This window comes from Leuresthes tenuis, unplaced genomic scaffold (assembly GCF_036924035.1).
Source record: "Leuresthes tenuis unplaced genomic scaffold, fLeuTen1.0.hap1 SCAF_24, whole genome shotgun sequence".
NCBI classification, from domain to species: Eukaryota; Metazoa; Chordata; class Actinopteri; order Atheriniformes; family Atherinopsidae; genus Leuresthes; species Leuresthes tenuis.
Window position 1 is genome coordinate 15,059,181 of NW_027325378.1, and position 235,985 is coordinate 15,295,165.

At 39.9% G+C, this 235,985-nt stretch overlaps 9 protein-coding genes across 20 annotated transcripts; 4 read left to right on the forward strand and 5 right to left on the reverse strand.

Annotated features, from left to right (window-relative positions):
• The first annotated feature begins 18,713 nt into the window (after positions 1-18,713).
• Positions 18,714-86,096, forward strand: tpk1 (thiamin pyrophosphokinase 1). The gene is made up of 9 exons (XM_072378205.1): positions 18,714-18,794; positions 22,233-22,323; positions 29,178-29,252; positions 39,140-39,209; positions 50,369-50,441; positions 53,028-53,123; positions 59,404-59,550; positions 63,673-63,781; positions 85,653-86,096. Exons 2-9 carry the CDS (start codon positions 22,281-22,283, stop codon positions 85,796-85,798), a joined length of 759 nt encoding a protein of 252 aa, XP_072234306.1. The 5' UTR covers positions 18,714-18,794; positions 22,233-22,280; the 3' UTR covers positions 85,799-86,096.
• An 88-nt stretch (positions 86,097-86,184) lies between these two features.
• Positions 86,185-87,989, reverse strand: sec61g (SEC61 translocon subunit gamma). Its single transcript, XM_072378206.1, has 4 exons — positions 87,880-87,989; positions 87,415-87,518; positions 87,137-87,239; positions 86,185-86,313 (listed from the first exon to the last, which is right to left on the reverse strand). The coding sequence occupies exons 2-4, from the start codon at positions 87,506-87,508 to the stop codon at positions 86,304-86,306; spliced, it is 207 nt and encodes a 68-aa protein (XP_072234307.1). The 5' UTR covers positions 87,509-87,518; positions 87,880-87,989; the 3' UTR covers positions 86,185-86,303.
• Positions 87,990-88,051: 62 nt separating this feature from the next.
• LOC140284340 (retinol dehydrogenase 12) lies at positions 88,052-94,502 on the reverse strand. Its single transcript, XM_072378203.1, has 7 exons — positions 94,420-94,502; positions 93,922-94,037; positions 91,829-91,984; positions 91,592-91,696; positions 90,462-90,671; positions 90,083-90,275; positions 88,052-89,886 (listed from the first exon to the last, which is right to left on the reverse strand). The coding sequence occupies exons 1-7, from the start codon at positions 94,428-94,430 to the stop codon at positions 89,784-89,786; spliced, it is 894 nt and encodes a 297-aa protein (XP_072234304.1). The 5' UTR covers positions 94,431-94,502; the 3' UTR covers positions 88,052-89,783.
• Positions 94,503-95,870: 1,368 nt separating this feature from the next.
• On the reverse strand, positions 95,871-98,362 carry LOC140284341 (retinol dehydrogenase 12). Its single transcript, XM_072378204.1, has 7 exons — positions 98,349-98,362; positions 97,987-98,102; positions 97,636-97,791; positions 97,429-97,533; positions 97,004-97,213; positions 96,477-96,669; positions 95,871-96,111 (listed from the first exon to the last, which is right to left on the reverse strand). The coding sequence occupies exons 1-7, from the start codon at positions 98,360-98,362 to the stop codon at positions 96,009-96,011; spliced, it is 897 nt and encodes a 298-aa protein (XP_072234305.1). The 3' UTR covers positions 95,871-96,008.
• Positions 98,363-100,488: 2,126 nt separating this feature from the next.
• On the reverse strand, positions 100,489-112,369 carry tnfrsf11a (tumor necrosis factor receptor superfamily, member 11a, NFKB activator). Its single transcript, XM_072378664.1, has 10 exons — positions 111,967-112,369; positions 107,974-108,052; positions 107,490-107,615; positions 106,979-107,125; positions 106,789-106,879; positions 106,313-106,389; positions 106,034-106,141; positions 105,811-105,860; positions 104,662-105,625; positions 100,489-101,998 (listed from the first exon to the last, which is right to left on the reverse strand). Exons 1-10 carry the CDS (start codon positions 112,039-112,041, stop codon positions 101,715-101,717), a joined length of 2,001 nt encoding a protein of 666 aa, XP_072234765.1. The 5' UTR covers positions 112,042-112,369; the 3' UTR covers positions 100,489-101,714.
• A 2,436-nt stretch (positions 112,370-114,805) lies between these two features.
• On the reverse strand, positions 114,806-148,938 carry relch (RAB11 binding and LisH domain, coiled-coil and HEAT repeat containing). 8 transcript variants are annotated; one of them, XM_072378044.1, is made up of 31 exons: positions 148,410-148,938; positions 142,903-142,992; positions 140,388-140,459; positions 140,202-140,257; positions 139,975-140,088; positions 138,366-138,560; positions 136,479-136,573; positions 135,993-136,116; positions 135,701-135,840; positions 134,187-134,262; positions 134,009-134,104; positions 133,030-133,053; positions 130,078-130,190; positions 129,856-129,946; positions 128,520-128,591; positions 128,283-128,423; positions 127,997-128,161; positions 127,727-127,871; positions 127,414-127,570; positions 125,770-125,893; positions 125,526-125,574; positions 124,756-124,835; positions 124,282-124,388; positions 124,022-124,121; positions 122,450-122,532; positions 120,133-120,196; positions 119,904-120,042; positions 119,669-119,785; positions 117,748-117,836; positions 117,114-117,184; positions 114,806-116,116 (listed from the first exon to the last, which is right to left on the reverse strand). In XM_072378044.1, the coding sequence occupies exons 1-31, from the start codon at positions 148,861-148,863 to the stop codon at positions 115,996-115,998; spliced, it is 3,564 nt and encodes a 1,187-aa protein (XP_072234145.1). In that variant the 5' UTR covers positions 148,864-148,938; the 3' UTR covers positions 114,806-115,995. The 8 variants fall into 8 exon arrangements, 7 of the variants coding, with proteins under 7 accessions (XP_072234145.1, XP_072234144.1, XP_072234143.1 ...); XM_072378043.1 differs by lacking the exon at positions 122,450-122,532 and adding an exon at positions 121,663-121,745 and having other exon boundaries at positions 127,727-127,874; XM_072378042.1 differs by having other exon boundaries at positions 127,727-127,874.
• Positions 148,939-149,223: 285 nt separating this feature from the next.
• pign (phosphatidylinositol glycan anchor biosynthesis, class N) lies at positions 149,224-161,554 on the forward strand. Of its 3 annotated transcripts, XM_072378050.1 has the most exons (29): positions 149,224-149,609; positions 149,990-150,251; positions 150,401-150,522; positions 150,675-150,773; positions 151,012-151,118; positions 151,417-151,541; positions 151,648-151,778; positions 151,875-151,994; positions 152,101-152,141; positions 152,293-152,352; positions 152,540-152,632; positions 152,779-152,834; positions 152,973-153,051; positions 153,248-153,430; positions 153,548-153,687; positions 154,043-154,142; positions 154,270-154,362; positions 155,668-155,759; positions 157,189-157,294; positions 157,365-157,473; positions 157,672-157,774; positions 157,881-157,983; positions 158,924-159,010; positions 159,172-159,227; positions 160,288-160,363; positions 160,708-160,781; positions 161,026-161,068; positions 161,202-161,254; positions 161,409-161,554. In XM_072378050.1, the coding sequence occupies exons 2-29, from the start codon at positions 150,025-150,027 to the stop codon at positions 161,530-161,532; spliced, it is 2,802 nt and encodes a 933-aa protein (XP_072234151.1). In that variant the 5' UTR covers positions 149,224-149,609; positions 149,990-150,024; the 3' UTR covers positions 161,533-161,554. The 3 variants fall into 3 exon arrangements, with proteins under 3 accessions (XP_072234151.1, XP_072234152.1, XP_072234150.1); XM_072378049.1 differs by lacking the exon at positions 149,224-149,609 and having other exon boundaries at positions 149,963-150,251; XM_072378051.1 differs by lacking the exons at positions 149,224-149,609; positions 158,924-159,010; positions 159,172-159,227; ... (3 more) ...; positions 161,202-161,254; positions 161,409-161,554 and adding an exon at positions 158,059-158,303 and having other exon boundaries at positions 149,962-150,251.
• Positions 161,555-167,088: 5,534 nt separating this feature from the next.
• On the forward strand, positions 167,089-169,339 carry gpr141 (G protein-coupled receptor 141). The gene is made up of 2 exons (XM_072378378.1): positions 167,089-167,330; positions 168,130-169,339. Exon 2 carries the CDS (start codon positions 168,132-168,134, stop codon positions 168,993-168,995), a length of 864 nt encoding a protein of 287 aa, XP_072234479.1. The 5' UTR covers positions 167,089-167,330; positions 168,130-168,131; the 3' UTR covers positions 168,996-169,339.
• Positions 169,340-169,929: 590 nt separating this feature from the next.
• Positions 169,930-184,531, forward strand: hnf4g (hepatocyte nuclear factor 4, gamma). 3 transcript variants are annotated; one of them, XM_072378422.1, is made up of 11 exons: positions 169,930-170,131; positions 176,231-176,396; positions 176,744-176,838; positions 177,545-177,651; positions 177,787-177,936; positions 178,307-178,394; positions 178,806-178,958; positions 180,344-180,393; positions 180,518-180,704; positions 181,642-181,761; positions 182,089-184,530. In XM_072378422.1, exons 1-11 carry the CDS (start codon positions 170,101-170,103, stop codon positions 182,208-182,210), a joined length of 1,269 nt encoding a protein of 422 aa, XP_072234523.1. In that variant the 5' UTR covers positions 169,930-170,100; the 3' UTR covers positions 182,211-184,530. The 3 variants fall into 3 exon arrangements, with proteins under 3 accessions (XP_072234523.1, XP_072234524.1, XP_072234522.1); XM_072378423.1 differs by lacking the exon at positions 169,930-170,131 and adding an exon at positions 170,145-173,205 and having other exon boundaries at positions 182,089-184,531; XM_072378421.1 differs by lacking the exon at positions 169,930-170,131 and having other exon boundaries at positions 173,241-176,396.
• The last annotated feature ends 51,454 nt before the right edge of the window (positions 184,532-235,985 follow it).

A 235,985-nucleotide genomic window follows, 5' to 3' on the forward strand; every position in this document is an offset into this window, starting at 1 on the left:
CAGTCTGCCCTGAGAGATCTGTCAGGGATTGTTCAAATTGCTGCAGCTTGTCAGATATTTCACATCAAAACTTTGTCTCAGTTAAGTATGTTATTGATTAACTGGGTTTTGAATGATTGGAAAGAAATAAAGCCATGCAGTGGGAAAGCGTTGACAGACTGGTACAATATCACAAGCACGTCAATGTTATTGTGACACATTTTTAGTTTTTCTATGCAACTGCCAAAAATCAGACTATGTGAGCAACAGAGGCACCTCATAGCAGTCAAACCTCCAACTCTTTCTCTCTTACAAGTATATTTCCTTCTTACAAGTTCCATTTAATTATAGCCTTTCAGGGTTTTTCCTGCAGGCAGTAATATTACTTCTGCTGAGACAAAAATCCCTCTGACTTCTTTCCCTGCGGTGAAGGGTACAGGTTCATATATGTGGCATTCTCCAGGATGGGATATCTCATTAAGATTGGCATTAGAGGTTTCCTGTGACATGATTTGTTTCTAGGGTGAAGGAACTGTGTGCTCCAAAGGAGACTTCCATCACCAGCCAATATCATTATCCCCAGGATATACACACTCTGCCGAGTATCATCAAGTCTCACATTTCAGTGTTTCTCCCCTCATGCTTGCGTTCCATCTATACTTTCTTCCACATCTGTCTGATTAATGCAAATCTGGCTCCTGTTATCTCTTGAGCGCTCTCAATATGCCATGCATGTTTTATGGGGCCCACATTCAGATGTTGAGGTAATTCTTTCACTGAATGTGGGAAAAACTTGAAAAACTGTGGTGTGAAAGGCATCAATAACTGTTGTCAATAAGAACTGTGTTTGAGTACTTTTTTTTTTCTCAGCACATATCCAATTCAGATTTGTATAGTATCTTTTGGCAGTAGCAATACTTCATGCTTTCAAATCTGCAAACACTTTCATATTGCATATTTTCCCCTCTATTTTTGCATATTTCTTATATTTTCCCCATACACCAAGTGCGAAGACGGCGTCTGTTCTTTGCTTCTAGTTTTTATCTTCCCAGTATCATAATGATCCTCCACTTATTTCCCTCTTGGGAAATGGTGATGGTGCATATCAAGTTTAGAGCCTTGCAGAGATGCAAAACCGCAAGTAAATTATGAGCCAGTGTAAAAATGATAATTTTGTGTGTAATTCTGTGGGGAGTCAATATCTTAGCCGTAAGTGATAAGAAAACTGTGGACTTGCTGAGAGACTAAAAATGATATAGCCCCGCATGCAGGGATATTGTTCTTTTCAATTAAACCCATCGAACCCAACATTGTCTTTTATGTGTATGTAATTCTCTTTCTTGCTCTCTTTCTCTGCACTGGTCTTAAAAGCAAAGCAAACCAAAAAAGAAAACAAAGACAAACATTCACTTGCTTTTCATACTTATTTCAGCCTTTGCTGGTGCCTTTGTCTTTAACTGGAAAGAACCTATAAAACTGGTGTCTAGCAGGGTGACTTACAGGCAAACGAGAGCAGAAATTCAAAATGATAAGGGCAAAATGTCCCACTCTCAGAGGTCTACAGAAATCTCTTTTCACCACTTGAGAGAAAGACAGAGGTTACTAGGTATGGTCATCCTGCCCCACCTCCTAAAGCGCTCCTCTTCTTTTGCCAAAGAAATGATTTAGAAGTAATCGTTTTTCAAGAGGTATGTTTTTGAGGATGTTGACTGAAACGTCCCCTTAGGAGGGAGAGGTTGTGTAAACTTTCTGACTCTTGGCATCCAGGTCTTGGGGAAAAACAGATTTTCAGACTCGATCGGTATATGCCCTACACTGATGTACTATCTGTTTGTCACAGAAATCATCTGACTCCCAAGCAAAACAAACAATCTTGACCTGTATCAGAGATGGTCAGTTGCTTTTTTTTTATGCTTAACGATCAGTCCTCAGACGGAAAATACAAGTTGTTTGTTCAGACCCCTCAATGGAGCTCATAATAGCATCCATACAAGCGGCAGAAGGGAAATATGACTCATGAGGAATTAGAGCAGATGTCATACACAAATCTTTCATTTAAGAAGCCACAAAGTCCTCATTATGAGGAAAGAAAAGGGTGGTTTGAGCAGCTTGGAGCGCTCAACCATGGGCCTTTGTGTGACATAAGATTGAGGCCAAGATGTATTCTGAAGAAAGCACGTTACTAAAACATTTTATCATTAAGGCAGTGGTACTACTTCGCCGGGGTAAGAAAATGATCAAGGTCAGATCTAAAACATTCTTTTTACAACACAACTGTGACTGTCATGGAGGCTGTTTCGTTTGTTCCCTTGGTTATATGGAGACATGACAAAAATAAATGGGGTAGGATTAGAAAAGACCCATGAATAGAGCTAAAAACATACAGGTACAATCCAGTCGCAGTTCACGGACGCCTTTTTTACACATCACATGCAGCTGCTCTTACAACCAATGGCGACGATATATTCTTTCAATGCGATTGTTGGCCTTATCTGCCGGATTGAACAAACAGGGAAGTTGTGGAAAGGACACTCTCTGTAAACTGGCAAACAAGGAAAACGCCTCCATTTCATCCAAAAATATGTCCTTACATTCCTCCATAAAAAGTGAAAAGGACATTTACCCTTCTCTTTCATTTCATCTCATCTTAGGCACTCATAATTCACTTTTTGATTGAGGGACCTGAAGAAGACATTATTCCAACAATTTTACTTTGGGTAATTTTTGGGTCAATTAGAATATTTCAACTTAAGCACATTTGTCAAAATTATTTCAAGCTTCAAGACGAAGTGAATAAAATGGCCAATGCCACTGAATGGCATTTTATCATTGTGTATGCTGTTCTTGTCAAATGTTTCAATGCTTTTTTTCCACTAACCTGGAAATGTTTCTTATATTAGAATGTTTTATTTTCTTGTAGAACAAAACTGATTTGTCTGCCAAATCCTGATATATGTGACAGTGAGGTTTCTGGAGTCCAGCTTCAGTAGAAGGAAAAACTCAGTGTTTAAGGGCCCAGTGTATAAAATATATTCACATCTTTCTCAGAAAGGGCAGATTCCATATTTATACACAGTCTATATGTTTTGGTTGTGTCACTTCCTCCTCTACTCCTTGCATTTGGTGGCTGCTGGTTCCTGATTACCCTGATGCGTTCCACCTGTGGCTTCTGTTGAGGCTCCCCTTCTTGAGCTCCAGTTTCTCCAGAGTCACTGGCAGTGACGAGGGTGGGCAGGATGATGCCTTTGGGAAGCCTGTTCAGGAAGAGGCCAATGAGACAGCTCTGTTTTTCCAGAGCAGCCTGAGATCCCAAGGGGACTCCATTTCCCATAGCACCTTGCAAGAAGAGATACTACCAGTCCAAGAAGCAATGCAGGAGCTGCTCCTGGGACAGTGAAAAGCAACTAATAGCTGTTTTTTTTGTCAGGACAATGATCATCTCCACAACCAACCGTTAGACCTTGTACAACTGAAATCTAATACTTTCTTTCGTTACGTCAACACATATCTATATATAGTAGCTCCCAGTAAAATTACAATTAGACCACAAAGTGAAAAGTTAGTTGTTTATATCCTAGGTCAGTCTTCCATACTTTTCCTTTTATGCGTCAGTGACTTAATATTGTGACATTTATTTCCAGTGGAATGCTACAAGACTTTTTCAAATGGAAACTCCCCTCTTTCTGGAAAGTGATGGGGAATTCTGTTGGGATCTGGATGTTGAACTGGAGTTCACACTTGAAAGAACAAAACAGCTTTATTTTTGACACCAGATTGTTGTTCACTCCTAGTAGGAATGCCAACATCATGTCTAGTGCTGCGAATTTTGTGGAATACATAAAGTTAATTGTCATTTCTGAATTCCTATTGACCGTGTGTCACACTCACAGCCTCAAGGAGCCTCACTGCACACACCTGGGTGTCACAGTCATGCTGCACTTCCAAGGACTTACCACAGCCCCTCTGCAATGCCAACGTTTTCACCTCAAGCCAGCATCAGGAAAGCTGGTTCAAGTTGTTCTCCTTCCCAGCCACTGGTCAGTACTCGCCCATTTAGCCAAGGTTCCAGTCTTCAACTTCCAAGTTATCCTGCTAATCAAATCATTCCCTCACAGAGCCGCTGACCCACTCGCACCATGGACCGGAGGAGAGCACGCCCTCCACATTCGTACAATCAAAATTCACAATTGTAAATAAACCATGTACCTTCACTCACCGTTTCGTCTCTGCTTCCTTTAGGATCCTTTAAACCTTAACAGAGTCTGGTGTTTTGAGACTTGCTGTGTTTACGTGGCGACATCACATCCTTTTAGCCATAATGAACTCAGCTTTGTCTTCGTATACAAAATAATCCCCACCCCCCCTTGTTCTCTCCAGTCATGGGATTTCGTTGCTTACTTCACCTGGAAGGTAAACTACCAACTTCTCAAGCATCATGTCCCATTGATAAGTCACTGATATTATGAAATACATGTGTCAGAACCCAGCCTTATCTTTCAGTGGCTGTGGCATGAAGGGTAGTGAGGATTCTGCAAAGAACGAAAGGAAACCAGGACACTAAATGCTGTGGAGGGAGTGATTAGTGATGACGTGCAGCTTATGACAATGAAACAGGTGACATGAGTGAGACTAACGTGACAGGGGAGAAACATGACAAGAACCTGAAAACATGAGAAAGAAAACATAAGAAACTGAAAATAAGACTATTAAAACATAAACTGTGACAACGCCGTGTGACGGTGGTTTGTTGCAGTTGTTGACAGTTACTGAGGAATTCAGATATCACTGTTTACAGATTCAAACACAGTGTTCTATTTAAACATTTTTTTTTTAGATCATTCAATAATCGTGCCAAAGTGAATGAGGCCAGAGTGTAACAGCCTTTCAGCTACATGTCAGGAAATTTCTGAAAAACTGAACAAAGATTCAGTCTTAAACTTATTGCTTGAGGTCCTGCTGTCATCTGAGACATCAAAACACATCAACCTGAAAGCCCGAGTACAGCTTTTGAAAAGAATACTTTAATATTTAACAAGATATCATTTGATGTCTCTCCTGCGGTGCACCATCAGTGTTGTCAAAAGATGTATTTGGCAAGTAAACAAAGGGGGGAAGTGTGTTATAATAAAACTCATGGCAGTGCTAAAAACATGAATCAAATGTTAATAGTGCAAGCCAGAAAGAAGGATTAAAAGAAAAGAAGGAAAATGAAATGTCGGCAAGATGTTATCCATCCAATTCACTTCATATTCTATATCTGATTTTTTTGTATTAAAGAGAAATTAAGAGATAATTAATGTCCAACTGTTTGATCAGATTTATCTCTCTTATATCTGGATTATAGAGGCCATTGCTGTTAGCCCTGCATGAGATAAATAATCCCTTTGTTGGCACGGTGAGTGTATCGTTGCTTTGGGTGTCTGAGCTCTTACTTTTCTGCTGAACCAAGAGCTTTGCTTCAATCGTGCATTTTCCATCTTTTCAGTTAACATTTTCCAACATCCCTCTCATGTACTCAGTTTAATCATTTTAAGAGATATAATATGACTTGTGAGACTTGTTTTATTCATACGTCCTCAGTGGTTGTTTGATTTTTATTTGCGTACAGACAATTGGAATTCTTTTGCTGCTGGTAGGTCAGTTCAGCAATTCAGAAAAGTCAGTTAATCAAGGCAATCTGTCCAGCCAGCAAAGCTTCTCTCCAGCAAACCAATGGCTCAGCATTTACCTGATGAGCTAAAGCAAACAGCCTGTCACTCATGTAAACATGTTCTTCTTATATCATTGTTTACCTAATTATCATTATATATCAGACAGGAAACAGCATATGGCACACTACTGAAGATAAAATGCTGTGTTTTGTGTTTTTGTGTTTTTTCTCTCATCTGTGCAGTTATTTGATCTTGTCCTTCACAACAAGTTCTGTTCATGAACATATGGAAACAAGAAACTCTAATGAAACAAGCCTTCCTATTTAAGTATAACAATGTCAAACTCTTACAGTCCTCTAGTAATGGAACAGTAGTGGTAAAAGAAGCACACTTTTGAAACATTACCTAATTACTATCAAATCTAAAGAAAGCAATTGACCACACAAAAAAAGACATCTACAACAAATAACTGAAAGGCTATAACACTGTCAGGCTGAAGTGTTATTGGCCTATTCACTGAACCCTGTAGTTCCCTTGTTGCATACATCAGTGCGTGAACGTCTGTATGATAAAGAAAAGTCATTGCAGAGGTTGAAACAAGCTGCATCAGAAGTGCTGTAGGAAGGTATGGACAAATGCTTCCTGTAAGTGAATTGCTTTTAGTGGTCAACAAGACAAGATAAATTGTATAAAAATGCAGTCCATTTACCATTTAGATGGCACCAACTGTCGTCTTTTTCTCATTCAAGTGGAAAGAGGAACGTTACATTATACTAACAAAAACACAGAGCAAAATGCCAGTGAAATATCGATTGCTGAAAACAGGGTTCAGTTCAGTTAACAAAAAATCCATAAGTATCACATTACCTTCATCTACAGAAAGTAAACACAGATGTCCAACTCTATGAGCTGCAAAAAAGGGAGAGTTTATGCTCCTGTTTAACCTGAACCTTAAGTTAAAGGCATTGAAAGGATTTCATTTCTTTCTCAAGGACACAAGGAAAATGCTCTCTGACAAGGGGAGCGCAGGGCCTGTGAAATGATCACCTTCTGATGTAAAGTGTTATTGATTCTCACGGAGAAATTCCCAGCCTTCCCATAGCATCACAGTGTTTGAATTCATCCAGCTGTTTTTTTTTTCTTGATTCAAGCTCTAACAAGTCAATGCAGGCCACATACAAATCTGTTAAGAACAAAATAAGAAGATAGGAATAGGAATATCCTAATCAATAATTATTTAAAATTGAAAGTAATTGAAGGAACAGTACAAACTTTATTGTGAGTTTCCTCTTTCCACATTAAAGACGCTCTCTAACACACACCACCACCGCTCACACCCATATACACACAACATTAACCAAATTCAAAAATTAAAATTTTTTGTAAATCACAGAGGGTTTTTCTTTCTTTCCACTGTGTCAATCAGTGGATTTTCTCCCACACCACAAGGTGTAAAAGATCAGAATATAAGGCATGAAGTAACCCTGTGGTTGAATAGAATAAAGTGCATTGTCTCTCTTGGTGAAAAACAGAGGATATGCAGCAGAATATGTGTTGCATGAGTAGGAGTGTGTGTATATGTCTGGCCATACAAGAGATAAAACAGGTAGCCGGAGAGTTGAGACTTTGTGTGGCATTTTGTGTAGAATAAAAGCACCGTCTCGAGAGACTGTAAAGTAGTGTTCCACATACATGCAGACACTCTCAAGGAAGGTAGGTTAAGTCTTGCCCCAATAATCTATTCCCCTCTGTATCTTCCCCCCTTTCTTTCCTCCCTACCTTTCTCTCTTCTTTCTATTCTTATTGTCCCCCCCCCCCCCCCCGTACATCTGACAATGTGCTGATTAAGATGTAGTGCAAAATCTCATCAAAAGCCAAAAAAATCAACATTGCAAACATCAAAGTGAAGACGAAGACAACTAAATCTACAATGAACCTTCGTAAAATATTGGTCAGTAAAAGATCATAAAAGAGTCCATAATACTGCTCCAACACCTGGTTGATTCAAAGCCTTCTGTCACACCTGTATGTCAAGTTGAATTCTTGTCCTGTCTCTACGTTTGTTTTGTGACTTCCTGCTTTATTTTGGAAATTAACTCTCCTCTCGTTTCAGATTCCTGATTGTGTCCACCTGTTGCCCACATCCCTCATGTGAACTTATAGTTTGCGTCTCCCTTTATTCTGTGCCAGTGTGTCATGTCCATTCCTCCTGCACACCAGCCTGATATTCATTGTCATTGTCATTGTTTATTTCCTCATTTCCTCACTAAGAGACATTTTGGTTTGCTTTCTGCCTTTTTGTATTTCCCGGCTCTACTTGTGCAGTCAGAGCCTTTTCCTGTTCATCCCTCTTTGGAGGAGTTTTTTGTTCCCAGGGATTTCCCCGTCCTTTTGCTTGGGGACCACAAGCTTGTCAGCTGAAACTGTTCTCTGCGTCCGAGTCCTCTTCAAGAGTTCCCCCTGTGACACCTCCTAGCAGTGATGGAGATCTTCCACTGTCCTCAGTCAATATTTTTTTGCCAAAGAGCTATCATAAGCACTTGTGCAGCTCTTGTTTGTTTCTTCATTCATTCATGTTTTGGTTTTTTGACAAAACTGCATGAATTGATAGAATAGAAAATACATTAATTCTCAGCTTCTCAGGTCGTTTGGACAACCAAAGGAGGATATTGGTTTTTGTCTGATGTGATTTAATGATCATACCTCTTCTCCTCCTCCCTCCTCATCTCTTTATCCTGCCCCTCAGATTTCAACTGTACTGAAACATATCCAATTAATATGACTTACTAAAGTATTATCATATTTCCAGGTTGTGCCCATAGTCATTATTTTATTTGTTAACTAAATTTCCCCACAGTTAAGGGGTGAATTTAAAAGTAGAAACAAAAATTTGAAGGTTTAACTACTTGGGGCATTTAAACGATTAAAAGTACCAGCAAAAACAAATCAGATTAATTAGTCAAATGAAAATGCCTCAAGTTCCATAAACATAGGAACGTTATCATCATTGTTATTGTTATTGTTATATCGTCATATAATTGAAAAGATAATTATTCAAAATCACGTGGAAGCTATTATGAGGTTATGAGTCCACGTGTGCATAACTGAGACAGAGAGACATGCCTGCTGAGCCCGAGACTGCATTGTAGTCATGAAATACAATCACATTTTACTTATATTTCAATACAAAGAATGCAGACAAAGAAAATAAGATATGAACATTTGTAAACCCAGTGCTTACCGTCTGCATCTGGAGCATCCTGTTCAGAGAATCAGGGCACAGAAATTGTCTCCACGTGGTTTGGTTAGTTTACAGGAAAGTGGTATGCAATCTGCCAGTGGTGCGACATTCTTTCAGAAGAAATAGGAGAGTTGCTGAATCTGGAGTTGATGCAGTATTAAAAGTGCATACTGAAGTTGAGATTTAAGCCCACATCATCTTAGGCACGTCCTACAATACGCTAAAAAGCCTCTGAATTTATACTTTGCTGAGTCTGAGGCTGGAGCACTGTGAGCATAAACCCAATGCAGATTTAAGACATGGCCTAAGGACATATTTCATAAAGTTTTTCACTTCAGATTTTGGTAATTGGATTCAAATCACATTTGATTGTGGTTTTGATCTGACTTGATAAACCTTTGTATCGCTGTTGTGGATGCGTAATGCAAGTGTAGTAAGCATCACTTGCAAGTCAACACAACACACACAAATCTTGCTACAACTCCTAGAAGGCTACCGCTGACATCAAGGTTAACAACAGTCCTTGGAAAGATGCCAAAAGAACATTCTGCTGTTATTTTGCAGTGTGTGTTTTGTACAGGCAAAGCTGGAAGCAGCTTACTGTTACGCAAACAGCATAGCAACATTCATTGGTGCTGACAGAAGTTTAACATCAGCTCAGATTGTTTATCCCTAAAATCAGTAAGAGTTCATGTATAACCAATCAACAAGTCGCACGACACTGTCCTGTACTGTACCGCCCTCACAAGAGGTATAGGAAAAATGTGCCTGTGACGGGTGTATTAGTCACAGAGCAGACGTCATCTTCATGTCTTTATTTTAAAGAGCCACAACATCCTCATAAGGACGAGGGGGGAATTGAATGGTACAGTCACGTGCAGCGCTTTAATCAACATGCCGTCATGAGACATACATTAAAACCACTGCATGACAGACCAGCTGTTTTCTTGTGCATTCTTTGAACACAGGAATAGATTGTATGACTCGGTGGCACATTATGGGGAGGATTGCTTTGTATGGGAAAGAGAAAGTCATTATTGTTCTAAATTTGTCAGTGTATTGACATGTAGTTTGAGTTTGAATATAGTTTTGGTGAAATTATGTCCAAAGGATTAACAGGAGAAAGGCAAAAAAGGAAAGAAAAAAAAAGGTAAGACAAGAGCAGAGGGGATTCTGCAAATCGCCCTTCAGAAGAATGGCAACAGAGACACATACGACAGCTCATTCATTAAACTGATTGATTCATTGTCAGAGTTTCTGTTGAACTGTGTGTTTAGACATCACAGCAACCCAAGAGACTGGGGAGGCCAGAAAAACGATCAATGGTGCTTTAACAGAGGAATGAAATAGGTAGGGAAATGAGAGCCCCACAGAAAATGACACAAACAGAGTGAGTGTGACATTTCTATGATGTGGAAGCCTACAAAGTAAATCCAATCTCAGATTAACTATAACTTTTTCAGCCATGCTGTTGTAGCTTTGCTGGTGTGCTGAGGATCAATGTCCTGTTGCATGACCCAGTTTAAGCCAAGCTTCAGCTGTCAGACACCTTGAGCTCTATCTTTTTCATACTGTACTGTTATACACGGCCTTGGGGGAAACTTGAGCACAACACAGAAGTGATTCCCACTTTTCCCTCACTCCCAAGGAAGATCAATCCCACATCAGTTTCTGCAGTCCAAGTTTAGAAAAAAAAAAAAGTAGATTGGATGTCTTGAAGATCATGGCCAAAACAACAAACAAAATAAATCTTACATTTAAGAAAATATCTTACCTATAACAAAAGGAAATCAAAAGTAAATACAGGGATCTTACTCAAATCCCTGAAGATCAACAGGAGAATTAGGGATCAGCAACAGAAACAGGCTTTGCAACCCTACAGCTTCCCAGACTTCTCACTTTTCTAAGTGTTGGCTCTGTTCAGTAACTAAAGATTTTTCTTGTAACTGTGCACAAAAGCCATCATCACTGCATAGCTTAATATAGCACGACATGAGAGTTCAGCTCAGCATGGTTTGTTCTGGAGCCAGGGCAAACGGAGCTGGCATACATAGAGGTCGTTTTGTGTCCAGACTGATCACTTGCTGTCATCTAAAACATGCATCCATAAAAACAAATACAAAGGTGACAGCATCGCCTCCAACAGGAAGACACAATATGACCCAATGTCATGAAAGCACTGTTATTAACTTTACCATTTAGCATGGCAACTGAAGCCTGGAGAGCCTAAGCTGTAGCTCTTGGGTTTTTTGCAGAGTATTGAGCAGTCCGCCCTTGTGGTGAACTTGCTTGGACGTCCACTTCTGGGAAGATCAGCAGCTGTCTTGTATGTTTTTCATATATGAACAATCTTTTTCATTGTGAAATGATGGACTTTAGATGTTTTGGAACTGGCCTAATCATCCTTTCCAGATAAACAGGCAGCAACAATTGCTTCTCTATCTCTATCATTGCTGCTCTGTACTTTACTTTACTTTACTTTTCTCCTTGCCATGATAACACACACATTCAGGTGTGTGTGACAACACGCACCTGAATGCTCCAAATGAGAAAACTGCTAAACTGCTAAACTTTTCTAAACATGCTCACACCTGCTGATGATCAAGCAATCAAGCGTCTTTGATTAGCTGCACCTGTCTGCTACTTACCCCCTTAATTGGTGTGGAAGGGGTATGGGTGTACTTAGGTTTTCACTCACTGCTCACTGCATTTTAGCTCAGTTTTTGTTCAATAAACAATGAAACGATAATAAAATGCCACAAGAAATTGAAAGGACCAGTTAAGAAGTAATTTGTCCTCATGAGACTGGCCTTTTCCTAAAAATGTACCCATGTGACATTTGTTCATGGAGGCAAATACAGACATTAATTATGTCAAAAGAATATGCAACCTCAGTGGTCAAGAGAGCAACAATCTGACAAGTGTAAAAATGACATCCAGGAAGGTCATGATTGCATTTTTTATATTCCTAACAATGACTGTATTCTAACCCCATGAAGTTTAGATTTCTAACCCTATGCAAATTATGTTATTTTCCTAAATCAACCATAAAAGGAAGATTATGTCATAAGATATTTGTGTTCATGTAACAAAGGCAAATGGTCATGATTAAAAAGAATGTATATCAGACTTATCTATTATCTCTCTCTAATCCTAACCCTTGATGGAGCGATTTGTTTGGTTAATTTCGCTAACGAACCAGACTCCGGCATGCTAACTAGTTACGTGGCCCTGTGCAGTTCTCGTTGGATTGTGTTGCTTCTATTGCTTGTTTAGCAAACCCTAACCTAAGAATGACATATAACCTGATGTGGAAACACTCGTATGAGTCATATTTCTTTTCTGACAGTTGTAGGGGTGATACTTTACAAGGTGATATTATGCGCTGTATTGCAGTATAGTAACAAAGAAACTTGTTAGAAACTGACTGTTACATTTCAGAGTTTCAACTTGTTGGTCCGAATTCTTAAAATCTTCTTCTTCCTTCTCATATGATGTACCAAGGTTGGGCAAGATGCTACACCGACTTATTATAGCTGTTAGTCCTTATTGATATGTTTAGACAACTGTCTATAAATTTAATTTTTAAACTAATTGCCACCCCGTTAAGATTGCCAAAAATGCAAATTGCAATGCATACTCAAATTACTTGAAGAGTTGACTATAGATCACTACAGTCTGGACCTATTGGCTGGAAAAGAAAATCAGATCAAAGCCTGGTTGTCCACATTTGATAGCAATACCTTGAAAATAATGATCCTATAGACAGTTTTCTCCAGGCATGCCCATGTATCTGGCATTTTGAAAGCCCAAATGAATGTTTGCTTCATAGAGACTTTCATAAACTTCAGTCACTAGTTTAGATGTATTGTTACACAAACAATTGGCAGCAATGTCAGTGTCAGTCATCAGTAAGAATAAACTGCTCAGTCAATACACAAGATGAGGAGGAGGACAGTCACTTCTTATCATCATGGACATGCTTTGTAGCCTGTAGACAATACGTGGAAGCTTGGAAACAATATGTCACAGTCTTACATGTTCTCATACCAAAATCATATTTCTAAAAAAAAAAAATATGATATGTTAACTTTCTTTTTACCCTATAAGATTACTATTACTGCTCCCCACAAAGTTCACACAGCTATGATATGGCAGACTTCAGTTCAGTGTACATAGCCTTAACCAAACTTTAAAGCTAACTGTAATCCTAACAAATTCACGCCTTACCAGAAATCCAAACCAGGGTGTCAGAAATAGTGTTTTGAATGATTCATAAAGTAATTAGAACCAGGCATTGGTCCCCATGAGGACTACTGGTCTGGACGAGGCCAATGTTTATACAGGCAAAGGTTGGAAAGATGCCACACGAAATGAGTTACACATGCAGAAACACACTGTAGAAACACAAATAGAACTGAGCAGTAACACTACAAATTCACACTGTCAGCAGAGGCCCAAAGGCATTATTGACAATGAAATACAGACAGTTGGATGCTCTTCCTCACAATTTTTTTGCATACCACTGCCCCCAGGCAAATTGCCCCAACTGATGTAACCATTTATTCCTGTCTTGTGCATCAGCCCAAGAGACTAGAAAAAAAACACTTTGGTATCCAACCATCCAAGTTTTCCTCTTGTTGATCAAATTGAGCAGTAAGCTAGTTCAAACATGTGAAGCCTGTAGGCAATCAAGTCACATTGTAAAACTGAGCATTACTTTAAGTTTATTTTTTTCACTTCACAGCCATCTGTGTGTTTCTTTACCACCAAACTAAAGCTGGAGCCATCCTGCCTCTGGTGGTCTTCAAAAGCTGTTCATTTGTTAAATACTGACATTTTTCTACTGAATTGTGGAGTTGTGATATTTGTATCTTTAGATCTGTCACAGTGTTTCCATCACTATTTTAGTATGCTATTCAGCACTCTTACAGTTTAATGTACTGCATGAACATCTGATCAACATCAAAGTATGTTCCTGACCCAAACACTTGCTGTCTAAAAGCTTTTCCCCTGCATCTGTCCAAAATAACCCCTAAAAGTTTGCCTTCATTCCCTTGTGCCAAGCCCCAGTTTATTTGCACCACAGGGAGCCCAGAGACATCCCCCCCGTGGCATCACCAGGCACCATCTGCAGCATCCCGTACAGTGCTTGGCAGGGCCCCCAGCGGCTCCCCTGTGAACCCTTCCAGCCATTTCTGGCAGGTCAGTTCCATCCAGTTCAGCTCTTCCTTTTTTCCTACCTTTAGGTGACAGAAGATGTGTTTGAACTATGTAATGCCTTGCCTAACTATGCGTAACATGCACCAGTGGAAATAGATTTATATACATATATTATTTTAAAAGAATTGTATCACAGCCCCATATGCACATTCTACACTCTGTAGTTTAACACACCATCCGTTAATATATACCTCAAAGGGTTCCAGGTTCTCAGGACAGACGTGCACAATCAGGGAAATGAATAATGTGTGTGTATATATTAGTTTATAATATCTCTGGAATCTATATCCCTGCTTCTGAGTAGGGTGGTAAGGAACAACAGACTTAAGTCAATAGTATTGGAGCCAACAAAGCAGGTGCCTTACCAAATAATTTGACTTAAAAGGGCAAACAATCACATGCAATTTGCCCTTCTTGGTCTCAGTGAGCCATTTCTTCCTTGCTCAGGCATTCCTGTAGTAATCTAAACTCTGTCTCTTTCCACTAGGAGATATTACTTAGCTGTGAGAAAGAACTCTCCCTGCAAGAAACCCAGGGAAATTATGTTGTTTTCACACTGGTAGTGTACTCTTCACTTCAAACGTGTGAGGAAAAGGCTGCCCTCCATTGCTCTTGTGTCTTGCTCCTTCGTTAAAAAAAAAAAAGAAGAAAAAAACCCAGGTCATGATCATTGGCAGATAAGAATAAAATGTGACCCATATAGCCCCAACTCCTGCTATTTCAGAGTTGATCCTAACAGAGCCGGAACTGGCTTGTTTGAGTTGTTATACCCCATAAAAGAAATCATCAAGAAATGAAATGTTGCATGAATACAAACCCCCAAAGCATGAGGGGGAAAAAGCAGACTGGCTGTGTTAAGTGAGGTAATGCTTAAAGAAAGGAAGAGACTAAAGGGAGCCAGGCTACGGAAAAGGCAGCAGGGATGTGAGGTTAAGGCAGATAAAAAAGGAACAAGAGAGTCAAAGAGAAAGCTTATTAGTGATAAAAAAGAACAGGTGGAAGAGAAATGACAGGATAGAGTCGAGGTAACGACTGAGAATATTAAAAGCAGAGAAAGTGCATGAGGGAGAGAATGAGTTTAAATTTGCATGACAGTAAGTGTCTCTCTTTTCTGTCTCATTTCCTGCCACAATAACAGGTGTTTTCTGACAGGTGTTAGAAGGGTAATAATGTGACCCATGTATCAACTGTGAGGGAATATTAGATGGATCTCAGGACAAACACACTCACTTTACCATGATAAGACCTCAACGAGAAAATGAAATCTAGATCTCTACAGCTATAGTTTATCACTTCTATATCTCTGAGCAAGGTGGTGCTTTTAGAGAAAAATTACAGGGCATTCGTGTCTTAGGAAAAGTGTTGTTTCTAACGCTGCCGTTTCAGTCATTATGCATGACACGATCCATCCATACACCCATTTTCCTTACCTGTTTTATCCAATTAGGGTCACTTAGCCTACATGACACAAGAAAAGCCTAATTATTGTGTTAGTCCGACTAAAATCTGACTTTTGAAATGAATATAAACACGTTAGTCCAAGGAAAAATTGCATGAAATTGAGCTTCTCAATACGGGACTTACATGCCCAGATAATGCGGTTATCACATCACTCCTGCACACTGTATATATGTTAAACGACATACTGTATCAACTTGCAGTTGCTGATAGCATTTCCAAACTGTTGTGCTTCTCTAATAGAATCCAGATTTTATAACAGCAGTATCATCTGACATGTCAGTATCTGCAAGACAACATTGTGCAGTTCATTTGCCTGTACTTGCATACATGTTGATCTCCCACAGAGAGTTGCAAGTGGCAGAAAGTCTTAAGCGATTTCTCCCACAGCCCACATGGCGTCAACTTAGTTTGAGTCAATACTCAATTCCACTCCTGTGCATACATACTGTTACAAAGGCAGTGGTCCAGTTAAATTGGTGAGTTTAGCTGTAACTGTTGCTCAACTAAGCTGTGCATGTAACCATGTTGATTTCCTCTTAGTGTTTTGCAGGTAAGAAACTGGCTTCACGGCTCAGGCATACCAAATAATGATGGTGATTAGCTACAAAGTTAAGAGCTAAAACTCGCTGCACTTTTGTACAAATAAATTATTGAACTGCAAGCGGCAAAAGACTTTGATCCAGTATTTTTACTTTGTATAGAGGAAAAGGAAGGAAATTGCAGAAAGAGGTTTATCACTTGGGGATGTTTTTCTTTCATTCATCTGCCAGCTGTTAGAATGTTAATGTCAATTCACTGTCTTTACTTTGGTTAAAGGGCCATGTGACAAAAGGCAGGGGTTCTGAAATAATCATGCGAAATGATGCTGATTACGTGTCAACGTCATGTAACAGACTGAATAGCTTTCTTTCTCCAGCTGAGTGTGCAACACATTATACAGCCACGTTAAAAAATGAAGTACAACTCCGATTCCAACACATTTCAGGACCTGTGTAAAATGTAAATGATAGCAGAATGCAATGGGTGGCCAATCGCATATAGACCGATATTTTGCTCATTATAGAACATTGAATAGCTGAATATCATTGAATACAACAGCTGAAAGTGAGACATTTGACTATATCATGAAACACATCCTCTCATCTTCAGTTTACCTGGCTTGTATTACTTTTACATGGTCGTACACAAACGTCATTGCATCTTCCGTCGTCTAAACACAGAGTGATGGACAAACGAAGCTGTATGTGACCTATCAGGTGCTTGTCACATTAATTATGCACAAAGTTACAATGTTGCTCCAATATTTCTATTGAAGTCTAATGATGTTTACACTGTGTGACATAATAAAAATCAGTGCTGTTTTTTATGGTTGCACTTAGTATTCTAGATGCTTGATTCATTTGATACTTTTCCTCAAATTTCAGCTTGTTTATTTGGTATAATTGGTAACTGTGGGATCAACAAATATAGTCTAAAATAAGTGTCTATGAGTGTGTGTGTGTGTGTGTGTGAACATCCCTTGGCTGCATACTTCACAAACACAGTTTTTACCCCATGCTTGGTTCTGTGTGGTTTAGGAAGCTAAACATTCCACATGCTCATCAATCCACTCTTTTATATTAGATCATGTAGCTCCACCTTCCAAAGTTGTTTTATTTTCATCTTTATATTGTCTCTTTTACCTCCACAAGCAGCCCCCTTGTTTTCTTGGTCACTCATTATCCTCAGTAAATAGTCTGGGGAAAAGAAATGTCATATTTAGGAATTCCAAACAGAAGAGTCAAGACAGATGGATCTGCAAACTACAGGAGCCTGACAGAAAGAAATAAAACAAACAAAGGTAAAGAGAGTAAAAAGAGGGGCAGAGGAAACAAGGGTAAATATTGAAAAGACTAATGGACAAGAAGGGGTGATTGAACTAGATAGATGAAGTGACTAACAGAGATCTCATTTAAAAAAAAAAAATGCCAATGAAGAATGCACTCAGCCTCAGATTTATTCATAGATGTATTTATAATGCATGCCCACAGAATGAATGACTTCCCATAGCATGGGTGACTCGTGTGCGCACGTGTGTGCAGCCTCTGATTGTCTTTGCTCTACTGTGTGTTGAAGGTGTACATTTTTAATGTGTCAGCGAGACAGAACAAGTACTGACTGACGAGAGAGCGATTGTTCTAACAAGACTCGGGAGTGGATTCACTTTGATAGAGATTTGGTTTCTCACTTCGGGAGAAACCAAATCACACACCATCAGTTTACAGCTTGTGTGTGCGCATTTTGGGATGTTTGTTTATCTGCGTGTGGGTGTCTAACAGTATGAATGAATTTTCTGATGTGATGAAATGTAGCAGCGTTGTGAGGATGAACTGAGGGACAGCATGTGTGTATAGTTGTGTGTGCCAGAAAGTGATTGTTAACCATTTCCCCAATGACCACTCCAACCATGAAAATTAAATATTGAAACTAGCATTGAAATAACTAATATGTGAGTGTAACATGTGGTGAAGACAGTTTCACTGTCCTCACATGCCTCTGTTGGTTTGCAGGGACGCTTCAGCTAAATGGGACATATTTTGAATTGTTACTCAAGTCATGGTTAAGATATCATTGAAGCATTCTAACACCACTTTTGCAATGCAGGATAACAGAGATGGTAGCAAACTGTTCTCTGGTTTATCCACCTTACTATAAACAGGATAGGACCTGGGGGATTTTCTTCTGTGGGAGGATCATTAAAGCAGCTAATTGTCAGGCTCTTCATGCGCCATTAAACTCAATTAGAATTACACTTGAAAAAATCGCTCCTTTAAATGTAAGTATCCTCAGGTTTGGGTCACTGATGTTCATACAAGTTTGTTGAAGGAGCTCTTTCGGGTTTTAATATTTGATGTACATTTTATTTTTCTATTTGTTCAGTATGTATTAATTGGCAAACAATGATAACAATTAGGAGTGAAAGGAATGATTAGTCACTTCCTGGGTTGCAGTATGGAGATTGAAATATATTAATGATAATACTTTTTAAGAATATATACCAAAAAAAACAACCCAGAAACAAACAAAGCTGGAGATACCCGTTTGGGTTTCCGAGAGTAAAGTGGAGGTAACTCTTGGCCTGTAGATGTCGCTGTAACAAATTCAAGCCACTCCTCCTTCCTGCTCGGCAGCGTCTCTGTGAGCTCTCTGTGTCCCACGTTGACAGTTCACGACATCAATCGCGGAAGTTGCTTGATTCTGTAAGTTTTTGACGATTTTTCACGACGTATAGCAATGACAGCTTCACAGTGTGAAGTCGGCATTTTAGAGGGGACACCTTTCTTGTTTTTTTTTTTTGTTTTTGTTGCCAGAATAACCCTCTTTAATTCGGAGCAGAGCAGACAACCGCTACACGTCAGCGTGGTAACACACATCTGTGGGAGGTGTGGTGAAAATGCGTTGAAGAAAAAACGCCGTTAACGATGTTAAAGTCCAATTCTGAGCCTGACATGTGCTCCAGGGTCAGTTTAACACGGGTGGTGAACATTAAAGGAGCCCATGATTCTTCGCGGTGTTACCAATGAATGCTGCTTTGAGCTCACGTGCACCCGTAGTTTTGATTGAGCAGAATATTTTTGCTCACAACATAAATCTTGTCGACGTGGCATTATATACAATAATAACAGTGTCATGTAACAGGCAATGATGACATCAAATGGTACAGGTCACATCATCACACAGATTGGAGGAAATGCAGCAGGGAAGATTCTGGATTAAATCTGTCATCAGTGTTAACACGTTTATTAACAACAGGGGGAGGGATACATGGAACACAAATATGAACTGGTGTATTTAAGTAATTCAATGTCTACGTGTCTATTATTTTATTGTAGTATTTTATATATATATCTATATATATATACCCTATATATATATATATATATATATAGGGTAAGCGTACCTATTAAGCCCACATACCAAATAAGCCCACTTGTGACTTCTGAGTCAATAAATCTCGAGTTATCGAAGCACATGTGTGACGTGTGCCTGCTGCTTCTCAGAGGAAGTTGCAAAAAAACTTCAGTGATTTTGATGCCCTGAAAAAACAAACAGACAAAAATCCATATTTCTACTCTTGCTTTTGGTAAGCACTCATTTGTTATCAAAATGTAAGCGATTAGTGGTTTAAATAAAACGTGTTCGATTTTTACTCGAAGTAGAAATGTTTTTCTTTTATTTTGAAGTCAAACTGAGTGTTTTAGCATGCTAGCCAACAGCCCACGTGCTGCATCAATACAGTCACTGCATAGCATTGTTCATTGCAATGGCATAAAGCATGATAAGCATGTGTAGTTTACATTTCTGTAAGCAGAATATCCTATTATACTGTTAAATAGATAATGCATGTGTATATTTATCTTTATTAACATTTTTACCAAGTGGGCTTAAAGGGACACTAGCAAAAAAAAAAAAAACACCATTAAGGGTTGGATGTAAATGAGTATAGCTAATTACTTAAATGTATGATCAATTGATACAATTGATATTTCTCTGCCTAACTCTGACCTCACCTAATTAATCAGCTTGATAATTCAGCTAATTAGGTACCCAGATTTAAATATCAGGGGTCTTTAACGTTACTCCACAATGGTTTTAATTGTTTCTATGTAAGCTGTGTTTTTATGTTTTAAAAATCAATTAAAGTTATTTGTTTAATTGTAAATACTGAAATTGTCTCATTTATGATCCTTAAAATGTTAGTATTGAACCAGGAAACTGTCTTTCTTTCAGTCACCGGGTCTTCAAATCTAGATAAAAACATCTGACTGGACTAGAAATTTTGGCCAAGTGTGAATACCAACAGTACAATGGATAGATGGTAGGATAGAGGTACAGAGAAAATGACAACACATATTGAAAGATGAAGTACTGAAGAGTAATTTTCCAGTTAGTTGGCTACATTCCAAAGAAGATATGTTGTAAGTTTAGCTTTTTCTGTGTTGACAACACAACAAATGGCTGATCACGCCTACTTCAAATGCCATTTACAGGCCAGAGGAAAGGAGTGGAGACAAAATGAAAATGGCTATTGAGAGCAAAGACATTACATATTTTAATAGAACAACCTTGGATTGTTAAGATTTTTAAATATATAGATGTATTTATCAACAAATCATGAAGTAGGCTTATTTGGAACACCCATGGGCCTAATGGGTACATTAAGTACCAGACTTTTGACACGTTTTGACAAATTAAACATTCAAAACATTAGAAATTGGTATAAAGGAATTATTGACACTTCAGATGAGACATTAGACTATCATTTTAACTAAAATGTTCTCACTTCAGTTGGGGCGGTATATATTAAAAATGTCTGAAAAGCATATTTGGTGGGCTTAATAGGGACACTTACCCTATATACTATAAGATTTATACTATAAGATAGTGCCACTGACCAATAGTAAAATCTTTAATGAATATTCTGAAAGCACAAAAAGCTCTACCTATTGTGGATTCATCAATCAAGTCAGCAATGACTTGACTGATTGCCACCTCGTCTTCACAGTTTCTGTAGAATGGCTCCTCTACAGTTCAAGGATATACTGTGATGCCGTTTAAATATTAACATAAGCTACATTGCTTTGGAAGAGAAGGGAGGCCCTGCCATTGATGATTAGTGAGGAGAAGTATACCCTGTTGAATGTTTACTGCGATCAGTCAGTTCGCCCTGATGTCTGCATCCGCTTTAATCACGGTTTGCACCTCTCTGTAAACCCAAGTTTGAAAGGTGAGCAGCAGGAGTGCTGAGAAGGTGACGGGGAGTATATATTTTCTGTTATACCTCTGCTTATACGTGTCAGAACGTGGTGAGTACATTAAGAGTTAGAGTATTTAGCCTATTTAATCATCGCACAATATTCTTTGCTGCTATATATGGTCTCAAAATTGTTGGAACTTGATCCAAACAAATGTCTGTGTTTTTCCCTGTTCAACAGCTACAAAAATGAGATCATTTTGTCGAACATTTTCTTTTCCTGGAATTCTAACCAATACTTTGGATTCACACTTTTAAAACATCTTGAGACAAAACACCACATTTGATGACAGCACTAAAGACTTTTTTTTAATGGATTTACATTTAGACACAATGTAAAAGTTTTTTTTCTGTAATTAAACTATGCTGAAACCCTCTGGGTTACTCAAACTTTTCCATATTGCTCTCTATTTCTGCTTTTTTTTTTTACTCTAAACATAAAACATAAATGAACAAAACATAAATAATAGAGGATCCCCCCCCCCCCCCCCCCCCTCCATCCTATGAAAAGAATGTTTCATTTTTACCTTCATGCCTTTTGGAGAACACTTCATCATCCGCTCGCTTAACTATTCGCAAAAAGCTGTTTTTCCTGCAGGGATGCCCTAAGAAACGTGCACGCCACGTTGTACAGTTGTTGCAGCCATTTAGCCCGGAGTCACTCGCCTTATTGTTGTCATGCTCTAATAGTGTTTGTATTCTGTTTGCTTCCTTCAGAGGGGAATAAGATGCCCAGGGGAAGGCGAGTGATGAACTAGGAATGGAGAGACATACTGGAAAATGCAATGACTTCTTTTGATAGGTTTTAAAGCAAAGGGGCGAAAAGATGGAACATAAAAAGAGAATGAATGCAAAAAGACTCACAAAGTTCTCTCTTCCTCAGTGTCGACTGAATTGGCTAATTGAAGATAGGCTCCTGTAAACCTTGGCCATGGATAAAGAGTGGGCACCTCTGGACTGCATGCTGCCCTCAGGTACTGCCTGTCAAACGACACACAGTAAAAACTCAGGCCACTGCACAGATTGGGTATTTTCGGACACAAGCTACACAAACCCCCTGCTTAAGAATTTGTCAGTCTTGTGTTGGGTGGGTGGATGGATGGAATGGAGATGTTGGCGCTGTACCCTCCAGATGTGGCTCGCTCCAGGACATCCAGCAGAGGCTTGAACAGAGGAGAGTAGAGGGTGTGTTCACGTGAATGGCAGGAGCCAAGGTTTTCTTGAAGAGTGCTGGATTGCAACGAGATGATGTGTGTACGCTTATTTCTCTGCATCTGATCAAAATGCAGACTTTTGACATTACTGCCCCACCTTTCTTCTTCTCTTCACTTTGAACACTCAGGAAATTGGATTTCAGAAACAAATCACTTCCACTTTCTTCATACCAGTGCGCATATGTATGAGATGCGTCTTTGTGATGCGCCTGCTTCAAAGACATAGTTTGATTGTTGAAATCTTGTAGAAATGTATAATCAAGTGAGCTCTAAAATGAAATGAAGTCCAGGTTGCGCTTTAAATTAATTTTGTCTGAACAGAATACTTGGCTTTATGGGACATTCGACTCAGAATATCAACTATTTTCAAAAGTCTCTATTTTGTAGAGAGATGAGTTTCTCTGATTATAATCTGCCATGTCGTTTGCTTTAAATATTCTTAACCCATGAAGACAGGACACAACATACTGTCAAGTCGGGGAAAATAATAAAATAAGATTTAAAAAAAAAAGAACACAATATTTACTTGCCAAAAAACTATGAACTTCCCATGATTCAGTAACTGTCCCAAGCAGCAATAAGTCAAAGCTTCTCTCACATTGTTGTGGAGGAATTTTAGCCCACTTGTCTTAACATTTCAAAATGTTTTCTTTGGTTATTCACAGCTCTTTTAAGGTCCCACCACAGCTCGTGTGGGTTTTAACTGGACCAGTACAAGCCCCTTGATTCTTTTCTTTTTCACTTGTTTAGTTGCTATTTTGCTTGTGATATTGCCCTGTTGCATGACCCAATCTGAGCCTCCCTTTAGCTCTTGGACCGATCTACTTGCAGGTGAACAGAGGAGGTCACGGTTGACTCTATGGCATCAAGGTCCAAAGTCCAAATCATAGGCCTTCCACCCCCGTGCAGGGCAGTTGGTAGGAGATGCTTGCACTTATAAGCTTTGTTTGGTTTTCCTCTGGTGTTGTGCGTTATGACCAAACATCTCCACTGTGTCCTCATATGTCCAAAGGAAATTTTATTCAATCACAAAGCATTTCTTTGCCCACTAAGATGTTTTTTTGTTTCTGTGACAGGGTGAAGTTTTATGTTGTTTTTATGCAACAACAGCCAATGTGTGCCAATGCTGCCCTCAGCCACTGTCCTGTGAGGTGTCTGTGCACTCCCTGATAATTTAACTGTGTGTGTGTGTGTGTGTGTGTGTGTGTGTTTGTGTGCTCGAGTGTGGAGGACAGGCTTTACCCAAACCTGTAAAGGTCAGGGAGGCACAGAGGGGCACATGTCGTTTTCTCTGTCTATTATGTTTCAACTAGATTTACATTTGTTGTTTCCATGTGGTTTTAAAGAGCTCATTTTCATCTCAGGTAATTCCTGCCTCACAAGGTAATATATCCGAAAGGAAAGGGAGTTGCTACTGGTTTGGAAAAAATAGAAATAGAAAATAAATTTAAAATAAAAAACAGGCGCATCACTCTTTTTGTCCAAAGGAAACTTAAGTGTGTCGGTTTCACTCGGGCTGTAAATATTGTTTACCCAGAGGAAGATATTAATAGAGAGCTTAGAACTGAAAGGCACACGCTATATTCCCAGCATGCTTGGCACCGTCTGATTCTTTTCAGAATTTTTTTTGCCATGTAACAATCACAGATGTTCATAAAACAGTATTCTGTGTGTGTGTGGTGACAAAATGAGTTTTTAGGTTTTAATCCTTAAAAAATCCCCTTTTAATTAATCTCAGCCATCTGTGTAGTTTGTTGCGTTCCTGAAGCGGTCTCATAAAGGAGTGCGGCGAATTGTTATAACCACCTACCTTTCAACCTGCCACGGTTGTCATGGTATCATGGCATAGCTGTTTTGACCTCTGGTTGTCTCTGCCTGACAATTGGAATGTTTGGAGTGGAATGTGAAGATCAACCCACCTGAGAAGAATGTAGCTGATACGGGCACTGGAATGATTTAATTTGAACGTGAAATTCTCTAAAAGGAAGTATTAAAAAAAGGCTAGTCACTGATAAAATGAAACTCAATTTATAATTGAACAAAGCCGCAGTTTGGTATGAAGAGATAGGCAGTGACACAGAAAGATCTTGTTTATCATACCTGTGTTTACCGTGTCAGGGAGCCGCTCTGGTTTTGTGAAAATCCCAAGAATGCTCACAGTTTCTATGATCCCCATTGACTCTCAGTTGTATAAACCACACTCTACCTAAAGCTGAGCAGTAAATACAGCTTCAGATTACATTTGGAGTGTGCCGATCCTTTCCTTTTGCTCTTGACAAACCTGAAGACAGTATGTCTGAAATATTATTTAACTAAGCCTGAATATGAATGAATGGAGTGCAAAGTGTTACATATTCATATGTGTAATTTGTAACCTATCACTGAATAGAGTAATCAAGTTCAGCAGGTAAACAGTCAGGAGATGTTAGCGAAACATATTTTACACATGCAACGCTGAAAAAATCTGAACTGTAGCAGTTACACTGACTTATTTGATATATGATGAGCTGGTCTGAAGCACCTGTCGGATCACAGTGCTAAATAAAGTGGGCTTGCCTACAAATATTAGCTGCAACGGCGTCATGTTTTTCTCAACATCTGAGCAAAGCGTTCAGATTCCCATGACGATGAAAAAGCCTTTCACAACATCCGGCCAAATGTGGTACATTCTCTCAGAGGCGGGCATATGAGGCGGTTCCACGTCTACCACTGCAAGAAGACTTCATAAGCCTCAAGAATAGAAAAGCCAGATTTGCAAAAGCACATCTTTACAGCCAGAACAGTTATGGAATTAATTTGTTTTTGGACTGATGAAACTAAGTTCAACTTGTGCCAGATTGAAGGGGTGGAAAACAATTGTGCAGAGGGCATGAAATGGCTCAGGATCTGAAGCTTAAAACACCATCTGTACAACATGGCGGAGATGCTGTGATGGCATGGGCTTTTATGGCTTCAAATGGCTCTGGGTTACCCGTGTTTAGTAATGAGTTCCATCAAGTGCACAGGGGATATACTGCCTGCTCAGAATCAACAACACACAGCAAAATTATTGGACCACGGTGACCCAAAACACACTGCAAGGGCAACCCAGGTGTTTTTGAGGGTAGAAAAGGGGATTATTTTTAAACTAGTCACAATAGCCTTGGGCAGCATTTAGCAGAGGATGCAGGGATGGTACCCTTGGAATTTTGTGTAAATTGGGAACATGTTTTGATGAAGGTGTGCAAACATGCAAGAAAATCCCTGAAAATGTAGTAAGGCTACTCTCAGCTAATATGCATAATTGACCAGCAAAATCACCAAGCCTGTTCTCTTGCATGTAGAACGGCCATTTTCAGCATGTAAGTTGCAGCTCAGAGGTATAGTTTGCTGTCGCAAAGACATTTTTTAAGACTGTAACATGCGAATAGCAGAAGGGGAGGGTAATGCCATTCAAAACAAGCAGCCGGTCGTCAGGCTTACCCCAGTAAGAGACATTTGGTGACTGAGAGCAGTGTCTATACTGTGAAATCCTTGATATTTTCTCAGCCCAGATTTTTGCTAACACGCTGGCATGCAATCTAAAATCCCACACAGGGATGGCACTAGGTTGGCTGTGTTTGGTTGCAGGATTTATGTAATGCCGAGGGAAGAGTCGTACTATTATGCCAGTTTACTGTCCTGAGTTGCTCAACTACATGGGTGGGTGCCTTAGGTTAGCTTTGCTGCAGGTCCCTTTCTCTCTCCACCCAGTTCCCTGACTGTACATCTTGAGGCCAATGGAGCCCACTCAAAAAAAACCTTAAGGATGTATTCCTGGCTTCAAGTTTTTTTTTTTTTTTTTTTTTAAACAAACTTCTTGCATTTTGTCCACTGCAGTCTGCTACCATTAAGGCCCTGGCAAATCACCACAAGGAAAGCAATCCATTCTTAGGTGGTGTCTATGATTTGCAGATGTCAGACTGTCTTGCTCTTCACAGGAGTTTTGGTCAGTTTCTAAAACCCAGGTTATAAAAAGAGAACCTCACTTCCGAGCTCTTTCCAATTAAGATGGAAACGCCATCAAATGAAGAGTTTTCACTTTAAGCCAAGAGTAATTGAATTATGTTTTAATAAATTGCTGAAGTAACAGGAACTTCACAGTAATCTGCATCTAACTGTATGTTTTTCTTTTTATCTCTTTTATAGAGCATTGTTATTGGTTTTAAATCGCAGTAATCGTCATGTTCACTTACAGCGGCTGTGGTAATTGTGCTGCAGGCCTGTGTGGAAATGTTTGTACCCTTGATGGTCTCACATGTGTACTTTATGCAGTGCAGAAACACAGAATTGCTTTTGAATTTCTGTTCGCATAGAGCTTGAAAGTTGATAACGCGCAAAGGTCAGCATCCTTCAAGAGTTCCCCACCTCTGTCAGGTGGGGAAATTTGAAGCATCTACAGAAACAAATGAATGTTTACTCGAATACATTAGCTGATCATTACTGGCGTTTGCTCATAAGATTGATTTAGTCTAAAGATCTCACAGGGTGAACAAATAGTCCCCCCCCCCCCCCCAAAAAGAAAACCTGAGCACACAATCTGATGATTTAATTTTGTTGATACGATTGTCATTCTCTATAGCTGATAAAAGATGTGCTTGTGGTTCCCTGCATCATTAAGATTTTTTTCTCCTGACTCCACAGTACAGTGAAACACTTTTTCTCCCATTAGTTACATTTGGAATATATTTCTATGGCTTCCTTGGTTTAATCTCTTACAGGAAATGCTTATCGAGACTCTCTGAGGAGAATGTGAAAACAGCCCCTGGATGTCGGCATTTAAACTCCCCGGTGTGCACAGTTAGCCTTTTAAATTTCACCATTTTAATTACAAATGCCTATTCCTGGAGTATCTGCATGCTGTCTCATGTGCTTGGATTCGGTGCTTCTGTTGTTGTTATGTTTATGCTCTCCAAGGTGACATTTGTTTGAACAGAGTGCACGAAAAGGCCACGCACCTCCTCGTGTGTGCATGTGTGACGAAGGGTTATCCGAAAAGTCACGGCTGGTTGAGTTTGGCTTTTGTTCTCCGTACACATCCGGCCAATTAAAAGACAAGACTGACAAATCTGCTCCTCCTCTTTCTCCTCCTCACCCACCCTTCCCTGTGTCCTCCTTTCCCTTCTTCCTCCTTTCCCTTCATATCCCTTCTTCCTATCTTCTTCCTTTTAACACAAAAGGATTTCGCATTTGAAGTGACCTTCGAGTGATGTGAACTTTTTAACAACATCAAGCGCAATGCTGCGACAAAGTCCCAAACCCAAAGGGTGTTTTTTTTTTTTTTTTTTCAACTCCACAGTCACTCAGCTAAGCCAAGATGCACTCTTTATACCTGAGGGTATAAATCCCAAATTTTTATTTTCTTATTTTGCTTTTTCTCCGGAGGGACTTATGAAGTTATGAATATCTTCCTCACTGTTTTTTTTTAAGGCTTCCCAGACCATTAGTAGTGGATTGGGAAGCATGCAGGTTTTATTGGCCATTCCACATTGCGTGTGGGATTTCCATAAGTACAGCAGGGGGAGATTAATTGTAACGTGTTGCTTATGCTTAGATTTGGCGTTTTGACTTTGCTGTCAAAGGCAGCTTTAAAAAATGGATGAAAAATCATTCATAAGGGCATACAGAGGAAAAGATAAATGACTAAGCAATGAAAAGTTGGGAGGCAAGGAACAGGTAGTGCTTTCATATTTGGTCCATTAAGGATTTTCCAGCAGCTGTGCTTTTACATTGTCAATAAGTACAGGCTTTTTTTTTAATATATATATATTTCCAACTCCTGCTGATAGATAAAAGTGTTTCTAAAGTGTTAGTCAGGGGATCTGCGTGAGCAGCGGTGCAAAAGACAAAGCTAAAACCAGGATTGATGGGGGTTTGAGTTGGAAAAAAAAAGCTTTATGAAATGCTGCACTATGAGAGAGAGGCTTTGACAAAGAAACAAGGAGGTACACTGATAAGAGAGCGAGATGAGGATGACAAGCCCTCTGCGTGTCACAATTTTCAAAGTGTTCATCTAGCCATGCACCCGCAGCTGTGTGTGTAACTAAGGTCAAGGTATTCATCTGAGAGTGAATTAAATGCCTGCAAGCAGATGTGTGCACAGATTTTTCTTAGTTTTTTTTTTTGACAAATGATGGGGACTTGGAGGCTGATTGTGACCCTGGTCAAGGAGAGTGAAGGTACCGTAGTTCAGCCTGAGCCGGATACATCCTGTCTCTACCCTGATTTGGTCCCCGTCACCCCTCCAATCTCCCAGACAAACCACTTTCAGCTTAAATGGAACGAACGAGAAGAATTTTAAACTCTCGTGAAGTCAACACTTGCTTAGAATGGTTTCTGTTTTTATCCTCTGTCTCATTTTCCCATTTCCGTGTGGAGGGTGATCATGACCTCATTATTGCAGCTCTGCTTTAATTTTCTCTTTTATTGAGCACAGTCACTGCCACGAGCTATAGCCTCCAGTCTGTATTTAAAAGGTATTGTCTTGAACAGGCAGTAATGATATGTTCAGTCCTGGCTGTGTTTTTTTCATATTGGGCCATTATGCTCTACCTATTGTCTCTTATTTTCCCCTCACCTTCTGTCTCCTTCTACAGGCACACAGAAGATCTGTCTGATCATTCTGAACCAGCCTCTGGATAAGAACTACCTGGACGTCCTGTGGAATAAAGGTAAATCTCTCACACATCATGGAGACTGATCAGACGAGCCGTTTTCATTGTCAACTGTAAAGCATTTGCATCGGTTTGTACTGAGCATGTATTCCCCAGATGTATGTTATTTTGTTTTTTTGTGAGACTTTGCAGTCCAGATTGTGCAAAAACATTAATTTGATGCCATGCTGTTGAATATGCTTCTTATATACCTTCTGCTCACCTATACTGTGATTTTGCAGGAAAAAGATTCCTCTCTGCAAGGGTGCCTTTGCGTTTATTTTAATGACTTTTGTGGCTTCCTGAAATAAACAATTATTATACCCATAAACTTAAAAAGTCAAACTCATTTTAAATGACGTGCACTACTATTAGAGATGCACACTATATCAGTGGGCAATGAATTACTGACTGGTAAAGGAAATTATTGCGAGTTCCAGTCACGGAATTTCAGCAAATTGTTATGTGTAATGATAAGGAGCTTGGGCTCAGGCTAGAGACATCATTTGGATGATTTTTGTCTGACTCTTTCATTCCCGTTACCTGCTCTCTGTGTGACTGTGCCTGTTTACATGAAGATCGCAGCTGCGCTCCATAGACAGACAGACAGACAGACAGCGGAGTGCTACTTAGAGGAGAAGAACAAGACACATTTTAAGGTTATACCTTATTCAAGCTGAAAGACGGCACTGCTCATTATCCCTAACTGCGATAACATCCATCAAATCTCAAACACCTGTAGAACGAGCATCGCTATCAAGTTGCAGAGATGCGATATGTTTAGCTGCTCCATCTAAAGACAATGCGATCACAGCCAGATGGTGCTTGTTATAATGGCAAATTGCTCCGAACAAGTTTTAGATGAGCACTAATTATACAGAATATAAAGACAGAGCTGAGCTGGGGATGAAGGATTTCACGGAGCTGCTTGCCATCTCGCCCATGTTCTTTTTTCATAGGCTTGTACAGGTGGTGAGAGTAAACTAAGCAGGAGTTTCCTGAAAACACAAACAACCGAGTCATGGTCGAATGGGCCGCTAGAAATGTGTGCAGAGATAAGAGCTGTGAACCGGTTCCACCTGAGAATTCCTCGCAATCAATCGATCTGATACACTTGTGGTATATATGCTGCCATAGAAATCTGAGTCATGGCGGAGAGAAAGAAATGATACAAAGCATGGCTATATTTCATGCAAAATAATCATTACAGCAGCAAAACACTCAGAAATCTCTTCCTACACAACATGCGATTTCCTTCCAAGAGGATCTTGTATTTTACACTCTTATGTGCTGCAGATTTCTTACTGTTTATGTTTACCAACAGGACAGGCAATCTGTATCCAGCAGTAAATATCCTGCCTTAAACCACAGCAGCACAGTGTTTGCTCCTTTTTTCTTTGGCTAAGAAAGCCTAAATGAAAACTGTCGCTAAAAGACTGTTGCTACAGCTAAAATTAGCTGTAGAGGCTGCTGACATTTCAGCTCATTTCAACCCCCCCCCCCCCCCCCCCATTACACTTGCTGCACAGGGAGGGAAAATGATGAGTGACTACAGGGTGAAGACAGATCTCTCTGGTGTCGCTGAATTATTTGTGAAAGGCCTTGCACCCTTTTTCATCAGTAAAAGATCCGCCACCAGCTGGTTGCTGTACATCTGAGATGTATGGAGTTGGAAAAAGATGCCGATGAACTCGAAGTCGCTTTTTGTTGTTCATTTTCTGTAAGAACAGAAACCGCACATCTGTGACATTTTTCCAAACTTGTCTACAAAATCAGGAGAAAATAAGACGCAGAAACGAGTGGCACGATCCTTTCCATGTGGTAGCCGCCATAAAATAAAGTTAACTTAAGTACTGTAGAATGAAATGAGGATGAGGGCCCTCAGCCTTGCTTGAGTATGCTATAAAGCTGCAGTTTGTCTACGAGTTCAAGAAAGGGGCTGCCAAATCTCAAAGAATTTAGCCGAGGATCCACAGAGGTTGTGTTTGATCTTTTAAAATGGAGAGTACCGCTGATACTCTTATAAAGGAGAAGAAGGCAGCTTCCAGCAAAGTAGGATTAAACGCCAAGCTGGTCTTGTCAGGGAGGACACAAAATCTGCCTTAATCTTTGGTAGGGTCACTGTGTCTGGCAGCACACCGGCCTGCCTACTCCGTTGATGTCTCAGTCATTTTGACCAGAAGGAATGAAACCGGATCCATAAGCATAATTCATAGAGCCACCTGTGTCAGTAAAATCTTGTTAATTCCCATCCCTAAGTGTTGTGGTATATTTCTCCCCAGACACTGTTGGACTGCAATTAGTATTTCTCTTCTCTTGTTGTGTTCAGGACATTTTTCAGCCGCAGCCTTGGGCAGAGGTTGAGCGGCCTCCAGCCAATCAAAGGACATAGGTGTGAAAAGTTAGCAATCGGGTTAAAACCCTGCCGTCACCCTCTGCTCTGTTCTTTGTCTTGCTGCGCCGGAATCATGCACATCCAGGCTCACCCAGTACAGCCACACTCAGCAGAACGGTAGATTTCACAGTAAATCCAGAGAATTTGGACCCATCGGGGGCCGTGTGGAGGTGTGCAAAGGAGTGGGCATCATTTGTTTTGTGCTCTAGAACGTTTCTCGTGTGGCTGGCCACACCGAACAGTTCTTGAACAACGCTGATGGTCCACTGCTTTGTTCTTGAGCCGGAGAGGAGGGCCAGATGGAGGTGCAGAGTTTGCAGACAGTAAAAATTGGAGCTTTATATGCTGTAAAGCTCTTGGGTCACTACATGGCACCACAAATTTTGTCCTACAGTTTGACACTTAAGGATTAATCTCTCCATAGCTAAGGGACTCACTTAAGGGTGTTACACCTTATCTCTTAAGGTGAAATGTTTTTAAAAAAATTGTGAGAGCATTTATAGAACTGCATTTTACAGTCCATACTATAAGTATTTGGACTATTCCGCATTCTTTGTACTGTCCACATTGTGTTAAAATGTCAGCCGTCCAAGTCTGACGCTTTGTTTTTACTCAAAGCAGTAATAAATAGTACATGACTTAAGATTAAATCTCATAACTGCACCCATTTCTGTGAGGCCTCTAGCATTCTGCTGTCAATGAGGAAGACATGGTGTGAGTGGTCCATAGCTGGGCAAATCGGAATCCTTTCGTGTGGTGTGCTCAGACAGTTACGTTTGTATCTCTCTCTAAAGGTCTTTTTTGCACTGTTGCACACTTCTGACGTAAAGATGGCAAATAACTCTCGGCTCTGTGAAAAGGGCAAAATAAAAAAGTCAATGCAGGACAGGCGCCTGATAATCATTTTCAAACTTACAGTTGTTGGCTCAGTGTGAGCTCACCCGAATGGCTCCACTTTTGGAATCGCAGAATAACCGTCGTGCCCAAGGACATTTTGCCGATTGTTGTTGAAGATGGTGAGAACTGTGCTCGCTCACTTTCACATCAGCACCCTGCTGGCCCCAAATTTGCTGGCAGTTTAAAGAGTTTTTTTTTCTTTTTTCTTTTCACGTTGCCGGGGGAAACTCCAAAACGTGCATGAGAGGGTGTTTGTGTCCAGGCTCTCAGAGGTGTCGCTAAGAAAATAGATTGATGTAAAACTCATTTGTGGTTACACTAAATTTACCCTGACCTGTTTTAAATCAGCTCAGCCGACCACATAGAGTCTAATTGAACACACAAAGGAGTGACCTGGCTCTTCTGTTCCCTACATTTTTAATGCCCAAACCTAAACTTCTTTTTAAGAAGGTTTGTAAACAAAATAACTTTGAAGGCAAATTACGATTAAACCAATTAAAACGGCTTAAAATTCAAATCTAATCAACAAGTCTTTGATATTCTTATCAGCTCAGCAAACACCCAAGAGGCACCTGAGCTCTTTTCATCTCACAGCAGTCATACACTTAGATAGACATTGCTGTCTTGGTTTATCACACGAGAGAACCTCCACAAAATGTTAAACGACATTTGACACAGCAAATGTTCCCATCAGACTCCACACTGAAGGTTGCCTGCTTTATGAGATAAAAATGTCACGGTTATGTGAGGCTGTTAAGGAGCATAAATACATGAATATATGTTTGAAACCCACATTGAAGGAGGAGAAATTGTCTGTCGAGAAAGTTAATTGAAGCTAAATCTCATCAAGGCCTTAAACTGTATACCCACAGTATTCCGGTTTATATCCAGTGTATAATTGCTGCTTGACTGAACTAAGCCCTATTGATCGAACAGCAGTGTTTGGAGGTAGATTTGTGTTCTGTGTCTAAATTGAACTGACGTGGAGACATTTCTATTGCTGTCATTAGCTAAGCAAGTCAAATATTGATAGCTTTCTGAAAAGTATTCATTCAGAGCAGGACTATCCTTGGTCAAATTTGACATTTTTTATGAGAAAAAAATGAGTCAAAGTTAACAACGATGTTGTCCTTAGAAACAAAATAACTCACCTGAAATAAAGCAAAGCAACCAAAAAACCCCAGCAGCAACAAACAAATTAAAAAAAGGAAATGAGATAAAGCTGTAGCCGTTAGACCTGTGTGTCTTTCAGCAGTGGAGTCAGTACAGGGGACACATACTAACTTGTCCAGATGTGCACATCGTGACAGAGAACAGACTGAGGTGAATGATATGCCAGAGATTGAACCTTTTTACTCAGACACCACGTTCACCTGAAAGTGAAGCCCAACCATCGTCTTGTTTTGTTTTGTCATTCCTTTTTGTTTGAGTGATCGTCCCTTCACCTGAAGTAGAGCCTCTCCAAGCAGTGATTGGCGTGGTGATGTGATGTAACTAAATGACAGAAAGAGGCTCTCTAGAGCTTTTTTTTTTGGCGTGTATTGGGAGGGATGGCTTGGGAGCCTGGCTACTGCTTGGATTTTTAATACTTTGGTATATGTGATTGTGCTGCAGTTTTGCAGAAAATGAGGCCCATATTGCATCATGAGGCACATTTTCTGCATTTTTTGGAGGTGTGACCCCAATTTAGAGATGACTTCCACTTCTTTGAGACCGCTGGTGCATCTTACATACACGCATTTTAAGGTCTATTAGATTTCTGATGTTGATCAGGCCAGGAATTACGAGGGGTTATGGTAGAACCTTTAGTTTGCACCTCTTTGAGATGGCTCATTGTGGATTGTGTTTATTATGATTATTATTCTATTGTGGAAGCCAGCCTTTTCTCAACTTTATGGATGCAGTGATGCTTGGCAAAATGTGTTGGTATTTAATTAAATCCATTTTTCCTTCTGATATGCCGCTGGCTGCAGCACAAGCCCAAAGCTTGATCAATCCAGAGTTGGAGAAAACTTCCTGAAGGACTTTTACAGTCAAATGGGAATCAAATTTCCCTTTCTTGCAAAACTGCTTGCAGGTCTCTTTGGAAGCTCTCTTTACCTGCCATTATGTTAATTACTGCGTATTACTAACTATAGAAAAAAAATACATACAAAAAAATATTTAGAATTTAGAGTTTTTCTCTTATTGTTGGCATCTTTTGTTTCTGACTAAGGATAAGTGTAAATAATTCACAAGGCTAGCAATCAATCAAGTTCAGGAATTGTGGTGAAAGTTGTCTATGAGGGTCTTAGAACTCGAATATTGACTTGTACAAAACAAAAAAGTCAAATAAAAACAAACAAACAAACAAACAAAAAAAAGCCCCCACTAATCTTGTTGAAAGTGTCAAAAAGAAGAGTTCAAACGTCACCGTGGGCACAAGAGTCTTGAGGTTAGCATTGCATCACATCACTAAACCAATCAAGGGGGCCGCGTTGCCGGCAGTGTGTGATAAACGTACATTTAATGCTGTCATGTAGAATATTTGGGCCGTTGCTCCCTCTTAGATAATATCATTACTGAAAAAAAACTAAAATAAAAAAAACTGCCTCTGAGAGATTTTGATTTTGAGAAGCGATCCTCTGCTTGGATCTCACAAGATGGAAGGCTTTCTTAATTAACTTTGCTCTTGGCACCAATGCACATGGGACTTGAAGAGATCTTTACAGGCTGATGACTGTGTGTGATGGGCAGATCTCGGATCTCTCACAGTTTGATGGTAAACACGCTTACAGCGAGTTAATCATTCCTCCCTTGAAATACCATGTATTTTCAATGTTGTGTATGTGATAAGCAGATGTTGGCGTCCTCATGAGCGTGTCTTAGAGTGCGTCACTCTCCAGATGGTTGTTCACCCGGAGGCATCGTAGCCAGGTCTCCAGCTTTATAGACACAGACATCCGCAGTCTCAGACATAACATACACACACTTGCACATGACTCTCAGGTCCTCTGATGTGCTGCCCCAGGGCCTCAACTTCTTCACCTGTGGGAGACGTAAAGCAGCAGGGAGCACAGGCGCGATTCAGACTAAAAGAGCGCAACACTGATCAAAGGGGGACTCATTTACTGGTGTCGAGTGTGGTGTTGTTAAGTTGGATCAAGCTGCTTATCTCACTCATGCACCCTCTCGCTTATTTAGCCCATCTGTCACTCACTCATTCACTCATTTACTCAGTCACTCATATGCCTATGGTGAGATATTCCACCTGCTCATTCAACACCGCCGATCAGTGAAAAGAATTCTCGCAGCAAAACAAAGAAAAAGGGTCTCTCTCCATCGTTTATTGATGCTGAGAAGCTTCCGAAAGTCAAAGTTTGAGAACTTCACCCACCTGCAAGTCACGTACCAGCCGTGTCAAAGAGTGTGAAAGAGCTGAAAAAAAGTTGGTTTGCACACATACTCTCCCACCACGACATCCAGCAGCACGTGACAGATGGGGTTAGTGGGTTTCTGAGGAATCTGAGGTGAAAAACTGTCGCGAGGATTGACATTGAACAACAGCTAAAACCCAAAGCACAGAAACACTATCAAAGGAAGGGGAAAGAGAATGGGCTGGTGACACTGTGCCACATAGCATTACAAAGAAGGATCGAGTGGTTTACAGGGCAACGGAGTGGGGCTGGAGAGAAAGAAAATGAGACGCTTGTGCAGGAGATCAATCAAGTTTGAGCAAAGGTGTAGAGATCATGGTGGATCTGGAGACAGGGTGACAGATGAGGAGCGAGGTGCATTGATAGATGAAGGAAGGGCACCGAGGTATCATAATAAGGACTGTAATCTTTTCACCGTTTTTTGTGGCCTTTTGCCTTTTCCTCTTCAGCCCCAGAGCCCCAACTTGACAGGTATTAATCCCCCCTCCCAAACCTCATCAATACAACCTGCTGTAGTATATACCACATCAGTGTGGACTCGCACCTTTTCTGCATCAAAGTCAGCAGCAGCAAAAATGAAGGCGCTTAAGTGGTTTGGCAGTGTGTGCAAGTGCATTATCTTTCTTACTGCTGATTGAGTGACAGCAGTAGTTGGCTCTGACACCTGCAGGGGGGGATTATGATGGCTAGTTTACTTGCAAGGTCATCATTCTTGACTGCTCCTGCTGTCTCTACTCAGCTAATGTCATACTGCCATCACAACTCCTAAGACATCTACATCAGCCATAAGATTAAATTCACCTGTGTAAAACACTTTAGACCTCTGGGGACGTCCTTTGGTGTGGATGCTCCACGCCGGCACCTGGCAGTGAAGATTTTAGTCCTTTGAGTCTGATTGCGGCGGCGTTTTTAGGTGTGTGGTATTTGTCAAAGTGGGATCGACGTAGACTCCAGGATCCAAAGTTTTCCAGCCGACTATTATATTGTAACAAGACGATCATTGTTGTCACTTCACTCAAATGTTGTGAGGTGATGGAAGACCATCAGATTGCTTAGACTGTTGTGCATGAGGCCTACTTTGAACAGCCACTGAGAGAATGGCAGTGATGGAGTCTACACCGGTGCAGTATATCAGCCTGCCGTTAGTTTTCTTTCTTTTTTCCAGCATCATTTTCAGTGTCAGTTACTTTGTGGTGGTAGTGCTAACATAAAAAAGAAATATGTAGCTGGAGAAAATATAAATAAGAAATAAGTAAAAGGTAAAAAAAACGCTGGTATAATTTGTATGTGAGCTTATTATAAATTATTTTTTATCTTTCATTCAGTGCCGGAAGCGTTTGACTTAAACAAAGCAAGTTCTTCCTTAAAGTGCTTCACTTTCTATTTGGCCCACAACCCTCTTTTGTTACAGTTGCGGGTAGAGGCATTGATGAATTAATTATTCACACACATATAAGTGGACTATTTTTGAATATCTTTAAGATGTAATTTGTATAATCACGTATAGTCTTGGGTTTACTCCCCCTCTAAATGCCAGTTAATTACACAGGGCTGAGAATATGATTCGACAGGCAGAAATATGTTGTAGGTGTTCTGCATAAACTTATACACAGATAACGACTAATAGCTTAACAGTCTGTCACCAGGCTTAAAGAAAAAGTTCCTCTGAGAAGTTAGCTGAAGAGTTTTCTCAGCCTTTTGCTCTCTCTCAGTGATAATGAGTCTTCCTCTGCATTCGCATCATTCCTTGATGCAGAACATCGACAGCAGGGTGCTGAAGGTTATGAATAAAAGCACTTCCTTGAGTTCACACGTCTTATTTCCATCAATGGAAATGTGTCTGCTCTCAGTTCTCAGTTTTTCAGAGCTCACGACGATGGTGGCTGGCAGATTTAGAAGATCCCTGGCCCTTTTGTTGGAGTAATCTTTTTCCGCTTTGTCGAATCTGCTAATCGAAGCCAGAGTGGCATGTGTATGATTATGATTATCACCTAAAGTATGTACGAGCTAGTCAAGATTTATTGTGACATTCTTCATGTTTTCTTCGGGGTCGTTGTGCTCCTGATGTTTTTTTTTAATTTTTTTAATGGCTGTGAAGTTTAGGAGCAGTTCTAAGTTTAAACTGTGCACCATCACAGTTCACTTGGTGCTTAATTGTTTTAGCTCGTGTGTGATATGTGCAAATCAAAAAAAAAAAAATGTAGTTTTTCCCCTGAAGTGTAAAGATTCTCACCAGAAATCATCATCTCAGTTTTCTTTTGTGATAACTAAAACATCAGACTTGAGTTGACTTAATTAAACACCTCGGAACGTGTGACAGTATCACTCAGCATATACCAGTTTGGCGACACTCACACTGTAGCTTTTAAGGGCGAGATTAAATCAAAAGTTAGAATCACACGTTTTAAAACTGCATCCTATTATCTGTAAGAAAGACTTGAGTTCGGAAAGAGACCCCGCTGGGAAAAAAAGGACTTAAACAATCGAGTGTCGCCCGTCTCTTTGGTGCAGGTTTTACTCGGTTTTGAACAAGGTGAAAGTGGAAAACACAATCTGATTCTTTTTGAAGTATTTCCCTCTGCGCGCCATAAACAGAATGCGGGGGATTTGAAAAATAGACTGCCTATTCAATTAGAATAGAAGCTTTCAAAGAGCATGCATTTGCAAATGGTTTGCATATAATTCAGTGAAACATGAATAACATTTTAGAGACTGTAGATAACAGCCTCCTTGGAATGTCTTTAACCATTTGGACTTCAACTAATTTTGACCTTGAAGTCAGTTTATTTATTCGACAAGAGCAGTGTGATTGCTGATGATGGGCTTCAAAGTGCTGTGTTCACATTGTACATTAATATACTTCTTTTACATAAAGAAGCCTGAAAACACTTTGAAAATAAGTCTAAACTAAACCTGGCCTGTACGAGCATGCAGTAGGTTACTCTGGTAAGTTGAAACATAAAAGAAAAGTCAGGAGTCAACACATCTTAAAGGTGAGCTTAACCTTTAAGCTCGTCGTGCGTTGAAAAGGAGAGGCGAGCTTCACCGTGCATTGTTAATACCAGTTTGAACTTCATCAAACCCGGTGATGGCTTAGTGCATTTTAAAAGTAAAGTAAAACTAAAGTGTACAGTGATGTGTCGTTCGGCTGGAGCTAAACGGGCTAAAGTACTGTGTGTCTGTCTGTGTTCCTTTAGCTCTGTTGAGGGCCTGTGCTGATGGAGCTGCCAATCACCTTTACAACATCACTGCTGGAAATCGCGACAGGTGAGTTGGCCTTGGGTACATTTTGACATTGATTAATTAGTTGTGCTTTGTCTGAAATGCCTTTTTTTTTTTTTGTGCTGTTACATTTGTGTTTTGGAGGATGCCGATTAAAGAGAGAAAGTGCACGCTGTGTCTGTTTAAAGAACTTTTTTTTTTTTTTTTTTACCGGAACATCATCATCTTCTGAACCTTATTGTCTAAAAGCATTTATCTTGTTCGTTTGTGTGTGTGTGCATGCTTCAGGTGAGAAAATACACTAATGCACGAGTACTGAGTGTGTTTCTGTCGTGTAATCTGCAGCCACATTTTTTTTTTGCGGCTAATGGAGGGCTGGGCGTCACGTTAGAGATGGATCTGGGGATCATCGGGTCCCTGAAGTGTCGAGACTTTCACATTAACACCCAGAGTGCGAGCATGAGTGTGCATTTCACCAGGGTGTGAATGGGTGCTGTGCTTGTCTGTCTGCTTGTCTTAGCAATTCTTTCCATGTAGAAACTATCTGAAGTCGCTGACATCAGAGGTGAGAAAATGTCTGAGAAGTGACGTCATTTAGGCCCATTAACTTTTTCATGAGGAAAACTCCCTCCAGTCCTTGAAATGATGACATTAAAAGCGGTTCATGCTCTGTGTCTTAATGTTGTTCTAATGATCCATCTGTGTGGTTGTGTTCTTAAGCTGAAAATGGCCCTTTTACCGATTGAGGTGAATTATGTCCGCTCACAAGTTGAGGAGGTCTAAACTAATTACTGTCACACCACCTATTCCTCGGATTGTGTATTAGTGTACAGGTTAGTGAAGCAGTCGCAGCACAACAGCTTTACAAAGGCGGCTGAAGCTGAAAGTTAAATGTGAAAAATGACAGGCTTCAAGCAGTTGAATTTATTATTGAGCACGACGGCCACCGCTTCACAAACAGCCATCGATTACGACAAGATAGTGAGCCAGCGTGTTTCATGCAAACCAGAATGAGCATGTTTTCTTTTAACTGTGGTTTTAAAGTGAAAAAATGCACAATGTGGGTCTTTGATTTATCCCTGACAGCAGAGGAATGGCTCATAGCGCAGAGTGTGGTACAGCAGATCCATCCACTGGCCCTCCACTCCAGCTCTGCCAGCAGCCTGCACAGTGGAGCTGACAGCCTGGCTCTCCTTTTAGTCTGACTGCACCCAACGCTAACAGCATCTGTCCTAAAAGGTTGCGCATCACAACAAGAAGGTTGGGAGGGCCGGAGAAAAACCAGAGAGGATGTGTTTATGGGTGGGGACCTGTGAATTAATCATCAACAAGTTGAGATGTATTTAACCCAACATTACCATACTAATGGACTGCAGAGTGAGAGGAGAGAAGGCGAAGGGAGAGAGAGATGCGAGTGATCAATCAAAGCCTTGGGAAACAGACGAGAGCAGCAGCCTCTTTGTGTCCTGTAATGAGGGAAGTACTGCATGAGAGAAATGCTCAGGAAGACAAAAACATAAGAACAGACGGCCAAAAGAGATGGATGGCTTGGAAGATATTTTTTAAATAGATATATGAGGGAAGTTGTACTGAATAAGACACAACTTAAGGCTTTGGAGTGGGGAATAGTGGCAAGGGATCGGGTCTTGATCTTATTGGACTAAATCAGGATGCATAATCTGAATCATAATTCTTCCCGCAGATATAGTTGAACCACTATTATAGTGGCATTAAATGAGTATATATAGAAACTGATGTATGTTGATGGGATGCAGCATATCGATTTGAGAAATGAAGCCATGACAGGAGAGCTATAAACATGCATTCTGCATAATGGCCATCAAAAAGAGGTACAGTATGATTGGATAGAGAAAGTAGCCCTTCTTCCGTCTTGATTTCATATCTCCGTAAACATTTGAGTAGACACTGTGGTTTCAGTCACCGATTTTATGTTAATGTCTTATGATCATTTCCTAATATAACTGATATAGTCAGATATGCCTTAGGGTGAGGCTCCATGATGGCTGAGAGACTGCTGCCTCATGGGTGTTTCCACAGTTCTCAGTCAGACCCAACTGTTGCTCATAACCTATAGTTTCAGGTGAAGCCCGTCCAAATGCTGAACCCAAGGCTTCAAAATGAAAGTTCATATGATGTCATGACAGCTACATCCAGAATTTAAATGCGTCCATGATTGATTATTGCTATTGGCTGCTTTAAAGCTCCTATCAGAGCATTTAGGGTTTAGAGTCTAAATGGTGTTCAGCTACTTTACGCCCGATAAACGGGGACATTAACATGATTTACTGCAGTACAGGTGCATAATAGAGGTAGTTTCTGAAATTAAAACTCTTAAAAAAGAGTACATGTTTTGCAGCATTTATAGATAACCATATTAGCTCTAGTAATATGCTGTCAAAGAAGCAATTTACTCTTTTCAAACATGCAGCTTCAGCTTTTAAAGTTATTCGTGTATGAAGGGAAAACAACGGTTAGCTTAAATACATCAAAGCAAACTTACATTGTCTCCTACTTCTGCAGAGGCAACTGCCGTGAAATGAACAAATTAAGATGTTAAATGCATTTCTAAAAAGGCACTGGAGTTAAAGCTTGTGTAATCATCTTATGCATCTATCTTAGGTTAATAGCAATTATGCACATTCACAGTCCACGCAATCTATAATGAGACGAATATACATCAACTTCTCTTTCAGGGTCAGCTAACTGCTTTTTTTCATCCATCACGCTTCAGAACAGTGATTTGATGACTGTAAAATAGTGTTCTGATAAGTATCCTTGGGTTTTTAGCATCTTACAATGAGTAGCTCATATCCGCAGACACGATTAGACCAGGAATATCCTTGCTTTGAAAGGCAGAGACACGTGTTTAACCTTGGGTGAGGCGCGCATTCTGTGATTGTTTGAAGCATCGTTTGTGCATGTCCTCAGAAATTAATTAAGAAATGGAGTGGGAACGTGTCAAAGGTGTGTTTTTGTCCCCGTCCGAGTCATCTGGTTTGCCCCCAAGCAGAAACCTCTGGTAACAGGCGCAGTGCATGGGCAAGCTGGACGAGAACTGAAGTTTAACCCTTTCACAACTCTTTTTTTTCAATCCTTTCTTTGAAAAACATAAATGATTTCAAACCTTTTTAGGAAAAGTGCCGTCCTCAGTATTTGGAGCGCATGGTAGTGTGCAGTTGTTCATATGTTGGCTTCTTGCTGTGTATTCCCATAAAAGATTAATAAGGATAAAAAAAAATTTTGGAAAAAAAAGAAATTCTGTCAACCTTCAAAGTATCTGGCGCTGTCACCAGAACAGTGTGGGTGGACGACTTTGCAGCGTTAAAAGAAAGGTGCCACATAATTATCTGTCAAAACAGCTTTAATGGTAGACATTAGGGATGTAGAGAGGAGGGAACGCTTCACGTTAGGGCTTTCTGCTTCTTAAGATGAGTCAAGTGATTGTGATTCCACTTCACTGTATGGAGTGTTAGAAGAAATAAAGTGCATGTTTTTGACCCAGATTTAGCCAGCACCCCCTTTGTTTTATCATTTAATTAAAGTGCTCTATTTCTCTTCGTGTAAGGCTAAAAGGTAGTCCTAGTATGCATGAGTGATTATGCATATGCTGTCTTCTTGGTGCCATGCTTGTCATTTTCCAAGCATGCAGCTGGTGCATATGCCCATTATCACTCTGGGCAAACAGTTGCATATTTCTTCTGACGCACTTATTTGTTCTTAAAGAGCAAATTTTTTCATTTTGAAATGGATACGCCTAAATCCCAGAAACTTCTGGCAGAACCAGACTCAGGGTGGCCATCCGCCTCGACCAGCTGGGGTTTGAGAGGACGGGAAAGAGGGGACAACAAACACCGTAACACCATTCAAAGGATCCCTGCTGAGATCCCTGCTCAAGTTAGAGCATAGTGAGGGAAGGTGTGACATAAGGTGAGGCCCCCCAGCAGTCTAGGCCTATAGCAGCTTAACTATTAACATTAGAGGGTTGAGATTCACCAAGCAATGCAACTGCTGAAGTTCCATGAACCAAGGTTCAGGGATTGTTCTTCAGGTGTGAACTTATTATCCTTAAGCTCTTCCCCTTCTGTGTGCTGCACGAATAGAAAGGAAACACTCATTTTCTTATTAAAATGAAGATAACAGATGTCGTCAACTAGACTGTGACAAATTAGAAAACCGCACGGATTTGAAACAACTGTGATATCTGTAGCCTGTGTTTTCTGCACCATTAAGAAAATGACTTTGATTATCTTGCCATTTATGCAGGACCACTGAGCGATCAGCTCACCCGGGAACATTTTTTACCTAAGTTGAAATAAGATTGCTTTCATTTGAGCTCTGTTTTCTTTCATCAGAGCTGACACCTCCAAGCCTTTCTGTAAACCTAACTGACTAAATCCTCCTTGTCTCAAATGGAAATTGAATTTTGTCTAATTTGTGTTTCTAATCAAATCCTCAGAGATGATCGGAAGTCAAGAGATGGCTGAGCAGAGAGGGAGACTGTTAAATGTGGGACGAGGTAATTGTGTGTGAGCAGAGTTTAGAACATTTTCTGTGCCGTTTGAGAGCGATGCAAACATAGCGAATGTGACTGTGTCAGTGTTTTACTATGTGGAGGAGACATCAGCATATTATGGTGTATGCATCCTAGTGTGGAGAAGATAATGATCAAACCCAGAGAATGAAGTTGTCAAGAGCAAACGTTCCTATTTCATAAGATTCAGACCTAAAAATGCATGTATGACAGCTTCTCTTTCTCCTCACATCTTACACATTCTGCTTTTCCCTTTACCTGATCAGCAGGTACGTGGGATCCTTACTGTAGTATTATAAGGAGACGACGTCGCAGATGGAAGTTGCGGTTGGCTTAATTTTAATGGTGTATTCAGTGAAGATTGATTGGACGGAAGTGGAAGTAAAGTTTCTTTTGGGGCTTTATTCACAGGGGTTTGGGCTCATTTGCACAGTACTTGATAAGTAGAGAATTGCATGACCTAAAAACATGGCTATTATGAGTTTGTGTAGCTGTCAAAGCCAACCTAGTTTTTGTCTGTTTTTTTTTTTTTTAGTCTCTCTCTTCACATGCAACTCTGCTACTCTCCAGATGGGATTTGTTTATTAGTGACTGATTGAAAATTCCCTCTGACTTTATTGCTCTGTATTGGAAACTGACGTGCTGAGTTGAGTTGATGAGCACGGGGGCCATGGGGTTTGCCATCTAACATGAGGGCTTTACTCTCCTGATCTTGCATAACGTGCTGTGCTAGTTTTTGTTAAGTTTACTGTGGTAATAGTGTAACAATTAAGAATAATTAAAATTTCAATCATTTCTCTCTTCCCTCCTCTCTCTTCCTCTCCGTTGTACACCTAGTAGCCCGAAGAGTGATGCAGAGACTTAATAAACTTAGTGTGGTTTAGCTGTGGGGGGTGTGTAGAACATTGATATGTAGTTATTAGTGGACTACAAGCATCTGATTAATTGGAGGTTTAGGATGCCATTAGATCACACATATCATCAAACCCTGTAAGACATGAAGGGTCGGACATTTTTTTTCTTCCGACTCTTTCAATATATATAAGTTACGCCTTTTAAAATCACAAGAACATTATCATGCAGCTAAGCTCACAGTCATTAGACCTGAGGTTTTAATGATTAGAGTCTTTGTTGCAGAGGGATAATACAAGATCCATTTAAAACCGATAGGTTGTTTTTCGTGCCTGCCTTGGCAGAGCTGCTTATTATGAAACCAGGCATTTATAGAGCATACACTCATTTAACTCACTTTAAAAGGTTTACATCACCAAATAGCATGTCTGTGCAGTGTGCGACAGAAGTAGGTACACCTCTGTGCAATATTACATCATATATTAAAGATAGTATATCGATTACTACCTTTAATTTTCCTAGGAGCTTAAGTGGAGCTCTTATGTTGATTTAAAAGCGAATGCTTTAAATTTGCTCTATTAAACATTTTGTACAAGTGGATTCTTACTAAATTTGCAGTCCATCCATATTGTTCTTCTCTGTGTCATCAGTTTGGAGCCAGTGTGGGCTACTCTGTGTGCTTTACTGGCAGCTACAGTACAACAGGGATTCAGCTGTGATAAAAATCAACAATGGTGTATTGTATTCGCCGGCCGGCTCTGCTTGTAAAGCTTCTTTGATCTAATTGGTTGAAGTCACTCGCGTTAGATGTTAGATAGACAGGCACCTCATGCAATTACTTGCTAATTATCATGTCAAAGTGCACGTGATTTACCAAGTGTTTTCTGCAGGGGACTCTCTGTGGAGTCAGATTTGTAACAATATGATCAAACAGAGCTGTCTTGATATCAAACTAAAATTAGACGTTTAGAGAAAGTAAACCTCGATTTAGCTGAAGAGAAAAAATTATTTTATTTGTTTGACGATATAGCACTTTGCAGTCGGTTCCCTCTGTTTAACTTTTACTGATAATGTTTTCCGGTGACAGCTCGATGTCCAGGTGGATACCCAGTGTGGACTTTTACCCCCCAGGTTTGTTGGCAGATGGGTTTGTCTTGGTGAACACTGACCTATCACTCTTGAACCACCTACATTGGTTTCCTGCTGGATTTAAACAGTGAATATTGATCATGTGTTCTGTCTGTACATGGATGTTTTTGTGATTTCCACTTTTGTGATTTCCCAAAATTGGTAGTTTTTGTCATTAGCATGCTACTTACCAGGGGGCACAGTAATGTTTGGGGTTAGCTTGTGGGTTAAAGCTAACCCACAAGTGTTTCAGCTGTCTTCTAACTCTCTGTAGAGAAATGTAACACCAGTTATGGACCCAAAAACACCCAAGATGCAGTCCCAGGTAGGGCAGGCATCAATCTTTATTGATAGCAAGTTATCTAATATTACGGTAGCTGGTCAAAGCTAATTTACATGGTCAAGTTTGACTTTTCTTGAAAGTTTAAACCACAAAACATCCAAGTATAGACTAAATATATGATTAATGCTTCCCATTCAAATATTGTAGGAATGAAATGTAGCTATTTAATGGATCATCACAGTCCTTCCGACCTACGTGCTGCACTCCATCTGAGCTGAACAAATTCTTCTTGGTCTCACTTCCTCAAAGAGTGAGCTGCCATCTGGATTCATCTGGATGTCTTTCATGTGATTTTGCTTAATTTATTTTTGCACTTTTCTGGTTAAGAGCGAGTGAAAGACCCTTTACAAGGTTGAATGTCAGAGATGGACGTCGATGTTTTGCAGTGTCCTCCTCAGTGTCACAGACACTCAGATGACCTCTCAAACACTTGTTTACAGTGCGTTGTTTTGCACTGTGTAGAAGATCAGCCACAGCAGCTGTGAGCAGCGGTTTGGCTCTTTTTAAATCCCCTACTACCTGATCACACACTTTCTAACCTATGTGTCAGTGATCCTGTATGTATTCATTTTTACAGCGTAGAGTTTCCTCTGTGGCTGTTAGCATTTTCCGTTAATACTTTCTAAAGTACTCATTTTGACTGTTAATTACCAAACTCTGTCTTAAAGCCAAGCTTTGGAGAGCGTTTTAGAGATGCAATCTTTAATCCAAAGACATTTAAGTGGTATAACTCGGCGGCATACTCACTTCTGTAGTATATTTATTTGGATAAGAAAAAATGTAGGTCATTCGGGGGTTTGCTTGAAGTCATGAAACTGTGGTCACATTTAAAAGCTGAAAACTCAGTTGGAAACTGTGAAAATTTCTATCTGAGTGGAACATGAATGAACGATCCACCCCAGCCATCCTTCCTAAGAGACACTGTGGCACTGCTACATATGGGGTCTCTCTCATTATGCTAACGTATTCTTCCTTGTGTCTCTCTCCCCACGCGACCTGGAAATCTCTCCTCTTCTGCCATTGTGGAGGATATTTTGATAGTTTAAATGCACCTCTGGAGTAAGAGGAGAGGGCAGGCCACTGGAGGAGGGCTCGGCGATTTAAAAACAGCCGTATCCTTCCTTGCACCTCTCCTCACAGCCTCACATCCAAGAGTAAAGAAGCAAGAAAAAGATACAAGTGAGGGTAGCAAAGAGAAATGTCAGTATAATCAAAAGCATTGTTATTATTTGCACGAGGCTGCATTTGGACAATAGACCAAATTCACTGTTTCTCTCATTTTCCTTTGTTGTCAGTTGACATCAGCTCATATGAGTCAGAGAGCTAAACTTGTCAAAGTGCTTTGCTCAAGGTTGTTTATGTGTATGAGCTGTAATGATGTTTGCCACAATGCTTCCTCCAGCTATTCATTGTCTCCTCTCCTCTGAATGGGAGAGGAGAGGGAGGAGAGAAGTAAACAGAGCCTCATCCTCTTCTGGAGCTGAAAAGACCAGAAAATGAGGAGAGGAGTGTTCATAATGTGTTACGGGTAATCTTTGAAGAGCAACAGAACGTGCCTTGATTTATGAGGTCATATGGAAGGATGGAATCTCACCGCTAGAAATAAACAAAGGCGAGCATGTAGGCAAAGAACACATATATTGGGTTTTAATGATGTCGTGAGATCGATGGAAGTTGATTGCATTACATAGAATAGCACAAATGTGAGGAGAATGGAGGTGGGGTGTAAAAGAGAAATCAACAGGAGAAGGACGGCTGTGGGTAGAGGAGGGATCAGGGAAAAGCCAGGAAGAGAGGATGCAGAGAGAAAGAGAGGCGCAGCCAGACTGATAGACAGACACATTCACACATACATGCACATGCACACTCAGGCAAAGGTCACACTGCCATCCCCGCCACTGATACTCAGACAAACTGGTAGTAAAATGCTCTATTTCCCATCCAAATTAAAGTGTCAGTTAATATTAATGTGGAAGTGAAGACTGTCAGACACACAACAGGCAGGCACACAAACACATGCATAAACAGGGTTTGTGCCCGTGCACGCAGACACAAATACAGAATTTTGAATCTTGCTTGGTCAATTACTTGAAGGAAACGGTGTCGCGCATGCAAGTAACGAGGAGGTGTTTCTTTTGCGTGGGGTGTGTGTGTGTGTGTGTGTGTGTGTGTGTGTGCACGTGCACGTGTAGCTATGATCAAGTCCTGTGTCACATCTCATCCCATCTGTCACATGAAGGTTATTTCTGAACGGAGATGGCAATTGTGGTGTCCTGTTTTCTAAGAAGGGAAAAAATGTTCTAGTGGGTGTGTGTACCTGCATGTTGAATAAATGTGTGTGTTCACACTGCACTTTAGATATGGGAGTGTTGACAATAACAATTTTTGCATGTTTTTTTTTGTCCAGCTCAGGTGGAGTTGTGCTAATTTGTCTTTAAGCAATGCTTTAGGTGGGGTTTGTGTATGTGTCTGTGCACGTGTGCAGCAACAGATTACATGCAATTCTTCTTCTCTTGGTCTTGGTGTATCTTGTTGATGCAAATGGGAACGCAGAGTAGGGAGGGGAGAGAATAATCCTCATGTATCTCTTTCTGCAACCGACCGGAACGTAGCCCTTGCGGCTTGCCAGGGAGCACACACACACACACACACACACACACATACAAACAAACGTACACAAACACAATATCCAGCCAACCATGAAATCGTAATGTCAGACCTGTTAATGCCTCTAGATAGCAGCAACTGTATTCCTGCATGGTTTTACTCCTTACGCGTGAACACACACGCACATAATGGAATAAACGGAATAAACACAGACTTATCTGTCTCTTTTGACGGAATGTTTCACTCGGTAGTGGCTGGTAGATTTTTTTTGGCTCTTTTCAGTAATGTATGCTCCGGAAATTCTCAATTCCCACGGCTTAGGATTTCAGGTTGCCTCAAAACACAGCAGCGTTTGTATGAATTAAACACACAAGAAGATTTAGCTCAGGATGCAACGCCTGACAGCTGTTAGACCCCAAACTGTCTGCACAAGTTAATTTACAACTGTGAAAATCTTAATTGCCTATATTAATGTGGTATTTCTTTCTAGTTTATATGGACTATTAATATATTTCTGATCTATGTTCCAGTTTTCAATGAGGAAGTCACCATGGGAAAGGATGGTTGGATGAATAAAATGTATTGTTTTTTATGCGCATTGATGAGTATTTATGCCCACCTGTAAAGGCAAAATCTTAGCCTGCTGGATTCAAATACAAGAACTTTTTACTTTGTTAAATTGTAGCTGTTTAACAGTTGCTGTCTGAGTTCTCACTCAATACTGGTTCACTTGGAGTGGTTCAACTGATCAATATGGAATACATGCTTGGTTGTATAGGTCTTTAAAATTATAGGGAAAAATAAGTTTGCAACTATTTTTGATTGATGATTTCTTTTCAAAACTTTTCTCTCCTCACTCTTACAAACTGCTCATTGATTGAGCACATTTAAGAAAACATTAAACATCGACTTACGCGGCGCCATCAAACGTTCGGCCACAACATTAAAACCACTGACGGGTAAAGTGAGTAACGCTGCTTATCGTGTAACAGCGCAGTCCTCAGCTGGAGAACTTACTGGAGAGTTGAGAAATGTTGAAGACCATTTTTAAGAAGGTGTTCAGAGTCTGGGGTGTTCATCCAGCCTCTAAATTCCAATCTGAGAGAATCTGATGGCTTCTGCTTTAATGTTATGGCGGATTGGCGTTCACTCTAGTCATCACACTGATACTCTGCTCCGATGGAGAATGTGCTGATTTCAGGTAATTTAGCAGGTCAATATCTGATCAACTTCAGGTAGATTATTCTGTGCCTGTTTGTGTGTGGGAGTGAGACAGCAACTGACTGAGATCTATTTATTACGAAGCTTGTGACTAATGAGCAAATTTGCCCCCAAGCCTGTAATTACTCTGCTGTGTTGATGTGTTTGAGTTTATCAGGCTGTGTGTACCTTATTATCAGAGCATAAACACAAACACTTTTGCTTCTGTATGTTTCCATGTTTGCTTTGGTGTACTCTCCCGTCAATCTACGTATATCCGCAGTCAGCCGTGTGAGTGTGAGTGTGACGGGGCCGGGCTCGGCGCCACAGAGAATCACCCTGTCAGTTTCTATGTCTCTTCCCTGGCGGCGTCACTTCTCTCCCTCACTGCACAGATCAAAGAGCTGACACATGCCCCAATGTCGTTTCTCTCCTTCTTTCTTCTGTCTCTACATCACACTCTTTTTCAATCTCAACCTTCTCCCTCTGTCACTCACCATCTCTTTCTATCCTTGTATCCAGCTTCCTCCCTGACTATATCAGTGGGGATTTTGATTCCATTACCGCTGAGGTCAAAGCTTTCTATGCAGACAAGGTGAGTGGAACAAAACTTGCACACACACATCTACTGGCACACAGAAGCAGTGGGACTTTAGGCAGCCACAAGATGAGAATCTGAACAAAAGAAATACAATTATTTTGCTTCATTCTCAGAATACGAAGTCAAGCACAAAACAACTTTACAACTCATAGCTATATGCCTACATGTCCAGAACCTAAAACAAAGTCATGTAAGTGCATTAGCCGACACATCCAACGAGGATTCTCTTGTGGCTGAACTAGACACGCGCCATTTGCTCTGCAAGTGACCAGAGATGGATGATTTTCAGCTTGACTGGTGACCTGCAGATTTGGCACTAAGAATTCGTATTTCTTTACCCAACATCAAATGCACCGTACGCATAGCAACACATACAGCTACACTTTTGCATGCAAGCATATTTTCAGTGTGTTTACATCTCCCTTTTACTATAAAGCCGCCCCTGCTGTCCTGCTGTGTGGGGCTGGCGCCTCAGTCCAGTCATAAATGATAAACCAACTCGATTATCTCATGAAGTGGTGCTTATCAGAAAGTGTGATCTAACACAACAGATGAAGGGTGGATGCAGTGTAATGCCATCCTCTGGTATTGTCAAAGTTGTTCCCCAGAAGGAAGTTGTGGATGTAATTCATCTGCATTTTATGTGTAGCCTTCACTGAACTGAGGTTCAGAATGATGCACATCAACAAGCTAATTTAGATGTGAAAAACAGTATTTCACTTGTATGAGTATTAAAGGGAAGATCATGGAATTCTAGATGCACTCGACTGTTTTTGTTACATTGTGCACCTCTTTTTATTTCCAAAAGTATGATTAGTGCATTTTAATGTAAATTAAAGCTGTAAAAAAAAAAAAAAAAAGGACTTGGACCTGGTAGAGAAATTGCAAATTGGCACATCTGTAGGCAGCACTTCTCAAAGTTAAGAAAGAGAATTTCCATTTTTGCCCACACATGCAAGATTCGTTCCATTTCATCATTTACCCAGTAGGACAAGTTTGTGAGAGCGCAAACAGACTTCTCTCGCACTGGGTGTGCAGTACCGTTTCAGAGCAATTTGACATCTGTTTCAATTCAGTGAAATAATCATTCAAAGTTTACTGCTCTTGAAGCTCACTGTCATACAAGTAAGCGCTGATTGTTCAACTTAGTTCAAATAAAGTAGAATCGCTTAACTGTGTCCACAGTTATCATCTCCCCCGAGTACAAAAAAAAGCTTATTTTAATTTGAACAAAACAAACACTTTGTTTGCCACACACTGGGTAAATAAGAAATCTAAAAAAAAAAAAAGATAGATTTATATCACATGCTGTCAAAAGTATAAAAATGTATTGGTATAGACTTAATGCAGATGACTATCATACAAGGTTGTGACGAGTCATTCATGGGGATATTTTAGTGATTTGATCAGCAATTTCTATTACCTTTGCACATTAAACGTAACTGGAACAAGAGAGAGCTTCTTTAGACTTCCCTGTTCATACTCTGGCCTTTGCTCCCTGTAGGCCTACTTTTATAAAAAAATTAAAAAATGTTCATGTCGGCAAGTTTTGGCTCAACTATCCAAGAGCACGAAACGAAAATGCTAATTTATCAGCGAGGTGGTCTTCTCCGTGTTTTTAGCAAGTCAAACTGCCAGCTTGGTTGAATGAATAATTAATACTGGATAAATCCATCATGCATGCGCAGACTGGAAGAAATACAAAGCCCGTGTGATCTTTGCATGTCACTCTGTATGTTACCATCATCAGATCCAAACGTCCTCGTGCACACATGCGACCTCACACATTTTTATATATTCCTACAAACATCACAGACTTTGCTACGCCTTTGGCTGTGAGTCTTTTTCCCTTTTGCCCATTTCTTTCTCTTTGTAGCCATCTCTAATACTAGACCTTTTTCCACAAATATCACACAGGTTGTCTATAATAATAAAAAAAGAAGAGCAATGCCTTTTTCCTTGAGAGGGAACAGACTGTTATGGTAATGCTTTTGAAGCAGAACAATAGGACGGTTTGAGGCGTTCCTTCAGAGATTTGCTGCAAACGGTGAATAATTCTGCATAAATGGAAAAGAGAGAGAACAAAAAAAAAAAGTCATCCATAGGGGAGGGAGAGAGACAAAGAGAAGCAGGGATGGAAGGATGGCGGAAGTGGAGGGGAGCGAGGGGAAGATGGATGCGATCAAACGGAGCACAGCGAACAAGTTTGTGTGAACTTGCTGAATGGTGTGTGCCTGTGATATGTGGAAGGCGGTGTGTTTTAGGAGGAAAGTGACACTGTGGAGAGAGAAAGAGACAGAGGAGGAGAAAGCCAGAGTGAGGTTGTTTACCTAGATGTTGTAGTTTAGGGCCAGTGACTGGAACCTCTACATTATTCAACGACACAACCCGCAGGCAGCCAGACAACACTAAAACACTGATTTATACCTCTCTCTGTGTCTACCTACCTTTCTGTTTTTTTTTTCTCCATCCCTTATCTCTGCCCAGATATTTGCTTTGCTATCGCCATATGTCGACAAATACCAGATTGTGTTTTGTTGCCGTTATGTGTGTTTTTAATTTGTCTTTGTGTGTGTATAGGGGTGCAAGCTCATAGAAACAGCTGACCAGGATCTAACAGACTACAGCAAATGTCTTGCAGTAATGGTGGATGAGATTCAGAAGCGAGACTTACAGGTAAACTCCACTCCACTCGTAAGTTCAATTATAACCTGCCATTTATGTTTTGATACAGCATTTCTTTTTAAAGGAATCAACATTATCTGTTATTGCACTTCATTTATATAAGAGTTCAATGTAAGGATCTGTGTGACTTACACCTGTTGTAGTGTATATGAATGAAAGTAAATGGTAAACTCAGATAAGCCTAAACACTGGAGGCACGAAGAAATGGATAACCAGGCTTTGAGGAAACAAAATCCACCTACCGCCACCCCTAAATTCCAGGTCAAAACCACACAATATTTTTGTCCGATAAGATTATTGAAGCCAGTCCTGCAGACAGCAGAACCCTGATACAGCATCTGAGTGTAACACACTAAACCTAACCAGTTCTGCTCAGTCTGATGAGCCAACGTTCGGTCTCAGTATAGAAGTGGTTCTGATGTCAGACAACAGAAACAAGAAAAATATGTGAATGTGGGCAGCCGTGTAGAAAATGTGGCTTTATTAAGATGCAGTGCGTGTTAACACGAGAGCAGATGAGAGGTAAACCGATATAAGGGACTGGCACCAAGCAGCATGCAGATGCAACAGGAGGAAATCATCGTGATGAATGTGCTCACAGGATTACGTAATCTTGCAACTTTTTAGTTGATTTTATCCATATTTTATTGGAAATAGTCAGCAGCGCTGCGCTGCTGCCATGTTGTGCTACAGAAAGCTCACTAGAAATGCTAACAGGCTTTGCTCCTGTCCACTCTGAATCCCCACAAAATAATCACAGAATTACTTTACTCTTACTTTTATCCATGATAGAAAAGCTTCTCCTTCTTGTTTTCCTGTAAAAACTAGTTCCCACGCAGTACATTTATTGCAAAGAGCGATTCTAGCCAGTCATTTAACCCGTCATTCTAATGAATCTTGTGATTGAAAAACGCCCTCTTTGATTGACAAACGCCCCCTTCTGACTCTCCTTACTTATTTTGCTTGTGAGAGTGGAAGGGGGGGGCATGAAGATGCTGTGATGAAAAGAAAAGAGTTTTCTCATAAAGGTGTCACATCCAAGTTACTGAAACAAAAGTCATGTGACTTATTCCATCCCACCCCTATCTTTAACTGCAGGCATTGTCAGTCATTGATAAGGTGGTATTTACTTTCAGTGTCAGTTACTGCAGCACAAGATATGTCACGCTCCTGACTTATCCTAACAACATATCGACTGTCATCGTGTCAGATCAGGCGATTATAGAGCCGTAAATTCTTGCTGTAACTAACTTTCTCAACCTGCACAATGTCACCGGGACGGAGGTGCCAGAGACCATCCACGGAAAACAAAACCCTTCTTACACTGCGTGCAAAACACAGCTGAGGCTCATGTTAGCAATCCTGCTTTTATGGATATTTAGATGCAACATTTTTGCAGTTGCTTCAGACCTAAATGTGTCTATTTTTCTATTTTTTATAGATATTATTGAAACAAGTGGCAGTGGGTGTAGCTGCGGGTAAAACAAACAAGTTAAGCCGTCCTCATCTGCAGTCTCTGCAGTGTTTAGTGCTCTTATGTAAGACATTCGGTCCTCAGGTGCTTTCGAAAAAAGTGCTCAGAGGTCAGCAGGGTCGAGACTTTGCTTTTCTGTTGGCAAATCCCTGGTGGGAATGTGTAGGCGTGTGGATATGAAACGCTGTCTCTGCTGGAGATGAAAAAAAAAGCCACATTTCCTGAAGGAAAAAAGTGCTGAGGAATGTCTTGCAATAAGCACACCCTCATTTACAGCTCGATAGAAAGTGGAAAGTGTGATTTGCAAGTTTTAAAAACTGAAGAGTTTCAGTGTCTTTTCTTTTTTCCCACACTGATATCCAAAATACTGGCAGAGCTCCTCGTCAGATTAAAGCCTGGCGTCAAGATGGCTGCTGCACACTGCGACAGACACAAGCTGTGATCTGATTAACACGGTTTCCATTCTTGCTCTCAAAGTGTCACCTGAAGCGCACCGAACTTTGTGATCATTATCACGACTGTCGCGAGATGTTGTTTTATATTCTGTATATTTATCCATCTCTCTTTTTTTTTTTTTGTCTCCTTCTCTCTGACTTTTGTTTCCTCTCTTTGTTGCCTTCTGTTTTTTCCTCACTTTTAGACACTCAAACTATTAGAATTTTTAAGCAGCATGCGAGTGTTGTTCCAATCACTGCCAAGTGTCCCAATCACTTCAAATCTCTGAGCTAATGAAAGACCACCAGAAAGACACTTTGAGACAGGAAACATGTGTCGCCACGCTGTACGTTTTCTCTTTGTTTGTGTCTGGCTTTGTCCTTCCCTTCCATGGATCCTCTTTCTCTTTTTTTTTTCTTCTTCCCCCTCTCATCCTGGCTAATATTTAATCTGTTTTTGTACTGGCGCTGAATGTTTGACTGTCTGTCTGCCTGCTGGAGATAGGAGCCTGGCAATCAGTTTTTTGACATTTCCTAAGAGTTGCTGACGAGGCCTCTTGTTTGTTTGCCAGGATATTTCTTTTCTGCTTTGCCCACTGTTACTCATCACTGAGCTTTGGTCCCTTCGATGCCTAAAATAAGACTGGATTATATAGACGCTGAACTTTTCCAGTGATTTAAAGTCATGCATTTCTCTTTTTTGTGTGTATCTATATTTGTGTGTGAGGGGTTTAGAAGATGTTTGTGCTGTTGCATGCATCTATCTGCTGTGTATTATTATTTTTTCTGTGTGTGCACACATTTCTGTGCATATATCTACTGCTCTGTGTTGTTAGCTTCTCTCCTCTAGCCTCACATTTTGCCGGTTTAAACAGTACATATGTTTTTATTACCTTCTTTTTACCTCTGGTTATCTGCTGATGATTCTCTATAAGATAAAGATGTGAGATGTTCTGTTGTTTTCCCTCCAGTTGCTCTTTCCAACCAGGAGAAAACACGACTGGTTTTGTAGAGCCAACTTGTTAAGTTTTCATTTCTAAGGTCACGAGATTCTTCTTGCCCTCTTTTCCTTTTTCGTTAGCAAACATGAAATAAGAGCAAATCAAAATGTGTGCATTTATGTAGCGTTTTGATCTGCATGGCTGACGGAACAGAAGTGTTGTTGCAAAGTCAAGCTTGTACAAAGAGGTGTGTCATTAAAGCCTGACACACTATGTAGTTGTTTTCCCCCCTCTGTTATTGCTGCTTGTTTTCTTTCATCGTGGTTTGCTGTCTTTGAGAACTGTCCTCTCGTTCTGTCGCCTTGCTGGGAATCTTGAGCTGGCTTTAACTCCCCAGTGATGGTGCTCACTGTTGCTTTGATGCCTTGAACTAACTACTTTGTCCTCGCCATCTTGTTTGTTTGAAAGCAAGCGTGACGGGCAAGAGTTGGATTTCACTGAAAACCAGTCAAAAATGAGAGGGAATGCAGGTAAGCCACTCCCATGTAAGCTTTACTTTTTAGACCCAGAAGCTTTAACCATCTCTTACATCCATCTGTGGTATGGCAGCGGGTTGTGTAAGAATTATACAATAATTTGATCTTATTAGGCAGTAACAGAACGGAAAGGACATTGAGGGATAGTTTGATGGATGGTTTTCATATTATCGTGGCAGGCAGCTGGATTCTTGCTGCTTTATGTGCTGTATTCATGCGAAAATACATCATGTCATTCTCCAAACACTCTTTGTGGCAGTTGTAAGAAGCAGCCAGCATCCCACTATGGCAGCTATGGGTGGGTTGCAGACGTAACCTAAAGAGGTATCCATGCTTTTGCATTGCTCCGTTGAAAAAAGGACGGGAAAAGTGCAACACTGAAAGCTTTGTGCTCTTCTTCCTGCGGTTTCCACAAAGCCTTGATTTTCCAAACAGGCAGCATTTTATTAATCTGCTTCTTGTCCATGACAGACGATGGTCGACAGATATTTCGTCCAGTCACCTCGAACTTGCCTTTTTCCAAACAGCTTTCAACACTGGCTTCCCAGACCGTATTGTGTAATTAACTTTCTCTTGTGTCGGATTAGGTTTAAGGTACAAAGGATCTAGCCCTGTTGCAGATAAGAAATCCCACCTCAGTAGAATAGGATTGAATAGAATAGTACTATATAATAGTACAATACTTTATTATATCATAGGAAATTCTAATTTATATTTGCAATGGTTTGATATATAATCAATCTTTTATTTACCAGGAAAAAAAGATGGACTTTGCAGTAGTTTTACAGAGAGTTTACAAAGCAGTTTACACATTGTTGCTTTTGGTTGTTTTATATATGATTTGAAAGCATGAACAGCGAGGAGCACTGACTTTGGGAATGTTTCATGGTGTGCGGTGCCTGGATGGAGTTCTCTGTAAAGGTTGAAGCAGTGAGTTTCTGATTATTTAGTATTTTTATCAAATCGTGCAGACTTGTCTGACAGCAAGATTTGCATTTTCACTTCACAGCCCTGTCGCTCTGTCTCTCTCACAGAGGGGAGTTTGTTTACCGTGCGTAGTTGCTTACAGTTTAGGTGATGTCTCTTCATGTGGGGGCGTCGGACAGATGTTGAAACACTCTCAATCCAAGCACTCTGTTTTGTTTTAGCTCCATTTCCTGAGGCAGTAAGTTAGTTATGATACAGCTGGTTCGATAGATGTCTTCCCGTTATGAGCACAAGTTTGTTTTGAGCTTGTTCATGTTCTGAAAAATGTTGAATAAACTGAAGTAATAGCTCAGTGTCGTCAGGCCAGAGGGAAATGAAAACGCATTTCTGAGAGGCAAAGAGACACGGACACTCTAGGAGGTAACTGTGCTGTAATTTAAAAATTGGTGCGTGTGTGCACACTCACAGGGGGTGAAAAGGTATTTGTCATCATAGCAAACGAAAGAGGAGTTCACAATCATGTGAAAAAATAAGTATATCCAAGGGAAACGCTTCATTCCTTTACCTTTGAAGATGCGATGCATAAAACTGTCATTTTTTAGACATTGTTAAAGTTTGCTGCCATTGATTACAACTTGTCTTTTTTAAACTTCTGCCATGTTCATTAGCAAATTCTCTTCAACATGAACTCCATCTGGATTAGGATGGCATGGGCTGGAACCCATCCCAGCTTTTATAGGGCTAGAGGCACTGAGCAGCTCACCAATCCATCACAGAGACACGCTCATAACATCATTTAACGTCAATTTAGAATCCCCCAATCAACATTTTTTGGGCTGTTGAAGGTAACCCAAAGTTCCCAGAATAAAAAAAAACACCTTAGGTACAAAAAGAACATGCAAACTCCACAAAGAACATTTTCCAACCAGAAGCCTTTGTGCCGTGAGGCGACGGCGCTAACCGCCACACCGAATGGCAGATTCTCTTTGCTGTTTGATACGGTGTCATCAGACTGAGATCTAACCAGCTCTCCAAGGTTTTGGGAAAGCAGGCTGCATATTCCTTTGTGTTTGGATAAGGACAGCCTATTGGAAAAAGAAGTCTCAGCAACCCTGAACTTCACATCATTTTCAAAGCTAATGAAGTTGTTTATTTCAAGCCTTTTTTTTTCTTCTTCTTCTTTTTCTTGGCTAATTATTTGCAGTGGGGTTGAAGTAAAAACACTGACTTGTGCGACGGGTGGGATTTGGTTCACTTTCTGTACTGCTGTGACTGGCACTTGTCAGCCTGTGACAGCCTTTTTCCCTCCAGACTCCGTTGGGTTTTAGGGCTGTCAGCACTGGTGCTTGGCTGTGTGGGGACTTAGTATAAGAATATAACTGCTGAGAGCTGTAAATCTTGTACTTCAGTGAACTAGTGGCTTAAGGTTTAGATGAATCTTTCTTTCATCTCTGAGCTTGCAGGAAATAGTTTTAGATCATCCATTTGGTGCACTTGATATACATTTACTGTGTTTGCCTCTTAATTCAGACAGAATGTTGATAGCCCTCATTTCAACAGCCTTCAAACATTCTCTGATCTACCACTGACGATATGTCCTCCGTTTGCTTGTTTTCTACAGGCTTGTTGTCCTAGCTGTGTTTCTTTTAAAGCTCCATTGTCCTTATGGCTTTGCTCTTTGCTTGTTTGTGTCCTCGTTCATCTGATAAAGCGTTGAGACTTTTGGTTATCCAAAAAGCCCGAATTAATAATGCATTAGAGTTACGCCGACTTTCAGCGATTGCTGTGCAGGTTAAACAAACAAAAAAGACAAATCAGCCTTAAATAAAAGATCAAATGCAGGCTTCCATGTACCAGAGGAATAAGATATATCAGGTTTTCATCTCTTGTTTAATTTTTCTTGTTTAATCACATGTCGCCTAAAAACAGCATCTTGTTAAACTCTGCTTGTCTTTCCAGGTGGATACTATCGTGACTTTGGGTGGTCTGGCGGGCAGGTTTGACCAGTCCATGGCATCTGTTGAGACCCTCTACCACGCCATGTCCATGACACGACTCCCCGTTTTGATCATACAGGGAGAAAGCTTGGCTTATCTCCTCAGACCCGTGAGTAAATTCTAAATCGACACTAAACTTATCTACCCTCCCTTTTCCCTGACCCCAGCCTTCACTTTAGCAGTCATTTTCTATTTAGGTTTGTCTCTACTGAGCTACAAAGCTGTATTTTAATTTAGATTAATGCTATGCAAGCTTAAAGTTATTCTACTACAAGCAAAGGTTTGGAATTGCACCTAAGAATTCACTTTTCATTACGATAAAACTGGTCTTACTTAAGCTGTATATTATTGTCAAATTGCATAAAAACACTACACATGAAGACAAACCAAGAATGAATTTCCTTCATTCTAACAACTCCCTAATCACCCATCTCCAGTCCTTCTCTTCAATTTCTGTTCTTTCTCCTATATTTCTTTTTTCCTTGCTCTGCTTCCGTCTTGATTGGAGTGTTGAACATTTTGTTTCTTTGTTAAGTAATCACTTCAAAAACACACACACACACACACTCACTCCCCCTTCTCTGCTCTTATGACGTCCCAATTTGCTGTTGTCAATGTGAGAGCAGGAGACTCTCCTTTGCTGCTCCCAAATTGTTTTTCCTCAGTGGCAGCCACTTTCTCACGCTCCTCCGTTGATTGAGTTTCCAAGTGGGTTGAGCGGCCTCCGTTTAGAACCCCCCCGCTACTCCCCACCCCCGCACCCCACCGTCCTCCTTTGTTGTTTCTTTGCGAGGTCTCCAGGACAAACAGCTAACCGTCTCACTTCTCGATGACACTTAGTAACATCATAAGCAAATCTCTCTCTCAAACACTCCCCCCCTTACTTCTTGTCACTGTTCCAAAGGCATGTTGTCATTTGCTGCTTCATACCCCGACACCTCCAATTAATCCTACTTCAGGGAGGGTAAATGAAGCTCGTTTGTCAGCGCAGCGTCTATTCGCCAGCGCCTGATGAACGCAGACGCCCGTACATGAAGGTGAGCGCAACCTTAGGAAGCCCACTGCTATTTGTTCAAGTTACATCTGTAATTGAAGTGTTGACAACTTTTTGCCAAATCTGCTCAGCACCTGAGTTCCGTGCAATCACAGGTTCTTTACGTGCTTGGCTTCAGGATGAAGTGGTACATTCAACACAGACAGTGTTGTGTTCTGCACGCGCTCTAACACCAGAGGCATGGCAACTGTCACCTGAAAGTGTTGCGTAATCTATAAAGCCCTAAAGCCACTCAGAAGGTTGTTTTTTTTTTACATTAAATCAGAGCATGTTTGAGTCTCTGACTTGCTCTGATTAAATCAAGGTTTTGAGTGTTTGTTTTAGTTTTTGCTTTGCACATAAGGTGGCAAAGTTTCGTAACGCCATCTCAAGGAAACAAGCCAAATTCAGGCGTTCTCTTTCGCTGGCTCAGTGCTCCGCGTGTTTTTCATATCTTTTTATTAAATTATGTGTCGAGGTGGCTGTAAGGGCTTTATTTTGAATCCCTGCACAACAAGAGGACGTTCTAATCAGTCTGAGTCCCTGGGTAGTGCGATATTTAATCAATCGAGATCTCAAGAAGAAAAGAGGAAGAAAGAAAGAAGCTGTGCTGATTTTATTGACTTTCTTGATTTTGCTTCTGGTATGTGCTCTGTTGAGTTTTGGTAAGAAGGCCAAGCAAGAGGCACATTTACTGAGATTGGCAAGCCAGCCTCTGAAGATTCTTTCAGAGCGGACCTGCTCTGTGTGGTGTGAGACACATGATGTGCAATGCTACATCAGCCCAGCCCATGCTATAAATCATTCTAGCACTCAGGCTTTAGCCTGAACTGCAAGCTTGTTTACCAGATGCCCTTTTTTTTGACGGGTTAAACTCGCCAGTGCAGTGGCTGATTGGAATAATAAAGTACATGATTCAGATAATTCATACCCGAGTTACGTCTGATCATCTAAGCCACTGTGCTGTGTGTTCTGTTCTTAAATTAATCATTTAGGGCAATCAATGCAAAAGAAGAAAAGGAAGGCTCTCTACACACAAATCAAAGGTGAAAAAGCAGCAACAAAACTAGGAGGGAACTAATGAGAAGCTCTATACTTTCCTTATAATATTCCAACGTGATATCGATTCCTTTTTCTGGCTGTGCTCCTAAAGTTAGGAAATTTGCCATGTATTGATTACCTCGGTCATCTGTGCAGTATTTCTGTGCTCCAACCTGTTCCCAGTGCGCAGAAGAGAGGCTGCGGTAGCAGATGGGAGGTGGGAACCTATGTGCAGGGAAGAGATATTTCAGAACTACATCTGTCACTCTGCTGCCACTTCAAAGGCTCGCTCAACAAGGGTCAAATGATTACACAGAGCAAACGTTACCACGGTGACTGAATAACTCTTTCAATGGAAATGTGAATTTAATTTGTCACTCTCCAGCCAGTAGATGCAAGGAAGTCGGCACTAATTGTGTTCATTGTGTTAGAAGCGGAAATGCTTCGGAGTCTCCATTGATCTGTAGATTAATGTGACTCTTACAGTAATGAATTGCTTTAGAGTTATTGGGGATTTACAAGAGTATCTTATTGTATTACTGTTTAATCTGTCTGTGTAAATGAATGGTTAATTCATCTTTTAAATATGGGTAAATATGAATCTGTAAATGACCTGCTGGGCACACCTGGTTCAGGGAAGACTCATCTTCCTCTGTGCAGTGTTCATATTTAAGCTTCATTCATATTAATGATATTAATGAATCTGTAACTGTGGTGGGTTGGCTTTGTTACGGTAATGTTATCTTCTAAAGTATTGTTCCCAAATCTGCTCTTGGTCTTTTGTGAATTTGTAAGGATTTATAGACTGTAATATACCAGTGAAATGCCTCCAGTTTTTATTCTTCTATTACAGGGATTTATTTATTTATTTATTTTTTACTATATGCTTTATGTCCACAGCTGTCTTTTTTTTCTATCTCCATTCACACTCTTTGTCATGTTTCGAGTAAAAACCTTCAAAAACCTCCAAAAGGAGAAACGGGTGTATTCTCGTCAAGCTTCTCCCCCGTTTGTGTGCGGATGTGCTTCTGCCTCTGTTCCTCGCTCCCTCTTTTATTCTGACAAACTAACACAAAGATGCTGTGCATATGCACAGAAAACAACCCGAGGGTTGTTTCCTCAGCAAACAAAAAGAAGACCCTCTACTTTAAACACGTCACACAGCAAAGTTTTCAAACTCGTAATTGAGTGAGTCTGTCCCGGCAGGATTTTGCCCGTCAGTTTGATCTTTTTTTGATGGCTCATAGACTAAGATGCAGCTTTAAACACGTTTCCTCTGTTGTGTGTGGTGGTTTACACACAGAAGGTGGCACCTGGGTTTTCACCTTTATACTTATGACATAATCACAGTCATCACAGTGCAGACATTTTCTTGAATTAGCCACAGCCTCTGGGTTTCCTGTGCTGTAATTAAGTTGGCATTCGTCTTGGTGCGTTTTTCTATAAAAACAATGAAACTTTGTTTGGACGTTTTTGTGTTCCGGCAGCGGCCGAAACCAGTGCCTTTCCGAGAAAAGCCATTATTCAGTTTTTCACCTACGCTGTGTGATTCCCTTGCTTTTTGTCTCACGGCCCTAATTCCTCAGAGGGATGGTGGCATTTCCAAATGTTGCTTATATCTGTTTTCTATCTCAAGAATTCCGTAAAGTATGTCGCCGTCTCTCAAAAACAAAGTCAGATCCGCCTTTCAGACACCGGTGGGAAATAAATGTTAGCAATGTCAATTGTTCACCCCCCATCCTTAATGCAGAACATTCTTTCTAAAGTAACTGAAATATGTTCCTTTATACACTGCCTGTTAGCTTAAAGGAGATTTTTATAACTGTTTTCATGTTCAAAGACAGTTACTAGTGTAATTATGGGTGTCTGTGTGAAACTCTTTTGACTCATTGTGACACACAGTACAATAGCCTATAATTCAAGATGGTGAGGTCTTTAAAGTGTGGGGAGCTGAAAATGGGATACAGTTTTGACAGGAGCAATAATTTATTTTAATGACTGCTGGTCCCTGGGTGGAGGAGCTGCATTTCTCAGTCAGTGCTGAAAAAGTCCAGGAAGTATGGCCCAATACTTTGTTTTCTCTGTTACTGTCCTCACACTAAATGCACACACACACCCATAATAATTCATGTTCGCATTCGTGTTGTGTGCCGGCAGGGAAGCCACAGACTGGAGGTGAACACGGGTCTGGAGGGGGACTGGTGCAGCCTCATTCCAGTGGGTGGACCATGCCAAACAGTCACCACGGGACTCAAATGGAACCTTGGTGAGTCCTCTCTTGTTTATGTGCTATTAGTCCCCAGCTTCATTTGCTACTGTACATGTCTGACTCTTCAGCCAGAGACACAGTGGCACAAGTCTGCAGTGGCTGATGAAAAGAGGTATTTACATTCTTTGGCAGTTCTGAGGACATCGGTGCTTTTTGCACTAAGTAAATAAAAGCTCAAGTGCTGACTTATCCATTCACGGTGAAAGCATTTCAGCTCTCATAATGAGATATCTACAAATGCTTAATTTGCTTCAGTCAAACGAAGCTGTTGTTTGAAAGAAGTTTAATTAGTTGAAGATAACATACTTTCTCTATTCTTGAGCATTCTGAGAAAAAGCCAGTCGGACACTTATCTGAAGGTCCCCTGTGGTTTTAGCCCACTCCGAGCCAAACGGCCAGCTGTGCTCATAATGAGTTGGCACGGACCAAATTGCCACCCATATGAGGGAAACCTGGACCTTCTGTCACTGAGGTTGCATAATGTGTCTGCACCTTGGTGGGCATCCACCGAGGGTCTGCATGTGCGTGTGCGAGTTTCCAGGAGTCTGTAGACTTGAGCAAACACAAACGGCTGCCTGTTTGAACATGCCGCTGTGGAGTTTTGATTATGTGTATGTGTGGCTTTTTTTTTTTTTTTGATTGGCTACAATGTGTTGTACAGTATGTTTATTTGACACACCTGCGAGATGGCCTTCTGAATGGTAATAAGAGGTTAGATGCAAGCCTTATGCAGATTAGCCAGTGATAACAAGATGCATAATTAACCACATGCATATTTAGGAGGCTTAGAAGTACTGATTTCCCTCTGGGGTTGGAAGGAAGGACCAGAATATGAAACAAAAATGTTTTTTTCCTCACAGGTTTTACAGCTGCAAGCACAGTTTGCGTATTGATGTAGGAACAGTGGATAAACACTGTTGCTACTGGTAATACCTCCTTCTTCTGGTTTGTGTGTTTGTTTTGACTGTATGAATTTGTGTCTGTGAAGGATTTTAAATGCAACTCACTTGGGGAAGCCCAAGTCAGAAGAGTGCCATTCGTGAGTGACACTAAGGCTCCTTAGAAGTTCATTGAAATGATGCCCCACACACTTGGGTTCAAAGCTTTTCTATGATGAAAAATGTATGATATTTCTATAAAGAAAGAGTTTTAGGCTGTCAGCCATTACAGCCTCTTGGCCCAGGGAGACTCTGCATCAGGAGGTTGTTTTTCCTCTTGCTTGAAAGAATGAAATCCTGCAGTGATTCATGTTGTTTTGATCCACAACGTAAATTTGAGTAGTGAGTTGTTGAGCAAACTATTTTTTTTCTGGCTAATTCACTCTAGGGGCAGTGAGCAGGATGAGCTGAAATAACCTTGGCACAATTAAATTTTATCATATGTTCACTTTTTCGAAGTCTGTGAATTATTTATGTTGTTGTGAGATCTGAACAGACACGGTACACATGTTTGTTCAGAGGGCTTTGAGCCAAACATCTAAACGCCTGTTTACATTACATGGCTGAAACCAGTAGGGGTAAGAGGCAAAATGTGCCTTCATTTAACCCTGTATGTCACGTCAGGCTGAGGCTGTTCTGGAACTAAGCTCAATGCCCCATTGTCCAAGTGAATGGAGGTACTGCTGGCACTGAAGTCATGACAGAAGCAATCTGCTGAGTGGTTTCTATGGCAATTTGCAAAATAATCAGTGATCAGCAGAGGTACACACGTGGACAAAATTGTTGGTACCCCTCAGTTAAAGAAGGAAAAACCCACAATTCTCACTGAAAGCACTTGAAACCTACAAAAGTAACAATAAATAAAAATTCATTGAAAATTAAATAATCAAAATCAGCCATTACTTTTGAAATGTTGATTAACATAATTATTTTAAAAAAACAAACTAATGAAATAGGGCTGGACAAAAATGATGGTACCCATAACTTAATATTTTGTTGCACAACCTTTTGAGGCAATCACTGCAATTAAACGATTTCTGTATTTGTCAATGAGCGTTCTGCAGCTGTCAACAGGTATTTTGGCCCACTCCTCATGAGCAAACTGCTCCAGTTGTCTCAGGTTTGATGGGTGTCTTCTCCAAATGGCATGTTTCAGCCCCTTCCACAGATGTTCAATGGGATTCAGATCTGGGCTCATGGAAGGCCACTTTAGAATAGTCCAACGCTTTTCTCTCAGCCATTCTTGGGTGTTTTTGGCTGGGTGTTTTGGATCGTTGTCCTGTTGGAAGACCCATGACCTGCGACTGAGACCAAGCTTTCTGACACTAGGCAGTACATTTCTCTCCAGAATGCCTTGATAGTCGTCAGATTTCATTTTACCTTGCACACATTCAAGACACCCTGTGCCAGATGCAGCAAAGCAGCCCCAAAACATTGCTGAGCCTCCTCCATGTTTCACCGTAGGGACAGTGTTCTTTTCTTCGTATGCTTGGTTTTTGAGTCTATGAACATGGAGTTGATGTGCCTTACCAAAAAGCTCCAGTTTGGCCTCATCTGTCCAAAGGACATTCTCCCAGAAGCTTTGTGGCTTGTCAACATGCATTTTTGCAAATTCCAGTCTCGCTTTTTTATGATTTTTTTTCAGCAGTGGTGTCCTCCTTGGTCGTCTCCCATGAAGTCCACTTTGGCTCAAACAACGACGAATGGTGCGATCTGACACTGATGTACCTTGGCCTTGGAGTTCACCTTTAATTTCTTTGGAGGTTGTCCTGGGCTCTTTGGATACAATTCGAACGATCTGTCTCTTCAATCTGTCATCAATTTTCCTCTTGCGGCCAGGTCCAGGGAGGTTGGCTACTGTCCCGTGGGTCTTGAACTTCTGAATAATATGAGCCACTGTTGTCACAGAAACTTCAAGCTGTTTAGAGATGGTCTGCACCTTTAAGATGTTTGTCTATAATTTTTTTTCGGATGTCCTGGGACAATTCTCTCCTCCGCTTTCTGTTGTCCATGTTCAGTGTGGTACACACCTTTTCACCAAACAGCAGAGTGACTACTTGTCTCCCTTTAAATAGGCAGACTGACTGATTATGAGTTTGGAAACACCTGTGATGTCAATTAAAGGACACACCTGAGTTAATCATGTCACTCTGGTCAAATAGTTTTCAATCTTTTATAGAGGTACCATCATTTTTGTCCAGCCCTATTTCATTAGTTTTTTGTTTTTTTTAATAATTATGTTAATCAACATTTCAAAAGTAATGGCTGATTTTGATTATTTAATTTTCAATGAATTTTTATTTATTGTTACTTTTGTAGGTTTCAAGTGCTTTCAGTGAGAATTGTGGGTTTTTCCTTCTTTAACTGAGGGGTACCAACAATTTTGTCCACGTGTGTATATGAAATTCAAAGACTTTGATAAAGCATTTGAAAGAAAAGACAGAAGTCTCAGGTAGTCGATTTTGATGAGCTGTTAGGCAGGCTGATTGTCAGCATAGTAGAAACTCACACAAGGGCTATTACGCAACCTAATTTCACACATGTGGATTTCTATTGATGCCTAATTGCAACACTCTGACCACACTTACCTGATATTTTTAATCTTTTATTTAAATGCAGGTACTGGGATCTTACTATGGTGTTATACAGTATGTTATACTAACAAAGTGTGGCATGTTTCTTACTTTTGGTGCTGCCTAAACAGTGACCTCCCTCCCTTCAGTGCAGGCCCAGATGAAACATACAGCATGGCTGTGAATTACAAACTACACAAACTGACCATTAAAGAAATATGATGCCGTGTCATTCGTCATAGTTGATGAAATATAAACGTTCATTTTGGGCTGTAAAAGTTGAAACAAAAATGAGTAAATGCAACGTCGCTGTTAAAGAAAAGAGTGCCATTAATTTAATTACGACCCACAGATGATGGTAGTAATTCACCACAGCAGTTTGACAAGTACCAGATAAACCAGGAAGAAGAAATCGCTGTGTTCGTTGAATATGCGGGAGAGTACATCCAGCCTGCTAAATGTAATAGATTGTGGAGGGTAAGACAGACAGCATAGCAGCTGTGCTACTTGCTGTTTATTTCCGCTTCTGAGACACTCAAAGTGGACAATAGTTGATCCCTTTTCACACATCACTGCAGGGGTAAGGTGCAGAGCAGAGGAGGAAGGTGTGCATGCAAACATCCTTTGTCCAATTGCTAGGCAACCAAACAGGGTGGATAGGCAGCAGCTTGAAGGGTGTGGGTTCATAATATCCTCAGGGCAAGACAGCGGTTTGAAGAGTAAAGGTTCGTCCGGGAGCTGAACTTGTATGGACTGGAAGTGGTCTTGTACGGTGACCCCTTCCAGTAATTGGTAGGGGTCACCGTACAGGCTCAGTGGGACACAATTTGGCAGCCTGTTAGGGAGAGAAACACGAAAATAAGAGCCAACTTCACACAGCCGATCAACAAATTCCCTCCAATTGGACACGTTTAGGTGTTGTCACAGAAAACATAGCAGAGCACATAGACATGAATAAGTTTGGCAGCTGCCACATCCTGTGTGAAAGCAGCATCGTAGCTGTTCTTCTTAAACCTCTTCCTATGTAGACACTTAATGGCTGAATATGAGAAATGGAATCAATTTTACAATACTACAGTTCTACTTCATGAAAGGATTAGCATAATCGTTTCAAACAATCCAGAAATGTGAGGCCTCTGCTGGTACTCTTCCACAATTCCACAAATATGGGGAATTTCCTTTAGGATGTTCCTGATCAAAATGATAGGATTCACTCCTCTGACCAAGAGAACCACAGTGAGAAGAGGAGCGTCTTACAATCCTCTCTCACTCCCACTTTACTAGTTTCACTGTCTGTTGCTGCATGAAATCCATCCGCTGCAAAGAAAAAAAAAATCCACTGTGGCTTGATTGCTCTGCGTCACTTATTTTGTCTCCGGTTGTTTTTGCTTGTTTGTTGGCTGCAGCAGACACAGAAACAACCCTTGATTAGGAGATATTTGCTGTATTTACCAAATTGTTTAGTGAATAGTGCATTGGATTAGAACACGTTTTAACCCCCAACTTTCGGGTGAAAAGAGTCTGTTTGTCGTAGAAAATTCCTCCGTGTGATAAGCCTGCTGTGCAGTGAAGAAGGCAGCACAGAGGAGGAGGGAGCATCTCTAAGGTGGATTCGACAGTGGCTCGAGACTCTCTGTTGAGTAATGACACTAAAAGAGAACTATTTGCTTATTTTTTTCGTACAGAGTCAGGAAAGATGGATGAGAGTTAGGCTGGCCTGAATCTGGGACGTGACAATGTTGCTGTCACTCACATTCTGCTATACTTCACATTTTCTCTGATTTCTCACTGACATTTCCTTTTATACCGCCATCCAATTTACTCTTATTCTCTTCTTTTCCTCCATTCTCACATTCCTGCCATATCTGGCCTCTCATAAGGAGGAGACTGTGACATCTGAGCTGCTTATCATTGTCACAATGTTGCATTCATTTTCAAACAGCATTAATAATCTCCCCTCAGGAAACGATCTGTAAATACTATCATTTTCTGTGTGTGTCCACATAAGTCATTGTGCAGTTAGCTAGGTCTATATATCTATACATGTGAAATTTCATTCATTTCATGCATATTTTAAAATAGGATGTGGGATTTATACACTGGCCCAGGGGCAACATCATTAACATTAACTGCATCATTTCTGGTGGACTATTTTTAAAATTCATGCCTATATGTCACATGCTCTCACAACATTTTATAACTCAGCCCTTACAATTGTATGTGATTAATAGATTAGGATGTCTCTGCAATATTCCTAAATTCCTGTCACCTAGCCTGTTGAAACCACAGTATTTTCACATTGAAAGCCAGAAAAAATGACATTAAAGCATGCAGGCTTCCAATACATTGAATTCCAATACATGTATAATTTATGTACGTGATATTGAGAGGTCAAAAATGACAGGAGTCATTTCAGGCAATCAAATGTTTATTTATTTTTTGGCCTACAGGGCTGCAAAAAGCATATGGAGAAGAAAAGGTGACAGTTAATTTGCGAAAGACTTCAACCCTCCAATGTCACCATTTTACAGTGTTGGAAGCTACCTGGAGTGCAAGGTGTTAAGTGCTGTAGTGACAAGGTAAAAAGGGCTAAAACACGACCACTGACCGAAGAAGATTTTCAAGCTTGAGGATCATGTGGATGCTTCACGAAATATCTTTTTGACAGATGAAGATAGTGTTACCCTTACAGAGGCTCATGGATGGGCTTTTGCTTAATCATTAATGGACACGGGGCATCACTCTGAGTTATGCGGGCATGGGCTGCTGTCACTGACGTTCCTGTGTGTAACATTTAATGTGATATTTGTAAGCGCAAAGGCGATGTATTATTCATAAGTGTATTTCTTTTATGCTACAACAGTACCTCTTAATGGACCAATCCTACACTGACTCCAAAGCAGGTCCTTTTCCGGGTCTGACTGCTGCAGTTTTTCCTACACAGAATATGAGGGTAACATGTGAGAAAGTGATTCCTTCATTTGGAAGGTTGCTAGTTCTATCCCCAACCTCCCCACTTCACATTTCACTGGGTCTACAATATGTTCCTCATATGTAAGTTGCTCTGCAAAAAGCAACAGATAATCAATGTAATATTAAGTTTATTACGTTAGAGGTCACTGCATCCTTAACCCAGGACCCCTAAGAATGAATTGTTGGTATCTCTTTAGTTGAAGATAGACTGTAATTAAACACAGAACTAATGCCAGTCTCTGGACGATTATTTATCTTCAAGCAATTGAAGTTCACAGCCTTCAGTAAGGCCATGATTTTCATGCCCAGTGCCACAACGCACACATTAAATACTTAAATAAACGAAATGCCTCAGAGATGTGGCCTGCTTACCTTGTCTGATTTAAATTCTGATGAAAGCTTGTGAGTCCTAAAGTTTGATATATGTTTTTGTGTGTGTGTGGTAGCATTCCAGAAGTCCATTTCGGCACCATGGATGAAAGACTCATGGCAGTTATTGAAAAGAAGGGTATCTTTATCATAAATAAGTCCAAAAAAATCTAATGTTAGTTTTTCTTCTTCTATGTCTATTATCTGTTTTTTTTTTCCATTTCTATTTGTAATTTATTCGTCTAAAATTTCACTTTTCTATTGATAAATGTTCATGTTTTAGATTCAAAGGAAAAAGCGCCACAGCAAAAAGTTTGGGCACCCTGCATAGTGAATACTTAGTAGTGCCCCCCCAACCCTAACCCCTAACCCTTTGGCAAGTATCGCAGCTTGTAAACGCTTTTTGTAGGGAGCAAAGCGTCTTTCCATTCTTGTTTGAGGGATTTTCTTCCTCACAAAAGTCTTCCGGTTCTGTGAGATTTCTGGGCTGTCTTGCACGCACTGCTCTTTTGAGGTCTGTCCACAGATTTTTTAACAAAGTTTAGGTCAGGAGACTGTGAAGGCCATGGCAAAACCCTTGTGGATTTTGAGGTGTGCTTAGGATCATTATCCATTTGTAGAAGCCATCCTTTTTTTGATAAATGGTGTTACGTTTGCTTCCAGAATTTGTTGGAATTTACTTGAATCCATACTTCCCTCTCCCTGTGAAATATTCCCTGTGCCACTGGCTGCAATACAACCCTAAAGCATGATCGATCCACCCCCTTGCTTAACACTTGGACTGATATTCTTTTCATGAAATTCTGTGCCCTTTGTTCTCCAAACATACCTTTACTCCCTCTGGCCAAAAAGTTCTATTTTAACCCTATGTTCTTTTGCAAAATTGAGATGCTGAGACTCTCAAAACGCTTCGCTACCCTCTTATTGCCTTCTCCTTCTTTGTGGGCATCAATCATTTTCAATTTCAGAGTTCTAGGCAACTGCTTAGAGGAACCCATGGCTGCTGATGGTTGGGACCAGGTCAGGGGAGTCTGGGTATTTATAAAGCTTTGAAACTTGCATCAACTGGTCTTTCCTAACCATGACTGTGAACGAACCATGAATCTATCAGGCTGATTAAGGTCTCACACAATTGTGTGACAATTGAAGTTGACACCTGTCCGCACCTGTGAAAATGACGCATGGCCTATTTTCATCCATTTGGAATTGAATGAATTGGACATTATTGGATCATGATTGATTTACATGAAGTAAATCGGACTTGAATTGGCTTGAACTGGATTGTGTCTTTGAAGTACTCTGAGATGGCCTTTGTTGTAATGTGGCGCTGTGTGAATAAAGCTGAATGGAATAGAATTGAATTCCTGAAAATGCAGTACACAAAGTGGTCTGAGGTGAAATATAAGAAGGCAGTGGCAGGAAGCGAGACAAACACAGAGGTGACAGGGTAGGAGCGGCTGAGTCAGAAGAAATGCGAGGAGATAAAGGAAGGATTTAGGCAAAGAAGTCGGAGCACGGTGAGGGGAAAAAAAAGCTTGTGATGGGATGACATATGAGGGGGAGAGAATGAGACCTGTCAGGCGTCTCGTTCATTTGATGTTTCTGGATGCTAACGCAGCAGGAAATGACGGATTATGGAAACTATTGGGAAGTGTGCTGGAGCTTTTAACCGGAGCTTGCGTTTATTCACACTCTGACGTACGCGCACACACACACACACACACACACACACACACACACACACACACACACACAGGCACAACCAATTTCAGCTGAAACATAGTCGATTTGAAACAAGGTATTCTGTTCCTTTTCTTTTTGTACGGGAAGTTCTTGGTGCCCCGATCCCGCCTCATCTAATCCCCTCCTCTGAGCTCACTTCTTTTATTGTTCCAAATATTTGATATCAGATTACAGAAGATACAGCTGGCAAGGTGTTTTTTTTTGCAGCCGAATGGGTTTGCACAGCAGTGCTCAGTGCTCATTTACTTTCTCCACTGCACTTTATCATGGCAGATGCTTGCCTATTTGTATCTATTTTTCTTACAGTGTTTTCATTTCCTTTTGTTTTTCCCCACTCGGTCTCTGCCAAAGCTTTTTGACAAGCTTCAGACCAACGGATGCAAGCAGTGATGCATAAGTATATGCAAGTGTGCTCTACGCACAATTGTATTTGTGAGCATGTCCAACTCAAATCTTTTAAGGTTCACTTGGCTGTTTACGCTTTATAGCATAGCCCTGATTGTAAGTAACTAGTTTCATGATCTTTTTGGGGTCTTTTAAACTGCATCAGCTTCACTTTCAGGGATCTGTTAAAAGTAAGACCGTTAACACAAATCTCTCATCATCATCAAGTGAAGATTCCAAATCTCTTTCCCTCACTCACATGTGAGAGCCCATCATTACTTTTCTATACATATTGAGAATCGGTTTTGTGCTATAAATGATGCTCTCGCCCTGACCAGGCATCCACCTTCTTCAAAACGAGACAAATGAGACAATTACTTGTGGTCAAGGATGGTTTCTTTTTAATGCTGTCCCTTCTGACCTGGTTTCACCGTGGCAGCAGTTTTCTTGTGGCCTGTGACATCTGCCTGCACACACTTCAGGGATTCTGTTTCTGGCTTTGCCCCATCTGCTATGGTTTGCAGCTCTCACCAGGCCATATCTAATAAGGTAAAATTTGGAGGAAGCGAAGTGGAACATTGTCTGGGCTCTTTCTTATAACTTTTCCATCGAAATCTTCATTTCTTTTTTTGTAGTTTTATTCCATTTTTGAGATATTATTATTAATATTAAGAATTAAAGAGGTTTTGTTTTCAGTTGTTTCCTTTTGCTTCAGCTGCCCTTGCACATTTTCTTGTGCATTTTCACCAAAGGTCTCCTTCTTGTTTTCACTTTTTCAAATTGTCCTCATTCTAAATGTCAAGCACAGCATCTGTTCTTTACTCGGACAAAATGCAGCAACCATCTGTGGGAGGTGTCCCGAGGCTCGTTTTTAGCTTCATGTCCTTTTTTTCACCCATACTAACTCTAATCCTTAAGATTTATGGTGTGGACCTATAAAGTAGATGTAAGAAATAAAGTGTGCGGATACGCTTCATGTTCAAATAACACAATTCAGGTCAGACATCCAATGTCCATACATACATATGTCTGAGCTTGTTTTGTTCCGGGTTCGCTTGGTCATATGTGCAGACAAGATTGTTTAGTTTCTCAGGGGAAAAGTGTGAAACCTTTAAAAATTAAAGCTTTTCAGCTCTCGTGCACTTTACCCAGAGGCTTCAATCAGAGGCTCAATTGTATATGCAAAGGTAAGTGCAGTCCATTACTGCTTCAGCCCAGGGAATAAGAGGTGATGAAAGGCAGCGAGAAGATCAGAAGCACGAGACAAAGTTATGAAGTCAACTTTTATAATGAGTTTTTATTTGACCGAGAAACAATTGAATAATCTTAAGCCTAAAATGTCGAAACTGAAAGTGTCTTACAAATGTAACTTTAATAAGACATGTAGTGTATAGAGATAGATTCTTTTTTTGTTTTCATGAAGATTATGTGGACATGACCTATTTGTATTCAGTGGAAACAACAGAATTACTTAATACTGAAAGAAAGGAAAATAACTGAGGAAATTCTTCTGTTTTTTATATTAATTCAGCAAGTTTGTGTAGCCCTGATCCTGTCCTTGAGTCACACGATGCTCATGTTAGCATCCCTTTGTAATCTTCCCGTTTCATTTTATTCTATCTTATGTTTTTAACCTCCGCAGGGACCTTTCATCTGAACTTGGATCGTTTATCTCTTCTTTTCCATTCAGGAGTTATTGTCATTTCAAAGCCGAGACCCACTTTGAAAGAGTTTTCCTCTTCTCTACTTCACAGAGAAGGGTCTCGACTTCTTTGCTTTTGCTTTCATTGTTGTGTCTGTTTAGTTATGGTGCATTTTTATGTAAATGACTGCATATGGGATTGTGTTCGTGGCTAAAAAGAGGAGCAGACATCTGGCATAGCGCACGTGTAAAATTTCACAGTGATAGAGTTTTATTAAAAAGAAAATAATAATTTAAAAAAGATTTTACAATTCTTATGTGTGTTTGTGCCTTTGTGTATACAGAAAGATTCAGCTGGGAGTTTTCTGCATGTGGCCTCTGGTATTGAGGTCAGAAAACCTCACTCCACTCCACTTCCCCCACAGATTCTGTGTGGAAATAAAGTCTGGCCTAAAATTCCAGCAGAGACATGCCCAAACGTGTCAGCAGTTATGAGAATCTTTCGATTTGTGTGGTCACCATCTTTTGACACTCGTTTATTTCATTTCTCGTTTATTATACGAGAAATGAAATATTTCACACTTCTTCCTGAGCTTAAATATCTGTAGCGCAAGCAATAGCAGACTCAGACCACAACATTTTTCTTATCCTTTCCTAAGCTCAAGCTGGGCTGCTGATACCAGTGCTTATTTAGAATTCTTTTCAATCTTGGAGGGTTTTTTTGTTTGTTTTTTTTTTCTCTTTTTCTTCACTTTTTCCGAGTTCTTGCTGAAGAGCCTATGAGTTTTGATTGCGTTATCTGCGGTAACGCTCAAACAACCCAGGCAATTTATCAGCATTAAATAGCCCATAGACTTCACTCTTCCCACCTCGTTTTTTTCTTTTTTTTTCTTGCTGCAGTGCATTGCTTTGCCCTTGCCCCGGCCCACAGAAAATGAGCGGTGCTGCAAATAAGTACTGTAACATTAATGTGACACAGAGGGGTGTCACTCAGTCCCCACAGCCATGATAGCAAGAGAGGGGTTACCCACTGGAAACCACTGACATGCTCAGCTCTTGCACAGCAACCTTGAGATCACACTGTGTTCGCTTGTGTTTGCAAGTTCAAACACATCAATCCCTACAGTTATTTGGAGAATGGGGTTCGCTCTGCATGCTCTACCATTATGGATTTATTTACTCTGATTACACTGTTCAGCGGTGTTTGAGAGCTGGAGACGTGCTCAGCGTGACACACACTGATACTGCATACACCAGTCATGGAGGGCCATAGTTTGGATGATAACGACCTGCTTTGTTTGCCGCTTTTTTCATCAAGTGTAGTTACCGTGAGAAACGACTCAGACGAGCTCGTGGAATCAGGGTCATTATGCTCCTTGACACACACCTTCATATTTCACCACTGTTTTTCGCCTCGCAGCTTATGCACCTCATAGACTTATTACAAGCATCCCCTTGTTCAATAAACTTACCGAAAATATCCTCCATTGCTTCATATAAACGATTAATGACAAGATTAAGTCATCTGGCGAGAATGTTTGTGAAGCCACCCTGCATGGATGTGTATTGATTCCTTTGATATGAGGAAAATGAAGCCCTCGAACTGAGGTTTGATTTCAGTAAAAAGTAGCAGAGGTTCCATGTGGGTTTTGTAGGCCTTAATAATGCCGCAGCCTAAAAACTATCGTTTCGGCTAACTCTGCAGGAGAAGGATGCGCAGTCACTTATTTTTTAGGAGTTAAAATGATTGAACATTTCAAGAGCCTGAATGTGACTCTTTTTTTTAATTTCTTCCCCCGTCACGATGCTTTCTGGGACATTGCTTGGTGTACGTCCATTAATGAAATGAGGCCTACTTGGAGCTGATAAACCTTTTTATCTCATTAAAATGATTAAAGCTTCATGCATCCACTTACAAAGGTACTCAAGCCAAACGTACCCATCCACTGTGAACAAAGCTTAAATGGCAGACACGTTAAATCACTCGGCTCTAGTTTTAGCTGATGTCTTTTAGCAGGGCTGTCTTTTATTGTTTTTATGGCATGTATATGTTCAACGTGTGGTTTTGTAGTTATGATGGTCAATACTGCAATCAATAAAACTTTGCTCATAATTAAAAAATGCCCAATACTGTAGGAGCATCATGCATACAATGTCTTGATTGTGACTATGACATTTAAAGTCAGAGTCAGTAGTTTTGCTCATTACTTTGTTCTGACTGCAGTTTTCAGGGGGTCGGGGGGGGGGGAGCACTAAAATACTGATCCTCCCCAGCAGTTAAAGCTCGTTATAAACCGTTTAACGACAGCTCAGGACTTACGCGTTCTTTCTAAACACTTATTATGCCTCTTATTGGAATCCATCTCTTTTGTGCATTAAGTTGAAAATAGGGGTCAAGAGCTATTGTCAGTAGATAAAATTCCTCCAATTGGGTATTTGGAGGACTTTCAAATTACCACAGAACTTATTCTCAGCCAGTTAAAAGCAAAGCCCTTCTGCTGATGATTATGGTTACAAAGGTCAGTGAGACAGTAAGTCTCCATCTGCAACTGACTGACTATTATCCTGAGCTGCATGTGTGTGTGTGTCATTTGCTGGCATGTGGAAAACCTCCACAGTCATTGTATATGACTCAGCTCTCTCCCATCTGACAGCTTGATATTAAAAAGCATTCATCCTGCAGCAACAAAGTCTGAGTTATGGCCTCTCGCTCAGTTTATGTGTGATTGTGTTTGTTAAAACCTGCTTAGTCATGATGTTTTCAGCTTAGGGTGCATCATAATGAGCAACAAATTTGAATGGCTGTCATCCACAAACCCTCTCTTCTCTGCATAGCATGTGGGTGGGTATGAATGTACCTCGTATACGCTTGTGTTTAGCATTGTAGGCCATGCATGTGTGTGTGTGCACACTGCAATGGGCTTTTGTTTGTTTCTCATCGCATTAGCTCCTTTTTATGTGTAGGTACGCAGATATATACTGTGTGTATGTATGTTAAACAGTCTATGATGGCAGAATATCCGAAGATAAGGTTTCTGTTCAGGCTGATATGCAAATAAGATGCTGGTACTCCACAACAGAGGTTCCTTATAACTGTATCTTTAGGTTCACGTTCCCTAAAGCTGGGCTGTAAATCTCAGTATCTGTGAAATCTGTAAAATTCAGTATCATCTCAGAGTATCAGGATTTGCCCTAATAAATCTTAAGATTTATCATTTATTTTCCAAAAAAAAAAAAAAAGAAAGCCTCTTTTGGATTTTGGGGGGGATAAACCAGCTAAAACAGCTACTGCAGTGATCATGCCAAAACATGATTAGCATGTCCTGTATGACACATTTCTCAAGAAAAAGGCCAAATTGTATGACTGCAACAGAAATAAATGATGCCTTTAGTACATACTTGTATATATTAAATAAAAAAGACAAAGGAGTATGAGGAATTTTGAACTTTAATGTTGGATCTGAAGCACACAACGTGCCACTTTTCTGCTTTTCTTAGAACCAGTTTGATAATCATTCATGATAATCATTCATTTCAGTGAGCCTCACTCGGCAGAAATATTGGTCGTTGGCAGTCACAGAAATACAGTATTGTGTTCTATTCAAAATAAAACAAAGGCCTAAAGTTGACAGTGTACAGTTAGAAGCTGCTTCGGTTACGTCTCACATTCTTTGGCAGATCAAAAAGTCGAGGTTTATGTTGAGTGTGTGCAAATGGGTGGATGTGAACGATGCTGTGCAGGGCTTTGTATATCTGTCATTTTATACTAACCCCACTGCCCTCACATATGGGGAAATAGTGATCAATTCACATTGCCCACTCAATGCACCTCTATTGCAAATATAGAGGTAAGAATGGGAGGTCAGAGTTTAGGTGCACCAATGTAGCGCAGTGCTCTTACACTGCTGTTGATAAGAGGCATGCTGGCTTGCTGTTGGTAATCGCATATTGATGCAGTGCTTCCTTCCTCTTGCCGTGTATGGATTACCGAAGAGGAGGAGCAGCAGCATAACAAGGACACCTTTTTTTTATTCACAGCTATGGCGTGACCGCAGTTTGTAAAAGAAAAAAAAATAAATACTACAAAAGACTACAAGGATACATACACTGAATGGCATTCGCCTTTCTGTCACCTCTCATAAACCAAAACTACATAAAAACAGTCAGAGGAGCAGAGCTAAAGCTAACAGAGAGAGGAGCCGAAGTAATGAGCCAGAAACTCACCTTGAGTTAGTCAGACGTCTGTGGTGGAGAAAAAAAGAAAAACATCTTTAGAACTGTCCCTGCATTTCACCTTGATTTTTCCACCAAGATCAGAATTTACTTTGGTTGGTTTTGTGTCGCTGCCTGAGTTTACCAGTTTTCATCAACTCCCTCACATGAAGGGAATCGGCGGTTGTGAAAGCAGAACAGCTTGAGAACAGTTCTACTTCAGACTCTGCAGTTCTTTGTTGGCATTGGCATGGCCTGTCAGACTGGGACTCAAACATTTAAGTGGGAAAAGGACCCGAGAGGAGGAAATTGATGGCTTTCGGATTCAGAATTTCTTAGTGAGGGAGGGAGATTTCTCTAACCCGTAGTCTTAAATCCTTATGTAGAAAAACCCAAAATCATACCAACAGCAGAGTATTTCCATGTACTTTAAAACATGTCTAGAATGATACAATGATACGATGCACATGATAAGCAGATAAAGATCTGCTCTATTTTACTTTTTTTTTTAAAAAACAGCAAAGAGCTGAATTTAAAAGGTCATGTAAATGATAAAGGATTTTCAAATCAGCCACTGGGAGGAATTTAGTATCTCGCTATCGCAAAGCAACACCCACAGGGACACAACTAACACACACAAAAACGCGTGCGACAGGACATGCATGGACACACACCGTGAGATGTTCCAATCCAACGCAGGCAGGTGCAGAATCTGATCAAAAATAAACACGTTGAACACAGATGGGTTTCAGCAGCAAAGTCTCTCAGAGAGCCAAAGCAATTGAGAAATCTTAATTAAAAGTAAACTTTGGGCGAGATTAGAAAGCTCGCCCTTGTTGTTAATGAGAGCATGCTGTTTATGAAATGTAAGCCTTCAAAAACACATTGGAATGCTAATGAGACGGTGTTTTGATAAGGACTTCAGTCCATCTTTTTAGTGGCACTCTGAACACGAAGAACCAGTGCGAGCGCACAGGTATGAAGTGTTTTGACAACTTAAACGTTAGACTTGAAAGTTGCACGGAGCCTGATTAAGTCTGATGAATATTCACTGTTAAGGATGAGGTTTAGAATTGATAACATTCCTTTTGAGCCAGTGTGATAGTAGTAATGCAGGTAGTTCTGCAGAGCCTCCCCACTGGCCTTTAGGAGCAGTAAAAAACGTGTTTTACTATTACATACTCTGTTGAAAAAAAGCGTCGGGGACTTTTTTTTTATGTGTGAGGTTTGGTTCAAAATCCAACTACATTCGACATTCAGAAGAAATAAATCAAAGAATGTGTTGCAGCCTTGTGTTTCAGTGTAGGGGAAGCATTCTTAATACTGAAAAGGACAAATCAGTGTACTTTGTCTTATATTCAAACAGCTAGATATGTGTGAGAAGCTTGGCTCAGTCGGTGAGGTCCAACTCAGGGTCCCTGCCACAGGCAGACATCTCGGCTGTAGCATTTTTCCTTTTCTTGCTGTTTCTATAGATGCAAACATGCACCCTAACCTTCTCCTATTCTCTGCATATTTCTTCTTTGCCTCCCTGTATTTCTCTGCTTGTTATTTTAACTTGCATTTTCTTTCAGTGGTTTAGTCTCAAGAAATAAATCTATTCTCCCTTTATCTATCTGTCTTGCTTTTTTCCTCTCCCTTAATCCACACATGCTCTTTGTTCTTTTCCTCTCCGGCACCTTTTTGCATAATGCCCTTGTCCTCCTTCATCCCACCTTTACTCTCTGTCTTCCCCATCATTTTCTCCCTTTCTCCTTCACACCCCACCCCCCCTCGCTGAGGTCCTAGTGGGGGGAAATGAAAAGTGTATGTATTTTGTGGCAGCATAGTGTGTCAGCAGGAGGGAAAACTGCTCTTTCATGGTTTTATTTATGGATCTGTAGATTTTCTGACAGTGTGCACATCACACGCAGAGGGGCAGAGGAGGAAATGAAGAGCAGCCTGATGTGAACTGCTGCGAGTACCCCCAGTGGAGCTTTAGACTTGCAAGGAGGCAGAAGAGTAGACACACACACACACACACACACACACACACACACACATCTACTGCAAGTATTTGGACCAATATGTATAGCTACAGCCACTATGTAGACAAACACTCACTCATGCACACAGTATGGAATCAACTCTATCAATTCATCTACTCAAACACATGAATAATTGTCCCCAACAGTTTTTCTTTCATATCAATTTCTATCATTTGCTCTGCTGTCTGTTCATATGCTCGTCCCTCCACTGATTGTCTTTGCATTCCCAGCAGAGATGAGTTTTCTTATCTGAAGGTCGACTTAAGCCGAAACGAGGTTTGTCACCTCACACTCGTAAGACCCAAGCGGCGCTAAATGGGAGCAGCTATCGTTGCACAGCAGATGGTGCTAACGCTGTTGATGCACGTCACGGCCAATAAAAAGGCCTCAAATATAAGGAAAGAATCAGGTAGATGACATGAATGAAGCTGCTGCATTGAAATCCAGCGCCTCCCTTCTTGAATAACAGCCACTTGTTTGCAAATGTTGCAAATATCTCTCTCAGAGTTGGTTTCAGCTGTAAAGCTTCCAGTTTCTCGGCACCTAACTGCTCATCTGATATCACTCACAGGTTACAGCAACCCAAACCCAGTGCTAACAAAGATCTCAGCTGGTCATCCTGTTGCCTCCATCCCTTTCTTGTTTTTTCCTTCCAACAAGCTGCCATGCTGACCCAAGGGTTTTGCTTTATTAAATGTTATTGCTTCTCAGTTCAGCTAATGTTACTGCTGTCGCATTATCTTATAAATCATCTTGAATTGGAGCTAAAGAAACAGTCAATAAACATAAACCCTGCTTGCCTGCAGCGGATATTCCTCTTAAATACAGTGTGACCTGCAGATACATGAACACATGTAAGTAATCCAACATGTGTCACGTGTGCAGGTTAGAAATTCTCTACACACTGTTTAAGTGATTAGAGATGATTAAAGAACAGCATTTAATGACATTGAAAGTTACACATAATATGTTGGACTGATACTTCACACCAAGTCCGATGCTAAGCCAAAGAGCATTTTCTCCACCGCAGCGTCACGTGCCACATTTTCCTGTCAATGACCAATTTCATCCTTCATTACGAGTGATTAGTGTAATTTGCATGAATCAGCAAAGTCATTAATGAGAAGATGGGGGGGGGCTTTTAGTCACTCTCCCAATGGTCAGCATGGTCACGGCTCTTTCTGGCTCAAAATCTCAGTGCAACAGATGCAGAAAAGCATCTTTATTTTTACTGCCTTTTTTAAAAAAAAAAAAAAAAAGATATCGTAACATAAATGATAGCTTTACATAGACACCAGTCTCCCAAAGTGTTGCTCTGTTTGTTCCTGATGTTTCAGTGTTTAAAAATGCCTCTGCCAGCACCCTTTAACATGTCCTCCAAGAGCCTCTTCACAGAGCATTATGATGAGGCAAAAATAGAGCAGCAACAGTCCTCTCTATCTTTCAGAAATGGCCCCAGCCACCCATAATTCCCCTCTCTACCTGTCCACTGCAGCGTGAGTGTCTGTGAGTCGCACATCTCCTCACCCACCCTCTCTCCTGGGTAATTTGTTGTGTAAATACGGCCCTACTTACAGCTGACGGGCCCTTTCGGCTGTGGCGCTGGAAATGCAATTACAGGCAGCAAACATCTCCATTGTTATCACTGGAGGGTGCGACGCTCATTGCGGCCCCCTTTGCAGCCGGGTGTGTGTGTGTGGGGGGGGGGGGGGGGGGGGGGGGGGGGTTGTTATCGATCACTATCAGCTTTGAGGAGGGGATTACTAATGAAGCTATTTGAAAACCTGCTGTGATTAGTAAAGTTAGCACACACACATATGTGTGTGTCTCTGTGTGTGTGCAGGTTTGTAAATGGATGCAGAAACAGATGATGTCTGAGTAAATGTAGGTAAAAAGCTCCATTTGTTGGGCTCTAGTGCCCCTAGTGGTAGATCTGTTACCTTCACCTGTCACTTATTACTTTTGACTCCTCCAAAACATCCTGAGTTTGGCGTGTAGATGCTTCTCTGGTTGCAATGTAAGTGCAGAGAGGGGAAGCTAGGTGTCAACAAGAAGTCCCAACGTATTTCACCTGACACAATCCAGGACTTCTGACCCTCCAAAGAGAGCAATAAAGTGCACATGCTACAAGAACGATACTACAATAACCACTTTGAGTACTCCCTATTTTCCCAGCTCTTAGACTGACACATGCTGGTAAAAACATGGTAGAAACACATTATCCTGCCGAGAAAAAATTCAGTCCAGCACTTCCAACACAGTCAGACACCATTCTCATTCACTCATGACATAGTGATTGTGGCTCTGTGCTCACTGGGTTATTAAGAAAGCTCACTTCACAGAAGGCTTGTTTTTCTCACCATTTTGAGTCAGGCTCTAATACCTTGCTTGTTTAGGAGTCTTTTGAAGCAGAATAGGATTTTCTTTGTGGACAAATGATTCGCTTAATTCCCTCCCGACTTTGTTTGTTTCTGCTCATCTTTGCCCTGGTGGGATATTATTTCACCAACTAACTCTTATTTTCCGATCTTCATATTTTGCATGTATATTTTGGAGCTGTCAGTAGGTGAGAGGCAGGGTGCACCCTGGACAGGATAATGGAGGCATTTCATTTGAAATTCTGATCCATGTTGACATGATTTCATCACATCATTTCTGTAGATTTGTAATTTGTGCTTCTGCTCTATCACATCCCAAAGGTTTAGTATTGTATTTGGACCTGGTGACCGGAAAAGTCATTTGCTTTGATGGTGCATAATCATTCTGGAGGCCGTCAGTAGACAACGAGTTATGGGTTATTGTGATAAAAGGTTGCACGGGCTAGACAGAGTGGCTCTTCAAACAAGGACTGAATTGTATTAAGGTGTCAAGAAACCATTCCCCATGCCTCAACATTACGCCTCTACCACTCTGTCTGGGGTATTTATAGTGGGTCCACACACTAATCCAAGAATAATACTGAGATATAAAGAAGAAAAGGGTCTCTGGGGTCAACCTTAGAGACAGTTGAGGAACTTTTTCTTTTAAGTGCATCTCAGAATAGAGCCATAACTACTCCTCATGGGGAGGAACCAGTTGAGGTGAGTGAGACGTGAAGATGATGATGATCTTCACTGATGATCAAATAATTCCTGAAAGTAACCGAAATACCTTATTTTTTCCACGTTGTGATGGGAACATTAACTGAACCTCCTGACCCGGATCTGTGTGACTTTAAGCATCCCTCTGCTTCGAGTGTGGTGGTAAAACCAAAATGAATGTATTTACTGTGGCTTCTGAAACATGTTGTGATGGTTTGTGACATTTTAACAGCAGAGAGACAGCAATCTCTTAAAGCATCTTCACAATTAAGTCGCTTAATGGATGCACTGTAGTCGTCGTTGATTGTTTTAAAGATCAAAGATTGATACTAAACTAAGATTGATACTGGGCACTAAAAGAATTGGGCAGAGGTGATAGAGAAGTTAGCAGTAAAATCTCCTCTGAACCCCCCTTCCTGCTCTGGTTTGTGCTTCTTGAAGCACTAATCCTCCCAACACACTTTCAAACTGCTCATGATCCGCTGAAAAGCTTTCGATGAATAAGCACCACAGCTACTATTTTAGCACTTCTGAAGCAAACTGTTGCAGGTTTGCTTACCTCTACAGTCATAAATTCATCTCAGATGTCATTTGCTACTCATGGTAACTAGATTAATTTGAAGAAATAATACAGAGCCCTGCTGTAAATATTCTTGCCCTTTTCATATTAGACACGATTCAATAGCTCCCTTCTCAGGGAGCTCGCTCAGAGCTAATGCTGCATAAATAAACGTAAAAAACTGGTAATTGAAAAAAAGTGACTTGCCAGAGCACATATCTGCCATTTGGGCCCGGCGAAGCATTATCAAATGATTTGTTATGCGTTCCTTCGAGACCAATCATTTTTGCGTGGCTGGATTGAACGCATAATTATTCTGATCTTTATATAGATGAGTAACAGCGCTGTGTATTTCCTCAGAAGCTGTGCAGTCCTCCAAACGACATGATTGAATTTAATGAGTTTGCTTTTGAGGAAACACGATATGTTTTCTTGTCCTTCACTTGGGTCTTGCCGCTCAGGCAGACTCACACTGGTGGAATCTGATGCCACTTCACAAGAAAAAAAAATAAGAATACACAAAAAAAATGTAAGAATGTGAAGAGTTTCGAAGGTAATCAAAATCCAACAGTTAAAACTTTGAATAAGTGTTACAAAGCTATATTAGTAGTAATCATGACTCTTAGTTCTACATAGGAAAGAGCCTTCACAGCAGGCCGATGTGTTCCTGCAGGGAACCAGCAGATGGCAGAATCAGTCTTACACTGACAGCTGATAATACTTCAGTTCCCCTGTTTGGCCACTTGATGGCAGTGTTGCTCAATTGTCTGTTCAGGTTTGTACAGCTCAAATAATTTCCACTTCAACTTTCCACAGTGCAGTATTACGCATTTTAAACAGAAGACAGTACTCACTAAGTGTAGCTCTGCTTATTTTAGTGCTAAGTTTGGAGGCAGAAAAACCAACCAGCTGTATTTAACCTGTCGAGTACAACAAACTGTAAGTGAATTCCTGACCTGAATTTGTCCTTCTCAGTTTACTGTCCTTCACTCACTACTTGTCGTAATTAAGTCTTCCCAACATGTGACTTTCACACCCCAGTGGTCGCCTTTCCAGCTAGTGACTTTCATTTGAGAGGATTTGTTTGCTCTTCATTAACCAGAGAGTGGAAGTACTCTCAGTGGCCTCTCTATGATAAGCTTTGTGAATTTCAGTTGTTGTCTAGGGACTCATGCTGCTCCAGACCACAACTCCTCAAACAAGTCTTTAATACACAGCTACATCGTGACTGGTCAAGTATCACTAAGTACAAAAGTCACTGTTGCCCTATTAGAACTTATCAAATGTACTGACTGTAAGCAATTAAGTATCCAATGCGAATGGAATCGCTCAGCGAGGTAACTGTTAATATGCCTTTGCTCTGTTCAGATAACCAGGTCCTGCAGTTTGGGAAGCTGGTGAGCACCTCCAACACCTATGAACCCACCACCCCGGGAGACCCCAGGAAAGTTGTAACTGTGACCACAGACCAACCTCTGCTTTGGAGCATGGGCATCCATGCAAATGTGGAGTAACAAGAGCCATCATAGTATCAGACCATGCACCTTATCAACAGCACGAGGTAGAAGATGGTGAAAGCACCATTATACAAGGCCAAAAATGTTTATTAGAAGTCTCATACTCAGGGTGACGTGTCAGTATTATAACTTAAATCATCTCAGAACTGGTTAAAAAGCAACGATTGCTAATCCCGCACAACACGCGACAGCTTCCAGCATGTGCCTTTAATATCCATGTTCCTGTCCAACTGTGTTCTGTAACAGTAAACTATATACATCAACTAATGTGGAAGACAAGCAGTGCCTCATTTTTGTATTTGTGCCTTAGGATTGGTTCATCATAGCTCTTCTGGAAGTCCATGACTAAAAAAAAAAAAAAAACTGTAGAAAATGAATCAATCTTTGGGTTTCCACTTGTTTTATTTACACAACGACATATAAATGTTGAGCACAGAATGTAAAAATGGCATCCCTTCAGTCCCCCATCACACCAGTCTCCAGCGATATTGAAGTTTTTGCTTTAACCGCCGCTAGAAAAACAAAACAAAGGAAAGCAGTGTTAGCAACCACAGCTATAATAAAACAAAACTTACTAATTAAAACTAAATGCTACATCAGAAACCAACTCTATACAGCGACTGTGTGGCATTGAAAGATTGCAAACACTGTTACACTGAATATTGTGACTTTTAACAGCCTAAACAGGATTTCTATGTCGTCTTTAACGGTTCTAGAGAAAAGTGTTGCGCTTTTTTACCCTGATTTTTTTTTTTTTGCACTGTTTTACCATTTATTCGATCAAATCTGCATTTGTATTGAGTATTGATCAAATGTGTCCAATAAAGAAAATAAATAAACATTTGATTGTGTGTTCACTATGTTAGTTATTAAGGAACTTGATGAGTTCAATATTTTCTTATTCTACATTTTAATTTGAACCAATTCTGACAACATAATTACTAGATTTTGGTCTGTAAAGCATCAACGCAACTAAAAGGGTCTATAAGAGTTTTGTAACTCAAGTGCTCTTCAGACTGTAGATCTGGTTTTACAAATAAAATGCTTACAAATTAACGTTCATACGGATATTGAAATATTTAACTTGCCGTTGCATACCATACATGAATAAACATACAAACAAATATACTTCTGCTTTACCATTTGAATTTTAAGATAAGCGATAATGTTTGAAAGTTGCAGATAGACAAGAGAAGATCGTTTAGGTAAGTTTAACTGATCAGGCATCATGTAAATACAGCCGCTCCAGACAGAAAAGACACAAACAATATGGAATCAGGATAAATCTCAATCTCCTCCACTACTTTGAGCTCTTCTGAGGTGCGTTTTACTCACACAATGATGTTGTTGATGGGGATGTGAATAAGCTTGACAAAGAAACCAATGAAACCCATGATGGCAAACCCGATCGCTGTGGCCATGGCAATTTTCTGAAATTCTGAGAGGGGATCAAAAACAACCAACGTCAAAAATGCTGCAAGTTACAGGGGACGTGTATCCGCTGTACCAACAAAAGTCTACATTAATCACGGGAAGTGCAAGATACACTGGGTACGTGTTAAGTGTTGTCATTTCAACCGAAGACGGGACAAATCAATACGGTTCATTCCTACCTTTTCGGTCTGGTTTTGTGCACCTCTTTACAAGTCTTATGGAGTCTTTGACGAACTGCCGGCTAGGCTCAACAAACTGCATCACCTGATCCATGGTTTCTGGGCTGCGGGCAGGAAAGAAAAAGAGGTCAGAATTAAAGCTCTGATTACTCAACAGTGTTGACGTTAAATCAAACGGCATTAGCATATTATGGTATCAAGAACCCATTAGTCAGCAATATACCGTGTTTTCCATTGAATGTTTACTACTTAACCGGAAAAAAATCGTCCCTCTTATGTGTGAGATGTAATTTAAAAGACATCAACCTTAGTTCCTTCGAGTAGCTAACGTTATCCAAAGAGAAGCTAGTTATCACGTCGAATTAGCATTATATTTAGAGTCCGACAAATATAACTAAACGAACCTTTAGTTAATGGAATACTGTTTTCTAAAACAAACAAACAGAAAAAGATTTTTAAAGATACCTTTTAGTTGGTCTTTTTCCGACGTGTTGTTCGGTCTGAAGACAGTGGGAAGAGTCAGGGCCACGTAGCTTTCTCACGGCTTCGTCAGTAGAGAAACAGCGAAGAGCTGACGCAGCCTTAAAAGGCGCATGCGTGTAATGTTTTTCCATTTTGCCGGAATTATTGACTACACTGCCACCTGCAGGCAAGGAGGTTTACATACACTGACAAGTAGTTCCAATTACTACACAATAAAACACAATTTTACTGACTTCCTTAATATTTATTCCACTTTATAGATTCCATTGAACAGAAGTAGAATGGAGCGTTTAAATCTAAATGATTTCAAAGCATCAGACATTGCAAAATTACATACATTTACATTTGAATAATTATAATTTTATTACAACTAAATATACTTGCACATTCATGTTCATTGTCAATTTGCTTGCGTAATATTATTTTTCTAATAAAGCTGGAATAATTATACTCATATTCTACTTTTTTTGTCTTGCAAATACAAATAAATGATCGCTGTCTGTCTCATAAAATTGTATTTCAACATACGGTGCTGGAAGTTGGAAAAGTGTGAAAATAGCAAGCCAGGTTTTTGAAAATTCATTACACTGCATTGAAATTATTTTCAGTATAACTGAACAAGCTAACCCTCATATACTTTGAAACAAGGAGTTCTGAAACATAGAAAAAAAAAAGTGTGCTTCAAGAGAGATCAATTGTCCAAAATTTGAGATAAAATCAAATCAATCAGGAAATTACAATAGTTGTGGAATGGCCAAAAGGAAGCAATCCAATGTCAGATACAGGTGGAGATGCGTGCAACATACCTAAAAGTAGTATTTATTCAAAAGGAGGTAAAACCTGCTTCTGAGGCCTTCATTTTTCTGTCAAACACCACAACTCCTGATTTATTTGTTGAGGAAGTGAGTGAAAAACATTATTTGCTTTGTGGCATTTTTCAAGAACATCAACTTTATCTTTAAGTACTGTTACAACAAGATCAAACAAGATTAGATCCCTGTAACCACATATCTTGCTTATACCACATTCTTTTGGTAATTGGCACTCCCTCATGTGGTTTAGATTAAGATTAACACTGATTTGTTCTGGTATTTGAGCTTAATTATCTATACTTATACTATGGTATGCCAGTAGCAGGATTGCAGTGTTGCCTTTAATGCTTGGGACTGTAATTAATCAATCATGGGGTTAGTCACAAAATTTAGTCATCTATTTGAGTGGTGCTGGCTTTAAGAGTGAAGACCTCATCTCTCTCATTTTTAATTCTACTTAAATGACTGTGTTAATAATGGTGAGTTACCAGGCAGCGTCCTTAGTGAATGTCATGTTTGGAGCTATATATGTTATAAAAATGAGAGCTCAAGTGTCATATGCAATCTGCAATGATTAGGAAATTGCAAAGTAAAACTCTGTGAAATGTATAAGACACCTCAGTTCATTTACATACAAAGCAGGACCATGTTAATATTGCCTCAAGATGGCGCAATATCTGCTCTCTAAACAGAAGACTAACTAAACAAAGAATGCCCTCATCAGTAAATGCCCTTTAAATAGATAATACAGTGAAAATGTTTTTTGACATTGTTAAATTCTGCTCACAAACCGATAACATTTTGAGCGTCAGAAAATTCTAAAAAACTAATTTACACAGGAATATAAAGCATGCAGCTTTTACGATGATACTGTTTGACTACAACATATGATTTGTCCTTGATAATATATATTTAAAAAAAGTCATTTTTGGACTCTACTGCACTTAAAGCCATAACATACAACCTTTTTACAAGAGTAACATTAACGGATCTATAAAAGTGCTTAACAGTTTTTTTTTTGTTGTTGTTTAACATTTACACAGAAAATACAACATCTTTCACGGCACAGTTAATTCACTGCCAGGCGATGCCAAGCATGTTGCAGCTGACCTCCCACAGCTTCTGGGCTAAGTCATCATCAGCGCCACTCCTTGAGCACCTTGCAGGGGCGCAGTCACTGAACACAAAACAGGGACAGAGGGTGGTCAAATGTGCGAGTGTTTAAAAAAAAAAAAAAAGGATAAACACTGTAAACTCTACAATGAGTACAAAGTGCCCTTGTGTTCGTGAGCAGGTCAGAGTCATGAGCAGATTGAAGTCGGTGCTCCAAAAGTTCTCCTTTTGTTTAAACAGTACAATTATCTGAAAGTTACCTGAAGTACCCTCCACTCAGGCTCTCCAGGCCTGGTTCCACAGCACAGTAGATGGTGGTCTGTGCTCCCTCCACTGTTGTCTTGGTGAAAATCCTGAAGATCTTCACTGCCACCTGGATACACTGGTGCTGATGCCTCCACAGGTCGGACTGTACGACTCCCGGATGAAGAGAGAACACACTCACCCCTGTACCTGCAACACATGCACAGACACCTACCTGGTCACCAACAAAAATGCAGCACATTTATGCAAATACATACAAACTTGTATGACTTGCCAGACTTTTTAAAAATCACTCTGCTGCTATGCTACAATTAATATATTGCTAGTTCTCTGTCTCATTGCTAATTAATTCATTTCTTGAAAACCTTCCTTTACCTTGTAACCTCTTGGCAAGAGAGCGTGCAAAGAGGACGTTAGCCAGTTTGCTCTGTCCGTAGGCCTTCATGGTATCGTAACTCCTTTCACTGTTGATGTCGTCCAGTCGAAGCCCAGTCCAGGTGTGGGCCACCGAGGCCACCACAACAATACGGGCGGGAGCTGAACGCTTGATGAGGTCAAGTAGCAGGTAGGTCAACAGGACATGGCCTGTGAAAATCGTGAATCCTATAACTTAACAGTATTGTCTCAATAGCTGCACAGCTTTGGATTCTAAGACGGTTATGGACCTTCTTCATACACACACATGAACTGAGACAATCCTGAATTTCTCTCCATCCATAGAACCTGACTTACTCACACACAGATATCTTGCAACATCCTTGTGCTTATTCAGCCTCAGTGCTGTAGAGAATAAAACTAAAGTGTCATAAGAGGATTCATGCCTGCTTATGATGTATATACAGGGTCCCTAATACACTATAAAAACTGGGAGGGGAGGGCCTGTTAGAAAATTATTTCTGCTTGGGGAACGCACTCACAATGGCTTCTCCGTCAAAGTTCACATGTGGGTGGACTTCAATTGTTCTCCATTTCCTGTTTTACTCTCGACCTAAACATTATCACTATTTAAAGTTCAAATGCACACAATACGAAGGATGTTTGGAAATGTAAGAAGGCATGTGCACATGTCTTTATGTGTGTATCCGGTTGTTCATATGTGGGTGGGTGACAGTGTTCCAGCACAGAGTGCTCACACTGCTGACAGCCTGTGACAAAAATAACGTGGGGGGGGACATCTTCTGGAAGGAAGTCACAGACTAATGCAGTTGAAAACATCCTAATGAAAGCAGTAACTTCAGATTATTTCTAGACTGAAGGGTTTGTCAGGACAGCTGTACAGGTTTTAAGACCAAATCCATCTTCTCTCTTTCTAATCTCACATTAAAATCATTCAAAGAAGCAGCCTGACGGATATATTCATGTTAAATAAGTAATCAAGTCTAAAGACTTTTTTTAAATGTATTTTCCAGTTAAACTTCAGTCAGCCAAACTATTTTCCTGCATTTGACAAAGTACAAGAAACTAAATTCATATCCAGGTCATGAAAAAAAAGCAGAACAACTTACCCAAATGATTTACTCCCAGCTGCATTTCAAACCCATCAGCTGTCTTAGAATAGGGACACATCATAATGCCTGCATTGTTTATCAGGATATTCACCTCTTTCTCCTCTGAAAATAACCACGTAAAGTGCGTATTAGATCTTGAAGAAACAGCAAACGCACAGCTATAACCAACCCATTAACAATTGGAATCTCTTTCTGAGGCTTGTATCGATCATGTGTTGATTATCAGCAGCCCACCTCTGTTGATGACTTCAGCAAAGGCCTTGATGGACTTGGTATCAGAAAGATCCAGTTTCCTGATGAACACGTTTTCATTTCCTGTGTCCTCCAAGATTTCGGTCCGTGCTTCCTCTGCTCTCTCTAGGTCTCTGCACGCCATGATAATGCGGGCACCTAAAGGGCGATGGCCAGCAACAAGTTGGTGACATGATGATGTCACATTCTTCCCATCCATCACAACTTTACATCCCATCTCTCCAGTTAAGTAAACTCAAAACTAATTGTTTCTGTGTACTCGACCCCTTCCTGTTGAACCCTCATTTTCCCTACTCAGGTGGTGCTTACACAATCCATGACAGCTATTAGGGTTAGGGTCACAATAAACTGCATTACTATAATGAATTTTTAAAAAAAAAACTTAAAAGGTTCTATATTGATATTCACAATTCATTGAAAACGTTCAACATCAAACTCAAAACAGCTGCAGCTTTGCTCATTTGGAGGCACACAAAGCTAACATAATCAAAAAGGTAATGAAGTCCCTAAATCTTCTTGTACTTTTGATCATCCGCTAAGCTCTCGCTCAGGATCTCATTTAGTCAACTGCTTCCCTTGCTTTAACACAAGACTCTCTCAACTGTGTCATTTTCATTCGCTGCTGACACAAATGGCCACACATTCCCCTTAATGAGCACAGAAAGGGGTTTTGAGGACATGTGCACACACCCTTTCCCTCAGCCAAACAAACATTCATGCACGCCCATAAAAACTAACATATAGAGACTACACCACCGTGCACCACAAACACTCACACAAACAAAATAACTGCTGTGCTCAGCAATTAAGAAAGAGGCGAGTCATTAATCATTTGGAGCGTAGCGTCTGTGTCCCATCACTGTGTCTTTGTCTCTGTCCTGTAACTCCCATGTGGGAAAACCCAATTGTTCCCACATTACCAAAGCAGCTACATTTATTTAATTCAATTAAACAATAAATGGAAAGTTGAAATAGTCTATTATAAACCAGCCAGTGATTACACAGCGACTCCTTTTGTAAGTAGCCTAATAACGGCAAACATTTCACTTTGTCAGAGTATCAAATTGACCAAAACACGTCTTTTTACCCAACAAAATAATGACATAAACTGCTGTGATTCAGTTTGATTCTCCATGGTAGGATAGTGCTGCCCCCAGGTATCACTGACTTATGAATCTGTGTAAAATCTAATCATGCTGTCATCATGTCATTGCATAATTCCATTTACTGAAAGATGATACCATTATTTGACAGCGAATCCTCCAGAAGCAAGAAGCACGATTCCATTCATTCACTCCTGAGGCGATTGTTCTTATTGTGCTGTGTCTTTTTTTTTCCATCTCTCACATTGCTCTGTCATCATTTGATTTATAACAGCGAAGATCCTCTTTTTGGTACACATCATCAAATGTGAAAAAAAAAAAAAAATGAATGCCACTTGCACTTTCATTTACCAAACAAAAGCTATTATTTATTTTAGACACTGTCAAACGCATGGAAGTTGATTACAAAAAGTGGCAAGGCTATTCCTCATGCTGGGCCTAAGATGAATAAACAAATCAAATTAAGTATGCAGTATTTTTTATATGCCTTACTGGGTCTGTGTGTGCGCATGCATGGCTGCACCCTCCAAACTCTCTTTGTTGTCTGTCAGGCTCGGGAGGGAAGCAGACCCTCACAATGCTCCCTCTGTCCGCTTGACGCCTCATTTGCTTTGCATCACTGCCATCTGTCTATCACTCAGATTGGTAAAATGTTCAGCAAGGTGGCAACTGTAGTTAACATATTCAAACTATTTCCCAATTCCATTTAGTCTTGGACAAGATTTTAAGGTATGCCAAGGTTACGTGCTATCTTGATGCAGCTGATATTCCCTCCATATATAATGAAGTTGAAGTAAAACAGATGAATTAACAGTTAAATATCAGACTCAATAACTCTCAACCACCGAGGCATTACAAGTGTTAGATATGAGGAAAAGCGCAGAGTGCTGTATGTAAAGTCACAGTTTAAAAGTTACTGACAGTGAAAGAGACAGGTGACCAGGACATGGACAGACACACAGCTGGGCCTACCTCTCTTTGCCAAGTCCTTGGCAGTTTCTTTGCCAATACCAGTGTTGGCTCCTGTGATGATGACTGTTTTCCCATCTAACCTCTCCTCAGATGACCAACGGTTACAGCATACACTCCTGAACAGCACACACACACACAAAAAAAAAAAACGCCATAGGCCCACACCTTCATCACGAGTACAGGTAAGGTTTTTTTTAATCCAAGTTTTTCAGTTATTGATATCCAACACATATCTGTCTAAGTAATTACTGTGGTAGGTAGCATGGGCTCAATGATAACAGTTTTAAATCTTATGAAAACGTCAAATGAATTTAAAAATATATTTTTTTTAACTTTTAAGAGGATTTGCACAAATAGTTGCGAATAACTAGTCTAATAACGACACCAAATGGCCTATGGTAGCAGTCTGTAGTTTAATCTGCTTAACATTTTTGACATTCCTCTTATCAATGGAGTCAGCTGCCAAACCGTTTAGCTTATAGAAATGCTTTCTCCTACCTGCAGTACATTCTTCCTCGATAGAAACTGATTTCCACTTTAGGATCGGTGAAATGAGCCGCGCACCTCCTCCAGTCCTCATCCAACAGTTCATCAGCGGGTTTCGTGCTTGTCATCTCTCCCCACCCCGCTGCGTTTGTTTCACAGCTCACGGCTGGGCCAATCAGAAGCGAGCTGCCGCATAATTGATTCACAACTTACAGGCTGTGGAACAGGCGGCTCTCCTGTTGCCTTCCTGTTGCTGTCTGAGAGCTCCGTCACGGAGAGAGCGCTCCCCCCAAAAAAAACTCACACCAAATCTCATCCAGTTTGATTTTAGCTGAAGTGTTGCGGAAGTGGAAGTGAAACAAATTCATTTATTCTGTTGTATCTCTGAGATGTAGGTTTCTTTTTTTTCTGCATGATGATATTGCAGCATTGTTTTCCAGCCACCAGAGGTCCCTCGAATTGCTCAAGGGGCCCGCAACAATTGGCATGGGTCCAAAGAAATAGCTGTCAATTACAGAAAGTTATTACAGGGAGATTTCTAGCAACTACAAAACAACAAACAAAAGAGACAAAACAACCACAAACAAGAAAAAACTAACAGACAAAAGACTTGAAAGACTAAAATACCTCACAATTCTAAATTAATTAAGGAGCTGGTTACTTTGTTATCATGGGAAATCATAAGGGATATCAGAAATCAGGAGTGCCATGCCAGCATGCAGGGATGCAACTGACTTAAGATGAAAATGTAAGATGGGATTGCCTGTTGTCTTTAGCCGTTGCCTCCTGGCATCATTAGAGCATCTTCTGCTGATGCACAAAAGTGGATGTTGGTCAACATCACATTTATTATTATTTTTTATAAGGAGATCTTGTCAGCTCTACAAAGTGACAGAATCAAGATTAGATATCAAACGTGCGTTTTGTCAGTGTTTAGTAAAGGATCCTCCCCAGTCACAGAAGTCTTGAAAGGTCATTTTTGATGCACAGACTCCTACCATCTTGATGAGATTTTAGGGATATGATTAAATAAATCAACCTGTTCTCAAAAGAGACAATGTCTTGAGACAATGAAATGATCAATTTCAGTTTTAAAATTCATAGTTGCAGGCACTGCCTTTCTAGACCTTTATACAGAACAATTGTGGACATGCAGAACGTCAGATACAAAACAACTAAAACATCCAAATAAAGTTATAGAAAAACAAAATGTCAAAAGTACCCCAGAAATGCAAAATTACAAAAAAAAACAATGAAATGTCTATAAAAAGGAGGCAAAACAAAAAGACACACAACTTCTGAAAGATGCAAAGTGGATAGAAAGGAACACAATTTAATGACAATTTAAAACTAGTTGGGGATATTCTTTATTTACTGTCTTCTTGTCTTCCACTTGCGTATTACAATCTCAGCCTTCATAGCTCTTCTACCAGACAAAACGTTTCAATATCATGCCAGACATGCTTTTTGTCCTCTCACACAAATCATATCCATCACATGCATAAGATTCTGTTAAACTAGGAAGGTTTTAGCATAAAATATGAAAAGGGTATTCCTGAAGGTACGTATATGTGCTGCTGGACAGCATGTGGGCGAGCTGTTTATCTCCAGCGGATGCCTAGCAGGTGGCAGCTCACAGCCCACAGCTTCAAGGCGGTGCCATCATCCTGAACTGCCCTGCAGTTGTTTGCACACGCACAGTCCCTGTGAGGAAAACCAAGAAGAGGAAATTAACAACGAGTATTACCTCCTTTTATGATCTGTATTTCTGTTGGAATTAAATGCTTCTGTGCGCATGACATTAAATCTCATATGTTATACTCCTCCTTGGTGGAATGGTTTGAATGGATTTGCTTTCCCAGTGTATCTCAACGATAGGAGAATACTTTGCAATACTTTGGTGAACTGCACCATTCACAGGGTCCAAGAAATGACATTATCCCTTCGTTTATATTTGCCAGGTTTTATGTAGCATGAAATTTTAATGTTATTTTATGAGAGGCATGGTTTGACTAATTTCAGTTAGCAGCAATAGTACTATTGTTGGTGCAATGGCATTTTCAACTGACCTGTAGAATCCACCAGTGACCATCTGGTTCTCAGGAGTAACGGTGCAGTAGATGGTAGTGTAGGCTCCCTCTGCTGGGGTCCTGATCAGGAAACTGAAAGCCTTGACTAAATCCACAAGAGGGCGCCTTACGTATCTTGTTATTTCAGTGTTCACTATGCCAGGATCCACCGCGACTGCCATCACACCTAGAGCTGGAGGGCAAGATATGAATCAGCAAGAGAGGTCCACCTTCTCACTGATGCGTTTGTTTGCATTTCAACTTTAAAAACCTTGATTATAATTTAGAATGAGTCTTAATTCCATCATCACATTACTGTCAGACTTTATGGGTATCCTGAGGAAATATGTCTGCCTGCTCTGTTTCTTTCCCAGAGCTGTTGTGGTTGAAGCATGAGACTCTCACACTGGTAAGAGATGCAGATCCTTTTTTTCTTTATTATGCACAAGAAAATAGACTGAGGAACAGAAAGACTCTTGTAATGAAACATACATCGTCAGTATCTGTTCCCCAGCTACACAGCATACCCTCAGTCCTTTTGGCCAGCTCTCTGGTGAACAGCACATTGGCCAGCTTGCTCTGGGCATAGGCTCTGACAGGGTGGTACCCTTTTGCTCCATCCAGGTCATCGAACTGGATCTTGCCCATGGCATGAGCGGCCGATGACAGGTTGATAACCCGGGATGGGGAAGAGTGCTTCAACAGGTCCAGCAGGAGGAAGGTCAAAAAGAAGTGACCTGAGTAGGCAGAGATTGAGTGGAAGTAGACCGAAAGATGAGGAATTCTGAGCAAGAGAAAACAGCACAAGGCATAGAAAGTAGAACCAAAAAAAAAAGAAATTTCAAGAATGACTCACTGAGTGTTTGTTCAAAACATCCCCGGCATAAACTAAGCTTAAAAAAAGTGTTCTGTAACAAATGTTCTGTATTTCTTCAAAGTTTTTATCTCCTACCCAGGTGATTGACTCCAAACTGCATCTCATAACCATCCACTGTCCTGGCATAAGGACAAATAGCCACGCCTGCATTGTTAATCAGGTAGTGAAGAGCCTTCTCCGCTGAAAAAACAGAATATGCGCATGACAGTTTTTTTAAAAACATGTTTAGCTGTATTCTTACGACCCTCTCTGACTGTGTGTGTGCATGCGTGTGTCACCCACTGTTGTAGATGCTCTCGGCAAACAGACATATCGATTTGGTGTCAGCCAGATCCAGCTGCCTGACGACTACCTTGGCTCCATTCACATCCCTCATGATGTCAGAAGCAGCTTGTTCTCCTTTGGTCATGTCTCTACATGCCAGAATCACCCGAGCACCTACAGAGGAGAGATTTAGTCCTCCTAATGGTGAATGGGTTTGCATGTACATGCACGCCAGAATTTGAGTACGATTATAGTTTTTGGTTATCTTTAACAAAGTCAATGCTGGTCCTTCTGATTGTAATCAATCTGTTTATCGCTTGATTTAGGTCAGTTTGTGAACTTATGAAGCTTTAAAAACTTTTTGCTTGCCTCTTGCAGCCAGGTCTTTGACTGTTTCTTTGCCTATTCCAGTGTTGCCCCCTGTTACTATAGCAGTTTTCCCTTCCAGAGTCACATCTGAGGTCCATTTGAGAAAGAACAGAGACCTGAGAAAGAAGGCATGAGACTTAAATAAGTAATGTACAAATGATCTTGAAAAATCTAACAATTTACTCTAAAGAGAAAAAAATTCAAGGGAACAAGTCTGAGTGCAGTACGTTTGTTTAAAGTCAGGGTAATTAGAAGGTGTGCGATGTGTTTCACCGCAGACCAAACAGTCAACGCCAGAAACAACAGTCAACTATTTGCACCCTTTTTTCTGGTCGTAATGTTATACTTGAGAAATATCTTACCTGATAGCTTGCATCTCTGGAGTTAGAAGTTAGTGACACCTAAATTCCACCTAAATTCCACCGAGAATTTGAGAATTCTTTTTGTTTCACTGAGGATGTTTCAAGAGTCAGGTCCAGTGATGTGGTGGAGAGGAAGGCGCAGAATTGAGAAAGTGAAGAAGGGACTGCTTCATTTTCCCTTTAAATGGTTTACAGTGCATTGGGAGGCTGTCATTTGGTCTGAATGCTCCTCTGTTTAAAGTCTAAATGCTCTTCTGTTCAAAGTCTTCTGATTAGTTATTGTAACAAATCAATTACGGCTGAATTTCAAATTGGGACTCTGATGAGCAGTCACATGGCAAGTGATGTTATAAAGTATTTCAATGAGACTACTGAACAGAGAACGAGTTTTGTATTTAGTTCCAGTTTGACAATACACCCCATTCTGAACGAGTTTAGATGTTGAGTTTAGAATTTTTGTTGTACTCTTTACTTTTCAGTTTTTCCCACTGTCTGCCTTAGAATTACTACTGCATGTATCCATGGTGTCTGCCAGGGATGTAGAGGGTGATGTAGAGGATTTTTATCTAACTAAATGCAGAAATATCATAGTCACAAACAAATTAAGCATCTTAACGTAGATAGATCACAATCCAGATTTTTTGAGATTTGACTTCAAGAAATTAGTCATATTTCAAAGATCTTATGTCTTGAGAGCAAAATCATTATCCCTGAAAGCAACGAGAAACTCCATCAGCTAACTAACCTTAGCTGTCAAGATCCTCTGCAAGATTGCATGAGAAATTCAAAACCTGTTTCCACAGGTGGAACGAGTGTAATTTCAGCATTTCATTAATGTGGATTTTCTGGTGCTTTCCGTGGGTCGACACTATCACCTGCACAGAGTACATTAGGCTGTTACCCCAACTGCTGATAGTGACATTTCATTTGTAACCCTATGAGTCCAGAACTGTACTCAAGAGTGGGTTTCCCCTTCTTCTGTGACTATTCGGTTCCTTTTAAATTACAGTATGTGATAAGTGAGTATGTGAATCCAAGCTTTAGACCGGTACTGTGTATACATATAAAAGCAGATTAAGCTCTCTGACCTGCTTTCATACAGCCTCCTCAGAAATATTTTAATTGATTCAGTCCATCCATTCATTCATGCATCCATCTATACCCACATAATCCCGTTCAAGGTCACGTGGGCCCTGAGCCTATATTAATTGGCAATATGACAAAGGGGTTTAGGGCACCTTAGAAGAGGTTTGCTGTCCACCACAGAGCTAACAAGTAGAGACACACTCGCACCTCAATGGTAAGATTATGTCAAGCCATCAAATAATGTGGGGAATTGTGCATATATATCAGTATATCAGGTAACTGAAAACCTTTAAATCCATGTTACACTCCAGGACCAGCTCATAAAAAACCTGTGACAATCTCACATCCATGTTTCATCCCACATCACCAAACATCTTCCATGTTTGTATGTTTTTTTTTTTTACATTCATTGTTCTTTGTCCTCCTAACTTAGACTTGCCACTAGGGGGTAGAGTAGAACTACTTACAATGGTTTAACGCTTCCTGTCTATCTTCACCCCTTTCTCACACATTAAAGCTGAAAAGAAAAAGAAAAAAGCTGAAATCATTTAACTCTACAGTCAGGTTTGGTGCTAGCAGGCCAGCCATCACTCATGTAAACCATGTGAAAGCTAGTCATAACTTCCTGTTTTCACAAACAACCATAAAATAAGCTGAGACGAGACGCACACATACACACATGCACGCACACATATACACATATATAAACATACTCCTGCTGACCCAAACCAGGCCTAAATGAGCGCTGCAAGTTCCTCTCATGTGGTCTCTCTGTGACGCTAGCCGGTCTGACTGCTGGAGCAGTTTCTCCTCACAGCTGCTCGCCATCCCCTGGGCTGATGAAAGGCTGCCCATCTGTCAACACTGGGACAAAGACGGAGAGGCCTTGCCACACATGTAATTATCATCGCTTCACAGAGATTATAGATCATCAAGAGCAGATCAGTGACTCTTTCATTTTAATTTGTCCTACCCAAAATAGTAAAGTTGACAAGAGAGAAACCATAATATGCAAGATGGCAGCCATCCCAAAAATAATTAGATGCATAACATATTTGATTTCAATCAAAATAGTCTTTCATTTATTCATTGCAACAAGTTTGATTTATATGTACATGATTTCTTAAAGCTGATTTGTTAAAGCTGGTGAGGTTGTGACTGAACAGCTCCTTATTGTCCTTGAATGTGCGCATTTTGGCTGCTGTCAGAGGCGTCACTTGATGAACATATCCCCACCACAAATCAAATGTAAGTATAATCATTCTTCTTTGGAATATACACAAACACAGGTCACATATGCAGCTCGTGAAAAATACATGAACAATCTACTTTGCAAATTACTTCAAAACAATCTGTTATAAAAAAAATTATTTTTCTTCATCAAAGCTTAAACTTTAAAATATGAAACAAACCAGTATTAAAATAGCTTAACAAATGCACAGCATTTTATTTTCTAAAACTGCACTTCTGGTGCAATAAAGAGAGAATAAACAAATCTACATACAGGCTTTATACCAAAACTGGATTTTGTCTGGTTCGTGTAAAATAGCTTCTGTTAGATCCTGCACACCAGAAAAAGAGAAATTCACTCAGTGAAATGCTTAAAATTCATCACCGTTTTTGTACAAACTTGGATTATGTCCTGCCAGATCTTATTGTAGCAAGAAAATTTAATTTTCTGCCATGAAAACATTGAAAATTATTTCCACATGGTGGATATTTTCTTATGTAAGAAAAGTCTTAAAATCATCCAGATGTTAAATGTATTAAGGAAGGGGAAAAAAAGGACTCTTTAATGATCAAAGATGAGAAATTAAATATTTAGTAACTCATGATATCAAGATCTAGTTGAATTTTTCCATCCAAAAATAAAGATGTTTTGTTCTTTCGAGTGTGAACTCCAGTTCCACATCCAAATCCCAACAAAATTCCCCATCACTTTCCGGAGAGAGGGGAGTTTCCATTTGAAAAAGTCTTGTAGCATTCCACTGGAAATAAATGTCACACAAGATTCAGTCACAGATGCATAAAAGGAAAAAAGTTATGGAAGACTGACCTCAAGGATATAAACAACTAATTTTTCACTTTGCGGTGTTATCTGTATCGTGGGACAATTGGTTTTATTTCAATTGTTGGTGTAATTTTACTGGGAGCTACTGTACATATATAAAAAGTTGATGTAACCAAAGAAAGTGTCAGAGTTCAGTTGTACAAGGTCTAACTGTTGGTTGTGGAGATGATCATTGTCCTGACAAAAAAAACCCAGCTATTAGTCGCTTTTCACTTTCCCAGGAGCAGCTCCTGCATCGCTTCTTGGACTGGTAGTGTCTCTTCTTGCAAGGTGCTGTGGGAAATGGAGTCCCCTTGGGATCTCAGGCTGCTCTGGAAAAACAGAGCTGTCTCATTGGCCTCTTCCTGAACAGGCTTCCCAAAAGCATCGTCCTGCCCACCCTCGTCACTGCCGTGAGATGCCTGGCTGACATAGACAACAATGACTTCACCACTGAAGTTCATCACCTGACCGCTGGAGATGAAGGTAGTGTTGTGGTTTCCCGACACTAGACCTACGTGGTAAAAAAAAAAAAAAAAAGACATAGGAAAACAGGAGAGATTGTGAGCTATTTGAAAAACTCCTTGATTTCAAGAGAAATTCAACATTTTCACTCTGGTGCAGAAAACTGCAACATCTTACATGGAAATGTGCTGACATTTATTTCGTATGATTACATAAGACATCCATTTTAAACCTAAACTCGGGCCCATTGAGTTTCCCCAATCCATGACGTACATGAAGAACAGACTTGGCTAACCTCAGGTGACAAATGGACAGTGGGTGTAATGACAATGCAGGATGACCACAGAAAGGCCACTGCTACATAGACCACCATATAATTTCCTTCAAGCCACACTTGAGTGTCCAGCAGTTTTTAGCGTGAGAAACTCAAGACCAATGAAGACTAAACCTTTCAAAGGCTCAGAATTTTACAGGCAGGGAAATATTGCTGTTGTATAGCTCATTTTAGGACTATTTTTAACCAAAAGAGAAGTTTTTACCAAGTGCTTCTGTCTGAAAATGATTTAAAAAAAAAAACTAAAAAAAAAACTATGCCCATTTACGATTTAATATGATTTAAGCCAACCAATTAAATTTGGAGAAAAAATATGCATTTTTGTTTTGAGTCATATTTTATCATGTTAAGCCTCTTGTTGCTACTTTTCCCCACCTCTTGTTTGATTTTCCGACTGATAAAACATGCCAACAACCCTCTGTGATTCACAAGTACGTCCCATCTGTTCATACATGTACACACACACACACACACACACACACAAAATCATGGTAAATGTAAGCAAACACATTTTAGTGGACAAGCTTGCAACTACATTCAAACACTGAAGTGCATACATGGCCCCTATAAAGTATTGAAAAAGACTGGCAAACACCATGGCACCATCAGAGGGTTTCTCTGTGTTTCTCCAGAGCCTTTTCCCGGAATACCAGCCTAAGAGGTCTAGCTCGAAAATATGTCATTTCACCACAGCTTTGAAAACAAAGCTCAATGGAATCTGTTTGGGTTCTTCTGTTTATCCTTTCCTGATTCCTCTCTGATTTTTCTGGACGCCCAACAACTGTAGCAGTTCAGTTTGTGACCGGGTGGAACTGCACTGTAGCAGAGCACCTTTCTTGCTCAGTGTCGAAGAAACCAACGCCATGACGCAGTTTTCTTTAAAATAAAAAAATAATTTAAAAAATAATAATTAAAAAAAATAAATAAAAATCGACTTCTTTCTCCCAGAAAGCTGACAGTTTAATTCTCCTCAGAGAAAAGGTAAAGATGTAGGTCATTAGGACCGTTAAGGTGCTCCTTACTGGGGGCTGATATTTCCAAGTTGACAGGTGAAACCTCTGGCCCTTTCTGACCCTTTAAATAGCCTGTGCGGGAAGTGCATTTAGTTGGTTGTCATTACTGTATGATGGGAAATCATCTGAAACCAGCTAGCATGTAATTAAAGTACTCAGTCATAAGTGAGAGTAAGAGAAAAAAAAGAAAAAAAAAAGCCTTAACAAGATGATATGTGTTTTTGTGTGTGTGTTTGTTGGAAGGGTAGGGTTATAAAAGCATTACTCAAGCTGCACACATCTTGCTTCAATTAAGGCTGCGGTCACTTTGCGCAACCCTATGGAACTCTGGGTAAACAGGAGCTTTGTACTGCAGTTGGTATAGTTCACACCGATGCACACACAACACGCACACACACACTGTTTGTTAAAGTGTGGTTCTGGTGGTTCACTAAGGCATCAAACACACATATCTTGTTCCTGCTCCCTGTGTGGTCCCAGCAGAATTCTATCAATCCTGGCTTTATTAAAACATATTTTTTGGAAAGTATCATGAAAACCTCTCATTGTTATGCTGAAACCAATCCTCTATTATGAGTTCTATTCAGCATATTCACCTAATAAGGCCCAAGTTTGAGGTAACCACTGTCCCCAACAGGCTAGGCTAACCACACTGTGCTTGAGGCACATTACGTAAACACATTTCCCGCTGATTTTTATCTTTGGCAACACATCAAAGTCGCTGTCAGTACAATACAAATTCACCCACTTGACAGTTTCCATTAAAACTATTCTACTCTATATTCAATGTAGTTATTCTTGGTGAATTGTCTATTATTAATAAAGTATTCTCTAGAAAAAGAACTCTGCTACGAAGTGTATCAAATCATGCACTGGTATGATCACCTGGCAATACACTGACAACTGCCTACACAAACAACTAACACAGAACCCACAGTATTTGTAATAAGCTGTAATTGACTTTCTCTGGCATTGTTTAAGGGTCATAGGGAAACGTATCCAGGACATATCTAGCTCCATAGCATCCTTTGATATCCAAAGAAAGTTTGAAGAGCTTTAAAGGTCTAAGAATGAACTCATGAACCTATTGAATTAACAGAAATTTCTGTTCTGGAAAACATACATTATGTTAAAAGTCATATCACAAAAATATAAATTTAGATAGTTAGCAATAATGAGACACTAGTAGAGTTTATTTTATGATGAAATTATCTCTTATTGAAAATATTTTAGAGCCCAAGTTGTGACATATCAAGTTACCGTTTAGTTTTTATTATTAAACTTTTACTGAAGGTATTTAATTGAATTTCCTTATAATTTCCATTTTTTCATACAGATGAGTTTTATTCCTTAGGTTTTACCCACCTGAGGTAAGAGTAGGTTCAGCCAGCTGACTGTGGAGGCTCTCCGGCGAGCACTCTAGTTCTGACCCTCCCAAAGAGAACTTGTTCTCCCTGCTATCCCCCAAGGAAATTCCCAGGCCTTGCTCTCGACTTGAGGCCTCAGGGGGCTTGTCCAGGTAGAGATCTCCAACAGAAACGGAAGTCACCAAGGGGCTGACCGAGGTCATTGCGGAGGTGGCACTATTTTCTCTTGAGGTGGAGTCTGTGCTTGTCAGTCTGTGAAATCCCTCCTGTTTTACCAGTGATCTGTCGGTCAGGTCAGATCTGAACTGCGGCCTCACTTGAGCCTGGGACAGTGGCAAGCAGAGCTCAGGAAGCGGGTTTGATGGAAGCACCGCAGAGGAGGTGTGGAGGAGAGGAGAAGAAAGAGAGACGAGAGATGGAACACATGTCTCACTCATGGACAACCCCGTCTTTTCTTGACACCCATCACCCCTTTCTGCTGCTCTTTCGTTATCACTTTTGTCTTCTTTCCTGCTCTCCTCTCCATCCTTCTCTCCTTCTAGGCCACCACATGAGCAGGTTCCCAGTGTCCCTGGACTCACGGCCTGACTACAGTCCTCATTTTCACCAACTTCCAGTGGTTCCTGGACGGGAATAACACACACGCAGGAGCCTGCCAAAAGTGGAGAAGCACTCACAAGCTCTTCCTCTGACACCTCCTCTGGTTCTCCAGATCCTTCGCTCTGCTCCTCTGTCACCATTCTCCCCTTAAACCCTTCTTTGTCTGTCATTTTCTCTGTAACGGGTAGAGAGACACTGACATAGGAAAAAGAGTCGGGGAAGGTGCACAGGGGGTCATTTTCAGGATTGTGGGGTGTTTGGCAGATGAGCTTAGTCATCTCACATGGTGTACATTTGAGGTCTCCAGGGCCTCCTGCTATTCCTCCTGCTGCTCCACTGTGGTAAAGAGGGGCCAAAGTCTCCTAGAATGATAATAACAATGAAAGAGACATTGGAATGACTAGTTTGGTGTGTGTAGTAAAAGACCTACAATAAAGCAGTTTATTTCTTCTTGCGGTGAACATCATCTATATGGTTTGGAAATGTACTCAGACAAAATATCATTTACCTGTATTTCTACTGCTTGTTAATTGAGATTTCACAGTACCTGTTGTATCCTGGTCCTCTTCAGGTTCTGGACGCAGGATCGCAGATTAACTACATGAATAAAGTAATTAATGTGCATTATTAGTGAATGAAATATAGATAATAAATCTACTTGTGTCTGAAAATACGTGTACGTTTTGATCGTGTTTACGTCATAACCAACACCGTGATATCTGTCATACGCCCATGTAAAAGAACAATAACGCAACTTTGCTTGGACCTACCAGAAAGTAACTTCAGTTTGTCCTTGAAGCAGAAGAGCAGCAGAATGAGGAGACACAGAATAGTGATGACTGACAGCACCGACACTATAGTCCAGGAGGGTGTTGCACCTGGGGAAAAATATACATTTCAGAGCTCATTTAGTTTAGTCTGCATCCACTATTGCTCAGAAATGTTTCCCACAGATTTAAGTCATCGCCCCACAGATATACAGCGAGTTACAAATGTTTTCTATAGCATTCCATAGCATGCAGCCTGCAGTGAATGAATCCATCTCTTACCAGAGACAGGCCGTCCACATACTGCATCAGCCTGGGCGCTGCCTGGTTGAGTCTCATTCCTACCCTCAGCTTTACAGCTGTGAAACAGGACCAAAATCACACAAAACAAAGAGTGAGGAAGAAGATTTGTACAAGATTACATACTTTCTGTTTTTCCCTTCTTCCCCTCTACGTTTTGCTAGCCAACCCGCCAGCTTGTACTGATGGTTTCAATGATGACGCACAGAAAGAAGGACAAATAAAGAGAAAAACAAAACTGTTTCTCTCTCTCGCGCGCGCTCTCTCTCCATCTTTATTGCCATTATTACAGATCCGGCAGGCAAAGGAAGCTGGTGTCTGGTCCAGCCAGGATTCCAAGGGAAGTGGTGAACGTATTACTCATAACAGCTGGTGAGGAGAGCTACCCAACTGCATTTTCCCATTTGAGGCTAAAGCTGTCTATTTTTGTGTGTGTGTGTTTGTGCGCGTGCACTTACTTGGTCCACTGCTTGCACTGTTCAGTATTACTGTCGGCAGAGAAGAAGCCTTTCTTACATGGAACACAGTCTTTCCTTCCATACATTGACCCTAGAATTACACAGATACATCAGCATATATATCCCTAAATGAAAGCCCTTTGTAATATCTTCACACGAACGACTTCTTTTCTTTGCTAGACTGTCTCACCATGCTCCACCTCAAGTCCATAACCAGGGTCGCAGGTGGGTATCTTCTCACAGTATTCACAGTTGATGGGATGACACTGGAGGCCAGGCCGACAGCGACAAGACTCCTCTGCCAAAAGATTTTTAGGGCTCTTCATAAAACCCTTACCTAGAAGTCAGATAAGTAAGCATCTTAGCACAGATATAGGTCCAAATCTTTGAAATTAATGAGGATTACTAATAGATTATTGTACATTCATTGAAATCATTGTGGAGATCACAAAAGGAGAACTCTCAAATCAACAGTATTACAACGGACAAGTTGATAAACCCTTGTAACTCGTTGCAACTTGTCATTATTTATACTTTTCACGCTCTTGTTATCTTTAGATGAAAATATTATTTTTGACATCCAATATGAAAAAGCAGGTGTTGGCAAAAAATAATAAAATTCAATTTAAGGCTCTGTTATTCTTTACAACAAGAGTAGGGAAATATTTTTGTCACGATTTGTTTAAGCTGCAGGTACTGACCTGGATCACAGAACTTCTGCAGGCGACAGCGATTGTTTTGAGTCCAAATAGGCTGATATTCGTTGTCATTACAACTAGTACATATAGTCTGCCGGGACTCATTGCAGTGGAGATGCACATAGGAGCCTGATAAAAAGAGATTCAGATGGATTTAACAATGCAGACGTGATAACAAGAACCAACAACAAACAAATAGAAGAACAGAAGGAGGAAACTGACAAAAATTCTATCATTTTAAGTCGTGGGTACTAAAGTGTGCTAACACTGAGTTGTAAATTGTGCATGAGTGGCGAAACACATGCATGTCTGCGCTATTTAAAAGCAGAACGTTTCATTTTTAGACATCCTTCCTCTTTTGACTTGAATTTGTGAATGAAAACATATTTTTATTTTATGCTGATTCCAGTGAGTAATATTATCATCTCATTCTTGTGAATTACTTTAAAGTGTATGCGTGTGTGTGAGAGAGTGTTTGTGTTATTACCTGGTTTACACTTGTTGCAGCATATGGAGCGTTTTAAGTACTGTCTTTCTTCACACTGGAGAGATTTGGAGACTGCTTTCTAAAAAAAATATTAAGACATGAGATATTAAGTTTTCAGTACGTTTTAAACTATATTGTGACAAATGGGAATAAGAGAACCAGTTTAATACACTCATGGATCACTTAAAGACTATGTGACAAAAAAATAAAATGTACAAACACACAAATCATGAATGTACACTATGTCATGTTATGGGCATCTTAATCTTTTTTCATCTTAATCTTTCGAATCAACATGTGATATTATGACATGACCATGAGTAATGACCGGAGGAGGATGGTTGAAACATTTCCAAGACATGGCCAGGAAATGTTTCCAGACCCTCAGTAACACATGACCACAGAACCAAACCAACAAATTAAACCTTGAACCCAGTTGCAACCAACTTGGAATAAATAAAATCAACTTTTCTTGAACTTATTGTTGATATTCTACTGGTCCACACTTGTGTGCTGGGAAAAAGCAGACAATCACATTTGCCATAATGTTGAAGCATCTACATCTTTTAAGAAAAAAAAAAAACAGGAACTCTTGTCAGAAGGTTGCAAAACTATTTCACACAGTCTTGCACAGCCATGCTGTACACACCCTCCAGTTGCCCTGAATTTGTGGCTCGTGAACTCCTTGCCACACTGCTGAATTAGAGAATCTGGCTGTTATGACAGAAATTCTGCCAAAGCCACAGACTCTATATATAAAGGTAGAAAAAATACAACTTAAAGGTCTGACTGCACTCTGACCTTGCTTCTACCTCTTCTACTTTGTCATTCAGCCCTTTTTGGTTTCTTTTCCCCAAGAATTATATACTAATTCCCTCCCTCTTGCTGTAATTTGTACTGTAAATAAAACCTGGTCGTGCAGATGTTCAACTTTCCCCACAGACAACATTTAGAGGTGGTATATTTGAATTTGTCATCAAGTCTAACCGTAATGGCTATCTATTATTTCCCACAGTACATCTGTGATCCACAACATAGGCATAATGAATCCCTGTTTATTTAAGCAGTCAGCCAAAGTAGAGGATCACTACTTTGTTTGAAATTCTTCCTACATCCTTTATTTGACATTTCTAGTTTCTATTTCTAGCAAAACAAATCAAAGATCTTCCTTTGTTTCCTCCTTCTGTCTCACACCTCCCTCCTTAAGCCTATTTAGTGTTTGTTTCAGTTTGTGTGTCCTCAGGCTACAACAGCACAATAAGAACACTGGCATGCATTTAACTACCTCCACTCGGAGTCACACATCAGCCAGCCTTTGTTTTATAATCTAACCAGAGGGATAATGATGCAAGGCGCTCATAGCTCACACCGCAGCACTAATGAGGACCATGTGCTGCAGTAGACTGAAGTGACAGACGAAGGGAAGATTCCCATAAATAGAGGCTCAGACAGACAGATGCTGGTCCGCAATGCATAAGAAGCCAAAAGAATGCTGGGAACTGTATTTTTGTTAGCACCACATCTAAACATTGTGATAGGATGATGGTTGTTATAAAGATCAAGATTTAACACCCACCCTGAAAGCAAACTTTATCTGTTGTATGTACTTAGATGTATTTGGATAAATTGTATTGTAAAAAGAAGAGATGGGGGAGTGGAAAAGGAAAAAAGTTAAATGGTTGGGTCAAGTGGGCAGCACTGAATGAGGAAAAGTAAAAAAGAGGCATCAGTTACATTCTGTAACTACCCCCTATTTTCCATGCGGTTTTGTTTTGTATTATGAAAAAAAAAGAAAACAAATTTAAAAAAAATCTTTGACATCCCATCAACTGTAACTGTGATACAGAGTGCATTCCATCTGCTTCCAGAAGATGAGGGAATTTGCATAACGGCTGCAGCAGCCATTGGCCCAGAGCCATGAGAAGCACGGTGTGACTTCAAGCCTCAAGGGGTTTTACTGATAAGGTGCTTTAAAAGAATATTGCACAACAACTCAGTCTTTGTGTGATGTTTGCACCTGTGATTAATTTTTAAAGCCATAAAAACATGTCACCTGAACAAAGACTAAATTCTTTGTAACTGTCTTGTTATACAGTTACTAAAAGGCATCGCAGTGTTTTCTTCCCTGGAAAAGTTTAGTTTCCAGCCCCAAACCCCAAATTTTAATAACATATATCTGGTGAAATTGCAGAAACAATGTTAACCGAAAATCCTTGTACTAACCAGCAAAAGTACATACAATAGAAACTCAACTACCAGATTAAAACAAACATCACAAAGAGTTTCCTACAAGTCCACAAGCAACTGTGATCTCCATATTAACTGTTTAAGTTGATGTTAACAGGAGCTTAATAAAGGTGTGTCAGACATATCCAAACGGTAGATTACAACTCCTCTCTCCACAGAAATTTCTACTGTCATGACATGAATTGTGTTATGTTTCACTTGAATGTGTCAGCTGTCTGCAGTCAAATCAAGTTTGGATTTGCAGGTCTGAGGCAATGCAGCACTTGCTTAAGATGAGATAGACATAACACTAATTACTACTGTTTTAGTGGGTAGATGGCTGGACCTATCAGACATTTAGAAAAAGAGTCCGTGGTGAAAAGATTCTGAAGTGAAAAGGGTTGTTTTATCGGAAAGTAAATGGAATCAATCAGAGGAGAGGTGGTGACATCAGAACGACTGAAAGACAAGGATTAGCAGAGAGATGACAGCAAACATTCAAATAAGTATGCATGGCTGGTTGTAAAGGCTGGCTAGTAAAAAAAAAAAACAGGAGCCAGGACTGTGAATAAGCAAGTCAACAAATCCACTAAAGCACAACATTTTCAAGATTGACTGTATTGACTCTTGAGCTCTGAACATCTTGAAGTAATTGTGTGTTGCTCAATGTCTCGCAGACAGACGACTTTGGAATGAATTGGATGAAGTGGTTAAAAACCAAGAAATCGAGGGGGAATTTTTAGGGGATACTGTGAGCCAGTAATGGCAAGACTTCGATGAGAACAAACACGAGCCAAAAGTTTGCAGTGTCACCTTTAAACTTAGATGAAAAATATTTCTTCCCTTCCACACACTGACTCCTTTTCCTGGCATCCTTAATGTTGTGGTGCTCACTCATTTCAGAGCCAGAGAAAAACTTTTCTTCTCTTTCTCTCCTTGCCTCCCCAGAGCCCTGCATGAACAAGACGCATGCCATCTCAAGCACGCAAAAATATTCCCTTTCAACACATTTCGGAGAAGCAGAGAGGAAAAAATAGGGAATCACGAGCCTCTGTTCCAGTCAAAGTCATAAAGATGCTGGCTCAAGGTAATACAGGCAGTGATGGATCACTGGTGCCCAGCAGTCCCACCAACACAACCACATCTTACAAACCACCCACCTGGACAGTGTTAGCAACTTGGACTAAACATACACAACAGCATGTCATAACCTATTCACTTTTTTCTTTAAACTGTGGATCAACTGAGACGCGATGTCATTTAGTAGAGTATTTTTTTTACAAAACTGCTAAATTAATGGGATCAATAAACACAAACAGACAGAAAACAAGATCACCACGCATTATATAATCAGATTAACTCCCTAATGTGCCTAATGAGCCTAATGTGGCAGGTAGGATGGATAAATATTCCTGCACCGTATTATGACAACTTCGCTTCTGTCCCAGACCCAGTGAGGTTCCTGAAGAGTCACTTGGCACGTTAACGCTTGGTGAGTACCATTCACTGGCCAGCAGCGTTTTTTGTGGTTACACCCGGGGAGAAGTGGACAAACATCACGATCTCCGTGCGTACAGACTCAGCCCTCCTCCCTTTCATTCTGAGTGAGATAACTAAACCGTGAATCTCAGACATTTGCATGAGCTTTATCACTTGAGTGAAACTCCACAGTCCCAAAGATGAGCACAGAACGTTATCAGCTGCTCTGCCTTTGTTATTGTCAGGCAAGCGCCAAAAGCACACTTACAAATACACACGTGCAATTACCTGTGCGTAAAAGCTGACAAGGACACACGTTATCCAGCCTCGGTAAATCCAGCTTGTGGAAAAGTTCATTCCCATTTTTGCCGATTGATGAAGACTGCTTCTGTGGCAAACTTGTATATTTGACAACGCAGTACAGCAGTATCAGAGGTCGCACACCCTTCTTCAAATATCCTCACTCCAGATCACTTGTGTGCGTAAATGTTGAAGGGGTTCCACTCATCTCACAGGGCCTTCTAGCGTCTTCACTCCAGGTTAGGTAGCTGCAGTTTCCATAGCTCTTCTCCTCTTCCTTCTGTCCTCACCCACGCGTTGTGAAGGGAGCAGCATGCAACAGCTTGTAAAAACTGTGTGACTGAGAGAGGCAGGGAAAGAGGGAACTCCTCCCACCTGGTCATAAATAGAAAAACCCATCCAATGTCTCTGATATCCCTGCCTTTCTTAAGAAAGTTTCCTCAGAGCAGTGCTTCATTGGTGTCCGTGATACCCTCTCTGATCATAGTACAAGTGCAAGATTTTTCGTGGATGCCCATTTTCCTCAAAATTCTCATTAGAAGAGTTTATCTTGAGGTACTTCCTAGTCATTGGACAAGCTGAGTGATGATCTCACACCATACACAGTGGACAAAGCATGTGGTCATTTTCACAAATTTCACCTCCCACACGAGCCATCCGTCATGGAAGTGAGTGGGCTTCGTTCAACATGTTTCCTGGATCAGAATCACGTCTACGACGTAAAAAAAAACAAACAAACTAATATTTCATGCAAAAGTGCAGCGATTGCCTCCAGGAAACACTGCAGATGTTTTCTACCTCCATGAAAGTAAAGAAAAGCCAGCTTGTATTTCCCTCTGAATTTGCATGCCCAAGTCCACTTTGGCAGGGGAAGAGAGGAAAAGTTGGAGAGAGTGGGGAACATGTGCTCTTCAAGGTGACAGTTATGCAAATGTTAGATTGAGCTGCAGATCCTGGAAGGCTCGGCCAGCTCAAGAGAGGGGAGAAAAAGAATGTAAGAGGATTGGGAAATCTTTGTGTCTTGATCTTACCCAGAGTGATTAAATACCACTGAGAAGGAAAAAAAAAAGAAAGAAATTATGAATAAATGTTGGATGTTTGTGTGAATGAATCCATTGAATTCAACTGTTACAATATTCACCAAATCAGAACCAGGATCAACTCGACTAACATTTAATCAAGCTTTTTCAAACTCTTCAAGAGTTTAAAGGAGAGGAAGAAGACTTTTAACAGTGGACTGGCTTCCTTTCTTCTCCTCTTCCCGTAAAAACATGCTGAGAGAAGCTGTTTTGTGGTGGGGCCTCCGAAACTTGCGCAGTAGCAATTAAGATTTAACTCTTTTAGCGATCAGAAACCTCAACTTCACTCTGAATGCAGCACAAACATTCACATCGGGTCACCCTCTGACAGCAAAACTTAACCGGCAGCATAGAGAGGTCATTGTTAGGCCCCAGTTCTAACCCAGCTGCATCAGGCGTAGTTTGTTTTGACGTATAGAAACGTTGCTCCAGACACCATAGTGGTTTATAATCATTAAACTTCGATGACCTGAGCGCAGACTGTGTGCCACTGTAAGTAGGAGGGTTGTGTTGCTTAGCATCACAAGTCAAAGTTCATGAAGTAGAGCTATATCAGACAGCTCTTATATGCAAAAATGCTTGCACAGACACACCCAATAAAAAAAAAAACAGCAAATGTTTTTGATTAGTTTAAAACACACTCTTTCCATAGAACAAAACAGCCACAGCCTGTTTGGATCCAGTCATTTTGGAGGAAGCATCAAGGGTTAGGCCTGGTTTCCCAGGAACATGGGGGGAAAAAAAACACAGGGCAGAAAAACATGCAAATTTGCCCTCACATACTCACGAAGCAGAGTAAAACAATAATCTTAAATCTTAGTCACTGTGGTTGTAAGATTGTGTCTGCACTGCTCCTGCTCTCTTTGGAGACAGAAGTTACCAGAGAATCACCCTTGACACCGATGTGAGCAAGAGCTCCCTGCTGACACGAGGAAATGTGATGAGCACCGAAAACACAGGCGCACACGCCGCGGCGCGTGGAGCCACATGAAGGGGCTGCGTTCACACTTCAAGAACAAAACTATTCTGAGCGCAAATCCCACCAATTGGGCATCTATCTCTGCAGATACATATCTATGGACACACCCCCCCTCCCGACTCTCAAGTATTTGCCCACCTGGCTAGTTATCAGTGATGGTGGTTGAATATTAGCCAGAATATGCAAATGCTGTTCTGTATCACAGACAGCTAGCCAACTTGAACTACTAAATGAGTATGAATCAATTATTCATTATTTTCTTCAGCACACACTCACGTATTGGACTGTACAGCAGGTTAGTCACGACTGTGTGAAAAGACTTTAATGAGCCCTTAAAGTCCTCAACCTCAGTCAAAGAGGTGTCCATAATCGTTTGGGATTATTTTATTCTTTTGATGATCTAGGATTAAGTTTACAGTGTTAGTAAATCATTGGTTTTTTTTAAGCATAGAGCAGATGTAGAGATCATGCAACAATGCTGGCAGACCAGAGGTTTTGGGTCAGGGCAAGCTGTTGGGGAATGTCCCCGAAGATGGACTTTGGCTTGTTGTGCAGACAATAGACAACATCAAAGGGTTTGATGCGAAAGACAGGAGTGTGCCTCTGTCTGTGAAATGACTTTGTTTTACAGCTTTCAACACCTGGTGACACTTTGAGCCACGGGCCTTAGCGAGAACTCGAGAGTGCTTTTCCATCATCACGGCAAAAAGTCTAAAAATCACACGCAGGCAGTCAGGGAAGCCTCCACGAGAGCATTTAAATACACAACTGATCTCCATCTTTTATTACACCATGACACAAATTTTCAAATATACATAATGAGTACTGCTCTCCTCAGTTCAGCGCGTCATACAGTTATCTACCGTTTCTCTCCGAGCATATCCAAAAAGAACATACAACCAAATACCCACTGTAGAAAACAATAGTACAATAAGAGACACTGCAACACTGAGACAGGATGCAACAGACAGAGAAGGAATAATTAAGATCAGTGTTCTCTTCAACTTCACATTTCCAAAACAAATGAACCAACAAAAAAAAAAAAGAAAGAAATCATAACAGTAGTGATAATCATCATGAATAAAACTCTGATTTAAAACAACAAAATACAAACAAAAATACATAATAAAGAACAAAACAGCAAAGTGAAGTGCAAATTTCTTTGGAAGTTGGAATAAAGTAGGTTTTTCCTTCATTAAGACATAAATAAGTTATAAAATAGAAGCTATCAAAAAAAAAAAAGAAACAGACTTTAAAGAAATAAAGGCAAGACCAATCTTTTTTTTTTCAGTTTCAAGTAGGCAGCACTTCTGACACCACGTACAAGGCATTCTAGATAAATTTAGCAATCATTTCTCTCACAAATGCAAGTTTACAGTGTGCAACTGCAACTTAGGAGCTCGTGACCCAAACCGGCGCCCTCCAAACGTCTACTTGAAATCCAACTCGGAGCTCGGCGTTTTGTTTTCTGGAGACGAAGGGAATCCTCTGGGTTGAAAATGAAAACGAATTCTGTGATGCTTTCAAGTGCAGAAGTGTGGGTTCCTGTGGGGTAAATGTCGATGCTGTTCAGTTTCCTCCCCGCTGATTCTGAAGTGACAGTGTTAACACTGACTCAAACATTAAAAGGCCAATCCACAGTTCTCCATGATGCTCTTGTCACGCTGAAGGATCGGGGCAAGAAAAATTTAGCCGAGGGGTAAACGTCATAGGCTTTCACCACGAAAATTAAAACAAAAAACATTGCCGTTCTCCTTAAAGTAGCAGCTAGCTTTGCCGCACTAAAGATATTCGATTGCTCAAACCTCCGGCAAAGCCTCCTTCCTCCAAACTGATTAGAATATACGTGTGGCTTTCCTCTACTTTAAGCCGAACCGGTGATTTGCTCCAGAAAAATGCTCCCAAAAAACAGCAGGGGCTCGTCAGTTAACCATCACGGCTGATCAGTCAAACTTGTGATTACTTCTTTCTCTGGAAGACGTTGGCCAACATGGCGCCAGAGGTGGTCAGCTGACCCATCTTGCTCAGGAACTTGGTCTTGGCATCCTCACCCACCAAACTGGATGCGATAGATATCGAACTATGAGAAAAAGAGAGAAGAAACGATGCACAAGGTTTAAATTAGGAAATGACACATGCAACTTTGGTTCCTTGTCATTCAAAAAGGTATATATGAAATAGATCCATACAAAAAAAAACCTCCACAATCGTCTGCTATCAGAGGATACATCACCCTTTACTCTAGTTTCTTCTTTTTTGTTAGGAGAAGAAAAGCAATTTGCCAACACAACCGTTCCCGATTCTTTTTTTTTTTACTGTCCAACGGCCAAACAAGTTCCTCTTTTGACTGGTACTGCTAAGAAGTTACACCACTCCCTCAGGCTGCATCATTGCTCAATAGAAGGACAAACATCATATCTTAACACATACATATAGTTGAATAGTTTAGGACACCTAGATCAACACTAGAAACTGTTAAAGTCCCAGTTATCTTATCTGTCAGGTTCCAGTCTTCCAGGGAGTTCCGTTTGTGGATCAGTTGTATATTAAGTACATACACTGCGTGCGTAGTCCTGTTCTGACATTAAAGCAAAACAACCTGTTTGGTGATGCTACTTTAAAAATAGTTTTAGTTCAGAGTCCAGCTTTAGATTTTAGGGGAACGCTATCAAAAGTGAGCACAGGTCGATCGATACATACCGTTTAGATTCACATACGCACGTTTCCCTTTTTAAAAAGGCCAAAACACATGTTAACAAGACGGGAAAACCTCATTTCAAAGACATCCACACCATGGCCGGTGTCCCAGCTTTTGTAACTTTACCAAAACATTTCATTTCCCTCCTCCATCTTTCAGTTAAGAAAGCCACATAATGATCCCAATTCCAACACGCCTACACTCTCCTCTCCCCTTAAGGAATAAAGCCACATTACAGACTTCCTGTAAATAAAGTGAAACTGCTCCACATGGCAGACTTTCAATCACCTATTGATGTCTGGAGAAATAAAGAACTATTTTCTTCCTAATCTTTTCAGGGGAGGCCATGTTGGAAATGTGACGGAGCGACAGTTCTCACCCTTGTGCGTCTGACATCCCTCGGTTCTCCACCTTAATTTCGCACTCCTTGATCATAGAGCCGAGAATCACCTGTGAACAATGGAGACAGAGCTGAAATATTACAAAGGTCTTTTTCTCCACCAACTACACATTTGTTAAGAGGATGCTGTGGGGTACTGCAGCGGTGCAAAGAAGGTGGGACGGGTCGCCTTCTGTACCATCATGACAAAAAAGAAGACTTTGCATGCACCTGTGTGGTTTACAACATTAAAAGCCAACTTAGAACCTGGTATGTCGGGCTTCCAGACAGAGTGGACAGAGGAAAAGAGTCAGCTGACTGTTAGTCACTCTGGGAAAATGCTCACATGAAATGATAGCGTGAGACTCTGAGACACAAATAAATATGGTATGTAGGTGTGGTGTGTACGTGTGTCTGTTAAATACATAAAGACCGACTGTTTGTCTCTGTTGTTTGAGAGTCCCTGGTAATAAGACAGCGTGATGCAGCAGTGTGTGAACATGCAGACGAGAGGCTCTATCTGTGAATGCATGTATGAATCTGAAGCGTTAACAGTCAGTCAGACTGTCTGAGAAACACCAGAATTTCCCCTGCTCATACAAGAGTCTGCAGATGTCTTTTGTGCTTTTCTGACCTCGTGCTCCGGAGACAGTTGCTCCATGTCGGCGTGAAGACACCTGAGGCCAGGCAGGAAATGGTTGACCATCACCTCCTCAGAAATGACTGCAAAGGATGTTAAGGACTGAAAGAGTGTGTGTGTGTGTGTGTGTGGGGGGGGGGCAGTACTGCAACAATGCCAGCTGATGAAAAGCACTGTGCAGCTCCATAAATCAAATGTATAATTATGCAAAAAAAACCCTGTCAGATCCTCTAAAGGTTACCACAGTTTGTAAAGTTTCGGTCATCTCAATGTGGATTCAATCACTTCTTTTTCTCATCAGACTACATGCAAATCTGCACAAAGACAACACATGTTGGAGAACTCCGTCGATGCAGAGCCTCCGTTAAAACATTTGCATCTGAGCTCGGATGCATCCCACTTCTACCGGCCGTCCTTAACGTTCCTCTGAGTCTCTCTACAAAGGTCTCAAAGTTGATTTATGTATGTACTGTACCAGTCAAAGAGAAGCCAGATAGCAGATAAGACAACCGTCACTGTAGCTTTCCACCCGTCAGACCTTTTTAGCAGAGTGGAGAGTCTGATGGCACTCGGTTCTAAAAGTCGCATGACAACTCGCATGGAAATTAGCTAAAAAAAATAAAAAAGTGACTCCCAGGACATGACAAAGCACGATCCCTTCATCTGACGAATCAGAAACTACATGGAGGAGACCAAGTACTGAGCATAATCTCATTAATACCATCTTATAGAAAAAAATGGAGATAAATACATTTACTAGTTTAAATAAAACACGGGATAGAATGTCATCAGTGGGGAAGACCCAAACAGACTCACAAATGTTTTTCAAACTGGTCAAACAGCTTAGAAGGGATGAAAAATACATAAGGAAACGTCAGAGTTTCTAATATTTGATTGTAGAAACGTTCTCCATCCCTTTACTGGCACACCCTGGCAACCATCTGCTACCAAAATAGGCAGAGGGTTGCTACTTTGTGCACAGCTGTATGTGTTCTGCCACATGTCAAAATCAGTGGAGCTATCTGGGACAAGCAGTGAACACATCTATATTTGTAGAGATGAGAATGTATAGTTTCAGGGCTTGATTACAAGAAAAAAAGAGTGCAGTGGGAGGTAAAGCCTCTGAGGTTAGGGCTATACCTCCTGGACTGTACTGCACTGTGAAATGACAGCCTGAAGAAAAACCACAGGAATGAACCTCAGCCCAGCTGTGCTCTATCGGTGTGTGCTGGAGCTGGGTGGGGCATGGTTGACGGAGGAGAGGCGAAGCGGAGAGAGGGGAAAGAATCACAGAGGAGAAGGATGACAGAGACGGAGCAGGAGCAACATAAAAAGCGAGTCCTATCCTGGGAACCGTTTCTGCAGATTGGAGTCGATGTTCTGCCCTTTCCTCCTCTCACGAGTTTTCTCCTGCACTCATCCTTTCCTTTGCTTAACCAACCCTGTAATTACCTCTAGCCCCAAAATGGAGGCAGCTTATTTTTCCTTTCTCCTACTGCCAAATGACAGGCAAACTCTGCCAACGCACACAGTGAACCATACTGTCAGGAACCAGGGCCACACTGATATGTACCAGCACATTCAGGAGGAAACAGGACCAGTTTAGGAAGCGTTTCACTGGTAATTCTAACAGTCTGACACTGACTCACTGTTAGGACAGCTAACTTTGGCTCTTTGCCAACCATGACAAAGACTTCTAGTAAGTCCGTTAGAAAAACACAAAGTGCAGTTGCTCCAAAAGCACGAGTGACATGACCTCTGGACAAAAGATATTCCTCTTTAGGTCTACATCTACAAATGTAAACACCATTTATCAACTTTAGTTTCACTGGTACAACAACAATAAAGACATTCTATAGAAAGGCTGAGCCGTATATATGGCCCTGACTGTTAAACATGACCAAACAAAGGATACAGCAGCAGGAGAGGGCGCTGTACGCCTCAAACAGTTGCATGGCGATGTCAATCCTCTTGCTTTCCACCGTCTGGCTGTTGTTTGCTAGCGCAAGCTTGTGAAGGTGCGGGAGAACGACTTGAGGACCGCGAAAAACATGACAGACAAAAGGTCAGTGCACACGAGAGGAGATTTCAATAAAATGCAAGAAGAGCTGAACATGTTGGTTTTAAACGCATCTCCATCTTAAACATACACTCGTCTCTGAAGCGTGGCTCTGCATTAGGTCCCACCCTTCCAAAGGTCCGGATGATCTCAATGTGCAAAGAGTGTTGATCTTGGTACTGTGGGTCTTCCAGGAATGAGGACAGCTGCATTTTTACGCGCTCCAGCAGCTATGCACACACATAAACAATGTTTGGGAAAGCAGTCAAATCTTTTCATGTAAGGCATTAGGCCAGTTGTACATTCTAATCGTCACCTACCTCTTTTTGTGTGACAGTCTCCATGATGGTGCCAAAGGCAGGGATAGTGGAGATCCTCACTGAACTAAAAACAGCAGGAAATCAAGTCAACACTTTTGCCATTAAGAGCAGCTGTATCACTCATTTTCCCAATTCTTCAATGCGTGTCTCCAAAGGCAATATCAGAATGACTCAAACATTATCTGGAAAAAGATATGCAAAACATTTCAAAATGTATGAATCCTGAGATAGCTGTGGTTAAACCACATTAAAGCCACTCAGATAGAGTCATCAGCAGGGAGGCACAGGTTTCCCAGGCCAACTGTATTTTTGCACATTTTCTATTTCATCGTCATCTTCAGGCTTTAAAAAAAAACAAACAAACAAAGAAAACATGCAGTTTTAATCAACTTTTTAAAATGCATCTTTGAAACCGGTGAACAATCAGTAATACGCGGTAATTCAAACTGCCACGACTTTCCTTGATATAAACACAAGCTTTCGCAGATAACGTTTGACCCAAACCTGCATTTAAAAGCTGGATCTCAAATCAAGTGTCCGCAGTTTTCTAGCAAATGAATATGTATGCATCATATAATTATCATATAATTTATCATATAATTGTTGAGCTAACAGCTTATTAAACAGATGAAAAACTAAAAGTTAACAAACTAAAGACAATGGGTTCACAACTCCTTTCTTCATAAATCACTTTCCAATTTGGATAGAAAAATACAAAAAAGTGACGAGATCATCTGACTTAATGGCATTAAGCAAGGTTAATGAGGTGTTAGGGCAATGTTAGATGATCATTCCAATTTCAGAAAGACCAGAAAGGAAAACAAAAGACCACCATGAGCCACTGGGGCTCATAACTTGAGAGAAAACGGTTTCTTATTGTCCATCTTTCCATCCATTTTCTATACCCGCTTAATCCAATTTAGGGTCGCGGGGGGGTGGGGCTGGAGCCTAACCCAGCTGCCATTGGGCAGGAGGCGGGCTAAACCCTGGACAGGTTGCCAGTCCATCACAGAGCCGTTTCTTATTAAGATTATTTTTATTCTTTAACCCTGATAACTGATTTTGACTTCTCTTAATGTGCCGATTATATAGAGGATATAGAGGTAGAAGTATTATCGGCAACAAGAACTAAAAGAAAAAAGAACTAAAAGAAAAGGAAAAGAATGTAGAATTTAAAAGTTTTTTTTAAAAAAGTGTTTACTGTTCAAATTAGGGACAACTGCATGTACCTATAAGTGTGTGTATTTTCAGAGAATGAGGAAATGAAAAGGGCTGCATTCCAACAGTGATGCTACCATTTTGTTATTAGTCTTCCACTCTTCTCCTAAATTTTGGTGAAGATTTAAGAAACTGCCACATACTAAGCCAAAAATATTAAGAGTCAGTGCCCGAGAGTCACGACATTTTCTTTTAGTGAAAACTGAAGCTCAGCGAGGCAGATTTATAAGAATCCACTGTCCCACACTGTAAGGATGCAGCCCACAAAATGACAGTGTTTTCAAAGAGGTTTTCTTGTGTCGATTGACTCACAATTCAGGCCCACTGCACAGAGTTATTAGGGCTGGAGCCGCCCGGCGATCTACTAATGCTTCACTCATGCCTCGGAGAACCAACTGCAAACCCACCACACAGCAGGATGAGAGAGTGGGAGAGGTACGGTGGGAGACGGAGGACAGGGAGAGGTAAAAGTGAGAGGTAAAGATCGAGGGGATAATACAGAAGAGAGAGTGAAAGAGAGAAAAATAGAGTGATGGATAAATTGAGAGAGATGGGATAAAGATTACCAACCACCAGCTGACGAGCCCGTCAGAACGAGTGGCCCTGCTTCAACAAGGAAGGGGTGGGGGTGGGGGAGGAGGAGGAGGAGGAGGAGGAGCAGGGGACGGGTTACAGATGAGCATGCAGGGACTGTGCTGTTGTCAGATGTGGGCAATGTGTACACACCACTCTGGCAGGGAACTGGTTAGTGTTGTTGACTGATGAAGTGATGAGAGCTGGCATGAATTAGTATTGCAGACTGATGACGCAGACATGCACAATATTAGTGTTAACAGTGGATGTGCAGAAGAACCACCCCAGCACAGCCTAAACCCCAACAGGAGCCACTCCAAACTAATACAAACAAGGTCAAATTGATAAAACTTTAAAAAAATAATAATAAATCAATAATCAATCACTTTGGAGAGGATTCGGTTTAATTGGCATTGAATTTGCTCCTCGCAGGTACAGACTTGTTCTAGTGTGATAGTTCTCAGGCGGCAGAGAGAAGGGGGAGAGAGACGCGGCGCGGTTTACTGTTTTTTGTTGTTCCACTTACATTTCAGGGTCGGAGGACAGTGTGATGAGAGCCGGCACCACTCTCTGAGCTACCAGCGTCTCATTCACCCCCTTCACCAGCAGCTGATCGGATTGGACAGAGCCGGTCGGGATGTCACATAGGTGGGCGGGGCATTGGGACAAGAGCGAGCAACACCGCCAACAGACAGAGATAAAGAGGAAGAAAAAAAAGAAGCAAAACAAAGAGGGAAGGGGAAAAGAAATAAAAATACAAAAAGATAGGAAGAAAGTGATATACAATGACAAGAAACATAGCTGCAAGGCACAATACGGCACTGCATGTATCAAGCAAGTGAGTGCACATCAAAACTCACACACACACACACACACACACATCCATGCACTCAACATGCCAAAGCCAACATCATTTTACTGCACAAGTACTTTAACTGTAAGGTGAGCTTAAAGCTGTGGGCTCTTTCCACAGGCTCCAGATCAGATTTCTTTCATCAAGTTAAACTCAAACAATAGTTGTGAGTAAGCCAATTTGATCTGGCATTTGTGGCAGAGGGCCAATCCACAGTTTAACAGTGATGGACAGCTAAACACTATGGAATGGTGACAGTGAGGTGTTTTGGGAAAGTGCGAGTACTTCACAAAACAGGGGGACATGAATACAGCCTACCGCTCCTCCTCCCCCAAACATACATCAACATAGGCCAAGTTCCACTGCTATAGCTAGATCCTGATCCAAACATCTGACCTACGGTGTGCACCTATCGCACATCTCTCGTGGCTTTGGCAAAGAGGTTTGCTTTGGGAAACTTTCTCTAAATGGCAACAATCAGCGAAAGAAAACTGCAAGAAAGAAAACATGGAAGCTATTGTCCTCTGTTGAAAAGAAAAGCATTTTTTTGGTTTCCATAACACCAAAATTCTGAAAAAGGTTAAAAAAAAAAAAGAAGAAAAAATTCCAAAGAAAACATTTCTGATCAAATTATGCTTCCCAGTAATGCTGAAAAGTAACAGACCCACTTAAAACTCCTTTGGCTATGTAGTACTATCAAGCTGACTCCAGCTTTCCTTTGAGGTGTAGCAGATATCTATGCAGTCCCTTCTGAGGCGAGTGCACAGTGAAAGGTCCGATGTTGAATCTAGGAGGGTTTAGCCATACAGTTGGAACCAGGGTGCTGATAAGCTATAGCTACAGTCTTTACTTACACTCAAAAGACAGAGTAGCTTAATGTTAAATGCATGTTTAAAAGCAGCAGCAGCAAGCAGAGCTAGCACATGTACAATAAATAAGTAAACAAAGTGTATGTCTATTGTAGAGCTGCAGGAATCTATTTATTCTTAATGTATTAGTATAAATATATATATATATAATTAAATATATGCATGCAGTACAATAATTTACATTTACTTTAGCTTAAATAAGATGGTAAAAGCCTCTGAACCATATAAAATGTACTAGAATGCACTTTGAGTATGTCTGACTAAGAATATGAAAAAGAAGAAATGTATCAAAATGCCACATTCATGTACAAATCTACTCTACTGGAGTTTATTCAATACAATTCAATCAGCGTGCTTGAGTGTGTCCATTTTGTACCTCAAACATCCGCGCTGCAGTACAGCGGACCAGAGCAGATGTATGGACGACGCCATACCACAGAACAGTGAGCAGCAGTTCGTGGTACACTGGGTTAGCCCTGACACGGACATAAAAAATTAAAAAAAGATGAAAGCGTGAGCATTTTGTGTCATCTGACAACCAACTGTGAGGCAGTTCATCAAGATCACAGGAAGTATGACGCGCCAGTGTGTCTTTAAAGGCGGGGATATTCTATGTCACAAGCGTGTGGAACTCACCCCAGCTCTACGAAGGAGGCCTTCAGGCTGTCGAGAGGCGCATGGGACAGAGACAGCGTCGTCATAACATCCTCCAGGAAACCCACCAGCAGCTTGCGATCCTCCTCCTTCATCAGTTCAACGCATGTTTTAACACATCATCCACAAATGCACTCACACTGCCATTTTAATATCCCTAAGCGTATTTAAATCCATGCTCCTCCGTGATGGTGACATGAACTAAGCTGCATTTTTTCCTGACACGTTGCATTTCAGGTATTTTTTTAAAAAAAACACAGCACGCCTGAGCTCTGCTATGATTTGCGAGCGCTGCATTATTTTCGGGAGTCTAAAATCAAAAACAAAATACGTGGTAGGTGGACTCGTTTTGGTGCGGTGGCACTGAACACCAACCCAAAATGTACCGGTGTCCACTTATTTCTAAAGAAAATGCATAAGAACAATAGTCCAATAAATGGATAACTGCCAAGTTACCTGGTTGTAACATGTCAGCACTCCAGTAGCATAGATGGGGACAGTGGCTTTCGTGAGAATATCGTTCCCCTCTGAAACATCTAGCAAAAGAATAAAAACAGAACAAAATGGCTGGAAAGGTTAAACGTATAGTAACAGCAATAAATACCAATAACTTCTTTTTCAGTAACTACAAAAAAAAAAAAATGGTAGACAAAGCTGCATTGAACAACTGGTTATCAAGGCTGCTCACAGTTCTGGCCTTTTTGCATGCATCATGCATATGTGATTCATATCATATCGTGTTGGTTTTTTTTTGGCTTAATTAATTGGGGAAATTGTTCAAAACATACAAACAAGCATGAAATGACTATCATCTATCACATTGTACTTAACATTTGTTAATGTGACCATGTCTGAAAAACCTGCGGCCTCAATATACATTGTGTTATTGTGGCTTTACAAAAACCCACTGAATCGGGAAACATCTATAGAAAGGTCGTGATGACCTCAACACCGACAGGGTCTCAGTACAAAACACATTTCAACGACGGCCACAATACCAAAAGCTAAATCACTTGGCAGCCGAATGAGACCAAGCACTTCTTTATAACAACAGAAACATGTCTGGAATTAGGGGAAAAAAAAAAGAGACGGGGAACACCCATAACAGACTCCAAATAGCTTGTTTACATCAATGGTGTCTGCGTCTGAGCTCCACCTATCGACATTCTCTCAAGAGAGCGGAGAAAACCTTCCACATCTGTGTGTACGCAAAAAAGTGCTCTTACCGACGTTCTCTTCAGAAAGTCGGAGGATCTCCTGGAACTGTGGTTTCACCTGAAAAGATCATGAGGACAAATTAAATATCCACTGTAATGTCAGTCTTATGGTACGGAATTATCACAACTCGTTCATTTAAACAGGATTCAAAAACTAATTATTCTATGATGATGTTCAGAAGATAAACTAAACTGAGGGAATTTACTCCGACTTAAGCTTAATATCTCGGTTAGATAGGTGCCACGGCTGCACCTTAGTGTTGGTGAAAATCTTGCCAAAGGTGCGGCAGAATCTCCAGAAGAAGCGGGAGAACTCGTGAACACAGGTCGATGACGTCACATTGATGCGACCCACGATCTCTATGAGCTGAGGCAGGCTGGAAGAGGAGCAGATAGACAGAAATCAGCAGATGTACATACTGCACTCTGGCATATCTTCTCCAAACTCATTTCACCACAGTGCCCTCTAAATATCACTCACTCTATCCGAGTGTATGTGTGTGTGTGTGTGTGTGTGTGCTTGTCTTACTCATGTTGTGGTGGACGTAAATCTGTTTAATCTGTTTACAACGGTCACATCGCAGGGCCCGCCTCCATTATAATAAGAGGAAGCAGGACAGAGTGTATGCATTGTGCTGTCATCAAGTAATTCATTAAATATGACTACATGGTTTGAGGTTGGCGTAATTCATTTCAAAAACTGCATTTGTCCCTGATTGTCACGCAGAATGGTACAACATTAGTTCAACATAACAGCGTAGCATGAAAATATGAATTTGAGCCAGAGTAGACAAACTAAAGTCACTTATTTCACTTTATTTATCTTCTACAATCAGATTCTAGATTCATTTGAGGTGGCAAGTAAGTAGTGTAGTTAGCCAACTCTCATTCACATTACAACAATTAGGTCTCATTTGAAAATTTGGTCCGACTTTACCAGTTTCATATGTGCTACTTTGTTCTATAACAACCTCGTCAAATATATATATATATATATATATATATAAAATCACATGAACATATGATCATCATACATATTGTGTTATTTTGGTAACTTATGGTATACATCTATATCTTATCATTTGGATGTATAAACCACTTGGTTTAGTCCAGATGTTTTAAGAAATGCAATGTTACAATAACTAGAAGTGTAGTCTTATGAAAATCTAATCAACATTTTTAAAAGAGAACAGATTTTGACACACTGTCAAGGTGAAAATAACTCAGATTTTTGTCAGTTTGTATAGCAGAGACCATCTACACGTGCCATAATCTGATTGGCTCGGAGTGCAGAGACCTGTGGAGTGTGGTCTGCAGTTGGACCCTAACAGAGCAGAGGAATAAAGGGGCAGCCAAGGGCCGAAATCATGTGCCAATCCCTATGCGAGTACATTCTTGTGTGATGGAAATGTTACGGTAAAAGGACCAGGATGTTGTGCGGGGTTCTGTAAGATACTGCAGTGCATATGGTGTGCCGGGGGCTTTGGTGAGAAATGCAATCATTTTAAAGCAGACAACACTGCCCAGCGGCAGTAACTCTTCATAATGAAAGATGCTACAATACGATTTCCCTTCGAGGTGAATTAAGCATTTCTTTCATTCATTTAAGGTCAAAAGCAAGGCGGCAACAAATGAGGAATGATGTAAATGTAATGATGTTTTTGAGGAATGAGTAACAAAACATTGTGATGGTGTAGTTACAACCTAAAAAGTTTAGAAAGGCTTAGTTTAAGCCATGATAACCGTCTGATTAAGGAATATGAATTCTTATCATGTAAGGACAATAATGGGATATTAAATATAGAAAGTAGCAATCATAGTTATAGGTTTCCAGAAAAACAATGCCCTCTGAAATGATGTTAATGTCAGTTTGACTGCAAATGTGTGTTCTTCTTACAGCTGATTGACCACCCATAGTAGGCTGTCCCAGCCAGTGGTTCCCTCATGCTCTAGCTGGTGATCATAGAGTAAAAGCAGAGCACTTAGCATCTCTCTGCTGCCGATGATTGTAGCCACATCCTGGAGAGGAGAAGCAGGCCTGGGAAACCGGGTCACTACAGGACACAAAGATACAGAACCACAGTGCAAATTCAGTAAATGTGTTGCTGAAAGAATTTAATACAAAAAAAAAAATCATAAATGATATTGAAGTGAGAAAAGGTTGAAAATTCCACTGTTGTCACTCTGAAATAAAAAGACAGACATCTTACCTTCTATTGTGGGTATGTCTCCGTTGACTTTGGCTCTGCTGGTGAAAGGTGCATTCTGAAGCACCACAGCAAACAGAGGAGGGATGAGAGACTGAAGGGCTGACAGAAAAATATGTAGCTTGTGTTCATCCAGACCATGTTCTCCCTGCTGCAGAAAGAAGCATCAATTAGTATGGGAAGTAAACTAGAGCCGCTAACTACCACGTGCCAACATTTTTAGCCCTGAAATGAGAGAGTTCAAAGAATTTAAAGTTAACAGACAGTACTTACCGTAAGTAGTTTCTCAATACGAGCCAGCAGAGAAGGGATGAGTCCAGTCTGAAGGTTTCCCAGCTCTGTGGTCCAGGCAGCAAAGGCAGGGATGAAGACCTGGTGGACTGCATTGACCACTCGCTCCGACGGGTCCCCAAGAGACAGCAGCATTAGCTCAAAACCCTGCAATGAACAAAACAGCAGCGTGAAGAGTCGCCTGCCAATATAAACAGGGGTGACAAGGAAAGAAAGTAACATTTTAAAAATGACCTAAATAAGTTTCCCTCTGAAAAAAAAAACATACCTGGGAGTACTTGTCAGAGTCATCAATGTAACCCATGATAATACCCAAACTCTTGACCACAGCCTCCCTGACCATGTCAGCCTTGTCCTCAGCAAGCATCTGCTGCAACATGGACAACACGAGAGAGCTGCGAATCTCCTTCTGCAGCAACAGAAAGTAGAACAGAGATCTCATGTAGTTTTTACACCTACATTCATGCCCAGTCCCTTTTTAACTGTGTGCACTATGTGTTCTTACAGGCAGGTAAGGTGCCAAGGCTCCACAGGACTCAGCCACCAACAGTCTCCTCTCTGGATATTTGTGATTAATCTGCGAAGGACAAATTTAGACAAAGAAATGTTGAATGTAAAAGAGGAACCAAAAGTTGAAAGGAAGGGAGAAATAGATGGGAGTGTAGTCACCCTGGAATGGAAACAACTTGAATATCATCAACATGCTGACCCTGTGGAAACCACAATTTGTCTTTCCTTGCAGATTCTTAGCCTCCAAACTGCTGGCAGCTGCCGTTGCCATGGCAGCAGATGTTGTTGATCATGAATGTGGTGACACAGGTGGCAATAAAAACAAAACTGCTCTCAAATGTATGTCAAGGACGCTCACAAGACAATGAGCCATTTTTGAGAATGAAATTACAACAACAGCAGTTGTTTTGTTAGTTAACGAAAGTGTTACCTTCCATTTAAATATTTTCATACTTTTTTTTGCATTCTAGCATTTTGTGATTCTTTATAGTTACAAAGAGGGAACAACACATCAAAGCAGGGCTTATAGGCTAACTCTGTTTTTTTAGGAGAGCTAACGGAGGGAATTCTACACACACCTCTACTGGGACCACTTCATCCACACGCATGGCTGCAGCACAGCTCATTCACTCCGGTAAGAACGTCCATCTTACTCAAAGTCGTCGTTCACGTTGCCAAAATCTGATAAATATCCTGCCATGTTGCACAAAACTAGCAGCAGCAAACTCTGTGTGAAGTTAGCCGACTGTCACAGAGAAAGGAGTAAATAAGCTGTGCTCCAGGGGGGCGTGTGGATGAAGTGGTCTCAGTAGTGTGCCTGTGTAGAAATCCCTTGGTTCGCTTTCCTAGTAGCCACATAACAGTAGCTATGTGCTAACAGAGCTATAGTACATGTTCGTTCATTCATTCTTCTTAAAGTATTGGCGAAATAAAGACAGATAATGCCTTATTTAGAGGCAGCATCGTCCCTGCCCCATTAACTCCGTTATATGGATAAACGCCGATCGCAAGTTTTCTAAATAGCTTTCGAAGGACACCGACTTTCGGTGCTGTTCTCGATGAGTAGATAAACGTATTTCATGCCAGAAATAAGGTCTAGGTTTAAAAAAAAAAAACAGAGTTCCCCTTTAAGAGCAATAATCGTGGCTGTTGTTCCCAAATAAAAAACAAAGTGGAAACAGCATCACAGAAAGGCAAATATAAGACAAAAGTGGAAAAAGTAATTATGTAGTTAAATGACAATATACTAAGTATAAAGTAGTAACATGACTTGACTTATATGAAAGTCAGAGGCATATGAAAAAGTGCTACCTGCAGTGCACGTACTGTACCTGTTCCCAGCACTGAGGAAGGAGCTCAGCCTCGACACGAGTGGGACCCACGTGCCTCGCAAACGCAACGCAGCCCGTCAAGATCATTTGTCTTTGGAAACACACACACATAAGTAAATATTGATCAACTGACATACTGTTTTGTCCCCTGATGTTGGTAAGTTGGTAGAATTATTAAATATGTGTATGCCATCATATCTACATACATACAGCTGTACATACCTCTGCTCATCATCTGGTCTTTTGATTAAGTTAAAGAGTATATGGAGGAGCTGGTCCCTCTCTTTAGGTTCTGGGTGAAGGCATGCAGTACACAAGATGAGTGGAATCAACTCCTGTCAGTGAGAAAAAGACACGCACACAGAGCTGGCATCAAGTCAACTACCTTTGGAAAAGAAGAGACTGCAAGGACACGTAGGGAAAGAATGGTCGGTAGAAGTCAAGCAGGCCATTCAGTCTATAGAGTAGCAGGAATAGGAAAAGAGAAGGTGTTTATCAAAAAAGGAAAAAGATGGAGAAGTCACAGGGAATAAGGAAGACATATTCAAAGGTGTCACCTTTGAAAACCAGCAGAAGTCCAGCAACACCGCTGAAAACATGCTTACCTGGAATAGCTCGTTGGTGTTAACACTTTGACTCATTTGGTGTTTGTGGGGGTCACACATGTACACAATTAGAGCCACGTACCGTAAAAGCTTACCGAGTGCATGCACACACCTGGACACACAGCTGAATACTGACACAGACATACCTAAAGCACAACTTTCCCCTCCAAACCTGAGCTCCGTCCCAGAGTTCAGGCAGAGTTCATGGGCCCTCCAGCCAAAGAGGAGGGAGCTCGGCTGCCCTTGATAGAGGGCCTCCATGGCCATATTGCGGTCGGCTCTACATTCCCACCACACGCACCGAAATTAGAGAGTGCACACAGAGTTAAAAATATTTTTTTTCAAACTCTGTTCTTTTTTTTTGTTCCAGTAAGATATCGCATATTTCTGCCAAGTCTTGGAAGAACAAGCAAAACCCCAACACTGGATAGACACATGAGCCTAACTGAGAGAAGCGGGTAAAGATGGGCTGTGATGAGTCAACTGCTCAATGTGCCAGGCTGGAAAACTTTTACAAAGTAAAAATACAGCACTCAAGTATCAGAGGGTCATTTTAAGAGTTTAACAGCAAGTTCAGCATGGGTGAAATCAGTTGAGTCAGAGTCAAAGCTGCAAATGAACAAAGTTCAGCCAAATGTAGCTGCCACATTTAATAATCTTTTGCCCTGGCGACTGAAAATACTATAAAGCTTCACAAGGTTTTTTTTTTTAAAAGGAGCAAACAAATGGAGGAATTCATAAAGAGCACACATCTAAAAAGCCAGAAACCGTGCTGACCCTGCTCTATTTCTGTGTGAACCCCCCTGTTCCTGATGTGAGGACTCCTTCACGAGGTTTAACATCTGAGCAGCTCTGGGTAAACATTGTGGGCATGTCGAGTGGACAGAAGGACGCCAAGATCCAAAGTCAGCGAGCCTGGTGCCTCAAGGAGCAGAGCCAAAACACTTTGATATTAAATGACCCATATTCCGATCAGGAACTCAAAGCTTTCCCTTAAAACATGAAATACTTCAACATCCTCTGCTTAAACTCGGTACAGATGCTGATGACTGAAGATCCCCTGCCTTTTTCGTCTTGCGGCGCAGTGAGGTTGGAACTGGTTTTTGTGTTGAAATTCTACAGTTATTGGGTCCATCTTTTAGACCCCTGACTTTTCAATAGGGAAGATCATTAGATCAAAAAGTTTAAACAAACAAACAAAAAAAAAAAAGTCATTTAAATTTGGTTTTGTTCAAAAAAAAAAAAATTGCCTGTAAAACTAAAACTTCTGGTGCAAATGATCTGTACAAAGAACACAAATCAAATTGTATCACAACAGCGCAGTCCTGTATCTTGAGAAAAGTCATCATGTTTAATGATTTACGGAGTCTGATAACACAGCCAGGTGGCAGGCAGAGCCTCCATCTATCATACTACAGTTTCAAGTCAAACACCTTTTGTTCTTAAGTGGGTGTCACATTCAAACAACTTAAGGTGTGTCTCCTCGCTTGTGGTAGTTGGAAAGCTTCAAGTTGCAGGACGGAAGTGTGAGCAGCTGTATGTGTGTATGAATATCCCGTGTCATGGTCTGTGAATCTAACGGACTTGGTGCAAAGTCCATGAGGGACCCCAAAGTCTCAGTGTTCTGCTGTGGTTCAATTTCTTGCCAGCCTCGCCCTTCAGTTTGTTTACCTTGATTTCGCAAAGAGATTAAAGTTTGTCATAACTGCCTTTGGTTAATTACAACTACGTTGCCATGGCGATATGCAAAGTAGCACAAGCAAGAACTGCTCAAACCAGACTCGTCTCTTTCAGACACTCTAATTTTCTTTCATATCAAGTTTCAACATGGCACAAAATTCAGGTACATTGTGTTTATGTTCACATGGACACACACTCACAAACACTAATTGCATGCAAGCAGTTAGTGTAGACAGAGCACCTGTGCAGGCGTCTGCGCAACAGCTCACAGGGAGAAATGGCTTGTTAATGCCTACTATATTTCAATAACTTATTTCCTTCTCAGAATCAATTAAAACTAAGCACCTAAGAAACAAAACACACCTCGTTTGTCACTGTTAAAGTCAAAAAGCTGGTTTACATTTAGTCAAGTTAACAGAAATAATGATTGTTTGAACAAAAGAAGTCCTGCGCTTATTTAGTTTTCATCCTTTTTTGTTAATTGCTTTCTATAGTTTTTAAGCAAACAAACTTAAAGACAGTTAGAGGATTAAAACTGCAGCAAATAAAACAGACAAGGGAACAATCAGCAGAGGAGAGTAAAGATACACTTGATTTAACTGACATACAGTACAACATGACCCATGTAAAGCTACAACTGCTTATCTTTCACCAACATTGCATGATAGTTGATATTGTCGGTTGCGTGTCTCGTGTTTTTAAAACATACTGCAAGGTGGCAGAAAAGTCATTTGCATAAATGGCAGAGCTCGTGCCAACAATAAGTAAATAACAGCTAGAGAAAAACTGTCAATGTATGTCAGCAGTTGTAGCTTAGGGAGCTGCTCTTTAGTCGCATATGTCTACAGGTCATGTCAGAACCATGCAGATGAGTGCATGAAAGACTCACCTGGCAAAGATGTGTAACCATTCTCTAGAAGAGAGGCATGCATGAGAGTGAGAGAATGAGTGAGACGAAAAGAGAGGAATAAAAATAAATCCAGTGAAGGCAAAAAGGGCAGCAAATGTGAGCGGGTGACAAAAATACTAGAGGAGAGATGGTGATGACTGGTGGAAACAAATGCCATCATGAAGAGGTACGATTTCAAATCAATAGATAAGACACAAATCAGCAAGGAGTTCATACGTTTGTTCCTGTCAGTATTGTTCACTTCTTGAGAAACAAACAGAAATTTGGCAGAAAAAGGCAATTCTGAAAAGGCAAGGCCATAAAGGTGCTTTGTGCAGCTTTAGCTGGACGAACACATCTGTACGATTGTCTTAAACAAACAGCTATAAACGCCACAAACAAGAGGACTGCAACGCAGTGGACTGCCCACCTTCACAGTACATTTGAGCTGGATTTGGGAAATGCCTCGGGGGCCTAAACCAAGAAAAAGTTGTTGTGCTTTCTGGAAAAAAAATAAACTAAATACTTTAGGCAAAAACAGATGGTGAAAGGAGACATGTTTAGCACTTTTACCGAAGTTAGACAAACACTTTTTGATTAAGAATACGCAGTCTTTTTAAGGTTTAGGAATAATGTGGTGTTTGGCACTGAATTGACAATATAAGCTTTTACGAGAAATCTCGCCTTCATCTATAATTTGCAAAAAGGTTTCTTAATCAAACATCCAGAGAAATAATACATGAAGACATGGCACCTCTATGCCTTAAATGTTAAGGAACCCTGAGGTCTTCTCGAGTTGGTAACCAAAAGCTGTATGCATTTATATTTTGGATTGGACCATATTTTTTGTACCCCACACCAAATGTTCACCCTGCGTAACCTTGCTGCTCTGTGTGTATCTATTGGACATTAGGACAAGATGCCTGTGATGGTAACAATAATGAGGGGGAAGCAGGATGAGTGGCAGAAGTCGGGTTACCTCTCGTTTAGCTAGAAGGACATTGGGAACGATGTGGGGGAGACATCGACCCAGCATTAGCATCACACTCGCTTCGCTGTCTGCTATACGAGACACCTGGAGACAAGGGCGATGACATATTCTGCTGTTAACGTTCTTACGTGTATCGATTTTATTTTGATCATTTTGTGGTGCTGACCTCTGCTCCAAGGCGGCTCTCGGAGCACATTCTGCAGAAGGACAGCAAGGCTTGCTGGAAGGCCGGGGATAACTTCCTGGAAAAACAAACAAACAAAAAAAAAACCAGAGACGAGAAACAGTCATTACCATACGGTCTGCAACATTTACTCTGAAGTCCACAGAAACTTTGGAGATTGCTTTGACCACTGAATGACAGAGCGATGGACTAGGCCAAGCTGCAAGACAGCTCAACGCTGCCATTTCTTTTTGAAACTCTAGATAGATGATGTGTGAACAAAAGGACACTCAATTTTTATATAACTGCACATGAATCTGAAGTCTTAAAAAGGGAAGCATGCAACACACAACAAAGGTCAACTTAGAAAAACACAGTATTCACTTGATCAGCTGATTCACTGATAGTTAAAGCACCAAAAATACAGGTAAGATTTGTTTAAACATAAATCAAAAGCTGTTATGTACTCTGGAGAAACCTTTTCAGTCAAGAAGACAGCCCCTTACTTATTAACTGCTGTTTTTCCTGCACTGTAGTTACAAAGACTGATAAATACTTCCATCTAGTGGCTATATGTTGTAACTACACTGAGATGGGTAACATTAGTGGACCAGTGTGAGACATACTGAGTGTGTGAAGTAACTTACAGTGAAGATTACTAAGGAATGTTATCTATAATCAGACATTTAAACTGCACACTGCCTCACATTTAATAAGGCAAATACAGTCCAGGACAAATATGACACTCTTGACACAAGGATTTTCATTTTCTAGTGCGCGTTTGCATCGTTCTATGGAGGAAACAGCTCATAATGACCACATGTAAAGCAATTATTACACAAAATGGAGAGAACAGTTTCACTTCTGAACAAATGTTGCTGTTTAGGTAATAAACCTACTGTAATCAAGTAGTCTTTGCCAACACTTTGCCTCGCTGCAACCTGTCTGCCTCTCGAAGGAAATGTGAGTATGTGAGCGTGTGAAAATACTAAAAGAGCCATGTAAATCTCATGATTGCAATTGTAGATCAATTTAGAAGCACTTGTTGGCTGCGTGTGATAAAAACACAAAAGAGTTGCACACTGGGAGAGCACCTGTGATTGAAGCCGCCTTTGTCAAGTGGATTGATGATGCTTGGACAAAAACCAGCCCCCTGAAAGGGCCCTTGGTGATGGAATGGGTTGAATATTTGGCAGTAAGCCTGGGAGAGGATAGTTTCCAAAGTTTCCACTGACTGCTTTGAGTGATGTAATGTGTAAGAAAATGCACCAGAGGTGGCTGAGGTTGACATTTTAATTCCTTTTCATTAGCTTATACTAACTTAGTAAACATAAAAATGTCTTTTAGATGGTAATTTGCATGAGGAGTTAGGAAAAAGAAAAAGCCTGCCCATAGTGAAAAACTTGACTCTGACAGACATGATACCCTCTAAATTCCACCGTATGTGCAGAGTTTTAAGGATGGCTTAGAACATAAACATCTTTGTGAACATGTAAATACATTTCTGCATCACTGACCTGTTTGGTTGATCAAACTGGGCACTGGTCTTGCTGCAGGACTGTATGTGGGGCTGTGATGTGTTCTGAGGTGAGGGATGGTCTTTTTCAGGGTCTGAAACCCCTCTGACGTCTAGATACTTGCCATTATCTACAGGAGGCTGAGGGTAAGACAACAGAAAATCAGGATGGATACGTCAAATGACACAAAATGAGTTTCTTCTTGGTTATTATAATCATGGTATTTATTACATGATACTGGCCCTATGCTAACACATAATTATATCAGCACATATTTAAAGGAACCGCATACCACAGAGGGCGGGTCAGTGGAGTAAACAGTGGTGGTAGAAGAGGAGGAGGGTGAATTCTGAGAGCCCAGGTTCAGTGTGGCTGGAGGTGTGGAGGAGACGGTCCTTTTCAGAGTCTGAATCTCACTGTGAAGCGGATTAAACAAAAGACCTTGTCAATAAAGACGTATACCTTATATTAGCGTGGCAGCAAGTCATTAGGTGCGGGGGAAGTGGTAGAATCTTAGTGTTGGCAGTTCCAGAGTCTACACTGGAAGCAAACGCTCTCCCATTGTATCAGAGCGGGGCTTCCTCTGTAAATTCATCCAGCAGCGGCATTTTTTACATGTTGCTTCCACGTCCAACAGGAAAGTTTTGGCAATAATGTGGAATAGAGCTGAAAAGCACATAGCTATTACGAAAAAAGGAAAGCTCATCAGCATCGCAGCATGTTGTGCCTCAGCCAATCAGATGAGCAGACGAGCAAAATCATGCGCTCGTACACCTACCTCTGCAGTTTCTTGATCTGTTCAGCGAGGCTCTGCTTCTCACTGCTGAGGAGGCTGAGCTGGTACTCCAACTCTTGCACGACTTCCGTTTGTTGCTATTAAAGAAATGAAAGAAAAAAAAGTGTTACAATTTCTGGTCAAGAGCAGGTGTTAAAAAAAAGTGACAAAAATCAGTCTCTTCAGGGGAAGGGAATGATTTATTTATCACAAAGCCTTTAAATCAGTACTTTGAGGATTTTAAAGGCTTCTCCTCCTGGCCTAAAATGATTCGATTTGTGGCAGCTTTTCTCAAACGTTTAAACAGGAGTTGCACCATTTTGAAGTATTTAAGGGATCTTTTCTCATTCTTTGTATTATTCATTACAACCCTAAGGTCTGACAAAATGTGCTTTATTTGAATATAAGTAAGTGTATGGAGACGATTCTTTCATACAATGCATCAAAATATCTTTACAGCTTAAACATCAAGATACTGAAACAGCTACTACAGAATCAAAAATGCTGAGCTACACAAATAAATGTCAATAAAAGAGAAAAAATCCCATTAAATAACTAAAACATTGGGCCAGTTTAATAACTAAACTTTAAAGTAATTCATGGTAATAGAAGACATTTGTGTAGCGCCTTTCTAGTGTAGCGCCTCACACAAAGCACTTAGGACTGAATTGGTCATATAGCTTTATATATGGTGACATTTCTCCATTAAGGCCTTCAACCTTTCTTCATTCACGCATTGATCACTTTTCCACTATTGTTCCTCGCGTTTGACTCAGACGTGCCTGTGAAAATGACTGAAGGAACCATGGCTGGGCAGTATATAAAGTTAGGTGTAACACAATAGTCTTTTATAGTCACATTTTTGTCTCATCGTCATAACAAATCATTAAAGCACGCAGTGGTTGGTGGAATCACAGTGACTGTAGATGAAAGCAGCTGAAAATATCACATTTACACATGTTTGCACTTGATGAGCTCTTTAAGCCCTTGCTGAGTTCGTTTTTTCATAACAACATGTTGTTTTGCCAGAAAAGTTCCTATCAAGCCAACATTCACGGAGCATCGTGTTCAAGGAAGAGGAAGTGGGTGGGAACAGTTAACAATCTTGCAAATATTGGTATGTGTTCAGCCACAGCTCAAGAACTTATCTATTTAAAATGTTGGATTCTTCTGTACAGCTGGTCGTATGTCAAACTAACCCACTGCTGCTGTACGTGTGTCTGTCCGGTAACTTTACAGTTAAACCACACTGAAAGTGTACATCTTATCAGGCCTGACCCAGTCGGATTCCAGTCTGCAAATGCCATGGAAAAGCACCAGAGGAGTAATTCACGCATTACGACGACACATTCAGTTGCTACCAGATTCATTGAAAGCAGTGCATGAGTGACAAAAGGGCTTTACAGACACACTCACACCACAGGGCACCAGGGGCTTCAGTACCTGGCCTGAGAACAACTTCCAAAGACTGGGACTTAAAGAATTCTGTTATCACCTTTACATTATCAGTCATTGTCAGGGTCTTGTTAAACCATACAGATATAAAAGCTTTCAGCAGTCAAGACCATTCATGATTAAAGGGACTTTTAATTCAAACATAACTCAGAATGAGTGAGTGATTCAGTCTGAAGCTAAGTTCACAACATCTGAACAACCCGACATATTTCAATCCAATTAAGTTACTCCACTCAGGATTTTAGCACGGTTCTCAGGGTTTACTGAAATTTCACCACCAGGAATTCAAAAGTTAAAAGATAAGACAGAGATATTGGTTGGATTTGTGTTAACCATTATGAACAACTAACACAAATTTGTGTCACTTCCTTTCTTGTAGTGCGATGCACGGGGTACGCTACCTGCAAAATGGAGGACAACTTTATTTCTACACACCTGCTGTGACAAATCAGGCTTCTTTGGGAGCTCTTGGGCGACGCAGTTTCCTGGAAGCTCACTGAAATCCACCCCGACTGACGCATCCACCATGTCCCTCAGTGAAGGGTGGGTGCTGCCGCAGTTCCTGTAGAGCTGCAACAGGTCGGGGGGTTTTGGGATGTTGAGGCCAACATCATCCCACAACTCAAAGTCCTGGAAATAAACAAAAGAAAATTAATAAATCTATGTTTGCTTTTGCTTTAGTATTGTTTAATAAATGTGTGATAATCAGTTTTCGAGTTATCGAATGATACTCATTGTGAGAATGCTTTAAGGCATTCTCACTATTGTTTTCCTGTTTCTCTTTTTTGGCACTTAACTACTCCTGCAATCTTTCATCGATTTCAACAATTTTGGTATCAAAACGTTCAGCTCCTTCAGGTGATTTATGCTATGACTTTTGGTGTTGATGTCTTTTATACTTTTTAAACTATTTAACTTTTAATTCAAATTTTCCCGTCATTCAAATGAATGGAAATTTCTTTCAACTCTTCAAAAACTTCCTCTTCTTTCCAACTTAACTACTTCAGCATACGTTAAGATAGAGACACCATTCAAACTTTAAAATGTTCACAAGACATTCAGCTATTACCAAATGATTCAGCTTTTTAAAATATTAAGCCAATTTTGAAATATGACAGTTTCAAAAATATGAAAATTTTTGCTCCTTCTTGATTTTTATGAATGAGAAGATTAGAGTGGCAGACTGATCATTTGAACTTTTTCTGATATTCAAACAAATTCCTCTAACTTTCATACTGTTCAACTCAGACAACCTTAAAATGTAGGTACACTTGTCCTCTTTCAGCTGATGTAACTACTAAAGAGCTCACATTTACAGAATTTCAGCTATGAGCCTTGAAGCGAGAGAAACCTTTCAATTTCTCTCACTAACTCCAATGGAAATTTGGTCTGACACCAGAGAGAGGTTCAACTGTGTTCAACTCGCTGCTGTTTAAATTTCTTTCACTCCATTGAAATAAAAACTACATTGCCGCGTTCCTCCAAGCCTTCTGCTTCTTACGGTCTTCAAATTATTTTCCTCGCTCTTTCAGTTTTCTCACAGGAGGTCATAGTATCCAAAAAAGCCATTTCTGCAGGTTATACAGGGAGAGAGCTGTTAAGCAGCAGTTGACAAACATTCACTGATGACATCACTCTTTCACTCCCTGCTGTATATTACACTGAAGCCATTTTAACTATTAATCACTTGATTTCTGCTAAATTTTCACTAGATTCAGCTTTTTGAGCATGTTCAACTAATCCCATTCAACTTAAAAAGCATTCTCACAGCTGTTTCGCAGGAACAGCTTTTTTCTAGTTTATTGTATTAGTTCATGTAGGTCTTTGCAGAATTCAATGCAAGCTCAGAACACGGCAGGTTATCTAAACTACTGAATCTATTGATGGTCACATGGTCATCAGTCATGGTTTCAAGTCCAAGTCATATTCTTTCTTTAAGAATGAACCAGTTGATTTACCAGGAGCCCATGTTTATTTAAGGTCAGCTGTTTTAAATGTATTTCTCAGTGTCTCTAAACACAAGGCAGCCACAAATAGTGTTTACCTGGTCATCATTTTCATCCGAGAAGGTGATGGATGAAAGTTTGTATTCATTTTTTAATAAATATTCATTCACAAGGAAGTTTAAGGCTCTTTTCTCCAGTGGGCGTATAGGCTCCTAAGATAGGAAGAAAGAGAGGATATCAGTGATGTCCGCTCAAGGGTTTCAAGGATCACATCTAATAATGAACACATTTTTTATGCATTTTCAACACTCAGGAGATTCCCCACCTGAATTTCAGGACTCGACTTGAAGTTTTTTCTCTCCTGAGAGGGCACTTCGCTCTCTGAGAAATTGAGGAAATATTAAATGTTTGAATAGAGGTGGAACGACAGTTATCCAGACGTATTGACAAAAAGAGAGAAGGCTATAACAAATAGGGTTCAGGTGTAGAAGAAGTTAAAAGTACGCCACACCTGCTGCCTGAGTCAAGTTGGCGCGCAGAGCCTGAATGGTCTCCTTTGCTTTCCGTAGCTCAAACTCCAGCACTGGACAGGAAATGACAACACACACACAGGAAGTGGATCCAACCAAAGGCAGGGAACAAAACAAAGATGGGCATAAAAAAAAAGAAAAGAAAACAAACAAACAACACAAAAGATCAAAAGAGTTATCAAACCAAACCAAAAAAAGGAGCATGCAAATCATGGGTATAAAAATCGCATGCAGCAGAGGATCATGGGAAAGCTGGCTCGATGTTTGTTTGACAGGTGTGTGTAATGCTCAATCTCAGGAATTCTTGCCCTTATTTTGCACCCATTGGTAGCACTGAAATCACAAATGGGATTGAATTTGATTTCAACTGTAGCTGAGGTAAGCAAATCAATTCAAGTTCTGACATGTATTCTTGAAAATCTAGAAGCTGTCTGACACAGGTTTCTTTCCCGGCAAATGCTTTATTAAAAAAAAGTCAGTCCACTCCAAGGACAGCCACTGCTGAGGGAACTCATTCTTCACACATTAGCCATGAAACAATAAAACAACTTAATACACGAAGCTCTAAAAATAAGTGTCTCAACATAATTCCGTCATTAGGGTTTTTGTTTTACATCTATTCCCTTAATTCCCCTCAGAAACAGAAAAAAAACACATAATTAACAATAACATGAACAAGCCGTCGCTGCCATCTCACGCAGAAGCAGCAGATGCTTGGATCAAGTTGTTCATTTGCTAATTGAATCTCTCTTTGCTAACAGCCAACACTGAATAAAGCAAAGCAACACACAAGATCCTGGAACACGTCAGAGTAAAAAAAAAAACACACGCAAAAAGTAAAAAGCGATGGAGCAGGGAAACACGTTTGCATACGTGTGCACTGAAAATCTGCTTTTTGGATCTGATCGGATGTTATTGTTGTCCTAAAATATACCATCACAGCGGGTTTCACACTTCTTAGTTCAGGGGTTTGATCATGCCAGCAGAGAAAGTGTGAAACCCCGACACGATGATAGACAGTATTTCAGGATACATCCTATTTTGTTTTGGTTTTTTGGTAACTTTTCAGGACAGTTTCAAATAGGAAATGTCCAACACATTAGCGCTCGATCTCACATCTTTTCCCACCAGATCTAAGAGTGCACAAGCTGCAATCGGTACAAAATGGGAAAAAAAACAACAACAAATTAAAAACGGGAGCAGAAAAAGAAAAAAAAAAGAAGGAAAAAAAGCTAGTCTGGATGGAGTGACTTGTCCAGAATTTCACTGGGGTTTGATCAACGTCAGGAGGAAGCCAGAAGACCCAGAGTCAGACAGCTGGGGGCAGGCAACTTGGCAAGAAGAACAGGTTGAGGGGGATGAGAGCAGGGGTGGTTGACAAGTGAAGAGAGGATGGGGGAGGGTGCCAATTATTTGGACAGGAAATGAATGTGAGTAGAGGTAAATTTAAAAAAGATGGATCTTTTGTCTGTGAGGTGAAACGAACATCTCTGCTGCATGGTTTTAGCTGTACTCTCATTAAGTGATGCTGTGTGTGTCATTATCAACTGATCAGCTGAACAGCCCCAAACTGTAAGTAAACCATTTAACATATAAGGCACTTACAATACTTTTGATTTAGAAATAGTCATGCTTTTCTTCTGTTTATTCACATTCCAGAAATCCAGCTTTCTGGGGCTCAGTGACTGACATTTACCAACCAAAAGAGTGTAATGCATTACGTTAAGCTTTGTGTTGTGGTACTGATGTGTTCATGTTGGCATCTATGAAAGACAGAGCAGATCAAGGTGACATCTAGATAACATGAACAGTCCCTGCACGGCATCATAGTTTCCTCTGCATTCTGCAACAGAGCAATAAAGACTTTCTTAACATGTTTGTTTGTCTTTCGTCAGCAGCCTAAAAAAAAAATCACACAACACCTGAAACACATGAATAACTTGCTCATATTTAGCAGCTGCTCTTCGAGCCGGCGTTGTTTGAGTACGCGTTATTCGTGTCAGACAAAGCTGTGAATGTAGATTTCAGTGAAACTATCGAGCGGTGTGTCACGACAGAGCCGGGGGGGAAAGGGAGTGTGATTTGGAAGAATGCTGAGACAGACCCTGTACCAGAAATACCACGAGCAACTCCACAGTGTGACGGCTGACAGGAGGAGGCACAAAAACCTCAACAGAGGTGAGGAAAGAAACGCACACTGCATGTGAGAATGTGTGTTTCTTTTCCCAAGAGATTACAACCTTCTGTCAATTAACATTATTTCTAGTGGGTGGTTAAAGATATCATTAAAATCATGTTAATTTACACCAGCTGTTAAAGCAAGCATGTTAAAGCAGTGCCACTTTGACAGAACCCTACCCTGACATCGGTGTTACAGGCATTTCTGCAGCTTTCCTCTACGGCCTTTTCAGCTAATAGCTTTTTCTCCTGATCTTGTACCTCCCAAAGGTGAGTCGGGTCTCTTGCGTGGAGCCCTGACAGTACGGTTCATCTTACCTGCCACCCGTTCATCCGTCTCTCGGTTGCCGTCATCTGAGTAACGCGCAAAGTCCAGAGAGTCCAAGGTGCTAATGCTGCCTGCTCGATCTGAACAGAGACACAGACACGGAGGTAGCGGTGAGACGAGTACACGATCACACGACTGCACAGACAATCCTGCAGCTCAGACAGTTTAGCAATGAGAAAACACATTAGGAAAGCCTTGACAAATACTGCTTTAGGTTGCTTCAGGGTTGAAGGAATGAAGGCTCACGGTGGGATCAATTATTTTACTTATGGACTCTTAACCAGTCAAATGAAAAATTTAGCTCCTGGGAGATTTAAATTTTATACGGGAGAAATAACTCCCACGCTGCTCTTGGGGAAAACTAAATCGGTCATAAAATCTCTAACTTTGCTTAACTTAATGGAACCGCCCACTCTAACCAAACAGCAGCCTTACAACTGAGTGCAGTAAGAGCAAACACAGCGTTCCCTGAATGCCCAGATAAAGCTGATAAATAAGAATACTCATGCTCACATTTCACTGAGCTAGGCTGCCCTGGTATCTTCATCAATGGTGTTAGCTTTCTTTCCGTTGCAATGCAAGTGTGAGATTGGCCTGCTTGCTTTGTGATATCCAGATACAGTAGAAGGTCAAGCCAAACAGGCTGTGTGAGTAAAGATTAGGAAAAACACCTAATAACCTAACAGAGTCATTGTTGGTGCCCACCATTAGAGTTGTTAATGTTCATTTGCTGTCTGAAAGCTTCCTTTGAGTGGATTATTACTTTAGATCATTAAATACAATGAGATTTGAAAAGGAAAAAAAAAAAGTTGGTAGAGAAGTGGCAGAACTGTAATCTAACAAAGCCAATAAGAGTAATACTTGACACAAAAAGACACGTTTCATTTCTCTCATTTCATTTATTGCTGCATATGAATCTTCAACAACCTCAAAAACTATGGGAGAAGCGTACGGAATAGATTTTCTCTTACGGTTTGCTGTGCATCACGTGTTCAAATGAATGACCACACAGCTTGGAAAAGTGCACACACCCTGAGTCCTGTGACTGCACAGTGAGAGCATGTCAGCCCTGGGTGACTTCTTCTATGCGCGTCATTGTTCGTTCCGTCGTGCTCTTTTCAACTCATCTGCCTTTCCTCTGGAGAACACGCCACGGTTTTATCAAGAAAAGGTTTTTTTCTTGATAATGTGCGCAGATTTTTGCTGCGAGTGGCTACGATCTTCCCAGCAAAAATGTACGGACACTAATACAAGAAACAAGAGAGAATGGAATACCAGGAGCGAGCCAACAAGCTCATTAATTTTAATTGAGGGATGTTTTTTGGCTGATGACTAAAGCCTGGGTTAGAATGTGCTTATGAAGAGGGAACAATGGGCTCAAACTGTAAAGAATGCACAGACAGGAACAAAAAAACTGTACACAGCATCATAGTAAATGTATTTCATAAGATAACAACACTTTTGTGTGACTGTGTGAGTTTTTTGCTCTTCTTGCTGTATTTAGTAGAACCAACAGAAGTCAAATGCCAACATACAGTTTTATTACAGCGCACTGCTGCTAAGATGCTTTCACACAGACAACAACATAAACCTGCACAAAACCACCTGCAGACACACACACACACACACACACACACACGGTGGAGGCTTGCCAGTACAATATCAACAATATCATTAATCACATTCTCACAGAGTACCAACTCCCTGCCTCCAGACAGAAAAGGATGGGAAGACCTGAGAGAGCATAAAAGATATGGCACACTCATAGGAAATGGAACTAGATGGCAAGGGTGTGCCAATCCACTGGCTAGCTATTGCTATTGGTTGATATTTATTTTAAGTAGTTTGATTGGATTCCCTCTTTAAGTTGAGAGGGCTCTGTCTTATTTCTTTAGAAACTAATGTTCTATCAATCTGCACCAGGAATACTTAATAACCGGGGTCAGCAGTTAACACACTCTCGAGTGAAGCATAAATGAGAATCTTTGCACTTTTTTCTGGTGTCGGCAGTGGCAGCGGGTGTCAACAGTAAAACAAGCAACACTGAACAAATGCAGGAGCGTCTTTGCAGAGATGAGCAGCATGCACAGATCGAGAGAAACTAACCTTCTTTGAAAAATAAAAAAAAAAGTACTGTTGCATCACTGTTAGAGCAATAAAAGCTTCCTCATGAATGTTAATCCACCGAAAGCCAAACATGGCCACATCCCAACCCCAAACGTCTCAAAGTTTGGACCAAGATAGCTGCATTTTTATCTTTTATTAAACTTAAGATGACATTTTGGGAATAGTTTAATATGTCATTTTATGAGGTCATTGGATGGATGGATTTATTTTAAATGATAGGTTTAGCTTTTAAAAATGATTAAAATAGAATGGACAAATGAGATAAAGTTATTGTTGTTCTGCATTCTATTTCACTGAGATCCCTCTGTTTAGTATCATGTTACCAATCAAGTGCGTCCCTCTTCAAAGCCTAAACTCTAAACTCACTTTCTGCCAGTTCAGCTTTGCAGCTCTGATAAGATGAAGGAAATGTAAGCTGTACTTTCCCTTTGATTCAAAAGAGTCTGATCTGGAACTTAAGTAAACAGAAAAACAAATAAATACATGAATGAATGCATAAACACATTTCCCAACTTTGGTGGCCAGTTGTGCTGAATAACCTTTAATGACCACAATAGTTGGCAAAATAGTTTATCACATATTTTCATGCACTTGTTTCTGTCTACAACAACAAACAGACATTCAATTTCTTGTGATGAAACCACATAAACTTGAGAAATACACCAGCTTACTGTAAATCCAGTGTGCAACAATTAACATGCCGTCCCTAAAAATCTGTCATATGACCAAATAACTCCCACGACTATCCAATGATGGGGGAGAGATTATCATTCGTGCCACCTTGCTGCGAATTAACAAAGTGGTGGGAGATGTCTTGCTGTGTCATGTGGCCAAGAGCAACAGCTGCAGATGCAGCAGCGATTATCCATGAACACTGTCACTGCAGTATACTGCTTCCAGCTTACAGGCACAGGCTGTGTATGCGTTTCAGCTTCCATTTTGCATTTTATGTGATATAAGATGATACACGGATCTGTATCAGAGAACTCAGGACCCCTCCGACATCAGGCAATGCAAGAAAAACATCTTTTAACACTAAATGGATTGAGCATAGTAAAGCAAATTAACATCGAATGATGGATCATTTCGACAACTCAGTGGTTACCATGACAACACGTCACAACATATGTTGGGACCACACCATGGACTTTTTCCAACACCTTCACACGGTCCGTAGGCTGAAATAAAGTCCAACACAATATGTAAAGGAAACGGTTACGTTATTTAGAATCTATATTCTTCAGAGTTTTCACTCTCAAAGGCTTTTTATTGAATATGATGGCTTCATTTGAAAAGAGAAACTTACTACAGAGGAGACCTTGAAAGGTATCATCCCCTCTTTAAGAACTTCATAAATATGTTTGAATGTTGCACTGCAATCGGGGAATCCTGTAAACATAAGGATTATTCCATTGATCATGAGGTCTTGGCCGTCAGATGGAGAAGAAATATGACACAGCCTTTTAGGCAGCATCTTTCTTGTCTACTATTATTCTTTTTTAATTAATTTTTCCTCCCATCTATAGTAGATCTGACTTTTCACTTTCCTCTAAATTTCATCATTTTGTGTACCAACCCTGGCTCATCAACAACTAGTAAGACAGAGATGAACATTTCGCTACGACGATCCTTTCAGTACCGCAAGAGGGGAGCTGTCAGCCTCGTCATGCTTTTCAAAGACACCGTTTTTTCTGCTATCCTGTTCCAAACCTTTTGGGGGCTTGTGTAACCACCAGATCTTTACAGCTAACGTGCACATCTTTGAAATTATGTTTTATGCCATGGTTTCTGTAGACAAAATCACTATTCAACTGTACGAATGTGATTTTACTGAAATGCACGGGACACCAAGAATCTGAATAACTGTCATCTGCATTAACAAGCCGATGGCCGGTAACAAAGACCCTCACTTGACTACACAACAGCTTTATGGCAGGTCAAGTCATTGTTCACTGCTACAAATCAATGTGCTCTCTTTCTTCAACATAGTCACCATATGCTTTGGTTCCAAAGACCAGAAAAGTGCAGAATTTCCAACAGTGAGAATGAGAATTAATCTTCGAGACCAGTCGCTTCGCTGGCTTTGAAGAACTTTCAGTTACACATGCAGTGCCAATGTTGTGTTATAACAGAGCGATCCATAAACTAAAAACACTCACTTTAATCTGTAATTGTAGGGAGGACAAAGTGAAATGAATGACCTAAAATGACCCCGCACAGCAACTAAAATGTAGCAGCAATTTGATTTTACTCTGCCTCAATTATGATAACACATACATTCTATTTTTCTCTGCTTGAAATTATAGTCCAGGAGGCACTTCCATCTTCAAGCTCAGAAGACCACCTGTTTTCACAGAGATGAGTGAATAAATAAATAAGTAAATATCTTATTTATTGACTACTTTTGAGCAGAGTAAAGAAAAAAAAAAATCAACTTATGTTAAGAGTGATGAATATGGGGGTGTTCGGTAGGAAGTGTGACTGTCAATTTATACCTATTGCTGTCCATCCTACTCTTTCCCTGCTCCCAAACTATATCAGCAGGATTAGTCATTTCCATATCCACATAAGCCAATAGCTTATTTTTTTCAGTGCAGTATTTCAAAACCAAGTTTATGCTGCTCCTTGAGCTCTACAGCAGGCTTTACGTGTGGCTTGGGCAGGGATTGTGGTTACCAATTGCATGTCAAGCCAGTTTATGGGCCAAGAACCTTCCTAGCCATCATTCAGCTGGTTAAAAGTGGATGAAGGTGTAACAGATTATGATTTTCAATAGTTGGTACAGAGCAATATAACCATTTATTGTCCACTAAAGCCAGATAATGAAGTTTCAAAGACCGATCATAAGGTCTAATACATCCCTGTGTTCTCCAAAACAAGATAAGAACATTTCTGCTAACTATAGTCTCCTGTTAAAACTCAAATAAAAAAAAAGCAGACTGTACGAGAATCCAGTTAATTTCTTGACTATATTTTCTATTTATCTCGCTGATCCTCACCTTTGACTTCACGGTTTTCCTACAGTGCTCAGTTCAACCAGTCTGTCACGATATCACGCATCTGTCCCCAAGAGCAATCTTCTTCCAGCAAGCTGACATTATGCTGTGGCCTAGTCACATTTCTGTGATTCCCTGGTGCTCTGTTCTAGCTGCCAAGACCGCTGACCCACAAAACCCGTTTAATGACTGCGGCCCTCGAGCGGTAGGGCATGAGCAGCAAGCTGATACCTCAAGATCAATTGACTTTAAAAAAAAAACAATGTTTTTAAGCTAACGCTAGCCAACTAATGGGTTATCTTTGTATAAAACCACATTAACTACAAAGCATGCGACTTGCACTTGTAGCATCGAGAGCAGCTAACATCACTTACTCAGTGGTCCTCCAGGTCCGAGTACCTGGTCTTTGGCAGGTGGAGTGCCGCTCTGTCGCTCGAAGTTGCCAGGGTTGGAGAAATAATCCCTCAGCCGCGGAAGCTCTCTGCCTGCTTCCAACAGTTCAGTGTGAAACTCCAGGGCCGTTAGAATGTACTGGTCCCGTAACAACTGAGTAGCAATGACATCCACAGATACTCGTGTATCGGTGTTGCCTGCCATAGCGGAGGTGGCCGCGGCCGACACCGAGATGCCCTCAACGCTGGGGCTCGTCCGGTTGCTAGACAGCAGGAGCGTCGGAGGCTCGGCGTCTGCAGGCGGAGAGAAAGGATTGCCTGGCGGTGGTCCTGGCGCTCCGTCACTCGGGCTTCTCTCTGTGTCAACTGTTTCATTAGGACGCCTTTCAGCTTCTTCTTCAGAGTCACTGAGATTAAACGGGTTGACCGACGCCATTTTTTCACTATAAAGATGTTTTAGCAACCTAAGCTAGCTAAGCTAATCAGACCCGCTTCTTCCTGAATGGATAGTGATGTAGGTGGCTTTTACGAGGAAAAGGAATACAAGACTATGATTGGCTCAATTTGACTTATGTTATCCCGAAGCCCGCCTCTTAAGTAGGATACTGGAAAGTAATTGGATATTTCTGAGGTAACTGGGCAGGTCACGTTTGACAGATGATAGCTTTTGCTGGCTAATATATTGTCAAAAAAAGGTTATGTAAATACCGGTGTCTAGTTAGACTATACTATAATTCAAATAGTCAAATAACAAGTTAGTTTATTCAATAATATAACGTTTTCAGAGAGAAAACCTAGTGGGAAATAAAATGCTGTTTAACTACAATACCCACAATCCAACTGCAAAGCATATGCGTCCACAGTTAACGTCAAAATCACAACAAGGAAGTGAATGCTCGTGGTGCCTGTATTTCTTGTAGTAATCTTATTAGAAAGAGTGGCAGTTGGTTTTGTAAAAGCATCCACTTATAGATTACGTTGATCTTGTTTGGACCAACAGAACTTCAACACGCCTGGTGCTCTGGATGTATAATGGGTACTCTACGATTAGATTAAATTAAAGCTAAAAGCCTGTGAAAGTGTCTAACAAATGAATGGGTCAAATGTTAGATCGTGATAGATAGGTGCGCCCTCCTGTTCGGTCTTTAACAAGACACCATTCCCCATTGAGGCCACATGCAGGTAAGACGACTTTTTGCATGGTCAAAGATCTAACTGATTTTGTAAGTCTCCCTTGTTAAACATGCTGTTAGTATGATGACACAATTGGCATCAAAATGTGCCGAAATTAAATATGACATTATATTTTGGCACATTTGGCAAATGGCATATGGTGAACGGATTAGTCCTGTCCCTAAGCAGCCTTTCCATGGGACATGCTTTGGCTTAACCAGTGTTACATTAAAGCTAGTATCTCCACGGTTTCATGTAACCTCTTAATCTTAAATGTAAAGCCAGACTGTACCACTGTCTGTACCTGTCATTTAATTCTGTCTTTATTTCTCTGTCTTCTTACTTTTATCTTCAAATGAAATCTCCCCACCGCCATCTTATCATCACAGTTGTTCTTCAGAACCAGTGTAGCCTTGACTCAAAAATGAGGATGATCACCTTTTTTCTGGTTGGGCTGGCAGTCCATGTGGTCTTCTTCCTATCCATCTTCGACATCTACTTCACATCTCCGTTGGTTCATGGTATGACACCACAGTCCACGCCACTGGCACCCCCGGCCTCCAGACTGGTGCTGGTGGTGGCAGATGGCCTCAGAGCTGACAGTCTCTTCACCCTGTTCCCCAACGGCTCATCTCGGACTCCATACCTGAGGTCAGGAAACTGATTTAAAGTAGTGATCTGGAGTGCTTGTAAGTTCATTAATTTGTCCAGCTGGGGAAATAGTATGTATTTACTTTTGAATGTATTGTTTTAAGTGTGTGAGACACGTGAACACCTGTTTCTCTGTTTGCCACATTCAGGAGTGTAATAGAGGAGACCGGTACCTGGGGTGTGTCACATACACGCGTGCCCACTGAGTCTCGGCCCGGTCATGTTGCCCTCATTGCAGGCTTCTATGAGGATGTCAGTGCGGTTGCAAAAGGTGAGTGCATGTATTGATTTCTTTATGCAGAGTCTGCTATTGTGATGATCAAAATAAGTTTCAGTCTCACCTGCTTCTCAATGTGTCTTTATGGGATTGTACTGTTGGGGTTCTTTGCAATAGCAGCTGACTTTTCTTGTGCCTATGTTCAGGCTGGAAGGAGAACCCTGTCGAGTTTGATTCAGTGTTTAATGAGAGCAGATACACCTGGTGCTGGGGAAGCCCTGATATCTTGCCTATGTTTGCCAAAGGTACACATGCGCACTCACACACCCGAACATCAGCCACTGAACAGCTAACCTAGTGGTCTTGAAAAAAAACGTGACAGATAATGACTGCATGTATAGGAAATAAAATTTTCAGCCAGTTTGATTGTCATTATAACTTTATAAGTTTATCTCTATACATGAATTCAAACATGTTTAGATGATAAAAGAAGAAAATGACTGAATGAAAATCAATCTAATTTCCTACTTTGGGTGCGTCCAGGTGCCAGTGGAGACCATGTTTACACCCACACATATCCAGCTGAGGAAGAGGACTTCGCCTCCACCGATGCCTCCAGGCTGGACAGCTGGGTGTTTACGCAAGTCAAAGTACTGTTCTTGGAATAATGACCATCTATTGATTGTCTAATCTATCGATAACAATTGAGTCAGCCTTGGAAAAAAAAATTTAAGATTGACTTGCTAATGTAAAGCGCATTTGGTCTCAAATGATTTATTTTTTTAAATGTGAAGCCATTTGTTGTTGATATGGAAGACCACTGCGTTTATAAGCTTTACTGGAAAACAGAAGTGTGCAGTAACATAAGATTCTGTTGGTGCTATGGGGGAGGTTTTGCATGCATATTATTGAGAAAAAAAATCAAAGAGTATTTTATCTTTGTAACAGTCCTTATTTCAGTCAGCAAAGTCTAACTCCACCCTGAAGGCCAGTCTACTCGAGGATAGGAATGTATTCTTCTTGCATTTGCTTGGCATTGACACGAACGGGCACGCTCATAGACCAATGTCGCAGTGAGTAGCCTACTTTGGATTTGGATTTTTCTCTTCCTAGAATCGTCCAAATCAGCATTCATTAACAAGGTCATGTCTCTCCCTTGTATTTTGTCTTTTTTTGCAGGGAATACCAAGACAACATTGCCCTCGTAGACATGGGTGTAGCTGAGCTGGTGTCTGTTGTGGAGGACTTTTTTGGTCATGATGGCAGAACGGCATATGTGTTTACCTCTGATCATGGCATGACAAACTGGGGTAAGGCTTGTTTGTGTGAAATACTTAGATAAAGGCATACAAATCACTGCAGTTTAATTTTTCTATCTTGGCATGCTTGTATACATGTGCTTACAGGCTCCCACGGTGCAGGCCATGCATCTGAGACACTCACCCCTTTAGTGGTGTGGGGAGCTGGAGTTAATAATGCCCAGAGAGCCACAGAGCCCCAACCGTATAAGGATGGATACCTTCAAGGTATACAAGCTGTCAGTTTTAAGATCGAGATTATCCTCCAGGTTTCACACCAAATGGCTGATGGACTTTTTGCTGTTGTCCATATTTGTTTTGCTGCTTCTCTCAGATTGGAAACTGGAGCACATTCGTAGAGTTGATGTCAATCAGGTAAGGATCACCAAAAAAAAAATTTAAAAAAAGGGTCCTTTGTAAGACCAGGGTTGAAATAAATTAATACTACTAATTCCCACATGTCTAAAAGGTGCACAATTTATAATAAGGCTTTGATATTTTATTTTTATTCCATCGTGTTTTTCAGGCAGACATTGCTCCACTCATGGCTTCTCTCATTGGTTTGCCCATCCCTGTCAACTCGGTTGTAAGTCGGTGGATAAATAAATATTCTAATAGTTCTCATTTTTAAAGATGTATACAGCCATTCATTGCATTACCAAAGTTGTCAAAAATAAGTTTTTGTAAACAGATGTAATGTGTAATACAGCGCTCCCAAAGTGATATACATTGTGATATCATGAGCGTCTGAGTGTGTTTTTGTGTCTGTCCAGGGTGTGTTACCTCTCCTCTACCTTAACAACAGTGACCAGTTCAAGGCAGAAAGCATGTACACCAATGCTATTCAAGTACTGGAGCAGTTCAAGGTATCGCATTACAGTTTTCTGCTATACAGTAGATATTGATTAGCAACTGTTCTTTGTGGGTAACTTTTTCCATAAAGTCATATGTAACACCGTGTGATGTTGTAATTAATTACACTGACTCAGCTATTTTTTTTTTTTTTTTACAGATGAAAATGGGCCAGAAAAAGGAGATGACTTTGCCTTTTCTCTTTACACCATACCAGTAAGAAGAAAAAGGAAATTGATAACCTTTGCTAACAGGAAATGAGTTAGGAAGATGAAATTTCGGCATGTTCGAGACAACATTCAAATACCATTTTACACACTTCACCTGTATTGCTTTGTTTCTTCATGTTTCCAGACTCCTGACTGAGTCAAAACAAGCAGAACTCACACGCAAAGCCCGAATACTGATTCAACTAGAGAAGTACAATGAGGCTGTAAGTATCAAAGAAAGGTTAGTCTCCAGTTGATTGGTGAATTAATATCAGAACAAGGCAAATTTGATTTAGATTTGTTCCAGATACTCTAACACATCAACCTGACATTTTTAAAAGTGATTATGCACATGGTCTTATGGCACATTTGTTTTTAGCACAGCATTTCATGCCTCTTCTCTCTTCTCTGTCCCATCAGATCTCTCTGTGCCAGTCTCTGATATCCCTTTCTCTGGAAGGACTGGTTTACTACCACACCTATGACAGGTTCTTTCTGGGTTGCAGTGTGGTGCTGGGATTTGTAGGCTGGACCTCGTACGTCATCTTAGTCATCCTGAGAACTCATGCTAGCCTGAACAGACATCCAAATCTCACTAAACAGGTTGGGGTGGGGGTGTATAGCCTCTGTGTCTTTGCCTTTTTAGATGAATTTCACCCAGACTTGCTAATGAAACTTGAAAGTCTTGTTAAGTTGATGTCATATCTTCTGTGTGTGCAGATTCCCAGTCATAATTTGGCGAGGCTGTGCACATGTGTGGCAGTGGTAATCACCACGTTCCTGCTCATCCAAAGAAGCCCTGTTACTTACTATGTCTACTGCCTGCTGCCCATCCCTGTGTGGTACTCTGTTTTTAAAGAGTGAGTAAAATGCATTAGAAAACATAAAAGTAAACGACAACATGACATATATCTGCAACATACATTATGCTGTAGAGCTGTAATATTAGCAGATTTGTGTATGAAGCTGTTTAAAGTGATGGGGTAGTCGCACATCTGCAGAGGTAATGAAAATGGCAGCTTTTCTTTGCATCTCATTTACATCACAGACGCATGCTCGCCTGGCCCAGGCCGTAGAGATGATAATTAGGTTCTTTGAAGTGATGTTTCCATTCATGTGTCTTGTCTGTGAACGGATAGGGCTGGCCATGCCACATTTGTCACATTTCATTCTTTTATCACAGGTAAAAACAGTCTTTTCAATGATTCATTTTAGGTGTGGCGCTCTAACAGATTTGATTCGGTCTGCCCCCACTCTGCCGCTTTGGAAATGTTTAGGCTATTTTGTGCTGGTGGCATTTGGGATTGAGCTGCTGGTAGGTATCTTTAAATCATTACAGTTAAAGACGTATTACTGTTGCAGTGAACAATAACGAAAGAAGTTTTTAGGGTTTATCAGAACATACTTCAAGCTGTCATTTCATGTGACTTTGCTGCCCTCAGGTGGTGAGTTTCTTCCACCGCGCCATGCTGACTGTAGGCTTGGCCGTCCTCTCTCTGTGGCCCCTCCTGTCAGGACTTTTTGGCAAGGCCAAGGTAATTCCAACACATCATTTTCCTAGAGTCACATTGACCCTGGAAAAGTCAAGCTACGTTTTTTTTTTTAACATGGTTATGGAAAACAGTGTCTCCCTTCTGGAAGTTTTACAATATAATGTGGGGTTTTCCTTTAAAGGAAAAATGAACGCACAACAAAAACTCCCTGATCATGACTACTAAATGTTACAATTATCAAAGCTTATTCGGTCGCTTTAATTATTCTTAAATGTTCTTTTCTAAATGATACTACATGATTTGGCCTATGTATTTTTTACTATTTAATCCTCCACTCTCATGATGTCATACATTTATTGATCTTTTCTTTCTCAAAACACTGCATTCTTATTCAGAATTAGTACATTAAATATACATATGCATATAAATAATATTTGCTCCACTAAAAGTGTTTATTCAGACTGAACTTTTCAAATGCCACCGCCATTACTGAGACCACTCAACTCGAGGTGAAAATGTAGGTTTCTGTCTTTGCACTTACCCTGAAAGCAGATTGGCTTGGAGACGGAGCAGAATGGGACTGAATATTATTCAATCACTTTGATATCCAAATTCATTTGCTTTTTTGCATAGTTGTTTTCTTATTTAATTTTCTTTCAAAGCATTTCCCCATTTCATCCATCAGTGATCAAGAAGCTTCCTCAGGACGCGCCTTATAAGGAAGTCTCAACATGTTTGTCAGTTTTGATTACAGAAGACACACCATAGCTAATTATCTCCACTTTGCAGTGACTTAATGCATTTAGCTGCTGATGTAAAGCACAGATTGTAGAAGTGTTAATGTATGTACTGTAAGAACACTCCTAGGTCGTGTCATAAATTTAAATCTGAAATGAAATACGTTTTTATGATCTAGGCCATAACTCAGTGGGTCCATTCATTTTTGTAATGATGAATTAAAAGGGATGTGGGTTTTTCCCATAAAATCTTAAAATCTGACATAAATCTGACAGCACACCATCTTATGGGGATTTCCTATTTGCGTGTATGTGTGTGTGTGTGTGTGTGCATGCGTGTGTGTGTGAGTGAGAAAGAGAGAACCTTATAACTTTTAACTTCAAATGGATAAATATCCCACTATTCCACACGGGATCACTTGATGCAGTTTGTTAGGAGGTGTACAGAAAAACATCGTCCTCTATGATGCAGTCACTAAGTACTTGTCAGCCATGTAGGAGTGTGTGTATGTGTTGTGTTTGAAGAGCTTATTGACCTATGCTTGTAGTCAACTTGAACCATGATCATTACTGTTAGCAGCTATTTTTGTCTTTTTTTTTTTCTGCACAGTTCCGTTCATTGAGCTGGTTTCTGGGCTGTCTTTGTCTGTCTGCTTTCCCCCTGATGCCGGTTGTGGGTAGAGAGCCTAACCTCCATCTGGTGTGAGTACTTCCTTTATTTGCTAACATTTAGCAGAATAATTGCCACGGTGTGCCATCCATGCCAACTCTCAGAAATGACACTCGGGTCAGGTCAGGTCGTGTCAATATTGAATAGAAAAATAAAGGGAAAATAGTGAGAAGTAAAAAAGAGGGTTCAAGGAGAAAGTTGAGAAACTCTTAAAGGACAGTAGAGCTGGGGATGTCTGGAGAGAACACTGACTGGCCTCCCAAATAATAACCACTTAGCATCATCACATATTGGTACTAATGCCTCTGTGAACATGGCAGAAAACCTCACGTAATTCTACTGCAGTTTGAACAGTCAGGTCACACATGAGAGAGGTAAAAGCTAAAAGCTTGGCTCACCCCAGTGTCGCCTACCAAGTTCGACATGGAGATGCAGTGACCAAGGGTGGAACTCGTGCTGAGGGGGGTGAACGCAAACATAGTACCAGGGTCTGATCAGATCTGTGGGCAGATGCTGAAGACCTGCCACTGCCAGCTGACCGGTGTTTTCTGGCATCTCTTTAACCACTGCCGTTACTCCAGAAATTCTCAATAGTTGGTTCTGTGGCCAAAAAGAGCAATTCCATCTGTGGCTTCGTTGGCATGTAGCCTTAACATCCCTGTTCATGAGAGGCTTTGAAAGGGTGATTTTGCCCAGCTTCAGGAGGTTATTATACATGCCGAGCCATACCAGTTTGCATACAAATGACCAAGGGTTGTGGACAATGCTGTACTAATGCTGCTTTATACCACCTATACCCAATCTTGAGAGGCCTGACTCACTGGTGTTGACTGGTCTTTGTGAATTGCTTTTGCGCCTTTAACACCATTCAACCTCACTTAATTGGAAGAAAACTGCTCTCAATGGATGTCAATCTACACCTGAACCTCTGGTGGATTCCATCGTTTCCTTACAGATGGATGCCAGAGAATAGTCAAAGGTCAGTTCAGTTATTCTGAGACCGTTTCCACAGAAGCTCCACCACGCTCTGTAATGTGACAGGTTTTAAACACATTGTACACAAATGACTGAAGGAGCACTAACCCAAGCATAAAATACTCCAACTCTGTACTCAGAAACACCACCTACTCACAGGAGCTGTTACGTTATTAGATAGACATTTTTGCTTGAGTGGTGCAGGCTGGAGCAGAAAGTACTTGTAGCATAAGGACTAAACCTAAAGGTACACAAATAATCTCGCACGCCCCTCGCTCCATGTACAGCCAGCACCGTCTCCTTACCTCAGGCCAGAGGTCACAAAGATTCAGGACTTAAAGAACCAAGCCGAGTTTTATGGAGGCAGATAATCTAAATAAACTGATATTAAAGGCGGTAGCTTTACACACCATACATGTGGATGCATAAAGCTGTGTACCTTTAAAGTGCCTTTGAAACATACTAACATGTGATGTTTGCTCACAGCACCTGTGCAGGTCTGCTTACCTTCTTCACTTCAGCCTGTTACCTCTGGTCATCACGCCAGAGGACACCACTGCACCTAAGCGACAAGCAGCAGTTTTTCACTCAGGTACCCACAAAGCATGCAATGTTGTGCGTGGGATACTGTCAAGTGCTGAATTTTCTGTCAATTTCAACAGATGCTCCATGCGGCCGTGTGTGCATACGTGCCGTCCCTCACACACTCCAGCCTGCAGCAGAAACAGGGCCTACCTCTTCTTAATCAGATCATCAGCTGGAGCACATTAGGTAGGTGGATAGAAGTGAGCTGCCTGTGTTCAACACTGCGGAAATTCCAGTACAGGTTCTTTTTATATTACTGTGTAATTTATGTTTACTTTTTCTATATTTATCAGATGCTAAAGCTGTGAGTGAAGTGATGTAAAAATGTCACAACCAGTTGTATTTGTCCTCCTGGAACTGCTGCCCTCTCTCCTCTTTTCTCAGCATCTTCAATAGTCATTCCTTTGCTGAGCTCGACGCGTCTTTTCCATCGACTCCTTAGCATATTCTTGTCTCTTACATCTACATACCTCCTGCTCAGCACTGGGTAAGACAACGCACATTTCAACACTTCAAATTAGGTCTTGTGCAGAGTTTTACCACACCAGCAAGTTCATGAAATATGTCTAACGTTTCTATTTTCTCCCAACTAGGTCAGAGGCCTTGTTTCCTCCCGTGTTATCTTGGTTAATGTTTGTGTGGATCAACATTGAACAGGAGGCCTTGCTCGCTCAAGGTGTCTCTGGCAGGCAAGAGGTAGATGTTCGTTGTAGGTTTTGATCTGTAAACTACCACCACCGTGGATATAAAAGGGTTAATCTTGTCATCTAGATAAAATCCAACTCAGGGTTGCGGGGAGGCTGGAGCCTATCCGAGCTGTCATTGGGTGAGAGGCAGGGTGCACCCTGGACAGGTCGCCAGTCCATCACAGGGCCTGTGAAAGCACAATTGTGTATATTTATATAGGTTTGAATGCCTCAAGTTTCGAATGCAAATCTCATTAAACAATATTTTATCCACTATAGAAAAAAAAAATAGACCGTTGAAAGTGAGACATTTTACTATTTAATGAAAAATATTATCTCATCTGGAATTCGATGGTAGCTACACATCAAGTCTTAAAATCGGTCCCATAACAAAAGGGAAGTCAGCTGGCAACAGCTGACACGTATTTTCACGCTTATTTGTTCCTGTCAAAAGTCACGTAAATTTTTAAAAGTGTTATTTGGTCAAACATCACAATAAGGCAAACCTTTTCAAAAGAGACTTCTGTACAAAGTTAAAGGCCAAAACGGTCATATAAAGTGTCTTATTGTTCACATTAAGATTCATCAGTGCATTGGTGTAATTTAAACAGTCCAGCATATGCTGCAATGAATCTTTAGTTTTAACTTCATCAACATCAGCTGCAAAGCAATGAAGATGAATATTATATCTACTTAAAATAGACCCTGAAGGGAATGTATGCAGTAGGAGCGTGAAAGGGCCCAGAATGGAGCCTGGAAGAACTACACATGTGAAAAAGCTGAAAAATATTTGTTTGTCTAGATTGAGACACTTCTTCAAAACAAGGGATGCACTCATGACTGCACACTGTAATTGATGAGCCGGGTTTACAGATAGCTCTACATGGTGATCGGGGGTTTTTGCCTCAGAGTGCATTTATTGGAATGTACATGCATTTGCTTTCTTTCAGTTGTCCACGATTGATTTCTCAGCAAACATCGACATCACCAAGATCCGACAACTGAAGTTGGATGACATTAGAAGATCGTATTTTTTTGTATCCTTCTTATGAGAACATGAGCTAAAGCACAAAAAATACAAGTCACAATGGAGTGTACAAGTGCTGCTTAGAATAAACTTTATCCAGAAAGATAACTGTTTTAGAAAACAAAAAGATGAACATTGTTTCAGGTCTTTCCTTGACTACATTTTCTTTAGGTATTTTTCATAATAACCGCTTTCTTTGGCACAGGGAATATAGCATCCATTAATAGGTAAGATTAGACTGTCATTCATGTTTGTTGGTGTTTGTGTGTCGTGAAGGGTAGGAGGTTGTTTGGCCCGGGGGATTAGAAGTGGTTATAGTCTGCATGAAATGTCTGGTACGTGTGGTGTCTTTACTGATGCATGCATGCTTTACGATTAGTAGCAGTGCATCATTTGAATACACGAAGGAGACAAGTGAACTGTGAGAATGTAGTCCTAACTCTACAGTGCATGTTTGCCGGTTTGACATCAGAGTTTACAGCTCAAAAGGACACATGATCTTTACTCAGTTAGAAGTACACTTTAACTTCCTTTGTGCAAAAGTACTTTTATTTTCTTTTATTTTTTAAAAAACTGCATAAAATTAGACGTACTTATTCAAATTATCCACCATTGTAAAAGTGAAAATGCCCAGGCTCTGAAAGTTAAAATCTTTACAGGACAATTCTTGAACTGTTTCAATGTAAAGTTAATTAAATTTTACATCATAATGTAATTTGAATACTGTCAGAACTATCCAACTTTATATTTAATAAAAACAATATACAATGAATACTGTCATAATATATCCGATGATAATTCTTACAACCAACAACTTTAAACAGTTCACCAAAAGGCCACAGTCTTGGCATAGACATCATATTTAAGTGTCCCTCTTCTTTGTTCAGTCATGTTATATTATGGCTTCCTCACACTGTATGTCGGTTGAGTACAGATGGATACACCAAATTATTGTCATTTCTAAATGATACTGTCTTATCCAAGTGGGCTGAAATTGATCCAATGATGAGAAGGTGCAAATTATGGAAGCTAATTCTAAATAATTCCCATCAAATTAGTTACAACTAAACTGACAAGTCTGTTTTTAAAGTGTACGGATTAGAAAGGACTCGTTTTTTGTGCGACAGTGCAGCAGGCAAAAGTGACAAAGTATCCCAAATAGTACTCAAATGGAAAAAAATGATATCTGAAAATTCTGCTCAAGTATAGCAATGAAGTATTTAAATGTAGATTCACATCTGGTCATGTTCATTGTTACTAACTCTACTTCTTTCTCCTTTTGTCTAGTTTTGATCCGGCCTCTGTTTATTGTTTCCTCACTGTTTTCAACCCCTTTATCATGGGAGGGCTTATGATGTGGAAGGTACTGTATCCTAAGCTTACTTTATATTTAGACTTTGTGTGTGTATATGTATATATATATATATATATATATATATACGTATACACCTTCTGGACTTGCAGCCTTATTTCTTGTTTCCTTTGTTATATACTGTGTTTCCAATAGGGAGAGTTTATCTTGCAGACCTAAATTAAATCTATTCTATATGATTTGTGTTGGACATATACTTAAAAACATTTTAATCTTCCTGTCTTGTTCTCTGTGTGTACTCTCTTTGTCAATAGTCTCTCTTGCGTTAATGTTGTCAGGACTTAGTTGAATTTATACATCAAAAGTTTCCTGAAAATTATCTTTTGTTCCTCCAGGTTATCATACCGTTCATCATAGTAATGTGTACATTTGAGACCATCCAAGTGGCAACACAGCTCTCATCAAGAAGGTAATCTCTTCCTGCTGCCTTTAAAAAAAACAAAACAAGACAGTAGTTCAACTCAAATTAGTCAACTCAAATAACAAGAGAAAATGATCCGGTATGAACAAAGTTCCCCTTTTTGAAACGTGAAGATGGAATGAATTTACTGTCCATGGTGGGCCTGAAGTACACAGGCGTTATAGTGGATGTCAGATATTGATTTTAATGCGTCCATACCTTTGCACGTGTGTCTCTCATTATTCTTTTTCAGTTTGTTCCTCATTGTCTTGGTGATCTCTGATGTGATGGCTCTGGTAAGGCGTTTTCTGTCACTGTCAAATTTCTGGTGTAATGTTGGATTAAGACGCATTTCAGTAATTCTTTGATTAAGGATTTTTTTTTCTTCGACTCAATATACATTTTTAACTAACCCCTCCTCCTCCTCAGCATTTTTTCTTCATGGTGCAAGACTACGGCAGCTGGTTGGACATTGGTACAAGGTGTGTTAACTTAGAAACCATAATTTGTAATTGATTAACACTTACTTAGTTATACACACACTGGTCCTCCTCTCCCTCCTTGTGCTCATGTTTGATGGATCTGCAACACGTATATTTACACATAAACTTACCTGACTATTTTTGTCTGTTGCAGCATCAGCCATTATGTGATAGTGATGTCAATGACAATCTTCCTGATGCTGCTTAGTGTGGTCACACACATTCTCACATCAAAAAGACTCATCCTGTGGAGGAAACCGAAGATGCACTTTCCATAAATAAACACGCATTTGACTTTAATGATGGTTACAAATATTTAATATTTATCTTATTTTAAAGATGTGTTTTTTTTTACATATAAATATATATGTGTGGGATATTGCGTAAGGACTATACACTGCACAGCACTATGAGACAGGTTTTAGATGGGCTTTTGCAGAGTCCTCTTAGACTTTTGGCTGTGCTGTTTTCATTGAAGTATTTTTTTACAACTTCACTCTGTCTCTGTTTCAGGTGCATTTTGACATGAATCATTTATGAATTTGACTAAGGATACTTTAATGTTTGACTGCAACTGAAGCCTTTGCCAAAGGTGTTAATGTATGATCCATTGCAGAGTAACTTCATTAACCCTTTAAGGGTGTAGCACTATTTCCTGTAAAGGTACCTAAAATACATAAAAGGAAAAGGTTTATGAATACATCTTTGACAAGGAATGGAAGGAAATTCAATTAAATTCAATTCAGTTTTATTTATATAGCGCTAAATGACAACAGTTGTCATCTCAAGGCACTTAAAAAGGGAAAATGTTCACTAACTGTATTAAATCAGGTATTATTGTACAATAGAATTGCTGATATCAAAATTGCTGATTGTTGCATATTTTAACATATTTAAACGTGGACATTTGATCCTCTTTGAAATAGTCTATCAATAAAGAGATTTGCTCATACAAATTGTCAACTTGTTTTCTTAATTTAGATCAAAGATGCAGTTCTGTCACATTGCAAAACTAAGCACACTTCTACAGATAAAATTAGAAGTTCCAGATTGCGTGCAGTGCCAAGACCCTTTTATAGGAGTGAAATGTGTCCCCTTTAAACCACAGACATCAAAAGCCTGATGCACTGCCAATGACTATACACAAAAGCCACGTGTATGCTATTTCCTGTTCACAAACTGGTATAAAGAATGTGCACACCAACAAGGTGTAACTGTAGCAGAGAGGTGTGATAGATATCTTTAGAGCTCGCCATCAATTAATCCGGGTGTTTTTTAGCTTGGCAAAAACTTTGCTGACTTTTCTGCACCCACAGCATCTCCTTTTCAGCCAGTCTGGTTTTGGTATTACAAGAATGTCTTGGGCTTTGGAAAGCTCAATCAACGGCGCCAACATGCAAAAATCGTTGGTCATTGCCATAGCGATGCATCATAACTGATAGCAAAATTGTCAGTTAGCAGCAGAAATCCTTCTCGCAGCACATCCAATCTGTGTTTTCCCCGATAAACACTCGCGAAGATGCAAAGACAGACGCACTGTGTTCAGAGCTACCACTAGAGCGGCGCCATTCTACAACTCTTTGACGGGACTTTAAAAAGAGACCGAATAATTAAAGATCTATCTGAATTTTCAGGCACAAGATTGTCTCATAGGCTAAGAAAACAGCAAACACACCATGATCCATCTGTACATCTGTGTCTTTCTTGTGATCATCTCCATAGACTGTATACAGTACAAGCTACGCGCTCAACAGTTGCAGATGAAGCAGGACTAGTCAGCCATAGCCCTGATGGGTGCTGTGAGTGCATAATTGGTTTGGCAGCCGGTTTATAATTCGACCGCTTCTTTAAAGCTCTGCAGGGTCTTTTGCTCAGAACATAAATAGCTGATTGACACAGTGTTCATGCAAATAGTTTGGCAGGATTGAAAGATGATTTCAATCTCCTAGCCTTCCCTGTACATGTGAAGCAGCTTTGTCAAATACAACAATGATGCCCTGGACATACAAACATTTTCTCACCATTCTTCACCCAAAAACAGCATCATTTTCAAAGTTGTTCCACCAGCTCAGGGTCCTGCTGGGCCCAATACTAAAACTGGCTACAGTGGCTTCTTCATAATGTGTTCTGATCCCAGTGTTATTCTGTGGAGTTGGCTATTAGTCCTATTAACAAGGGCACCAGTGCTTTCTTGGCTAAATTTGCCGTTACCCATGTGACGTTAATCCAAGGGGATAGGGGTGTATGATCTGAGGTCGCAGGCCAAAAACCCCGTTATCCACTCCACAAATAATCTTTACAGTCAAACTCAGTGAAAATCTTCACCCTGAAAGGCATCGAACCAAACAAAAAAGTTCTGTTCCATTTGCCCAAAACTGTGTTTGCATGGTGGTGATATGGGCTAATGCTTAGTAAAATCTGCAATTCTCAAAACCCCTCTATTCATGCATTCAGGGCCTGCTTGATAGTTGAGATTGCTTGAGATTGAGATGCTGCTTAAGATTAATCTTCTGAAGATATATTTCCAAGAAATAAATTTTCATGTAAATGATCATTTATAGAAATACATCCTCTTCTCAAAAAGAAGTTCCATTTCTGAGCAGTGTTCTTTGAGTTATTGTGGTGTGTAAAATGAGCTCCATGATCATGTTTTGTTAATCAACTGAGCATTTATTTGCTGTTTCAGTTGATCTTTTTATGAGGAAATACACAGTTATCTTGTGTATAGGGTTATTACTTACTTACTGTACCTCAGGGGAACTGGCTGGATTGATAAGTATGTAATGCTTTCAACTGCTCACCCAGTAATTACACAGTAATTACACAGTATTTCAGGAAATCAGACCATTTCCCCTTTTTACTCAGGACTGGGTGGATATATAGTAGACATAGAAAACTGTTCTGCCATTGTTACTATGTAATCACACAGTAATTTTACACCGTGATCAAAGTTTTTTTCTTACATCTGTGTAATTGTACAGTAACTCAGTATTGAGTATTCAATTCTCCTGCTTTTACTCTGCAATTATGGGTTAATAATATGTCTTTCTAACGTCATAGTAACAGAGTTTATACAAATGATCATAATAATAACATTTCAGGGGCTAAATCATTTGATCTTTGATCAAGCAAACATAAGGCATTGGGTTTGGATACATTCAAACATCCATCCATTTCCTATACTCACCAAATCCAGTTCAGTGTCACAGGGGGGCTGGAGACTATCCCACCTGCAACTGGGCAAGAGTTAGGTTACACGCACTGTCATGCACTCCTAGGGCCAATGCAAATTCCACAGAAAGGCCTCAGTCGGACTTGTACAAGGAATTCTCTTGCTTTAAGGTGAAACAAAGCTAATCACCACACCTCTGTGCAGCCCCCAGATCTAAAATCCATGTTTCAAAGCTTGGAATTCCAGTGGTTTTGATGAATGGGCTCTCTTCTCTTTGCTTTTTTTCAAACAGAAAAAAAAATAAAAATTTTTAATCTGTTGTTACAATCGACTACCTAACCCTTTATATACACAGAGCGCAAACTGAAGTTTAGCACCAAACATAATGAAGTCCAAAGTCATCCTGCGCTACCTGAGTGGTAGCATGGTTACCGGTTTAGTTGATTATCTCTAATTGGACTTCAACAATCTAGAAACCATGGATGACTATAACTCACTATTTCTCACAATGTCAGTAATACTCTTATCAATGTTCACTGGCTGGAAAACAGTTCCTAAGCTTTTTGTCATCCTCACACAGAGAGACAACAAACAAATGCAGCTAACAGCACTTCCACATGCTCTCACACACACCTTCTGTAGTTCTTCTGCCTCCCAGCATTTGAATAGTTAAGGAACTTGATTTTTCCTCACAGCTGACGTGTGAAAACGCAGGATGCTAAATTAAATTGAACCAGGTGTACTTTTCTGGCAGATTCTCTTATGTTGTATTAACTGTCAATACTAAATTACACTTCTTACCATAGAAATAGTAAAATACATTCAAACTAGTTTGCAAACAGAAAACTTGGAACAGACAATAAACCCAGAGGGTTCCACAGGCAGAGCACTTCATATGCAGAATGAGTTTAAATGTGGCCAAATCATTTTCAGAACCTGCATTTTCAGAAAATTTGAGAGTTGGATCAAATAGTATTGCAACAACTGAAGAAATCTCCAAATGTTTTGTTTTTTTTTAGAAAGGGGTTGATTATTTGCATGAATGACTAGTTGCAAAAAATGTTTTTATTTTTATTTTTTTTTAACTAACCAGACCAAATTACTTGAAAAGTATTGCAGGCTATTGTCAGAAAACTCTCTGTGTCGATCCTTCACCCCACAGGAACCAAGTACTTAGAAGATACTTGCTGATACTACCTCATGCTGAAATTTATTTCTCCTTTCCACATAACAACCCAGTATTTACAAAATACTTACAGCAGGATTGGTTTCTTCTTTACACTGACATTAAACTGTAAGCTAAGATGAATTACATAGCAAATGTTAGGAAATGCATGCATGTTAGCTTGATTGCTGACTCTAAAGCGTGTGTGAGCGTGCGTGAGCGTGCGTGAGCGTGTGTGAGCGTGCGTGAGCGTGCGCGGTTGCTGGTCTCATTTGCCTCTGTGGCCCTGTGATGGACTGGCAACCCATCCAGGGTGTTGCCTCCTGCCCAATGACAGGTGGGATAGGTTCCAGCTTTCTCCTTTGCTTACAGCCATTGATTCAGCTATGAATTTTGTATCATATCAAAGAGTGCTTGGTTGCAAACAGAGGTGATATCTCTCAAAGCCGAAGCTAAAGCAGAAGTAAAACTCTCAGCTGAAACTCTCATGCTAGAAACTATCACACATCTTGAAAGCCATGGGGTACTTTATGCACAGAATGATTAAAGAATAGAACATTAATCTGAACTACAAAGTATACGGAAGTTTGCTACACCAACAGGCTGCTTTTATTTATGCATTCCTTGAAAACTACAAACACAAATACAGTGGGTCTTTCCTCCAGCTGGCTGTGTTGTTAAATGCAGGAACAATCCACCATTTCAATGCATATTTCAATGCATATTTTATGTCTTTAATCTTTTTATTGAAAACTCAAATATCAGTAAAGTCATCCCCGATGCTTCAGCCTGGTCTCATTAAGTAAAGTCACATGATATTGCTACATTTTGTTTGTCTGACTCTGCATGTCATCGCCATTTTACTTTGAGCGGGTGACACCCTGTCCCAAACCTTTTCCATTACCCTTTCTATTTGGTGTGCTATTCTCGATGTGTAAAAAGACACACAAAACCTTGTATATGTGTATGAATACACAAAATGCTGAAGAAATTACCTGTTATTTGTACACAGTGCCACAGGGAAGGCTGAGAATGACACATATGTCAACATCACAACTTGCACCACCACATCCTGACTAACTTCTCTTCTAAATTATCTAGAAACATAGTCTGAAAGTCTACTGCTTCAGTGTTACCAGCTGGGGTTCGTGTCTTGAGATACAAAAAGACCAATATTCATTGTATTATTCAAATATTCATTATTTTTTAAAAACATTTTTCTCCAGACACAGATAGATAAGGTGATGCACTGTTTACTCCTCTGGTAAATAATGGCAAAAAAATTTAAAAGATAATTACAAAATGTGTAAATGTCACTTACTCTATGTTCAGTTTAAGGTACCATTCACATAGATTATATTTCATTCTGTCAAGCGAAAAAAAAAAGTACACTATGGCCTATATTAGGGGAGTTTAGAAGAGGAAGCAAGAAGTTTTGTGGTTATGTTGACATGTGTGCGCAGTCACCTCCTCTCTCTGACAAAGCACAGAGCGATATGCAAAAGCGGACAGTGGTTTCTGTCGCATTCTGTCAACAGTTCATTTTCATAACTTGAACTTCCATTTGCCCTTGCTACAATATCATAGCTGTTCTTCTCTTCTCGGAGATTTTCCCATGCCAACAGACTCCCCACAACAGCGCCCCACTATTGATCTGACGGCGATTGCGATTTAAAGTAGAGAACATCCTTTGTCCCGTTGAAAGAAGAGCTGACAGCCAGAGTCTCTTTGTCCAAAAGGTAAGCAAAGTCTACAACTAAATCCTCCAGTTTCAACTATTTCCTTCATTCGTTGTTCAGCTGCAGCATTGTTCTATAGATCATAATTAGAGGATTTGTCCGAGCAACTTATCTCTATGTCACCGCTTCTGTGCACGCCTGTCCGTGTCTCGGTGCCACAGTTCAAACTTGTGTCTTGTTGAAAGGGATTCGAAAGGTAAATGTGTTACGAGGTCAGAACCAATCAGACTGTCATCGCAATATTGTTGTGGCAAAGCAGCATGACGCTCATTCAGACTTGATGTCTCCTTGCCACCGAAAGCCATCCGAAAGATGTAATAAGGACTTTTCTTTGCTTGGATGAGACTAAGATCAAATTCTTTGGCTGAGAAGCATTTTAAAGAGAAATGCTTTTGAAAACTGGCAGAACCACTCTGCTATCTTTTATTCCATACAGGATTAAATTTGACATTGAAAGTAAAAATTTGAAAATCATAATTGAAATATGTGCTGACTTTTGTTGCGTTAGGTTCGTACTGTTTGATCTGTTTCCAATATTTAGGAAATTAGGGGTGTTACTTTTAATATGTACAATTAATATGTACAATTTGACGCTAAAATGATATTGCACAAGCGTGTGCACGCTTCAGTTGTGTATTTAATGAAAATGTGTACTAATATGTACATTCTCCTTCTCTCCATTTTTAAAAAAATGTATTATATATTCTTTATCTACCCCTCGTTGATGTATACCACCTTCATTAACTCCTTGTCCTTTCTTTTCTCCTCCATCTTTTTCATTTCTCATCACTATATCCAGCCATGATGAACACCAGCACTAAACTACCCCCCCCAGACGAAACACAAGAGTACCACACAACCCTCCTGGTCATCTACTCAGTGGTTCTGCTTTGTGGTACCGTTAGTCTGAGTCTGATGATGTACATCATGAAATCCAGCACAGGGTCCACCACCTCCATCGCAATAAACAACTTGATCTTTGCTCACTTCATCTTCCTGTTCACGGTGCCCTTCAGGATTTACTATTATTCAGCAAATCGCTGGACCTTGGGCTTTGGGTTGTGTAAAATTGTGAGCGCCATGATCCACATCCATATGCACATGTCCTTTATCCTCTATGTGATCATCCTTGTCACCCGTCTTTTGACATTTTACCACAATACTACACAAGTGGCATCCTTCCGAAGGATACACGCACTCATTGGCAGTGCGTTGGTGTGGATCATTGTGCTCGTCATAGTACCTTGCGTCATCTATTTTTTGTATGGCAAACAGTCAGATTCAACAGACAAATGTTTCAGGTTTGGAAAAAGCACTCAGAGCACCGTCAGTAGAGTGTTCAACTACATTATGAGCCCATTGATTATAGTGGTGGCTTTGGTGCTGACAGCCCTACAAGTCAATGTCCTGTGGATCTTACGCAGAACACATCGCCAGGGACAGCAGGAATTTGGGGCTCAGCTGAAAAGTCTGTTTTTTGCACTGATCATGGTGGCCTGCTTCATCCCCTATCACATTTTCCGGCTTTACTACTTAAAAAATGTTAAAGAACTGCAGAGTATCAATGAGGTGTTTCTGAGTCTGACCACATTTAACTGTTTGGATATGCTAACCTTTTTGGGGAGAAGAACCTGCAACATCTGCTTGTCAGGAAGAGCTAATTGAAAAGTGCCAGTAGAATGAGTATGTATGTGTTTGTATGCATTCTGAAGACAATTTGCTATATGAATTTACAGCAAAACTTATGTCAATCACCGTTTATTATCACATCTTTTATTGTATATTGTTTTGCTTTCTCTTTAAAACCAGATAAAAAAGAGTAAAGCTCTCATTTAGGTGCCAGCAGTCATCCTCAGCTCTGCCTTATTTGCTGTACCACTGTTATGCTGTCTGCAATCTTTTTAAAGCTAGGACTTAAAATGAGCTTGTTTTTAAATATTATTTTTGTTGTCAGTAATATTTTTGTCTTGCTTGACATTTGAATGTAGGAAGCAGGAAATCTGGAGGCAGGGGTTTATGTCAAATTTTTAAACTGTTTTTTTATTTCACAAAAATACTATTTACAATAAGTTGTTATCCAGAAAATAAAAACTGTGTCTGGAAATTGTATGTGGATTTGATTCTAAGTGAATGCACTCCTGCCATCTTCTGGTCTGTGTTTGTACTACTTATTTTTAAGCCTGAATTTATAATGTTAGACTATAGAAATGAAAGGCAACTTTTTGTTTCAACCTAGAAAGAAAAAACAACAACCTGTATTTAAGTGTATTTAAGTGTATTTTCACCTTGCCCTTGTCAATTAAGCTGGTTGTTCCCATTTATACCTGAGAAGAGAAATAAATGTTTCAAATAACTACTTGCCCCGAATATTTTGTGAAACATTTCCTCAAACCTCTTTGATATCATGCCTTGTGCACTCATAGGTGGTGTCAGAAGCCCAGCCTAACATTCACACACACACACACACACACACACGCACACAACACCCTCCCACACACCCCCCTGGTGATCTTTCCCTTTTAGTTTTTTATGGCTCTGGGTTACTGTTTAACATCCCCACCCTAGTTTGAGTTTGTTTAGTAAATCGATCTAATGACAGGGCTATGTCGGCGCCAAAGTGTTGCTTCATGAATTATAGGCCACTCACGTCTCCAACCTTCCATTTTAATGTTCTTGAACACCTTTACCATTTTCCAATGCTCAGTATCGTTTAGCCCAATGGCACAGTGAGGGCTGATCACTGTCGGAGGACAGCGGTACACCTGGTTAAATGCACATACCACACGGAAACAGGATTACAGGTGAGGCAAAGACTTTTTTAAAATATATGTACTGCTTTTGATATGCATTGCATATTGCATATGCATAATATTCATAATGAAATCTGAAGGAGTAAAAAGTCGAGTCGTGTCGAGGTTGTCAGAGAGAAAGTGAAGCTTACCTTAATCAGTTTTTGGGGAAGTTTGTTAACAAGTTCCCCATAATCACGTGGTTTTGTATCTTAGTGGTAATGGTGGGGCTCCTCGTTCACAGTTGCTGCTTTACAGTTTATCATGTAGCATCGACGAAAGAAAAGAGATAAGAAAGAGTCACTTTGCCACGAATGCTGTGCAGTAAAGATCACGTGATAACCTGTTTCATCTACACAAGGACGTAAACACGGGCAACAGATTGTTCTGTTCACATCGTTTTCAATCAATATATAAGACAACTAATAACCACAGCCCCAGGTGAAAGAGGTTCAGACACTTTCTATGACTGCACAAATGTACCAATTTTAATCACGAGTCCACTACGGTTTACTTTGAATAAATTATAACAAGATTGAGACATTCAGAAAGCTATTGATTGACTTTTGAAGCTGTAATAGGTGATGCTGTGTCGGAGTTGGTAATGTTAAATCTGTGTGTGCTGTTTATGGTCCAAAGACACATGGGATTTACTTCAACTAAGGAAATTATTTGCTATAAATAGTTCTCAACCTTCATTTTATTGCTATAGAGGGGAAGTAGACGATTTGAAAAGATCTTTTCATGTTCTTATTAACTTGAAAAAAACAATATCTAAGCAAATATAAAGTTAATGAAGTAGAGCTTTTGAAGTGAATAGTATGCTGCTGAACTGTGTACCTTTTACTGTTGTCTGGGTTTCAGGAAGTAGGGCTTTACAAGAGTGACTTTAGTGACTGATCATCATCTGTGACTATTAAAACCTGTAGTCTAAATAGAGATGGCAGTATTATGGCTAGTTCACACAGAGATTGCTTCTTAACATGGATTTTATGGCTGCAGAGAGCGTCTGGTTGGTAGGCAGAAACAGCATTTCTCAGTTATGTCCTGGAAGAAGTCATAATACCTGTTTCTATGAATGTGTTAACCCTGCTTTTTATGCAAGTCTCTTAAAATGGGATTCAGCTGTAAAATTCTTTACATTATCCTTTATGCTGGTGGTTTAGTATGTTTTGTGAGCTGTACAACAATAACTATCTAAGAGGAGTAAAAAAATGTAATCAACCTCCCTGTTTTGAATATTCTTTTTTCATCCATATAAATGCAGAAGAATTTCTTATGGACAGAAGAAAATGAAAAGCATTTTCCCTTACAGTGATAATGACCAGATGCATGTTGTCTTTGCACTTATAAATGAGGGCGCTTTTTGTATGTTTAACCAATTTAATCACATGATGACCTCTTACAAAACAACCATGCACAACCTCACCTTAACTCCTGTCTTCATACTTCATACATGTTCATTGTATAGCCTCTGATTCATCTTGACTGCTTCTACAGCCACAGGGTCAGTGTATGAGGAGAATGACAACATAACTGTAAAGAGTAAATTCTTCTCCACTCAATAAGAACTTGATGAGTCAGGAGGCCTGACCTTACTGCCTGGTTAAAATGTAATCTCTATTACTTCTCTTACTCCCCACCCTCAACCTCCCTTTTCCCTCTGTCTCTTATCCAATTTATTTCAGCCTCCTGTGTTAACTAATGTATATTATCAACCTCTTCAATGCTAACTGCCTTTTCTCTTTATGCGCAGTAAGTAATCTGTTGTGACGTGCATTCTGATGCCATGCAGCCACAGTGACTACATAGTATTCCAGTGCATGCACAAAACTCTTCTGCTTTTCTGATTGGCCTTCTCATTACTTATATAGGGCATCAAATATTCCGTAATACAAATTGATTCCTGTCAAACCACACAATACGGTTTAGTGCATTGCAACCCTTGATAAAAGACAGGTGGGTGCGGAAATTTACCTATATATCACAAGGGTTATTTAAAGTATTTCTATAACATCCTTGCCCCAAAAGAGGAAGGTGGTGGGGTATACTCTTCTTGTGATTACTACATTTGAAATCCTCTTCCTCTCTTCCTTTTTTCTCATGAAATTCAAGCTATTTATTCAGCTCGAGAGCTGATACTAAAAACCCAAAGATCTGAAAATATTCGGTAATTACATTAGATCATGCCTCAGTCATGTTAGGTATTCTGTCAGCAGTTATTAGTTAAATATAAGATATTTCAGTTGTAGTCTGGTTGATTAGATGGTTTTTGAAACGCTTTTATTACAATGTTAATTGATTAAGAAATATGTGGAACAAATTGTTAGAAGGAGTGTGTGTGTGCATGTGTGTGCGTGCAGAAGTTAAAGCAAGTTATCAGAGTTGTCTAATTCACATTGTGCCTTTATAGACTATATCTGCTGAGATGGTGGTACTATTACTCCAGTATTGATTAGATTAGGAATCTTGAGACACACTTCACACACACACACACACACACCAGAGACACATTCATAAATGTATATGAGAGCAAACTTCTTTCAAGCATAAACATGAATATGTGTACTCACAATCTCACAGACTGGTTTGTACACATGCACGAAATGCACAAGCTGTCCTGAAAATTATCTCAGAAAGGATTTATCTCAGAAAAAAGAACTGCAAAAAATGGACAAAGAAAAAGGGAAATATATTCTTTATCACTATCTATTCATCCTTGCGATAAGTGTGAGGGAAAAGGACAGATAAGTAAGGTGTAAATAGGTGAGAAGTCTTAGCCCCAGCGCCGCCCTTCTCTGTGTTCATGGCCCAATCAGACTGGGTTATAGATCTGTTATGCCAAAGATCTCCCTTGTCGTATCAGTGAGATGAAACAGAGACAGTAAGAAAAAAAAAGAGAAAGAATGACAGAAGAGTGAAAAGAGAAGAGAAGAAATAAGAGAAGAGAAGAGGAATGAAGTACCCTCCTGTTCTTCAAAGTAAATCTCTATTAGATATGGAGGTAGCTAACTACTGCGAAGGCCTGGATCCATCATACAGCACACTAGGCTTTGAGAATGCAGAGGTGCTATATGCTGGAGGAGGTAAGTGTTCACATGGACACCTACACGCAAGCCCATAAAAAGCCACAAAAGACACATTTTTGAATAAATCACATCTACACACACACGATCTTCATAAGCACTGATACTGTACATACGTGCATGGTAAGAAAACAGCTCACAATTCACACGTTAAAGTGAGTAACTGATGTGTAGAGAGAAAAAGCAGGAGCCTTGGTTTGTGTATTTTAAAATGAATAGCCTTTCTGTTAAAATGGTGTGTCTTGGTAGGAGGTAGATTTGACCCAGAGTGAGACCAAGAAGTGTGATAATATGAGAAGACATGCACTGCTATTTACACAAAGGGGAGAGACTTATTTCCTACATACCATGACTTATAAACCTGGACTAAGTGATGGGTTAACGCTTGATATTCTAATACAGGTACAGGACAATGGTGCTTGGATCCAGCTTAAAAATTGTGGGAGATAAATTCTATTTGATTATTGTGTGGAAATGTGTGAAAAAGTATATGAGGAAATCTGTGGTTATGAGGGACAGAAAAGTGTAGCAGTAGAATCTGTACTTTTACTCAAGAAAACATTTCCAAACTGCACTGTGAAACTACTATAACAGTTCAAACAGTTTAAATGATTTGATTAGTAAAACATAAACTAATCACCCTAAGACAGAAAGTTAGATATGAAACAGTTTAAAGAGCATTGTGTTATTGCTCTTTATGGAGCTCTCAGGTAACTTTTATCAAGGTCTCAGACCTTAATTAGCTTGTTAGGACTCTGGCTTGTTGACAACCATCGGGGATACAAATTCCAAAGCTTCTTAAATATGTTGACTCCTCAAATCCTAACCCAACAAGCATCATCAGCAACATAGTTGATGCCTCAAAAGCAGGAAAAGACAAATGACAAAAAAAAGCACATTTGTAGAGCTATTTCATCAGTTTAAGAAATGGCAATCAGAAAGAATAGCAGACTCTAAAGAGATGGTGCACTGTACAGAGTGTGCAGAGACACCTGCATAAACACGATTTTCATGGGAGACTCAATGAAATAAAAGTTTTCCTGCGTCTGACCACCTAATCTAATGTCAAAACTAGCTTGAAACTAGCTTGATGACGCTCAATGAAATGAAAAGATCATCTCTTTATCGTTAAACACAGGGTTGTATGAATCATCCTTTAAGCTTGAATTTCTTAAAGTGGTACAGGTAACATTTCCCTTGTTGAAGAAAGAATAGGTCAAATAATGACAATTTATAGAAGCAAACATCACAGTGTCAGTGAAACAGCTTCTATTATGGCACAATAATCCTAAAGATCAAAAATTCACAGTGGGATACCTCAAAAGACACAAGCTGGATGTTTTGCCATGGCCCTCGTAGTTCCAAACCTAAACACCACTGACAATCAGCAGACAGACTTAAAAATAGCTTTGCATGTGAGACAGGCCAAGAATCCTGCAAAACTACATTACAAGAAGATTTGGTGAAAATGCCTCAAACAACAAAACAAACAAGACTCTAAGCAGCCTGCAAAAAATGTGAGAAGCTGTGATACTTGGAAGAGCAGCTGTTACTCAGTACCAACCAGGTTAGATTCAGAAATTTCATTTGCTTGTCATTTTGAAACTGAAAACTATTGAAATAAGTGGTTTTGCTTGAAATTTCAAAACATATGTTGTCCCTCATGTCTTTAACCACGAAGAGCAATGGGAATAGATGATTCTAAAGTAGAAAAATCAACAGCAACATTCTGTGTTTTAACACCATCACATTAAACAACATGCAGTTATGTCAGCCTCATGTTAATTCAACAAAAACATTGTTGCATGTGAATTGAAATGGGAAGGGAATCAGGTTGCCTCTTCAAACATTTCCAAAAACAGACTCTTTCAAAATGACTTTCAGGGAATCATTGCTCAAACTTTTACATGTAATGATACACACAGCAAGGGTATCAAAAACTGTAATTTACTAAGTGAAAAACATATTTAGCTAATTATAATCGCTGCGATGCAGTAGAGTTTAAGTAAGAAGAAGTTGAAGATATGTGTCATAAACATAGTTTACTGAAGAGCAAACACCCACCCTAGTGATACGCTGATGTCACATCAGCACTTGAACAGAGAATTAGTCAAACATTAACACATCTCATGTTGGTACAGCCTGCTATGGGACTAAGGGAGACATGTTTAGAGGGAATGTTAACCTATCTGAGCAGATGCAAACTGAGCTTTCACATTTAGAACACGGCCATGTTGTGTTGCACTGGTTTGGTTTGCCAGAACAATAAATATGCAATATGATAATTATGTTGTTAATTATAGTGGCAATACTGCAGCTGGTGATAATAATAGTGATTATTGTGACAGTAAAGAGATAAAATAAACACATTGGCAGTGACGTTGCATGTTGCTGATCATTTAACCGCTATGCATTCTTCTTCTTGATGTCTAGGTCAATAAATCAAACACACAGATTTGACTTTGCAGTTATCTTCAACAATACACTGCCACTAGAGTAACATTAATACTAGGATTAACATAAACTGTTTAGCAGTTGGTGAATTTAAATACTGATGTAAAGAAATAGATCTTAGAAATTAATGATCAGTTACCCTAAATGACAGATCACTAATGAACTAAAACAATTATTTGCCACCACTTGAGAGGCACTATGAGGAAAAGACATTGCAGCTGTCAGCAGTGCATTATTTAGCACCTTTAAGATCTGATGTAAGAACATAAAGGTAAATGAAGACTTTTAATATGTCAGCTATTTATTTTCAAACATGCTTGCATGCTAAAAAGTTTTCACACTGACTACAATTCAAGTTCATAGCCAATTTGACAGTTTTGCATGGAGAAATGTTCCTTGTAGTACAGTAGATCATAGTTACCTTCTGATGGATAGGTTATTGAAAAGATTGCGTCTTTTTGTTGGCATATTTCTATCTTTCCCAGGTGCTCAATATACAGATGTATGACAGTGCTCTTGTGTGTGAACATGCAAGTGTACTTACCTGTGTGTGTATTAATGTGTGATTCAGACAGTATGCCGACAGAACCGAGCCACTCTGGTCCGGATGGGCTCAGCAGTAACTGTGCAATCTGCGGGGACAAAGCTACAGGAAAACACTACGGGGCGTCCAGCTGCGATGGCTGTAAAGGCTTCTTTAGACGCTCCATACGCAAGAGCCACGTGTACACCTGCAGGTACATACAAACAAAAATATGATGTGTGCACGCAATGAGACACACACACACACACATTTGTAAAAAAATGCATCAACACAACTCAAGACCCGACTAGGGACATAACATTTACATCTCTTTAAGTGTGTGCTTGTGTTTGGATATTGTACATGTACATGCATGAGTGTGCACATTCGCATGCATTGACATGTATATGCACATCTTTGAAATTTCCCAGATAGTTTGAGAACTCTCTTTCAGTACAGACATCATGCTTTGGCACATCTTGTTACATTTCCTCATGTCACGGGGAATTAGCTCTTGCTCTGGAAAGCCATACAATATTATCATGTGTTTGTCATATGAAGGTTCAACAGACAGTGCATCGTGGATAAAGATAAGAGGAACCAGTGTCGTTTCTGCAGACTCAACAAATGCTTCAGAGCTGGCATGAAGAAAGAAGGTAAGACAGAAAGTAGTGTACTCAAAATAATCCCACCTCCTTAGCAAAGAGATAAAAAATACACAAAAGTGTATCTCATTTATAACAGTATGTACAGATTTAAATCATATACACTTGTTATTCAGTACATTTAAATGCCTCCGTGAAGCTTATTTCTTTTTTTGCCACTGAAACAAAGACATGGGTTAAACTAGTGGCACTAAAGGAAAAACTGTTGTCATAGAATCTAAACACTTCTTCAAGATAGTCGAAATGGACTTGACCATAAAAGAAGTGATTATTCAGTATATGTGTTTGTGTGTGTGTATTTATGAGGGGTATAACCTTGGCACAGAGATTTATGACACGTAATGATGCGCTATTCAAACATGTTGTTCTGGACTGCAACTGGTTAACGTTTTACTCCTCTTTGCTGATGATAGCTTGTATGGCTATGTTCCTAAATATTAACTTTCCTTGTGTCTGTTGTTATCATTTTCATTTAGGACTTTTCCCCCTAACCTCTTAACACTGATGAATACTAACCTGAGTTGATTCTTTAAATCTCAAGCACAGAGACTTCACTTCAATATTAGTATGTCTAAGGGCATACTTCAGTTTGAAACTGTGCTGATTTTTGTTCTTTGCTCCCTCTGATTTCTTCTACTGTTTCTCTGTCACACACAATAAACATACACATAAAATAACTGTTGCTTTTATATCTTAGCTGTACAGAATGAGAGAGATCGTATCAGCTCCCGAAGAAGTATCCCTGACTCCCATGACCTGCCACCCATTACTATTTTGGCACAGGCAGAATCATTATCCCAACAGGTATCAATCTCCTTATGAATTTCTTCCTTTAAAATGCATGTACTGTGGCCTATGGTTGTGTGTCAGCTGGTGTAATCTTCATCAGTCAACATGTCATGTGTTACTGAATTGTAATTTTTCTTCCTCTTCCTGCAGATCACTACCCCAGTTGGACTAGCAGATATATCAGAGCTGAAGTCAGCCACAGTGGGGGACATCTGTGATTCTATGAGGCAGCAGTTGTTAGTGTTGGTAGAATGGGCCAAGTATATTCCTGCCTTTGGAGAGTTGCCGTTAGATGACCAGGTAACAGGTCATGGCATAGATCTGTGACTCTGCTTTTGCTTGCATATCGTCATATTTGTATGTGTTTATGTGTAGCTTTTGTAGGCTGGCTTGTGTGCTTTGTGAGCTAACAAAGCTTTTTCTAATCAAAGGACATTCTAGTTTGAATTGGAAAAGGTCCCTCTCAGTAAAGTCAACTTGAAAAACAGAATATTTGAAAAAAATACATATCAAGTTGCATGTAATTTCAAGCATACTTACTGAATCTAAAAAAAAAGAGTGCATTACAGGACAAATGGCATTTTTGTCAGGTATGTCAGGGCTAAAAGAGACATTGTTGCACTGTTTGTCTTCTTAGGTTAACTGTGTATGTGTTTGTGTGTGTCCTCAGGTGAGCTTACTCAGGGCTCATGCAGGGGAACACCTCTTGCTTGGAGTTGCCAAAAGGTCAATGGCATTCAAGGACTTCCTGCTTTTAGGTAGAAACTGACCCCTGGAATGACATCTTATTTCTGTGTGGTGTAATCATGTGGGTCAGCACTGGTGTGTGAAGACTGAGAATGATTAACTAAAGCTTTCTGTTTCTTTGTGACCTCAAAGGTGTCTTTTATATGACATTATTCATTGCTAGGACATATACTAACATCACAATGTAAATACAGTTCTCCACAACAAACACTCAAGCATACGTTCTACATTACTGTACTTCTTAAGACCTTGTCCAAAACTGTTTACCGAAGCTTAGCCTAAAACCTTTAAATAGGTCCTCAGAAGGCTACAACTATTCCGCATGCACACACAAGTGCCGCACCTCATACACACCCATATTCCTCTCTGTCCCAGCCCACTATTCTCCACACTGCCACTAACTATGTTCACTGTGTCTGCAGGTAATGGCTGTGTGATACACAGGAACAGCACTGAACCGGAGATTTGCAGAGTAGCCAACAGAGTCTTAGATGAGCTCGTCCAACCCTTTCAAGATATTCAAATAGATGAAAATGAGTATGCAGCGCTCAAGGCAATTGTCTTCTTTGACCCAGGTAAGGAATAAAAAGTCCATTAACTTAGCAGCCATCAAGTGATTGCGGAAGTACATTTTTTCTAACATATGCTGGTAGCCACACTTTACTCTTCACTGGGAAAGAGGATACAGCCTATTGTGAGACTGCTGGACTCTCTCCAGAACATGATCATATGAGAAGCCATCTTTTTAGGCTTCAAGCTAAACAATCACCATCTTATTGTGGTAGCTGCAGATGTTTTACGTAACAACAGTCAATGGTGGCTCTGAGAGAGTTTAGCATGTTGGCTGCAATAGCATCAGCTACATCAGTGATGGGGAGCGTTTCTTCATTTAAAGAATGAATAACAGAATTTGGTTTTGCCAGAAGTTTTAATTACCACATGATCAGTTGCCTGAAAGCTATACTCTACAGTCATTAGTTGTCCAACTTTCAGGCAAACAACTGATAATGACCTGGGTAGAAGAAATGTACACTCAGCTAAATAGGTCAACTGGGAAATTGTGACTAAGTTGCTTTTCTAGAGCTTTTTTTTCTTCCCCTTTTTTGTTACAGATGAGTTGCCTAAAGACTGGTGACCTGTCCAGGTTGTACCATTGCCTCCTGCCCTGTTTCACCTGGGATAGGCCTGATTAAATCATATGCACACCCACAGCCTAACTGAGCCAGTGTTAACACTTAGATTTCTGAAAAACAAATCCTTTCCAAATGATTCAGCGTAACAAACCATTTCATGCATCAGGTTCAGTAGGTGTGAAACTAGATGTCAATATATCATACGCGCTGAATCTTTAAGTTCAGGATCATTTTTTATTTCATTAATATTGGTTATAATCCTGGTACACAACTTTACAACATATTATTTGCTGGTGGAGTTACACATTCAGAATAATTACAATACCATTAAGTAAAGAGAATTATGAAAAGTAAATGTGCTGCAAAAAAACACTGTTTTTATAGATGGTTTTACTAAAACGCCATTATTTTAAAAACTGATCCAAAACTCAATGTTATTTTTGTCCAGACCATTCTTTCCCAACATGTCCTGGCCACATTCTCACCCACAGCTCAGTTAATCTGTGGGTGTCCACATGATTTAATCAGGCCTATCCCAGCTGAAACTGGAGGGATTGGGACATAGTAATGTCCTGTCCCCTCTGCCAAGAGTGACCACTCCCTGACTTAATTTTGTGCTACACAAGCCCCTTTTGTATTTCCTTCACTAAAGCCCCTCATTATGCCTCTGTGCCTCTGTTTGACCATTATCATTTCACCGATTCTACCCATTTCCTAAATTCCACACCCGATCTTTCTGTTTTTTTTCTCTGTCCTTCCATCCTGTAATCCGTCCCTCCCAACCTCCACACACCACCTTCTTCCGTACTTTGCTTTCCAATCTGCAGATGCAAAGTCTTTGCGGGATCCCTCGAAGATTAAGGCCATGCGTCTGCAGGTCGGTCAATCATCAACCCACACTATGCATTTAAGATCACATTATTAAGCATTTTATCATCAAAGTCAACAAGCACTAATGTGTAGTTTGCTTAAAGTGCTTGGCCTTGTGTGTGTGTCCGCAGGTACAGATGAGTCTGGAAGACTACATAAATGACCGTCAGTATGACTCCAGAGGTCGTTTTGGTGAGCTCTTACTCCTGCTGCCCACGTTGCAGAGCATCACCTGGCAGATGATCGAACAGCTCCAGTTCATTAAGCTGTGCGGCCTGGCCAAGATAGACAACCTGCTGCACGAGATGCTGCTGGGAGGTGAGACTGGCCAGTGTTTGTGCTTGCAATTCTGTATACAAATAGGGTGACCTTTAACAACACAACTGCTCAGAAGTGAATGGAGCAAACTGTATGAGGCATTGTTAAAATAAAAAGTAAACAAGCTCAGCAAAGTTTTCTAGGGTATATGCAAAATCTAAAAAGTTAAAGAATGTGTAAAAAGATGGTGTAACTTTCACTAGTCCACTTATAGATAAGGTAAAGCCAAAATAAACTGTCCTGGGTATATGGTGTGCTGCTAAGGAGATCTGCACACAAACCTAAATGTGTATAAATAATAAAGTCTGAAGTTAATGCTAGAATGCATCAAATATATTCTCAGGAGAGCCATGACAGGCAATTCAAGCATAAGATGAGGTGTGAAAAAAAGTAAAAAGTCATATCCAAACGTGTCCCACAGGTTTCACCATACATGCTAAAAAAACCTTCCGAGCTATGACAACTTGTCTCAGATGACAGTGTACAGAAAGAGCTGCATTTTTATAACATCTTGTCAGAATGTGGGACTAACACACACAAAACAGCAACAACATCAAAACCCTATGCTACTCAAATATTGGTTAGACAATATTATATTTAGCAATGTAGCTGATAGGGATGAGGTTTATTCCTAACAGTTTGAAACCAAACCACTGGCTCACCAAACCAGACAATTAAAAAAAGGAAATGATGGGATGTCTCTAAATCGCTTTCATGTGTTTAAAACTGTGGATTGTGTCACATTCTTGACATGAACTGATACAACACATTCACTTGCAGAATGAGAGACACCGACATACAAACCGGCTTAGTCCAGCGTACTGTTGTCAGGATTGCTTATGTGTCAGCATAAATTAATTAAAACATCTTGCCGTTTAAAACAGCTTCCTACTGACTGATAATAACTGTAGTGTGTCTACCTGTGTTATGTTTTCAGGACTAACAACGGAGCCCACGCACCTGCAGCACCCAGCACACACCCAACTGGCCCAGAACCCTGTGACAGGACACACACTGGTCATTAGCACTATGCCTGTTGTTCACACTCCACAGATAGGTAAGATCTCCTCAGAAATTAAATGAAAATGCCAAAAACATGCATCCAGTCACTTAGTCAAGCAAAAGAGAAGCATCAAATTTCAATAAAGAGTTATCCATTTTAAGACAATGCCACAAACGTGTGTTCGAGGTGTTGAAACAAATGATGTCATTGTAAAATTTCAAATAATTGTAAGGTATTGACCATACTGTCCACATTTTAAAACAATAAATAGTGCATTTATATGTTCTAATACACTATGCGGTGAAAACTTTGCCACTCACTTTTTGTTCATGTTCAGATAAGTACACTAAATTGTTCCTGTCACTGTTTCTCTTCCTGCAGCCTCACCAGACACTCCAATCCCTTCGCCCCCTCAAGGTCCTGTCACAGAGATGTACAAACACTTTTCCCAGCCTCTTTGTCCAGCAGCCAGCCCATCGCCGTCCACACAGACGGACCCCTGACTTCTTGCTGCGCTATGTCAAAGACCTGACGTGGGATTACTTTCTTGCCCTGTTCATTATCCCAGTATAAAAATTATGAAAGCACTCTCTGTTCAGTATGCGTGGTTATATTTTACCCAGCTTCTTCCCCCCGTGGCTGCTTCTGTAGCTGCAATAACAGCCTAAGAATGATCAATGCAGCTATGTGTAGCAATTGTGGGGCTCCCTCCAACAGGCGCTAACTAAGATTTTACACAATTTTCAACTGTCTTGGTACCAGAGAAAGCAGTTTGCAGTTAAGATGTGTGCGCGGTTCATATGGCGTAGTGCAACTTAAGGAATCATAACTGTGTTACAAGCAGCACGGGCCACATCGTTTCTCTAGTCATCACACAGCAGGAGGACAGATGTGTGTGTCTGCAGTGATGGCACAACCGTAACTTTACTAACATTACTGAAATATTCCAACATGAGAGCAGAATTATGTGTTTTTGGCACAAGTTGAAGAGAAAAATCATCTGGAGTAATATAGCTGTCTCCAGGATGAGCCCTGAGCTCTATCACAGACATACAAAATTTTAAAAGTCTGAGTAAAAGTAATCTGCATTAATTCTTTTTACATCACATTTATTATCAGACAGATTTTTTTTTTCTTTTACAACTGTGAGTTCTTCTTATAAATATTTGCTTTAAGTCCCACCCTTGTGCCAAGAACAAATAAAGCACTCTGGCACGTGAGGCCTTAAGTTTGCTCCGATGATTTGAAAAACATGGAGGAATAAGGCGCTGCCACACTGATCTGTTACCTGCAGTCGTCTCTGAATCAAGCTGGCCCTACCCTGTTGGTCTGGCTTGATCTCACCCATAAATAAATATGAGCTCAGAGCTACATGTTAACTAGTGAAGATACAAGCTTGCTGTACAACATTGTATCACGAAGAAGAAATCAAATTGCACTGCTTTGTGAAGATATGACAGGGCACCCCAGTTGGTTTCAGCAGATTTCTGTCTGCAAACTAACTGCTTAGCAGAAGATGATACTCACACTTCTGTATTATTTCAGCACGCCTGGCACAAGGTGGACTCCTTGATGATTCCACACAAGATTATGGATCACTGAACTAGCACATTTTAAGACTCATACTTCTCTCTAAATCATATGTTTTTTAAAATATATGAATAAATAAAGGTGGATATTTTACATGTGTATTGTACTTTCAGACATAAATGTGTAATATGAAGAAGAATAGAAAACCATAAAGTTTAAATATATATACATATATGTATATACATATATATTTGAGCTATTGTTAACTTAAACAACTGTGGTCCAATCAGCTGCCTGTTCATTTTACCACTTGCAGTCTGCTTATAGTGATGTATAGTAATATTAGATGGGGTGGGTACTTTTCATTTTGGGACTGCTTTATAGATGAACAGCACAAAATTATATAGAAAAAATTAATTGCTGGTCTAACCCATTTCCGTTTGTACATGCAACACTTCTCTAGATTTAGACCTTTGCCTTTCTCTATGCAAATATCCTACAGGTTATCAGATGTGTGTGTAGGGTGTCACGTCAGTATGGCACATTATCATGCACATGAAGCTCACTGACACAAAAACCTTGGTTTGCTTGAATTGTACATCTTCTTTGTTCATTTGGCGGTCACATGCAAACACGTTTTCAGCCCTGATGGTAATTTCATGTGAGGAGTTTATCACTTGTCAAATGGCGATTTCTGAAAAAACAAGTAAATGTACAACATTTTGTGTGATCACAAGTTTCAGGAAAACAGCAATAAAACAAACAAACAAAAAAGAAAATTAGTAGCCAACTGTGTAAAATGTGACAACTACAAAAAAAATGCACGGTTTCATCTTCCTGTATTAGAAGGATCTACAAGCTCTACATCTAAACCTACAAACTGATCTAAGATCAGCTATTTAGTTTAACAAAATCTAATTTCTTCTTTTCATCAGAACTTTTTAAAAATATATATTTTTAACTATGGCTCACTATGGAAAACTAAGTACTTCACAAAAAATATGTGGAGTTTTAATTTGATACTGAGCCATGGATATATTTACTTATCCTGAGCAGCTTATCTCCTATACATATGGTAACTATGATAAAGGATACATGTATTTATACATATAGAAAGAGTGAAAGAGATGTCGTTTCTTGAATTAACTGAATTTGTGCTAATGATGTGTACATTTCTTAATTCATTATCCAATTAAAACAATTAAATATCTCTGTCTATATATGTAATGTTTTGTGTGTATGTATTCATTCATGATGTTGTTGTGATAAGGATAGAAGAAGGTAACCAAAGTTGAAATGGGAAAAGAGATTCCTTTTCAATCCTATTGTTGCCATTTGTTAAATAGGAAAAAAAAATCAACTATATATTTTCTTTTCTTTCATATTTGATTCTGAAAGGAAAAGCGAAGGATGACAGAAAGATGATGATAAAGTGACAGAAATGTCACTTTATCAAAAAGGTCACATGCAGTAATGCTACGTGTGGTTTGTCCGTTACTTCCCTCATGGCAGTCACCATACTTCACCATAGCTCCGTTGGTTCTGGATATACACTTCCTATCCAAAGATTTATTCGCATGCAGTTGAGACTCCACACTGCCTGATGAAGCTGTTCATATAAAATCAAACTAGTTTTCCTCATTGCCCATCTGAGAAAACACATTTTGCTACGAACACTGAAACCAAAGTAGAATGAAAAATGGTTACTTACGCTGAAACTGAGCGGCTGACTGTACTTTTAAAATGTGGTTTTTTTTTTATGTCCATCCCCAACGCAATCATTTTCTTTGGGTTTATGTATACGTGTGAGTGTTTGCGTGCAGTAGATGAGATCGGGGGATAAAGCTGAGAGCTCTTATTCTCTGTATATTGTTGTGTGACTCACAGAAAACACTCAGGTTATTTATGGCAGAGGAGATGATGTTGTCTAGAATCAACATGGCCAAATCCTTCTATCAACTCCATAATGGACAAGCTACCTGGCTTAGGTCAAAACAACACCACCTAAGAACCACCTAGAAAGATGTGTGTAAGTGCATATACAGTATGTGTGTATGCTCCTACTCGCAATTTATTTATAATCTGAGCAGGTGCATGTGCGTACATTCTCGTATGTGTGTTTTTGGAAGTGCGTACATGTGTGTGTGTATCCAGGGAGCTTTAATCAAAGGCCTATAGTGAGAGATGGGGGGGCCTTGTCTCTCTTTTTTTCTGAGATAAAACTGAGTGTTAGCATGCCAGTCACATATCTCATCTGAGACGCTCCGCTCTTCTCCACACACCTTGCTGCGGCCCACACTGACAGCACGCTATTACACACCAGTATGATGCTCGCTCCACCTGAGGAGGATGACAAGGGGAAGAGATAGTGGGTTGGAGGAACAAAGGATGGACAGGAATATGAAATGTTTTGTTTTTTTTCATGTTTAGTTGCATATCCGTTTGACTAGATGAGGGCTGTGTCTTCCTAAATGTTTCTCGTCTCAAAAGTAGCTAAGACGTGAGTATGTATGCGGTGTGTTTTTTCCACCTGTGGTTAATTTTGAGGCACTTATTTGTTAGGTAACACTTCTCTAAAATGATTGACTTCTAACCTGAAATAGCTAAATGAAGATATTGCTAATATTGTGAAAATTAACATCCAAAAGTAGGAGTACAGATATTATAAGGGTGCAAATTCTATTGCTTTTTGCACAGATTTAATGTAATATTATTCAATCATAGAAGCAATAAACAATTTGCAATATTTTAAACCTGGATAGCAGTTATTTCTCCTTCTATCTCCATTTATTAAAGGAGTAAGAATCCCTCCATCATATACCCACTTTTTTCTCAGAAGCACTAGAGGGCAGTATAAGTCTATTGTTTCCTGACATATGGCTCTTTAATGGCTCTTATTTATGAGCAGTGCTCTTCCTCTGTATTCTTAAGTGAAAATCATTTCTAAAAATGAATAAATGTTTTTTTTTTTAAAAATACTTTTAATGAGATACCAGTGGCATGAACATCCCTCATATACGTGCAACTTTTAAGATGGCACATTCTTCAATCTTTTTTTTTTAAACAAATGCAGGAAACATTCTGAAATGTGTTTGATTACATATGCTTTGCTATGTATTTCATTATTTAGGTGGTCCCACCTGCAGCTCAACACAGTAATTAAAGTAAAAAACAACAACATTGAAATGATTTAAACAACAAAGATGATTTTATTGTGAAGCATGTTTCAATTTTTGCTCCAAAAAGTGTTACAAAAATATATTTTTTGCAAAATATTGCAAAAAATATTGGTTCTGCACCATGCAGGGAACCGGTGGTTCAGTTTGAGATGATTGGCATGTGACGGCGACCCCAGATTACAGCCAAAGATTGCAGACTATCATTCCTCACCAGTGCATTTACCCATAATTCCCTTCTGTCTCTAACATATCCAATGATTCCTTCTTTTCTAGGAGACAAGGTGAGGCGGTGTGAATCTCTGCCTGTACCTCTGGAATGAATTTCCTGAGTGATTTTCTGTGTCTTTGTCCTGCGACTGCATGTGTGTGTTGAATGCATGTGCGGTTTATGATTATACCACAGGATGGGTGAAGGAAAGGAAAATACACCGACAGCTTCATTTTCAAAGCTGAGTTCACATAAAGCAGAGGGATTAAAGCAAGCAGGAGGGTAAAGGTTCACCTCGGCCTTCAATGACAGCTTTCCCTCCCTCTGTCTACCTTTCCCTGTCTCCCTGCTTTTTAAGTCTCCACATTAATTTGTTGTCTTCCACTTTAACCATCTCCTTCTCTGTTTAGGTCACCCTTTTTGTGTTGTTAGTGCTCTTTTTGCCTACAGACATAATCCACATGGAGCAAGAAAAAAAATGCTTACTGAACTGTTGGTTATATACGCAGTGATTTACATAGGTGCAGGGAGCTGAGGTGCACTCTACATCATGTTGATGGGGAACAGGTTAGAGCAATGAAATTAGGGGTTAGGGCCATTCAGTGATGCATATGTGTGTGTGTTTGTTGGGGTACATTAGGGAAATGAAAAGAGGTGGACCACTGATGGGTTCTGAGATGCAGACTTGTTCGAATAAAGGAATATAAAAAGGACAGGAGACAGAGGGGATGACAGGGTGGATGATAAGATGAGTAGCAGTAATGAAAATGGTCCTGTGTACCCCGAGATTACACAGGGAATGAGATTGGAGAGAAAGAGGGAGGGGGAGAGGCAGCAGGAGGAGGGGTGTACTGTAGAGGAAGGAACTGGGTTGCAGGGATTTTGAGGGGGAGTGAAAAAATTGAGAAATATGGATACTCATATATGATGAACCATAGTGAAAGTCAACTGGAACAGACATGGTGTGTTGGTGTGAGAGGAAAAAATGGGAGAGAAAAGAGAAGTGAAGAAGAGGTATTACAACTCAGGACGATGCAGCCCCACTCTGAATGATAAGTGTCTGGCACACTCCGGGTTATGGGAAGTTCACACAAACAAATGACTCCCATTTGCCAGAGGCGAGGGACACAATTGAGAAAGAAGGGACGCAAAAGAAAAGAAAGGAAGGGAGAAGGAGGCAGAGGACTGAACGCTGGAGCCACAATTTCAGATAACACCATCTGCATTGAGGAAATTCTTACCATTTTGCTCATCTAATGTTGTCACAGGCAGCAGACATTAAAGCACCTTCAGTCCAAAGAATATTAGGAATCCTGTAGAGAGATACAGTGGAAGTCTAGACATGGTACCTTAAATTACAGGAGGCCTATGGACCTTGGTCAATAATACTAAATGTATTGCAAATTGTTGCACGTAGGTGGGCTATGTTTTGCACGATGAGAGGTGATATCAAAAGGTAATAAAAGTGCATGAATAACGCCCTTATTCATACACTAAGCAGCATGGATTCAAAGCCAGGCATGGCTGGATGCCTCTCTTTGAAAATGCCTTTTTAACCAAGACTCTTCATATTTTCATTCTAACCAAACAGAGAGAGATTTTTTCCCTCTTACTCCCACTGCGTAGGTTAAAGGTGGTTTCAATCAGATGCTCTAGGTTTTGGTTTAAATGACAATCTCCAAAGGACCCTTTTTAAGAACACTTTTTGAGTTGTGATAGCTTTGTTTTGGTAGAACTTAATGTACTAACTAGTTCAGCGATACAGTTTGTGCCGACAGCTTATTAACAAGCTCACAATGTCAGTGGCAGAAATGGTGGGACTATTTTCTATAACTTTTTTTTGTACTCATCTTAGTTTAACATATCAACATTTGCTAAGAAGCTGAGGTTGAGAGGAAAAAATGTCTTTGTTAGCTGTTATCGCATTTTGAGATTTCACATCAAACTAAGCATTAGTTGCTAAGACATTTCATGCTAAATGTCATGGTGCCGCTACAGGAAATTCTGTGACATGTTCTTGTGAATATCTATTTTTAGGTCTCATCAAAGTGGCTGACAAGTTGTGATTCCAACATTGTTATCCATACCACCATGGAACTAAAATACAATATATAGTTTCTTTCAAAAAATTGTGTGGAAAATTGTGTGATGACTGGCAAACGGTAGAAAAACTGTGAAATTTGAAAAATATTCAACCTCAGTCTCTAAAGCATCATCATCAAATCTGGTTATTGGCTCCGAGAATAAAGCAGCAAGGTGTTTTGACCATTTTCATGTTCAGCGGTGAGGGAAAAATCCATCAGAGTGGAGGCAGAGGTGACAATTTCTCCAGTGGCACTTGCATCAAGAGTCCATAATGTGATACTGCTGTCATAGGACAAGTTGTTTCTTGAGTATTCTGTGATCATCACTTTTTCTCAAGTGTGCAAGCCTGGTTTTTCTTTGTTTTTATTTATTAATTTTGTTGCGTTGTATGTGTCATTGCTCTCTTCACATAATAATACTCCAAAAACTATGTGATGCAACAGGTTCAGGAACATTCTCTAGATGTTTTCAAGGGGATCTGCAGAATATAGGAAGTTGCTAAAAAAATTATGTGTAGATAACACAGTGTGTATACTGAGAGGAGAAACACTGTCACAAAATACTGTAGAGAACGCATGAATTGCCAAATGCTTCAGCAGACATGGCTACTGGTCAACAATGGCACACTGAGGAAAATCAGTGTGCCTCAGAGCATTTCTGAGCAAATTAGGTTTAATCAAGAAAATAAAATAAGATCTAAATGCACCTGAGGAAGCTCAGTAAAATTAGACAATAGCCACTTTTATCTCCAGTTCACAAGACTGTTGAGTCTTCATTTTGAATTTTATCATCAGAAACAAACCAAGTGTAAATAATTTGTCTTTCATGGAAGAGGCGAGGCGTTTCATTTTCCAAAACAGCTCCGGATCTAATTATTTTACCTCGAAATTAGAACTGAGCTCACTTTAAAAGGTACAAAGGAATTCACTGTAAGCGTGTAATTAATTTTATATTACTATTTACCTTTATGTCAGTTAATTATGATTTCTATAGATGTGTGCTTCACACACAGACACACATTACCTTAAAATGATGATAGTGGTAAAAAAGGAAAAGTGTGAATTTTACACACATGACTTCCTGTCCTAATCAAGAGCTTTCTCAGCTCCTATCTGAGAGATACACATGACTGACTCGTTCAGTGGGATACCTACATGGCATGGATGTGTGTGATGAGACAGTAAGTATATGTGTGTATGTATGCTTGCAGAAGCTTACCAACCTTGCAGTGGAGAGGTAAAAGATATTAGGCTGCAATTGCAAAAAGATTGCAAAAAGTGACATCCCTAATATGAAAAGATTACTATGTGCAACATCACTTTGATTTGAGCTGAATACATTTTCCTCACACCAACAGGCTTCTGGACACCTCAGAGCTCTTCAGAATGAATGAAAAAGCCTTTGTTAGCATATACAAATACAAGAATTTATTAAGATCATTGTATATTCAGAATCCCTGAAAGCAAGAGAGTGAAACACAAATGTCATTTCTGACAATTACTTTTGACAGATGCACTTGCTACACCTGCCTTTTCCTAAAGAACTGACTGATGCTTTAGTGTATTTTCATATCTGGCCATAAGAACTAAAAAATACAAACTCTTCATCTGTTTTGTTGTGGATATCCTTGGTCAAATAGCATGGACAGCAAGGGAAACAATGCTGAGGTTGTCGGTCACCACAGCTCAAAAGCAAAGAATTGAACCACAGCTGGAATTTCAAGGATTTCTCCACTGATTCAGATCTTCATCTGAATCACAGTCATAGACAGTTTGACCAAACAAATAAACCATCAGTTGCACTTTTCGTTGATGTTATTGAATTGTCACAGCTCAGGGTGGAAAAAGTGTGTGAATCTCTGTTTTGATCATTTAAAATCAACCTGCCCTCAGGTGTTTCACCTAAAAAAAAAAAGGATTAGAAATGTGGGATGTGGAGATACAGATACCAAAGTCTACGCTTCTGTTAAAGAATTGTTGTAAACCACGCCTCCATCACAACAGCTTGCATGGGACTGCAGAATAAGCTGGGGAACATGCTACAACTTCATCTGTGAGACCTGAGTATTTATCAGTGATGATAAGATAAAAATATGTCTTATTAGTTGACAAAAACATTATTTTTAAATGCTGCAACCCTCTTTGGGGGTGAGCATCCTGCAAAAAGCATATGGAAAGTACAACCAACAATTGGTTGCAGAAACCTTTTTTGATTTGTTGCTCTAAACAAAAACAAAGCCGAATGTCTTATGTTGGCAGAAGATTACCTGGAGGTTCCATTGGATTTCATGCCAACATAAAACCTCCTCCTACCTTCGAAGCATGGAGGTAGAAGTATCATTATTTGGGGATGGTTTTCTGCTAAGACTTTCTTGTAGCTATTGAGGAAACAATAAATTGAAAATTGTATAAGGAAAAGAAAGTCAGCGCAACATCTCATAGCCTGAAGCTTAGGAGAGGGTGACGCTGAGTGATGCAACACGGCAGACACTCAAAGCACACCTGTAAATCATCAAAAGAGCATTAAAAAAGGAAGAAAGTCACGTTTTGGAAAGCCCAAGTTAGAGTCATGACCTCAGCCCAACTCAGATGCTGACTGGAAGATGGCTATTCCCATTGGTATTAGTAATCCCACAAACATTGATGAAGTGAAACAGATCAGTATGGATGAATGATTAAAATTCCCCCTCATCATTCTGTATACTCATAAACAGCTATGGGAGACAGGGTGATGCTGCTAAAAAAGGATTTTCTTCAAGTAACTAAATACAAAGTTCTTTTACTTTTGGTAAAATGGTAAATGGACTTGTACTTGTATAGCGCTTTTCTAGTCTAACTGACCACTCAAAGTGCTTCACTACATGCCGCATTCACCCCACTCACACACACTCATACAGCACGTCTTACGATACATAACTACGTGCTTTTCTAATCACTCATACACACGTTCATACCCCAATGATACACTGGGAGGCAACGTGGGGTTCAGTGTCTTGCCCAAGGACGCTTCGACATGTAGCCCGGGGAAGCCAGAGTCGAACCACCGACCTTCCGATTCCTCCTGAGCTACAGCCGCCGCTTTTGTAGCATGTATTCAATAAAAACACGAGTCTCATTGTGATAGTCTATAGCTGTAACTCAAATAAAGATCAGAACACATTAAAGGAATGATCAGAGACCCTGGCATTCCCAGAATTACAGCCTTTCAGCTGTGTGTTATTTTGCACATATGGCAGGAGAGCAGGCTGCGTCCAGTTTTAGGCATCGATTGATTGTGGAATCGTATAAAAATACAACTTCTGATTAATTTTAATAAATCACTTCAAAAGTGACTCCCTGTTGTTTTTACAACAAATAAGACCAGGATGGAATCATAATTTAGCGAGAATCAGTCAAAGTTGTAGCTCCATTATAAAACGTAAACCAGATTTTCTTTGATACCTTAAAATAAACCCTTTTATCATACTTGTGTGGTACACAATCTATGATCTGTCAGTAGCAAACTTTATGGGCCAAACCATTTGATTAATTAGAAAACACTTCCTAGAAGGTTTACATCTCATTTCCACCTCATTAAAATAACAAACCCGATCACAACAGCCTTCAATACAGCTGGTGTCAAGTGCGGTATCAAATCTGGGATTGTGCCAGGGGAAAAGATGTCAAAATGAAAGTCCCCCGCCTCAGGTCAAAATATTCTCAAATCCCTGAGGTGGACTTTCAGAATCAATCAGAAATAAAGTTTGTTAGTGCCGAGTCTGGAATCTGAGCAGGACAAAAGCACCAGGGAGGTCCTTTATTTAGCTAATTCTCTTCTATTTGAGATGTACATATTTCTACAGTGCTTTGATAAGGCCTTGGGGACGTGCATGTTTTAATTAGACCTGAACAAGCAGCCTGAGCAGCCTGGATGAACAGTTCATAGAAAACTTTGAACATTTTTGCTGAAAGCATCTCTCTCTTTGTGACAGGCAATGTGTAATTAGTGGCATATGTGCATTTGCATATATGCACCCTGTGACATGTTGCATCTTATTTGAATAAGCAAACATGTCTCGATGTGATATCCCTGAAGTGAATACATGAATATGAGCCTCTAATTATACCAATCTTGCAAATGATCTATTTAAATATTAATATCCTTTCTCTTTGCATTGTTTGCTCGTAGCTTTTTTAGTCCGCGAGTTGTGCACGCTTGTTTGTATCACATCCACCGAGGCTGCAGTGGGTATCGTCCTCTGTGTATGTGCATCTCCGCATATTGCTTCATATGTCGATGCATGTACTGTCTGAAAGCAGGTACATGGTCTAAATTTGCTTCATACAAAGACAATTACAGACAGTCAGTGAGACCACGGTGTACGACAGGAGAAGTCGGTTTGTAGTTCAAAGCTTATGGCAGGGTCCAGCATCATCAGCTGTAGAAACTAGACTGCTGTGACAAGATGCTGTTGCTCTGTCTTTACTCATTCTATATTTCCATCAACATTGAACATTTAAGCATTCGTGTCGAAAATGTTCAGCATATTCAAAATGCATAGAGATTAACTCCATTCAGTGATACTTATAAGAGTTGATTAGGACTGTCTGATTGGCCTGTTTGACCACGTTAATAATGTTTCATTTGATGTTTTCAGAAAATATTCACAATCACAATACCTGGTGATTGTGTTAGTTTAAGTGCATGCCACCAGTGAAAACACTGCACCACAATCACAGCAGTTGATGGTGTAAAATAAAGTAGGAATCCAGCTGGTAATCTAAAATGCATTGAATGCAGCAAGAGTGCCTTTGTTTTTGGCCATGTTGTCTTTTGTATGAAAAAAGAAACAAATTACAAGGATCAAAAAAGCTTTCAAATTTATACATAATTTCCTTTTGATAACAGGGTTTTGTTCTAGCCATACAAATTATGCTAAATTTATACATAAAAAACATGTAGCTCCGTAAACTATTTCAACTTCCTAAAGCTGACAAACACTTTTTGTGACGGTTTGCTGTGAAACTTTGTTCTTTTACATATTAATTCTTGTTTTCATGAACATGAAATAAAGGAAACTGGCATCCAAAAACATTAATCAGTTGTCAACTTTCAAGACAGTTGAACAAACTCCTGTGAAACTGTGTCTGTATCCTGGAGACAAAGACAGACAATTGTCCCCAGATGTATTACAATGCCCATTAATATGTGAAAAATCACATAAATGCCTTTCAGTGTTACGAGAAAGTTCTGGTGGTCTGGAAGCATCTTACAACATTATTTTGGTTTTGAAGCCTGTACTCTATGATGAATTAAAGGTCACGGCTGTAGAAGCATGATATCAATCTGTTTCTTTCTACAGTTGTTATAAAAAAACAACTAGATTCTTGGCGGAGAAGATAAACCAGGAAAATGAAGAACCCATTAAATTTTGGTGCAGATTAAAACTGCTAAAAACAGGAGTGGCCTGTAAAGTGAATGTGTGAAGCATGGATTGTCATTAGATTACCCTAAATAGATAGATAGCAATGCTATTGCTTTATTGATGAATGTTACTGGCCTTTCCCATTACACTGTGCAGCATGACTCGACTCATCTCTACTGTGTTTTTGGCTTCCAATATAATGGTAAAAATGAGTCTCTGGTAATTTAATTTCTTAGCAGAAGTCAGAAAGCAAAAAAAATACAGACCACTTACTGTTCGGAGAGAATCTTCACCTGCGAGCACAACAACGAGATATCTACAGGAATGGAAGTCCTGCACACAATCTCACACTTTTTGTTCTCTGAGGAGGAAAAAAATGTGGAAATCTATGGAAATGGATTGCAAAAACATGAGGCACGGATATTCGATATCAGTACTCACAGATCACACATCCATGTGTTTGATTTATGATTCCAGGAGCATGTTTAAAAACTAACAGTACAGATTTATTTATGGATGTTCTTTCTCTGTGGATCAACTATGAGCTTTCTTGCACAAAGTTGTTCTGCTCTCACTAAGAGAAAAAAGATGTAAAAGCCTTTGTTTTCTGAGTTGGTTGCGAATTTACACGATGAAATGACCACTTAACACACACACACTGAAGTTTTTAAGTCCTTTCTCTATGTCTACGCAGCTTCTCATGGCGCTGCATTGATAAACAGCAGATCTCACCCACATTGAATGGATGCTGCCTGCAGTGTAAAACAAAGCTGAGAATAGCTGTAGGGTCCAATAGAATCTCTTTGTGTCAAACCATACCATGCAATGGAAAAAACGCCATTAATCTTTCATTGTTAATTCAAACAGTAGATTACTATCTACCGCTTTTATCTTTTTTTTTTTCAAAAAAAGGACTAATTCAATAATTCTATGAGCAAAACATGAACAAAAGTAGCCTATAACCATTATTAAAACAATTTCAAACAGAAGAACATTTTAAAGAGTCTTGAACGAACAATGAATTTATGTTGAAATATATAAAGAAAAAATAAACGTAACTTTCCACATGGATCTATTTTAACACAGATACATAAATAAACTTGAAATTCATCCATAGAACATCTTGTTGATTGTTGTGTGTGATACCAGCTGCGTGTTTGCAAAAGAAAAACACAGAAAAAGACACTGTTCACAATACGTTTGGTAACATTTTTGTCCGTATACAGTAGAACATATTCAGGGTTTGCTACTGTGAGTGTGTGTGTGTTTCATATAAACTTTGATCAGTGTAAATAACAAATGTAAAAATGTGGATTATGTAGGCTGACTTGAACAGAAACACTGTATGTAAAAATCTAATTTTCAGTTTATTCTGGGGTTAGAGGTTGATTTTTCACCCCCCTTTTCCATTGACTGGTAATATGTAATTGCACTCATCTTTGAATCTCTGTCTGATGTTTGCTGCCAAGTGTGCTGGACAATGAAAAGCCTCTGGACAAAGCGAGGCCAGGCTGATGAACACTACTCAGCCCTAATTGCATGCTAGTTTTGATGTAAGGCAATCACGAGGTCATCTGTTTGAAGTGGATAGGTTTGTTTGATCCATCTTTGGGTGAGTCTGTGCATGTGGGTGTTTGAATGCCTTATCATCAGCAACCTGGAGTGATTAAGTCTGGCATAAGAAGTGAGAGCAGAATATGTTTTCGTATGTGTATGCGTAAACAGGCAAAAGTGGGCACATCTACATACACATAATAAAGTTTAATAGAGGTTTGAAACTGCACTATATGGCAGGACCAGTCAATCAATCAGCAGCACAAACTACAGGACACTGCTGCCTTCAAACTCATTAAAATGAGCAAGGCGTAACTGAGAAATATACCCTTTGCAAATTAAGTTGTGTGTCCTAATTGTTTTCATGTTTGTGGGCCTTTCGACAACTTCAGAAGGCATTTGTTGTTGCTTGATGTATGCTTGCTGCGCCCGAGGCAGTGTTTTTTATGACCATTATTATTCAAATGAGCTAGAAATGTGTTTTGAAAGTCCTAAATCATTGAGCATGAATGGCTACCCTTGGCGTTTATAAATGACTTTCCACACAAGCAAACCTCCGCCTGCATGGCTTACTCCGCTGAGCTCATTTGGGTATTTGAGGTCTGTCAACAGAATTTGTGTCAGTCGTTCGACGGCATGACAAGTTGCATTAAAAAGTTTGACAAGATTCTTCACTACTCTTTTGGACTTTTTGAGTGAAAAACAGTGCTGTTTGGATGAACAGAAAGGTGAGTGAAAAATGAGCTCCAGTTGAAACCTGCTGAGATTTTCAAGTTTCACATGAAATGTTATTAGTTGCTGTCTTCCTTTGTACTTCTCTGTGCTACAAACCCATAAAAAATAATGATTAATACAACATTGCTGCTTACATGTGTTAATGTGTTAAAAAATTATAACAAGACCTGCAACTAACTTTTTTTATTTTTATTTCTATGCTTTTATTATTATCGGTTAATCTTTTAACCATCAAAGTCTTCCAAAAACCGAAATGTACAGGTTCACAGTGCTTGTGAGGAAAAAGGTTTAAATCCTGAAAATTATTCTGTTTTAGAGAATGATAAGAATAGCAAACAGTTAAATTTTGTAACAAGCATTTTTATTCCAAATTTAGTTATTCATTCATTTGACCTCTCTTTACTCACTCCATGTGCCCCCCATGTGCATTTACATGATTTTTCATCATGTTCATAAATAATTGAAGTAATTTATTTTAGAATTTTTTTCTAATACATAAGTTTAATAGAAATGTTGTAACTGGTTGGAGTTGCATGCCTTCTGACTCAAAAGCAGTCATTGGACTTGATTGTGGACACTTCTGCTTCCACCAGATGTGTGTGTTCATAGAAGCATCTCAGAAAAGAACGAGCCTGGTGTCTTTCTAACGTGAGTCGCATCGACCAGAACAGAGCGGATAAGTTGGGCAGTAAGTTAGACTCAAGAACAGCACAGAAAATATGGCCAGTTTCTCAACAAGAAAAACCCTGCACAGACTCGTGTTTGTTTCATATCACATCACTACAAGGATTATATTAATGGCACCTGTCAGGAAAGGACTTGAACAATTTATGAAAAGGGATTTAGCTATTGAAAACACAAACTGGTTTAGATACCTTACCTAAAAAATAATAAATAAAAAAAGAAATAGCAACAGACAGGACAAGACAAGGAAATCAACTGCAGAAGTTTTTGGAGAAGTATGTGAGTGTCTGAGCTATAAAATACAGCTGAAATACAACTGCATCTGCATTCTTCAAGCAGACAGATGACATACTCCGCTTCTGAGGCCCTCCTAGTATAACATTAAACAAACAATGCTGCAGCTCAACCACATCTGATGGAAGGGGTGAAAAAAAAACACTTACAAGTTCTTGCTTTCACGTTTTTAGTTTTTGGTCTGCTTAGACAAAACTGAAGATAAAAGTTTAGGCAAATGAAGATAGTTTTAAAAAAAATGTTACCAGGGATGTTGTCACTGTATTACTTTGATTGTTTGATGATCAGAGCTGGGTGGAGGCCACAAAGAACTTTGCTGTATCTGGATAAGATCCAGATTGGTCTTAGAAAGTCCAAACAAAAAAGACAACAGGAAATAACATTTAAGCCGTTTAGACCCAAACCACATATATCAGTAGTTATTTGAAAAGCAGTTCTAATACTTGCAGCAACAATCACACACCAGAGCTGAGTGGAATCAATGTTGCCGCTAGCAGAGTGCAAGGGTACTATGGCTCTGCGTTAGAGCTCTTATACACCAAACTGACATGAAGAAACAGCGGTGACAAGAGGCCCCCTGCTGGGTTCCCCCACAAACAAACAAAATAGCCCTGGAACACTCCACAAAGACAACTTCTCACTGCCGGCAAGGACATACCATCTACGCCTGTGAATGATGAAATAGCTTGGCAAAGCAGAAAGGGACATGGTACGTGCATTGTTCAGTAGCAGATCAGATTTTATAAAATAAATAAAACACCTGACGTGTGGCATGTTGAGTTGGCTGTTTGTTTTCTCTTATCACTGCCACCTACCTTCAAGTTCACTAATTCAAGCTGAGCATGAGTTCAACGGCGACAGACACGTGACACACAAGGGAGACAGACTTTTTTTTTCAAATAAGTGCACATACATGTAGGCTGCAACCACTTTTGTGATTCTTCTTACATAGTGAGCATTTTATTTACATCAATCAGCTGATTGCTCTTTTGCTAAGTTGTTTTTTCTTTAATTTCATGTGAACAACTTAGTTTATTACAGCCAAATAAGCCTAAACTGCCAACTGTTGATGCCACTATGCAACAAAATTGAACATCCCACACTAGTTAGAAGAACCTCAAACCTTTAAGCCAGATTTCATATGTTTGGTTTAAATTAGCATGATAGTAGGATTAACATCTTCTTTCTGAAAATGGTTCACAGAATGTGAGAGGGAATTATTTTTGCTCAGAAATTAAGCACACTTATTTGTGATTTCTAACATAATATATCAGTTTTACTCTGGAAATTGGTACAAACTTTTGAGTTATTGATTTTTCAAGCATTACCACAACAATCAGTTAATAAAAGAACACAAATCTGTTCTTTGGAAAGTAACAGTGAAAAGAGTCTGTCCCAAAGATCAGACTTAAGAAACGAGCCTGATTTGTCTCAAATCTGAAGAAAGCCGTGCCACTGACTTTAGGTTTTGGATTACTGCCATACTGCCAAATAAGTCTTGGACTAATCAAACTACATTACATTGTGTAATAAGAATCAAAACACATAATGTTCCTAAACATTTCAAATAAACTGAAATGAATTTACAGTAAAGAAATGGCACCAATTCACAAAAATGTTGGCAGCTGGATGAAAAACAGAAGCAAAAAAGTCCAAAAGTCAAATCGTTTTTTTAAGATTATATCCTTCATTTGTCACAGTGCCTGAAACAGAATGAACTTCATAAGAGAAGTTGATAAGATTTCTTTTTTTTAGATCTTTCTTATCTGTTTAACTGCCTAAAGTCCGTGTAAAACATCTTGCTTACACCAAGACAAAAGCTACACTCATGTACACACGCATACAAATGCATGCGTATACTCAAACTTCATGTCTCATCTTGTGTCCAGATACACACACACAGACACACAGACACACACACACACAGACCACATCTTGATTAGGTTTTCATAAAGTCTGGGACTATGCTGAGTCTGTAATTGACTTTGACAGCAGAAGCCTCCATGTCCTATGGCTATGTTAAACGAACAATTTACATCTTCATTTCAAATTCTACATGGATAAAAAGCTATTAATTACATTAGTCTGCAGAGAGTCATTCCAGCTGTGTAGAAAGTGTGTGTGTATCTTTGCCTGTGTGTATTTCTCATCCTCATATATATCCACTTTTCCTCATTTGTATATTAATACTGTCTTGCGGCCAAACAATGCCTGGTAAGTGCTTCTCTAGAAATGAGTTTACGAGCGTGGAAAGGACTTTTACTCGTATGTATTGCTTTGCAAAGCAAACACCGGCTCCTCCTATATGAGCATTTTTATGGACAGGGGAACATTTATTAAATGTATTGACTTGGCACTGGTTGCACAGGTGTCGAGCTTCACACCACTTTCAATTCAGTGCTTGTAATTCTGTTAGTTAGGACTTTCAGAATATCTTACAGTCCCTTGTGAAACACTAGCGCTAAAAAAAAGTCACCTCACCTGTTACCAAACCGTACAATAAGAGTAAAGAAGATAGATAGATGGATAGACAGATAGACAGATAGACAGATAGATAGATAGATAGATAGATAGATAGATAGATAGATAGATAGATAGATAGATAGATAGATAGATAGATAGATAGATAGATAGATAGATAGATAGATAGATAGATAGATAGATAGATAGATAGATAGATAGATAGATAGATAGATAGATAGATAGATAGATAAGCGTACTTAACACGGAAAAAAATCCAAAACCAAAAGGGGAGAGGAAATAGTTTTTGCATGACAATAAAGCAACTTTTCTCTCTTAGAGTGCTTCCTGTCAGCTTCAAAGAGCGCTTTAAGAGGCTGCGAAAGTGGCTCTGAACAACAGTGAGAACAGAGGCATCTCAGCCATCATCTCTCAGCCATCTGCGTGATGGGGAGAACAACACAGGCCCCTGTGTTAGCTTTGGAAATAGAACGATCAAAGAACAACACTAACCATATAATGAAGGGCCAGATGGACTTTATATGAAGTGGAGAGAGACAGAGGGAGAAGCATAGTGAAACGGAGACAGAGAGAGGTGTAGACAAAATCAAACTGCAAATGCTACAATCTTTTTAGTGGGGAGAGAGAAAGAGAGGTGTGCAGGGGGGATATGATGTGGTAAAAAAGTACGAGCCATCTCGTCGCATGCAGGCTGCCTGCGCTGAATGAGAAAGCTAAAAGGTAATTTCACGGATAAAGAGGAGGCCTAATGCATAGAGGTAATGTAGCAGGGGATGGAACAAAGGCAAACTTTCATCTCTTTAAGCTTGGATGGAGAGAGAGTGAGAGAAAGCCAGAGAAAAAGCTTTGATGCTTTGAAAATGATAATAACAATCTCAAAGTCAGGCTCAGAAGAGAATATGTACCCCCCTCACCCCACCCACCCCCTATCTCTCCCTCTCTGTGCCCCATCCCCTCCTTTTCTGCCCCCTACCACTTAATACTACTGCACAATGACGGTCTAGGACAAGGTAGGCTGCATGTGTGTGAGTGTGTAGGTGAGAGAAGGCGGGGGGCAAATTGTGACACTTAGGGCCTCCAAAATTACTCAAAGATGATGAAAATAAAGGGACTCCTTATTTTCTGAGATTAGATGACTTCTATGGACACACAAAAGGATGAATTTATGTAAAGATCATATTTCACATAGGTGGTATATAAAGGTACATTGATTGGCATATAATTGCTGGTACGAGATTTATAGAGTGCAGTTCGCATTCTCTTTCCGTTTCTCTTTTCCACATTGAAAAATAAAGCTGAAGATAAAACTCTTTTAACTCATTTGTTTCTGCACAGAAACACAGAACAAAACATCGTTTTCTGAACTTGTATCTCACACTTTCTTAATTCACATCACAGTGGAAAAAAGATGAGTACTGTGCCCCATCTGACTTAAGAGTGATGATAGGGGGAGGACACCATTGGCTGGGAGTTGAGTATCTACTGTGTCTGAAGTAAAAAAAAAAAAAAAAAAAAAAAAAAAAAAAAAGAAGAAGAAGAAGAAGAAAACATGTTGGTTCACAACATTTTACCAAAGCCTGGCTAAATAAAATGATCCCTGCTTAAAATGAGAGTGCATATAACATTCAATTTGAGAATAAATATGATTATCAGTCACATTCATTGAGGTGTTTTGGAAATAAAATAATCTATTTGCATCCAGTAGTACAAGGAATACAATCATCTTATCTCATGAGTAACCATCATCTTTTCCCCACCGTTTGATAAAGAGCAGCAAAACTACTCAAAAGAAGGCTTTTGATCAGAAATAAAAGTCTGTTAAATCATATGCAGCACAATAGTGCAATTTTTCCAATTATCACTGAGGTATGGACCATTTTGATTGTCTTTTATTGTCTTTAAATTGAACAGATGATGCATCTAAGTGCGTCAAACCGATTGAGTGCTTGAGCTCCTGATCTTTGACCCTCCGGTGGTGGTGGTGGGGTGGGGTGGGGTGGGGGTGAACCATTAGCTGACTATGTTCACTTTGTGTGCATTCTGTGTGTGAGTCTATCAAGTGGACCACTTCCCCCACTATTCTCTTATGGAAAAACACAATTTAACACCCATTCTTCAATTATTCAAACCATTTGCTTCAAATTCAATCTGACCCACTAACGTTATCACACATCTCTGGATGTTGGATGGCTTTAACGCTCTAAATGTAACATGTATAATATCAATATTTTTCGCCAAATGAACACATGAAGATGTACTGTTTAAATCAACAAATAGATATGATTTTCATCGGTTCAAGTGAGATTTCAAAACCTGAAGCAATCAAACAATTCCATGCCTTGATCATATTAAAATTGTCCATAATATTTCAGTTTTCTCCAAACTATGGCCATCTCCTGTTAATGGCAAGAATTTAAGCTCTTATCACAGATTGAATTCCTGCATGAAATGTCCTTGTGTCTTACCTCATTGGCTATTCTGTGCTGGTTAGCACCAATTGCACATAGAGAAAGACCTTTTTATCCTTCCTCTCTCATTTCATTTTTCTCTCCTGACCCCTCAGAGTATCACCAGACCTCAAAATTGCATTGAATATATAAATGCTAATGCTAATAACTGCTAGCAGGAGAAGATAATGTCCTTGACTGGTACAAGAAAAGATCCTTTTCTCTTACATGACTCACTGCCTCTGAATAACATTAGGAGAGTTCACATTCCAGCCTCTTACTTCTCTCCCCCTCTTTCTCATTCACTAGTCTTTTCCCCTAATTTACTTGACATCCCCCTTCCAACTCTGGTCTTCTTGTATTGAAAAAATAAAAATCCAGCTAAAATGTGAAATATTAATTCATTTATCTGGGTGATAAGATCTTGCTGGCTCGCTCGAAAATTCCAATGACATCCATTTGCCATTAAGTCAACGCAACACACAGGCAACGAGGCCTCTGGAGCTCGTCTGTCTTTGCACCCTCCTCCCCATCGTGGCTCCGTTTTAATGCCTCTGGAAGCTTTTCATGGTAGGAATTAAACTATAATACTTGTTTCAGTGGCATGTATGTTAATGGCCAAAGCAAAGCTGTCATTTAAGAGACACGAGGAAACAGCTGCAGCGAACAAAATGGCCTCATGTGGAAACACCCAGGATGTCTTCAGGACTTTTCATTGTGTCTCTAAAGATGGAGATCATTCCAATACTAAAATCCCTTCAGTTCTGGAAGGAATGTTCAATTGTTATTGTGCATTCTGATTGGTCTATGCTTAAGAGTGTCCAGTGGGGTCTCAAAAAAAAAGCCTCTTAGGCCTTCCCAGAGGGGCCTGTCAGTAACAATAGAGGAATTAAAGGACCCTGCACTAACCAAAAAAGAAATAATAAAAGCCCCATGACATGAGTAAGGAGCTAAATATTCCATTGTTTCATATATGAACTTTCTTCTCTTTGAAGATGGATGTGAAGACAGCTATGCGGTAGAATTTGCCCTTGCCTAAGTTTCTTAAAAATGAATTACTTCTCGTCTGGCAGGCAGCTCTCTGGAGGTGAGAGGCTGCCTCTTAACATGAGCAGGTATCAGTCTTAAAACCGCTCAAAGTAATTGTACCTTTGAAGTCACACACATCACAGATGGCACAGTCAATATTGCACCAACTCGTCTGGGTACTTTCCTCCAGTCCCTGCTATACTTCTGCTCTTTTTCTTGTGACAAAAAATAGATTATTTGTCAAAAACGTTTCATTAAAAGAGGCCAACCATCAATCAATTGTGCAATCACTCATGCAATCACATTAATCATTCCTCTATGCCTTATTTGCGTCATTTGGTATAAGAACGCTCAGTCCCCAAGAGAAATGTACTACACAGCTACTTCTGGTTCGGTATAGTCTTTTGACAGCACAGCCCTCATATCACGCCAGCAATGTTCAGTTAGAGCAATAGTCACTGATAACTGCCATTAGATTTCTCAGAATTTCAAACGAAGCAACTTTTCAAGGCTGTTTTTTTCTTTTCTCACATCAACTTTACTGAAGTTAACTATGGGGTTCTTTGTGACAAAAAAGACTTGCAGTAGTTCAGCATCTAGCACCAAGCAGAAAAGCTAAAAATTAAGCTTACGGTTTTATGTGCTTTATTGTTAAGATTTCATAATTACATTGATTTTAGGACAAATCTATAATAATGATATAATCTAAATCATTGACCAAAAAGTTAGATGGTATATATATCTAAAAAAAATATTGAAATAGCCTTGTAGGTGTGGTCAGTGTGGGTCAGTCAGTTTTAGATAAATAACTGCAAACCATTTGTGTTCCAAGATAAGGAAGTTGTAAAGCAAGTTAATTGTCAAGTATGGAATTACTGAAAATGTGGACCATATGATGGCTAGCATTACAGAAAAATTCGACTTCTAAGTTCCACAAAGAAAATCTGACAAGCCCCAGATAGTAAAATAACCACATGTGGCCACATGCAACCATGCAACACTGAAAATGAGCAAGATATTGCTCAAAGTACCACAAACAACAAGGTTTTAAGAGGAGAAGAAGGACCAGGCATCAATCCATGTGTGGCTTTGTAATGAGAAGATGAAACAGATTCATCACAGAGACACAGGAGTCTCTGCTGGTATAATGCTGTAAATCATTACCACCTTTCGGAGTTGCTGCTTGAAAAAAGGTCTTTCGAAATCCCTGTGCTGCTAGTCAATTTTTCTCCGAAACAAAATCTATCAATGAAGAACGCGCAAGAGAGTAACAGTAAGGCAGGCACTGTCAGCACAGAAAGAGGGGAAGAAAAAGAAGGCTAACAACAAAAACAGAAAAGAGCATTGAGACATAGAAACAGACAGTGGGTAAAGCCAAGCTTGAGAGGTCACACAAGTTTCCTGCCTTGATTAATAAACTCTGGCTGGGGCTCAGGTCAGCTTGCTGCTCATGCAACACTGTTCTAAACTCACACACTCTCACGTTTGGTGCTGTCTGCTGGCTTTCCTGTGTTGACTGACATGCCCTGACCCCTTTTAATTGTTTTTCAAATAGAGCTGTGCCCAAGGTTGGAAATACAGATGCACTTATTTCCTTGGCCATTTATGCGTCTAAATACAATATGTGTGATGCCCTATACCAACATTTGATATGCTAGCACTGTGCATTTTTCTGTGAAAAATTGCAGGTTAAAGTATGTATGTATGTGTATATATCTGCTGGGCATTCAGCACAACCAATGATAATACAATAATGAGGTCATATCAGTATTCATCTGACAGGCCGGAACAGGGTGGAGTGTTGATAGAAATCGTATTAAGCCATTCAAGATTAAGCACATTCACTCAAATACATACTCAGGTACTTTAAGCCTAACCCCTCATAATGGGTCCATTCAGCCACTGTATAATGGGGATCCTGTTTCAAACTGCATTTAAAAGAATCAAATAAAACATGTCATTTTGATCAAAAAGTAAGAAACACTCACCAAAATGCATCATTAGGACAGCCCTTGCCCACAGTTTAAGACATTAGGGGCGTTTAGCCATAAGGAGTGGTGAACATAATGGGCTGGGTGTGGGTTCATCGGGTTGTCTGCTAACATTTTTATTGCCTTTTTGCTCCATACTTTACCCATTAAAGAGTTGGAAATGTACAAAAATTGTGTGCCAATTTGCCAGTTATTTGCCCGCTAAATGTTGAAGCACTTTGCTGTCATTTGGGGTGATCAATGCTTAATGAATTAGTCTGTTTTTCACCTCTGTTAAAGGCAGACGTGCTTAGCACCTTCCCAATCCCGTTGAGACCCAGTCTGATGGAAGCCTTCCACCCCTAATTTATGAAAAGTGAGGAGCTAAGCAGTTCATGCGTCTAGAAGTGCTAGCTTTTTGGTAAATTGCTTTTTGTGAATTCACTAGAGTCCAAAACGGAACTCAACCTCAACTTTCATTAAACGGAGGATGAAAGAATGTCTTGAGAAGAAGAGGAAATAAGGGGAAACAGAGACAGAGAGACTCGAAGATAAATGGCAAGAGCTCAAAGCAATGTTTACATGATGGGAATGAGCGTCCTAATGCAGTGATGATTGCAGAGTGTTTCCAATGATTCCATTTAGCCTATTGAATTAGCCAGAGCTGGAGTCAGCACGCTGGCCTCAGTGCTCCAGAAACAGACACCATGGCATCAAAATCTAATTAAATACATTTGTTAAATAATGTAATGATTGCCTTCACATACTTTTCAGTTGGAGTCCATTCATTCTGCACCATAAAAATGCCATTGTTTTCTGAGCTTCAGGAAAGGTTATGCAGATTGATAGAATTAATTGTCTGGCAGGCAAAAAATGTCATTAGAACACTTAGATGGCCACAATGGCCCATTTATATCCCCAGTCTGTTAGTGGCCAGGCATTTTAATTTGTAACTTGACATGATAATGTGGCTGGTCTCCAGCTCACAGACACAAATATTCCATTGATTAAAAGCAACCGTTCATTTCTTCCTCCCAATCGCTGGACATGCAGAATCCATACCCTGTTAACTTTATCTGGCAAACATTTAGCTGGCCATGTAATGGCATCAATCAGTTTTATGCATATTTAAAAACATTCAGCCAAGTGTGAATAGACATTAGTACTAATGGTTGTGATAAAACTGGCTATATTCTAAATGATATAAATCAAACTCGAGAACGGCTATGTGTAAAACATGAAGATGGGCAGCAAAGAAGTTTATAAAGTTTGAGACTTTAAAGCAGATGTATCACCGAGGATGTAATATGCCAACATGTTGATTTGAAATGCTCACTTGAATAACTGCATCTTGCCTATAATCAGTGACCATACTCAAAGGATAATTCTGCTTTAAACATATAAGAAAAGTAAATGTTTCATGGGGTGAATTCATGTCAATCATCTATTTATTAGGCAATAAAAACTTTATTTTATGCATGCTATTAGCTTTTTCATTCATTTGGATGTTCTCAGGTGGATACTATGTTTTGGATAAATGTGTGCAAAAGCCAATGCCATTAACAATGTTAACTTTTAATATTAACATTAACTATAGTTCTTAACCTTAAGAAATCCTAACATTAGCTACAGTTGTACATTCGTGGATATACTGACCGGAGTCCTTAACATCTCTTTAGAGGTCTTGGTCTTGGCTTGAGACTGAATTAGACACGGATGGACAACTCTCTTGCATTATGAGTTGAGGGAAAGGGCTATGTTTCCACGGTAACATATCTCAGGGTAAGAAAGTACTGCATCATTAAGCCTTACTAGAAGTTTTCAGGTGAAAGGTTAGAGGAGCTACAGCCCAGCTGGAGATGTGCTTGTGAATCTGTCATTGCACAAGGTTCATAAACATAAGGGACAAGTCTAGAAACAAATTTAAGAGCTTTTGATTCCTGGCAATTAAAGAAAACAAATGATCCTCTTGAGCACCTCAGCTTGGACTCTTTCTAGACATGACCTCCTCCCCTCATCTCCATTTCTCACAAATCAACCTATAATGAGCATGTCACATGTACAAATGTTATAGAACATTTCAGTAAAATGATGACATGGAGTGATCATACATCTTTTTACATCTCCTCCTTTTTACATCTCATTTTGAGCAATTTTTTAGCTTTTCTGCAAACTGTTTGATTTAATCCAATATTATCTAAAAATGGCACTTTAATTTATTTCACAGTAGTGCAGTAATGCGATGATTATGACAACATGTCATTATACCTTTCTATACCTCAATAATTTATGGAAAATCATTGAATGTATTGATGTTTTTGGTGCAAACTAGCTGTAACTCAAATATATTCCTTTCCTTTAACACAAATTCACAGAGAAACTTAGCTGACAGAAGTCAACATTTACAAATTGTGCCCACCTCCTAAAAACAGTTGATCAGCTGGAATAAGACACAGGCACAGCATAAAATTAGAACACAAACAGACATCTTTGGTGCTTAACAACAATGAACACCTGCATCGAAGTTCTATCTTCTCTCTCCCAAGTGTCACTACTGCCTAGCGCCTATGACATGTTCTTTTTTTGTGCAATATTGTCTTTGAAAATGATAAAGCAGAATGATCAAAATACTTTGAGACAAATAGAGAGCCCGTGGTTTGGATTTATGATTTGTAAGACGGGAAGGTGCTACACAAAGAACAACTGATGACAGTTTCTTCTGTAGTTCTATATATCATTATCAACCCATATCAACTTCCTTTTCAAAGCAGCAAGATGTGTTACGTGTCCCCACTTTGTACTGAGTAACTTGCACCAGAAACAGAACACAGTTGGTATCTTGTAAGATGATGTATGTGTGCAGACAGTTAGAATTAGGATCTCAGCTTCAGTAATAAACGCAGTGTACAAAATATTAGGAATAGCACATTAATATTGAGCCTCATCCAATTTCACAGCGTCACTGAATCAGTTTGCCGACCCTTTTCCAACCCATGTCTTTTGCATAGGCTGAATCTCACCCTTAAGGACGGAGATGCAGTCTTAAAAAGAGAAATCAATAGAGAATCAAAGACTCATTTGATTAACTTGTTTCTGGGGAAAAAATACTCATTCCCAATGTTTTGCACAGTTGGTTTCAAATGAATTTTGACAGAGCAGAAAAGACCATCTTGAAAGATGACTATCAATGACTCAAAAATCAGTACAACTAATACATTATTTAATATACACAGACCTAGATATACAGTCTCTGATTTTCATGTATCACAAACAACTATGCATGAGCTCCTTTGGATTCTTTTTGACCTCAAAACACAAACAAGAAACTTGTACAAAAAAGTTATTTGGAGTTGCCAAGTGGTAGTGGAGCAAAATATTGTCTTTCCTTCTGCCTGTAAAGGCAGAGCTGGCAAAAAATAAACAAGTAGAACAGAAAATGTTCTTATATCAACTGAAATATAATGATGTTTGCTATGCATTGCCCACTGACTGTTTTGTTTTTTACATGTGAAATGCTAGTTCCAATCACATTCCACATAATGTTCTTCTTCTAGACTGTAAAAACAAACTGGGGCACATTTAAAGGAAGGTAGGGGAAGATATTCGTTCATTGGTCTTTTCCAACTCAACATTTGAATGCATGACCAGACAAATATCCTTTTTTTCTTTACTGAAAAAAAATGTCATTGAGTAAAGAATTATAAAGAATTATACTGGCAGGTGACTGTATTATTCCTGAGCAATTGAGACAAGGACACGTCTATTAGTTTGTGTCCAACATTTTGAAATGTAGAAATAAAAAAAGCCAAATTTCTATTCCTCTATCTACACTGTATTAATATCTTACTGCCAAGGTGTTAAAAGTACTGTTTTTTCAAAGCTGGCAGTCTCTATGAGCTCTACACATCTTTTACTTTGACATCAATGCCATGATGCATTAACGTTGCCAACATTTGATTGCAGAAGTAAACACTGTCTTATAAATGAGGTACCAAATCGACTTAAGGGGGCTGGGAAGTTTCGATCTAATATGTTGTGACACTTTTGCGTTTTTTTTTTTACTCCTGTGTTGGACCATGCAGTGACGTAGCTCAACACGGATGTTGTTTCGTTGAGGAAATAGTGACAATGTAAACAACAGTCTGATGCAATGACGTGTTTATAAAAGAATCAACAATGACGCAGTCGCTGAACGACTATGGAATTTTTCAAGCTGGAGTTGTTTTAGATGGCAAAAACTCAGAGTCCTGTCTAACAAATGCATTATTTTCTGATTCCAGTTTTTCATGCTGTTTGGTGAAGTTAATTTACCATTTGTACTTGCTTGGCCCCTTATTCCTGATAAAGTGACAATATGTGACGTGCTAAGTGTGTGACCAGGCTTTAGATATTTATAAAGGAAAACGTGCTGAAACAAACCACCACATGTTTGATGAGTCCACTTTCTCGTTTAAACTAATACACTGATAATTGCATTTTAAAAACTACAGAAGTGACTGAAAAAAGAGACAATCTCTTATTAAACTGTCTAACAATGATTAAAGCATATTGTTAGATGGCATTTCTAGTTGCAGTAGTGCAGCCTGTGGTCACAGAGAGGAGTCTAGAAGATATCAGATCAAATTAAATCTAGTTCATTTTCACATTTTATTGTATGATCAAAAGTTGTTGATTAGCAGCATTATTTGTTTTTCATATGAAAAATCTCTGCCAGAAAAGATGCAAGTTGAACAAAAAGTCATTCCAGCTCCTTGTTTCTTGCTTACGTTTCTGGTGGCACCTGCATATGGCTGCTATGCTGAACCTCAGCCATAAAATAGGGTGTAGAATGAACCAACATCACATCTGAGGGTGACACGATAACAAGTGTGAGGTGAGAGAGAGAGGTGGAGAAAATAACCTCAATTTACACTAATTTTCACATTTCTTTGGCAAATGTTGCAACATATTGGGTTTTGCAGCGGCAGAGCCTGCTTTCTGTCTGGCTTTTGTGTATGTGTGTGGCATGTGTGGACAATGGACATACTCTCCTGCTCTCCGAGTTGTCCTAACCCCCTGTGGTGATTCTGAATAACACACCTCATCTTGGGCTTCTTTTCTCTCCTGCTCACTCATTTTCACACTCACATTTTCTCTTCTTTCAAAAGGCTGAGACAAAAGAAGGCCTGCGTTATTGCCATTTTGTTTGTGTGTGTGTGTGTGTGTGTGTTAATGTACATGTGTGTATATGGACATCCTGTTTTGCTCCTTCAGGAAATGGTGCCTCAATGGGCTTTATGTAGATGTCTAAATAGCAGCCACCTCGGGCCTGTCTGTAAATTGGGGTCTCTATAATTCTGGTTGTGTTTTGTCTGTATTCTAATTAAGAAGTTATTAATGATTGTGACTGAAAAAGTCTTTGTATTCTTGTTATTATTTGTTTTAAGTGGCTTACTTTTTCTCTATTTTTCTTCTAACATAATAATGACTTCTTACATACGTATTTTGCTTTCCATCCATCCATTGCCCTCTGCTTATTCAAGGTCAGGTCATGGAGGCAACGGGTTAATGAAGGAAACCCAGACATCCATCTGCCCAGCAACACAGATCCTCCTGGAGGATCCCAGTGTATTCCCAGGCCAGAAGGGATATATAATCCCTACAGTGAGTTCTGGGTCTGCCTCAGGCCTCCTCTTAGTTGTAAATGTCTGAAAAACCTCCAAAGGGAGATGACTAGGAGGCATTCTAAGCGGATGCCCCAAATCACCTCAACTGACTCCTTTCGATGCAGTGAAGCATCGGCTTAGTTCCCTGAAGGGGCCAACAGAACTACATCATCTGCAAAAAGCATAGATGCAATCCTGAGGTTCCCAAACCAGATATCCTCCTCTCTCCGACAACAGCTCAAGATCTTGTCCGCAAAAGTCACCAACAGGATCTGTGACAAGGGGCAGCCCTGGCAGACTGCAATACATAATGTAAATTAGTTCAACCCAGTGCCAATAATAGGAACAGCTTTTGATTTGGTTATACAGAGTCCGAATCGCTTCCAAAAGCAACTCCAGTACACCACAGTCCCGCTGCACGCCCCACAGAACCCTTCTTTGAACACGGGCATTGGCCTTCACTAATTCCACTAAAGACATGTAGACTGGATGGTCAAACTACCATGACTCCCTCAGTAACTCTACAAATGGCAAAGATCTTGGCAAAAACCACACCATTCCTTCTGAATCCAAGGCTGACAATCAGTCGAATCCTCCTCTCCAATACCCTGGAGTAAACTTTGCTGATGAGGCTGAGTACTGTGATGCCCCCGTAGTTGGAACACACTCTTAGGTCCCCTTTCCTAAAAATGGGAACCACCATCACGGTCTGCCATTCCACAAGCATTGTCTCAGGCCTCCATGTAACACTACAGAGGTGTGTCAACCACGACAGTCCCACAGTGTGAAGAGACTTCAGCATCTCAGGGTAAATCTCGTCCAACCCTGGCCTTTTACCACCAGTAAGATTTTTAACTACCTCAGCTAAGTCAGCCAAGGTGATGAACAAGTCTTCCCCATGTCCTCAGAGTATGCTTGGAGGACATGCTGTCCGGATTGAAGATATCTTCAAAGTGCTCCTTCCACTGCTTCACAATATCCTCAGTTTGTGTCAGTAGTTCTCCAATTTTAATGAATCACCAAATGGTTTGCCAAAACATTATTTAGGGCAACTGAAAGTCTTTCTCTGTGGCCTTGCCAAAATCCTCCCATGTCACTCGGTATCTGTCAGCTGCTTCAGGTGACCCCCATGACAACCAAGCCCGAAAGACTTCCTTCTTCAGCTTGACGGATTCCCTCATATTCCTCCAGTTACCACCACAAGAGGCACAGACAACCTTCAGGCACAGGTCCTGGAAGCTGGAAGCCACATCCCATTCAGATTCCATGTCCCCAATCTCCCCCAGTAGATGAGAAAGAATTTCCCTAGGTGTGACTTGAAGATCTCATGGACTGGGGCCTCCACCAGACATTTCCATTTCATCCTCACGAGCTGTTTGGGTTTACCAGGTCTGTCTGGCAGACAATAGATCCAACTCACCACAAGGTCGTGATCAGATAACAGCTCTGACCTTCTCTTAATCCAAGTGTCCAAGATCCAAGTCCAAGGTCTGATGATACAACTACAAAGTTGATTATCAACCTTTGGCCTAAGGTTTCCTGGTACCAGGTATCTCTTTATGCTCATGCTGTGTGTGGATGCGAGCCCAACTATATCTAGTTTGTTGCGCTCCACCTCACACACAAGCTCAGTCTCTTTCCTCACCAGTGAGGTGACATTCTACATCCCAGTCAGCAACGCCGGAAGTGGGCACGCCTAGCCTTCCACCTTTGCCTGTCACCAGTATTTGATTCCATCCAAACTGTTCCATCACATCCTCCTTTAGCCAAACTAAGTGTTTAGGAACACAGTTGCTATAGTTTTGCAAGTGAAATGTTTTCAAATGTATAATATTATTATTTCACATTGCTCTGAAGGTTCTAAGTCTAAGTGTCAAATTTGGAATAAATGGAGCAGTTTAGCACCAAGACAAGAAGACTTTTATTCTGATACCCCACTGTTGAGGTGGTTTGATGTTGTCTTACCAAAATAGGCAGGGTCTACCCAAATAATTAGCTAAAAAAAAAACAGGGTTGTAGAAATGATTTATTCATTCAACAGGTAGAAACTATGCTAAGTGTAATCCTTTTTTCATACTATCAACTCTAAAAGCTACCAAAAAAGAAGATGTTCCTGCCAATAAATAGCGTATCTTATGGTGTTTTTTGCTTTATTGTTCATTATTGTTGCGGCCAATCAAACAAGTTAATGATGCTTGCTGTTTTATTAATAAGCCAACACTGCACTGAACACACAAGGTGCTGTTAAAACAACCAGATTAGAACTATAAGACAGACTACATTTTTATACACTATGACTTTACTTTTTTCGTTGCATGAAAAATTAGGCTTTTTGATTAGAGCCATCCTTTGTTGACTCAGAAATTACTTTTGAGAAATGATCAAAAGACAACTCGCAATCTACATATCTGTCAGTTTATCTTTCTGTCACATTAACTCATACATCTTACATCTCTATGGAGCCATTACATCTGATTACTTGCCAATAAAAGGCAAATCATCACGATTTTTTTATCAAGATTTGCTGCCACATTCTACTATTAATCCTTTACTTCCAGCAATCTTTCCAATCTTGATGTCCGTCTCCAAGAACCATTTTCTGACCGTTTCAATTTTTCACAGGACTTGTGATGAAGTACAATATTAAACCAGGTAGAATGCTCATTTTCTACTCATCAACAGGCCCAGCATGTGAATGTAAGATTCCTGTGGTGTAGTAGGAGAGGAAACGGATCACTGAGTCTCCCTAAGGTCCTGCAGAGTGATTAGGCTTTAGATAGGAGATCATCAATTCATACTGGGATCTATACTGGCCATACAGACGGGGGAGTTTGTTCATGTACAGTACGTGTGTGTTAGTGTGTGTTCACATTGCGTGGGAGGGTGGGCAGGTGGGTGATAGTCAATTAAAATGTGAAGCAGGCTAAAGAGAGTGATTATGTGCTGACCTTTCCAGCAGTTTTAGAAACCCTGACCGTGAAAGGGTTAGAAGGGAGTCTAAATGGAAACAGACACACACACACACACACACACGCACAGACTCTCCATACACAATATGCCCTATGGATTGAAATTAATTAAACTTCTAGGTGATTTAGTGGAGGTTGATTGGAAGCTAATGTCCTTGTGACTGTTTACCTGCCCAGAGCTGAAACAACACAAACCATATCTAATAGGCTGAGGAGGAGGATGAAGAGTGCACAGTCACACACATGCACTGAGAACTAGCTCACATACTAGAGGGCAATTAAAGAACTTCCTTAGCTGAGATTGTGCGTTTTGCAATTCATTGTAATTCAGTGTGACCAAGTGATAGTGTTTCCTCAAATAGATGGAGGGTTGTTTATTTATACTCATGCACAGTTTAAAGTTTAAAGTCAATTGTTGCAGGAAAAGAACAAAAAAACTAATGTTCAGCATTTGGACAAAGAACTTTCTTTTTGATCTCAAAACCACTTGTAATCAGGCCCACTGAAATTCCTAAAAACAAAATATAGTCTAAGTTTATTATAGTGCTACAGTTTGATGTTGATTGTAAAATTGCGCTATATAATTTACAGAAAGTGGGATCTACTGTAGGCTAAAAAAACCAAGGAGCGAGTTAAAAGTGAACCGATTACAAAAAGCCATGCAGCAAATATGATTAAATAGATAATGTAGTAAAAAGCTTAAAAATCTAAAAAATTCTTAGAAGCAGATTTGTATGATATATATATATATATATATATATATATATATATATATTCTATATGTGTGTGTATACATATATAATGATAATATCAACAATAATAATAATAATATGTAAATGTAAAATCATATATAAACTCAGGCCTTCTCGAGCGAAAGTTAGTTTTACCACTTACATTAAAATAAAATAGTATGATAACATCCATAATCTGCATATAGTGTGTGATAAAATGCAGCAGTGACAATACCAACCAATGTCAGAAAATATGTATGTTTTTATGTATGTTATATGTTTGTTTTTTTTTGCTAATTGTTGAATTAATTAGTTGGCTGAAAAAAGACTGATTTGATTAGGTTTGTTCATCTCTTCATTAGTTTTTTCTCTATGTCATGGGCAGTCCCAGCTTTCTTTAATCAGCATCATTTTTATGACAGCATCCTGGGGAAGTGCAACTATTTAGCATGCCTGTAAAAGGTAACCTAAACATTTAAATCATAAGTATGTGAGCCATTTGTAAAATGTTAAGATATTTTTAACTATGGCGATCAACTGTGGAAATGTTCCACATGTACAAATCCATCTTTTGGTCTGCTTTTCTTTTGACTGTGTTTACTATACAAGAATGCCAGGTTTGTGTTCATACGCAGTAAGAATGTTTACATGACACTAGAAAAATAGGTTGTAATAATAATTGTGTTAATCCGACTAAAATCAGACTCGTAAAAGGCATGTCAGCATTTAGCTCCAACAATATCGAGCTCATCTAAACCAAACAAACACATCAAGGTAATGTAATTGCAGGTGGATGTAAGCCTGGCACTCAGCTAAACTGAAATGGGCCCAGGGGCTTTGCACATTAGATTAAATTCAGTTAAATTTAATTAAATATTTTCTTGGCAACAACTTATCTTCTGAGCCCACATGCGTTATCAACAAGCAACACAGGTGAACTCTCTGTAGATGACATGGACAGGAACTCACAGCCAACAGTTCAACATCTCTGCCTATCCAGTTTGCTTTAAAGTTGAGTAGAGAGTCATTGGAGTTGTTCCTGCAGCCAAGCCTCTGTGAAAAAAATAATATCACCTTCCCAATATTGCTGCCGTGTCCTCATCAGGGATCCAAGCTCGTCCATTTCATCTGGCAGTGACCTTACACTTCGAGTAAAAGTTTGGAAAGTATCTCCTGGATGTTAACTATGTGGCAGAAGAAAACACACACAACCAAGGTCCCGAGAAAGCTGCTCCCATTCAAACATTTTTCTAAACTTTTTTTTTCAAGACCGCTAAATGCATCAGAAATTACTACAAAACATCAGCCCAGTAAGACTACAAGTCAACCCAAAGTTGAAAGCATTTCCTCTCTGCTCTAATAAAATCCTTATTTTAGAACCGCAGCATGGTCTGATGAAATCCCTAATGCAGTAACTTAATATCAACATATGTGCAGTGAATTCAGTTATAATTACATGTATGATGATCTTCCACTTACAGAGAAAGTAAGTGGATGTCTTGTATGTTCACTTAAAGCTGTACAGTGCTGCATCAGACATACAGTAAATGACTCCCATGCAGTTATACTGGTACAATGATGTTGGTGCAGATAAATGGCAAAGCTGAGCTATGTCTGCAGCTAAACTCAACTGTACATGTCACCGTGCTGACAATTTTCTGTAAGTGTGCCTGAGCCCTGTGTTTGAATCAGTTCAAAACGTCACACATTCAGTATTCATTTTCAATCATACCCTCGCGCATAGAGATATTATCAGATTCTCTAAGTCACTTTATGATGTTCTGTACTGTAGATGATTGAATACTTCATTTTTGCAACATTTCATTGAGGACCATGATTCTGAAATTACTCCTTAAATGCATATACAGATTTTTTTAGCAGAAAGCAAAATCTCTGCCCATCTGTGAGACGCTGCCTCCCTCTCTCCATATTTATACTTACATACATATATATCTATATATATGTATATGTATGTACAGTATATATGTATATCTTATAGCTAATATCTTTTCTTTATATCTCATGCACGCAGAATGCAGGAAAATTCAGGATTGAGATGAGCTGAGGCAAACAAACAATAAAAAAACAATAATCTGAGGAGTTGAGGGAAAAAAGGAGAGCTCCAGGTAAATTAATATAAATTCACCCACTGCTGCTCAATCTTTGTTAAAATAACTGATACGTCTTAAATATTTTCTAATGTTGAATCTTTGTTAAAATAACTGAAACTTCTTAAATATTTTCTAATGTTGAATCTTTGTTAAAATAACTGATACTTCTTAAATATTGTTGAATTGTTGAATTATTTTGTGAATAATCTGCTATGAGGGCGATGACCCGTCAGTTTACCCGATTTTAGGCACCACACCAATGTTCATTTCCACAAATGACATTATCACCAGTTCTACAGCAGCCCTCTTACGTGAGCCAACCATTCATGACAGCCATTCAAGGAAGTTGATTTTAAAGTGCTCATTGTAACACTGCAAAGTGCACATTACATAGAACATAACAAAGGGTAGAAAAGACAGCAGATAGTGATAAATAAAAGAACTGAGAGACAGGGGACTGTGATAAAGAGAACAATAGCAGCAGACAGTGAAGGTGGACGTCCTGTGTGGGAGACAATCAGCGTGTAGGTTGACTGTCCTTTACGACTCTCAGGGCTCATAATAACCCAGCTAAACGTTTATATTAACACAGCATATCAGCCTTGCCATCAGAGCAGTCAATGATAGAGAAAAAAAAAGCACACGTAATTATACTCGGGCCGGGAAATGAACTGTCGTTAGTTTCATACACATACGGAGGGAGGGAGGGAAGGAGGAAGGGGAAACGTGAGAAAAGCAGAGTGAGAAGCAAAATCTAATTTACCCCTTCAAATCACATTCATAGGCTGGGACTGCCATGGACCTCCTGAGAGGAAAAGATGACAGAGAGACAGAGAGAGAAAGACTTAGGAGGTTGAAAAGGTCAGGGGACCTCAGCTTATGGGAGATAGCCAAATATTATGTTAATATGGACTCCATTTTACATACAGAGCTAATCAGCGTGGCCCGGAATTAAAGGGGCAGATAATTAATTCTAGTAAGGGGGTATTCTGCTCGCCTATTGTCTTGGTAGGAAAGAGGAGGGCAGAGCCAGAGAGAGGGGATGAAGAAAGAGAGAGGAGTCCCTCGGCCAGTGTTGAACATGCAGTGATAAGGGACAAGCTGGGACAAGGGCGGGGGGAGGCAAGAAGTGACAGGACAGGAGAAAAGAAGAGGGATTCAAAGAAGAAAGTGCAAAAGTATGTTGGATGGAAGTCACACACAAAGGCAAATCTTCAAAAAGCTCTCAGTGTGGGAATGATGTCTGCAAGGGTGATTTTTTTTGCTCCTTCTTCACATCTATTCTCTCATTTCTTTCATTCGAAAAAAAAAAAAGTGGTGAAGGATGAACTGGCTCGTTTGGACAGGTTGGGTGACCAATGCATCCAAAGGTGTGATAATGCTCTTTGATAAGTGTGTTTGAGATATATGCTTTCAGCACTGTTGTGATGTATAGGGTAAAGGTGTTCATCTTGGAGGTAATCTGTCTTAACAGATAGTATAAGTCAGTGAATCAAACTGAGCCCTAAATCTAGTTTTCTCTCTCAAAAATTGCAAATAAATGACAGAAGAATGACTTGAAATCTTTCTGATCCAGCTTCTCGTGATTGCTTCTCTTGTTTCAAAATCGCGTTTCCTCTTTTACTTAATGTGTGTGAATCCTTCAAAGAGTTAGAGCTCCTTTACAAATGAGTTGCTCACTATATATAAATTCCTTAAATGATACTTATATACAGCTAGTTTCCAATAGAACAAAGTTACAACGCCAACTAAACAAAATGTTTAATAGTTTTGAATACTCCAAAATGTCCAGTGCATATGCTGACAGCTAAAAGTCAGCATTTTGTTTCATAGTGGTATTTATTAGTAAATTTTTTTTACAGAAAGAGATTCTTAGAGAAGTATGTTGAACTTTACAACATGTTTAAAGGCCCCCATTTGTCAATGTGAAATTCATACCCTGAGCCTTGCCTCAGTATCACTTACACACAAAAAAAGTTTCCCTTTTATTCCTATATATTTTCTGACAGCTTTTATCCCTAAATAGATGATGATATTGTCTTTTTCAACAGCTGGCAGAAGAGTTTTTTTTTACTCTCATATGTCAACAAATTTAAAGCACAATGTACTTAACGTTTCATAGTGATACATTTCAGTTACATTTTTTTAGCTCATTTGTAACAGCCCGTCACAACCTTCCAAATCACACATCACTACTTCTAGGTGAGACCCCATCTTGTAGGAACACACAAGGTGATAAAACTGTATGCGTTGCCATCCGCACAGACCTTCTCCCTCTTGTTTTTTTGTAAAATGTAAGGATGTGACGCCTCCTGGATTTCCAAGCAGCATTTCCAGTTAAAAATCAAGCAGCAGTTGTGTTTTCTTGAAAGCATTCTTTGCCAAGCACATTAGGAGTATTCATGCCTGAAGTATTTTATTGCGTGTGAGACAGTGACGCTACATGTTATATGACTGGCTGTTGGTAGTCGTGTGGCCTCAGAATAGTCTCAAATCCTGGCAAGAGACTTTGCAATAAGCAGGTCTTTTATGATTTTTCATATCTTATGTACTCCAGCACAGGTTTTTATTAAAATGTGTAAAATGAATCCATGCAAAGATGCAAAGAACTATGGTAGTTTCTTTTCTTTTTTTTTAACCACAAGGTTAAAAAAAAGGGAGGAAAAAAAGTAGAAAAATGCTGTAAACTGTTACACAGCCAGAAGCTCAGTCCCTTTTTCATTCCTATGCCTCAAGAAACTGAACTGATTCCCTCTGTTTCTCCATCTTTCCATGCTCATGTTTAAATCATAAGGGAGACAGCCTCATTACATGCAACTCTCTCACCTGCCACCACAGAGGCAATATGACACACCACACAGTTCTACAGACACACACACTCACACATTTGTATGTACATGCTGAATTGTCCAGAGTAGCATAATTTTACACAAACATATAAAAATAAAACTGGACCACAAAGCAGTTTATGATTAAATTAATATGCCACTGAACCTTTATATGTACATAAAAACATACTGTACGTGCAGAGACATGGTACTATGCACCCAGCTTAGACAGAGTATGCCCTGTTTACATGGACTAATGTCTGTTAGCAGGTACTTACTTTGAAGTATCATCCTCCATGCCTGTAGAGCAAGCTCAGATTATGTTGAGGCTGTCACTAAAAGGTATAAACAGAGACCTGCACACACACTCGTAACCACACTCACTAATGCATGTCAAAACCACACACTCGCACACATAAACACTGAGAGCTTACATTGTATCCGTCCCCGTAAGCAGTCTAAATGCATCGTCTAGTCGGCCTGAGAAGGTGTGCATCACAGTTCTGATTTACATACATGAAGTGCAGCAAATGCAGCCTGATGTTTTCACCGCCACAAAAAAAGATTACACTAGCTAGTGCTTTGCTACATGAAACGTTCCTGCCACAATGTAATTTTTACCCCATTGTAGAGGGATGTAACCAGGCAAATGACAAAAGATGGGATATGACAGGAAAAGATATGGCAGAAGGAAAGATGAATAAAATACTGGTGGGAGAAGAAAGGAGGGATAAAAGAAGGAAGATCCAAGTCTTTGATATTTCAGGAACTGATGCTTAATGGGGAGGGAAACACACCACTTGGTAAAACAAGATTATGCAAACCTGACCTGTGATAGTTGAGGAAAAAAGACAGAAAAACTGCTTCCAAGTTTTATGTGGAACCCCCTTTCTTCTACTCCTTCCTCTATTCTCTTTTTTCAAACTTCCAAATTTAACATTGTATTTAACACTGTTAATCAATTGACCTCCATTGTAGGCTAATCCTTAACTGTGCCTAATTCATTGAGCTGAAAGTGTCATTCGACTGAGCTCTGTTAACTATCTTTTCAATGACACTTACCCAAATGGGACTAATATAGTCTCAACAGATTCACTTAATTTCTATCTGCTCAATTTAGAGGAGGATGAGTATTAATGTAGGGAGAAAAAGGCTGGATTCAACCTTGTTTCTCTAGTTTCCACTCAAACTGAAGCTTGACATCTGTGTTAAATTTACAAAGGATGTGTTTTGATGTTTTAGGTTCGTAGAGTGTAAGAAAAAGTAAAGTCCAGCTATTCTAGATCAGTTGAAACATGAGAAAACACTTAAAACTGCTGGTATCCTTTGTTCGGGTCTGGAGGGTTCGTGTCTTTATGAATTTTAGCCAATACATTTCATGGAGGCAGTGTTTTGCTGGTTGAATCTGAGCCCTGTTCAATGGTAATGCAATCATCTAAGTTTTACTCCATTTTCTGTCTGTTATAGCTGAAAGATCAGAGTGTAAAGCTCAGACAGGATCCCATGCATGTAAGAATACTAACACACAAATATACAACACGTACACTCGTGCAAATGTTTATTCTTGCATATAAACACTATATTTTGGTAAAGCCTTCTTTTGTCTCACTATCAATCCTTCCTCACCTGGAGTGTCTTATTGAAACACATTCCTTATCCTGTCAATCCCCTCTCCACCCTTTTCCAGGCGTTTGATAAGGATATCAAGGAAGAGGGAGCTGAGAATAAGAAGAGAAGAGAAGGGAGAAGAAAAGAGAGAAAAAGAAAAGAGGAAGAGGCGAAAAAGGGAACAAGTCGGCACAGTGATGGAAAAAGGGAAAGCAATGTGACAGTGAAAGAAGATAGATAAAGTAAAGTAAAAAGACTCATAGTCATGTAGATTATATTCCGGTGTCATTATCATGCAAATAAACTACCTACGAATTGTGAAACTTCATCTGATTTTATAGTTATTCTGGAATCTAATGAACATAATATAGTTCTATCAAGGCACCAATCACTACAAGATGCCTTTACTTGATTTCAGCCGCTCTGGAAATCACAGAGACACAATTACATTGCAATGGTTGCAATAGACAGATACAACAGCATTTTGCTTGCTGAACCAGCCCAAAGATCATTTGTGCTTTTGGATTTATCAAGGTATCATTAGTGTGTTAGCTTGATGTCATTACTGTGTCATGTTAGTTGTGTAAACAATACACTTCAGTGTATAGTGTTGTTTTTCAGGGAGATATTATCTGCAATTTGCCTTCACATTGCATATCTCCCCATCTCAATGAGGTACTGGAGGTTCATTGGTTCTGATGAATCAGAAACTGCAAAAACATTTACTCGGAAACATACCTTCGGTTGTTGGCAATAACAACGCTGTGGCCAAAATGGACTCCAGCTATGTAATTGTGAGGGATTTTTTTTGTTGTTATTGAGAAGCATTTTTGCACAATTATTCCCATTTCCACTGTCAGATATATAAGCCATTGGACGGAGCAGACTGTGCGATGGTTATCATAACTCAGAAATGCATTAAAAATAACTACACTGCGGCTGTCAAAGACAATTGCATTTACACACACGCACACATTCACCCATGAGTGAGCACTTACAGTAGGTGCGCATACGCACAGATGCAAACGTACTGAGGCGAACATGCGCATGCATTTAAGTGCACACATACAGAGGGAGAAGGTGTTCCCACAGATAGTGGAGTCGATGTTCTTAATCCGAAGCAGACCTCATCTGTCTCCCATTATAAAGACTCTGCCTTAGCCCCAAGAATGTCTACATTTCATAAATATTATCTGGGCCTGGCAAAGACGGCCGGACAAAAGCCAGAGCGCAGAGCATTTCTCAGGGCCGCATCAGGGCATAATTAGCAATCATAACATCATCCCTACATGCCATACAGTCTTATTTTCTGGAAGCCTCTTAATTGCCTTGAGGTACATAGGACAGAAACAAAAAAGAAATGTATTCCTCTTCAACCTAGAAAATAGATAGAAGTAATAACAGCTTTAAAGTGGGTCAACTAATCCTCACTAGGCAAAACAAAATAAAACAAAACAAAAAGTTTAATAAAAATTACTGTACTGGGTATAAGGGTTCTCTCTCTGCTCGAAAAGTCCCTGTTGCTGCACACACTTCATTGAGAGTCAAATAAGGTCTTGGGTCAAATATGTTCCAGTGTATGAAAAAAAGGATAAACTGTAAAAAAAAAAAAAAAAAAAAAATCAACTGGTCACCTTTGTCACTCTCCACTGCCTGAAATGTCCCACCTGCGGGAGAAAGGAAACAGCAGATGATATACCGTAGATGGAGGGGAGCAGAAAAAAAGAGATGTAAGCTCATTACTGAGACAAGTTTTAAAACCAGAAAGTGCGAAAGGAGAAAAGTCAAATTTAAGCACTTCCTGAAACTTTGGCTTCCTTCCTTTCTATCTTTCTTGAAGAGTTTACCCCCTCCCTGCCATCCCCAACATACCACCTGTACTCCCCCACACCTCACCCCCCTCTCTTACTCATTCTCTCTCTTCACCCTCTTTGAGTTAAGGAGGGTAAGGTAATCGTAATGAAATGACCCCGTGAGGCATGATGGCAGCCCTCGCCTGATAAGTTATTCCTGACTGGCTTTTAAGCTGCTGTCAAGCAATTTCCCTTGAAACCTTGCTTTGTTTTTTAAGGATGGTGTGTGTAGTTGAGTTGGTGGCGTTGGTGATGAGTGCGTCTGTGTGTGTGGTGATGGAGGTACTGGGGGGCTGTGTGTGTGTGTGTGGGGTTGCTTTGACACCCCTGCTTGTCTCCCATGAGAGGTACAGATGACAACCTCAAGGTATAGGTATGTGAGTGTGGATGTGTGCACACATGGGTGTGTCTATGTACGGGTGCAGTGGGAAACGTCTCATATATGACAATCCCGCTAATTGAAATGACAGATTATTCTAATGTGCAGAAAGTCATTAAAAACCCAGCCGCCGTTTTTCTGCCTTTTTTCCTGCTTCCCCTTGCAGAGAATATTTCTGACTCTAAGTCTGAGCTGGAAAATCTGCACTTAAATGAGTTGTTGGCTTTCCTTCCTTCAAGCTCATGATTATTATCAGGATCACCTGCCACATAGTTAACATCCAGGAGATACTTTCCAAACTTTTACTCAAATTAATACCACTAATAAGTGAAAAAAAAGTTTAGGTTGGACAGTAAATTTTAAATTTCCATGTGTTGCTATTGAGGACAAACGCTACATTGATGAGTCACACTCTTCCTGATATTCAGGCCAACAATTGCATGTACAGCTGGATTATTTCAGCTCACCAGTGGCTCTGAAGGCCAAGACATATTCCCATTACTTGGTGTGTTATCTTACTGAACACAGTGAACATGTTATATTGCATTATTATTAGTGCTCTATATGTGACAACACTGAAGAAAGCCAGAGTCAAGCTAAAACTAGCCATAAACCAAGATCTATTATATCAGAGCAAAGGATCTTACAGCGAGTCTGGAAATTAAGGTCAAGTGTCAAATGTTTATTTTGGTTCCTCATCCCCACAGTATTGAAAACTTTACTTTTCTTTCTAGACCAAGCTGCTGGGTATGATACAGAACAGCGCGTTACATATCTGAGTATGCAGGATATAAAAATAAAGACAAAAGTCTGCTTAAAGAAGCATGGTTTAAATCCATGCACTGCAGAGCTTAGCTCCAAACCACAACAGCCTTTCTTGGTTACTGTTGATAACTTTTGCCCAGATTCACTGCAGGGGGCCCACCGTTCATTTGAGTGAAAGGCGTGCTAATATATAGAGTTCTGGCATATTGCATGCGCTTGAAGATCATAAATAAAACGCAGACAAATGCAGTACATTTTTGCACATCCAAATACTTCCTGTTTCCTCGACTTCCCTGTCTGAGCCACAAATATCCAACTATTTTTCAATTTCCAGTTCTTGACTTTTTTGTTCCCCACTCGAGCAAGCAGACTACATTGATATGGCGTCACAATATCCTAAAACATTCTGCTGGCTGATATGGAATTTCTCTATGCAACAGATCCAGACAGCTAAAACACCAGCCGGGGACACATTTTTTCCATTTCTCTCCTCTGTCTCCTCTTCTCTCCACCTACTCCTCCTCCACTGACATTCAGCGGAGGTAAATATTTAACAGCATGCTATTGAGTGCCGTGTGCAGTGTGGCACAGGCCGGGCTGCGGTTGAGATATGTATATAGACAAGACTGTTTTATTAAGAGTCGCTGCAGACATATTAAGGTAAAGTATGCCTGACACCTGGGGAGGAAATTGCCAGTATATGACACTATTCCTCAATACAGTGGCAGCTCGCTTCAGTGCAATTTTGCACATGGCGAGTGACAGAGAATGACATGCAGAAAGGGAGGGAGAGAGAATGAGAGAAAGATTAAATAGTGACTGTGTGCTAGGTGGTTCGAAACTGAGGGGTGTGTCTCCAGGTGTGTGCATACAGCAGATGTGTGTGTAGGAGGCACAGTGTAGTGACAGGCAGAGTTTGTAATTACCTTACCCCATGTTAAGGATTGGCCCACAGATAGTGCTGTTTACCTGTGCTCTGCTGTGGCTGCGGTTTGTGGGTGTGATGGAGGTAGAGGGACTGCACTGAATGACTAAGTTGGTGACATTGGTGTGTAACTTGTGTGAAAACACATACAGATATGGAGACAGGGAGATACAGGTGGAGACGTATGTCCATGCCCAGATGCAACACTTTTAATTCCAAGTATTTTTCTCCACAGCATGCGTATGAGAACTCAGGGCAAGTTGATTCAACGGGAAGGCTGCATTGCAACATGACAACGTTTAACAGAAAAGTGATTATCATTTACAAAACTAAAAAAAAAGAAAAAAAAAAGTTGTCTGACATCGTAAGTATGTCCCAGAATAAACGCACTATGAAACAGAATTTCTTCCATGAGTGCTCACTTTAATTTATGAATCACCAATAAATCATTAAAGAAGAACTATTTAAAAAAAAAAAAGATATTTTTTCCCCATGTAGGCCTATTATGCATACACTGACACATGCAAACCATCACAAACACACCATCTTACTAACACTGAGAAGGCCAGTTGATGTAGTTTTACTTTTAACACCTAGAGGGCACTGTTGCCCACAGTCTCAGTCGCACTGAGAGACTGAACAGCTTGTGCTGTCTGATGGCCTGCCGTTCCCCATGAAAAGACACCAATTCACACAATTACATTCTAATTAAAAAGAACAACCTAATTAACCCGGGAAATGTGTTCCATAATTCGGTAATATTAACATGATCATCCTTGTGCTTGTAAATGATTGGTGATAAAAGCAAAAGCAGAAATTAATGCCACTTACTAATTAAAATGGGGAGATAAACATGGGCTTGTGAAAATGAGGGAATTGGGAAAGACTTTATAGTTTTAAGTAGTTTTATTATTACCATGTCAAATATGAATTTGAGTCATCATATTTTCTTTGAAGGCTCAAAGCTGTGATTGGGATGAGCGGAGCATCACACAGCACTCTGCTCTTTGCCAACTCCCCAAAGAGGCAGATAGTCAAGAGCTGCACTATATCTTAAACATGCAGAACAAGAGCCTAGCTGAATGTGATACACCAGATCAAATTACCACCATAAATTCTTCATAATTCAATAAAAACAGAGCGCAAGACTTTGTGTTACTAACACGTTTCCAGCGTTTTCTTTTAGAATTCCAAGACATGTCGTTTTGCGCCAGAATGGCAGCACTTGACTGCTTCTGACTTGTGATTCGAAAATTGAACCAAAGGACAAAGAGGTGAAACGACAATGAAGTGGAGAGACACAGGGGGAGAATGAAAGTGCAGAATAGCAGCACACTTCCGTGGCTCATCATCACCACCTATTCCCGCTTGGCAATATGTATATCTGTCAAATACCCTCATCACCATCACAAGGTAGAGCCTTCCACTGATAATAACCCATTTAAGTAAATAGCTCTGATCATCAGCATAGTAACCATTATCATAGATATATGGACAAGTATGGGACTACTGAGGTGTCACTAGCAAAGTGAATCTTTGTAATTTGTATATGAGAGTGTGTGTGTGAGCATGCATGCAATACCAACCATTCAGTTAAGCATCATTAACATACAGCTATAGCTTTTGACCTAATATCTATAAACGGATACATCTGGCAAATAGTCTTGCTATTCAAAATCTAATTCATGTCATTATAAAAGATGTGATTCATTTATCAAAAGGACTGATTGAATGTGAGAAAATAAAGATCTAAACTATCACGTGCCTGTGAAAAAGACTAAGATCTATATGCACTGCAAGTAAACATGAAAAGGAACATATTGGCATATTTAAATCACCCCAGAATATCCCATGTCTCTCAGCAGTTTTATTTGAAGTTTAAGAACTTCCAAAATTACGTATCAGCAAATAAATACACATTGAGCAGACTTTTGGATTAGTGCATATTTAAAAGATTTTGCTATCTTCTTGAACCACAAGACATGCAAACATCTCAGCAAACTTAAACTTATGATGTACAAATGCGCTTGTGTTACTTTTATAGTAGTCTGCCATTCTGATGCACTTTTTGTCTTCCCACTAAAGTGCAGCCAGCAATAGGCTGAATGCACATAATTTGAGTCATGTATGAAAGTCCGCACTTACTAGATTTAAGTAATAAAATTACACATATCCTTACATAGATATATATGAATGCAAGTGCTCCACATTAGCATAATTCCATGTATACTGCATGCCGGAGCATTGCATCTTTTAATGCTGGTCACAATCAATTGAGGGGCAGCAAAAAAATGGAGCACTTGTTTTGATAAATTATTCTGTTGCAAAACCACCACTAGAGAGCTGTTTCAAATGTGTATTAGCCAAATGTAATGTCCAGGAATTAGTTGGAACATGATGTGTGGAGTGTGCATATTTCCCTGTCTTCACTGGAAAGGTAATAAATTATGCAAATGTAGCATTTCACTGATTACTATTTAATAAGGCAGCATAATTAAAATTCAAGCTTTAAAGATGCGTTTTGTATTGACCGTATGTGTATAAGATGTACATCTGCAGAATGATGCACAAACTCATGTGGACACACACACACACACACACACACACAGAGAGGCAGCGGAGGCGGTGTGTGGCACAGCCTGAGGCTGTCTGTCTGTCGTTGTGACTCCTGACGCCCCCCCCTGTCTCCATCACACCGTCAGTCATAGCAAGACTGTTTTTTTTAAGAATATGTCTAGGGACCAAAAATGTTTCATGCAGGTCCCCAACTGTGAAGACCTCTAGTTTGTTTTAATGACCCAGGGTCGAAGGCCGGGGATAAACGTCCTCTTCTTCTCGCGGCCAAAAAGTGTTCAAGAAAAATGCTGCTCTGTAGCACCTAAATAGCCGTAAAAATATCAGCAATCACAGGGAATGTCGGAAGTTTTAGAAGTTCCAACTTTGAGTGCATACAGCATACTCGCTAATATGTGGTAAATAATGAATGAATGTTTATGTTTGATCCTATCCATGGCTCATGTACTACATGACCTCGCCATATTACCAGCGTTCATCTGTTTTTAATTACAGTTACCAAATGTGAAATTGCAAGTGTTGCACAAGGGCCTGCAGGCGGTTTAAAAAGGTTTTTCTCCCTCCCTGTCAAGTACATGATATTCTGTGCACCCGCCTTTACCGATGTAAAACAACATGAATCATACACCAGTATAGGCAATGTTCTGTCTTTCTCTCGTTCTTTCTATGGTCACGAACCGCCACCAGGACCAAATTTCTATGAAAGACCACAAGATTTTGTAGCTTTAAGGAACATGTCTCTGCATCACTATTAATTCACTGCATTACCTGAACTTAAATTTGTCATCTCTGTGCATGTTCCCTTACTGTGCAGGAGTGTTGGATAGTGAAGCTCTGCTGTATATCATGCAGAAAGAACCGACATTCTTTCAATCAAAACAGCCAATATGAACATATTTAAACCCATTATGCGTCAGGGTACAAAATGAATGTCATATAAACATACACATGTCCTGATAGAGGTTAATGGACACAAATATAAACAGAGAGACATCAGCATTATTTCTTACATTATATTGTGAATGGGGCTCAGGTAGTTTGTCTGGCCTGTGCTGGCAGCAGTGAGTGCTAGAAGGGAGGTAGTTAGGGGCTGGTGCTCTGCCAAGCCAAACTCCTGAAGCATGCAGAAGGCTAATGCTTTGCCTCTGATGTGTGGCTCTGAAAAACCACAGGACCACTCACAGGGTCCACTAAAACTCCATCACTCACTCACACCCTGGCAGAGACGGAGAGACGAGAGAGGAGAGAGCAAGGCGTGCTGGGGGAGAAGGGAGGGAAAGAGAGTGATGGAGGAGAAGAGGGAGAAAGAGGAAAGAGAGGAGGGGGTACAGTCACAGCGTTACAACCGCATGATTGAGGAATGGCTGCATATGAAAAGAAAAAAAGGGGAAAGCAAGGGGGAAAAATAGAGTGACTGTATAGCTGGGGTGTCTTAATGCATATTCCATTCATCTTTTCTCCTCTAAAATTTCTCATTCCTCGGTGGCGTGGGTAAATCAGATAGCCTGTATCAGATGGAAACCAGTGGGAGATTCTGGAGTAGATCAAAGGTGTGGCTGTGGTTTAGATAAGTCTACCCGCCATCCACACACAGTTCATCTGTCTTAAATGGCTGCTCATTTCTCTTGTCAGATAGAAGAAAGGCTATATATAGCTGTGATTAAGATGTCTGGAGCAACTCTCTTAAGTCTTTAGTCAACATGAGGCTTCCAAGGCCTTTCCTGCCACTGCAGCACAGCCTATTAATGGTATTTGTTTTAAATTAGCTAGTACTTATGGGGTTCTATATTTTTGACATACTGGTATTCTTGTGTAATGACACTTTCATTACATGGCACACATCCATCTAGTTGGTCTCATAATTTATAAATATTACACTGGCTGGGGTGCTCTCTGTGAATTCATGGTTTGCGTTCTACCAAAGATGTAGCCAAGGAAAGTAAAACTTCTGACACTTCAACTGTACCTAAGATTTATTTTTAAAGCAACGATCCAGCATAAATACTGATACCTTGAAAGAAAGATGTGTTTCTAATTGATAACTGATACTTCTCTAATTCAAAACTGCTAGCATGCACTGAAGATGCCATATACCATATACTTATACCATATATACCATATACCATATATACCATATACTTGTCATTTTGTAGCAAGAGGGCATTTGTAAACACTTTGCCTTCATAAAAGCTTAGCTTTCATGGATTGTGACATATCATCTCTCTAGTTTTAAAAATATGATATTAGGTTTTTATGGGTTTTCACTTCATTTCGGTGTGTTCAAACTGCGTGAGTGAAAGGCCTGTACAGAAGACTTTCTGTTCTACAGTAAACACTGCTCTGGAACAACATGAAAAGCCTTGTTTGCTGTCCAGGTTCTTCTTCCCTTACATGTCAAAAATGATCATGAAACATTTTTCCAAGGCTTCTGCTGAGCGGCTAATTTGGCATACGTCTCCCTACCCATACAACCTCTTGGACCATCTGCTCACACCCTTAAAAAAGATCCATAGGAGAAACTCTAAACTAGTGTCCCTGGAGGCGACTGAAGGTGTTGCTCATCTCTGAGTTAAACCGCATAGGATGTTTGTTTCCCCCTAAAACATAACTCATGAGTGTTTTTCCACAATGGTCCAAACATCATTTTCAAGTGTTTTCTTTTACAAGCCACAGAGTCCTCTCAGTCATGGCACTCCAGTTTGACACCAAGGTATACACCAACAGTTTGTTGTTTTTTCCAATTCTGGTTTTCATTCAGGCAAAAAACTGAGAAAAAGATCTGGTTAGGACAGTTTTTTATTTTGACAAAACCAAAGTCACACCAGTTTGTTGTGACGAAACGTTACAACCACACTTTGGGTTGGTCTCAGGGAGTAAAACTACATGGCTAGAATTAGAAATCCCAAGCACTTGGTCAGAGTTAGAAAACAGAACAAATTTCAGGCTGAGATTCATGTTTTGTACTTCATTACATTAACGGATGCAGTCTTGACACTTTACATGCAGTTGGAATTGTTATTATAAGTACATGGTTATTTCCTGCATGAATAAACAATCCAAGGGGTTTTTTTGGGGGGAGGGTTTCTTTGGGAAGCAAACGGTTTCCACAAAGAATGAGCATGATCACACTTCACCATTTTTTAAGAATGATCTGACCAATCAGAGCAGACAAGGCAGAGAATCAGAAGATGAAAAGATTTGCTTGCAGCAATGTCCAACATTAGAAAATACGTTTTGAGAACACTAAAGCATGCAAACGTATTCTAAAATACCCAAATAAAACTTTGTAATTGAGCATAATATGGTCCCTGATATATACAGTGGAATGTAGAAAATCAAAAATCATATATCAAACTGTGGTTAGGCAGTTTTATTGTTGACAGTTACAACACATGTCGGTTTCTCATTCCGCTGCCTCTTTACTGATCTTATTTATTAGGCGACTTCATAACATGATATCATGTCATCATTGTATAAACAGCAAGTCACTAAAGGTACATTTTTCATGTAATTTCTAAACATATTAGGCTGTTTGTGTGTTACTTTAAGACATTTGATGGTTAAAGTAAAAATCCGGGCAGGTTGTCCTTCCTCCAGAGAACATACTATCAGATTCCATGCAAAAAAACAAGCCAGAACAAAACAAAGAAAAAAATTCCACAGAAAAAAGAACAGTAATAAACAGCACAAGCAGCCAAAGATATCTTTGCTTTCCCCTGTTCACTATCAGTTTATGAAGCTCTCAGTGCATTCTCACCGTCTCCATGGCCCTTTACCAGTATAATAGGGCACAAATAGAACTCACACACTTTAGACATGGAGTCTCTTGCTCCATGATGTCACTGGCAAACACTCAATGTGGGGAACACACGGCCAAACAGCGAAACAATTTGTTTAATCATAAAGTGCATTTACATAAGGCAACGGCTGCATAAATGAATGCATAATTGAACAGGTTAATGCATAATGTAGTGCTCCCCAGGGACAATAAATAAAGTGCCTTTTGAAAATGTGTGAGACGAAAAAAGATAGAGTGAGAGGGAGACAACACTCCCCGCCAAGTGGCAACAAAACATGAAACATGCTCAACGAGACAATGCCAAGGCCACAGAGGTAGAAAGAAAGACAGAGAAAGGAAGACAGGAATATGGCAGGAAATAAATAAATAAAAAGGTGAAGCCTCGCTAAGAGGATTTCAGGACATGCTTTGTTTCTTTCCATAATCTGTCTATTAGTACCAAAGTATTTCCAGCTCTCATAACCATGGCAGGGACACTATAGAGACAAGCTCACACACCAATACAACTTAACACAGTCTTCTGGGAATTTATTACTCATTCTGTTTGTCCTTTCTCTTTCATTTTCTGTTTCTTTCTCTCTCTCCACGATTGCCACGCGTCAGAAACACTCTTTTTTACAGTGTCTTTTTTCTCTCTTCTTCCTCTTCCAACTTGTTATTCACCAACACTCCTCCTCTCATTCTCTGAGCCCGATGTGATTTTTTTTTTTTTAGACACAGTTGGCTTGTCAAGCAAGAACAGATATTAATAAGTGTACAATTTCTAATCAAGATCAGAGGACAAGGCCATCAACTGATCAACACACACCCATGGATTTGGTTATGTTGTCCTGTCATGCTACACTGCAGTTACTCCCATGGTGAGGAAGAAAAAAACGAAAAAAGAAAGAAAAAAAACATGACAGGATATGCAAATTAGAGACATGGAGTCTGTGAAGGTCAGATAGTAAATTCAGCTACTTATCTACTAACACTGATACTTTAATGGCTCTAATCAGTTCAAAAGGGAAGCATGCATCGATAGCCTTGTGCAGTAAAAAACGAAGATGGATTATTTTTTTTCCCCCCCAAGCAAAAATCCTGCATCATTGCCATGTACATAACTATCATAATATATCTGATCTTTGAAACCAATAAAAGCACCCTCCAAAAAACTTCTACTGAACGTTTTTCCACAAGACACTGTTAAGGCATCAAAATCTCTCACAGCCCCATTGTTACATAACCGAATAACACTGGGTCAGTATGCCAGATAGCATATTTGAAAGCACCGAGCGCACGTTTACCACAACTTTTCAACATAGAGGAAAGAGCTAAATCTGCATCTTAATGGTGGAGGCTCTTTAACAACCATCACCATGTGTTTTTTTTAAGGGGAAGCAAAGAGGGTTTTAAGCGCAACAATAAATATGACACTTTAGTGCTACATTATTTGTACTCGGTCTCAACTTTCTTTTCCTTTTTAACCCAAACCTCGTGGCTTTGGTTAAAAACCCTTTGATAGCATGATGCACGTGTTAGATGGCTCACTTTTCACTGTATCATGAGTCCTGAGATAGTGTCTTCAGTAGACAAGAACATATGGCTACAATCTCAGGGTATCTATTTCAACGTTGGGGGATTTTTCTACTGGGATCTATTACATTTCCATAAATGTTGAAAACTACTCTAAAAGTTCAAAATGAAGCCAATGGTCTTGAAGTGTTTTTAAGTTGTTAGGGAGAGCAGATGTTTCAACGTGAACCAATCCAGTTTGGTTAGCATATACTCCACTAAGTCACTGATAAAAAAAAATAAAAAAAACATTGTATTTTGTTCTTTGATCACAGTAACATGTAATATACTAATACTTAGTTAATCTACTATTCAATTTCAATACTTTTTATATTATATTTTATATTATACTATTCAATTCATTTCAGGATGAAAGTTTTGTGGCTTTTGAGAATTCCTAAATTTAAAGTGTGTTTGCAAACCATAGTTTATATGAAAGTACACAACCTTCTGGTTTCCCTTACAAATCAAATTTCAAATTCATAGGCAATAAAACTAGCATTTTTTCTGTGATGTTTTGCTGCTCTTCCTTGACTCTTTCAAAAGAATGAACGTAGGTAGCACTACTGAAACATGAGGCAAATACTAAAGTGCTTTTAAATCCAAGACCACTGACATTTGCTGGCTTCAACACACCTCTGGCTCCAATAGACTGTCCAACAACAATCACTAATTCTGGAATTCTGGAATCATTTTACATGATGCATCAGACAAACTGCAGATTGTTCAAGAGATGTTACAATGATACACATTCATGTTTGGATGGTATTATATTAACGTCACATTAAACTGATTAAAACCAGTTTTAAGCCAAAGAGTTCATCTCGCACAGCACCAACAACAACCCTAAAACCCTTGTTGAATTCAACAACGAGAGCGAAGCAAATACAAAACAAACCGGCTGCAGTCATTAAAGCAGCTGTTCTGTGGATCTCAGAGTATACTCGGATATCTGTCAGTGTCTGTCTGTGTCCTGGTGGTCCGCAACACAAACACCACTCATGTGTATGTGGCTGTCAGGTAAGATTGCAGCATTCACACATTGATGTGTCACACCTGATTACGAATACACGTTTCCTCCTTTCACTCCCATGCGCTGTAAATACGTGTGATGCATGCAGGAGTGTGAGCGTGTGACAGGCAGACATCAACTGAGGTTTGGTGGTTGATGACAGCGCCGCAACCTCTGATGACGCCCTCCATTTTGTCACCGGTGAATCAAGCAGATTACCCCCAGCGCCATCTTCTTCCTCTGTATGCTAATGAAACAGAGCGGGAGTAATGAGAAAAGAGTGACAGATAAAAAGAGGAAGGAATAGAAGGAATGACACAGAAAACAGTGTACAGTATGACAGAATATGTGAGAGACACAGAGAATTAACCAAAGGCTTTGGATGTGTGTAACAGTGAGGAAAACACTAGAACATACAAAGAGAGGGCATGTCTGTGAACACATGCTGTGTGAAGGAGATGAAAAACAAATATAGAATGTGGAACCGAAAGAAAGGGAGACTAATGAAGGTCATCAGCAGCCAGAGTGGGGCTCCCTTGGATAGAAAATTTAAGGAGAGATGGGATGGCTCCGGTGGGTATGATGAATATGATTAGAGGTGTGTGAGTGTGTGGCAGTAATGAATTCAGGGTGCGGGATAGAAAAGGGATATAGGTCTCTGGGAGTGTTGAATTTCAAACAGGGACACTGACTGGTCACCGCTGAGGCACTGATTGTTCTAGATATGTGTGTGCGTCTTCTTGTGTCGGGAAGTAGGTGTGTGTGTATATGTGAGGTTTTTGTGCTGAGGTAGTGAGTGTAAGACACAGTTCAGCCCGCTGTAATTTATGTAAAAAACAGAGCTGTTGGGAGATGTCATTAGCTGAAAGGCAAATTTCATTATTTTGCTAATATGAAGCAGGATGACTCTTTTTAATGTCTTCTCCTTTTTCTCCATCCGATCTGCTCCTTCCCTCTTCCCGCTGCCTTTTTTGTATTTACCCCACCCCCTTATTCAGAGGAGCCGTTCCTTTCAAGGTTGAGGAAAATGGCCATGTGTCTGGGTACGAGCGTGCACGAAAAGTGAGAGTGATTTTCATTCATGGTCCTGCTGAAGGAGGTGACGGTGACTCACCTTCGGCCTACAACAACACACACACACCTTGCACTCCTTCCTGTCTTTGATGTGTGTTTAAGTCCATGGCTAATCAGGTGGCATCAGGCCTAGTCCTCATTTCCCCTTCACACCAGCCCCATTAGGGAGCAGGCTTTCTGGAGCAGGCCGATAAGGACAATATGCTCTTCTCTGGCACTCTCTCTTCCACATATACCCTAAATCTCACACTACTCTCATTCTTTCTTTTCTCCCCTTCTGCTCTTTTTCCATCATTCCCTTTCCAGCACCTCTTCATTCCTCCAACTCTCATTCTCACTGTCACTGACTTCTTTCACCTTTAACTTTTCTTTCCATCTCAACACCTCTTCCTAAATGTCCCATTACCCCTCCTCCTCCTCCTATTTTCTCTCCTCCTTTCCAGTATTAACCTCTCTACTCTCGAAATCACACACAACCCCGCTGTCCTTTCATTCCTTTGCCAGTCTCCCTCTGCATCTCTCTCTCTGCTTCCCTCCTCATTCCCAAACTTATTCCCCAAATCCCCAACAACATTCTTTCAGTCTCTTCCCTTATGCATCCCTTTTTTCGCTACTTCTTTTCATCTTTCCCCGTAGTCCTCAACTCTTCCTCCTTCAAATTGCCTCATAATCTTGTGCTCCCAGTAGGTTTCCCACTCTCTTAAGCTGTACCGTTTTCCACCTGTTTCCTCTTACTGCTGTCTTTGCCTCTGGGGAAGTTTTTCTGGAGATAGTGGCCATATGGTCAACTTACCCATTAAGAGATGGGAATATAGACAGAAATCTCTTGAATGTCCTCTGTGAGCTACTAT

Coding starts and splice junctions, on each gene's coding strand:
- LOC140284340 (XM_072378203.1), bottom strand. Junction 91,985..93,921: donor CAAGGACTTGGCAAAGAGAG/GTAGGCCCAGCT, acceptor ATCGCCCTTTAG/GTGCCCGCATTATCATGGCG. Junction 91,697..91,828: donor TGCTGAAGTCATCAACAGAG/GTGGGCTGCTGA, acceptor GGTTATTTTCAG/AGGAGAAAGAGGTGAATATC.
- relch (XM_072378043.1), bottom strand. CDS start 148,863: ATGGCGTCGGTCAACCCGTTTAATCTCAGTGACTCTGAAGAAGAAGCT. Junction 127,875..127,996: donor GTATTGAGAAACTACTTACG/GTAAGTACTGTC, acceptor TTCTTTCTGCAG/CAGGGAGAACATGGTCTGGA. Junction 120,043..120,132: donor AGACTGTCACACAAAAAGAG/GTAGGTGACGAT, acceptor GTGTGTGCATAG/CTGCTGGAGCGCGTAAAAAT.
- gpr141 (XM_072378378.1), top strand. CDS start 168,132: ATGATGAACACCAGCACTAAACTACCCCCCCCAGACGAAACACAAGAG.
- tnfrsf11a (XM_072378664.1), bottom strand. CDS start 112,041: ATGGGAATGAACTTTTCCACAAGCTGGATTTACCGAGGCTGGATAACG. Junction 105,626..105,810: donor AGAGGACCAGGATACAACAG/GTACTGTGAAAT, acceptor TTATCATTCTAG/GAGACTTTGGCCCCTCTTTA. Junction 101,999..104,661: donor TGAACCTACTCTTACCTCAG/GTGGGTAAAACC, acceptor TTTACCACGTAG/GTCTAGTGTCGGGAAACCAC.
- tpk1 (XM_072378205.1), top strand. CDS start 22,281: ATGGATAAAGAGTGGGCACCTCTGGACTGCATGCTGCCCTCAG. Junction 29,253..39,139: donor GGACGTCCTGTGGAATAAAG/GTAAATCTCTCA, acceptor GTGTTCCTTTAG/CTCTGTTGAGGGCCTGTGCT. Junction 50,442..53,027: donor AAGCTTTCTATGCAGACAAG/GTGAGTGGAACA, acceptor GTGTGTGTATAG/GGGTGCAAGCTCATAGAAAC.
- pign (XM_072378050.1), top strand. CDS start 150,025: ATGAGGATGATCACCTTTTTTCTGGTTGGGCTGGCAGTCCATGTGGTC. Junction 153,431..153,547: donor ATCCAAATCTCACTAAACAG/GTTGGGGTGGGG, acceptor CTGTGTGTGCAG/ATTCCCAGTCATAATTTGGC. Junction 155,760..157,188: donor GAGCCTAACCTCCATCTGGT/GTGAGTACTTCC, acceptor GTTTGCTCACAG/CACCTGTGCAGGTCTGCTTA.
- hnf4g (XM_072378423.1), top strand. CDS start 173,076: ATGAAGTACCCTCCTGTTCTTCAAAGTAAATCTCTATTAGATATGGAG. Junction 177,937..178,306: donor AGTTGCCGTTAGATGACCAG/GTAACAGGTCAT, acceptor GTGTGTCCTCAG/GTGAGCTTACTCAGGGCTCA. Junction 180,705..181,641: donor GCACGAGATGCTGCTGGGAG/GTGAGACTGGCC, acceptor TTATGTTTTCAG/GACTAACAACGGAGCCCACG.
- sec61g (XM_072378206.1), bottom strand. CDS start 87,508: ATGGATCAGGTGATGCAGTTTGTTGAGCCTAGCCGGCAGTTCGTCAAA. Junction 87,240..87,414: donor CACAAAACCAGACCGAAAAG/GTAGGAATGAAC, acceptor ATCCCCTCTCAG/AATTTCAGAAAATTGCCATG.
- LOC140284341 (XM_072378204.1), bottom strand. Junction 97,214..97,428: donor GTTTGGAGTCAATCACCTGG/GTAGGAGATAAA, acceptor CTGCCTACTCAG/GTCACTTCTTTTTGACCTTC. Junction 96,112..96,476: donor GTCACTGGTGGATTCTACAG/GTCAGTTGAAAA, acceptor TTTTCCTCACAG/GGACTGTGCGTGTGCAAACA.